The 288,358-nt window shown below is 37.9% G+C and overlaps 4 protein-coding genes and 2 long non-coding RNA genes across 12 annotated transcripts in view; 3 read left to right on the forward strand and 3 right to left on the reverse strand.

Moving 5' to 3' along the window:
* SMAP1 (small ArfGAP 1) overlaps window positions 1-71,031 on the reverse strand; it is an 88,871-nt gene extending 17,840 nt beyond the window's left edge. Inside the window, exons 1-7 of one of the 4 annotated variants that reach the window (XM_015620636.3) lie at window positions 70,812-71,031; window positions 46,386-46,519; window positions 45,663-45,748; window positions 42,582-42,657; window positions 30,299-30,373; window positions 26,052-26,132; window positions 4,633-4,717 (exon numbers count right to left, since the gene is read on the reverse strand). In XM_015620636.3, the coding sequence (XP_015476122.1) occupies window positions 4,633-4,717; window positions 26,052-26,132; window positions 30,299-30,373; window positions 42,582-42,657; window positions 45,663-45,748; window positions 46,386-46,519; window positions 70,812-70,929 (655 nt within the window). In that variant the 5' untranslated portion in view covers window positions 70,930-71,031. The remainder of the gene's footprint in view (window positions 1-4,632; window positions 4,718-26,051; window positions 26,133-30,298; window positions 30,374-42,581; window positions 42,658-45,662; window positions 45,749-46,385; window positions 46,520-70,811) is intronic. The other 3 variants (XM_015620637.3, XM_033512986.1, XM_015620639.3) reach the window with 3 other exon arrangements.
* Window positions 71,032-82,975: 11,944 nt separating this feature from the next.
* On the reverse strand, window positions 82,976-100,719 carry SDHAF4 (succinate dehydrogenase complex assembly factor 4). Of its 2 annotated transcripts, XM_033512987.1 has the most exons (4): window positions 100,445-100,576; window positions 98,073-98,225; window positions 90,613-90,698; window positions 82,976-86,471 (listed from the first exon to the last, which is right to left on the reverse strand). In XM_033512987.1, the coding sequence occupies exons 1-4, from the start codon at window positions 100,452-100,454 to the stop codon at window positions 86,397-86,399; spliced, it is 324 nt and encodes a 107-aa protein (XP_033368878.1). In that variant the 5' UTR covers window positions 100,455-100,576; the 3' UTR covers window positions 82,976-86,396. The 2 variants fall into 2 exon arrangements, with proteins under 2 accessions (XP_033368878.1, XP_015476129.1); XM_015620643.3 differs by lacking the exons at window positions 82,976-86,471; window positions 90,613-90,698; window positions 100,445-100,576 and adding exons at window positions 93,439-93,746; window positions 100,608-100,719.
* LOC107201435 lies at window positions 100,717-104,478 on the forward strand. The gene is made up of 2 exons (XR_001520209.3): window positions 100,717-101,343; window positions 102,138-104,478. It is a non-coding gene; the product is annotated as an uncharacterized LOC107201435 (long non-coding RNA).
* FAM135A (family with sequence similarity 135 member A) lies at window positions 103,979-183,070 on the reverse strand. Of its 3 annotated transcripts, XM_015620633.3 has the most exons (22): window positions 182,986-183,070; window positions 168,365-168,444; window positions 164,623-164,743; window positions 144,765-144,844; window positions 140,473-140,615; window positions 140,287-140,357; window positions 139,805-139,978; window positions 137,416-137,542; window positions 136,901-137,054; window positions 134,044-134,121; window positions 131,837-131,886; window positions 130,562-130,717; window positions 124,831-124,904; window positions 124,392-124,546; window positions 121,840-124,141; window positions 119,689-119,849; window positions 117,949-118,040; window positions 115,802-115,899; window positions 110,385-110,536; window positions 109,330-109,440; window positions 106,142-106,255; window positions 103,979-105,390 (listed from the first exon to the last, which is right to left on the reverse strand). In XM_015620633.3, the coding sequence occupies exons 3-22, from the start codon at window positions 164,697-164,699 to the stop codon at window positions 105,185-105,187; spliced, it is 4,575 nt and encodes a 1,524-aa protein (XP_015476119.1). In that variant the 5' UTR covers window positions 164,700-164,743; window positions 168,365-168,444; window positions 182,986-183,070; the 3' UTR covers window positions 103,979-105,184. The 3 variants fall into 3 exon arrangements, 2 of the variants coding, with proteins under 2 accessions (XP_015476119.1, XP_015476121.1); XR_004496486.1 differs by lacking the exon at window positions 115,802-115,899; XM_015620635.3 differs by lacking the exon at window positions 134,044-134,121.
* Window positions 183,071-183,473: 403 nt separating this feature from the next.
* Window positions 183,474-195,552, forward strand: LOC117244079. Its single transcript, XR_004496487.1, has 2 exons — window positions 183,474-183,792; window positions 185,791-195,552. It is a non-coding gene; the product is annotated as an uncharacterized LOC117244079 (long non-coding RNA).
* A 49,343-nt stretch (window positions 195,553-244,895) lies between these two features.
* The window catches only part of COL9A1 (collagen type IX alpha 1 chain), a 63,396-nt gene continuing 19,933 nt past the window's right edge, over window positions 244,896-288,358 (forward strand). The window contains exons 1-28 of the mRNA XM_015622441.3: window positions 244,896-245,061; window positions 245,370-245,443; window positions 246,763-246,840; window positions 246,979-247,111; window positions 253,590-253,986; window positions 258,965-259,042; window positions 259,752-259,772; window positions 260,923-260,997; window positions 261,554-261,589; window positions 261,699-261,761; window positions 263,648-263,701; window positions 264,313-264,348; window positions 269,464-269,487; window positions 269,777-269,830; window positions 271,397-271,450; window positions 273,078-273,110; window positions 273,205-273,261; window positions 273,962-274,015; window positions 275,232-275,285; window positions 277,617-277,670; window positions 279,041-279,094; window positions 279,739-279,792; window positions 279,965-280,018; window positions 280,126-280,179; window positions 280,393-280,446; window positions 281,637-281,681; window positions 282,487-282,540; window positions 282,642-282,695. Of these exons, the coding sequence (XP_015477927.1) occupies window positions 245,048-245,061; window positions 245,370-245,443; window positions 246,763-246,840; window positions 246,979-247,111; window positions 253,590-253,986; window positions 258,965-259,042; window positions 259,752-259,772; window positions 260,923-260,997; window positions 261,554-261,589; window positions 261,699-261,761; window positions 263,648-263,701; window positions 264,313-264,348; window positions 269,464-269,487; window positions 269,777-269,830; window positions 271,397-271,450; window positions 273,078-273,110; window positions 273,205-273,261; window positions 273,962-274,015; window positions 275,232-275,285; window positions 277,617-277,670; window positions 279,041-279,094; window positions 279,739-279,792; window positions 279,965-280,018; window positions 280,126-280,179; window positions 280,393-280,446; window positions 281,637-281,681; window positions 282,487-282,540; window positions 282,642-282,695 (1,866 nt within the window). The 5' untranslated portion in view covers window positions 244,896-245,047. The remainder of the gene's footprint in view (window positions 245,062-245,369; window positions 245,444-246,762; window positions 246,841-246,978; window positions 247,112-253,589; window positions 253,987-258,964; window positions 259,043-259,751; window positions 259,773-260,922; window positions 260,998-261,553; window positions 261,590-261,698; window positions 261,762-263,647; window positions 263,702-264,312; window positions 264,349-269,463; window positions 269,488-269,776; window positions 269,831-271,396; window positions 271,451-273,077; window positions 273,111-273,204; window positions 273,262-273,961; window positions 274,016-275,231; window positions 275,286-277,616; window positions 277,671-279,040; window positions 279,095-279,738; window positions 279,793-279,964; window positions 280,019-280,125; window positions 280,180-280,392; window positions 280,447-281,636; window positions 281,682-282,486; window positions 282,541-282,641; window positions 282,696-288,358) is intronic.

Consider the following 288,358-nt stretch of genomic DNA (forward strand, 5'->3'; position numbering starts at 1 on the left):
TCCAAGGCAGCATGGCCAGCAGGCTGAGGGAAAGGATTCTCCAGTCTGGTGAGACCACACCTGGAGTGCTGCATCCAGCTCAGGGGTCCCCAGCACAGGAAAGACATGGACCTGTTGCAGCAGATCCAGGGAAAGGCCATGAAGGTGATCAGAGGGATTTCTCCTTTAAGGAAAGTCTGAGATAGTTGGGGCTGTTCAGGCTGGAGAAGAGAAGGCTCCAGGGAGACCTTATTGTGGCCTTCCAGTACCTGAAGACCTACAGGAAAAATCAGGTCAGACTTTTTATTAGGGTCTGTAGTGATACAACAAGGGGTAATGGTCCTGGTAAAACAGGATAGATTCAGACTAGATATAAGAAAGAAATTTTTCACAATGAGGGTTGTGAAAGTTGCCCTGAGAGGTGGGTAGCTGCCCCTTCCCTGCAAACATTCAAGGCCAGGTTGGATGGGGCTCTGAGTTACTTGATCTAGTTGAAGGTGTCCCTACTGATGGCAGGAGCATTGGACTAGATGACCTTTAAAGGTCCCTTCCAACCCAAACTATTCTATGATTCTAGGAGTTTGTGATCTATATTTGCATATATGATATTTATATACATATAAATGTATCTTTGCTATTTCATAAATGCAACTTTCTGACTTAGAACCAACCACATGATGCTTTGGTACTTACCCAACAGTCCTGACAAAAGTACATTTCTCAGTAATGCAACATTCAGCTACGTTTCATATCACGATTAACCTCTCAAAATCTCAGAGAACTCCTTCAGAGGATATTTCCCATGCAAAAGCAGATAAGCAGCTTTTACCATTTAATATTTTACCTCCAAACATGCCAGATGAATGCTCCACACATCAAATTCAGTATATACCAACATAATAAATCTCTTTTCTTCTAGCTATTCACTGTAACTACAGAGGTTAATCCAGAATATGCAATTGTTTATTTTATGGAGGGTGCATCTAAACATGGGAAATGATACAGAATATGTAAAATGCACTTTTCTTCTTTCTGAGAATTCTTGAAGGTAATATAGTTTAAAAATACTATTTTTCCTCCTCTTTTCCTCTGTATGTTGAAGTAATTTCTAAGTGGCATACCTTGGCAAAAAACAGTCACAAACTGCCTGTGTAACATTCCAATACTCCATGGACATTAGTACATAGCTACCACACCAATTTTTACAAAATATTAAGAAATCATTGACATCAACCTGGCTTAAGTGGAGACATCCACCTTGTAAGAAAAAAAAACAAAAAACAAACAGAAAAGAGCGCAGAGCACAAGGTTAACACCAGTGAGATGAAAATACAGCACCACCAATCACTTAAGTGCTGAAGACCTGTGGTTTATACACTGTGACTTTCAAACTGAAGATTGTTTCCTACAATTATCCTATTAAAAATTCATTTTATAAAATCCTGTATTATTGATTTTAGCGTCAATTTTAGGTCTTCACATTTTCAACAGGGCATTCTTCCAGCATGGGTAAGATCCAAATAATTGTAGAGATGACTGAAAAAGCAGCCTCAGGCTTGGCCTACAGAAACAGGCTGTTATTTCCCACTGCTTGGGAAGAGAGGGAAGGAATTTGGGGTTGCACAGCAAGAACACTAATACTACTGCTTGTAGAGATTGTAACAGTATTTAGCTTGTACATGTCCATTTCCCCCACCTTTCTGTATGTGGAGTTCTGAACTAAAACCTATTCTGAATCAAAAAGCCAAACCAAACAAATGAAATTGCATCATCAAAAAGTGAGTATCTAAACAGCCTCTCAATAACAACACCCTAATCAGGAAATTAAGAGAACCACACAAATCTATTCAAAAGGGCTCAGAAAAACACAAATGTTAAAGTACGGTCACTGAGGATATCATGCCTCTTCTCCTATTACAAGATTTAAAGGCACAATTTGCCAAGGCATATTTCCTTGAATATTTTGCAATTTGAAAAGAAAAGTGAAAGAGTTTCCTTTTAAAAAATCGCCCAGCTAATTTTCATAGGATAAGTCCTATCTAAGGAAGTTTACTTTCTGACAAGGTTACTACTGCAAAATCAACTGAGACAAAAAGAACAATGACCCAGACTAACACCATACCCAAAGCTAGCAGTGAGGGTTACTCAAGAAAATACTTCGCGAAGAAGCTGGGCCATTCTGAAAGCCAAAATTATTCTAGCATGAATTCTGATCCATTAAAATTACTTAACCTGCTATCACAAGTGATTTTGAGCTGCCCTACTAAAAGCTAGTACTAGTCTTCACTTGCAGAAATGAAGTCCTAAGAGAATGAATCCTCATTAAAAAATGTCTGCTCAGTAAGAAGAACGAGCTAAGCAATCATTTCCATTTTAATATTATTTGATATGACATATCATACATTCTAATTAGCAGTGCATCACTGCAGCAAAAAAAGCGAGTGAAATTCTGGGATGTATCCACAAGGGTGTTACTTCCTGAGGCAAAGATGTGATCATCCCACTCAACTCAGCACTTCCCAGGCTTCACCTGGAGTCTGTGTCCAGTTCTCTCCCCTGCCATTCAAGACAGACACAGACTGGAGATGGTCCAAAGGAGAGGCAAGGACCTGCTCTATGAGGAAGAGTGAAGGAGGTCGATCTTTTCTCCCTGGAGAAGGGAAGGCTCAGGAAGGCCCTCATCCCAGAATGCCAGTACTTAAAGAGCACTTATGAAGAGGACACAGCCTCTCTTCTCAACACAGGGAGCCACATAAGGAAGACAGAAGGCAACAGATACAATTTTGTCAACGTAAGAAAGCAATTTTTTACCGTGAGATCAATTACCAGAACAACTCCACAGATGTGGCAGAGTTCCCATCACTGGAGGTTTGCACGCTGTGCCCAGATAGGATGCTAGATAATGTCTCTGCTCCCCTTCCCATGGACTCCTTGGGCCAGAAGGTCATTTGAGGTCCCTTCCAACCTGGACTACTCTGTGGTTCTATGATACATTGGGTTGACGTGACCTCTCCTTTAATACTATCTGAAGTCTTCTATTGCAGGTGCTAATTAAAAGAAAACTCTTCAAATGAAATATGCAGGTCTGCTCTCATTAACGCATCTCATTTGCAGCTCAGTGGATTCCAAGTGCTACTGGCTTATTATACTGCTTTTCAATTTGTTATTTAAAAGATCTTTAAGCATTCCCTCCTCTAAAATTATGGTGTTTTAACACACATATTATAAACTTTGCCCTTTTTATATCTCACTGAAGAAGCAGAGCTGTTGAACACCAATTATAATACTATTTTCATTGCACATTACATCTCAAGTTAGCCAATGCAATCTGAGTTCATTATGGTATCATAAAACAGTGTTACCAAGATACTTTTCAAAACATGACCAAAAGAATACAGAAGCCTAGCAATTTCAAAACCACATATTGATTAAATTTTAGTTTTTAATTAGGTTGTTGTTCTGCTAAAGGAAAATAAAGGAGAATCAGCTTTCCATCAAGTCTAAATTACTTTTTTTTTTTTTTTTTTTTTAGATAAGCTCATTCTACAATCGTTGTTGGGTGTTAATTAAGATTTGCATGCCCATAGTAGCAATTACTTGGAATGAGATATGGACAACATACATATAACCCAGGCAAAAATGGTACTTTACAGTTAGCTCTACAACAGAGAGGAAAAAAACATGCATTTTGGATGAGAGTGTGAATTTTATAACAGAGAAAACATTTACTGTTTTGTCACCTTATTCATACCTTGAAACAAAAAACTAAAAATAAACCAGAACATTTTTCTACAAAGTGAAGCTTTTAGAATTACATTTAAAAGACTTATTAGCCTCCTTTAATATAACATAAAAATTATGTAGAAAATTAAGAGTAACCATTACATTGATAGAAAGTGAATACTCTTCATATCCACTCACAACTTGTAGAAGATTTTCCTAACAATGAATTTCAAAAGGAAATAAAAATACGGTAATATTTTATTCTTCCATTTCCATTTTAAGATTCCATCAAATGGAAAAAACACATTTAGAGCAACATTAGATAAATGAAAGACATATTTTATGAGAATGGCCTATACACAACAGTATAGGCAGTGTCAATTAAATTATTTTACTAGAAACTGTTTAATTTACAGGACAAACCCATAGTAACCAGTCAGAAAACAAAAAGGTGGATTAGATAAAATGAATGATGGTTTCAGTCAGTACAGAACACTGAAATGCCCACTGTATTAAGTTTTACAAGGTATTAGTCAGCTGCAGTCTGACAGTTCACTGTTCTTTTAACTAATAAAGGAATTGTATGATATAATTTATTTTACAGATACATAATACAGATGACCTCAGCATTTTCATTAAAAAATACACTTGTACCATAAACAGTGAAATACTACAATCCACAAGGCCTTTGAAGATCGCTTTGATAACTTCCCCTTCCCACAGGATCTCATTACTCTCCCTAGCAAAATGTAAGTACTGATATACCCACATCCCACTGGCATTTTCCTTTATAGTTTTAAATTCATGCATGCAATCCTATGGTTTTCAAATTAACCTTTCAGTAATCACAGAAAAAAAAAGTACACATATTAAAATATAAAATTACATATCTGTGTTTGATTTAAAACCAAGTAATTATGTATTGCTTACCAAGTCCTAAAAGGTCAATAGTGGGTTCTGATGACTTTTTTGGACTCGCTTTAACTTCCGATTGCTGATCCTCTTTCTTCTGTGGCTTGTAAGGGAAAAATATAAACACAAGTAGCATGTTTGAAAAGATTCAGTGCTTTAATTCTCATTAAAGATCCTGCTTCAGTATCAGAAATGGAAGTAATTTTCTGTATTTGTTTATCATAATGAATTTGATTTGTAATGAAGTATGTGGCAGTTCTAGTCAAAAGGGACATGGCACATGACTGTAAAAATTTTTTTTTGTACTTTCAGTGATATGTAGTAAATGTTAAAATAAATCTAAGTTTGAGGATAGCTTGAAATAAACTGAAGTCTTAAATTGAACCACTGAATATCATGCAGTAGGCAAAAAGCTGTTTATAATTTATCAACTCATTTCAGCAACCAAACTACACAGTTCTGCAGCATTAAAGAGAAAAAAATTAAAGTTTTTAAAAGCTTAAATTTAAAAATTAGATGCATACTAATGACATCAATTTGCCTTTCTGCAAAGAACATCTGCACAACAATCTGCAGAATTTATAGATGCTGACTACTGATGCACACAACCTGAGTTCATGACCTTTTCCTTTTTAAACCTGAATGATAAGAAGAGCATTTTTCTTCTTCTGAAAAGAGAACTCCTAGTCTCTTCTTGCCTAGAGACTTCAAAATGTATGATGGTATTGATGTGAAATTTGATTATGAAAACTACTTCATAAAACTGTTCATAGTTCTTCTTACACCAGTATCAGACTGATCCCCTGAATCCATCAAAACATCAGTTTCTAAAATGAAGATCAACTGGTTAATAATAGTGGCATGACAAATGCATTTCTTCACATGCCTTTAATGTGCCTTTGCTCCATACTTATCACAAAAACCCAAAGTGGACTGTTTGATCAATGAGTACAGCCTTTAACTAGAAGAGATTACCCAGGAACAGTGGAAGGACACAGTCAGACTGGGCACTGGGCTGACACCAATAGAACCTGCTTCACTCACACCTTTGTCACATACATAATGTGGCTTTCACAGGGTCACTGAGACTCCTGAGATTGGTGAAGTCATTGAATCTTAGTATTTAGCATTAGGAGAGCTTTAAAGTTCAACACAATCTTATAAAGATCTATTTTAGATAACCCTTTATTTTCTTCCTCTCCTGCAAAAGGGGGACAAAGAGAGAGCTTGGTGTTTGTAAAGAGCAGTGAGGAAAACTCAAGAGTATTCAATAGCAGCCCAAGTGAGCAGAAGCCTCTTACACAGTGTTACAGACACTCCTCTTGCATGAGCAAATCACCACTGAAAACCTTCAGCTAAGGGTTCCAATTAACCAAACTCCATTCCTGGAGCTACCATGAACAGGTATCATCACACTATCTGACCCTCGCTAAACTCTCAGAGAAATACTTGCTCCCTCTTACCAAAAATCCTTAGGTTGACTTTACATATCTCAAGATCCAGCTGTTTGGGAAATAGCCTGATGAATAAACACCCCATGAATTCCCTGATTCTATACTGTGTTATAACTTTCAGCACTGTGTTTACAATCTGGAGCACAGCACACTGATTCCAAACACTCTAAGTAAGTATAGTTTTTGAAAGTAAACCATGACAACATATCAAGCATTTTTTAAAAGTGACAATTCAAAATTAACTTTTCTACTACTGACCATATCTCAGGAAATACACTATAAACCAACAAAATTATAATTATTATAAACACTAATCAGAATTAACAGTGAGTACTTCAGAACAGAATGTGCCATAAAACCTTGAATGTTTGAGTTTTCTCCATCCCTATAAGAAACCTTCTGGGTCACAGAAGCTGTAAAAAGAAGCATTTCTGACATGCTCCTTTATTTCATGATACTGGTTTTTTCCCCTTTTGCTTAAACAGCTTAAAAATTCTGAATATATAATGATTTCTTTCAACTGAAAAGAAAAACTGTTAGAATTATATTAAATGTGCAAGTTGTCATTACACTGTATTAGATTTCTGGTAACTACCTAAATCCACAAGTTTGAAATAATTTAAAGCCTGACAGGTTAGTTTTGAATGCAAACTTTTCAAAGAAGTCAAATACTTCTGCATACATTAATAAGAACTAAAGAGAAAGAGTTCATAAAATAGCACTTTCTTTTATTTGGCACTTATTACTGAGGCAAATTAATCTTATTATCTAAACGAAAAATTTAAAAATATGGGAGGAATAATCTACTTAGGTCCTCTGTTTTGTCAAATAAAAATTTTCAATAAATATTAAATGCATATTTTTGTTTCATTACATTCTAAATAAGAAAGGCAATGAAGGTACAAGTTACAAAATTAGGAATTTCTATAAAAATATGATCTCTTAAGATGCCCCTTTCAAATATCGTAACTATTATTTCTTGATCAAAAGTTTCTGTCCCATTTTTCTCCCCTTGCCAGTATGTAAACTACTAGATTTTAAGGTTACTTCTTAGTTAATTACTTTAAAATAAGCTGAAAAAATATTTTCAAACTCATTAGTACATCAAATATTTCTAGCCATTAATACTGCCTTTGTTTCCTCGGTGAAGATTTTCTCCTTAAAGCACTATTCAACATTTTGTAGCTACATGGTTTTCACCAATATTCTAACCTTCAATCTGAAAAATGAAAAACACCTAACACCAAAAATTCATCTGTATAACAGCAGACACCCAAAGCAATATTCAGCAGCTATCTGGAACAAATTAGCTTCCTCTTTAATTTTACCTGCAAAATTATTTTGTTTCCCCCATTCTCACCAAAACAAGCACCATTTCCTGGAATTTCCTATCCTCCCGTCTGAGATTTCAATCAATTCTGTAATTTGGTATGCCTTTATTTCTGTTTAAGATGCTTCATAACACATAGGAGGGACTTTTGTGCAAATTTAGAAGACATTTGTTTGGTGCTTAAGGCCTGCCATGATTCACAGGTAGACAGGAACTTCGCTAAAGTCACCTGCAATGAATTAGGTAAGGCTGGCACCAGTGGGACGAGTTACAAGAAACTTGCATACACACAATTCTTAAGAGTAATTACTTAATGACCCTCACTACCATACTGCTTCTTGAGTCTTGTTTTCTGTTCAGTCCCATGGGCTCTGCACTGTGGTCCCCCTGAAGTAGGTATAACAAAAAGCAGTGGCTTACTTCAGTGTTCTGTAGCAGAGACCATGCTGCATTTCTGGCTCAAGAAGAGAACCTCCAAGGTCTCTTCCAGTCCGTGTAATTCTGGCATAAACAAGGTATTGAAACTTTTGGACAAGAACAAAAAGGAAGCCACACTGAAGTCACTAGAATATTTTATTACAAATCATAAAGAGAAATGTTTAATTTCTTTTTAGCAGTTTTGCCCCAGAAGGACTCATTTATGACTAAACTTTATGCAGAAAATGGCCTTTCAAGATGTTAAGTACTGTACTCAGTGAGCACAGAAGTGTGTAACAGGAAAAAAACCTGCATAACAAGGCAGTGACATTTCTTAAACTTACTGTTTAATTTAGTGTTGTGTTTTATCTAAAAAATACCACATTTTGTAGAGATGCAAGGTAGCATGACAAATGCTTTGAGTCTTGCTGTTCTAAGATTCATCTCAGTTTCTATTACTAGTCTCCTTGACTCCCACCGCAATTATTTTTAAGTATTGACACCAGTACTAGATAACCTATTCCTTGTTATGCCCTTTGGAAAAAGATCACATTAAAAATAGGAGACTAAGCAGCATTAAGATAAACTAAAAATAGCATTAAGAATCTGATATGAAAAAGGACAAGTAGAAAGAACAGGTACACAATCTTGTGCATTTATTTTCAAGTGGAGCTTTCAAGGTTACTGGGGCTACTACTTTTTTATGACATTCAAGATTGTCTTGGTAATACACACACGTTTAGTGAACAAAGTACATGGTTATACCAATTTCTAAATATATTTACTTCAGGTCATGTATTAACAGCTTCTCATTCAAAATCATTTTTATGCTGCTAGTACATTCTTCTGAAATACTGTCCTTGCAAACAGCAGAACATCACGACGTCTTTGATATGCAGGCCTTACATGGCCATTTTTCACAGCTGTCACTAATGGCCACTGCATTACCCTTCAGGGCTCTTCTCATGTTGGAGACCTACTGAAAGCAAGTGATATCTGCTGCCTTCAATTATTCTGAGATTACTGAAAACAGTTTGTTTGCAAATATCACTTAAAGAAACTGAAGCGAGAACAAGCTTCCAGGGAGTTGATTCTTTAACATCCTTCACATGATGAGCTTATTTTCTAGCATGACTTGGAATTTTTTTACCTAAAAAAAACTTGAGTCCTTGTTATGAAAAGAGCCACAAAACCTAATTTCAATTACCCCTCGTTCAGCAGGTATTAGATACTTTGGCCAAATTAAGGAGGCAGATAAAGAACTAACCTTGCGACCTCTTAACAAATATTTTCACCTATAGAGCACATATTTTCAGTACAGGAGAGGAGACACACTCATTACTCAGATCCAGTATGGGCACTATAAATTTTTGCAATCCTGTAGATGACAGGCAACTGGGATACAATAATCTTTCATTGTTTTATTTTCCAATGCTGTCCTTTAACCTTCCACTCCTCTTATGCTCTTGTGCCAGTCGTTTCTTCAGGGGCAAGAAGCAAGACCAGGTAACAACTGGTTGCTCAGTCTCACCTCAATACCTAGGAAGGTGATGGAACAACTAACCTGGAAACCAATTCCAGGCACGTGAAGGACAAGAATGTTAATGGCTTCATCAAGAGGAAGCCATGCTTGACCAAACCAACAACTTTTAACAGGGTCATGACTGGCTTGGCAGACAAGGGCAGAGCATCACAGGGTGTCTTCCTTTACTTCAATAAGGTTTTTTGATGGTGTTGATAACTCATAAAGGTGCAATCATGGAAAAAATGCCCTCTTCAAGCTCCTGCTCTCATTTAGTTGTTAGTATCCAGTGTTGAATGACTCCCAATTTTATGCCCAAATCAAGTGATGTCTTAATCCTGTCTGCTATACATCTACAAAACAATAACGTGGCAGTATGGTGCTAATATCACATCTGTAAGTAGTCCTTTAACAACAAGACTGATCATCTTCCAGTATCTATAGAGCAAATATTTAAAAATATTTATGAATTCCTCATGACTTTACCTCTACCAAAATGAACAACTGAGAAATTAGGTCTGCACATAAGAAGCAGCATCTCTTTCCTATTTAATTAAAATGGAAATGCAGAAATGAGTATTTGGTCCTTCACTTAATTTCCCACAAACTGTCACTGTAAATCAACTGGCTTGAAATTACTGGATTGAAATTTATATGCTGGTAATCGCCATATACCTCCACAGTGCACCTTGGCCAACTGTAATGTTCTATGCTAAGAAACCATCACAAACAAAATCCAAAAGCAGGCAACAGTGGAGAAGACCAGGTCACCTCTAATTATCTGATTTTAATGCAACCGAGTGCACAAGCCTATTTTAATCTCACACTGAGATGATGCCTTCATTAGTGGAAGCTGCACCAGCCAGTCTTGTAATTCATAGAGATACTGTCTATGATTTAATTAATCTTGCTCATTTTGCTACCACTAGAAAATGGTAGGCTTAGCCACTCATCAGTCTTGTTCATTTATCCAATATCAGCTCTAAGATTTTAAGGTAATTTCCAGTCTATCAGGTTTTTATGGAAAAGCTATGAAAACTGGTACCAAAGTTTTGAGGTTTATTCTGCTGCAATTCTGACTACGTCCTTAAAGATTAAAAGAACACCATTGTCAAAAACTTCCAAATTTACACAGAATGAGAAGGTTTTCCATTCCATCATGAAAGAGCATCTTTTAACTCAGCAACCTGCATTTAATGTTGCATTACTGTGCCACCCTCCCTTATTTTTTCTTTCCGAATTTTGTCCAACAACAGGAGTTATCTGTGGTTTAATTTTTAAAAAAATGGGTAAGAACATCAGGTTAGGCCAGAAAAAAAGCAAAAAAGCTCTGTTAGGTCTCAAATTAAAAAAGAAAGCTCCATTTTACAGAAATCAATATTGGCCTTTATTGAGCTTTTACAATGTATTGCCCTCAATATACTACTAGTTACACCATTCTAGTCCAATCTAATTTATGTGAAATACTTTTCTTGAGTTAAATGAAATCAAATAAATCAGCAAGTAACTGTTAACTACTTGATCCACACCTTAAGTTCTAGAGTTGATTTTACAGACTTGTTTTTCTCTCTTATATGTTACTCTAAAGCTAATTATTAGTGAATAAAGATGTTTATTCTGATAGACACTTTATACTGTATATTTTTCAAACTAATTGCCTGTATGAGACTGGCTGGGATGGAGAACACATTCTTCACAGCAGTCGATACAATGATATACTTTGGATTTGTGGCTACAACACTGTTGATAACACACTGGGGTTCTGGCTATTGCTGAGTGATAATACTTTGTATTATTTTAGTTTTGCTAGCTTTGCACAATTATATTTCTTGTTTTGCTAATTTAAGGAAGCCAACATCCAAGTACCTCGTTAAGTTCATTCAGGGACTACATACACAGACATACATACACACTTGGAGTCAGCAGTACTTCCCTGTTGGTAGATTCTTGTCACAACCACCTTCTCTTCCCTTTTTCTGGCACTCTATAGACTTTGTCAAACAGATGCAAGGAGCTCATGAGTCAAGTGAATGAACCTACATATAAGCCTCATCCAACAGCCAATTCCCAAATTCAGTTTCCCCACTGAAGCTCAGCGTACACAAGCCTCAAAGATCTGAATTTGAGTATTATAGTTTTGCAGTTGACTCATCCAAAAGTAAACTCCAAGTTCCTGGAATGGGCAGCAATGCTTCCTCACAGATTTGGACTGCAAGGCTGGAGATGGGATTGTGAAGAAAACTGAGAAACATCTGAAGCATAAGTCACATACTGTAGGAAGGTGAATGTATCAGTGGGGTATTTCATCAAATTTTCTTCAGTTATTTTTAGAGATAACTATTAAATGAGTGATTCATTCTGCCACAGAAAAAAAGAAAAAAACATGAAACCATTGCCAAGTCAATTCTCCTCCTTCCTCTGTACAAAGATTATAGTACAGCACATAGGATATTGTCTACAAGGAATATGGTTATATATGGGCAAAACAAAAAGAAGGGTCAGCACCACCATAACTGACTGTCACACACCTATTAAATTCACATATGTAATAGGATGCTAAAAGCTCTATAAGCTGCTGGAAATGATGTTCCCTTACTACAAAACAAGCTTGTCCTTTCCCAGCTTTCAGCACCAGTTTCACCCAAACACATCTAGCTATTAGGTGCACAAGATGGGCAGGGAAAGACAAGAGGGAAGTAGAAAGCTTTACACAAGCTTGCTCAGTTGACAAAGGAGACAGCATATGTGAGGTCTTCTGATAAGTGTTACACTTTGAATGATAAAACAGTACGAATATTCAGATCTAGCAAAGAGTACATGGCAGACAAATCCACTGCCTTTTTTTAATTACCGTCATAGTAAAATAAGAAAATAATACAAGTTTGTTAAATGAGTAAGGACGTTAGTATCCCTTCAGAGCATTATTTAGTATGATCATACATTCCAGGGTCTACGGTCTAAATTTATGGGCTACTCTTCTGAACATTCCTGTTCCCCAGAGTACTCTCCTCCGGCACGCAGCTGAGGGCATTTTGCATGGGAACTGACAGCTGTGAACAAACCTTTTTGGTAATACCTGGTTCAAAAGTGCTAGCATACAGTGAAAATACTGTGATTTTTTTTTCTTTATAAATGGGAGATTCAAGTTTCCATTTTCTGCCTCTGTACACTGAAGCGAGTTATCATCATATGCACAGATTTTAAGGGTTTAACAATTCTAAAAAATGTGATACCCAGTAAAAATGTAAACCACATCAAATACTTTAAAAACAAGCAGAATTTTGCCAAATTCACTACTGCAAGATGATAATGTAAATAATTTAACAGATTTCAACACCAGCATTTAGTATAAGTGACCTTATTCTCATTTACACTGTGTGAGAGCATTTAAAAGGGTAGCATGCACAGTGCAGGATGTAAGTCACATGATTAACAGATCTAAAGTAGAAAAACATTACAGTCAGAGCAGTCATAAGTTACTAATCTAAAAATCTCTCCTATTCTCAAGCAAGATAACAGTCAGTGTCAAAAATCTGATTCATCAGCTGTCCAGTCCACTTATCAGCTCCTATTTTTCTTCACATTATTTCCTCAATTTTCCACTTAAATGAAAAATTCACATGAATCTAGAATTCAGTCTGTTTAAAACACGTTATGATTACCAATGCATTTCTAACTTATATTCCCTACCTTAACTACTAAGAGGCCTTATGAAAGCTGAAGATACACCAAATAATTTTGTGAAAAGCACTTCTAACTTACTTAAAAGCAATTTCCAGTTTACTTGCTAGAACTCATATACGCCTCTACGGTTACTGAACAAAAGCTCTCCTTTGCTCTTAATACATAGGAATTGTATGCCTTGTGCATAAAGCAATTGGATTCCTTCCCTCTTCATTACCTGCTTGCAATAAAACTTGCAGGAGAGCATAAACACTTGAGAATTGCCATATGAGAAAATAATGTTAGTAATTTACTATATCTTGCAATAAGTTTGTAGATATGATTTTCCCTGACATTCATGCTCTAAAAAGTTTAGTCTGTATCCATTTACAGCATCACTCACATAGGCACATGCTAGAATTTTTAAAGAATATTTTTATAGCTTTCATACTTGACCTGAAAATCAGTAAAGACTAATCTTTTCATAACATTTAATTCAAATGGCATTAAAGATGAAATGTGTTATTTTGTTTACCATCCTATAAAATACCAGCACTTGTTTTGTCAGACTTGCTACTAAAGATAAAGAAATTTAGAAATCAGATTAACTCTTCAAAACTAAGGATACTTTTAGCAAGTGATGAACTCCTATTTTGCCTAACTAGCAAAAAAGACAGAAAACCGATGTACTACACTGAAACACAAGTAAAACCATGGTGGTATCATGGCAAAGTTGTATAGACTACAGCAACCAATGCAATCAAATTCTGATGCATTTCTAATCAAGAGAAAAACCTGCATGTCAACAACAACAAAACCGCCACCATTCTTATTTATCAAACTACAGCTACCTTGAACCAAAGAGCCAAGTCAAGGTGAAAATGGAAATTTATTATTTAAGAATCTATTGTGATTATTTCAGTGAGTCACTCACACTCACCTGGGTAAGCTTATTTAAGGCATTTGCACTAAGCAAACCAAAACCAAATTGCTTTTTGTTGCTGCTAAATATGATTCTGTACACATGAAGATCCTTCAGTCAAAATACAAACCCAAAGGAAAACTTTTTAAAGTGGTCCTTGATCTACATCTTCACTTTAAAAACCTGGGTATGTGGATTTCATTAGATTTTCACAGTTAGAGCAAGATTATGTGAAATGCATTATATTTTTAGTCATTTGAATTAAAAACTTCATGGCAGAAATAACAGACCCTGCACCATAATCTTATTTCATTAATATGATTTTATCTGGGTTTAGGCTAATACGCTAATCGTTTCTGTGAAAATGGATTAAGACAATTCCTTTGTTCTTACTTATTGACCAAGCAGTACTAACATTGTATTTTAACTGAATTTAAAATGTTAGCTCAGATCTCATTTACTTTAGTCAATGTATTCCAAGAAGGCTTAAAACCTTTTATGTCCTGTACTCAGCTGAATTGGTTTAGCTCCTTTCTAATGCATCAGACAATTTCAGAGGCCCTTTTACCTTGCTCCAAACGAGGTATGAACCATGTAAAAGTACAATTTTCTAAAATTAAGTTTGCTTTCTTTTTATACTTACTGCTGAGACTATGGCAAAGTATCAGAGATAAATCCTTATTCTTATATTCATACATTAAACCATGTTTGAAATAATAGTTCTATGTATTCAGATTCAAATATATTAGGTTATTAAAACAGAAGAGTTCAGAATAGGGTCTGAAAAAAGAGGAAAAGCTCTGTTTCCAAAGTTTGATACTTGAAAAATAACTATCAAAAGATAGTAAGATGATTGCTAGGTAATGGTCAGAACAAGATGCAGCAACTTGCTGCCGAGCTAGGCATGGCAAGACTGCAGAACAGGAGAGGAATGCAGTCTGAGTGCAGAGGTATCAAAGTTTTCCATAGATTCTGGAGGCAAAGACTTGAGCAGAGTTTCCTGCAGCTGTAAATCTCTGAAATTACTACATTTGAGCCCAAAAGCAAGGACCTGTTTACAAGGATACAAAAGTCAGAGAAAGAGCTGTTTATCAACCCTTTTCCTATTTTGTATTATCTTGTCATGGAACTTGATTTAGATAAAATGGAAGAATTCTAATGTTAATCCAATAAAACCTGGGGTTTACATCTTAATAGAAAAAATCACTATGAATCAGAAAACCCAGACAGATCCACCCTACAGCTAATCCAGTGTCTCCTTATGAGATTTATAAATCGGGTTAGGGTCAAAATGTTTTAATGCATCTCAGTTTGCAAGCTGTGAAATGAAATAAACATGGTTTGCATTTTTGTAAGCTATTTTAAATATACCTTCAGTTTTCAAATCACATATTATGGTTATACGAACTGAGTTTGCACATTTCTATTCCATTTCTATTATGCTCATTAGCCTCAGCAAGACTACAATAATGCAGCTATATTAGTTCTAGTTCCTCATTAAACTATTTTCTTTTATAACTTTCCTTTCAAAAACCTTTCAAGTAATACAACATCATTGTACTCAGTAAGAACTAAAGGACATTTATTTGTAATTCCTTTTAATATATTTCCATACAAGAAGGAGCTGTTTCAGGCATGGCAACTGACTGAGCTCATTGTAAAGAAACAATCAAGAAATGCTTTCCATTTCTATTCATGAAGGTATGCTTCTCAATCTTTTCCTTAACTATAAGAAAGTGGGGTTTTTTTGCTGAAAAATGCTTTTTACATGAAACTTCATTTGCTATCCAGACCCTACACCCTCAGCCAGCAATCAGTTCATACTTTAGAACTTTCTAGGTGCTTCTATCTTATTGGTTAGTCCAGTGTGAAATGTGCTACTTGGTAACACATGATGTGATCACAGTACGTTTGTCTCTGGCAGCTGGTGTTAGACATGCTGTCTTTGCAAATAGTTGGCTTCTAGATATTGGTCTCTGCAGGTGCTGACCCTCAAATTCCTCAGGCCTGCAGCCTCTTTCCAGGGGCCAGCAGCAGTCTCTTACCTCACTTGTCTGGTAGCTGAACTTGAAGTTTGCAAGTGTTCATACACAGGCACAGAAGAGATAAAGCACTCAAACTCTATAGTTGCAAATAGCATTTGGCAAGAATACAGAATAGCCTGCAGAGATCAAGTGAAGGCTCAGACAATTCTACTGCCCAGCAACCTGGCCAACTATCAGCACTTATGTGACTGCCCCTTTTTATCCACTTCCCCCCTGATTCCTCATGCTTGTTATACCCCAATCTACCTTGATTTCCATATTCCCCTGGTTTGGTCTCTGTCACATAAACATCCCATAATAAACCGTGTACCAAATTCTCTGTCCCATCCCCAAATTCTTTTCTCTCTGCATCCCACAACAAGTGGGATGAAACAACAAGTCCTATACCCTATTATGCAATCACCCCTTACACACCTGGTATTCCTGGGAGAGAATCTTTTTCCTTGACCCACCTTACTACTTTCCTTTGACATTAGAAGCGGATCACTGGCTCTCTTTATACTGATTAGACTACTCCACTTCACCCCCTGTTGTTGTTCATCTGATTCTCACGGTCTTTATGTTTTAGCCAGACTTAAAACATCACACTGAATAGTGTTTCATATAAACAACCTCTGAGTCAGGACAATTTACTCAGAGCGTTGGACTCATACTCTGTGCTGGCATCGTTTCTGTCATTATCACAAACAGTATACTACAAACACTTTATGAAGTCTAAGCATACTATTTCTCCAAAGATGCATTTGAGAAAGTCTCTCAATTAGATCCACAGAAATTCAATCCTCTCAGTGACAGCTAATGACACTGAAATAGCCATGCAGGTTTATTTTTCTTACTTCTGTATCAGCTTGTTGCTTTCTTTAACTACTAGAGAAGTTAGGAGAGAGCTGACAAGTACTTTATCATCCTCACGTACATGTACATAATTCTTTTTCACAAATGCAGAACTTACTGAGAGGGAGAAATGTTTAATAAATACTTACGTATCGTTAGCTACATTAGTGTCTTCTGCCAGCCCGGGTATTTTCTCCTCAATTTTGTTCTCATTTCAAAGTTAATCACTTTGAAACAATTACTTTAAAAGCTAAGTAATTTTAACCTATCATATGCAATACCAAAATGGATTTGTCTGTACTTGTGCAATCTCCATTTTCTTTGTCTTCATCCTCCATACTATCATAACCTTTAACATGAACTATCAATAAGCACTGCAGCCTCCACCTCAATTTGAAATAGGTCAAGCCTCTTTCTGCTTTTATCCTCCAGTTTAAATAATTGTGAACCTGTACGAAATTTCTGTGTATTCTGAAATAGAATATCTAAACAATCCTTACAAGCCTTTTAGAGCTTTTATCTTCACAGCTTCGAAGATGCCGAAGTTTAAAAACTGGCCCTTCAGAACGATATTACAAGGCCTCTGATTTGTTTGTTCAGTCATCCATTTCAACATCAATGCTAAGATTCAGCCCAACCCATTTCATTTACATTATAATAATCCACTTTTAAACCAAGGGAAAAGATACACTGATATCTACTTACAATGTAAACTGAGGGTTAAATAGGTAAGACAAAAAAATCTGTATGTTCTCTTGAGCAGAGGTCACCCCTGTTACTACACAGTGTAAAACACACTTTCTGCCTAGAGATAAGCCTGCAGTACCTTACTCTGACATGAAGTACAATATTCTCAAGTTGAGAGACAATACTTGCTGAGCAGAGAGGCAGGACAGACTTATTTTGCCACAGTACAGTGGCATGTCTGGGGACCAATCTCAGAACTGCCCCATTTTCTTCTAACTGCAGGTACCAATTTTATAAAAGAAAAATCTCAAATAAAACTGAAACATAAGCTCATCCAGTTGTAATTCTTTTTTCAACAGAGCCAAGTGGCAATTCATTGCAGATGGGTTAACATTTCTGATTGAGGTAAAATACGTAAGGAATTTAGCATTAAAGAGCTGCCAGTTATTTGAACAATTAGGCAACTGGTAACTTAATTTTGCATCACAATTATCATCTGAAAAAATTATCTAGAGTGTCCATTTCCTTCAAATTGTGTTGAAAAATCCTGCTTTTATCTTGTCTTGCTTCTACCTCTACCACAGCTACAGTGCTATTTACCTTTGAGTTAACTTTGTGAAGACATAATTATGCAACAGTATGAATGCCAAGTCATAAAAGGTTCCACACAACTGTTCTAGTGCCAAAAGCAACTATCAAAATGCAATAAATTCAACAGTCCAAAAAAAATATTCTTTTTAGCAAAACACACACAATAAACTATGAATTTAAACTGGAAGACACACAAAGTTGTTGCATGACACCAGAAGATTGCTGGAACATGGTGTATTATTATAGTTATTATTATTATCATCCATTTAAAGATTAAGCTCATCTTGGAGATTTAATATTGCCAGTGACATCTAAAATAATTTTTAATGAAAAATAAGTCAGTGTCTTTACTCTCCAGTGACACTTGCACATCTAACAGGATTTCCCACTATGCTATTGCCCTACCTTCATGTTCACACACCAGAGTGAGATTAAGCACATTCTAGTTTAAGCATGGTAAAATGACACAGAACACACAAAAGCACTCTATTGCTTTGCCCATGCTCCAGTACTGGCATTATTTCAGGAAAACAAAGGAAGCCTATTATTCAGAACAAGATAAGATTATTATTTTGAGCAACACTATTTAATTTAAAGTCTTTTTCCTCTTATCAGTTTCATCTTATCCAATCCATATCCTTCTTTACATTACGTTCCATGTATCAATACCACTTAGGTAAATGCATTGTGCATTTTGTTCCTGCACATTTGATTGCTTGTACACAATCAGTGTACAAAATCAGTACAGTAATTTCTATAAAACTTTTTTAGAAGTGATTGGATATTTGCAGTTATAATCATGCATGGTCCTGTGGTTTCAAATGTCTCAGAATGTATTTTTCCTAAAGACAGAATCCACCCATGAGTAAGGCTGATTTAGTACATGCTTGTTTAAATGTGTCCACTTGATTTTGCTCAATATACAAATAAACATATGTAGTGTTGATAATATTAATAATGTTGTTAATATTAATTGTGTCAAAGTCACCAGGAAAAAAGATTAAGCTTATCACAAGCTGAAAATGCCATCTGTTAATAAGTATTATCAACTGAAACTCAAGGCAATATTATATTTTGAACCTGCATGGACCAAAGCATAGCAGAGGGTCAATTAAAACTAAGCAAACTTAAAATAGCTTTCTGTTAAAAACAGTTTGGCGAGTTAAACAAAGGCAAATTTAACCAAAGCAGCCCTTACTCAAGCTTTCTGTCATTGTTTTTTAGACTCCACTTGTATAGAATTTTTTTAAATTGCATTAAAATACTGTTCTGCTGCAGACCAGAGTTGAGAGGATCAAACTGATACAGCAAACACACACTGGATACCCTTCCTGAACGCTGACTCCTTTTCCAACACAGAAAAAGATAAATACTTTTCCTTTTTTTCTGACAAAAAAGGGTTTCTTTCATTGCCTCTACCTGCAATATCTATTTCTTAATTTCTTTGTCTACAACTGCAAATACGTAATAAGAGCCATGACAGATTAATTTCATTAAGTAAGACCATTTTTCATGGCAATCCTCAAACAAAAGTAGTCCTTTGTTACCTGCAAAAGGAATGAATAGTACTGTTTTGGGAAGAATCTAATTTGATTTACTTTCTTCCAGATTAGCATTAAAAACAACCAAAGAACCCAAAATAATCTGATCTCTTCCGTAAGACTGAGAAGGTATGATTAGAAATGTAAAACCAGGCTGGGAGAGGTCTACAGACTGTAAAATGCAGACTGGGAGTACAAGAAGCCTTAAAACTCTTCACCCTTTGTGGGGGTAGAGGCAGAGAAACAGGCTGCCCTATGTCTTACCACATACTCCTAAATTCTGAGTTTTAATTCTTATCTGCTTAGTCTGAATTTATGAAAACAAAGACTAAATAAAACTTTGTATTCAACCAGAGAGCAAAACAGCTTTCTATTTTGCTGTTACCATGATATACATGATTGGTTTTTTATTACAATTTAAAGTAATATTTCATTTCATATAAAAATCAAAAGGAAAAGATATTTTAAAAAGAAATCACTCAGGCAAACAATGCTAAGATGTCCAGGCAAATGTTATTATCAACTATTCAAATGATTTAGCAAATTATCAACAATACAGTATCAAAACAAAGAAAACATTTAGAATATTTATAATGGGATTCTGCATTTAAATTATCATTCAGGTCAGTATTTGTGAAACCACTTTTTCCTACAAGTTAAAAGTAAACACGCAGATCACTTTCACCAAACAGGTGTTTAGGGGGACACTAAATATTTTGCAGGCTTTCATTTCTTCCATGCATTCTTACAGTGCTACTCAGTTTTAAGGAAGTGAAGAACACTAAAGCACTATTTGCTCCAACTCACTTCTCCTAGTACAAAATTATTGGGATGATAACTTGTAATACTTTGGATAAGCAAATTACCTCCCAGAGAAATAAGAGGGACTGATAGTTCCCCTTGCCTCAATTGTCCAGGCAGGCTGATTTTTCTGTGAGTTTTAGCTGTCTTTGGGGGAAGACTTAAGCTAGGTTAAGTTCTTCCTATTTGGTTAAATAAGTATCTGACATGCTGTTTTTCCTATCTGAAGGGGAAAGGCTGCTAATATGAGTTGCCCCCACTTTTGAGGGGCTCTCCAGTACATTTTAAATGCAAATAAACTGATGTCTGTACCTCTGTAATACAGGCCATCTGGTGCTGCCTGGTACCAGCTGACTGAGAGGCAGCAGCTAACTGCTACTGCCAAGTTTAATCTGCCAATTTAGTCCTCATTTTGGGAAAGAAAACCAGCATTTGATATACTACCATTGAAAAGTAACCTCCAACTGACCCATTCCTGTCACTTAAAATAACTTTATACAAAAACAACAGTCAGTTTCAAATTCAAAATGCAATATAATAAAACAAACTAACTCACAGTGTCATACTGAACTTCAGTTAATCAAGTGTAACTGCTGCAGTCCTTCAGAGCAATTCATCATCTTGATATGTTCAGCAGAATGAAAAAATCTTTGAGTGTTGATATTAGTTTGCAAATGCACCAGTACTCAGTGGAAAAAAAGCAACTTCATTCTTTATATCCTAACCATTTAACTTTACTATCCTCGTACAACACAATCTTGTCTTAAAGGGGTTTATTTCCATAACTTAGATGGTCCTCAACATGCGGTGTTTTACATCCAAAACATCACAATATTTTCATGAAAGTATTCAACTCATGTGAAACCTCTAAACCACAGAGAAAGCTACACAGTGCTGAACCCAAACATTTCCAAAGTATTCAGTGTCATGGACTTAGCTGAACTTTCTAATTTTAGATATTAGAAATACTTACCGAGTTTTCCAAGGACAGTTTTCCAAATAACTTCTAGCTTAATTCTGGGTTGTTAGCACTGTTGCATACCACATTTTCTTTATTTAAAAATTAGACTACATAATGAGTTGAACCCTACAAAAATCTGAAAATTTAGGCACACCAATTTTCTTCTTCTTTACTCTGGGAGCATTCCAGAGCCTCACAGCGTCACACCACACCTAGTGATGCTGCTTTCATTTGAATTTGTACTGCAGAAGTACATAAACAGATATGTCTTGAAAAACTAAACAATCCTGGTTCCTCTGAAATTCAAGAAGTCATTCATACAGCGCAGTCCAACTTCACTGTTCTAAATAGTGCAAAGCAAATGTCTCTACTAAATGAAATATTATTCCTTATACTCTTTGATGGCTTGTGAACAATATTCCTCAGTTCACTCTGCAGCTTTTGTTTATCCTTGGGTCACACTGTCTCCCCAGTTCACACTGGGGATGTCCCAGCCATGCCCCTGATCACTCAGCCTGAATGACCTAAATGCACCTCATCTACTTTTCTGTGCTTCCTTTCAGTGGAAAACAAGTATAAGGCAGATGGAGTGCACACAGAGCCTGCTCCAACCTGCTGCATGAAGAATAGCATGGACCTTTTCTAAAGTGCTCCTCTGTGCTCCAAGAAGAAACTTCATCTGAAGTGTCTACACAAGTTAAATTTTATTTCAAAAAACTACTATGAGGCTTTGAGAGCTCTCTCATGCAGAAGTAGAATACATATGGTAAATATTGTTTTTGAAATCACCAAATAATTCTAAATTGAACACATCCAAATACTCAAGGATGAACAAGAATTCTACTTATGCTAGAAATAAAAAAAGGAATTCAGTGATTTACCCTATTCTTGACCAGAGAACTTTTTCAGTCATCTTAAGCAGAAAAGGAAGGACCAAAAAAAACCCAAGAAAATCATGGCTTTGGGAAATTTCACTACCTTCAGCTGTGCCGAAGAGTAATTAGTAAGAAGGGAAAGCTCCTCAGCAGCTGATGAAAGGGCAGGCAGAATGATGAAGTTCAAAAATGGCAAGCGAAAGTATAGTTGTTTTTTCCTGCCTACAAATTAAAGACTTCCTTGTCTAACTGCCAACAAAACATGTAAGATTGGTGGCCAAACTACAGACTTTCTTCCCCTCCCCATAATAAAACACACTCTTACAACATGAGACTTACTTTTATAGTCAATTTAAAATCTCTTAATCTTAATTGGCTGTACAGAGTATGTAAAACTTGCTTCCACTACATGACAATCTGCCTTAAGCTATTATCCTGCTGTTGGCCCACAGGAAACATTAAGAAGCACACAATTAGCTCAGTTTGATTATTCAACACATTTCTAATACTGCAAAAATTTGTACTTCTGTTGCTTGCAAACAAGCTGGGCTTTGAGTGAACATGTCAAATAACCTGGCCCCAGTTTTCATGTCATGAAAAATTATATAATAATTGTTTCAGCAGTTTTCTTGCAGTATTTTCCCTGTTTCTCCAAAGTAACTGTAAGGATAAGGTTTCTTTCAGCAGAAGTGCTAAGGAAACTTGAGATCTGCAATTGTGGAAATAGCATAATACTCAAAATGAGTAAGTGAACAGCTCAAAAACAGTCAAACAAGTATCCTTCCTCTTTATCTGCAACAGATCTCTCTGATCTTGAGGAAATTCTACACTGCATGTAAACTGTCCAGTGTGAATGCTCACAAGAAAATATTTCCCCTGAAACCCACTTCAAGCACATGATGACTCTGTACTGAAGAGCAATTTCAGTAAGAAAATTCACTATTAAATCAGTTTAAAGATGATGCTCTTTGTTTATCCAAGCATGGTAATCAACGAAGTATCATTCATGCCATAATTACCTGACACATTAATGCAATATTTGGATCATAAGCTTACTAAATCAATGCTAGAAGCTTTCAGTAATATTTGAAAATCCAAAAGAAATCATGCTAGACATTTAGTTTGCTAAACACTAGGGATCAATTAGTGACTGGATCTAGTTAGTGACAAGAGAAAGACTCTCAAATGGATGTAGGAGCAAATTAATCAGCTCTGTGAAGCAGAGATAAGAACATGAGAACTGAAATTGAATGTTTTAAATTTTTAGGATGTTTATTCTTGTTTTAAGAGCTGAGAAATTTTATCTCAACAAAAGAAAAAATCGAAGTCACTAGGAACTGAAGACTTGTAGGAGTACACGACACAAGAATAGATATTAAGTCTTCTCTAGATTCATCTTTTTACCAATTTAAGACTTCTAATTTTTTCCATCTTTATTGAGTCCTCTATAGGATAGCTAAAACATTGCTTGAATTACTTTAATCTAAAAGAAATCTCAAAATTGTGACAGAACTGTCAACTGCTTGCTCACATATTTTTAATTCATTAACTTCCCAAGCCTGGAATAACTAGACTGGAGATAAACCATGCCTGAAGGCAACCAGTGACTTTACATATGAAGTGTTCAGATTTCTCATATTGTTTCCTCTGCCAGGAACTGGGAAAAATAACCACTGACTGCTTGATGTGGTTGCTGATAACACAACAGACATTATGCTCAAGATGCCTACACTCCCCTGCTGATTGAGGAGGCAATATTTAAAAGATCCTATAGCTAGTCTCTACCTAGATGTGAAGTGCATCATTATTACTGAAATACTAATATTTATCAGCTCCCTAAAGCAGAATCACACCACAAAAGCAGCAATGTATTATTCCAAGTATGAAAATAAAACCTTTTGGTTTTCTAGCTCACCAACACTGCCCAGCAGAAACAAATCTATGACACAGCTCTCTTTCATTTGGATTATAGAAAGCAACTAGGCTTTTAAAACATATAATGTTTACAGTCAAAAAGCAGCTTATTTTGAATGAATGATCCTTTAAAAGCCCAACCTTGAAGAATATCTTAAATTAAAAAGATGACACACAGATGAGCTCCATTTGAGCAGTCGGTGCTGACACATTAATAATGAGATAAAATATGCTGCAGTGTTTCAAACATTTTGCAGCTGTTACAACAGCTAATACAAATATATTTACTAAATTCCACATTTTGTAGTACAAGCATTTTAAATCAAAAGACTTCTTTTTATTTGCCTAATCATTAACTGGTAATGCCTTTTCAAATTTAAATCTAATCAGTGGCATTAGAATTGTTTTTTATTTCAAGTAGTATAATCCCTCAGCTGTTACTATGCTCTGTTGTCACTTCCCCTCACTTAACCAAATATTCCCAGCCACATAACAAGTTCATGCATCCTTAAAAAGGGAAACCCTCTCTCCCAGTCCAAAAGTAGATCTTTGGGCTCTAGAAAGTTAATGTTTCCAAACTACAGCAATGATTTTAGCCTTTATAACTACAGCATATTATTATAAGGACCAAAATAAAACATTTAACTTGGCTGGACACCCCCATAAAGCTTCAGTAATCATCAATTCTAATCTTTTTATTGTCATCCATAAACTTACTTTAATCTCCCACCATATCAATAACAATAGCTCAGTGAAGCTTCACGAATTGTCATAACAAAATCTGCTTCTGCACTAACTCATTCCAAACTTGCTTTCTAATTTAAGAAAAATGATATTTGTATTGAGGAGGGGCTTTTTTTCCCCTCCAAGTATGCATATTTTTGTATCTAGTTTCATTACATAAAATGAAAAAATATTCTATTTGAAAACTGAAATAGAAGTACATCTGCAATCATAGTCTGTGAAGACAACATTTTTCATAATTGTAACACAGCTCTACCAGGGAATAAACTGACAGATCATGACTCCAGTGTATTCTTCAGACTGCACTACAGACCTAAACATATTAATGGATTCACAAGATTGGAGAGACAACATCTGTATTAAAATAAATTACTATATTTAATACTAAAACTGTCCATTTCATTTTTGTTTAATATTGACTCTCTGTAGAAGTGCACATGAAATTTTAATTGTACCTACATTGCTAAGGCTGCTTATTAGGCTTTAATATAGCTGTGGAAAGAAGCACCTTAAGTGGTTTGCTTGTCATATTTTATAACATGATCTTAGTTGCAAATTTTCAATTTACTTAGTTAAAAATTAAATTCCATAGATTATACATTTAGGTTTAAAATGGATTCATTTATGAAAGACGTTATTAGATGATAATACAGAACTCAACAAAACTGACAACTTTCTGTGCAAGAATAGCAGCGGTCCATGACCTTAGGTTAGCTCAGCTGATCAGAGCATGGTGCCACCAAGTTTGGGGGTTCAATCCCCATACAGGCTGTGCACTTAACAGCTGGACTTTATGACCCTTGTGTGAAAGGACTTGATGTTCCTTCCAACTCAAGACCGATCTTAAAAACCTTTATTAGATTTATGGTCTGAGCCTGAACTTTAGGAAATCTTAACCCATTTCTTCTCCTAAACACATTCTTCATCATATGGTCAACCAAACTTTGTATGTAAGCAACAGCACAAGCACACAATTCATGTGGATTAACCAGATTACAACTCATATAAACATACACATGTGTGTGTATATGTATATATATATACACACATTAATTTTTTTCCCCAGATCTCTGAACATATCTAATACTATGTGCCATTTTTAAATAACTGGAAAAAAAAAAAGAAACACTTATTACCTTTTCAGCTGTTAACTGTTTTGATGGTTTTTCTGATTCTCTCTCTCTCTTTTTCTCTTCTTTCTTTTTTTCTTTTTCCTTCTGCAAAAAGAAAAAGCATTTTGCTAGTACCCAATTTGTAAACATATTGAATGTCTACAGCCATACAGACTATAAACAGAGATCTTCAGTTACTCCATTTTAAATCAGAGTTTATGCTTCTATCTGCTCTCCTTCCAGATGTGACTCATTTTGCTCAAATACTAATACTAAAAATACTGTGACTTTTAGATTAAATGCAAGAAATTCACTTTTTCACCTGCTCATCTGCTTTTCTGCTTGATAAGCAAAAGAGGGGAAAAATCCCCAGTATTGCTTCCCCTAAGCTAAGCAAAGCTGAAGAGAAAAAAATTATATAAGTATCTCCATTAATTCTCACAGCCTCTGTCATTAAGGGTGGATGTCAGCTGCCTTGACCAAAGAAACAGACTAAGGTAAATTGCATGCTGCTTTCTGCAGAAAGGTACTAATATTTAAAAGCTAATCTAGTAGTCTTAAAAAAAATACTCCTGAATGTAAAAAAGTTGCCTTGGGCCATATGACAGGCCAGCTGAGTCATGAGATATTATGTTGCTCCAGAAAGTGAAAATAAAAAGATCCCTTTACTTTGCATGCATGATAATGACATTACAGGCATTTCTTCACTTTAGTTTTTAATGAATGAATGTGCCAAAATTACTGACTCATCTGACTGAAGCAAAGCATAAAATACTCCTTAAGGAATAACATGAAGAAGATACAGACTTTCTAGGTTAGCAATTGCTGACAAAGTCTGCCTGCATTTGCCTTGTACAACTATGGCGTAGTTCTAGTGTGTATATTTAAACACTAAATGGATTAAACAAGAGTTTACCATCTGCAATAACGACAATGAAACAGCGGCTCCTAAAGGTTCCTTTGGCCATTAGACCCATTTTCTCAAAGCTTCAAAACAGCCTTATTTCAGAAAACACTACTGTTTACAACTTTCCCGATATTAGGAGGAAGGTTGAGAGGCTGGAACTGTCCATGCAGCTCAAGTATTAAAATAAAACAGTTAATAGTTTGTGTCAGTAAGGAATATTTGTTGTTTTTTCCTTTTTTTTTTTAACACCCAGTATATACAATTTAAAAATTTTTATACCATGGCATTTACTTAATATGGTTCTAACACTCAGATGAAGGGATTTTTTGTTTGTTTGTTTGTTTGTTTTTTGGTTTGTTTTTTTTTTTTTGGTGTTTTTTTGACGGTGCCCGGGCATGGGAGGATCCAAGTAACATATTCTTCAAAACTTCCAGTAGTCCATTTTCAAACCTTTTACCATATTTACTAGATGGATTGGGGCTACTTAAGTCCCAACTAAACCATGGGAATTATTTCATCAGACATTAACCTGAACACTCAGTTCCTGGAAAATAAGACTATCACACTGAGCACCTGCTCACAAGCAACAGAAAGCAATGACCACAGTCATGAAACCCCAATAGGGAAATCTGGAGTATCTGTTCTGATGAATTAAACAGAGATTAACTTAGATTTCACTGAATATAAGAACACAAAAGTGAACACATTGGTCCAAACTAGAGGCCTTGCCAATACTGTATCTCAGCTGTGGTAGTGTAAGGTGTTCAAGGAATGTCTGTATGACTGCGACAAGTACAGAGCAGTACTTTATTTTGAGGTCACATAACCTGAGACTTGCAGTCTTACTGAACTAGGATTACACAAATGCATAGCCATGCCTTTCAATGAAGCTCAGCCTTTCTTCCATTACTGTGTCTTGACCCTAGTACCAACCCGCATTCTAAAATACACACAAATTACACTGTCAGAGCAACAACTTCTTGAAAAGTATTTCATTTTCTGTTTTCACATCCCACTCCAACCTTCTCAAGTTGAATAATTTAAATAAACATAATCTCTTCAGCCATGGAAACTTAGACAACTGCATTAAAAGAAGTGTGACCAACAGGGCAAGAGACATGATTCTCCTCCTTTGCACTGCTCTCACAGACCAGACCCTTCCTCCGCAGTTGGGGCCCCCAACATCAGAAGGACATGGACCCGCTGCAGCCCAGAGAAGGGCCACAAAAATGACTGAGGGCTGGAGCACCTCTCTCTTGAGACAGGCTGAGAAAATTTGGGTTGTCTAAGTCTGGAGAAGAAAGAGGACTCCAGGGATACTTTTATAATAGTCTTCCTATAATAGTACCTAAAGGGGGCTTCAGGAACAAAGGGTAAGGATTCCATCAGGACAGTGACAAGAGAAGGGGGAATGGCTTCAAACTGAAAGAGGGCAGGTTTAGATTAGATACGCAATGAAATTCTTTACTGTGAGGATGGTGAGGCACTAGAACAGAGTGCCCAGGAAGGCTATGGATCCCCTATCCCTGGAAGTGTTCAAGGTTGGATAGGGTTTTGAGCAATCTGGTCTACTGGATGTCCACAGCAGGGGGGTGGAACTACATGATCTTTATGGGCCTTTCCAACTCAAACCATTCTACGAGTCTACAATTCTATGATTTGATTCCTCTGCTCCTGGGAAAGCTTGTTTGAAATGTCCTGTAAGTACTCTTACTTTTCAATCACAGTATGTTTAATTTCCTTGAATATGTTTAAATGAAAGCTGAGTTACAGTTTTTGCATTTTTTCAGCATGTCCTGATTTCCAGTTTGAATTGAACATTTTTTTAAAGTATGTTTCCTCAAAGAAACCTCACTTCTGGATTGAAAAGTATCTGGAAACACTTATTTTTCAAGACTTCAAGAACAGGGAGGGCTTGCAGCAAGTTTTCATATGGCAAACACTCCATAAAGGTGACCAAATATAAGTATTTACCTCTTGTTGCCCTTAAAAAAATCTCTGAAAGCTTAATAGTGAATATATTAACATTTAAAATAAACTGTTTTCCCGTGTTTCTACCTCCACACCTCACAGAGTCTACAGAAACAATCTTGATTCCCAGTAACTTTATCTTCATTCATTTAATTTTCACTGTGGACTTGAAAATCTGCAAGTCCTTCATCTTCACACTTCCTGATTTCAATATTCAAGTTTTCTGCCTCAGCTCCATTAGATAAAAATGAATTCAGACTAAATAAAAACATTTCTCAGATGTTGCATTCATGCCAGAACTTCAGTCAAGTGTTTCATTACTTGCAATAGCAGTCAAAAAGCACTATGAAGATCATAAAATTAAATTGACTTTATATTGGTCTTAAATTCTAGGGAAATATTATAAATTTTTTTCCAAGTTTCATTTCTTGTAACATGGCATTCTAGTTACACAAAAGAACTTATAAACGTGAATGCACCAACAGAGGTGGATAAGAAAGTAAAGGCAAGTTTCACTTTTAGCAGCCACCGCTACTCCTGGTACAACTTAAAACACATGACAAATTCAGCAAGGTTTGTGGCCTTAGTCCATGACATTGTCATTTAAATTTTAATTAATGTTTAAATATAGCTGAACAAAAATAATTTATAACTTCTGTCCAAATTTTCTGTATTTAAAAGGAAAGAGCTTGATTTATGTTCACATCATAAATTATTTCGTATACTGTATAGTCTCGATTCAGAGTGAAGTATCCAAAAGAACCTTACACTCGACATTCACATTTTAAAAATGTATCTTATTATTGTTGTAAATTGTGCCATTTACTGTAACTTGATATAAATGATGCCTCATCTACTACTTGCCTGTGTGTTATATTTTTCAAAGACCCATCTAAGCAGCAAATGTGTTAGCACACACACACATCCCAGCCAGAAGAGATATTAAAACCAGTATGACTCAAATTAATTCTATATTTATCTCCAAGGAGAATGAACTAAATGGTTGGAACAATACTGATAATTTAGAATCTGGAATAAGCAAGTAATACAGAAAGAGATACCAGAAATTATCCCTGATGAGACAGGACAGTATCACTCATGCCCATTAGCTGGGAATTAATTGGGTTTTCCACAGTTTTGTGACACAAAATCTGAAAAGAACCAGAATTTTGACACACAAACACCAAGAGGGAACAACCACACATGTACTTTGCAGTTGTATTGGCTCTTTTCAGTTAGCTAGTCCAAGAAAAAAGGAGAGACGTATTTCAAATGTGTGAAGAATTAACAGCAAATCAAACTCTCAAGTTACCTCAGTGAAATTACTCTATAGAGATATAAACATTTGTGCAAAGCAGTAACCTGATAAGAGTTACATCCAAAACCAATATACCTCTGCTTTGCTCTTCTCAGCAGCAGCTTGCAGAGAAGGAGAAGATGCCAAAGGCTGAGCAGCATCAGATGATATCTGTACAAAACAGAGGAGAGAAATGAGAAAGAAAATAAGCAAGAACAGCTGGGAAGGGAGGCAGAAGAGGCTGGAGAGGCTGCTAAGAGACATGATTTTCATTCCCTTTTTTTTTTTTCCCCAATAATCTTGGTGGTAGTGGTTACACAACATAGAAGAAACAAAGAGGAGACAAAGTTTCTTTTTTTTTTTTTTCTGAGTACAATATTTAAAGGAAATGTTTCAGGTAGGGAAGTGTGACTTATAATGAAATTCACTAGGACAGAATATAAGAAAATTAACCTGGATAAGATCATATCAAAGGCCTAAGAAAAATAATTAGGTTTCATCCATTGTTCAATTTTTATCCAGTGTAACTACTGAAATATTAATGTCCTGAAGCATGAAGGCAGACTGTCCCAGAGGAGGGGGAGAGAAGAGAGGGCCTTTGTTCTTGTTCAATGTAACAGAGTATTTTTATTAACAGGAATGCAAAATAACTCTGAAAGCTATACATTAATTAAAGTTCTAATTAACTCTTCTCTGAGAGCACTCCAAGTACATAAAGAGCTTAGGGTTAATAAAAAGCCACAGCAGCAGGTTGAAGGATCTTAAACAAGTGACACTTCTTTTCTAACAACTGGCATGTAAAATGCTATTAACACCACTAGACTTCCAGAATTCTCCAACAGGCCTAAGTTAAATATGCAACAGATACAATTTGCTAAAAAAATACAATTTCTCTAAAGGCATTTTCATACATCTTCCTATCCAATTTTTTTTATGCGTAGCTGATCACTTTAATGGAAACATTATCTATTTCCCTTATTATAAAAATGCAACTGAAATACATTTTCCAAATATGTAGAAGATCTTCAGAGCTATAAAGCTGACACTTCTACACTGTTTTGTATCACCTCTATTATCTACAAAGAAAATTTAGAAATAAATGAAGCTATAACAGAATAGGTCATTTTGTTGGACCAAAATAAGCAATTTAAATGACATGTTTTCACTTAGTTTAAAAAAAAGTAGCTTGCACTAAATGGAAACTGAAAGCTGATAAAAAACCCTGTCATATCTCGTGTCTATTTCTTACAGAAAATCCTACCAAGTTCCTTTACTTATACAGCTGGAATATTCATAGAATTTACATATTTAGTATTTTTACAAAGTAAGAAAGTAAGGCTATGCTGGAAGGTAGTGCAGAGCTTCAGGAAAGATATTTATAAGGTTTAATTTTAAAACCAAATTTTACCTGCAGACATATGAAGCAGAATTCTCATTTTTAAATTTACTGTTTTAAAATCCTCGGGTTATTAGCAGAGTTATGGATACACCTGCTGCAATGATGCAGTTTTGCAAACAGTAGCATTCTGTTGCTATAGGAACATTGGAATCCTGTTTATTCCGACTGCACCACATTGTAACCAAATAATGTTGGAAAAATTATTAGGTAACACAATATATTGAACTATGCACTCTAACATGCTTCTGCGTTTTCTATGAGATAAAAATGCATAAAATTCTGATAATGAATCATCTTAGGTATAATTTCAAGCTGCTAACAAGTGGAATTTTTGGTTTGGGTTTGGAGTTTTTTTCATTCTTTTGTATTCTTCAGATTTTAGGAAAATGTAAGCTTGATAGCTCTCATAGGTGAAGAGCTAGTCGCCACACAGCACAAGGAAAGCAAAATTTCATTTGTGGGTTTGGGGAAAATCAGCACTATAGGTGTTTGTCAATTTCCATCCACCCATAATAGTTTTCAATCTTCAAATCCTCTTCATAATATAAAGGACTATCTAACCTAGAAGAAGGCAATCCTATGAAGGCCTGAAAGCAATTATTATAGTTTTGCCAATCAAGTAATGGAGTCGTAGAACCAATGAAGAAACGTCATGCAAGCTGTAAGTATGAGACAGAGTGAAAAGCAGTAATTGTCTAGCCTGGGATATAGAGCAGGGTGTACAAGTTGAGAAATGCCCAAGCATAATGTTTAAAAACAACCAGCATCAGTACAAGCACTTCAAGCAAAAAAAAGAACCCTTGAAAGCACACTTCACACATGCAAATATTCAACTACAAAAGAGAACAAAAGACATATGACTGAAGCTAATCTTTAAGAGAAAACCTATTACAATGTATAAAGAACAGATTAAGTTTATATAGTGAAAGCAACAGTATAATGTTAAGCTGCTGAACAGCTTTATCACCACTGCATCGTGTTGAATTTGTTATCTACCAGGCTGCATCAGATAAGGAAAGCTGAATGAAAAAATCAGATCAAACTGAGTGGCTAGACAAAGCTAAACATGTAAATATTGTCTACCTATAATTTTGCTAAGACTTTGACATAATTTTCTAGAGCATTCTCCTGGAGGAACTTGCTGGTCATGGCTTAGACAGGTGCACTATTCTCTGGGTACAGGCTGGGTGGCCAGGCCCAGAGAACAGTGGTAAATGGAGTCACAACCAAAGAATAGCCTGACACTAGTAGGGCTCCCCCGGGTTTAGTATTGGGGCCAGTCCTGTTTAATATCTTTCTTTATCCAGGATCTGGATGAAGGGATGAAGTGCACCATCATTCAGTTTATAGATGTTACCAATTTGGGCAGGAGTGTTGGTTTGCTGAAGGACAGGAAGGCTCCACAGAGGGATCTGGACAGGCTCAATGGCCTGAGGCCAACAAGTACAAGGCTCAACATGGTGAGGTTCCAGGTCTTGCACTTGGGACCCTTGGGGATTAGTGACTGGAAAATTGCCCTGGGGGAAAAGGATCTGGTGATGCTGGCTGCCAGCCACCAAAATTTCTCCAAAAATCTGAAATCCAAAGAGTAATTTCCAACCCTATCCCGGAATCCAAGTGAAAAAACACACGCTGATCTACTCTTACAACATGTTTGCACTATGCTCTGGTAAGCAACTAAACACATCTTTGATTATTGGCACCTTAAAGTATCAAACAAAATTAGTGGTGACCTCTGTAACTAATCATACATAATGCTAGAAAAAGAATAAAGTTGGGTGATTGAGTGCATTACCAACATATTGCAGAATGACAACTACCATATTAATACATCATTCTAACTTTTAACTTAGGAGCAGTTACATCTTTTGATAAAGAGATTCATTCAGAATTGTCTAAAACAAAGAATGATGGCAAGGAACTGTTTCTTAAGTTTTCACATTTCTCATTTTTCCACAAAATTTTGATTGCATTTCAGACCAGAAGACTTGCACTCATTTAATTTTTAGCAATTCTTGAATCTCCTTCCATTGTTAGTGTTTTGTGACTCCTTTTTAGAAAGACAATACAGCAAAAATAACCATTTTGAGTCATGAAATTCAATACTCTGTTTAAAGCATCTGGTACCTTTAGTGCTGAGCAAGAAATTACATACACAGGCAACAGTACTGTAAAATTTCAGTTTCGCCTGTGCTCTGTGAGAAACCCTTTGTTGCACAAAAACAATGCAAGGCCAGAAAAGAAAGAATCTGCACATTTACAGTACTAGCCCAGTTCCTGTCCCCTTACACATGTAAATGGTAGCTGTCCCTATTTTCTTCCCTAAAACACTTCTGTATTGTCTGTTATTACTTAGTGGTGGTACTACCCAAATACACACTAAGGTAACACTTTGTGTAAAAGCAACACAACAAACGGTAGCTGGCCCAATGTCTTGATGTAGTCTGCTGACCAGACTACTATTCCAAGTGAAAAAACCTAAGCTTTAAACAAGAACCAAATGAAGTTATCAGAAAACATAACGTACAAAAACTAAGAATCTTTCTTTAGTTTGTACTGACATATTTCTGATGTTACATAACAGTCATACAAACACTATTGGTCATTAAGGTGTAAGAACTTCATTAATAAAGTTTTCACCTGCTTTTATTTGTAGTTTTTTCCAACATCCTGAGTTGGTGTAATGCATGTCATTATTTAGCCTTTCATTAAAAAGGATTCAATTTGAAGCTCCATAAGCCTACAATGAGCTTCCATTTAAATATGAAATATGAAATACAGGGTGCCATCATGTAGAAGATTCACAACATTAAAGAATGAGTGCATTATCAAACCATGCAGGAAGCCTGCAGCTGAACCAAATACTAAAGTGCCCTCGAGTGGCCAGTTTGTCCACACACAACATGCAGGGGAAATAGCCTAAATGAAGACTATTCTGCTTTCATTTATTAGGTTTTAAGTTTAGCTGCTATACATAGTTTTCTTATTTCAGCTGACTTTTGACTTTATTTCTATGTATCTTCAACAAATGTTGACAATTCTAAAATCAGTAATTCATCCTAAAGCAGTAGCAATTATAGAATGCTAGTAGATTAATTTAAACACACAAATCAATTACTTGGCATTTTTTAGAGGTCTGTTTCTGAAATACAGAAAGGAGGATAAGAATACTAATGTACTATTAACAACACCTATGAATTTTTGGAAGTTCTTAAGGCTAACTGGCAAGGCATTTTTAAAATTACTAAAGTGTTTCCCTGTGCTGGGTTTGGTTGGTGTAGAGCTGATTTTTTTTACAGTGGCTAGTACAGGGGTGTGTTTTGGATTTGTGCTGAATGCAGGGTTGATTAATTATAGAGATGTTTTTGTAATTGCTGGGCAGGACTTACACAGAGCCATGGCCTTTTCTGCTTTTCGCACTGCCAGCCGTGTGAGGAAGTTGGGGCTGCATAGGAGGTTGGGAAGAGACAAAGCCTGGACAGGTGACCCAAACTGACCTAAGGGATATTCCATATCAAATGACATCATGCTCAGTATATAAAGTGTGGGGAAGAAGGAGGAAGGTGGAGATTTAGAGTAATGCCATTTGTTTTCCTGAGTCACCATTACACGAGATGGCTGAACACCTGTCTGCCCGTGGGAAGCAGTGAATTAATTCCCTGTTTTGCTTTGCTCGTGTGCATGGCTTTTGTTTTCCCTATTAAGCTGTCTTTATCTCAACACACAAGTTTTCTGGCTTTTACCCTTTTAAATTCTCTTCCCAATCCTGCTGGTGACAGAGTGAGTGAGCAGTTGCAAAGCACTTGGCTGCTGACTGGGGTGAAACCACAACACTCCCCAATTCCATGCTGTAACACTGGACACCCATTAGACAGATTCAGAGTCCTATGTTTCACAGAACAGAGCAGTGGCTGGCTATGAAAGAAGCCAGTACTGCTCTTCTGTCAATATTGTGACCACACTCCGCACTCCTCCATCTCTTCAGAGTTACCATCCTAATTACAGGAACAGATGAAGCTTATGCATAAGGCAGTTGTAGTTCTGAATATGTGCAGAGCTACAGACATATGTAACATTTACACCAAACAGAGAGACAATTATACACTGTTCTGGGAAATAGAGATGTATTTTATAGACTTGAGAACAATTTCTTTTCCCCCAGCTCTAGCCCAGAACATCCACACCTAGTGTTGCCCACCTTTTTTTAGATTATTCATCTTCTTTCGATAATCACCTCTGTGAGTTATTACAGACAGTCACCATGGCTTAGTTAAATGTTGGCACTGGATGCGTTCAATCTCTTCCTGAATTGCCCTCCATTTCTCCTGTCCTGCCTAAACAGTGTTTTCTGCATTTGTTCCAGGGAAAATTCTCTTTAGTGAGAATTTCCCTGTACTTCAGAACAATACCTTCTTTTCCCTTAAGTGGCTTGCTCTGCTGCATGCAAGATGATTTACATTTCCATGATCCATGTTAAATTGGCAAGGTAGTCACTAGAGATTTCATCTTTGGCAAAGTTTTGTTTACTTGGACATTGCAACTTGTAGCTATGTAGTCCAGCTGTGTGAAGTATTTCTTGAAGTATTTATGGAATTGGGGAAAACAAGAATCTGCATGTGGGAGCTACTGGGAATGCAGCTGGCTTACTGAAAATCCAGTCTGGTTTCTCCAATGCCTTAATTTATTCCACTGCTTGGAAAAGTGCTGCTGCTGAAGGGCTGTCACTTGTGACACTGATACTGGCACAAACAATATTTAACCTCTTCAGTAATGAGACACACAGTGGGGCAGAGTACAGGTCTGAAAGGGTACAGACAGGAAGAATGGTCGCTGTACTATATAGGTGTACTGCCATTCAGAGCACCACTCACAGGATGGGCCATCAGGAATCACCTGACGTTCAAAGGAAAGGATCAAGGCTTGCATCCGGAGAGGAGTAACTCCATGCATCAGTATGGGTTCAGTATCTATTGGATGGAAAGCAGATTTGCAGAGAAGGACATGGAGGTCATGGCAGACAAGCTGGACACAAGCTTGCACCATGGCCAATTTTGGGCTCACAAGTACAAGAAAGACAAGGGCACACTGAGGCAAGTCCAGCAAAAGCACACTAAGATGATTAGAGGACTGGAGCACCTTTCAGACAAGGAAAGGCTCAGTCAGTTCAAATTGTTCTGTCTGGAGGAAAAAAAACTGAAGGGTGGGGAATAAGCAGGGAACAAAGACTAAGGGAGACAGACTGTTGCCTGTGACATCCTAAAACAGGACCAAGAGGTACTGAGCATAAATTGAAACACAGGAAACTCCACTGAAACATAAGAATAAATTTATTTCCTTCTTTTATCATGGAGATGGTTGAATACTGGAACAGGTTGCTCAGAAAGGTCATGGGGTCTGGAGCCCTGGAGGCATTCAAAACTCAATTGTACGTGAGATTTAACAACCTGTTCTAGATGACCCTTATTTGGAGCAGGATGATGTCCAAGAGTTGCTTCCAACCCTAGCTATTCTGCAAATCTATGATTTAATCCATTCTAACAAAAGGATTTGAAAATCATTTACCCTCCTTTCCCTATCCCTGCTTTCAAGTCACAATTCTTATAGGGTATTTCAGTGCTCCCCATTGATCCCTATCTTGAGTAGCATATTTTAAAAACACTTGCTATCACTTAATTCCAAAGCTTTTCATAGACCACAAAAAATCCCCAGTTGATTTACTGCACTTTTGGGACAGGTAACTGGTAACCACTCCCTCCACAATAACTATTGTATGCCTCTGAATCCTAGCTACTATAAACTGAAATGTTCACAGGCCCTTTCATACCCCAATTTGTACATCTTAAGATGCCTAACACATTTTAGTGCAGTAAGTGTATTACAGATTTATTCTCCTTTAATATAACTTTCTGAAAAGTGTGCCATCACAATCTCCAAATGCACATGACATTTTAGCCAGTTGCCTAAGTTCATTCTTCGTAAATTATACACAATGTCTTAGGAAAACATGAAAAATGCAGACCCGTAATTCTTTTTCTTCAGTGAACTTAAGAGTTACATGAAACTTGTGCTCCATACATAATTCACACCCTTTCTTAAACACAGAAACTTCACTTCCTAGTCTCTAAACATTGCCAAGATGTGATAACATATTCTCACTTCATGCAGTGGAGTAGATTGTAACAGTTCATAATTTTTGAAAGTATTTGAAATCTACTTCAGCAGAATCATCACCCACCCTGAATAAGGCAATTCCTATATGAATTCTCTTACATATTTATTTTTATTAAAAGCTGAAGAGATTTTTTTATGATGAGACATAGCTAATCTTTATCCTCACTCTCGTGAGTGACCTTACTGCTTCTCCCCATTACTTCAATGGCATAAGGGTCATTGTATTAGATAAAAAATAAACAATAGTTGAAGAAAGATTGTCTTTTTACAGGTTTTATTTTACATGAAAGAGGAGGTGCTAATTTTTGTTTTTTAATTGGGTAAGTATAACTGCTTCAAGCTTGATCTCCTGAATATCTGTGCAACTTTAGTAAACTTTTAACTTTGCAGCATGTAGATAGGGTCAAATTCAATTAAGGTCGTGAACCAGAAAAAACTACTTCAGTCCTGTGTCTCAGGGAGTAACCCCATCAGTTCTTACTGCATATTCTAGAACAGTATATTTGAGATAGATTTTACTCTTTCTGGAAGCTTAGTTCTAAAAATCACACATTTCTCCTTTATTTATTGATAAACTGTAATCATCTACTTCAAAGCTGAAGTCCTCTAGGCCAGTAATTTTGGAAGATTCTTACTAACTCCACAAAACCTAACAAGAAGGATTTGCCACTTCTCTTGGCCACTAGATCATGAGCCTCATTATCAACTGTTCCTCCACAAAACCAGTTGCATAGCTCTGGTAAGTATTTAGGACTCAATACAGAGATAGTCAAGATGACTACTCAGTTCAGATATTTTCATAAAACCCCACACTCCAGAGCATTTCTCCATTGCTCATATTTTCCTCATTTATATTTACGGCAACCGTTCTGAAAAAGTCCATCAAGTCATTATTTAAGCATACAAGTTCAGATTCCTGGGGAAAGGTGTTTGTATAATTGTATACTGCACTCTTTCAAGAGTGTTCCAAGATGCAATAAACTAAAGGAGCATCAGCAATTTAATGAGAGTCCAGAGCAAACAAAAGGTTGAACAATGTTCAGGACTAAGATGGCTGTAGACTAAACTGTTGTGCACACTATACCTTTTAGCTCTAGGATTGCAGTGTACAAAAAAACCCTATGACAAATATAAAAGGATTTGCATATGCTTGAAAGTGATGATCAAATACAATTTTGAAGCAGATTAATATTCCCAGTTTCATGCCTGTACTACCTGAAGGACAGTTTTACCATCCAAAATCACCTCTTGCTACTTGACCTATAGTAACTGTCTGTTGTTAACTACAGAAGCAATGCAAGCTCCCACTCTTTTTTAGAAGGTTTCAAAAATAAATGAAGTCAAACAGACAGCATATTGCACAGAAGACTGTTCCTGTTACTGTATCTTAGGTGCACCATTTATCAAGATGCCCTAATTGTTTCACTGCTATGTGATGATTGATTTATTGGATTCTAAGCTATACTTTACATCATTCACATCTTACGTATGCCTAAAAATCCAGAATGAGGTCTGGCAGAAAATTAATTCTAGGACAACAGTATTATGCTGAAGATATTTAAAATATGTTTACTTGCTAACAGCTATTGCTGCTCCTAATCTGATTACTTAAAGAACAAAACCAGTTCTTTCCAATAAACAATACAACACCACATGTGTTATTCACAGGACAAACATGCATACATTATTCCAGGGTTTCAGCCCCTCAAGTTTTTCCATAAATTAGCCACAAGACTGCACTGAGTCTAAGAAAAGGAGAGAAATATTTACTGATAACACACTTAAAACTGATGAGTAAATTGTACCACACATTTAGTCCTGAACAGTGATACAGAACAAGCATCTCACATTTTTCCAAAAATGATGGATCAGAAAACTTAGAGGTAGTATGCATTCTAGTAGATTTAAAAGATTTTTAAAGTCAAGTTGCTTTAAGCCAGCATTAAATTCTAATGTACATTTGACTTCTACTTAAATGCATTATTCTATTTAAAATGTAATTAGCCAATAAAATAACAGATGGTTTTTTTTGCCCACAACTTTATCCTTCATCACTTTTCAGTGAACCATGACAAAAAAAAATTTTCATATTTGCATATTTTAGTCTGCATGTTTGATGGCACTACTGGCCTCTGCACAAGCTAATTTTGTAATTATACTGTGCAACTCTAAAAATCAAACTTAGTAATACAACAGTCTTTTTAGAAAACAAAAGATCTTCTATGCTTAAGAACAATCAGGTAAAAGATTTGCAACAAAAGACATTTGTAACTCATTGTAACAAATGAATCCTGACAGTCAAAAACTGAACCTTGACATTTACTCCTGGGCTTCAACACACAGAATACATTTAGAGAGATGTACAGGTAGACAAACTTGAAAAGCTTATGAATCCACCAAAATCACATTAAGAGAAATATTGCACAGCATGTTTTAAAATAAGCTAATCAAAGCACCTTTTATGCTATGGGAAGCTTTCACCACAAGCAACTTGCAAAGGTAGATGAAATCTGGGAAAGTCCCTTAAATTTTCACATGCCACCTCAGTGAAATTACCACATAAAGTGACCCTTAGGCATTGCAACCCTTTTTCTGCTCCTCTGTATCACCTGCTTATACCTAGAGGGGATTCATTTTACCAAAAGACAGTATATGTATGCACCTCTAACTTAAATTAGTCCTAACCCAAGCTGAAGGCATTTCCATTTCAGAGGTGATAAAAAATGTGTGCTAAAGGTGTGCTAAAAAGCTCATGCTAGGAATACTAGTTTTGATTAAAAATAAGGTACAAAGTGCTCTTTGCAAAAGTAAGTATAAAGAAATTTTCCAGAAGAGCTTGTTATGGTATAGCATACTGACACCGCATAGGAACAGTTCACAAGAACTGTTTTCATTCACTATAATTCATCAAAGTGATGTACTAGCAAGTGCTTTGATGCTACCAAAACATTTGGTGGGAGCTGAAGGCTACAAGCAGGAAACTCCTCCTTTCTGCACAGTTCCCAGGGAGGAACTTCTTCCTTCTAAGCAGGGTAGAGAGGGAAGGTGGCTCAGATGTCATCAGGACTACAAAACAAAAGCTTTAAAAACTGTCACCAAGCCCCTGCACAGAGGCATGGAAACACGCACTCCTGTCTCATTCCATACTCCTCAAACTTCCCACAGACCCCCACATGCTGGAAGCATAGGGTAACCTCCCCTCTCTCTTCCCTGTCAACAGTAGCCAGAAGCAGAAATGCAGAGTACCAGACAAGCAGGATGGAGGTGACCACGTGAGCTGGGCCAGGGTCAGAGCCAGGGAGGATAACCAGCACAAGCATCAGACAAGGACTGTAGGTGCTGCACTAGTCCACCTCATTTACTATTGTGTACTTTCAGGATCTGCAATAACTGTGACTACAGATTGTCCACCTCAAACCTGATGCCTTGTGCTCTTGAACAAACACTGGTGACTCTGAACGTGCACAACTCATCTATTGCTAAAATACTGTATGATCAGATTTCATTCGCAGAAAGATTAGTCCATTTACACTAGTCAATGAAAGAAAGGGCTGAGTAGGAAGAAAGTGCTCAGCAGTACAGTGTATCTCTTCAGCTTGTCTGGATCCTATTCTTGCTGCTGTGACAGCTAAGTGACTCATCTTACTCTGCAATATGATAAAGCAAAATCTGATTACTCCTTCAAGTATATTGAGACAGGAGTGAACTGCTACATTAGACACCAAGGTTCTTTGTTCAGAAAGATTTTGAGTGTCTTTAGAACTCTTTTAAGAAGTATAATTTTAAACTCTCCTTCCTACTTTCAATTTTGGAATAAAAGTAAATAAGGGTAACCAGTTTGTAATTCAAACAGTTGTATTTTATATATAAAGAGAAGAAACCTTCCCCCATTTCAACAGTACTTAATGAAATACCCTTCTGTATTTCCCAGGTTTGCTTTTTTTTTACCCTTCTGAAATGAAACCATCATTCAAAGATCCATTTTCTTAAATAGGAAATGTAGCATAAACTCTCATGCTTTAGGCCTACACTTTCACTTGTCAAAGTTCACTGCCTATTATGGCAAAGTAGTAAAGCTACGTGTTAGGCCATACTTAAAAAAGCAGGTACAGAGCTGTGCATATTTAAGCATAAATACAACTATATAAAGAAAAATGTATGAACTAGATGATATAGCCCAGAAAAAGATGCCCCAAAAACCAACCAAACAAAACCTAACAAGACTCTGAACTTCAGTAAAGATTCAAATTCTCAGAACGCCTTTGCCAGAGAAGCACTCACCAACTTAGTGTAGTGAACACACAGCTACAGGGTGTAACAGCAGGCTCATTGCACTGCCTGTGTTTGCTACTAGTGCACCTCACCACAAGCATCAGTCTACAATTTAGCAGAAAAGGGCTGAAAACATGCCAGGATTTCTCATCAAGGTTTACAGAGAATGAGGGAAGACCATGCCACCAGAATTAGTAATCCTTTCTTACCCCTGGAACATGGAAAAAGGTAAATAAAAAAGACTCAAATGAAACTGTTAAAGAACTGCCCATGAGTGAAAAACACAATATAAAGGGTCATAAATAAGCTACCTGTTGGATCACAATGCTTTGCTGATGTAAATATAACAAACAATGCAGGTAAAATTTATGGAACCTAGGAAGAGTCTTCAAAAGACAGAGAAGAAAGCACTTAGCTCTGAATCAAATGGTTTTCAACTGTAAAAAAACATTTTAACATGCATAATGTTTGCTACATTTATCTTATATAGCTTTCAAAAAAGAAAAATGACAATTATTGGTTAAAATGTTTACTTACATTGAAGGCATTAGCTGCATTTTTATCATAATATTTCTTCTTTTCATACTTATCCCTGATGAAAAATTCCACAGCTCTGGAAGTAGCTAGTTTAAGGAAAATATGCATTCATATAAATAGTAACATCAACCTAAAAGCTCATTGGTTAACCAAATTAAAAAGCTACACCTGATTAATCTAATTTTGTATTTTTAAAACAGCAGGACAAATCACTCCACACAGAACAACCACTGCTACAGTGCCCAAAGTGAGCTTCTTAGTACTACACAAAATGGATCAGTTTAATCTCTGAAGAAAACAATATGAGACAGACAGTATAAATAACTCAGTGTTGCACAGTTAGAACATTTTCACCTGGTATTTAACATTTACATGGCCGTAGTATTGAAAATACTTAAATAATTGTACTTTTAAATAGTAAACAGTTGTAGTTTACCATCTTAACATGTGAAAAAATACTTTCTCTTCATAAAAAAGGTGAAATGTATGTACCTGTTCTCTGATTTGCACATTGTATAATTTATCAAATGCTGATCATTAACACTTCTCTGAGACCACTAAGTCCTGCTTGAGAGTCTGCTGTTAAAACAAGCATCCCTGTGGAAGGGGGGGAAAAAAGCCAAAACAACTAGTGGTAAAAAGATACTGAATCCAAGATGGAAATAGCAGCAAGCATATTGCTGTAGAAAACCAGAACTGACACTCAGTAGCTCAAATGCAAAAAGGAAAGCCAGTTGTTTTCCTCAATTATTCTCTCAGCTTCATAAAGCAGCTCATCCAAAGCGGTGTGAATACTTTAATTTTAGTAAAGCTGATTCTCTAGGATCTGAAGAATAAATTTTAACTACTTCACCCAGCAATGTGATTATCCATTCAAAAACTGGTATTGCAACGGTGGAAGCTCAGACTCACTGCCTTAAATTTCCAAAGCTATTTTTCCTCAATCGATTGAAAGATACTCTTAGCTTCACACCCAATGTCCTAAGATTAACACTGAATTCAGAGCACTCAGTCTCTTCATCCTGTGCATCAAATTATATTGTCAAAAATCATAGTTTCAAACTGTATGCAAGTGCCACCTGAAGACACTTTCATAAAAGTTACAAAAATCAGAACATTGCTTTCTACCTCCTTCCAAATACATATAAATTGTAAAGGGCATCTTGAGCACTTTGAAGGTACAACTATCTTAGTTCTAATAGCACAAAAAAATTATTCACTGGAAAAAACATTTTTCAACAGGAAACTAAAGCTGCCATACAAAAAAAAAAATCACAATGATTCAAAAAGTTAGCTTCTATGTTACAGCATCCCTGCCAAGTACAAGGGAAAGAAAAAAATGCTTAGAAAGGTCACTCTTGTGATTAAGAAGCAGAAATGAGGAGGGATCTTTAGCAGGAGATTTTGGGCAGATCTTAAACACACATTTCTCCTGTCCACTTTACTACTTTAAAACTAGAAGTATATTACAGTGGTATAGGAAGTTAAATACTATTACAGATAAACATATACAAAATTGATCATGACATGCAAAATATTTTCAACATTTATCCAAAAGCATGTTCAGAATATAATACAAGCAAAACACTGACAACATACTAAACTGATTTTATAGTAATACAATGGGCAAAGAAAAAAGGCAAAAAAACATCCATAACACAACAGCTTGTCATGAATGCCAAGTAGGTAAGCAGCTGCCAAAGTTATAGAAAAATCAGAAAATGTTGGAATTACCTCTTCAGGCAGTACAGTGTTAATAAAAAAAACACAGGCAATGAAATATATTCAGTTGACTAAGTCCACCAGTTAGAAACTAACAGCTATTCAAAAGGGTATGTAATTAATTCAAAGCATGCAGTGTGAAAAAAGTAATTATTTTGAAAGTCTAAAAATTAGACTTTTGGTCTGATCTGACAAGAAAAGCTTAAAGCATTATTACTTCTCCTGCAGTAGCTCCAGTGCATTTAAGTTAGATGCAAAAACAAAACATACGTCTTCAAGATCCATTTTTGAGTAAGTGTTAATCAAAATATTTTCATCATATGGCTAAAATAAAGTTCTAGAATATTACACCTGCAATACTATGGTGCTATCTGGTTCCATTTCTTTCTTATGAGGATATATGTTTAATTCAAAAGCTACTAGAATATAAAAAAAAGTATCTGTTTTGCTCAAGTACATTTTATAATGAGGAGTCTAACCCTTCAAAAAAAAAATCTTCTGTCATAACATATCAAGTGTAGTATCTAATAAACAAAAGAACCAGAATCACCTTTGTATATAGAAAATTTAGATCAAGTTACAACCAAGTCTGTTTATCAGCACCTGTAGCTGGGGAAAGACTCAGCTTACTTATGAGTAGGTGTTTAGGATCTCATTATAATTAAAGAATTACAGTAAAATCAGGTGAAGCAAATCCTACCTATGGAGTAACTTCACTAAATCAAGAAAAAAACTCAGATCTAAGTTAATGCTATTATATATTATCCTAGTGATTCAGTCAAGGTACTTAGTGAGAAAAGTTATTTATTGCCAGCAGACGGTTTTTCTTCCAGCCCTTCCCGTCCAGGTACACAGTGAAACTCACACACAAACACAACTGGTGGCCCTCAGAGTGCTTGGGTTTATTTATGTATTCCCATGTTAGTCACCTAGAGAAAGATGCTTACTCCATGCTTCACTGGAGTAAGATGCAATGGCTTATTTTACTTTACCATTCAGCTCATTATTTCTTGATCAAATGCCTCTAAACTTCAGATGGCAGTTACTCAAGATAAAGAAAATATTCAGGAGCTCTCCAGTATCAATAACTTCCTACATACAGGCAATTTATAAAGTCACCTCTTCTGAAAGCAAAAATAAATGGTGCTTGCTGAGTCTCATTATGAAGTAGATTTGCTATGACTGAAGCAATTTAAATCTTTGCTGAACTGTTCTCAACTTCCACTGTCAATTCTTATACAACAATCTCAATGAAATAAATAACATAAGCTGACAAATGTAGCAGTTCCTTGAAACAGTCATAACATCTCAATAGCATTAAAAGTAATTTCAATGTGAAAGCCAAAACAAAAAGGATACTGATCTGTTTGAGGTCTTCGGAAGTTCTCTGGCAGATTAGCTTCATAGAGTAGTCTCGCTTTAGTATTTCCCATTTCCTGCATGCACTAGGGAAAAGTGGTAGAAACCAGTTAACTCATATCCATTGATACTTTAAACTCTGAAATGGTCAGAAGCTACTGGAGTGCTTAAATGACATTACAAGTTTTTAACTTGGAGACCTCCCCATTGTCATATGTCTTGGGTGATATGACCACACCACAGGAGGGCTGCCTGCCCAGACGTGATGGACAAAGCTAGCAACATTGATGCTGTTTGCAGTGTAAATTAACCCATCCATGGAAAGACAAGCTTTGGTCTCTCAGGATGGCTCTACAGACCAGGAAGACAGCAATAAAATTTGCCTTATGGCAGGAAGAGGCTTCCGGAGCATACCTGGAAGAGTCAATGCTTGAGACAACAAAATAATACAACAGGCATCACACATATGTGAGTGTTACTGTCCTGCCCCTTACTAAAAAGGCTTACAACACTTTTTCTATAAAATTACCAAAAGTAGTTTTTGGAGTCCCTGAGGCAAGGTAGAATACCTCTAAAATGATACAGAAATGAGAGGTAAACCAACTTCTGAAGTGAATTTTATGAAATTAGGCTCACTACAGTAGACATATGATACATGAAAATCCTTTCAGAAGTACTCCTGACATCCTTTCCAAATTGGAAACATGTTTGAAGATATTTTACCTGTATTTGCTCTGGTGTCCATTGATCCAAGTTGACAGACTTGACCCTTGATATATGAACCCCAAGATTTCGATGTATTCCAGCACATCTGATGCAGATAAAAACACCAGTGTTCCAAGAAGCCCATCTTGGTCCTAAAAGGAATGGGGAAATAAAACATTTTAAATACATAAAATATTTTCAAAATTCCATATCCTGTGAGGATTTTCTCTGGCATAATTCTATACCAACAGCGTGAATGAACAGGCTTGCATAAAGGCTCACCTCTGCTTCTCCTAAATATCTATAAATTTAAACAATTTCCATTGTTAACATTTTTATTCAGATTTCTACTTCAAAGTAATGTCACAAAACATTAATTGGTCAGATGTGTCTAGAAAGTTGTATGTTGTGTACACTTCCCCACCTCCAAAACAACACAACAAACAAACTTTCTAAAGTTGGCTTACTAGCAACAAGATTTTTGCTTGCATCTTGAATAATCTTTATAGCTATGCCTCAGATGAAGCATCAACAGAAATCAGTAGAAGTTGCTCCTTTTTCCCCATTTAAAATCTTTTTAAGAGATGCATCTGTGCTTAATTTGAAATCAAATGCAGGGCAATCTTATATTAATGCAACAAATACCTCATATAGCACAGACTCTACAACAGTAGCATGCAAGCTCTTAGAAAGTGATTATACAAAGATTTGCAAAACCAATGGATAAAAATATCCATCTAAGAATGGTGGAAAACTGAGTATGTTCAGTATCCTTAATTTCTAAGCTATCATTCACAGCCAAATTGATTTTCTAACAGAATCAGGCTATTTATTAACCACCACTGTTTCTCAACTGTGCTGGTATGTTTGAGACAGAGTATGCTGGTCTGAATTATCACAGTGACACTTAGGATTTTTCACTTGAAGCTACTATTCATTCTCTAATGAAACACATTTATATAATTTTACTCCAGCCCTGTACATCACCACTGTTAAAAGTACTACTTTGAAGTCCATCTAGTTCTGAGCTCTAAGGAGTTCAAAGATTAAATAATTACCATCAAAAAGCAAGAAAACATACTGAAGAGTTGGAAAACATTTCAGGCAATTATTTTCTGCTTCTGTACCATACATGTGCACCTAGACAACTCCTGCAACTGCAGTTGCTTGCATTTCAGTATCAATATATTGTATGAACACTTTCCTGGGACCTATAAAAGAGCTTTATGCTTTCCTCCCCTGATCTTTAGCTTTGAATTGTTTGACAGTCTGCTGGTTTGACCCAGCAAACACCCACAGAGCTGCTCACCCACTCTCCTCTCCTACAGGACAGGGAGAAAAGAGCAGGAAGGTAAGAAGACTTACAGACTGAGATAACAGTTTTATTAAGTGAAGCAAAAGCGGGAAAAAAAAAGAAAATAAAGGATCTCTTCATTACTTCCCATGGTCAGGCAGCTGTCCAACCATTTCCTAGAAAGCTGCACTTCAGCACTTGCAACACTTCTTTTGGACACCACCCTATTACCAAGATTGTCCTTTCTTCCTTTCCTTGAGCATTTGTTGCTTTATCACATGGCATAGAATGGTCAATTAGAGTCAGCAGACATAGCAGCTGTGCCTCCTGCCCACCCACCACTCAGCCTTTAAACCCTGGGGAACGGAAGGAAAAAAGAAAAGCTCTGATAGTGTTCAAGCACTGCTCAAGCAATAGCCAAAACAAGGAAGCGGGAGAAATCCTTTCAGTTAGACTCCATTCTTTGGAACTGGTATTTGAGAATGCCAAGACACATTCACAGACCCCCATATTTGCTGCAAGAAGCATTACTCTTACTAGTGGAAATACTGGCAATATTTTGGTTAATTATCTTGCTTTTAATTTATCTTTTTCAATATTTCAAAAAGTCAGAGCACTTGATGCCCACTGTTTGGCCTTTAAGACCATAATCATTAAAATGACTGGCAGTTTTCAAGTACTACTATCATAAAATTAGATTTCAAGGGTCAAAAGATCTAGGAATTACTCACCAAAACGAACACATCTTTTCCCACATGACAATTTTATGTTACAGCTACTACTAGTCAGATAAGAATGGTCAGATTGTTTGTACTGTGTCTTAAATACTTCAACAACTAGCAACCTATTGACTCACCTTTTTATTTCCCTCTATAAAAAACTCACTCTTACACTTGGTAGATTTATATTACAGGAAGACCTCACTAAAAATTTATACCACTTTTAGTTTTAGTGCTCCAGGATAGAGTTTTGCAGGTCATTTGCCCCAACATATTAATCAAGTTTCAGCTGAAATAGTGCACCAGAAGAAACTTAATAAAAAAGCCTTCTTAGCCACTCCACTAAGGTAGATCAAGTACCTCAGTTTATGCAAAAGATTAATTTAGTCATGACAGTTCAGAAACAGGTAAGATAAAGTCTTGTGTACCCAACAGCTTCTTCAGTTTTTCCCCTGAAGTGTCCCATGTGTCTTTTAAAAACTGGAGCCAGTTTTGATCAGGTTACTACAGAGACAGAAGGTCTATATATAGGTCTATACTTAACGATAGTACCTGTATGCTGTCCAGGTTTTTATCCCTATAGGGTGTTTATACAACCATTATGAACTTTTTACTACAGATGAGTTTGTACAACAACACATCACATAAGTTTCATATTCTTCAGGTATTGTCTCATGAGATCCCAGATAGGCAAATTTTACATTAATGAAACAAGACTGGAAGGAGGATTTGACATGACTGAAGTCTAAAACTGAGAGAGATGATTAACCTTGTAGTTAAAATATTACAATTGAAACTTTGTTAACAAAAAGTAAGACAACTTTTGAAGTAGATAGTTTTCCCCTGGAAAAGAGCAGTTTCCCAAAAGCTCAAATTTCATTAATTTGTGCATCTTTATGAAATAAATTTGGAAAATCAAATATATTTAAGCAATGAAGAAATTAAATTAAACAGTGGCATGACAGGCAAACCTGAGGCCAGACAAAAATATTCATGCGTAACCTCTGAATTTAATTCCGAGTAATGATAATATGCAATATTAAACAATTGAAATGAAAAACGTTTTCACTAATCCAAATCAATCATAGCCACACTCAAGCACTAGGCAAGAAAAGTCAGAAAATATTTTCTGTGTGTGCATCCAACCAACTATGCTTGACGTAACCAAACAGTGAACTAGAGTCTAGGCTGCAAACCTTTTTGTGTGAAAAATGTTTAACAGTAATTCAGAGTGATTAAATTAAAAATTTACAGTTTTATCAATTCTGTATGAAGTCAGGATCCTTATTTCTGTACACAAGAAATATTTTGCACTAATAGAAATATTTAGAGGTTTTTGTTGGGTCCTTAAAGGTTTGATTTCCTTTACAAAAATTTTCAGGACTAACCTGGTTTAACTGCTGCATGGTACATTTGCTAGCTAATTAAGAAGATAGATATTTGGTTTCAGAAATGAAGATTGTCCATCAAGAATCTTGATGACTGCTCTTTTATACAATTTAAAATACTTTTATATATCGTTAGTAATGCTATCTTACCTAACAAGAACTGCACTATACACTGCAACTTCAGTCAGCCAATAATAACATGAAACACTTGTCACATTTGACATAAGTTTTAATAGAATTGTAATTTTGTTCTTCTGAAAGCCATTTGATTTTTTACTAGGAGTGCCAATGTGCACTTCAGCAGCTTGCTGCACCACTCCAATATAAAAATACACTTGAAGTTACTTCATCATCTAAGATGTAGATATCTGCTTGAAAATATTTTCAGTATCATTCATCCTTTACTAAAGTTAATTTTAGGAAAAAAGCCACAGGACTGAAAATGACCAACATTTATACTAGACTATATACTAGAATACTGTGAAGTCCCTGGAACACTGCCCGGCTGAATAAAGCAAAAAACTTCAGCAACCCTTAGACAGATTGCTGCTTCCAAGATAAGAATCGAATCTTTTCTTCTTCAAACTTTCTTTTCCATATTTCTATACACTGTCTACTGGTTAGACTGAAATTCCCATTTCAGTTCTTAGCAGGTGGCTGTGAAGGTGTGTGCTGTCTTCCAGAGAAATCATGGCAAGATTTTGAATGCATTAGGTCATATACAAGTTAAGGAATCCTTAAAATAATGAGGGATTTTTTTTTTAAGCCCACAAGGTTTATCGTGTGTGTTTAGTCTTACTGAGAACTGTGACTTAGTTGCCTTCATAAAAATGAGTGATTAATTTTGACTGGAAATTTAAACACAGCACAAGTGAAAGTTTCTTGAAAGAGCTAAACAGAAAGTATTTGAGCCATCATAGCTTCACAAAAATTAATTTGGAGTCTTGGCTATTACATGTTAAATGGCAAACATCAAGCAACATTTCCCCGTACTGGACTTGGCTGGGATGGAGTTAATCACCTGCATTGCAGCTCCTATGGAGATGTGCTCTGGATTTGTGACCAAAAGAATGCTGCTAACAGTAATGCTTTGGCTACAGCTCAACAGTGCTTGCACAGAGTCAAGGACTGCCTTTCCATTCCCACCCTGCAGGCAGGGAGTGGGCAAGAGGCCAGGAGGGGAGAGGCTGTGACATCAGACCCCAACTGACCAAAAAGACATCCCAAATATATGTTAGAATTCAATCAGGTGCATAGAAACAGAACTCACTGGGACATATTCATGGTATTTAAGGAGTCCTTTATTAGAGACCATCTGGGCTCTAAGAACAAAATAAATAGACAGCCACCAAGAAACAATGTAGCCTGTTAAAACTTTAAGTTTTTAGAGGTTTTAGATAATTCTTGAATTTAAGAAAAAATCTGGAGAGTTTATTTCCATTTACAGTAGACTTCCATGCCAGTACAGTTATTGTGTAGAACCAACATTCTCCCTACTCACAGAATTATCTACAGCTACTAAAAAGTTGTGAACATTTCAAAAACCAACTTCAGCTGTTTAAAACTTAAGCAATAAAGAGCTTTAAAGCAATTTACATAATTTTAGATAAAAGTCTTCAGATAAGTTGATTTCAAGCCAATTTTTAAATTGCTCAAAGTTATCCAATCTCACATGCCATTCTTTCATTCTAAAGTGCATATCAAAGTGTGAATTTTGTGAAAAAGGCATCATTTTTACATATTCTCTGGTGAGGCAAAAGCTTTTCTCTCAACACATTTCAAAATCTTTCCCACTTTTCCCTCACACATGTCTTTTTTCAGGATGCAATTTTTGATGACAAATCTCTCCATATTATTTAAACTGGACTCATACCTCACAAGTGCTTAATGTATGTGCACGTACTCCCAAATACCACTTTCTTTGTCCCCATTAAGTCACTCAGGAAGCAGAGTGTTCTGCTCCACTATTTTAGAAAGAAGCCGATTGAAGAAGCCACAATAAAAACTCACACATTGCTGACAAACTCTCCTAATGCACTTCTACACGATACAGCCATCTATTTGTGAGTTCAGCTGACATACATATTTGGGCAAGAATAATGATGGGAATTGTAATGCTGAAGCTGGTATAGTGCATTTTCAAAGGAAACAAAATACAAAGTACATTAGTGTTTGTATGTCCAAGATTTAAGTTTTACTCCAACTGCTCAAGTTTTATTTTTCATGAGCACAAGCATAGAACTGCACCAAATACAAAACAAGGCTTACACGACACGGTTCATTTAAAATGCTGAGGAAAAAGTATTTTTATCAGCACTACAAAAAATGTGAAAGCCTCAAACTAACTGCGTATGAATCCAAGGAGTCAATACAGTGTCAAACATTACTTCAGTGCTCCATTTACTTAGTTTAAAAGTCTTTTAACTGTTTTCAACATCTCAGTCAACGCTCAGCTTCCACCTGTTGCAACATCCACCATCAGTAAGAAATTAGTGAAAAATGTTATACGTGATCAGGCAAGACTGGGCCAGAGTAGGAGAACCTGTCATACAAACGTGCTAGGAAAAAAACAAGTGAAAAGAAAGAAAGAAAGAAAAAAACCAAAAAAAACCCCCAAAAAATCCCAAAGCAAGCAGTGGAGACCAGAAGGAACTAAAAAGAGGCAAGAGAAAATGAAAGCACTTGATTGTGGAATAACTGGGAGACATCCACAAAGAAGCAAGAATAAGATCACTGCAGATTTGACTATGAAGATGAATGATGATGGTTGCTTCCCTAATTACACCAATTCAGAGTTTCCTTCCCTCCATCAGTCCACCACCTGTTCAGCTTACTGTAACTGCAATTAATACTGAAACACTCCTTTTGTTGAATATAGGTGGAGACCCCCCCAGGAAACTTCTTAAATTATACAGAGAACACAGAGGTCTGAATTGAGGTGAAAAAAGCAAGCATGAACCCTTTCAATTTTACACATCAAAGGGAAGGACAACTGTTTTACATCTCAGGAAACAATTCTGAATCTTTTATAATATGTAAACCAGCTTGCCAGAAACTAATAAGTTTTGAGACAAAGTTTTAAATGAAAAAAGCTTGTCAAAACTAGCTTTAAGTAAGATTTGTATGATAGAGGAACATAAACACAAAGTTAGTTTTCACTTTATATTCTTTCAGTTACCAGTTAGAGATTCTACAAGGAAGGAAGCCAAGTATTTCACATGACAGGGTACTAACTTTGCATCTCTGAAAATGTCTGTAGAAAACTTATCTTGGGCGAACATCTTGAAAGACTTTTGACAGGCTACAATTCCTTTTTTCCTCTCAACAGCACCCTGCCTGTCCTTTACCCAGAAAGCACAGTGAAGTTACTTTAATTCTTATTTGTTTCCCCAAATCCTGCTGCTGTTTGATAGACTTGATTTGCCAAAGAACTGGCTCCATCTTGTGGAACACAGAATTAACTACAAGAAAAGCTACACACCTGACTTACCCTGAGTGGTTGATAGCCAGTTCCCAAAAGCTATCACTTTGGCCTAAGAAAGCCTCAGTCGTTGCATCAATCCAAGCATACCGATGCAGTGCTCTCTCTCTTTGCATTACTCCCACTCCCAATTCATACTGCCAGGTGCTCTGCTACTCAAGATTTCAACCAAGTTAGGAAAGAGTATCTTTAAAAAACAACTGTAACTTCTCCAAGCTGAGATACAAATAAAGATTGTGAACAGGAGACAAGCACCCTTACATAGCAGGTAGAGAGAAAAGAAGGAAAACAAGTAAGCAGCAGCTGTATTTTATGTAATTCAATTCAATACAAGAAGATCAGAGTCAACACAAAACAGTCTCTTCTCCAATGGCTACTCAGGGAAGAGCAGAAGAACGAGGCAGAACTTACAGAGATCCCTCCAAGTTTCTCTCCTCAAAACAATACACTAGCAATCTAAATACTGCAGTGCTTCAAACAATTTATTATCATGAATTTTCAGTCTAATCCTGCTGATTCAAAGACCATCTCTTACTAATTTCATTGGCAGTTGCTTAATTTTTCATACAAAAGGTAGATCCACCATCTCCATTTCTCATTCACAGACTCCTGGGCTGGATGGGGTAGGGGAATTGAAACAAATCTTTGAAGAAAACAGCACCCACCCACTCCCAACACGAAAAGCTTAATTGCAAAGTTAATGTCGACTGAAACAGACTTTGTGAATTAAGAAAATCTTTGAAAAAATAAAAGATGTTGCATAAATATCTTGAAGCAAAGGAAATCATGCAAAGAACCACAGTACAGGAATCTTTATCCTATGAAATCTTCTTCAAGGCCCTTGAACCTTAAATCTTTTGAGACTACTGATAAAGGACTATTTACTCATCACTTGATCCACTGAATTAGTTTCTGATTAAACAAAACAAATAGCCTGAAGCATGTTCTCACATCACATCTACTCTCCACATTAAGCATAATTTCCTTTAGAGTAGAGGAGGCTTCCTTGCTTTATCTCCATATCCACAACTGGGAAATCCACACAAACTCAGTCTTTGCATGCTTTTAAGGTGTCAAAGTATGCAGCAAAATATTGTTTTATATAAACTAAGGCAACAGAGAGCATAAATGGTAGTTGTTAGCAGTCTCTTACAGCTGGCTTAGTAAGCCTGTGTTCAGAGTCAGTACCAGAATTTGAGAACTTAAAATTTACCACATTTAGAAAAGTGTGACAGAACAGTTTGTAACAGGCTGTTTTCATATTTTTAAATAAAATCAAATTCAACAGCCAGAAGTTGCACTGAAGGCAGACAACTCAAGTACACTATTCCAGAGCCCAGTTTAATATCAGCTAAATTTATATAGTTCAAGGAATACTACAGGAACAGTGGGAAGACAAGCCTTAGAGGCACTGCTTAGCTATTTTTAGCCAGTGTCTGGTAGCTGGTAAAGTGTTTCATGGGCAGAATTCCTCCAAGTTTGTCTTTTGGTTTGGTTATCCATTTTTCATGAAAGCCATCAAAAAATCCATTAAGTGGAGACCTATTAATAACTCCAATGAGGCTCTGTAGAAGTATCATGAATGAAACTCTTCCCCTGCACAACCCTGTCCCACCTCTATAAGTCAGAGAGAGAAATATGTATCAATTAAAATTATTCCTTCAGCTCACTTGTCCACTTGCTTCTTTAGCATCAAAAATTGCTAAAAGCATTTCAAAGAAATTTCAAAGGTTGTCAAGCCTCAACTTGAAAAGTAGTACAGTGAAATGAATGTACCTTCAATTCTATGTTTAAGCCACAAAATCAAGTGGCTGGCTTCATAACAATTTTAATTCTGGAGCACATCCAAATAATTTCAAACAGCAAAAGCCTTATACAGAAAATTAAGTGTGGAATATGAAAGTGCAGTTTGTAAGTCAGAGGATTGGTTGGTTACATTAGCTATCAGAGATACACAGGTAATGTCTGTTTATTCTTGAAATGAACAGGTCTTTTTCTTGTCTAACAGCCATTTGGCGCAAGCAATCTTGTAAGGTGACAAAGTGAAATAATTAGTTTTGCCTTATTAATAAATAGTCAGCTATTAAAACTCTTTTTGACTGTGAGACAATAAGCTTCCTTTTCCAAAATAAAGTAATTTTATCAAATATTAGGTGATCATAGGACATAAAAGCTAAGTTGTGAAATAAAATGCAATATTTAGAGTTCGCCATGAAGTTATATACACACATACATCATTCATCCCTCCTCATGTAAATTACAAGAAAAAGGAGATCATGACTTTTTTTGTAATTTGTTCACCAAAACATCACCAAGACCTCCTATTTATCTTAGAAATGAGATGACAGCATTTAAAAAGAACACCTACCTCTTATATAATAAATAAAACACTTGTTTTTAATGAAAATATCAGTTTAACTCAGTGTTTTGCAAGGAAATTTCCTTTAAAACCATCTCCCAGAGTTTGCATTCCTGACTTGAAGTACTTCACTTCAGATTTCAGCCATCCTCACACCACCCAGGTAAGCAGAATCATAAATAACTTCTGAACTGTCAAGAGCTCAGCTCCCGACCCTTGGCTGGCAGCCACTCCTGGATAGCCTGAGCACGTGTCTGTGACTGTACAGGGAGAACACAAGCAGAGTACACAGGACACAGCCCCAGCCCTCCTTACTAGCCCTGTGGGTGCTACAGCACCCTTTGGAAAGTAAAGTCAGTGCCCCAAGTATCAGAGATGACAGGGGTGCAAACCCTGGTACATTGAATAACCTAACAGCTTCAGAAATAAAATTTCAATTTGGCCAAGGGGTAGTGCTCCAATTTTATACTGCCTGTTCACTCATGAAGACTGCTTGTGCCAGAGTTCACGCTGCAATTATAAGGTGTGCAAGCTGTCATCTCCTGTTAGCAGCATTTGGTACTTTCTAAAAAAGACAAGGTTATGTAGCATATTACAGTATTAGAAGGAAGCTTCTGGAGCAGGTCTTAAATGCAATTTTTCCCTTGTCAGCAAGGAAATGCTAAAAAACTGAATGTTTTAAGTTTACAATTTATATTCCTTTTATATACAGAAATAAAAGGAAAATGGGTAACTGAACTCTTACAAAATGTTATCATAAGCTGATAGCTAAGCATTAAGTAAAAGCATGACTGAAAAGTAAAATAAATGAATAAATCTACACTACTCTGTTAGGATGTAACAACCCCTTTGCATATCCAGGCAAAGGATAAAGATTATATAAACACCTGCTTCAAAAAGACCCTTCAGTCATTAAATTAAGTTCTTCCTTTAACTATGACAAAAACCTCAGAGATAAGATTTGTTTGCAAGACAGCCCTATAATGTAGGCTGTTTGCCATAAACAAAAATGAACCTTTATCTACCAGAGACATTACCTAACAATTGCATGAATCAGCTTCCCTTTACCATTTTTCCTCAAATGTAACTGAAGAGATCCTTAAGTAAACACGCCACAAGCTGTACAAACTCTGTGCAGTCCTCAGTGACTTCAGAGATGCGCTTTCTCATACTTAACAAGGAAGGTAAATGCACCCCCATAACCCCTCCAACAAGAACCAAAATTTTAAAAAAGATGCAGAGAAACCAGAGATTCAAGCTTCTTTATTTAAGAGCCATAGAATCAGTCTTTAAGGCTGGAAAAGAGATCTTAAAGTTCCACCATTAACCAAACATGGCCAAGTACCACGTCTATCTGTTCTTTAATACCTCCAGGGATGACTCCGCACTGTTCCAATGCCTGACCAACTTTTCAGTGAAGAAATTTTCCCCAATATCTAATCTATACCTTCCCTGGCACAATTTGAGGCTATTTCCTTCTGTCCTGTCATTGGCTGTGTGGGAGAAAGGGCCAACCTCCACCTGGCTGTCACCTTTCTGGGAGCTGTAGAGAGTGATTAGGGCTCCCCTGAGCCTCCTCCTCACCAGGCTGAACAACCCCCGGCTCTCTCAGCTGCTCCTCACAGGATTTGCATTCCAGACCCTTTACCAGCTCTGCTGCCCTTCTCTAGACTCACTCCAGCAACTCAGTGTCCTTCTTGTAGTGAGGGCCCCAGAACTGGACACAGGGTTTGAGGTGCAGCCCCACCAGTGCCATGCCAAGAAGGACAATCACCACCCTGGTCCTGCTGGCCACACTGCTGCTGACACAGGACAGGACACCATTGGTCTTCTTGGCCACCCGGGCACACACTGGCTCATGTCCAGCTGCTGTCAACCAGCAGACCCAGGTCCTCTTCCACCAGGCAACTTTCCAACTGCTCTGCCCCAGCCTGTAGCGCTGCAGGGCACTGTGACCCAAGGGCAGGACCCAGCTCTTAGCCTTGCTGAACCTGGTAAAACTGACCTCAGCCCATCAATAAAGCCTGTTGAGATCCCTCTGTGGAGCCTTCCCTGCCTCCTTCCAGCAAATCAACAGTCACACCCAATGTAGTATCATCTGTAAACTGACTGCAGGTGCACTCAATCCACTCTTCCAGATCATTGATAGAGATATTAAACATGACTGGACCAAAGACTGAGCCCTGAGGAACCCCACTAGTGATCAGATGGAAGTGACTCCATTCACCACTCTCTGGGCCTGGCCACCCAGTCAGTTTATACTGAGTGAAAAGTGCTCCTGTTCAAGCTGTGAGCAGGCAAAGTTAAGTGCCAAATTTCAGGTTCTAGAGAGTAGAAATACACTGAAATCATCTATAATGACCAGCCAGATTGTTTCTTTTACCAATCCTCTCTGCTACATTTGTTTGTGTGGGGATGGAGTTAATTTGTCCATAGAAAGCTCTGTGGTGGTGTGTTCTGAATCTGTGACCAAAACAGTGTCAATAACACACCAATGTTTTAGCTACTGCTGAGCAGTGCTTGCGTAACATTGAAGCCCTTTCTGCTCTTCAGACTGTCCTGCCAGTGAAGAGGCTGGGGGTGGGCAAGAGGCCAGAAGGGGACATAGCTGAGACATCTGACCCCATCTGACCATAGGGACATCACATCATCACTGTGCTCAGCAATAAAAGCTGGAGTAAAAAGGAGAAAGGAGAGATATTTGGAGTAACTACACAACTGTTACATGTGATGGAACCCTGCTTTCCTGGAGAAGGCTGAACACCCACCTGCTGATGCTAAGTAGTGAATTAATTCTGTATTTTGCTTTGCTTGTGGGCACAGCTTTTGTTTTACCTGTCTTTATCGCAACCCATGAGTTTTCTCACTCACTCTCTCTGCCATCCACATCCACAAAATCCACATTCACTGCAGACGTTACTCTACATTCCTCCTGTACATACTGTCTCACTTCCTCTTCAGGTTATGCAGATCAGATCAAGTAAAGTTTTAAGCTGTACCATTCATCTCTCTTACCTACAAAGAGCCTATTGGCCCACCCTCAAATACTAATATACCACAGTTCTCAGGCATAGGAATGGCCTACCTCACAAACGCAACTCTAGTCTTGACCCCTGAGTTTACTGTAATGATATTACCGATCTTCAGAGCAGAACTTTCAGTGGAGCTCACGGTACTGAATTAACAGAAGAGCAGAGGAAAAGAACAGGCTGAAGAGAACAGGCAGAATAATGCCTTTTCGCCACTTGAAGCTCCAGTGTCATAGACACAAGTCCTTCCCACAAATGCCCAGGAGCTGCACACCAAGGTAGCTACACCCCAGCACAGCACTCAGCCGAAGTCTCAAAAAATGGATCACACCTTGGAGTGCTTCAACACCCCTGCCTGAAGCTGGGTTTGGGCCAATACACTCAACAGAAGGTATCTATGCTCTGTGAGATGTATCTTTTAAAGAGTAGGTGTTAAACAACTTTGTATTTCCTCAGTCAGTGAACAAAAAATATGTTTATACCTATAATCTAGGCATAAATGGACTTCCTGAGGTCCCTTAGATTAACTTGATGTTTCAATCAGATCTAATTATATTATGCTGCTTAGGGCTTTGTTCAGTTGTTCTGAACAGCTCTAAGGTATATTTCATCATCTCTTTGAGGAAAAACTCAGTCCAGTATTTGAAAATTTTGTCTTTTTAAAATCACAAAGTAACTTATTTATATCCAATTCAAATGCATCATGCCACACATTCAAGGCTTAAATGTGCTTCGCATTTTTCTAAAATCACCTACTTGCTTCGTAAAATTATGTTGGCCTCCTGTGTGATGATACTAAATTAAATGTAATTCAAACTAACATAGTTAAACATTCCAGCATGACAGACAATCATCAATACTCAAACATCATTATATCAGCTAAATGTGACTGAGAAAGGAAAAAACAAATTAACTTTTAAGTAGTGTTCTTCACAGCTAATTTAACTAGATTTGCATTTCAAAAAAATGGAGAGAAAGTTAGGAGTGTTTTTTGTGCAAGTTATTTTTCCAAAGTGATCTTCTGTACTTTGTGTAGAAAATAAACGGTGGCTGTACAGTATTTTTCCTCAAAATATCATTTTCTTCAGATGCCAGAAGAGTAATGGAATACAAAACCAAAGCAGTCATCTGCATTCAGTCTGGAATACTAATTTGTGAGTATGAGCTCAAAGTGGGATTAAGGTTTCTTGAGAAGTTATCAATTCTACAAATGTGCTCTCAAAACTGTGAGACTCTTAAGCATGAGATCTCAGATCAAGCTGCATTTTTTAAACTCTCAGTTAAGACCAAACACTTGACAGAACCCTTTTGTTCCATAAATATATATATATATGGAGTAACCTTTTTTAAGCAGATGAGTAACCCTTTTACCATAGCATCTCAATTTCCACCTGCTTCAAACACTAGATTTGGTCCTTTCTGTCTCTGGATGTACAAATGACAGCTAGATTTCTGTATTTATTGAAAATGCAAAGCTCTGTGATTTTACTGTTTAATCACTTTCTCATAAAAGACTTCAACTTTAAACGAAGAATCTACTTTGAATTGACACAGACTGATACTTGCACAATGGGGTAAAGAGGAAACAAATTACACGGTATCTGCAATGGGACTCCATATCAGCTTGTAAGTGATAAAACAACTGAAATGGATCTGAAGTAGCAGAGACTAGAAGGGGCCTTAAAGATCAGCTAGTCGAAGCCTTGGCGCTCGAAGCACACACAGCAGGTTGCGTAGGGCTGTTCCCAGACAGATTTTTGGTGCTTCCACACTGCATGCTCCACAGCCTCTCCAGGTAACCTGATCCTACTCAGCCTTTTCTGGAGTAAAAATAATAATAAAATCTTATCTGTCAGTGGAATTTCCTGTGTTTCCCTTTGCATTCACTGCCTTTTGGTCCTGTCACTAGATATCACAGACAAGTCTGCCTCCATCATCTTTACTTTCTGTCACCAGGTATTTATTATATACATGCACAAGAACCCCCAGCAGCCTTCTCTCTTCCAGGTTAAACAACCTCAGTGCTCTCAGTCTCTACTTGACTGTAAGGCACACTGACCTTCCCCTTCATGCCACTTTGCTAGACTTGCTCCTGTCTGTCTCTGTTTCTTTGTGGAGCCCAGAAGAAGACAGCACTACAGATGCAGTCTCACCAACGCTGAGCAAAGGATCCCCTGCCCCCAGACACTGACCACTCTCTTCTGGAAATTCAGTCCAAGATGTTGTTTGCCTTCTTTGTGGCAAGGGTACATTACTGATTCATGACCAATTTTTGATCCACAGCATCTATTCTGCACTGCCAACACCCCCTCCCTAGGGACAGAGCTTTGCATTTCCCTTTGTTGAACTTCATAACATTCCTGTTGGCTCATTTCTTCCACTTAATCACTTGCCTGCTCCCGAGAAGCAGCACATCCATCTGGTTTATCAACCACTCCTCCCAGTTTTGCATCCCATCAAGTTTGCCAAGGGAGGGGTCCATCTTGTCACACAGGTTATTAATGAAGATGTTAAACAGTGCTGGCCTCAATAACAACCCCTGAGCTACACCAAAAGGAACTGGCCTCCCACTCAACTTTAGGATGTTCATCACCACCTTGAGCCTGGCATTTTAGCCTCTAAGCTATTTTCAATCCACCTCACTGTGTCTTCATCCACAAAGCATTCCATCAAGATAACAAAGAAGAAGCTACAAGACATTTTCCAAAAGCCTTTGTTCTCATCCACCAAGCTGGTCATTTAGCTTGGTTCGGTGTGGAAGGCTGTAATCAGGTTGGTCACACATTACAGCCCCTTGATTAATTGATAACTATTGCCCATCATTTTTCTTCATGTGTTTTCAGAAGTATTCAGTTTGTCACTTTTCCAGGAACAGAGGTCAAGTTGACTGGCTTGTGGTTCCCTGGATGTTCCCTCTTGCCCTCTTCAGGGACAGTAAGGACATCTGCTTGAGTCCAGCCCCCAAAACCCACCCCCCTAGTCACCATGACCTTAGTTAATGAGAGTCACCACAAAATTACCTTGGCTACCCCATCCCACTCCTGGCTGCATTCTATTACACAGACTTGTGTACAGCCAGTGTCTACAAGCATTCCCAAATATGATTCTTCTCTACTAACTGAGAGTATACTTTCCTTGCCTAGAATTGTTGAAAGCAAATCTTACTAGTAAAGAACAAAATGAAGAAGATATTGAATATCTCAGTTGTTTCCACATCTCTTATGAGCAGCTCCCCTGCCCATTCAGCAGCAGGCCTACATTTTCTCAATTCTTTTTTCTGCCAATTAGCTGTAAATGCCTCCCTTGTTGCCATTCATACATACCTTTTAAGATTAAATTCCATATAGATATTGGCTTTCTGACCTGGACACATATGCATGCTTGGATGATGTCTCCAGGCTCTCCCTGGGCCCCAAGTTTCTGTTTCCACCTGTTACATGCTTCTTTTTTGTGTCTGAGCTTTTTCAGAAGCTCCTCATTCATTCAAGCAGGACCCTAGGTGCCTCTATACCATTTCCTATTAATTGCAATATGTCACACTAGAGCTTAAAGAAGTAGTCAACCAGCTTTCCTGGCTCTCTGTGCTCAGAACCATTTACCAAACAACTCTTCCAAGATCCTTGAACAGAAGAAAATTTTCCTTTGTGAAGATTATGGTTGTAATCCTGCTTTGCTGTCTCCAGATCCTGAACTCTTCTACCTCATGACCACTATAGCCAAGACTACCCCTAAGCTTTACGTCCTCAACCCATCAATTCTTGTTTGCAAGAAACAGGCCCTCAACCACTTGTAATGAGATGTGGGCATCCATGCATGCCAGAAGCTTCCTTGATTACTTATTCCCCGCTGTGCTTTCCCCCTAGAAAATAATAAGGGTTGTCCAAGTACCCTAAAAGCAAGAAAGCCTGTGAATATTAGGCTTGAGTTGCCTGAGGAAATCCTCATCACCATGCCTGACCCATAAGCTCTCAGCTGGCTCACCCATCTCCAGGTAAAGCAGCCCCACTGCTCTCACAGCAAATGGCAACTCCCCTTTACCATCATACCAGCCTGCCCTTCCTAAGCACCTACACTTACCCACTGCAGTCCTCCAGCTGAGCTATCCCAATGCCAATAAAAAACATAGCTCAGTCCTAACTTATTTTACTCTGCCATAATATCTGAAAACAACTTGCTAACAGTACAGCGCAGATGGATTTAACTATGTTATGGGTTCAACAGCCTAACTCTTTAGAACCACCTCAACATGAAAATAAGATATCATCAAACAACTTTACTTGCTCACAAGGCAAAGTCATTATGTCTTGGAGAATTTAACTGTGGCCACAAGAGACACTGTGAAGCACCAGAGTTCCTAAAGTAAAGCTGAATCATGCTCAAATGAACCTTATGGAGCCAGTCTAAGACAATGTGACACCTGAGCTAAATCAACTGCTGACTACTCCCTGAGTAATGTCTGATAATTGACTCTCTTAAATCCTATAGGATGCACGCATTAAAGAGGGAGTCACCTTTCCAGGAAAGGGTACCTCCCTAGAAGTCTTATCACATAGACATATCTAATTGCTTCCTCTGTATCATGTACAAGGACCTCTTAAGGCTGCAGCACAGTTGCTCTTTCCTCTTTATACCATTCAAACCAGACAGAAGACAGAATCTTTCCATTCTGCGAAAGGAAATTCAGGAATAAAACAAAGACCAAGTGGTATAAACAGCATCCTGTAGCAGCAGCAGCTTTTTCATGTCACTGAAGAGTGCCAGAACTGCAGCTTCCACACACCTCTGTATGCTCCCTGACCAAAAGAACTGGGGTGTTTTGCACTTTAAAAAGCCAAGAGCACGGTCTCATCAATAGCAATAATCACTCTTCAGGAACTGTCCCATTGTTATGGCCCACACAACAGAAACAGCTTAGACTGCCAGTAACTTCTGAACATTGCTAACTAAGCATGTAAGGATTTCTGCATCTGTATAATATACCTCAGAGAATGTAACATAATAACAGATATGCAACATAATAAAAATATAAAGAACAAGTCCCACAAATACTTCTATTAGCAGTAACAGAAATAATGAGGTTGAAAGGGAACTTTGGAAGTCACCTAGTCCAGCCTCTTGTCAAAGCAAAGTTCAGTTATATCATGCTGCTTTGGATCTCATCCAGTTGAGCTCATTTAAGTCTTGAAGAGTAGAGATTGTATCCACTTGGGTAAAAAGCCTTCAATTTTGCAAATAACCCTGTTCTATTACAAGCTAAACATATTTCCTGTGACTTATTTGAAAACATTTTTCTGCACTGTAAGAGTCAGGAGATAGAAACAACCTCCTTCCTTACAAGGCCCACTAGTGTCACTCAACACCACAACACCCATTCAGAAGGCCTAAGATAAGGCTGCCATACTTTTTTCCTACCAACTGAGGTATCTTAAGGGCTCTTTTCTTGGGGGAGACAATTATCCTTCTCAGGGCTGCAACAGCAACTAATTCCTACTATATATGTATATATGGCCACATGTCACTCAATTACTAAGTTTCAGTCTCATCCAACCAGGGTCAGTAACAGGTAAGAGCACACCGAATGAGAGCATTGAAGTAGTTTTATTTAGTAGCAGGAAAATAGGAAAAAATATCCTGGTTATACAGCCCCAAGAGAGACTGAAGTGAGTTTCTGGTCCCTAAGGGTTTCTGAAGGCACTATCTTTGACAAAAAGGCCAGAAAACTACTAGCTAGGTATCAGATTATAACTAGGACTTCTAGTGATAAAGTTCCTTACTATTATTAGAGTTCAAGATATATCATTCCATTTGCTAAGCTTAAGTAAGAACAACCCTGAATCAAAATGCTTTGCTTTCATTATTCCTTATGGAAGGATATTGCAAAGCCTCACTGGACAGCCAGACACCTCCAGTTGTATCTGTCAATTCATATTCCAGTCTGTTACACTCACGTGACTTTTACCAAGCTTATCTCGCAGAAGCAGCATGAACCCTGCAACAGAAACACACAAAGAAATACAAGGAATTTCTTGATCTGAGCGACCTGCAGTAACATCTGATATTTGCAACAACTGGTACAGAATATGCATACAGCACAAACAGCTACTAGGAAACTCTTACTTTGTCTGAACTTCAATATAGGGCTAGAAGTTGCAACAGAGATGACATGTGAAACTGACCTCCAGCATAATCCAACTGTGTTCTATTCCCCCTTGTGTCCTCTCAGGGGTTTCTCCACCTTAGGAGGAAGACAGGAAAGATCACCTGAGGAGGTACAGCAGCCAGTGCCTTGCCCTAGTGTGAGCTCTGTCAATGAGCTGTCACAAAGCTTGCTTTCTTACACTGACACTGAGGCAAAAGCTGATGCCTTGTACAGGCTGAGGGCAGCGAGCTGTAAGAGTAACCCATCTGCTTGAGAAAGAAGTACACTATCTATTAAAGCGTACAGGAAAGATTAAGACAGTTAAAAGACCAGACATCAAACAAGTAAACAGCAAAGCAGCTTCACAAGAAGTGATGATCATACACAAATATTTAAGTTGGTCTCCCAGCCATAGAAGAGATCATATGCAAGACTTGAATGTCCACACAAAAGAGTCTGAACAGCTGTAAACATATCTAGAATATTCCAGATTTCTTTCCATAGCTAGTTTATCCACTTAAACCATTTTTTTCCCATCCCTCACTGCTAAGAGACACCATGTTTGTGACTGGTTAGTTGTTGGGGAAGTTAAATTTTAGCTACACAAATGCTGGTACCACAATCTCCCCTGTCCAGTCTTTCTCCATGCTCCCAAGTGCCTATACCTGCCACTCTCAAGAGAGAAGGTTAAGTCTTCGGTCACATAAAAATATTCAATGACTGTATAGTACATCAATAAATACTGAAAAGTATTTTCATTAATATTATAACCAAATTAAACCCATTTTAATCTGGTTGAACAAGCAACAGTGTCAATGTGCATCTTTGTACTAGGATTTTGGTAAGAGATCATTTAAACAGGCTTTATGCACTATCTGGCACAAAGTAAGTAAACATTAAAAAACAAAAACAAAAAAAACCACAAACCCAGAACACTTTCTCTGATACAAAAATTTATTCAGCTTTTCTGAAGGCCCAAAACATCTGCAATTGTTTACACTAAGGTCTGCAAGTTTCCAATTATGCTATTTTAATTTGATTACAGTTGAAAAAAGTCTAAAGCAGTTGATTTACAGCTCAGGTAATTGCCTTCTTGATAGGGAGATGAATTTATAGATTTCAGTAGTCAATGAATTGGTATGAAAGGCAGTATCCAAATACAAGCACAACAGACAGAAAAGGTATGACAGAACATTCATATTGTTTTTTCTTAGAAGGGGACAAGATATTCAGCAGAATCAAAGGACTTCTAAGCAAGGTCCAAGAAAGCAAGCCTGTAAAGTGAAGGCCATCAGTCTTGGTCTAGTGTGACTGTCTGTAAATGGGGAGCATAAGACTATGATTACTGTTCCTAATGATGTTTGAAACAAATCTCCTTTTGTGCTTCATCACACACTTGAACTTCTAAGTACTTCAGTATTCAGTGATTCAGTATTTAATATCAGCATCCTAAAAAGACAAGCCTTGCTGCCAAGCAATAAGAACACAAGTCTAGAAGACTTCTAGCACATTATAAGTAGGTACTAACTACACAGAAATAGCAAATTATAGCCCCTATAGTCAAAGGGTCCTTGACTGATGTTAACAGTTTGTATTTTTTTTTTTATTTTGGCCTCGTTTGACAGATTTCCAAGATACGTTACTGCCTAAGGGATTCAAATATCAGCATTGAAACAACAATTTAAAAAAATGTATTACCCTCCCTCTACAATGAAAAGAAAAATTCAAATGCTTCATGATAGCTTTCAGCATAGTCTACATACCTGATACAGCTTCTCCTATATCCTTCCTATTCCCGCCAGCTTTACTTAGTTATCTAAACAAAAGGATCACAAAGGCACCTCAGTTGCCTCTCTTTCAAGACCTCGGGGTGGCTTAAGCTATTGTCAGCACACCTCATTTCTATTTCCTACAAGTATCAGAAACAGTAGCGTAACTTCTTCCCAGTAATGCAACACTGGGAAGACATCTATTGCCTTATGCAGGGAGCTGTTCAGATAGGGATGTAAAGAACAGACAGTACACAGACAGGAACTGCCTTGTCAAATGTCACTCCAACCTCCTCACTCTTTCAAAAGTCTCAGTGATTGCAAAGACAGTTCCAGAACCTTTAATTTTTAGGCTTCTTCCCCACAGAAGTATCATCTAGTCTGACAGCTGCAAGATCTACAATTTGAAGGTGACATATGGCAACTACCGTATGGCCCTACAACAGGTAGTTTCCAATACATTTTAGCAGCAACAGTCAGATTCATAGCAGCTATTTAAACAGGCAAAAGGCAAATACAGAATAAAAATCACTAACAGAAACTGTTGTCAGGGTCAGCAATCCTAATTATTACTTAATGCTGCTCTGGCAGATTTGTCCTCAGCTGTATTCTTCACCTTACAAAGCCATCCAATGTATCTGTATACCATTCACACTTGAAGAAGCAGACCACAAATCAAAGGATGGATTTGTTCTTGATACAAGACCACTGCTAATGACAGAAAGATTATTTTGAGGGTGACCAAGAAATAGCTTTTGTAATTCTTACACAAAGCAAGCATGTAATAAATACTGGAAAGGTGCATGCTTCAAACTTCTTTGCAGGCAATGCATATGGCAGCCCTATACCTGGGCAAGGAAAACTAACTCAGTAACTTAGAAATGATGGGATGGTAGTAAGATCCTGTATCACCTTTTTGAAGCAAGAAATAAAAGCCAGCAAAAAAGCCTTATTGATATGAAGGAAGAGTTCAACAGTAGCTGCAATGAAAGTAATGAGTGGTAAATATGCTAATAGGACCACATTACATTTTTTTAGGGTCAAAAGGATATTTATATGATTTTAAATTATATCTAGATACTTAAGAATTCCCAGAGCCTCAAAGAATAGCAGTTAAAACAGATATGTAAGTATAATCTGCAAGATTTCCACAATCTTTGGATGTGACTATCTGAAAAGAAGCTAGGGTAAAAATAATACTTCATGTTTAAGAGATACTATAATATCTAGGATGAGAAAAAGGAACTACTTTCAATTAAGTGCCTATACTGAACTGACAGCTATCTGAATGACCATACTGAAAACAATGTTTTTAAGTACTGCCAGAATAAGATCAAAGACAACTACAACTGAGTTAAAACAACTACAGTCAATCATGAAGATGTTATCCCACAATTAAGTGAACAGAAAGAGAAATAAAACACAGAACTTGGAGGGTCCTACTGAGCAACAGAATGGAGAAGGACAGACAAAGGAGCAAAGCTCACACAAGAGAGGAAAGTAACAGAAACTAGAATGGACAACATTTCAAAGAAAAAAGGAATACGTTACATTAAGAAAACTAAAAACATGCTGAACTAGGACTGACCAGAGAAATACTAAACATTTGGTCATGTTAATGACAAATGGCTTTTTTTGACATTTTTGGCAAGTGTTAATTTCTGCAGAATTCAGGATGAAGAGGCTCTCCAGTGAACTGACCATAGAGAGCTTCAGACTAGTTAAGGAACAAGAGCAGAGATGAAAGGGATGCTGTTAGTGCTGCAGGAGGTGAAAGAGACCTCACAGGCTGGGGAATGCCAGACAGCTGGCAGGCTCTGGTTAGCTAACAGAGGTTAATAGCTGCTGCCTCAGACAGCTCTGCATTCCAGGACTAGCAAAACTACAGCTTTGCCAGACAGCAGCAAGTCATGAGCACTCAAACACCATGGATTAAACATGAAACACATTAGGAAAAAACAGCTGGCTGCAGCTTTTTCATCTCTTTTGGTAAATAAGTTTCAACAATGACTAATATAATAAGCAAGAGTTCAAGAGTGGCATTACATGCTCATAACAAGCTTGCTTTTCAACTTAACAACTGATAATGTTTCCTTTTTTCTGAGCTGTCTTCTGGAAGTACACAGAAATCCAGACTTCAGGGTATATTGGAGGCATCTCAACATTGTTCACGCAACCCTCCTTCCCAGAAGGAAAGTTCCTAAACTTCAAGAAAGAAATCTCACAAACAGTGTATATATGGCCACATCTCAGTCAAGTGCCTTTAGAAAAGCTGCAACTAAAGCACGTTGATCATTCCACACTCTTTCTTCCAACTATAAAAAATACCCAAACATACACAGTACAGGCAAAGTCAGATAGCACTACAAAGCTAATATGATACAAAATTTAAAATAAAAATTGCTGCAACAGGATGAAGCAAATGCAAATTAAACTTGAAGGGAAGAACAGAATAAATAGAAACCACCAAACCACAAGTCCCTCACATTGCATCACCCTGTATTTTCATGCCAGCTTTCCTGGGGACAGGGTGAAAGCAAGCCATGCTTCTGGCATACAGAGAGACAGCAAAGCAGAAGTTGAGCAAAAGAGAAAAGCAAGAAACATTCAAAAATGCCATCAGATTTTAGTAGGTACCTAAGTATTAGAAATTGGAAAAATGAATTAGTGTGTACTAGCAGAAGACAGCCTGGTCAAGATATTGGGAGGTCCTCTAGAAACTGAACAGAAAAAAAACCCCAAATTCAAGATACACCAAAGCTTGATCTTACAAAAGAAAGCACCAAAGAAAAGAACAGTGAATAAAAACATTCATTAACACAAATATAAGAAAAAGGAAACTGAAAGTGTCAGCACTGCTGAACTGAAAGGGCAAAAGATACCGAGCACTGAGGACTACAGGGACTTACAAACATTTTGACTAAGTGAGATATAGAAAGAGAAAACTCAGACAAGTAATGGGAGAATTCTGGACTCTAATCTTAAGCAGCACAGCCCTCAGGCCTATGCTATAGAACAACTTACATATGGAATTCCACCAGCAAGCAATACCAAGCAGCATTCAGCATGGACATACAAAGTGCCAATAATACATAAAACATACAAACGTGCTTTTTCCAGAAAGTCACTGGTTACGAAGAGTCATTTACATGGTAACCAGCTGTCAGGGGGCAAGAGGAGCTGTGTTAGGAAATGGTTAGGCAGAGTTATTTACAAAATATAAAGACCCATTATCTTTGGTGTAATCCCTATCATCTACTTCTAAGAGTTTATACTAGGACAATACAGCCTCCCTTCTGATTGTGCACAGCATGACTTGTGTGCATAGTGAAAAAAAAAGCACATACAGATGGGGGAATTTACAAACAGCACCATTTCTGGTTACTCAAATGAAGCTCACTCACACTTCACCTGCACTTTACGTGAAGGACTGAACAAGGCAGCTCTGGCATTAATCATACAGTGTGAACTCCCAATTATTATTCAGGAAGCATTACACTTAATAACTTACTGTGCAGCCACCTTAACTAGAGTAAGATCTTAATAAATTGAGTCTAGATGAAAGAAGGATGTGCTACAGTTTTCCATTTGAAAGCCACAGAATCCAAGGTAAATAGAAACGCAAATATATGTCTACTTTCGTGCAGGAAAAAAAAAAAAATTAGACTAAAGCACTGTAAGATTTGTAAGTGATATAATCTTTAAAATTCCATTCATCACCAAAACCACATCTGTGACATATTTAACCGGACTCAGACATCCAGATTCACAGAGCCTGGCATTCTGACTGAGTCAGCATGGCAGGGCATATTGTGTTGGACACTCGATGTTCAACTCATCTGGCACCTACCCCTGGCATCGGCCAGTCCCTTCCCGAAGGCCACAGCCCGCTCCGGATCGATACCTGGCAGCGCAGGAAGCGGACGCGGCCGTGAAACTTCAGGAAAGGGCTGGGCCAGTCATTGCATAAAGCCCGGCCGGGGGCTCCTCGCTGGAGGTCGCGGGGCTGCAGCCCAGCCCAGGGCAGAGCGGAACGCGGCTGACACGGAGAGCTCAGGCTGCCTGCCTGCCTGCCCGCCCCGCCGCTGCCCCCGAGCCCGACCCGCTGCCGCCCCCGAGCCCGCTGTCGGGAGGAGCCGCCCGCCGGTCCCGCCGCCCCTGCGGACGTGGCGCGGCCCCGAGCCGAGCCCCGCAGCCGCCCCGGGCCGGGACCCGCCGGGGCAGCGCCGCGCCCGGACCGAGCCCCCGAGCCCCCGCCCCGCGTACCCTTGGCCTCGCAGTCCGCGCAGTACTTGTTGTCCTCCTCCCGCAGCAGCTTGGCCAGGATGGCCTGGTGCTGCTCGTTCTGCTTCTGCGCCTTCTCCCGGCAGGAGCGGGTGGCCATGGCGCGGCTGGAGCGGGGCCGGAGCGGGGCCGGGAACGCTCCTGCCCTGGCGCGGCCACGGGAACCGGCGGCCGCGAGCGCCGACTTCCTCAACCGGAACTACTTGCGGACGCCTCCGCCTGCCTCCCTCCCCGCCCGCTGCCGGGATGGCGCGCGCGCACACGCCCACCCTGGCCACGACAGTCCCCTATTCCGGAGTGACAAATAGTCCGCCGGGTCCCTAAGGCCAGGCCGCGCCGCGATGTCGCCCCTACGCGGCGCTTTCCAAAGAGCAGCAATCGCCGTCCTGGCTTTAGAAGGGCACGGAGCGGTGCCCGGGGAGAAGGGGTCACCTGGCGACAGCAGGTGAGGTATCCATCCGCCGGCGCTTTGACCCCGCCCTCCAGGGGGTGCCCGGAGGAAGGGCGGGGCCCGGCGCGAGCCGCCGCACCTGTGCGCGTGCCGCCCCTCCCCGCCCGGCCCGGCAGGGGATGGGGGTACGCGGTGCGCTGGAGCCCGGCTCTCCAGCTGACGGTAAATACCCCAAAACACAGCCAGGGATCTGCCGGCGTCCGTGGGATTGAACACCCCTGTCATTGTATTTACCAACCCACCAATAGTAAATACTCCAAAACACACAGCCAAGGTATCTGCCAGCGTCCATGAAGTTGGGGCACCTTGTATCCTCGGGACACTTGTCTCCTTCTCCAGGCCAGTGCTGGGGGAAGAAAAAAAACCTCTTGCAGCCTTTTGATTGGGCACTGCCACAGCTGGAACTTGCCCTCTGAAATTTCTCCAAGGGTACGTGTTCCTATCTGAAATAAAGCTTTACAGACAGCAGATACCTTACGATGAGGAAACTGGTGCTTTTCCACTCTTGTGTAGGTGGTGAGATGCTCTGGAGAAGTCAGAGTTGGATCCAAAGTACCTGCAGAAAAGCACAGCGCGGATTGATTTTCTGGGACCAAGACTGCACCTCTACATTTTGTACCTCAAAATACCACGTCTTTATGTGTCCCTCCATTTTGTATCGGCTCCCTTTGGCGCTGCTGAGGACTCCGTTATAGAGTCTGCTCACCAGTAACATCCTTTTTGTCAGATAAATTCTAGCTTGCTGCATTTTTTTGCCTCTAATCCAACCCTTCTGGAAAGAGCTGAAGCCTATATATAGCCTATAAAATGCTTATGTGAGGCAGATGGAAATTCAGGTCTTTTCCCTCTCAGACACTAAATTACTGAATCATTCTCTGTATCTTTCTTTTTCTCAGAGACAACGGTGAATTAAATATCCCCTAAGTGTGGAAGAGTTGCAACAGAGAAAAATGAAAATACTACAAATCAAGTTAATTAGTAGTTAAACTAGCATCTAGCATGGGAAAATATGTTTAGATCTCCCTTAAAATAGAGAGTTAAGGTCTGCCTGTACACTGGGAATCTCCTGGCCAGTGAGTTACTGGGTTTGAGGTTGCAGAATGAGGATATGGTATAAATATATAATTCTAATAGAGGGTTTAGCATCCTACTCGGAACAGGCATTGGGGATTAAAACCAGAAGTACAGAATGGCACAGCGAAGTTGAGCTCCAGGTGCCTTACAGTGCCAAAATAGAAAGACTCGCTGCAGCAGAAGGTGTGTAACACAAATGTTACTGTATCCTGATATTTGCCATCAGCCTGGAAACTGGACTATTGAAGCAAGATATTCCCGGCTTCTTAAACATGACATGCTTCTAAACATGCTTCTAGCTGAATACTTAATCTACAAGCATGTAACTGTTTTCTAGCCCAAAGTGGTTTTAATTACCATGGGCTTTTGTTGTTGTTGTTGTTGCTTGTTTTGGGGGTTTTTTTAAGAGAAAACCAGCTTCAGCTAGAAAGGGAGCTACAGCTCCTTGCTGTTATCCCAGGACTGTGAGAAACAGGATGCTTGTTAGAAAGACAAGAGCTGTGGGTAGAGAGAGAAAAGGACATGAACTTGCTTTTCATGTGTTAGGTAAGCAGCAGCATTGCCATTTTAGAAGAAAATAGTAGTTGCTTTTCTATCTGACGCAAGATGTGCTTCTTGTGTTCAGCTCTGAAAATTATCCTTCTAAGTACTTTTTCTTCTGTAGTACAGTAGAAATATGAAATCACCTGCTTCACCATGGGATGAGATGAATAGTTTATTAATATTTTAATAGATAGTGCTTTGAAAACAGCATGGTGTAACTACATTATTAGGTGTTTCCCTCAGAGCACAAATGAATAGAAGTAGGATAAAAATGAATCTCTTCTGTGCTTTTGCTGCTTTTCCTAGATCCTAAAGAGTAACAGAATGTTGTAAATGTGAAGTTATTGCCAAAAGCATTTTCCAGAGCAGGAAAAAATGAAGAAAATATGTTTTTTAGGATGCAGTATGATCTATAGAATGAGTTCAGGTGCCATGCCACCATGCCATGACATGTAGTGCAGAGAGACCAGAGATGTTGCTCCTTCAAAAGAAGAGATATGGTAGTCATGCTGAGCCTGTCAGCTCAGTGCCCTTTGCTTTACCTTTCATTAAGCCCTGTAGTGCACAGTCTAGTCAATCCAGTTTTGGAACTGTTTAAAGTACATGACTTGTGTTTCAAGACCTTTATCTTCAGAACTGAGTGAGTTTCATGAGGCTAACTGAATTTTCCATAAAGTAACTTTAACATTGGAGTTCTGTGGTTTTCAATACTAGTGATGGTGCTGTGTTCAGTAAAAGCAAAGATTTACCCAGCATGACAAAAATCTCTTCCTAATTGTCAACACTTGTCATCCTGCAGGCTATTCCACTGTTTTCCAGAGATACCTATAGATAGTTTGTGAGCTTCATCATCTGATACTGAAATTCACCAAATCTAGACACCTACCTTATTCAGAAATCATCCCATAAACCAGTTTTAAATAGTATTTGCTAATCAGGACAGTATTAGCATAAATTTGACTTAATGGGAAAGAATGTATCAGGTGCAAAGTTATTAACTGGATTGAAAGCAGGTGTTAAAATAGCTGTGTTTCTTTAATGCCTCATCTTCAAATATCAAAGTCCAGAAATAAATGGGATTCCAGTTAGAGTTGTTGAGAATTTCTGATTCAGAGGAAAGCTTGGTGCTTCAGATATTCTCAAGCTCTTAAGAAAAAATTATATATATACATACATACACATACACACACACATACACACACATATATATGTATATATATATATATCACTTCCTGGGAAATGGAAATTTCAGTAATGGTTCTGAAACTTGGCTCTTCCAAGTTGGCTCTCCATGCTGCAGAGAGAGTCTGGGCAGCCCGTGGGTCAGATAATGTGCTATCTGTCATCCTTGGCTGGCAGAGAATAGCAGGACCTGAAAAGTTGACCGTAACCATTGTGTTTCAGCAAACACTTCAGATGCCATTTCTATGACAAACTTGAGAAAATCTTGAGCTATGAGGCTGGCATCCTGTCTACCCTTGATGACCAATGGAGAGAAACAGCCATTCATGAAGGTGGTTTGCCATGTTCTCAGAGAGGTGTGTCTGACTGGGGTGAGCTGAATTACCATCTGGAAGGGCCTGTGTTAGAAGGAGAGGAATGACTTCCTTTGTGTCTCCTAATTGAGAATAAAGGGTAGAGACGGTGACTGACTCCTACCTGACTAGTAAAAGACATTTAAGAAATGAATTCTTAGCATTGTTTTTAATTAAAGATATTTTCTCAGTGATGTACTTTGTGTAGGACAATTCCCGCCCAGCTCCAGCTCTGATATTTTTAATCAGGAAAAAAAAAAAAAAGGAAGCCATAGTAACATGACATTACATGAAATAACATCTGTATCAGAGAATCTGCACCCAGACCAAGAGTTTCCACATATTTTTATTCTTTGTTTAAAAAGAAAAATACAGCCCTGAAAACAATTTCAGTAGTTTTAAAAGATTCAGTATTTGTTTTACAAAAAAAATCCAACAAAACATAACAAACCCCAGCACTGGAGAACCAAAAAGTTTCATTTTCAAAGCCCAATTTTAAATCTGCCTTGATAAACCTTTTTAATGTTAATATAAAAACCACAAATATATTTGAACATAATACATTAATTTATGCCTTGCAAAATCTAAGCTATATAGGACAGAATATATCAATGCAATGAAAAGAATCCTTATACAATGCAAAAGTTGTTGGGGACATGACTTTCGAAACTATAGTTGAATATACTGTGTACACAGGAATAACAAGATCACATCTCATCATCCCCAAAAATGAGTATTATGCATTTGACAGCCTTGTAGGGTCACTGCAATGGGAACTCTGGTTGATAAGCATTGTGGGCTTGCCCTAGGAGTGGCATGAGTCATGTTCTTACAGTCTGAGCACCCTGGCCAATGAATCAAACAGTGATAGTGTCACTCCTAAGATGATTAAAAAGTATTAAAGGATCAAGATTTATAGGTGAGGCTGCATTTTCAATGAATTCTAGTTTCTGTACAGCAACTTGACTGGAGAGATGAGATATTAGAGGCAGTAAATCTTTTCTCCAGCTTCTTGGTCCTTCCTTTACATCTATTCAGAGACCAAGCATCTGGTATTAGATGAATTATTGACATTTATTATAACATCCCAGATAAGGCAGTCTAATTTCTATAGCTGCTGAGAATTTGAAATACACTGAAATAGAAAGATTGTGATGTGACTGCAATTCTGAAAATTGAGACAAAAATTCTATGCTTCACCAACAGTCTTGTTTTCTTGAGAGTTATTAGTAAATCTGAATTTTAATTGTAAAAAACAAATTACTGCCTGAGGGGGAAACTGCAAATTAAATAGAAGGATGATTAAATACATTTCAATGACCTTTGCTGTCAGTCATAATTGTGTAAGCTCAGGAAAAAAATACCATTCTGTAGAGCTAATATGTTCTATTATGTTTTGAACATAATGTGCATGTATTAAGCCACTATATTCTCATGTGAATTACAATGTAGGATAGTGTAGGTGTAGAATATAAGGAAATGTAAGCTCCATATGGTTCCAGTGGAACCATGAAAGTGATCTTAAAAATTAAATGCTTTGCACTTTTCCAAGCTCATGGTGTATTTTCAGTTATTTAAGGCTGTTTGTATGTTTCAGTCTGAGTCTTCTCATTTTGATTCATCTCATTTTAAGACTGGGTTTTCTGAAGAGAGAGAGACTGTTAGATGGAACTTTGTGAGTCATGCATTTGGCTCAGTTTGGCTTTGAGGATAAGAATATCAGCCTTAGGTATCAGCAGCCATTGATATCTAGCCAAGATGAACAGCAATAATCAGATATAAAATCAGTTGCAAAATCATAAATTTGAAATACTAGGGGAAAATATGAAAAGCAAGTACAAAAAGGGGGAACTGAGCTCCATTGTTATTACTGTTTCATGTCCTACTGTGCAAAAGGTAGTCTTTGAAGCTTAAAAATGTTTTGTTGATGGGTAAATGACTAAATAGACGCCAAAGCTAGGAGAGTTTTTGATTTTCACAAATCTTAATTTTAGCTCTTCAACAATAGGAACTATGATTCATGTAGTCCATTTTTTCCCTCAGATGAAGTCAGGAACTTGTAGAGAGTGTGGGTTAAGCACTTAGTTGATGAATTGCAAGCTTCAGACTGTTGCAGACAAAACAGAATCTAGATATACATAGCATTTGAGATGATTTTTTTACACTATAGCATTATGCTTTTCCTTCTCTTTTCTGCAGCACTCTTTAAATACTAGTGTGAATAAATTTGTGTTTATCTTTTCAGTGCCCTTTATGATGAGGAGTAATTGTGTGCTATATCTTACCTGTTTGGAAGTCTGCAGTGACCCTGCGAATTCTACCTATTTTTGTCTTAGAATCATCCTCAGAAAAGTGGAAAAGTTAAGGTCAAATATTTTAAAAACTTTTGTTTTTGATCCTTTGAGAAAATTTCACACTGGGAGAGACTGAGGGCCTAAGGTTATAACAAATCATACTGGTTTCTGAGTGTCTCTGCAGTCCAGAGATGCTGAAGGAGAATCATTTCTACTTCAAAAGCTGGATATTTTTAGTGATCAGTGAGTCTTTTATCGAGAAAAGAATGTCCATAGCACTCACAAGCTTATATCTGCAGGAAAACGTTTTTCCTCAGCTACTGGATACTCAAGAAATGAGGAAAGTGATTTGCTATACAAAAGAAAAAAAAATAAGCTCTTCCTTCAGTCCCTCTGTGATCTATCACTTGAGGAGAAACATATTTGGATATGTTCCCAGGGGAATGACTACAACTACATCTGACAGATAAAAAAATCTCCTGTGTTTCTGCCTCTAGAAGCATGAAGCCTGTGATGGTTGATGTGATGTTTTCCTTGGTTTTTGTACAAAACTTGCAGTTATACTGCACAGGAAGTGTGATGTCAGGAGAATATGAGCTCTGACTGCAAGAATTTGCAGCTCTCAAAGAGTGCTGGCCCTGCACAGCATGTGCACAGGAAATCTGGACAGGCATCTGACTGGAACTCCCTCCAGCTGACTTGTTTGCTTCAACTTTTTTTCTCCTGGCTTTGGACTGACTCTGGAATTCTCTTCATATCAGATCAAGTTTTTGCAGAATAGGAAATATTTTGTGGAAAGTCCCTCATAACTGCATTGCTTTTCAGGAGGAATTTTTCTTTCTATACAAAATCTATGCTGGTCCTTTGACCCTTTCCTTTCCTTTTCCTTTTCCCTTTTTCCTTTCCTTTTCCTTTTCCCTTTTTCCTTTCCTTTTCCTTTTCCCTTTTTCCTTTCCTCCACGTTTCTCTTTACTGACACAGGCCCACACATACACATCATGTAAAAAAGAAAAATTACCGTTGCGGTGTCTGTGCTTGTATTACTACAGCATCTTTGATACCAAAGTGCTTCTCAAAATACTTGTACAGAAAAGCAACAGGGATTTTCTAAATGCAGTATTTTTTGATAGTTCAAAAATAGGCTTCTATGTTTAGAAAGAATATTGAATTTTGTCTTTTATAGCTTTGTGATTTGTTGTTATGACAGACTTAATCAATCTGATGAGTCCATGCTCAGTGTTCTGGCAAATATAATCAGCCCTGGAGTGTTTTCTTACTCCCCAAAGGCACATTGTTTCTGTGTTTATTTTATTCTGATGTTTTATCTGGAAAATATATTTCCTTTTCTTGAAGTGTACTGTTCTGAGACATACATTGAAAGCCATGTGTTTAATTTAGTGAATATGAAATGATCTTTTTATTTAGGAAGTCAAAGGAGGTTATTGAACCAAAAGTCTAGTAAGGTAATGGGCACAGAAGTAACAGAGAAAAGATTGATCTTGTAAGAATCACAGGGCAGATTTAAAGACAGTTTGTAGTAATAAAAAAAATTACTGTTAGAGACTCCAAGACAAGTCCTATGTTTCATTTCTAAAAATGATCTACAAAACGTATACTTGTATTAAAGCAAGACCAAGATCTACTTTCCACAATTCATTCCTTGCTTCTGAACCTTCATTTTGTGTTCTTTAATGTCACTTGTGTGCCAGATTATTCTAGGGCCTTTGAAGTGCAGAAAGATGGTCTATTTTCAGGCTTTACTCCCATGCATAGTTCCAGCATGCACTGCAAGTCTTTAGGGGTGGGATTTGTCTCCTAAAAATATGGAGCTTGTAATGGAGTACTATAAAATAATGAATAAAATAGACAGCAGAGATATTCAAGACTAAAAAAAGTAAAAAATGTATCTTATATGTGATGTTGAGACTACTAAAGAGGATATAATTTAACAAGAAAGCATTTATTTATTTATTTTATTTTTTAAATATAAATGTCAGTACCTGCTTCTGTGAAGGCATGTTTAAGTGCATGGAGAAGCAAAGCTGACCATTTATTTTCCTCAGCAAGTGCACAACAGAGCCTGTAGTATAGAGTGGGGTGTACCTTTCCTATTGCAGGAAAGGCAAGAAAAAGCAACTGCTGCTTCATACCAGTAACTTTAGTACATTGCCACACCGTGCTCGTTTCTTGGGTGTTATGCACAAGGGGTCTTTATTAATCAGATCAGTTGCAGAAATTACATGAAACGTGCAGAGTATTGAAATAAGGTATTCTACATAACATATGAATACTTTGTGTGTCAAGGTAATTTAGACTCAGAGCTCTGTTTAAATGTTGTAACACTGCACACTTAATAACAGTCTAATGCCAGGCAGAACATAATTACTTGCTCTCTAAAGCACAATTTGTAATGAGCAATGTTGTCCTTACAACTCTGATGACTGAGATCATCTCTGAATCTTCAGTTGAAATGCCACACCCAAGGTCAGCCATTATCTCTATGTATTCTTACTATCATACTCTGACAGGAATTGTCTTTAATATCCAAATATAGAGCATTCATGTCCATGACAGCTCTTTAATGCCAAGTAAGACTTTTGGTATTCTCTTTACTAGGCAGTAAAAGTAGTTAGCCTTAGCAGAAGGCTCTTAATAAGTGAACTAACATCAGTTAAGGTTAAAATAAAATGGTAGCATATTTTAAGTAATGAAAATTAATTTAAGTTTATAGTTCTAACAAACCTTATATCCTTCCAAACTAAAAAAGTTCTTGAATTCTGGTAATCATGCAGCAATATAAAATGTCATCCTTTTGACATACTGTTCCATAGAAATCCTAGTCAGAATGCTGAAATAGACAGCCGAGCCCATTCAACTCACTCAGGGGAGACTATGATGATAGTACAACTTTTACTCAGTGGAAAAATGCAAACCAAATATTTGTTTAAATTGCATCTGATATCAAGCTATTGTTGGACAGGCGTCTTCCTCTGCTATTTCCATGGGAGGTGGTTTTTTTTGTTTGATTACACTTGGATGTTAATAAACATTTAATTTAATTTCTAGTTTGGGGCTGTTTTTCATGAAATCTCTCAAGATCAGCAGTGTGTTTTTTCTGTGTCCATTACAATTCTCAAGTCCCGACAGTCAAAACCCTGAAAGCAACTCAGTTTCCTCTGGTTTTAGCTGAATTTCGCTACCTGAGCCTCAGATACCCAAGAAGCAAATTTCCCTCGGTGTCACTCCAGTACTGAAATTTATCCATGTCAGTATTATACAAGTTCATTATATTCTTGGTGACTTTCTCACTTTGCATTTCAACAGTTAAAGACAAGGCTTCATGTCCTTTGAGCTGCAGCCTTCAGAGACATGACAGATTAACTAAGTTCTTTAGGTGGCTCTCTAATTTCAGGGTGAGTTGCATGACATTGACAGCATAAATTAAAACTACAGTTCTGAGCTTTTTCATATTTTTTTCTAGCACACATTTCCATAAGCTACTTGTATCATATGAAAGGGAAGAATAATAATTTCTTGCGCCTTTTTTTTTTTTCTGAAGATTTAACTCACCAATTGCAACAGCCTCCCTTCTGCACCTCACAATAATGTAACCATGTAGATTTGTCAGCACATATAAGTGGGTTTTTTTACACTATCCTGTGATGTGTCTGGTGACTGTAGTCAGAGACAGCATTTTTTCTGGATAAAATGGATTTAATCCAATAAAGGAAGACCAAGATCTAGTTTTGACCAAGTCATTCCACCTCCAATAGCTTGGCTTCCCCAGGAATATGATGAACTTAATATACTGGTCTCCTTTTAATGTGATGCCAGATTGATAGAGGTGAAGTGTTTCTAAATAACGTTTTATCAAGTCCTGCATCCCTGGAGCTTGGATTAAGGTGAAGGTATTTGCTTGGTGTTCATTTGTTCTTCCTGAAATATAAATCTGCTTTGCATTTATTTTTAGAAGATGGCATAGATTTTGAGGTTCAAGGAAATGCTACCTGCACTTAAGAGCAGCTGCCTCACTTTGTTGACCCTTTACAACCTTAAGATGTCTTAGCTACAGTAGAGTTTCTAGCATGACTCATCCTGGATTTGAAGCTTCCAAGAATATACATCAGGGGAGCAGAACTGGAAAGTAAGCAGGTTTTCCCACTTCTGACTCTATTTCTGGCTGAGGTTGAATACCCCATGTGTCTTAGATTCCACATCTCTTAAGCTGAAGACTCTTCTAAGAAGTTCTTGCACCTGAGAAAAACAGTGTGAAGACTGAAGAGCCTGCAGAGCTGGTCTCCAGCTGAGAGGCACCCAGTGGATGGGTACCAGCTGGGCTTGAGAATTCATGTACTGGCTGCTCTACGTGTCTTGCTTTAGCTGTAGGGCTTTTACAGGTGGAGGTACAGCCTTCTGTTTAGTCTTAAAGCTGCAGTTTTTTATCTGTGGTCAAAAGAAAAGAGTAATATTTTCTGCTATGGAAAAGTGCCTTTCTAGTAAACTAAAAATATAGCATAAATATTTTTAAAGAATTTTGATAATACAAATGTGGGTGAAGGAAAACATTTAAAAATATGTCAGATGAAATCTATGTGGTTGGCAAAATTTGAAGCTTTGCTGTTATTGAATGACTGCTGTGAGGAGTTCTACTCTTTTCCTTTAAATTGTCAAAGATAAACAACATCCACAGATGACATTTGTTAAAATTGTACTTGTAGCATAGACACTATGAAAAAAATACTGTTATTACAAAAGCAAATAATTCAATAGTAAATTTAAATGAAGAAGAAATGGGATTTCTCCTCCTTCAAATAAACTGATTTTAATGTTAATGAAACCTTGAAAAAAAAGAAATCTCCTGAGAGGGCAAAAGCTGAGAAAAACTATTGAGTATTAAAGAAAAGAACCACTTTAAAGCGGCCAAAAGAGCCTAAGGTGATGGCACTGACAACTTTGTTTCTTCTGAGCTTTATTCTGGTCACTCACAGATGCATTTGCTGTACATCTGTACCTTGGGCAAGTCATGTAAGAATTGACACAGTGTGCATATGCTGTAGGCAGTCCAAACGTGACACACATGGTTCAGTGTGTTAAAATCTGGGGGTTAGCTGATCTTTTCAAGAGGTCACTTGCCCAAGGATAGCATGTATTTGTTTTCACCTCAGTCTAAACAAGAAATGTAGCTTCTTTGTTTCCTCCCATGTTTCTCTCATGCTCTGTGGCCTTTAGTGGAGCCCAGTTATGTCCCTTTTTCTGATGTAAGTCCCTAATGCTGTATGAAGTAGCCTGCAGATATTGACTGGTAGGGAGTCTGAGAAACACACTCCTTTCACAAACCTTCACCTGGCTGAAGACTGTTATATCAAATTTCATTTAGATGCCTCTACTTGAACAAATTGTTGTTGATGTTAGGTGTGCCAGGATGATTGTGCACATTGTTGATTCTCTTCAGGTATTTCAGCTTGCTTTGTCTTATTGCATGAAAATAATCCCTTCTTCTTGCTGTGAGGGTTTAGGTGAATTTCTCCAATACCTATTTCATCTTTGAGGGACATGTTGATGTAACAAAGAATACACACAATATCAGCAGCCTGGAGAGCAGAATGGAACTTCAGCTCTTTGTCTTGGTTCTGATGCTTTCTCAGGCTACATACAGTGTCCACAGTTCTCTGCCTTAAAAAATATATCAGATTAGCATCCAAGAGTATTAATACCTGTACACTTTGTTAAGGTAACGTTTGCAAATATATACATATTTGTATCTATTTATAATGTACTCAGTATATCATATTTGAGTTGATTCTTACTCAAGAAGTAAGGGGTATGTGCACAAGAATATTTCCAAAGTATTTTTTAATTACTATTGTCCTCTGCAGACCCTAATTCCTTACTCCGTGCAGTAGCATTCCCCACCATCAGCCAACTGTACTAACTTCATTCACATACACAAAGTTCACTGATGTCTTGTTTTTCTAGTTCTTAAAGACACTTCAGCCACTACTGATGTGGTTTAGTTCATATGACACAGCCTCTCAGCACTGTTGACCACTAACAGAGAACCCTGATTATGAAGTATTAGGCTCCATGTGTTTTCAAAATTCTTCCCATTGTTTACTGATGATGCAAATGAAGCATTCTGTGCCAGTTCTGTGACCAGTGCAGGAAAGCAATACAAGTAGAAGAGCAAATGCTGTGATATATAGAAGCTGAACAATCCTCAACTGGATAAGAAGAGTAAGAAATACGGGCTACAGTTGGCCAGAAATCATTTTTTAATGTCAAGAATACAGCAAATTGTGCATACCTGAGGAGAAACCAAGAATGGCACAGTCCTCCATCCACTTGTTTGGCACATGCAATTAGAAGACACGGTACAGATCACAGAAATTAGATACTGATCATATTAGAATTTCAGGTGAAAATAAAAGCCATAAAATTGAATAGGCAAAGGCAAGGATTCACTTCTGAGTGTAAACTTTGTAAACAGAACTAAGCAAAAGACTGATATACTCAGATTTCTCCACTGAGAAATGTAACTGCATCTGGCAGCATTTCAAATTTTCTTCTCCCACTACTCTAAGAGCATAATGATGTTGTTATTACAAATGAGAAATACCCAACATGCCTTCTTGTGGCTTCAACTGAATATTTGCAATGAGGAAAAAATATATCTTTATTCACACTGGATTCAGTCTCAAATACACTAAAATCACTAGAAATGTACAGCTATTGAGGTCTCTACTATCTTAAATTTATGCTCTAAATTACTTCCTTTAATGATTTTTATCATTTTATGGACTCTCTTTTCCCACTTAGGAAACGCTTCAGGTCCTCTTGACTAATTATAGCATTAAAACAACCATTAGAAAGAGTTTCAAAGAAGCAGCTGATCCTTAAATGATTTCCAAAGTTAGTTTATACCTATTGTCTAGTCTTGTCTCTAGACAATTTATTTTGTGTACAAGACAAAGAACTGCTTGAAAACACAGGGTCTGTAAGAGAATTGTATTGAAAAACCACACAGACTTAAAAACTAAACTGTCAGACCATGGTAAGACATAACAGAAGACTGAAACAAACATTTGTCCCACTGATGTTTCAAAATGTCTTTTACAAGAGGACTTCTACCAAAGCACTTGGTGATACCTTTGTCAGATGAAAGATGCAGGCCTAGATGGACTCTGGCCATAGTTCCTGCTGACACAATCAGTTCTTTTACAGTTTGGTGTATTCCTCTTTATTAGCCACAAAAATACGCATTTTCTAAACAACTTTTCAGAAGTGGAGAAGAGAAATTAGTATTTAAACCAGTCTTGATCTGCTTGTAACTTTTTCAGTTTTCAAAATTCTATGTAATATAAACTCCAGAAGAAACACTATTAGCTGTACTTTTACTACATAAAACTCTTTATTATAATTGTGATCTATGAAGTTTTGATGCATTGTGAAATGGTTCCATAAAGTTTCAACCTCCCACACAGGGATGAAATTGGCAAATGATTCTGTATTAGGGGTGTGTGTGTACATATATATATCTGTGTGAATAAGAGTATGCAAATGTATGTAGATATTCATGTTCTAGAAACAGTTACAATTTTCATTTTCAGCTCTGTGTGGGAGGCAGCTTCCTTCCATGGAGACGAACAACATACATTGACCAGAGAGAAGAACCCCATGATTAGTACTCAGCAGGAAATGCTGAGAGTCCAGACTGCTGCCTGTACGGTGTCTGACAGGACAATGGGGGCTTAGCAGCCTGCAGAGCCCATCTGCCTTGAGAGGACAAAGCTTCCTCTTGCTGTTAAGCAAGCCTGTGAGCTGTCCTGCATCTACATGGGGCAGCAGGAAAGCAGTGTCATCTGCATACTCTGCAGCTGCTTTGGTTTGCCCAGCTTGTAGTCAAGGAAATTAGGGAAAAGAGCTGAAAGTACTGGGAGTGAGGTGATAGGAAAGGATGAATTTGTGACTGGATGTAGCCTAGAGGGTGTGTGAGAGAGGTCTGTGGCAGCTACATGCCGGGTCACACTGTCCATGCCTTACTGTCCACAGGAAACTCAGCTGACTGCTTTCCCACAGAATTTATTCTTCCTGTGTGCCACCAGGGAAGCACTGCAGTGTGTTCTACTGCTCATGGACTAAGGGAAAGGCCCTGCATGCCAATCAGTGTCAACAAATTACCAAGGCATCAGTAGTCAGTCTCCAGTATGCCAAACCCTTCCAGAATCTACAGTAAATCCAGGTCTCTTGTCCTTGAGTTTATAAAAGCAGCATACTCATGCTAAAAACTGCTTCTGATGAGGAAACTTCCTTGGAGACAGCCTAACTTTTAAAGAACAACACTAAAAATGCACAAGACACAGGCTTAAGGAAATGTTTCTTGTGTGTCCAGAACAGTACAACATCCAGACCACTCCTGAAGTTTTAGAAATATGTTTCTGGCTGCTGAAGTACTGCAGACAGAAAGCGTTCTGCAGACTACAAAGTGAAATTTGGGCTGCTATTCCCAAATTAGGCTGGATGAAAATTTCCTACAGATGAGGCAGCTCAAAATGTTGGAGGGATTTCTTGCCAAATTTCTGATCCCCACCTTAAAATTTCTCTCCCAGCAATCACAAGATGCTGAAACAAGCTCCTTAATACATTAGTTTTCTCCTAAAGGCCAGAAGGAATTGTTCTTTCCTTTGCTCAGAGATAACAAACGAACACCATGTTTCCTGGTGCCACCATGGTCTAAACTAATGCCAGCACCATCATAAATCCTGCCCTGCCATCAGTCCTGTTTCAACACAACTTGGAAAGGACATAACCATTTTTTTGATAAAAACTGAAAGAAAAAACACTCTCACTTCTGTGACAGGAAAAAAGTCTTGGAATAATGTCAAAGCAGAGATGGAAAGAGGTAAGAACTGAAACTTCTACTATGGTATGAAATAAACTAGTAAGTTTTCCATTTTCTGCTGATGATCAGACATGAAATGTATGCACCAACACTGCAGGTCAGGGACATTCTTCTTAGTGAGGGACAAATATTTGCCTACCTCCACAAGATGCCAATTCAAGGGTTCAAAACATTTTGGGTTTAAGGAGTTACATGAGGGACCTGCTGATGGACGTGCTGAGGGGCTTCCTTGGTCAGCTGGGGTTTTCTGAAATGCAGGAATCCCAGCCAGACCAGCACTGCAGGACTAGCTGCAACAAGGAAAAGGCTATAATAAAACATCAGATGTTGCAGTGACCTTGACACACAAGAATGGAAGGAAAGACTCCAGAAACAGAGACCAGGGTCCAGGTTAAGCACAAGGCTTGGTGCATGTGGAGAAGCCTACTCCTGTCTCTCCTCCCCTCCATAAAACAGCACACTATTGGCCACCTCATTATCCAGCCACCCTTATTTATATAATATGGCAAAATGAAAAAGTTTATTCTTTCCTTACGTACCTGTGCTGTTTTGCTTTCTGGCTCCCTCTGAAGCACCACAGTAGCGGCACAGATCCTGCACTGAGCATTCTGTTTTTCCCCTCACACAGGGTTTGTGGAGCCCAGCAGGCCTCTGTGATACACCCAGTATTATTCACACTTCTCTACAAATAATTTTATAGGAAGGACCGACCATCTGGTGATCAGCTGCCCAAACACACATTAGCTGCCTCCTGCACCTCTTCAGTGCCGTTCAGCTTCTCCCTGGCAGTTGCTCTTCCATCAGAGGTCTTCCTGAGTGAGGGGATGAGAGGATGCAGCACATCTCCTGAAACAGTAGCAGGTACAGACACCTTTTTGAGATTTCTGTTAAGGAGGAATAAATCCCAGTTTATCTTCAGAATGGTGATGACAATAGGACCAGACGGTAACCACCTGGCTCTCTGAGCCCTTTTACTCAAATCTCTCTGCCACTTCAGAGAGGTTTTGATGCCTGCAGTCATTCACAGGCGAGCCTACAATGTACCTACCAGTCAGATGTGTACCACTTTAGCATGGTATTTCTCTGTGCAAATTAAGACTTGAAACTATAAAAGCTCGTTTTGGAACAGTCCTGACATACCAAAATGTCCTGACTGGACAGACTGGACCACACCTATATGCTCTGACAGAACTAAATAATGTAACCAGACAGCTAAGTGACTTTCACTGAGGAGATCTTGAAATGAGTTTGGGTTTATGTTTAAAACTTACAGGGAGGCTGATGCAGCTTCTTAGAAGCATCCCTTTCTCCCTCTTTGCATCTTTGACTTCACACAAAAGCTAGATTTTGACAGAATAATGAACTTAAATTTGAGAGTCAAATGCAACTGGAGAAATTCCAGTTATCTTTCTTGACTGTAGATAAGATCTTCACATACAAAAATCTCCTGTATTATCAAAATACTTCCTCCAAAGAAAGGAAATAGAAGGAGAAATGTCTCTTTATGGACTTTTTGATTTGGGTTCTTTTCCCTTTGAACTGAAGATTGATGAGACGGGAGGTTAGTTTTTTCTCTCGTTCGGTCTCAGTTGCTTATTTTTTCTTATCAGCATTACAAGATACAAGGAGCTATGTGCACTATGATAGAAAAGGGGTAAAATGGCTAACAAAGATCTTCTTCAAGGTCTTTTCTATGTCCATTTACCCAATTAACAGGTGCCAACTAAATTATTTTTATTAGTGACCCAATGACCCAACACCTGTATGCTGCACTGCCGCATTTTCTACCCAATCACTTACTACTACTCAAAAACCCCTAGGAAAGAACATGAAGAAGAAAGAAGAAGGACAAAAGACAACACCCTAAATCCTCCATCTTGTCCCCTGCTCTCTAAACTACCCTAAACTCTAAACCTCAACCCATTCACCCAGTGATTCAAGAAACTTTCTAATCTACACATTCACACTTTTCTTATTTAACTTTAGCATTTGTTCTCATGTATCACCATGAAAACATGCCCATGAATTTCATATTATATGAAATTCAGTGTTTCTTTGAATTCTAGAACTAAATATTAAAAACAAGGGCACACAATCTGTATCTCAGACTCCAACAGAGAAACACCTGCAATTTTTGATTAATGTTACAATGTGCCCTGTTACTACTACAGAGAAAATAAGGGTACAACCTATCAAAAAAACACTTCAAGGACAGCAAAAAGTAAAAGTGAAATTAAGTAATACGCAATTTAATATTAAGCAAGCTGTAGCTGTCATTATCAGGCTGAAAGCAGGGAGAATGAAACAATACGCCTGCCAGACCAAACAGCTACTGCAGTCCTGTCTCAAGGAAATCATCGGGGAAAAAATCTGTCTAAAGATCACACATACATACTGCAGAACTTGTAAGTGAAAGCCCTAGGGTAAAATGTAAACTAAAAGCAGGATACTCCCTGAGCTAAGCAACACTTGCTTGTCTTTTAAGACATGGTGGAATTTTCCCCAGCTTTCAAATGGTAGCTGAAAACACATCATTCTTTGTTCTTTAGCCTCTCACAAGGAAGTCACACAGACTAAAGGTTTGCTGAGCAAATATATGACTTTTTCCTAGTCTGCCAGTTTTATTTTTAAGTTAGCTCCCTCTCAGCAGCATGTCAGATAAGACTGCTTAGTTGTTAGGTTGATGCACTTCACCCTTATTAAGGAAAAAATCCCAACTAATTTGTAGGTTTGAGATACTTGTTGTCACCTGAGTATAAGTTTATCCAGTGTTATCCTCTTGGCTGTATCATGCTGTAGGCATTTCCTTGGGAGGTGGATAGGCAGAAGGAATTTAAAAAGCTAGCTTTAGCCTTTTTCCTCTCATTTTAAGACAATGTAACTCCCTTTTACAAGGTGTCTAAGAGCTGGCCCTGGACATCCCCTTCTCTGCCACCAGTGTTTGGGAAGGGTGCAGGCAACAAAAGCACTGCAGGTCCTGTTGCCTCACTGCAGCCCTGCCCCTCTGAAGAAGTGAGTAGTTCACATGTTCTGTACACCCTGGCTTCCCTTGTTATGACCATGGTGCTGACACCTAATGCATCTGACTTAAGAGAGCTCTTTAGACAGCCTTTAAAGTCAGTGGAGAGGATGCCCTTAAAACCATCATTCCCCATTTACCATCTGTAATGAAAAACTCTCCCCATACTGAGACCAGACTACCTTTTAGAGGCACCTCCCTGCACTACAACTAGGAGGGAAGCACAGAAGGCGACGTAAGTCACTGAAATTTAAAACATCAGTTAGGAGAGGGTAAGTTATATTTCAGTATCTGGCTTCTAGAACTAACCTGACCACCTTTGCATAACTCACCTGTCTTTTGTCAGGGGCTAACACTTGAGAATTACAGCTGTGTTTTAATGGGCCATGTATGTCAGCTTTAATATAAATTTATGTATTAAGTAAGGACCTTAAAGAGCTTCTTTGAACACTCTCACCCTAAAAAAGGCAACATTAAAATATGTGATTTTTTTCAAGGCACAAGGCTGTAGATGACTGAGAGATTTAATGCCTGGAGAATGCATGTCAAAGACTTTCTTGCTGCAAGCTTTAATTTGCACTTCTAATGTTACTTGAGGGGAAAAAAAAAATCCATTCTCACTGCAGAAAAATTCAGCGAGATGCTGAATATTCCTGAAGAAAATATGTATGGTCAAAGTCATACAACAGCTTGGTTTCCAAAGGATGGGAGGCCAATATCTACACTGCCTCCGCACTTCAAAGGTCAGTAAGTCCAACATATTCTGAAAAGGTGTCAAGGAGAGACATCAAGAGAACTAAGCTCTTGAAAGCTCTGTGGAAATCAGTGGCTGGGAAAGAGGTTCAAAGAATTCCTCTCAGGGGGAAGAGATGGGCATAAAGATGCCTCATCTCTGGCCTAGTGGAGATAATGTCAATCAACACAGGAACATGGAGAAAGATGCTTAATCTGCAGGGGGTGTAAGACATTCACAGGAAACAGGACTTTGTTAGTTCCACCCCACAGAGCACTCATTTTAAATAGAGCTCTTTTGTCAGGATTTGCCATTTTGTAGCTAAGATTCAATTTCTGCTGGGACACCCTTTCTGCACCAAAAGTGTTTGAGAAGATTAGGTATGACTACCCCTAAACAAGCAGCAGTTTTGGAGCTGGAAGAGGGAGCACGGTCATACCCACATTAGAATGTAGCCTGCACATCTCAGCTGGTCTGATATGAAACACTGACCACCAGAAAAGTAAAGTTATTTTATACTGCATTTTATAAAAACAAGAAAGTGACCACAAATGTGCATGATTTTGATCTCCATCACACATGGAAACACATTTCAAGCCATTTCCTTATGCTCTGATATACTTGATACTGCATATTGACTCATGAACAATTACAAAACACACAGAACTTCCAAAACTGCTTGTTTTATAAATGAATACAGTTTTCCTCCTTTTCCTGACATTTCAGCACAAGATGGTGTGGTGCTTTTTCAATATGAATATCAAAATAAGGGTAATAAAAAGGCATATAATGCATCTGTCACTACAGACCACTGGAATGTGTCATCATTTATTGCAGCCAACTGAAAAAATAGTGAAGATTTGTAACAACATTCTAGGGTGCTTTACAAACATATGCTACCATCACAGGTAATTTCACTATACATAATTTCTATTACGTATCCTGTGTTTCAACTTAATAGAATTAACACTGAAATACATGCTTTCCAAATAAGGCAATATAAAGCACATATTTTCTTTAACTGTAAATTGAAACTTCAGTACTGCAAGAATTTGCTTACATACACAGAACAATTTTTGTCTACAAGAAAGTTAACAGAAAATGTTAGTATACAACCCCTGCTGCTCTACACTGTTTATGCTAATAAAGAGTTCAAAAAAATATTCAATCAGTATTTATTATAAAACCATATCTATGGCTGATCTAATAGCTAATGCCCCAATCTGTTTTCTTACCCTAATGCTAAATTCCAGTGAATTGTTAATAGCAATTATCTGGGAAGAGCAGGAAAACAGCTCCAAAAAAGTGCTGACTGCAGGTTCTGCAAGAAAACAAAGAGAAATGATCGTTTGTACCCTACAATACCATTGTATCATTTGTTACATTCTATCCCTGATCACTTTTGACAGGTACCACAAGAGATTTTGCAGCACCATAGGATTTTGTGCTAATCTGTTACTGGAGCCCAGGGCTCCTCTTTTTGGTAAATGCCAAATTGCCAATGTAAGGCGGCCCCCTGGCATTCACTCTGGCTCTTACATATTATTTTGTTTATATGTTCAGTTTCCTATGTCTTATTGACACATTCCAATAAACAAGTTCAGCAAGTACTTGGTTACTGGCACCAACCTGGGAGGTGGCAAAAAAGGCTTGAAGCTGCTCAAGACAGAAGTGGTATCCTCTATTTCCCATGCACCAATTCCTTTTCAGCTATTTATAACATGGGTTAACAACAGGTTTTTCATTTTAGGAAAAATTTCTTCAACGAAAGGGCTGTCAAGCTTAAAACAGACTGCCCAGAGAAGTGGTTGAGTCACCATCCCTGGAGGTATTTAAAAGATATATAGATGTGGCACTCAGTGGCAGATTTAGTGGCAGACTTGGTAGTGTTTGGTTAATGGTTGGACTTCATGATTTTAGAGGTCTATTTCAATTTAAATTATTCTGTGATTCTGTTTTTGATGGAAAGCAAAATCCCTGCCTTTACGAGACACCCTGTCTTACTGGTACAGATGCTAGTGCTCTCAGAACTATCTTCCAAATCCAGGTACTTCATGGATACTGGCATGGAGTGTCTAGGACCTGCCTGAGCTCTGACAGGAAGGACTGCCTGCCCGTGGCTCTGACAGCACCAGCCACCACCTGCATGAAAGAAGACAAGCAGGGACCTGGACAGTACTTGGGTCAGCCTTTAATCACAAAGCTAAAGGAGACCAAAGATAAGAGACTTAAATGTAAAGAAAATGATGGGAAAGTGAGAGCAGTTTTCCATATGCTAAATCAAAACAGCATAATTCTGCATCCGGGGAGGAAGGCACCTGCAGTTGATGCTGAGGAAAGCAATTGGATTTGAAAATCAGGAATGCCAAGAAGTAAATGCCAAGAAGTACAACTTCATTCATGAAGTGTGTGCTAGGAAGGTCAGAACCCAGTATGAGAAGATAATGAAGTAATGCAACAATCCATGGAAAAGATTTAGAATTGAAAAATACTAGAATACTGCAGTATTTTACCACCTCTTCATGAATTAAGATGTTAAGCCTATTAATAATGATGCAGAAAAGGCAGAAGCTTCCAATTAAAATTTCCACTTCCTATTTGAAAAGGCAGGGTATCGTGTGAGAAAGTATTTTCCAACACACCAGCAACTAAAAAGGCAAGGCAGAACATTACTAGAAATAATTAACAAACAGGATATATTAAAGACAGCTAACCCAGCCTATCTTTAGGTAACTGAAAATACCAATAGATGTTGGAAAGATCTTTCACTCTACAGAAGGGAAACTAGAATGAATTAGATATAAATACAAACAAATTTTCCAATATTCAAGCCATGATATAGAATTTAAAGATTCAAAATGTAATTACCACTAATTAACACCTTTTATGAGAAATACACTTTCATTACTATCATTTTGCTTGTCAGTGAGGTATTTGGTTGATAAACCTATAACTGAACAGGTTTGGTATTTTTGCAGGGAATCATCACATTGAGACAAACTTCCAAACTCACAACTAGAGCAAGACAGTATGTATGTCTCTAACATACACACAGGATACACAAACTATCAGATTTCAACAAACAGCTCCCCCACTGGCTGCCAGTCAAGTGAGTTTTAGGGGAAGCTGCTCTGGTTTAATGCTCTTGTTAAACCATACAAAGGCAAAGCTGGGCAAAGCCAACACAGAGTAATGCAAAACCCATACCTTTCTCTGGGACTAGAGAAGATCCATTTGTTCAGGCTATCAAAAAGAACTTGCACAGAAATAGAGCACATGTTCACACATTTCAATAATGACAACTTATTCTCATTAGTAAGTACTTACACGAGTGATAGATTTGCACTCTACTACTACTCTACTATGGTACTTGCAACTAGGAAAATTCTTGAATGAAGAACTGAGCTCAGTCTGACTGAAAGATATTTAGTTTGATGCCAAGTAACTTGAAGACTTGCAATATTAGATCACCTGACGGAATTTGTCCTCTTTGATCATATGATTTCAGACAGTAATGCTGTATTTTTCCCAAGCAGTATTTAGCCCATATGCAAAAGGGCATCTCCGCTTAGAAAAGATGATGCAAGTAGCATGAAGAAGACAAGTGATAAAGAACAATGTTCTAGAATTGCAAATAGAGCACCTCTATGCTACTTGCAATCAAGAGCTGACCCTCTCCAAAATCTAGTCTCCATTTCCATTGTGCTACTTACAGTCATCAGAGACAAGACTGTCCCTACAAACAGGAAAAAACACCCAACTCAATGCAATGGGGACAGCAGGAAGTTTTTGAGTAAAGGGACTTTTACCATGGAACCACTGTGTGAAGTCAGTTACTGATCTCCTCAGAGTTGGTTCTACTTTTGATGACTGATGTCCAGGTTCATGAAATGCAAAGTTCTTTCAACACGTTTACAACACCACATAAATCTTTACATTCATATAGAAATACAAGCCCTTGTATTGGTATATATCTCAATAAGCCCCTGACTACCATTTCACACCACTACACTTGCATTTATACTTGCACAGTGTAAGTAGTATTAAAGATCAGGCAGACATTGAACTACTAACAGCTCCATAATCTGAGCTGCAGCATTGTGTTTAATTACATTGCATTATTCGGAAACTTCATCACATGACAGAATGTGGTGGCACAACAGAAACAATAAGCACGACAAATCCAGGTGAGATTTTTTTTGTACATTATATTTTTCATCAACTAGAAATATTTTATTTCCAATACAGATATTTAAATATTAAAAATCTATACAACGTCCTTTTCTCTCCCAGTCTCCAAAACGTGTAGGTTCAGGGCCTCTAGGTCCACCCCTCTCTTTTGTAGTAGGATTGATTCCATCAGGGAATTCTAAAATAACAGGGAAAGTTCATTAAAATTTCTATAATGTTGACAAATATAAAGATGCTATAATTTATGATGTTCTCCTTTTAGTTTCATTTTCAAAGACAAATTATTTTTTGTTTTGAATGGAAACCTTGAGTTAAACATTTCTCAGAGTCCTATAAAATTATTTTCTGTTGTATGATCATATTCAGTTATGCAAACAAAGAAGCAACTGAATGTCCAGGGGCATAAAAAGACCACAGGTTCTCAAGTCAGAACTTGCATCCTTCAGGTACTCTGTACTTATGTTCACTAAATCTAAAACCCCAAGTAACTTGCTGTTTAAGTCTCTCTAATTTTAAGCACTCTGTTCCAATTTCAGCTTGAATTTTAGTCAAGATTCTGTTAGTCTTGTATTTAAAACATCCAGGTTGGATAGTTGACTCATCCAACCTAACCATGAACATTTGCAGGAATGGTGCATCCACAGGTTCATTGGGCAGCCTGTTCTAATGCTTCACCACCCTGGGAGTAAAGAGTTTCTTCCTAACATATAATCCAAACCTGCCTACTTTTAGCTTAGAACCACTGCTCCCTGTCCTATCACCATCTGCTTGTATGAAAACTCCTTCTCTACATTTTATAAATGCCCTTTAGACATCACAAGGCCACAATTAGATCTTCCCAAAGCCTTCTCTTCTTCAGGCTGAACAACTCAGCTCTCTTAGCCTGTCCTGGTAGAAGAGACGTTCTAGCCCTATGATCATCTTTGTGTCCCTTTTCTGCACCCATTCAAACAGGTCCATGCCATTCTTGCGCTGAGGACTCCACAGCTGGATGTAGCACTCCAGGTAGGGTCACATGAGAGCAGAGGAGGAGAATCACCTCTCTTGACGTGCTGGCCACGCTGCTTTTGATGGAGTCCAGGATTTGGTTTTCTAGACTGCAATCATACACTGCTGGATCATGTCCAGCTTTTCATCCAACCCCCTACTCTGCTACAAAAGAGAAGCACACTGCCAGCTCACGCTACTTTCTCAAACACCACAGAGCTTTCTGTACCTCAGCCAACATTCTTACACTACTCAGTGAACCTTTACCCAGGGCCATCTCCAAAGAATAGTTAACTCAGGCCATCAAGCCATGAAGTACTTGTGGCACAGCACCACCCTAGGCCAAGTCTCATCCTGCACTAGACTGCAGGGCTCCCAAAAACTCAGAGTACCCCACATGTCCCTTGCCATGCTGATTTTCCAGAGCTTTCCATATATACACTTAACTTGGGACTCTCTCAGTCATATCCCTAACTCAGCCCTGGTGAGCAACACAGGTGCAGGGTTGAAAATGAGAAAAGACAACAACAGAAATTCTGGACAGCAGACAAAAAGAAAAGTCATGGAAGAAACTCATGCAACTACAGGCTATACAGAATGACATACCAGGATGCCTGTTTCATAACTGATAGAGACCAGGAAAAGAAACATCAACATCTGAGCACCTCTGGCAGTACAAGGGGTGTAAATGCACCTGATGTTATTTCGTACATGTCATCATCCCAATATCAAAGCACTGCTGACATGCTGACAGTGCATGCAGACGCTCAGAAGATTTCTCCCCTATAGCTACAGAGCAGTGGGAATTCTAAATCCAGCTTCAACTCATAGTTTTTTCCTAATAATACAACAGGCAGTTTGCAAACTCTTGATGGTATTACATGTAAAAAACACAGGTGCAACTAAAGAGACCTTAAGTCTTGCTCCAAACTTGGAATACCTAAGCAAACAACAAAAGATATTGCTTATGCATGTTTTAAATGAAGCAGTGATTGCATTGATTTTCCCAGGAATAAAAAGATGAGAATTAAGCAGCTGCTTACACAGTAACTCCAACTGTGAATTAACTCTCAAGTGAGCCACAATCTGAAATTGCATGGAGATAATTCTATAATGCAAGAATACAGCAACAATACAATGACAAACTTGAGGATAAATTAATGAAAGAAGGAGAAGCAGAAGTAGTTTTTCGCCATGATGCAGCTTTCCCAATGGCTGTGGTGGCCTCAGGGCAATACACTCTGGAGTTGGAAACATTATTTTAGCACTGCTGCACAAAAAATGCCATTTTGCCCTGTATGAAAAGAGGGGACTTCTGTGGAAGAGTATCTGAGGATTTTGGATATGAAATTAAGGATTCTAAGGTAGAAGAAGAAGAAGAGTTTCTTAAATGAATGTAAGGAGTAATTTGTCTTTATGCTACTGTCATTCAACTCTGGTGGCCTTATGGAATTAAATAATGGGCACATTCTGATGGACTGAACTATGCATGGCACTGGCTTGCCTGGATGTTGAATATGGAGGGTCTGACAGATGTGACAGCTATGCTACTTTTTAATTTTCTGGAGGTGAGTGGCAATGCTCTTGTGAGACAGTATCACATCCAGTTCTGGAAAATAACTTTTCCAAGTTTATCCAAGACTACATCCAAAGAATTGGATGTAGTCTTGGATAGTCATCAGCACTGTACAGAAGGGCAGGATAATGTGTTTGAATGATTTAATGAAGTACTGTCTACAGACTAAGGAAATTCTGCTTCCAATGGGCACTCTGCTGCCTTTCTTCTGTAGACAATAGATCAGTCTGTATTTCTTTTCCCCAGGATGTTAGTGCTTTCAGACCTGGCTTCCTGTTTCCATAGTAAGGCAGAATATATTCTGTATATAGAAGAGTGAGAAGAAAATATTGCATCAACTTGTTAATACTTAATTAATGAAGATGTTGGCCAGAAGAAACTTGTGTTTAATTTGCTGCAAGTAGTTGAAAGTTATTCTTTGCACTGCCTCTTTGAAAGTTCTTGTATAATAAATATTTGTTTTAAAACAAAACAAAACAAGCCTAAGCCCCACCCAGAGTACTGTGTAGAATCCTCAGCACAAAAAAGAGGTGGACCTGCTGGAACAAGTTTAGAGAAGGCCACTAAGATAATCACAGGACTGGTGCACCTCTCCTATTAAGACAGACTGAGAGAATTGGGGTTCTTCAGTCTGCACAAAAGTTTGCAAAGACTTTTTAGAAGCCTTCCAGTACCTGAAGAAAGCCTGTAAAAAAGCTGGAGAGAGACTTTAAACAAGGGTATGTAGTGACAGGACAAGCGGGAATGGCTATAAAATAAAAGTGGGTATGTTTAGATTAGCTGTTAGGAAGAAATTCTTTACTGTGAGGATGGTGAGACACTGGAACAAATTGTTCAGAGAGGCTGTGGATGCCCCATCCCTGGAAAAGTTCAAGGCTAGGCTGCACTGGTCTTTGAGCAGCCTGTTCTAGTGGAAGGTAACCCTGTCCATGGCAGGAATGTTGGAACTTGATGATCCTGAAGGGTCTTTCCAACCCAAACCATTCTATGATTCTATGATTTTTCAGTCATCTTGTCGTCAGGATATTTATAGCAATCTATCAAGACACTAAAGAGCTTGTCCTCGAGACCTCAAAATAGATAAACATGGGTTATTGCTACTGATGAACTGTAGCAGAACATCACACTATGGTGATTTATACAAAGCATGACTACGGCTTTTAGCTAAGTGAAGATGGCTAATTGAAAAGAAGAAAGAGATTCTGTCTTTCTCCCATGTGACAAAAAAACGTATGTTCCTATTTAGTTCAGAAGTGATGTATCTGTACCTCAATTTTGTCATGCAGCCCCACTGAGGTCCCCAGAACACAACAACCATACCAGCTCGTTAGGTCTGTCCAGGCCTCACTGAGATGCTCAGCAAACTCAGTATTAATTATTTTCAAAACTCTGCCTGCAAGACTAAGAAATGTTGGCCACAAAATGCAGCATGGATCAGAAATGTTTTATGGACTAAGAAATAAAACAGGCTTTTTGGATAATACAAAGTAGCTGCTGCCCTGGTGAGTTTACTGGCACCATTTACAGCTGTACTGTTACAGACCAGTACCAGCTATGTTTCTCTGAATCATGCAAGGCTTTGTGGTGGTGGAAGGCACCTTTGGCAAGTACTTGTCTCCAGACCTGCTAAAGGCAGGGCTGGCAGTAAGTCAGGCCACCCAGGCAAATTTGCTTATCTTCAAGAGCAGAGAAAGTCCAGCTTCTCTGTGTGACTTGCTACAATGTTTGACCCTGGTTATTCTGAAGGCTCCTCCTCTCCACCAGTACACTATTTGCTGCAATTTGTGCCCATTGCCCTGCCTGTTCGTTTCTTCAGAACCAGCTTAGAAAGTGATTCTAAAGAGTGCTGAATACCTGTCACCTTCTTAAACTGACATCAGCACAGCATCTCAGAGTCTTGCCTTTCAAACACACCTTCCCATCTTGTAAAACATTACTTACTTTCCAGGGGTTCCTTCTCCATGCTGGACTCTTCTGGTTCATCGAACCGACCTACTGGTAACTTTGGTTTCTTTAGTGGCTGCTTAGCAGGTTCAGATCTTCCTCCTGGCTTAGAGCTGGAGCTGCTCCGTGAGTGGCAAAGAAGTGATGACTCTATCAAGCAAACGGACACATGTAGCATAAATGTGGGAGTTTAACACTGACTAATGCTGTGACTGTCCAGAGCAACTCTGAAAAGAACCTTCTTCAGGGATGAGGGAGAGGAAGGCAGGAAAATAAATTCTAAAAATTATTTAACATTCAACTCATGAACACCTAAGGAATCAGCACAGATAATTATTTTTGGCCCTAGAAACATATGTAGGCAAAATTGTGTTAGTTGTATAACTCAGTTCACATAAACAGTGTATTTTAAACTGCTTGAACTTATCTTTGCTGTTACTTTCTTGTATTTTAGACTCTTAAACAGTAATTATGCTAGCATAGACCAGTACAGTCTGTTTTCTGGGAGAAATCCTAACCTCCTCCAAGAAACCTGCTGATTTCCATGTCTTGGATCATTTCCAGCAACTTTTTAGTCAGAAAAAGCTTCTGCTTTCCCAAAGGAAGGTTTAAAAAAATAAAACGTTCCCTTACTAACAGGTTTCCCAAAATGTCGGCAGAGGATAGCAGGGTTTCCCTTAGGATGGTAAAATAATTCAGCTGGTAATCAAAAGCAGGAAAATCTTTGTTTAAGTTCAATTATGTAACCACATGCAAATGCTTTCATTAAAAGCATTAACTTTTTTTCCTTTAAAGTCCTACTAACATTTTGGTTAAAAAAGACCAATGCCCACAGTGAGCATAAACTATCCACTAAAAATATTTTGGCTGTGGACAAGTGCCTAAAGCAGTTCTGACATTTCTTAAGCAGCAAGATTTAAACAGAAATCCACCCCGTACCAAGTGGGTGCAAAGTACCTGAAAGAACTATTATTCTACTTTCTTAAGGAGATTAAACCAGGAAGCCTTCTCAAGCACTGTCAATTTGACTGACACCTTAATATACACCAGCAACACACTTTTATTCCCAGAATCAACATATTCATTAATTTTAAGATACCACATCTTTAATATCAAACCCTACAGCCACATAAACTGTGTTATGTCAGCCAAAGCCCCAAAGGAGTAGTGTTTTTTTTGGTGGCTTGTTTTTTCTGGTTTTGTTTTTTGGTTGTTTTTTTTTGCTTTAAGCATGACTTAACAAACTATCAACAGTAAAGGATCTAATCTGTCGCAAACGTTTCTTTCTACTTCTGTCAAGCTTCTTGTCATTCTTCAGTAAGCTAGAAGAAATGTCAGCTAGAAAATTAAATTATAGCTGGTATTCTGGTCCAAATTCAAATAAAGATCAGATTAAGGTACTGGTACAAAATTGATTATCTTGGTCACCAGAGAAGAGGCAAAATCCATTTTTCTTGATAGATTTTCTTAATATTTTTGACGAGAATACACCCTTCTTGACAGAGAAGAGACAAAAGTTCAACATTAATCATCTCTGAAAAAGATGAGATGAACTATCAACATTAGCAAACCACATTCTACAAACTGATCTTTGATTCCCTCCTCTTTTACACGGTGTCACAAAGCCCTCCCATTTATTGATTACATAACTGAACTTAAAGACGAAAATCCCAAGTCTTTAAAGTAGCTGTGCTACAGTATTCCATCTTTTGAAGTGGCTCACAGCCTGTGAGTTATTCTAAAAAAGCCGTCCACGCAGTGGGAGCTGAGCACACATCGGGATGCTCAGATGATTAGAGCATCAGCTGCATCTTGCCACAAACTTGACAGCCAAATAGAGCACAAACATCTAACAACAAATTTTTAACAGCTCTTCCATTACCTTACAGCGTACTGGTTTGTTTTAGGAGTACTGTACCAATAACATCACACAACCTCAGCTTTTGACGGAAAGGGAAGCACCAACAAACAGCCCAAGCGGAGGCCTGTGGGACAGGCTCTGCTATCCGGTCTGCCTTACTCCTCTATAAACAAACCACCTGAATTTCCTGCGGTGAAGGGCAGAGAGCAGTAACTTCCAGGTCTACAATATGTTTTCTCCCGCTATTCTCCAAACGTTACACCACTAACATTTTACTGCCATTAATAAGTATGAAGGAACGACAAGGCAAGAAAACCTCTGTAATAAACACATGTGCCCGATAGCAGTAGGTTTCCAGTACAGGGGAGAATATTAATACCGAACGGGCGGGGGAGGAGGGGGGGAAGTGGGGAGAGCAGGGAAACTGTAGGGACATGGAAGGTGTGGGGAAAGCTGTGAAAGCCCACGGCCCCGCGGCTGAGGAGGCGGGACGTGCCGCACTCCTCACCCGCCGCCATCTTGGGCGCTCTCCAGCCCCCCAGCGCCGGTAGCCGCGGGCGGCGCCCGCCCTGTTCCCTGGCTCGCTAGTTCCTGCGAGAGGAAGGGCAGTGGAGCCGGGGAGCCCCTCCGCGGCACAGCCCGGGCCCTCCCACCTTCCGCCCGCCTCTTACTCGCTGCCCCGGGCGCGGCGCGCAGCAGCCGCAGAGCCATGACCGGATCGGAGCCGTGCGGGGCGGGCAGCGCTGCCGCGCAGGCGCCCAAGGCGGCAGCGGCCGCAGCCGGGGGCGGGCAGCGGACGCGGCCCCGGTCAGGGCTGTTTTAGCGGCTTCCCGTGGCCCTGCGCTGCACCCCGGCTCCGGTAAACAGAGGCGAACGGCGCCTGGGGAGCCACGGTCCCGATGAACGCAGCTACGGGCTCACAGAGGTGCTCGAGAAATACGCTGTAACTCTTCTCTCCGCCCCTGGGCAAACATGTCTTCTTTCTTCGATGCAGTGAAGAGTTCAGCGCTGCAAGTACCCGTTTTCCCCTCAATGTGTAGTGCAGTCCAGCTAGGGTTTTTATTTTGTTTTTAATATAAAAAATTGTACATTGTTCAAATAATATACAAAGGCTGCTTAGGACATGAAGGAACTTAAGCTAACACTACAGTGATGTACAAGTGTTTGTGCTTTCAGACGGCATCTTTCCCGTTTCCGAGTTCAAACCAGTGAAGCTGCTTTTAACACTCAGTATAAACCTGACCCCGGGATAAGCAACACCTGTGTGCATGGAGTCACGCTCCAGTTAATTAACTACAGTTCACGTTTTGAGCATGCCAACTTCAGCTTTTTGTCACTCTTTAAACTTCTCCAGCTTGTTCTTAGATAAAAAAGAACTCACTCCACACAGATACTAACCTGAAGAAGGTAACTTGGAGATCTGAATTTTAAATAGCAATTTTCATTCGCAAATGAAAGCTTTAAGAAAGTAAATCTTGGTAAATTAAAGAGCAGCAGCACTCCCTGGAGTTTATTGAGCTACATCTGGCAATGCCTACACACTGAAAGTGATTAAATTTAACTGACTGCCTTACAAGTGACATTTTCTCAATCAGCCCTTTATAACATGGTTAATTAGACAACAGAGACTGAAAATAATGGAAACCCTTTACTTTATTTTAACAGCAAGATGCTGGGCCTCTAGATTAGAGGGAATAAAGACGAATGCAGAAAAAAATGTTCTGCCTAGAAGTGGCAAGAAATAAATCTGAACAGAGCTCATCAAAGTTCAAGAACTTATTATTTATGTGTTCAGTACAATAAAAACATGAAATCCTCTCCTTAAAAAAACTTACTAAGCTGCCTGTAGAGACCAAGTATTAGTAAGCTCTGCACCTAAACCGCTTAACACAATCCATGAAAAATCATACATGTATGCATACATCATACATACAAGCATACATGCCAAATTTCAAATGGCAAGAATGAAATAGCAGCGAAAGACTAATGAGGTAGTGTTTATCCACCTAAAATTATGTCTTCAAAACACATTTCTTGTCTTTATTGTATTGCTGTCAAATTTCACTTGTAACTACTGAATTATTAATTTCTAGCTATTTTGGCTAAAAGGAGATAATAGATGTTAACATTGGTAAAAACAAATGTAGCATACACCACAGGAATTTTTTACTTTGTCATTAAGTTGAGTGTTTTCTTTTCAGGTTTTCATTTCTTCGTTTACTGGCTATCTGTAAAGCAACACAACCAGAAGTGCCCTGGGCTGCAAGTGTACTGATATTTCCTAAATGTCTCCTCTGCCTCTAAGACCACGTGAAGAACTTCAGTTATCTGAACACCACACCTGGTCAGGGCTAGGCAAATAGAACCTGCTTGGAAACAAGGTTGTTTCATGGTTACAGAGTAAATTTTCCATCACTGTCAGACCTCTTGGCTCTTCTGTAAAGCCTGGTGATGTCCAATGCAACATGAGCTCTTTTTCAAAAGTAGCAGGAATGCCTAGATTTACAGGAACAGAAAGTTTAGTTGGTATCAAGGATTCAAACACAACCCAAGGAGTTAATTTATATATACAACATGAAAACAGAGGTTCAGACACTATGTCAGTTTATGCAGTGATCTCCTAATAATATCACTGAGAGCTTTTGAAATAACAGTACCAGCCTACTGCCTTCAGGGAACAAGAGACTGACAGTTAAAGGAATGTTAAGACCTCCTGTTTTTACATCTTGCTCTGTAAGCAGCATAATTCAAACAGCTGCAGGATAGCTGGATGAAGGAGAGGTCACTATCACTAAAGGAAGATGAAGCCCTCATTCAAATAGGAGTGATGAGATGGTGAGTAGCAGCAGTTCATAGCTGCTACTTCATCAGTGAAACTGACTTATGTATACACAAGTCTGTATTTAGGTCTGGGAAAGAGAAGGCAGAAAACTGCAGGAGTAGGGGGAACATACCATGCAACACATGCAGTTGTCCAAAATATCCCAGCCTGCATGTGTTGTTCAGAGAGCAACTGCAAGTGACCATACAGTCTGTAAGTAAATATGAACTTCCTATGCTTCGAGGACATGTTGGGGTCATCACACCTCTCACTACTGTCAGACATTCCTTTGGGATGTCAGACAGCCCTCACAAAAGGTACAGTACTGAGAGGGCTACCAGACCACATATGGAGTGGGCAATAAAAATTAAGGGAGAGAGAATGAATTTATTGTTCTCTTAATTTGCCCTGTTCCTTCATATACTTACACACAAATATAACATGATTTCCTGTACTATCTGTTTTCCTCAAAGAACAAACCTCATTCAAACTGCCTTAAATGGATGGGATGTACTGTTACCTCCCCCCTCCCCAAAAAAGGGGGAAAAAAAGAAAAAGGAAAAAAAAGTGGCTATTTCTGTCATATTACTTCTGCTTTTCTGATCACAGGAGCATGCTTTACACATACAGATTTCCAGAGACAGAAGGCAAGACAGACATTTTTCAATAGTGACAGAACTACCTAAATACTTGTTTCCTAAGAACAGTGTAAAGTCTTCATTGTGAATCAAGGAATGTTTTGTAACTTTAGCTCCCTTAAACAGCTATTCAAAGTTTAGCCAGTAGGTAAATCCCGTAATACTGTTAAATAAGACAGTTGAGACACCGGAACATAATTTGAACATTTAGAGCTTAATAGCAAGATCATAATACAAAATTAAGAATAAAAATAGGCATTGTAATAGTGAGAATGTATTAAGGATACCTTTGTGTCATAATGACTTGCCTAACACAACTCCAATAAAATACTCTGCAGTGTGTGCATTGCTGAACTGTAGGTGCTCATACTCATTTGAGCATCTTGTAAGTTATAGGGAACTCTCCCCCGCCATAGATTACAAAGAATATTATACAACATTCTATATCAAATGCAAAATCACTTCATTATAAACTATTATTGCTGTATTAATTTCAAAAGTACAAAATTATTAATTATATACAAAAAGCCTCCCCAGAATTTTGGTAATTAGCAGAACATTTCAGTTTCTTTAATTGCTTTCATTAGAGTAATTTGTTCATTTTATTAACACCAGATGCAATAACACAATGCTAAAAATAAACATGCATTATACAACATTTATATTTTTCAAAAAATGTTCATTACAATTAGTGTACAATTAGTGAATGCACATGTAACTCTTCCCCCCCACCTTTAGTGAATTATTGTTTGAAACAGAGAAAAGGGAAGGAAGAAGAAACCAAACAATGCTATTCAGCACCAGTAGAAAGTCAGACCTTTAACATTCCTGTATATCAAAATCATTTTATCCATGTCACTAATTAGGTAAAGTTTATAATATTGTCTCATTTGAAGATTGATTTATATTTACAATACTTTATAGTCAATATATAGTCAATAAAACATTTTAACAATATTTAAAAATTCCTTAAATTCATAAAAGTATTGCAGAAATTTGTAACATTTACTTAAATATATACAAGGAAGTCCACATAAAATTGTCCATGTTTATCTGAAGAACTGACAGTTAGGAACCATCTAATACAGTCTAGAAAACCCCAATTATTTGAAGGCAGCTATCACTGAACATCCAAAAATCCTTAGTTGCCATTTGCTTCTGAAAACAATAGTTCCAGTAATAAAATTTGAGTATGTAAACGAACATGTTTTTGATGATCAGTAGAAAATATATTCCCACAAGCATAACATATTTAACAATGACAGTAATGATTTTGTAGAAAACTGTTAAGCTGTAGCAGATACAGTAATTTTCAAATATCCAGTATTTTAGCAGCTCATTGTGTTTCCAGTTAAAACTTCCTACAGTGCTAAAATACGACAAGTGAACACGTAAGACATTGTTAGAATTTTAAAATCCAATTTATTTTTGGCATCTAAAGCCTCTTGTAAAATGTTGCCAAGTAACATCGACTTCTGTTGTCTGAAAGCCATTAACCAACCAAACAAAAGTACACACTGTGCTTTAATCTCCAAATAATTAGGTACCCAAAATTAAGAAAAAGTAATAGAAAAGTAAAAAGAACAAAATAAAAAAATATTGCACAGTCACATTACCTAGAAAGTAAAGTTGATGTTAAAAAGCCCTAAGTGTGGATGATATAAATTATCTTCCATATAAAAAGTATAAATATCTCTTAAAATACAGCTGCAGCTATACTTTAACACCACACATTATCTGAATTCATCTGTTAATGAGGTAATAACCAAGTCTCTTACAATGCTTTTCTCTACTGAAAATATTTTAGGGCAGCAACAAGAAAGAATTTTTCTAAAAATATTTCTGAATCAAGAACAGCAATGTGTGCAGCTCTCCCTATGAGAGAATCTGCTGTATTGGGTAATGCATTAATTACATTATAACGAACCAAATTACATTCCTTATTTTGAAGAACTGGCAGAAGCAGGTTCTGGATCATTTCAGCATAAATTGGTCCTGTAAAGGAAAAGAAAAGTTGTACTATTTGAATTGGTAGAAACAAACACAATTCTTTGACTTTGGACTCAAAATGAACACATTCCAGAGTAAGAGAAGTAATGAAATGTGTTATGCTGTGGTTCTGTTAAGACAGAACACACAGAAAGTTTAATTTCCTCTAGAAATGTTGGAAAAATAATTTGAAGCTATGCATTTTAGTATTTGTACATTTATATTGAGAATGTACTAATCAGTATTAATTTATTACATTACGTAGAAGTTATTGTCAAAAAATAATACTGAAATGCAATTGTGCTAGGATATCTCAACAGCCAGTACAACAGACCCTAACTGATTATGGAAAAATTACCTTTTCTTTCGGTGCTATTATTAAGCCACAGCTAAATACAGCCCAGGGCTTGATGCTACAATTACCCTCAAAAATTAAAATTATTTGTCCTCCACATTCTTGGAATAGTGCATCAAGGGCTGTGTCTATCTCACCTAACTTTCAGCAAAGTCAGTAAACTAGAAACTTGTTCAGTCTCATCTCCAGCTGCATGTAATAGAACAGGACAGATACAGAAAGCAAGTCAGCCTCCACAAGGATTTTCTCTCTACTACTACTTACTATTACTTACTAAAGCCCAGAGTTTTTAAACACATAATAGAAGTGCCTCAGTTAAGCAGCCAAAATTAAATAGGAGGAGATTGATAGGTATGAGATTTTAAACTGAGTAATTTGTTTATTTTCCAGGGTATTTATTACCTGATTGTTTATCCTTTAAAGCTGTTTTACACATCTCAATGCGAGCAGAGTGATAAGGAACATAACGATCCTGCAGAGATCCTACTAACACAATGTTTTTGAAGTAATGAAGACCTACAAGAAAAAAGGTATCACTTATAGCAAATCCTTCAATCTATTACTACAGAATAATTAAAACATTTTACAACTGATATTTGACACTAATTCATTACAGGATCTTGCACAAAAACGAGAAAAAACAATTACAACAGGTAGAGCTACAAAATAATGTGATGTTTGATACCAGCCATTCCTCTGTACATATTTAATACACATGGCCATGGCTCAGTTGTAGAGTTTCCCATTAAACCGAGTATGGTTCAAACCTTCATCTTCAATACAGTTGTTGGTTTCTGACTATACGGAGGAGAGTAAAGCCTCCACATCATTTAAAGAAACCTAAAGATGGAGGTGCCTTGTCTTCACTGATGTTTCAGACAATAGCTGCATTTGAATTCATGCCTAGCACCAACACATACATGATACAGCCCACCTAGTGCAGGTGCCTCCATAAGGCACTGTCTCATTGTAAGGTTTAACCAGCTCAAGCATAGGTGCAGAATCCACCCAACACAACCCCGAAGTATAATTAAACCTTTATAACTAAACCCAGACTTCCTACTTCTTGGACAACCATGCTAATAGCAGAACAGTGGAACCCCTAGTAATGACAGCGTTACAGCCTTTAAAGACATTTGTTACATTTTCTCTAGAAAGCTGCAGCAGATGCTGTGCATCTGCTTTAGGCCAAACACAATGGAGCACTTTAAGAAAAAAATTTGCCTTAGAATAGCCCCTTCTAAATATCATATTTTAGACCTAAGTATCAGTAATCTTTCATTATGAAAAAGTGTTTGATCAAAATGTTCAGCACGAACAAAGAAAGTATATAAGGTATTTCATAAGGTAAGTGAATTTTACTGTTTACCTGTTCTTCATCCATTTTGCAGTTAAGCAACATGTGTTTAACATGTATGCTTTTTGGCAAATTTGAAGTCTAGAGTCACAAGCCACCATACAACAATGTAGCTGAGACCTTAACCCTCAAAACACCACCTGCTGGATCCACAGTAAGTTTTATTTTTTGCTTCCTTAGGGATTTTCCCAGATACAAAGCCAATGTCCAAAGAAGACACCATATTAAGCATTAACAGATGTTTCTTCATCTTAGACCTCTGTTTTCCTATATGATTACAAAAATCAACAGAAGTTGCAAAATCAGGGCAATACTTCTCTACAGTGTTGTCAGTCTCTTGCATGTACCCTGGAGTTAAGTGACTTCTGGAAAGACATGTTTAGAATCCCAGTACACAAATTCCCTGTATTGAGAATCTGAAAAGAGGAATTGTGCAGGTTGGGGAATCCCAAATGCCTCTCACCTTGTGTCTGAGAGTCAAGCACGGCCGATCCTGTATGCCAACTGAGTGAAAAAAGAGATGGCAGGACAGAAGCAGGCCTTTTACAGATACCAAGATTTAAAGGCACCAATATCTACATTGTACATACAGTATATTAACTCACCCCTCAAAGGAAAACTTTCTTCCTTCTTTATGAGGGAAGCATAAAATTTACTTTCTTTTCTCCTTATCTAAAATTATTACTTTTTTACATCTCTTTCTCCTGTCTCCCCCAGCCTTTCCTTCTCTTTTACACCAACCTCACTGAAGGACTTGGAAACAAGATGGTGTATGAGGCTATGGCCCAAAATACAGTGCTTTCCATCTTTTTGGTAAGAAAGAAAAAAGCAGAAACTAAGCCTTAAGACTTTTATACTCCTTCTACCATTTATGGGGAACAAAGTCTGAAATGCACATTATGACTCTTGAGACGATGCTATCTAGGTCTTTCAAAAATCCTGTCGTATAACGGCATGTCATTAGAAAATACGTCACATTTCTACAACAGACAACAGCACTCAAATGACAGTGCCTGTAGTCATGTTGAGCTATATACACATAAAAACCATGGAATATGAATTTTTTTAAAGCCAAGTGATTAATTAATCTGATTATCTCTTTACAGGGGTCCTACAGTCTTACTCAGCATCCAGTGTGTAACTTCCCACAAAACATCTGTTTACATTCAAACATTGCTTTTCAAAAGACAGCAAAACTACACTGAGTTCCCTTTTAAATACCAGTTCAGCTTTAAATATTACCTTATCATCAACAAAATCACTTTGTGATAGTAGATTCTGAAGAAAAGGGTAAAAAACCCCCAAGTTTTTCTAAAATCTATTTTAGATCAATATATCTTACCTATAATTTTGCTCCTTCTTTATTATTTCTGCTTCTTCCAAGTCCTGTAAATTTTATATTCAAGCACCTCAAGAGCTATATGTCAGTTTTCTCCTGCCCATATCTTTGTACTTTGTTGATTTTAACAAAATTCCAGCTGTGACAACCTAGAAATATTTTGATGTAGGAGTGTGCCTGGATTTTTCACAAAATAGCACGAGCATCTCTGGCTCCACAACTGCTTGACTGACACACATTCAGAAACATCTGTCAGATGAATCCTCAACAGTTTTATAATGCTTAATGGAAACTACCCCCCTGCTGGCAAATTATCCACTGGCAAAACACATTCTTGGCCAACAGTTGAAATAAGGATATTCAACCCAGAGAAAACTGTATAGAACAATATAGTATGAATAATCTAATCTGAGATTTAGCTATTATGCTCAGTACAACTTTTCCTTCCTTTAAGAAAATGAGTTTTTGTTTTCCCTGACCATCTTAATGAGGTAATAAAAGACCAGTTAGCAAAAACTTTAAAGTAGAATTTTAGACTTAGAGTACAGATAAGAAAGGCAGATAAAAGAACAGGTAATCCTAAATGTGTATGAATGTACTTGACTTGACAGAGTGGCTCACAGATAGATATTAAAAAATCCCCTATTTATCTGTTGGTATAGTGGCTACACTCAAGTTCTGCTCGTTAGGAAGGAAAGTCTCAAAGTAATATCCTACCTCTGCAACAAAAATGGTTTACTGTTTACTTTACTTGAAGAATACAGGACTAAAGTAATTCTTAAATATTAAAACTGAAATGAGGTTTTTGAAAATAAGTTATTTTTTTTTTCAACTTTCCTCTTTACATTTGTGCACAGTTGCATTTAAGAGATAGGAAGCATTAACAAAGCTTACCTGCTTTTTTACTAAGTTTATATAAAAATGTCTGTCGTGGATCTGAATGGTCTCGACATGTCAATTGCAATAAAGAACCAGACTTCTTCCATTTCTGCATAAACCACAGTCCTGTATTGTTAGGTACAACATGAGTATAGATCCACAATAAAACATGAAAACTAATTAAATGTAAGCATAATACATAAAGTTCATAACAATCTCTCAGACGTTAATTTTACTTTTCATGTAAGCACTGTCAAGGTCAGAAACAGTTTATATTTTCATTTTCTATCCTATCTATACAATAAATCAGGAAAGTCTTTATTTCCACTAATGTACATGCCTGCCCACAAAAAACAACTTCCAGAAAGTGTAAATACAGTAATGTTAGCTAGAACATACACATTCTATTTCAATAATTTATATAATAATAGAACATTCTGATGTTCAAAAAACAACAGGCATTACTTCTCCAGTTTCTAAACTGAACTCATTAAATGTAACTTGAAAAAAAGAAGCAGAATTTTCCCACAGGGATACCATAGTAGAATGTTTTCTATGGTGCTATATTCTCTCCATTAGTTAATAACAACAATAATAATAATAACAACAACAACAATAATAATAATAACTGTATGACTTTTCAGAAAATCTTGCCTCCCTTGCCATACACATCTGCAGAAACACACTGCAGGCTGTAAGGCATTTTTGAGAGAGTAAAGACACCAACAGTTCAGAATAATTTTAATTTATTTTATCTAATTGTTCAGCAGATTAAATATATTCAAATTCAGTTTATAATAAATTGAGCTCAACAGATTAAAACTGGAGTTTATTTATGCTGCAACAGAAAACCTGAACCAAACATACTGGAAAATACTTATGCCAATCACCTCTTGCACATCCTTTTATTGATACTTTATTTTATTACCCTTCTCTCTGCTTATGACAGTGAAATATACAGTTTCTCAAAATCACAGTAATGCAGAAATGTGGACCCCATATGAAATTGCTAAGTGCATTTCAAAGACAAGATTTCCCCTAAACTAATACTACTGAAAATAATACTTCACCTGTATTAACAAGAGCACTGCTGTTGTAGAGGGTACCAAGATGTGGTCCAGACAGAGACAGGAAGGTATGAAGTTTGTTGAGGTAATACTTAAATCGATGTCTCGTGAGCACTGAACGGATTATTAAATTACCCAGTGAGTGTCCAATAAAGCTGTTTAAAAAAAAAAAGGCAATATAACATGGAATTTTATGGCAGGATTATTTTTTTTTGTAACAAAGAAAAAGAAAATCAGTGTCATGAAATGCTAAAAGAGCATAGGAAGAAATTAATGAAAAGTTCCCATTCAGACCTGTATTTTAAGCCATACAGAAAGCACAGTTTGTCCATATCTCTTAAGCTGCACAAATTCATTATAAACATGTTTTGAGCTCCTCCAGAAATATTTTATACAGCATTTTTGAAAAGCTATCAAAACCAAACTATCTTTCCACAAACATCTACCACCCAAACCCATCATTACTTCTCGATTCATTTCCTTTAGCATCAACTATTAAAATATTTCATGAACCATGTGTGACTGAAAATATCATTACTTTGTCATGTGATGGCACTCAATGTGATAAATGTATGAGCATTCCTGAATCTAGTGGAGACAGATTCCAAAGGTAGTCTTAATAGGGGGAAAACTATTACTTAACTGAACCTGATTATTTAAAAACAGAAGCAACATCTCAGATCTGCTTAGCAGATTGACCAAAATTATCAGCTTGAGCAAGCAATTGAAGAATATGTCTCTGTCAGGACAATACTTTTAGGTGTTTCCCTGATTAAGCAATATAAGGAAAAGATGGATGGGACTCTTTAGCTTCTTCTACCTATTAAGTAAATTAAGTATATTAAGTAATGTTTATTACTTAATGCGGGGTGCTTACTGTCATATACACAAGCCTATATAAAGCATTTCTATAAAACAGACACTATAAAATTAAGCAATTCTAGTTATTATGCTTACAGATCCCTGCTGAGGTAAGGACCACACCACACTAGGCACTAACTTAAAGACTATATGGTAGGGACCAAACTCACAAAGTTAAAAGGAAAGAGTGCCTTCCTGCATTACAGATGGAACCCCAGGATATGTGAAAAGAGAAAACCATCCAAAATTATTTACAGGAGAACTATCATTGCTGGCTCACGTATGTGCTACAGTATTGTACCTCTAGGGTCATTGTTCCTGTTTGCTTTGTATCACTACATTCATGAACAAAAGTAGCTCAAACAAAGTTTTCTATAACATCTGTGTAAAATACAGTGCTGAAAGATTACTTGACTGTTTAAATGCTTCCCGAGCAAGAATCACTGCCTTGGAAAATACCAATTTAAATGTAAATAAAGCAATTCTAACAATTGGTCATAGAATGGCAGAACCACCCTGAACTCCTAAACTCCAAAATAATTATGCATTTCTATGACAGAAAAAGGTTTTTTGCTTATTATTTATACACAGTTTAATCATGTATGTATATTCTTCTCAGTTGCTTTTACTACTAGATTTCCAATATTATTTGTATGAGAAATTCAAATTATATTTGACTAACTAATTTTGAAATAAAAGATTAGGTATCCTCTGTGGTGTCAGCACAATAGCAGTGCGTTTGCAAAACAAAATACTGAGCTGCTCTCTTGAATACTAAAATTTAAAACTATTCCCTTGGAGGACATCAAGGACATCATAAAATCCACACTAAAACAACAAAACCACAGGTTTCTTTAAGAACAAGTAAATGCCCACAGAAATGGAGCTGATCCTGAAGATGATCTGCATGATGTAACTGCTTTTGAGTAAAACAGATTGTTTTCTAAAGAAGATTTGAACATTAGCAGAGATACTCTCTTGACGGTATTCCTGCAGTTCAGACAGTATTTACTAAAAGTCATAAGGGGATGCAAAATTCTTATATGGTGCCATAAAAAAGGGCATTTTCTGTGAAAAAAGCAGCAACCCATCTATCAATTCTATCATCCCTAAGAGCATACCTAACCAAAACTTCAGAAACATGAAAGATCCTTTTTGAGGAAAACTGGGAGCTCACAATCAGCTGTGTGAACGTACCTCAAAGATTAAACACTTGTACTTAATTTGAAAAGCCTTAGAAATACACTAAAGGTTACTGTAATACATTGTGGTCCATTCCAGATGCTTAGGTGAACACATAATAAGGCTTAAATTTGTTTTTTAATAGAGAAAGGTTTAAAAATTTTCTCAAATCAAAAAGGGCGGGAAAAGGAAAATTCTTCAAACAGGGTCTTGAAAGTGTAAGACAGGAATGTAATCCATCCTACTCATGAGATGCTGTTCAAAAGCAATGAACACTAGGTGGCAATATTACAATATTCTGAGTGTATCATTAGCACACTGAAGTTAACAGAATTAGCGTTTTTATAAATGCTTTATGATACAAATCTACCAATTCAGATCATACTAGAAAATCAGACACCATCAGAAAATGAGACATCCTCATTACTCTGTGCCAATAACAAAAATATTGTCCAACTACAAAAATTCATGTAAGGAAGAAAAATCAATCAAGAGTCATAATCAATGAGGTGCTGAAAAAAAGAAAAAGATGTTTAATAGATGCATAGCATTAAAAACTTTCAGGTTTTTTTATGAGCCAATGTTAATTAAGGAAGAGGATGACAACCTGATTAATCTGCCTGAGGTCAAAGTCCAACACAAGTCATCAGAAATTTATGTAAGACCTGACATGTGCAAAATCGTTTCTGAAACTACACTACAGGAGCAGGTGGTTTATTCCCCAGCTGCCTAGATAAATAGGAGGGCTTCTATCTTCACAGATACTCCAAACTTGAATGGGTATCACTGACCAATTTGACATGCTTTAAAGCTGCATTAACTTTGATGGTGGCATTGGTATGATGGGTCCAACTGACCTCCAGATGTCCCCTCAACCTAAAGCCTCCTGTGATTCTTTACTAAACAGTTCTTTCATACAGCAAATTGCATTTCTTCTGAATCAAACTTCCAGCTCACGCTTGCTGAATGCTTGTTGTGAGCACAAAGATTTTATTCAGAAATGAACGAATGTGTCAGATAGTGAATTGCTGCAATAACTGATATTAGCTCTCCAAGTACCAAAAATGATTACTGAAGCTGACCCTATTGCAGTGGTACAGGGAGTGTCTTTTCTCAGTACAGGAATGTAGCACATTAAGTAAGATTTCACCATTACTTCAGAGCACATGAGGCTCTGCATTTATCTGAATAAATGGCAGAACCTCAGAACAGCTCTGGATTTATCTTGACCTGAGCTGATTTTGATTTGTTTAAGCTGTGACAACAATCATCTGCCAGTGAAGTACCAAGTCAGGTCTAAAGTTGCCTTAGTTCCACTACAGTTTCTAATTACAAGTAGTTATTCTCTGTGGCCCGAACTGTGTATCACCAGAATGAAGTGTGGTGTGGAAGACTGTAGGTACAGGTATCACATGGCAGAGATCCCCAGTGGTCTATTTATGGTTACTCTAGGAGCACAGTTGTGTAACTCAGGTGAAAAAGCTGGCATTCAGGATAACAGAGAATGGGAGGAGAAAATGAGTAAATGGGAAACAAAAGAAAGAGCATATTGTGCCAAGTGGAAATACAGAAATATGAAATTAATCTATCCAGACCCAAGGAAGCTAGAACTCCCACCATGAACATCATTGTCTTTATCATGAAGCCCTGGGATGCTGATGTCCAGCTGCTTAAGCAAGACGGAATCCAACCATCTTAGGATATCGGGTTTTTTTGCCATACAAAATCACAGATCTGGAGGCTGATGTCTATTTTGACTGGGTTATGGAGCAGCACTTCTAAAGAGAACACTTCTTTTAGGAGATGGGGAGATTTTATGAAGAGAAACCAGCATCATTCAGGACACCAAAGATTACAAGAGCTACCTTCTACAATGGTATAACCAAAATGAGGCAGGAAAGCATTGGTGTCTTGAGCAGAAGATTTCTCAGTAATACTTTCCCAGGCTTTCTGGGTTGTCCCTTCAAGGCTTCACAGAGAGGAACATGTCGTTCTAAAAGCTCTCTCATGTAGCTACCAGAGAACAGCTACAGGATTTGTTGGCAGATTGAACTTTCTCTTAAGAAAAGCTTAAGCTGAGGAATGAAAACTTCTGCTTCAGTAGGGCCCAAGACAAGTATACACCTTAAAAAAGAAACTAAAATAAAAATTCATAATTTCTTTTTTTTCTAAAGTGACAAGTAGCAAATAAAAGTGAAAAATATTTACAAATCAGAAGTCTTATGAGAGAAGCAAACCAAAAGTAAACAAGAGTTCAGTTCTCAGGTATAAACAGTGAGAAGATAAGTGGGTGGGTTTGCTCATTAAAGTCTTCAGACAACAGCATGGGAGAGAAGATCCTGGTGTATGCTTGTGGGTTACAGAACTCTTCTCTCACATACCAAAGGTGCTACCATGTAGTCTGTGAAACAAAAATATGATCACACAGTGCTTTTTTAATTTTTAAATCAACAGTTTAGACAAAATTAAGCATGCCAAATCTTGCCTATCTCAAAACAGAAACTTTTGCTTAAATAGTGAGATTATGTTTAAAAATTTTAGATGTTTCCTCCGTCTGAACAAGGCCTACCAAACACGTGAACACGGAAACTTGTCAGAAACATGTGACTAGCAAGTCAAAAAACTTTCTGGATGTGTAATTTGAGGATGCCTAAATAAATGGATGGAAGTCAGGCTTGAATTAGCTCCTTTCATCTATTGGTGAGCTAACTGCAGCAACACTGCTGAGTTAGTAAGGTAGTCTGCCCAAATGGTACATCTTACTTTGAGAAAATAAATGTAATGGGCATTCCCTGGAAGTAAATGTAAAAGAAAACAGGAATGCATAGACTGCAGTAAGCCCTCTAATAAGATGTAAAACATGCTCTTTAGCAGATGAAACAATCAGAAAACAAAAAATAATGAAATATATTTTCATGCAGCTGCCCATCAACATCACAGGTAAGATCAAAGTGCCCTGTAGGAGTGACAAGACAGTCTACCATGTCATACTTGGTGAAGGGACTATAAAATCAGAAGGAAGCTAACTTCATCGTGGCATAGTGCTATTATTACAGGTTCCTTTGACTTTCTCAAAATACTATCTGCTTTTCTGCAGAATTCTATTTTGCAGAATTTGTGGAAGCACAGGAAGGCAATTCCTTAAATGTAATGCTTAACCTCTACCCTAAAACCACCAACAGATAAGCTTACAGCATTGGTCAGTCTTTCACCTGGCAATTCCCTCTCTCTCCATTGTCCTCCTTTCCCCTACTTCTCCCGTCCCAAACTTCTTTTTACCATCTCTCTTTTGGCCTGCTCCTGAGCATCACAGTTTAAAACAACCCAGGGCTCTAGTTTCAAGTTTATTTCTGTAAATAGTATAGAACAGATATTACCTGATTTTTGAAAGGGGTAGATTATAAATTTGTATATACTGTATAATTTCATCTAAAAGACGATCTGTCATGGAATCAAAATCAGCAAAGGTATCATTCTGTAAAATAAAAGAAATAAAAAATAATAACTGTATTTTCTAATGCAGCAATATACATTGTGCATTCAGTCTGAATTCTTACTTCCAGTGTTTTGATCAACAGCACACAAATAAAAGCATCAATATTAACTCTGAATAAAAACACTACAGCTAGTTATAATAAAATTTTCATGTCATTTTCCTGTAACATGGAATAAAGTGATACACATTTTACATTAAGACTACTTTATTCTAAAACACCAAAACAAATCTTAACGTTACACACCCAGCCTTACTTCTAAGCTGTTCTCTACACTTAAGATTATCTGTAGTGAAACAGAAGACCAAACTGCATATTCAGAATTATATCACACTGCTCATGAAACAGAGATGAGACAATTACTGCAACAGCAGTCTACAGTAATACTGGTTATTCAAAATGAAACGAACAAACAAAATTCTTAAGGCCTTATCCCCAGTTCATAGCTGATTCTCTCCCAAGATCAGCAGTAAGAAATTAAAAGAGATAGACAAAGTCTGCCTAGAACTTTTCAACACAAGCTCCAAAGAATCTGTGCTAAAATCTGTAGTGTTCAGCATATTTGTAAATGATCTGGGAAAGGAAAGAAAGAGATGAAATATCAGTTTGTAGACAAAACTAAATATCCAGGGTAGTCAAATATAGAACAAATCAGAATTTCAGAAGAATCTTATACTACTGCATGCCTGTGATAAAATGGCAAAAAATGCAAACCAATGTTACACAGAGAAAACCAGTCCTAACTGTATATGTAAACAAAAACTGACGTATCTATTGCATCTATCTGTTGCATATATCCAGCTACGTTTGGAAAGCAAGGAAAGAAAATAGCAGTATAGCATTTTGTCAGTCCATAGTGCAAATGCATCTTAAATGCCCTGTCTAGTTCTGATCGTTCCATTTTAAATGACAGGAAGTTTCAGGCAGGCTGGGAACAGTATTATGGATGAACAGGAACTTTCACATCTAATTGTAAGAAATAATAAATGGACTAAGTCTCTTCAGTTGCCTCCTGAAGGAGAAATTGTACTTGTTTATAAAATATGTGATTAACTGAAGCAGTGAATGAGCAATGATTATTGAGAAATTTTTTTCCAAAGCAAGCTGTAAGTAAATTATTTCAATTTCCTTTTTTTGCAACTGAATTACTAATGTATACAAACCACAGAATTAATCTCGACTATATGCTATGGATACAGAAGTAGAAACAATCAAAAGGAATCAGCCAATGTTAAGGAGAAAATCTGTCAGCAGCTATTGGGCTCAGTGGTCTCAGAATCCACAAATCAGAAAGTCTCACAGCTGCTGACTGACACAAACTATAGGGCTAGAGAAGAGAAGGCCTGGCTTGGTGCCTGTCCAGCCTGTTTCACAAAGCATCCCAGCAGTTACTGCTGGAAAAATGCTAGTGCACTAAATGAAGCTTTTGTTTGAGCCACTGACAAGACTTTGTTCTAGTTCATCTCTGAAGTATGTCTAATACAATATGTAATACACACAGACAAAAAGTAAAAATTGGTCTTTTGTGCTTTGGCAAGTTTACTTCATCAGAAAATAATACAATTCACAAAAGTTTAACACAAGAGGTAATTCGATATTTGTTCAGTGTTATGATGTAGATCTTGCAGTATGCTGACAAAAGAGCAAGCAGCAGGAATTCTGTATTTCTCAGATCTTCTGAAATCACACATCTTCCTCCTTGCCACACCAGTTTTCACTATTACCATTTTTGCCACTAGTATTGAGCATATTTTATCCACAATCCAAACTGTTTATGCTGAGAACTTAGGGGAGACAGTCCACACAACAAATTGGTAGTAACAAATGTTGCCACTTAAAATATTTACCTTCAGTACCATAGAAGATTTTGTAATTACTTTGACACAAGTCACAGATCAAATAATGGATTCCATGAGAATACAATAAAAATATACAAAACGTGGTAAACACAATAGTGCCATTATATAAATGTGTCTGAAGGTTTGTACTGTTCATAGCTTTAAAAAAATTCTTTTTTAGTTGGCAAATACCTGATTCCTTTCAGACATAAGAAATTCAATTCTTCCTCCAGGCAGCCCTAGCTCAATGTAAGTCTTCACTAATCTTAGGTCTGCGCTGTTACCTTCAAAAGAAAAACAATCAAGAGTTAGATTCTGCAAAATTAACTTGCAATAAAAGCACTCAGAATATTGAAATGACTCTCTGGCAGAGCTTTATATTTAAACACAGCTAATTATATTCTCAGCCCTAATTAAAATTCAGTAAGACTTTGAAAGATAAACTATAATGTCAAATTAAGTGACAAAATGGTTTATGAAAATGACATTCAATGCAAACAGTTTTAAAAAAGCAAGGATGTAGGAAGTCATGTTTGATTTTGTCTTAGCCTCCAACTGATACATAGCACTGTGAACATTACATTCTTGGAAACCTAATTAATTTTGATAAAGCCAATTAAAGAACTCAAAGTGAACTTAAAGAATTCAGTGAAGGAGTATTTTCTTAAAATGAAAAGGCAGAGTGAACTATCAGCAGACAAAGATACTTTTAGATACTTTGGTACCCAAAACAACAAATGCTAGTTTAAGCATCCTGGAGATTTTTCCACATCAGTAGTCATATGGATACTTTTTAAGAAAGGGTAGCCTTTCTGCCTTAATTAGAGAACAGGATTTTTATTTACATCTGTCATTTATAGGAAATAGCTTGTATAAGCTTGTCATTTCATAAGAAAATTCTATGTGGACTTTCCTAAGGCTGCAAACAAATGGTTTTTTAACAACAGGCTTCTTGGTCAAGTTAACTTTTGTGCCACTTCTACATGCAGCAGCATGAGAGTATCTACACCAGTAAGAGGGAATACCTCCAAGTCCAGTTTTTAAAAGTACTTAACAAAGGCTGCTTTCTGCCCAAATGTGGCAAGAAAAACTATGTTGTTATTTTAATTTTTAAGTTAGGAATCTGAAAAATGAAGAAGGTGCCTGTGCAGTGCTGGTGCAGTCCAATACTCTATTCTACTGCCCTCTCGTGTTTCCTTACATTGTTAATTTAAGAAGCATCTCAAAAATGCACAAAAGCTAGAGGGGATATTGTTTCTTAATATGCATATAGGCTTTGAACTAAAACTAGGTGAATACATTCAAGCTATTTAAACTTTATAACCCTTTCAATTAAAGAGATTTTCTCACTTCTACCACAGTAGAATCTTCTTCCTTGGAAATATTCAAAAACCCAGCTAGGCTGCATCCTGGGCAATCTGCTGTAGGTGATTCTGCTCTGAGCAAGGAATTTAAATAAGACAATCTTCAGTAATCCCTTTCACCTTCAACCACACCATGATTCAGTGACTTAACCTTATAAACACTTGACTGCATTTTACATGTACTATTTATTTTTCCTAATAATATACACATATTTAATTTTCCTTGACAACACAGAAATTCTAAAGAAAAAAGTTTTGTCAGTAACTGCATTCTATTACCACAATATGGACAAATGCCTTTACAACAGAAAAAACCTGAAAGATGCACCTGATGTGAACTATGGCATTAAACAGATATATGTGCAGGGAAGTTTTATTAAAGACATAGAATTCTTAATTTAAAAGATTTTATGGAACACATTGTCAAATGTAGCAGTACAATTTCAGATTCCCATTTCCCTTCAGTGAACCTATTTCAGGTGTTCAGTTCAGAGTTCGAATGACCAAAGCTAAATCTCACTGGTAATCTGAACTGTTTTCTTGTACACTATCACATTTCCCAGCATACCATCTAGGCCATGGACACAGACTATAAGATGTACTCCTTCTTCTGAACACTCGTCATCTTCCATACTGAAATAAGGTATTGAAGAAGCCAGTTTGAAAACATCACTATACATAAATCCCGGAAGTTTAAGTTGCCTCAATTCTTCTTTAGCCTGTAGGAAACTGGAACAACAACAACAAAAAACTTATACATTTACTATTGCTAGATAAATGTAGGGTCTTCCAGGATACAGTTTTCTACTGTCATTTTGCTCTGTATTCTATGTCATTAGTATGAAGGAAAATATCAAATTGCTATTTTCACAAAATAAGCTATTTCCTCAAAACATTTTTACTGCAGATTCCTACAGCTCCTTTTCCTCTGTAACAAAAACCATTATCTCAAGCTCTACTCTCTTTTCTCCTCTGTCTTTGCAAACTCTCAAGTATTTCTGAAACCACTGAAAATGCTGGGTTTATTGTGGTCTTAAGCAAGCAACAGCTTTGTTTCCAGGCAATAAAAAAAATACAGAAATTATAAGCTATTGGAAGTTAAAGTTAAGATTTTCACTGACTATTGATAATTTTTGCTAGCCTATTTCTTAGGGCAGAAGAGAGCTGGGTTCAGTACTTTAATGTCTCACCATAAGTTTCCTGTGGTAGGCTGAATTGTTTCTGAAATAGCCAGATCCAGACTTCTTATCATTTACATATTCTATGAAGACATACACTATAACGTTTTTAATAGCTGAGAATCCTCACATGCTAAGAGTGAACACATTCTTGTGTTCCTTCCTCCCTTTCTTCCACTTCCCTTAGTTTTTGGGTATGGCTTTCCAAACTACATATCAGTTTCCCTGTAGCACATAAAGCTTTATGCTTTCTTATGCTTCATTAATGCATCTGTTCTGCATGATCCCTTATGGCATCATGCTGTACCCCATCCTCTTCTGCCTGCTCGCTGTTTTCCTCTCATTCTACCTTTTGTTCTGTTTTCTCAGCTTTATCTTTAGCTCATTCCTCACTAACTGGCAGGGGCAGGCCTCAATGCAGAACAGAAAACACTGAACAGAAACCACTGCAGACAGCTGCTCTTATCACTCTGCAACAGAAGCTACTTGAATTTGTACTCAAGGGTGGTTCTTTACAGAGCAGATCATACCCTCTGGATTCACAGTTATCTTGTGTTCCAGGAGACTCTTCTTTTCCCATGGCCAAGGCCTTGATTTTATTCTGAGTTCACTTTTATTGTTACAGAACAGCCTCAGTATTCTCTGCTCTTCCTCTTCCCCATTCCACACCAGTACCCACTGTACAGTATTTCAAAAGCTACTTTTCTGGCTACTTCTAACTTGTTTTCCTCCACCCGACTGCTCACTCCTTCTTTCTGTTCTCAAGCTGCTTTTCACAAACTATCTGGTCTTATATCTCTTCCACCTGCTCAGTGTTTGTTTCTTCCTCTCTTTTTAAATTTTCTTTTCTTTCACAGCAACATTTTACTTCCAATACAACACATAAGCTGCTGCTTCACATGTTCATTTAGCAGCAGGGGTTTATCAGGGAAATTCTTATGTTTACAGAAGAGGTACAATCTGGGATCCCTAATATTCCTCTAAATTTGGCTTTCTTGGTATCCAAACTGCAATGTAATTTAGAGCACTGTGGTCTCCAAGGTGTTACATTTTTGATATTTGAATTAAGATTTAAAAATAAGGCTATTACCATAGCTTGCATTTCACATCTGCTTCACTTAGCTAATCTGATGGACAACCAGTTAGACAATGTTTTTTGATTTATGCTTTTCAAGTCAAAGCATATTTTCTCAAGCTTGCTATTTTAACAATTTCCAATTAATAAAACACCATTTTTAGGCTCAGTAGCCTTTACAACATCATTCTTCAGCTGAATGATTATTTTTTAAACATAACGAAGAAAAATCCTGTTTTGCTTGTTTTTCAAACCACATGAAATTACAAGATAACTCATAAAAGAAGTTTAGTGCTAAGATACTTTTTATCTGAACATCTAGAACATGCTGTTATACTTGGGCATGCAGAATCCACAAGCCACAGTTCTGGGGCATTCTACAGCCCAACCATGCTTCTTTTCCCCTTCTCTATTATAGTAACATAATTTCTAGAAGTAAAAAGCTTGTTTTAAAACAATCACTTACGCTAACATTTGAGGTTTTGGGGAGCTCTCATACCAGGAAACAGCTGAGGCTGAGCTGTAGGATGTGCTGCCTGGCTGTTGTGTAATTGCATCAGATTTATTCTTTGAAGAAGAGGTAACATTGCAGGGAGAGTCTCTCAGAGAAGAAGGGAAAGACAAACAACCAGGGGTACAGACAGGCGGCACAGTCATTATGTCTTGCAGATGTCCATTGTCAATCATTTCAGATCTCAGGGCTCTCTCTTCTGCTAAGCCATGATCCTGGTGAGCACTGCAAGCTCCATCTAATATACTATAATCAGTTTCTTCATAATATCCATTTTCAATCATTTCGTGATCCTCCTCTTCTTCCTCATCTTGTTGGGAAGAACAAATAATTTGTTTTTCGTATGATTCCTTTTGAGGGCTAATAGGATTGCTGTTATCCGTAGGCCAAATATCTGAAATACCTGTGCTGCTTTGAGAGCCAAAATAGTTTTCAACAAGCCCTTGCTTTACCATGTCAGCACTACCAGCTGGAGAAGGATTATCTGTACCAATTTCACTTTCAGCTACTGACAGTTCTTCGGTTGGGCTCTTTAGTTCTAGAGGCTCATTATGTTTGCCTTTGTTTGTTTTGTTAACCACTGCATTTACAGATGAAGAACCTGAACCAGCAGATGGCTCATCCATACAAGTTGTTTCCAAACACAACTTAAATATTTCTTCTGTAGCTCTAGGATGCCTTTCAGAGTCCTGAGAGTCCTTGCAGGTTGTGCCAGGGCCTGTTTGCGGGCTATAACTTTCCACATCAGTAGGCGTGTCCTCATCTGAAACAACCGAGTGCAACAGATCTTTTTTTCCTGAGAGTGAGGAATGTATAGATAGAGTTCTGTTATCTAAGTGCCCTGAATACACAAGCTGTTGCTGCAAATTGGGGTTTGATGTTTTACTGTCATCACATTTTGGCAAGTCAATTGCTCCTAGATCCAATACTGTTTTGCTGTCACTTAGCTGGCATTCAGGTACAACAGATATCTTTGAATTCTCATCAGGAGACAGCTCATCATCATCTGAAGGCAGTGAATTTATGGATGTCAGGGATGACTGTATTTCACTTACAGCACTTGTACTCTCAGTGCAGTGGCTTTCGATTGTGTTTTTTATTACACAATCAGGTTTTAGTAAAGGCTGAGGAAACACTCTCTCACCATTGTGTGCACTTTGTACATGAACATTTTCAAAAACATGATCAGGGTTGGGGTGAGTTGCAAAAGAACTTGGTTCACTTTCTACACCTGAATCTGAAAATCTAGAAGAGGCATATGTCACACTAACATCTGGTAATTTAGTCATGTCTCCACTTGCAGAGATTTGGTTTTCTTTTGTTGAAAGAGTAGGTGGATTGCTTTTCATTTTTGTCAAGGTGTCACTGGTATGCTGACAGTTTCTCTCATGGACCTCTTCCTTTTCAAGCATGGGTTCCTGTTCTCCCAATTTCAGTTTATTTCCAGATTCTGAAGACTGAACGCCAGGTGTCAGCAAATCCTCTTTGTGCACTTCATCTTGTGGAAACTTAGCCCATGATCCAGTGTGAGCCACTCCTTTCTCCTCTTCATAAAGATTCTTATTACTTGGTTTGACCTCAGTTGTCCTGACTCCTGAGGAAGCTGGTTGATCTCCATGACAACCTTCAAGTGTACCTCTGTGTTGTACAGCACTATCTGCTTGAATAGTTCCAGAACTTGTCTGGGAGATAGTCAGTCTATCAAAAATAGCCTCATTTTCACAGTGCACAGGACTACTTGGACCTGGTTGGTCACCTTCAGTCTTGACAGCCATTTCATCATATGGCAACAATGGAAGGTCTCTTCGAGTTATTTGCCTGATGCAGGCCTTTGTATCACAAGGAATTCCACCTACTCTAGGGTCCAGCCCTTCGTTAGCATTGTATGAAGGCTCACCATCTAACCTTCTACAGGCATTTTCCAGTGCTGCACTTATCAAACATTTGTAGCCTACTAACACAACAGAGTCCTTTGAGTTCTGTTTTACAACTTTTTTTGTGTTTTCAGCTTTTATTGTTTTTATGAGCTTAGCAACCTTAGCTTTGGATTTATTTGTATCTTCATTTTTCCCTTTGGAGGTTTTTGTCAGCATCTTTTCAGCTTCTGAATGCCAGACAATGGAGGTACCAGTAGGTCTTATTTTCAGTTCTGGGCTAGTAAAACCAGCAACAAAACCTTCTTCAGTTTCAGATTTATCCAGTTTACTGGACTCTGCCCTTGGAACACTCTGAGCTACCAACCAGGGTACATCCAAATCTGTCACAGAAAAGGGGGGTGGGGGGGAAGAGAAAGTATGTTTACAATAAGGTTATGCAGATAAGTGATGCTGTAACACACTAGCAATTATAGAATTTTACACATCCTCAAAACTGAAGCTAAAACCCACATCCTCTCAAATAAATATAGTCCTTTAAAGACAGCAAGAAATTTATGAAAAAATATTCAAGTGTTACATAATTTTTGCTTATTTCTTCAGAAAGGAAATTGTACTGTGAGGTGTGTTTACCTTCGGTAATTGAATCTAAATACCGATCTTCAAAGATAATAGGCAAGGAGTTCATATCTCCATCTAGTTCACTGCATTCAATAGGGAGGGGTGGAAGAGAACTGCAGAAGGAAATGTTTTTGATAGCTGCACACACCTGTAGATGACTTTGAGCACTGCAAAAAGGAAGCAGTCCTCCATGAAAAAACAGAACTATTTATTTTTACATTAACAGAAATTACCAACAGTTTAATTAATTTTAGTAGAAGCTTTTATACTAATTAACTATTAATAGCTTGATTATTTAATAACTTCTTATATAACTTCCGGTACTTTATATTGAGAACAAAAGTTTCTCTTGAATTTTGTATGTATTTTTGCAATGCTACTTCTACACAAGATAAACTACAGAGTAACAGTACTACATGCTATATACTGTGGAATTACAAAGGCTACTCACTGTAGTTCTTGAAAGGCAAGAGCAGCTTGCCTAGGATGCTCAAAGCAAAAGAATGCTTCAGCAAATCTGCGCACCTGCAAGATCCAAATGAAAGCAGAGCTTATTTTACCTTACAAATAATTTTTAAAAATCCACCAGCATTCCTATATATCAATGTATCATTTGTATGTATAATACAGAGGTTTTTTAAGTTTTTGGATGTTCATTCTGGATGGGTGCCGCAGACAAGACTAGTGACTGAAACAATTTTAATTTGTGCTCTGGATGACTGGGAATTATATTAGACTCAACTGCCTGCTGAAAATTTGATTTCCAAAAAATCAATCATCCAAATCAGGCTTAGACAATAAAACACAAAAAATATTATTGGAAATTCTGATGGGAAGAAAGGAAATGGCTGTTCAATTGACCGTTCTGAATGAGCCTGAGTATTACCTTCAGAAGCAGAAACCCATCAGATATTCTGAAGTCTCAAAATATACAGGAGTGTTTTCAAACTTCCCATAAGCACTCTCTAGCCCACAGTAAACTACTGGGCAAAAGAATCTTTTGTTTGCAAAGATTTTGTGTGGAAATGATGAAGACAGTAACAGAATGTACATTAATTATAAGCACTGACTTAAAGACTTAATTGTATGCCTGAGGTCAATAAACAATACAACATTGAAGTGGTATTTAACAACACATGGGAGCATATTTTTTACCATCAAATGTGTTAAACCATCAAGGTTTTACCTTCAAATACAGGCTAAAATATAGAATGTGAATTATACAGCAATTTGCTGCAAATAAAACAATCAATGTAGTAAAAATGTGAAAACATAGTATCTAAAAACCCCAAAAGTTTTGTATGAGATTTATCACATTTCCAATATTCTATATAAATATTAATTCAATCAATATGAGCTTTATTTTTCTAACTTACAAATTACCTGCATCAGAAAAAAGCAAACCAAAGAGAACGTGCTGTGCCATGGTTGCTGGCAACTGATTGTTAATGTTAATTTGGTTGTATCAATTTAAACAAAACCTCTATCCCACTATGAGAATTACCTGTTAGTCTACTAAATCAATAATTTATTTACCAAGCACTTCCTGGCCTCCTATACCTTTATTTCTTCAATATACTCTGTGTCTTCCTCTTGAATTATGGAACTTCCTGAACAGACTGTGGGAGTTTTCAGTGTGAAACTGGCAACAAGTGTGAAGACCTAGTTCAGCTCTCTCAGCTCTCCCACTCAGAGAGAGCTGCAGCCAGCATCTGCACCCACCCTGAGCACAAAGATGGCTCTATGAAAATCTTGTGCATGAACTGGCAAACATCAGATTTTCAGGACCACATTAATTTTGTTCAGAGATAAGCACTTGCATGAGAGTTCATTTTCCCTCCTGATACACTGCCCAGTATACTTTTAGAGAGTACCACTCGGATTAACTTTAGGTTCTGTAGCTTCTAAACTTGTTTTCTTAATACAAGAAGAACTGAGGAAAAGACTGTTCTAAAGTGCTTAAGAAAAAAATCCAGTCCTATATCAAAAACATTTTACCCCCAATCTCTAACTTGCAATAGAAATTCAAAGTCCCGTCCCAACCTCCCAGACTTTATTGTACTGTATTACATGAAATTAACCTTAGTCATAACACCATCTCGGAATAGTTAAGGAAAACGCTTTGAAGTGAAAACACAAGATGCAGCAGGTTTCTTGTAAACACAACTTCCACTCTTTCCAGAACTCAACTTGTTTTCTTTCAGAATTTGTTGTTAGGAGTTTATACATACATATGTGGGATTAGAATTGATGTTCCCAAGTAATTTGCAGCATTTTCCGAGCTGGCTTTTCTAAACAGACATCTACCCTGCAAATACATATTTTTTCAGAGCTAATCCCCACCCTTTCCCCCAGGAAGGGGGGACTGTTACACAATAGACTTAAGAGACAGTTTTATTGCTTAAAAACTAGATTTTTGAACAATTGATCATGAGGAGAAGACATTATAATTTTAAATTAAGCCATTTAAAAATTAATTAAAGATCCTAATCAATCAGGTAACATTGCCAAATTAGTAGATGTCTGTGGTATATGTCAAGAAAAGGGCACACAGCTGTTTCCCAGGAAGCAAGCAAGGTAGTGTTTAGATGTGAGCATTTCACCACATAAAGTAATTGGAGTTACATGGAGACTAGATATTTAGAATATTGGACTCTTTCCAACAGAAGAAGGCATGTTTTCATTTGCAATAAATCCCATTTGTAATTAAGTAATTCCAATGCTTTTGAAGAAAATCTCATTACCAGCTCCAGACAGCTCCAAGTAGAATAGCAACAGCATAAAACTAGTTGAAAGCAAGCTCCAAAAGCACATAAGTCTTTATTAATGAGAGAAAAGAACCCCAACCAACAGTAGTTTATTATGTTTAATTGGTGCTTAACTTACTGAAGGACTGAGGCACTTGCTAGGACACTGTTAAACAGGCTCTGCAGAGCCAGAGTGACTGCCAGCTCTAATGACGCAGGAACCACCGACTTGGGCTGACTCCACAAGGACTTTACAGGAGGAAATTGCAGCTGCTACTCCTAATCTCTACAAACTTCCCAGAGGCATGGTTTTTATGGTCCTCCCAATGTAAACAGAAGTATACTGTCTATAAAAACTGCTGTGGAATACATATTGTGTGTCTGCATATTTATAAATAGCAGTCAGAGATCTTAGTTTTCAGCTCTCCTATTTTAGGACTGATTAAACCAAAAGAAATAATTTTGGAAGAATATATTCAGACCTACCAGAAGATGTCACTACAGAACAAAGAGATGAACTAGTTTAGTGTTGAAACACTATTTGTAATATAAAATAACATACTCTGAGCAGTTTTTTCAATAAAATACACTTGTAAACTTTATCAGTATGATCATGTAGTAGATGGATGTTCAATTTTGCCTAAAGTATTCCTCATTTTTTAATATTGTGCTTTTACAAGTATTTGAAAATAGTTAAATTTTGAAACACTTAAGTAAACATAATTATTAAAATAATTTCAATACTTGAACAAGTCTTCAGCAGAAACACCTGTTTTACAAACATCAGGGCAAAGAGGGTGAAAGTAATTTGACCAGATACAGGTGGCAGGCATTTGTAGGGGGTATTTTAACATAAGTATCATAACTACTCAGACCTATCACTCCCTAAAAGGGTTCATTAATAAACTTTCCCAGGGAGAAATTTCCTGTGGAAAGCATAGTCTGGAAATATTGCAAGAAGAAAAGACAAAATGAGGTTTAGCATCCAGTAGAGAACACATCAAAGTATCCATTTCCAAAATAAAAAGGTTTCTTATTCCAGAAAGGATAGGTAAGTCTCTCTTAAGAGGAGAATTAGTGAGTCATCTTTAGCCTGGAGAACAGGAGGCTCAGGGGAGACTTCATTACTCTCTACAACTACCTGAAAGGAGGTTGTAGCCAGGTGGGAATTGGTCTCTTCTGCCATATCCCAGGTGAAAAGGCAAGAGGAAATGATCTTAAGTTGTACCAGGGGAGGTCTAGATTGGATATTAAGAAGTTTTCTTTCACAGGAGTTGTAAGGAATTGGAACAGACTGCCCAGGGAAGTGGTGTAATCACCATCTGTAGGAGTGTTCAAAATACGTTTAGATAAGGCACATGGGGATCTATCTTAATGCTCAATGTGGTGGTGCCAAGCTGATAGCTGGACTTGATGACCTTAAAGGTCTTTTCCAACCTAAATAATTCCATGACTCTAAATGTCAACATATAGTCTCCAAAGAGGAGTATTAGTGGATCATCTTTTAAGTATCAACTAAATCAAATAACCAGAAAGCCTGCATCACTTGATATGTGCAGATAATAGCTCCAGTGGAACATGATTATCATTGTAGATTTCCCAAGGTATGTTTATACAATCCCTCTGAATATAAATTCTCAAGGTATTATTAATAAAAGTTACAATTTATTATACTTAGCACTGCAAAACAATACCCAAAACCAACAACTGAACATACTCTTAGAAAACAGAAGGCTGAAATTTAGCATCTCTTTTTCATTTAAAGGTTTACTGAATTTATGGATTGTGAGTTACTGCTCTACTGCCACATAGGAAGCCCAGTGGAGCAATGGTTTCTTACATTTATTTTAATTACATATATTTGCAAAGTATTCACACAAACTCATATCATCTTGGAGTGAAGAAAACAAGTGTCCATTTAAAAATGAAGTAATATCACATTGCTGGTTCTATCCAGGTTGGCTCAGGTAAAAATCCATTCTCAATGCTGTATTATACAATTTTTACAGTCAGCCTGCTTGCTTTCTGCTATCAGGCACTAAATAAAAATGTAATTTTAAGATTGCCCATGCCTTGCATCTCCTCTCCAGTCCTTGCTTGATTATAGAGTATCCACAAAGCACAGTGACAGGTAACAAAAGGAGTGAGCATAACAGCAACTCCAAAGGACACAGAGCATTCAGATGTGAAATCAAACTATACTTTTTTCTTTTCATAGGGAGGGAGGGAACTCCTATTTGATTTTTTTCTGAAATGGAAAGTATCACAGAAATAGTTTTAATATGTGCAATATCTCAATTCCCATAGTATAATTAAATTCTTGGATTTATACTTCCTAAAACAATTGCAGGAAAACTCCATAATTAAGGCATTTATTATGCTAAGGAGAATGACTTACATCACAGATTTTAAAAGAACCACATTTAAGAAGATAAATACATAATCATTAGCAGTCTCTTTTCTGGAGCAGTAAAAATTAACAAATTTATTCTTCCTTTGGTTTTACTAAATATACACTTGTACAAACACTAACATACCAGAAGCTGAATGCAAATGCAGGTTAAATGAAATAGTATTCTTGTTTTATACCTTCCACCAGTTAACCTGAGGGGTTCCAGTATTTAATAAAAACCACAGAAAGGCAAGTCAGATTCATATACAGACAATAAAATGATCCCTTTCTTATAGCTAGCACATCAAACAAATAATCCCTGTGTTCTTTCTGAAAGATTCCATTTATTTTCCATAACAGGCTGTTTCCACAACCATGATTTCCTCACTAAACAATGTGACTTATCAAGTAAGAGTAAGGCTTTATTTGATATTCAGTTATATTTCACTATGAGAATAGCACTGCTGTGGTTCTGCTTGCAGAGAGCCCACAGCAATTGAACACACCCATAGACAGACCAACAGCACTACAGATGTGTTAGTACCCAAATACTTGTGCCTGATCATTTCACATACACTTCTTCTATAATATCCCATGTAAGAACCATTTCAAAATTTATTAACGCCATAAATTCTTACTCCAGAAAGAAATACACTTCGTTTATGACATAAGCAGGCAGCCTAAATGCAGCAGAGAAGGAAAATGTAGGGTGGGGAGTAGACATGGCTCCCACAGAAAAGTACATCAGTCTGCACAAATATATGTTATTCCACAGCCTGTAATTTGCCTTCTAAACTGCATTTCTTATTCAAAAGAACAGTGAATTACTTGGTTCATAAACATAAATAATATGCTTTATGCATTTTATTCCAACTACATAATACATTACATACACATGTAACAAATGAAATGCAACAGCTCCCTTTACAATTCCAACCAGCTTTCTGGAATATAAACAGAAAAATGGTAATCTGAATTTTGTTATGCATTTCCATAACAATGTGTCCCAGTAAGCATATGAAGGTCCCTGGGTCAATACTTACTCTTAATGTGTGATGCTCTTGCGCTAGCAAAGCTGTGACCTCCTCTTGTAAGGTAATGACCTCCAGAAACTGCCCCCAGAGAGCCATCAGAAGTGAGCAAAGCTGAGCAAGATTCATATTTATAAGTTCTGCCAGTTCATCAGGATTTTCCATTTTCTGAAGTCAGGAAAAAATATTTACGTGATTCACTGATGAAACCATAATGTACAGACAAGAATAAAAAAAAGTATACTTTATCCTAGTGAGAATTTTAGTTTAAAAAGCAACTTTCAAATGAGAACTGTTTCAACTAAGTATCAAAACTGGATGTCCTACAGTGTCCTCAAACCAAGACACTGAATCAATTTATGTTACAACAGTAATAGATTATTTTCTGTTGTATTAAATAATATCTCATTGCTTTTTAGAATTAGGACTCCTGTCCAAAAATTAAGACAATAATTCCACTTATGACAAAGATAACTGAGTTCAACTGCTGTGTTTTCTAACATGTAAAAATACCATGTGCCTTAAAGCAATCAGGAAACCAAAAATTGACACTTGCTATGTTAGCCCAACTTTGATAAAATCATAAGATATCTCTTCAGAATAATTCTAGAATATACTCACAATATGTTAGTTATATGTTCTTCCAAGTTGGGCAGATGGCCCACTTGCCAGCAAAGCATGGATAATCTTTCAAGAAGTTTTAAAACCTGTCCTTTAGACTTTGCTGTGACCAAGAAATCAGTTATTCAGCTGGGGCTAGTTGTGACTAAGGAAAGAGATGGGGAGACAAATCTAATCCATTTAAAGTAGACAGTGTCTCCTTGAGAATGTAGGGAAAACAGGAAAAGGAGACAGCATCTGAACAAGTACTTTCAGATGAGGGGATGACTTGCAGAATCTCCTTTTGTAAAATCTACCACTGCTTGAACTTGTGTCATTGTTATCTGATACCATCAAACCCCAAAAAATCAAATTATAACTGCAGAAAATTCAAAAAGTGATTTTCATACAAGTAATGCATCTTTCTAAACTTTCAGTTTCATGATATATATAGTTACATGATATATTATAGTTACACTGACACACCAAGCCACCAGATCAACAGTTCAGTTTTGGCATCAGTTGCACAATTTCTCTTTGGAGGAAGAGTTGAAATAAATGCTGGCAAAAAACATACAGGCTGCCATCCCTGAAACAAACACTTTAATTCCAAGTAGCATATAAAATCAGCACATTCTACTTTTATAGAAATTTCACTTATTTAATACATGAAAAAAAGCCCTGTACCTTGACTTCTTCACACAATTCTGTAAGACGAATATCTACATCTATGTTTTCTGGAAAGATGAGAGGACATACCAATGAGTAATGTACTTTCCAAGTTGCAGAGTGAAACAAATTATCTCACAAAACAATTCTAAGACATGAAAAAGAATTAATCAAATAAAACTTGAAGCCATATTAAGCGCCACAGTTATTAAGCAAACTATAAACTTCCATTAAAATTCTTCTTAGCAATTTGATTCTGAGATTGAGAACAGAACATAATTAAGGGAAAAAAATTGCAATTCTCATGATTGCTTATCACGACACCTTGCCAAGGACAGCAATTTTCCATTCAAAATTAAACTGTAGTTTAGATTATACAGTTTTCAGATTATCCATTGATATTGCTGCTATTCAGAAGCAATATCATCCTTTAAAACCGAGGCAATACAATTCCTCTTCTACCAGATTTTCTAGAGAAGCTTTATTCCCGTATCATTTTTCTAAAGGTATCCAATTTACAAGATACACGAATATAAATACAAGTCTTTAGTTGTATGAGGAATCATTTTTTAGTCAATAAAACTGTTCTTTAAGCAATCTCTCAATAGTTCAATGTTAAGAGCAAATCAATTTAACACAGTATGGCAGCTTAAACTGGATCTCAACCTTGAACGACTCATTTATGAAGAAAACAGATATATTCCTTCATGTGGATGTTTTTCTTTGTTAAACAGTCCTGTTTACTTTTGGGGATTTGCTAAATCAAATAAAAATTTGTTATTATGTTTAATTTCCTTCTGCATCTGAAGTAATAAGGAACCAATTCATAAACCCTAAAATTGTCTCTAACAAGAATTTATATTTCATTTTTGTTACACAGTATAAAGGACAAAAATGTTCAATATTTCTTGAAAACACACAGCAACAAAATATGCCTTGAAAGCCGCAATAGTAATAGGGTATGGATAATGAACAAAGGTTTACAGAAGAGCAACAGTGTATACTCAACTTCTCTTTGAATTATGCCACCTATACTTGGTAAGTATGCATTGATTTTCAACTAACAGCATTTATCATGCTTAGGTTTGAACTTAATGCCACACAAAATTAACTCACACAACTCAAAGTTCTGAGAAAAAAAAGCAAATTGCAGAAATGTATGATGCTGTCAGAAACAAGTTTACAAAACTTGTTCAAAGAAGCGACATATACCTTCTGCTTAACAGTACTTCATGATAATTTTTCTGAAAATGTGTGAAAATAATTTAAGCTACAATAATAGTTTTGGTAGGGCCACACAAATTTTGTCATTAGTGAAGAAATGAAATATTTTACTTATGACACCATATTGATTATTTGTTTGTCACACTTCAATTGAGAACAGGCTTAAGAAAATTTAAAACTCTGAAATGTAAAATCATTATGGAAATCCCCAAACTATATTAATATTCCAATGCTATATTAAAAAAGAGAAGACAGAATAGACCTAACACAAAACAAAAGGAAATTAAACACTTACATTCTATAGCAGTGTTAACCCAGCAAACATCAGATGCAATTCTGCTGGCTCTGATAAAAACCAATTTGGTTTCCTTTTTGTAATAAAACCAAACCATACTTATAGATGATTAAGCTGGTGACCTGCTGTGAGACTGAACTGCCATTATTAAACTGTACAGATTACAGATTAAACTGTAATCTGTTGTCCAGCATCAGACCCACACTAGCACTCTCCAGAGGGAGGATTGGCCCATGTAGACATGGACAAATGCACTCTAAGCACTCAGTGCCAAGGTGTAGTGCTTGAACAATTAAGTGTTGAGATACCAAAAGGAATCTGAAAGACTTCTCAGAAAGAAAAGGTATTAATTATCTTTAGCTGTCTAAAAATCATGAGTCTGTGTTGCATTAAATGAACCTATAATTCTAAGCTATTTTTTAAATGTTGATGACTGACTGAACTTTCACTCATTTTTGTTTAATGAAGTAGAAAAATGCTAAACCAAAAAACAGCAATGATATCTCATTTTATCATCTATGCTCAGCCTAAAATTTAGTAGCTCAATTCTGCAGACTTCAGAGTTCAATATATGTTTGCTATGGCTAAATATTGAAATAGTTTCATTCTACAAATGGAGTAACATTTTATACTATTAATAAGAATATAATATTTTATAGTATCAATAAAAATCTGAGGGATTATATCACCTGCTTTGGAAACATACCTAGGTAGGCGAATCTCTGGGTTCGTGGATATTTTCTTCTGAGAAGGCGTTCATAAAGGACCTGCATGCTGGCCTTGGCTAGTTACAGGGATTGTACACACATGACTAGTTACTACACTCCTTTTTTCACCTGTGATTTATTATTTGCCTTAAAGTTAGTAAAAGAGCTTATTGCTAGCCTAGCAATTAGTGCAGTTAGATCAGTACATGAAAACTTATCATTTTAGTTGTTTCTAGATTAAGTATCACTTGTGATACACATTAAGGTAGTGTTTTTATTTCCTCAAACCAGTAATATTTAAATGTTCAATTACAATTATCAAGTCCAACAGTTGTCTTCACATGCTTCTGCAAAATCAGTGCCTTGTGTTAAAATTATATGACAGAGCAATAGCAAAGCAAACAGAAGAAACAAAATTAAAGAGAGAATAATATTATCTTAAACAAAAAAATGATGATTCTAAAGTTTAAACAGGACTGGATATTCTATTCTGCAATGTCCATTTAAACTTCACAGATAAAACATCCACTATAAAAAAGTTCATTTACTTTAAAAGAAGTTTTTAAGAAAGTGCAAATTATAACTGTGTACTTTGTTAAGTCCAGTGAGCCTCAACTTCTTTACAGACATTACAGAAACATAGCTTTCTTTTGTTAACTGCTGATGGATTTTAGAAACATTAGCATTAATGGTAGGTATTATTTTTCATGAGCAGAATGTGAGTAATAATTAAAGCTTACATTATTAGTACATTTTATTATATCAATTTTCCCAATCAATGTATAACTGAAATAAATGAAAAATATATTTATAAAAATGAAAAAACCCAAATAATTCTAGCAGAGACTTAAAAAATAGAAACAAAAAATTAAACCCACAGGAAACAAACTGTCAGTAGAATATGTACCATGAATGTAAAATCTAAGTTGTAATTTTCTCTTCAGATATTTATTGTGAGCATTTCTGCTCAAAACTACATTCCTAAAGGTAAGCTAAATTACCCATATAGATGAGAAAAGGTCTGATTCAAGTTCCACTGAAACTTGTGAGTGGTTTTGATGACTTCAATGTGGTTGAAAGATACAACCCAACATTGCATTGCCAGTATGCAACTCACTGGCAGCCTTTTCTATTACATATCTATTTTGAAGGAATGTTTTAGGGGGTCTGAAGATCATATCTGAAATATTTAAGCATCAAGATTTAGTCTAAGAACTAAACAACAGTGCCATCAAACTCAATATATTGAGTTGCTAAAGCAAACCCAGAAACAGCAACAAGGCTGGTGAAGGGTCTGGAGCACAAGTCCTGTGAGGAGTGGCAAAGGGAGCTGGGGCTTTTCAAACCTGGATAAAAGGAGGCTCGAGGGAGATTTTACTGCTTCTCTACAGCTGCCTGAAAGGAGGGTTTAGCCAGGTGGGGGAGGTGGGGGTCAGCCTCTTCTCCCAGGTAACCAGTGACACAGCAAGAGGAAATGGTCTCAAGTTGCACTAGAGGGGGCTGACATTGGATATTAGGAAAAATTTCTTCACTGAAAGGATGGTCAGGCATGGGAACAGCCTGCCCAGGGAAGTGGTGGAGTCGCTATCCCTGGAAGCATTCTAGAGGCGTGTGGCTGTGACACATGGGAGGTGTTGTTTAGTGGTGAACATGGTGTAGCTGGGTTAATTGCTGGACTCATGATCTTTAGAGGTCTTTTCCAACCTAAATGACCCTGTGATTCTATGATCTGGGGAAAAGCACATTTTGACCTTACAAAGAAAACTTAAGAGTTCAGTGACTCCTTTAATAAGGTGTTTCCCTCCATATCAAAATTAAGATAAACGACTGAAAAATGCAGCAGTAACTGTAGCAGGATTTTTGCTTCTATAAAGAAAACACCTCAGTTTCTAGTATTTTTCTATGGACAGATTTGTAATACGCCCCCTGAAATTTTTTCCACCAAAAATAGCTTTGTATTTTGTAATACAGAAGTGAAATATTATTTCTTTGAACCACTAACTGACCACAACACATTTTTAAAATATCTTTCATATCTCAATTAGCACTGCTTCACTGTGCTTAGTTTTGATGCTGGTAAAATTAAATACAAAAATCAGTAACTATTGTCTACAATCCATATAAATGCCAAATGATCTTTTTTTTTCCTTTAATAGAACACGACTAAAAAAAAGTATATACTTGCTGAGGAAAAAGTCTAAATCATTGTTTACAATGCCAGTGTATCTTCCTTTCTTACTTTCACTGCTTTTCTAGTTCATAAATCAAGATTAGGCTCTCGAATACGTCTTTATTCTATAGAAAAGGAATGCACATTTCCATACATGACATGTAATACTTTTGCAGCTACTTTTATCTCATGTGGCTAGCTAGAAATCTTCATGGCAACTAAGTCTGTTTAAACAGTTAAACTACAAACTAAGCCAGCAGCAATTTTTTCTTGTGGGTCTTTTATCATGTGCATTTTCAGTGAAATAGTCTTCTCAAACTTTACAGAATTTAGATTTTTGTACAAATATGCAATGCTTCCTTACAACAAACAAAGAAGTGCATTGTGCCACTTGGATTAAGAGCTTCTCTAACTTTCTCACCACTAAATTTCTAATTTGAAATAAGAGCACAAATCAAGACCTAGAAGAAAAAATATATTTTCATAGATTAAAGCTGTTATCTCCTTATTTTATTAGAGATGTGACAGTACTTGTTTCTTTGGGTTTTTCAGTTATTAAATTTTGGATCAGTTTAAGCAAAAAATATTTTAAATATAAGAGATATGCCATCAATGACAGTTTAGTGTGAAAGAAGCCTTAATAAACATTCACGAGAAAGTGATACATTTTATGAAATTGGACATACCCAGTTCAATTCGGTGAGAAGAGGGGAGATCCTTGGTTATTGTAATGAAATATCTATGCAACCCTTTGAAAGCAAGCAGCAAAGTGGCACAAAGTGTATAGTGAAAATTATAAGCATGGCTGAGGAAAGACTCTGAAACAACAAAACTGCAACCCTAGAATAAAGACAAAAAGGCACATATTAATTTCATCTAATAAATGAAGTGTTAGTAGAATGACAAAAGAAAAGCAATTGCTCTTTTTACAGACTTGATCCACATTTTTGTGATTTTCAGTGGATTGTGAGACATTAAAAAAGAAGGTCAAACACTTAATATTGTAAGCTTCCCATGTGTACATTTCTGAAGCAGATAACATAGTCTTCTGGAACATTTTTCTCATTTCCCTTTTCACACGCCACCCCAAACATCTTCTAACCAAGTTCATTCTTTATCAAATAATATTCCTGCAGAAAAGATAAAATCCCCACCTCCCAACAGAATACAAATAAAATCTTAAACTGATATATATTCTTACATCTGCTGATAACTGTTTTGTATAGTTATTGCCAAAGACCACACTTTCAAGAGAAGGAATCACAGAGTCCCTGTTTTGCGCTGGTGCATTCCTGTTCAACCACGTATTCTTCACTGGGCGAGGAAAACTGCAAAAAGCACAAATGAACTGATAATCTGAACATACTGTTCCTCATTACTTACAATGCAAACTTCAATTAATTTAAACAATATTCCTGAAAGTTTAAGCCAGAAATATAAAATTTGAACTATAACAGGTATGAAGTATTCATTTTCTGTGGATTTTGCTGTGAGGACTTAAACCTCTTAAAAGTGAAGCAGTAGAAGGAAGTTGAAAGCTGTTACACAAACTGACATTGCTGTTTTCCTAAAGGATGCCTGACCTCTGCCTGCTGAGGAGATCCTATCCTGAACTCCTGGAAGAACAGAGCATCCTGCAACAGTAGCCTTGCGATAACAACTAGGAAAAACGAATGAAAAATGAATGAATGCAGAAAGTGCAGACTATTAGATAACAGGCAGAAATAAACAATTACAGGTTAAAGAAAAGCGTAGATTATACAGGAGTTTAGGGCTGTACCCAAGTGGAATTATCTTCTCTCTTTCGAGGGAAGTGTTAACACTGGTTGTTTCCAAAAGAAGGTGAATCTGAATGCTACTCAGAAGAAAACACTCAAAAAGTGACCACTCCTAGGAAAGGAGCAGATAAATGCCAACAAATGTGAGCATGATCCAAACAGAAGACCAAACTGTCACCCGTGAAAGCCCAAAGCACAAAGAGGAGTGACATTTGCAATTCTCAGGTTTTTCAGAAAGTAGTGCTTGAGAAAAGTGAGCCAGATATGGATACAGCAACCATCAAGTATTTGCTACATGGGGAAGCTCAGCTGAAATAAAACACCGTAAATTTTAAAGTTTCTTCCTCTCCCCAACACAAGCTGATTTAAAGGACAACTAGAATAATTAAAAAAATTTTGTGGATACCAGCAACACCCTACTCACAAGATAATAAAAGCAGCATAGAAGTTGCTGCTTTGTTTCAGTATCTCCTTACACAAACTGAGGTAAGCTAAGGTTTAAAATTAACAGCATTATTGTATCATCACTTTTAAAGCCAGAAACTGAGGAAAAATATATAGAAAACTCCTCTCATTTACTGAAGCTTTTAAAAAATGTCAGTAGGGACAAATATATTTCTGACTAAAAATTAGTATCAACACCTGTTTTTCATTTTTTAACAACAAATAATCAATATAGCCTAAATGCCTGAATTTCACTTGTGGGACAAAGTGTGATCATGTACATTTTACACACGTGATGCTATTTTAAGTGCATTAAAAAGTTTATTCAAGTGCATTTATCAGATTATGTCTTCAACAACAATTCCCACCTTCTCAATACTTGTTTCTCTCCCAAATAAGGCTGTGCCATCTCTTCTGATGTGTTAGTTCATTTACTATGTAACCATGCCTAAAACACATCACCAAACCAATTCAAACCAACTTGCAGGGGTAAACCCATGAAAGCCACCTGACTCCTCCAAACCAGCACAGCCCTTCAGCACAGAACAGCTGTCTAACATACACCAACAGTGCTTTCCATGGTATGAAGACAGACACGAGTGGGAATACCTGCAGCTAAAGGTCTGGGCACTGGTACAGACTGGACTTGAATATGAGCAAACTTGAGGGCAGTAGCATGGACTATTTGAAGACCATGAAAGAAGGAAAAGATAGATAAGCTAAAAAAAAGGTGTGCAAAGAATACTTCCTATGTGTAACTGACTGTACAGAACTTTTTCACAGAGATGCAAAGTAAACAGAGATTGCAAAGGGTGACACAAGTAGATTAAATAAAAAAGCTTCAGAAAAAATTAGCCAAAATCTTTTTTAAAAAGAAAAGTAAATTCTCCAGCTCCATTTAGTGACTAAAATGGTAAATGTATCATTTGCAGATATCACTACCATTCCAGCAGTAAATGAAACTGCAGATAGTTAACAGAAGACACCCTATTTGTATTAACAGCAGCTATTTCAGTCACTGTGTACAGTGTGCAGCAGATCTTCCTGATTAAAAAAATTCATAAATATTTATACATATGAAAACACTCATATAAATACAGATATTTATACATTCTTCCACTTCTCTGGCCTTGGGCATTCTCTCTCTTCTACACTACACACTCTTATTTCTAATTTAAAAAACCCTCAAAATTTGTTCCAGATAATTTAAAAACATTACGTTTCTCATCCCTCTGGGTCCTGAATTCCAAAATCATCATAGAAAACAATATTGTCCACAGATTAAACTCCTTCCAAATTATCCTGGTTTTATAACATTTCCATTTGGACATTCAATAATTTATTTGCATTTTATTAGAAAGAGATTACCTTATCAATGGCTGATGCAGAGCAACCAAAGAAGCATGGACTATAACCGATATGACGGAAAGGTGGAAGTAATCAAACATAACATTGACATAATGATGAAGGCCCTGGTGTAGGTTAAAGTGCAACTTTAAAGTTCGGCTACTAATTGGCTGTAGTGTGCTCAGGTCATCTGGTCTAAAAAGAAATTAACAGAACAACATACAATTAGAACAGTTATGTTTAAAGTGCAAGTTACTAATAACTGACAAAAACAGCAATTTAGCATAAGTTCATACTTTGGAACACAATGGCATCTCTCCCAGAGGAAAAAAATATTAGAATGAGACAAACCAGTTATGAAATGACTTCACCATTGTATTTCTTTTTCACCATCATTTACGTCTAATGTGAACACACTACACCTATAAATAATCCAGTTTTTAACAGATTAAAGAGTTAACATATATTCTTGCTTTAACAAAATCTTCTATATTTAAACTTACGAGTAGTCTGTATCCGTGAAGTGTAAATCTAATGTTAGCAGAAAATTCATTTCATTAAGCGACTCCTCAATCTACAAAGAAATTATAGAAGCATGAAATCTTTCAGGTCCCTTATTTGTACTAATTCAAATTGTACATAATGAAGCCTAAATTATCTGAATATAGTAAATTTGAACAGCAGATTACCTTCCTCTCATCTATCAGCATTTTTATTTTGAAAATCATCACATCATTCACAGAAACTTCCTCATTTTTGTAAAGAATCTGAAATGTTTTACTGCAAACTATATTGTCATGGACTGAAGCAGGAAAGGCAAGATCTGTTGCACCTGAAGAGAGAAACAAGTATTAATATAACTGGAAAACTCAGAGCAGCTAATAAGTGGAACTATCATTTCAATCAGTTTCATGATTACTATTAAAACTGTAATAACATCAGTAATTTAAGTGGTTTTCAGTCAGCAACTGATGAAGTTTGAAGGGATACATTTTGCTTCAAAGAAACACTGTCAATATTTTAAATATATTTGCTTTTAATATAAGCTCTGAAGATTTTTTTGCTTTGTTACAAACTGAAGGCATTCTAGGCATCAAAAATTCCAGAATTCTGTATTGCTTCATCTAGCATTCATGTTAATTTGTTGGTTTTAACCACACTGAAAACAAAATTACCTACAGATGAGACAAAGAGGTTAAATGACATATACCACTCCACTGAATCAAGAACAGAGGTCATTTGTTCTTTCTTTTGAGATCTTTTGTATCCTACTCAGGCCAAACTAATTCTGAGTTTATCACCTGAACCTGGCATGGAGAATGCAATACAACACTTCTGCTTTCAGTCCAAAGGCTACTCATCATAAAGAGTTCAGGAAAGTGTGATAAATGGTTAGGGAACCTTTTGCTGAAATAAGAGAGTTAAAAGACTTGCAGAAGAAATGAGAAAGGGAATGACTTAAAACCATCTTTGAGGAAATATTTATCACGTTAGCAAAGGATTAGCACACAGAAAGTATCATGAGGGGTATTATCCTCTGGAAAAAAACTAAAAGAAGTTGGAACTTGGAAGAACAGAAGTAACAGTAATAGTGACACTTATTATGACCTCTTAAAAAATGGCTCAATAACATCAACATCTTCCAAGATAAAATGTCTTAGAAATCATGTAAATGAGGGTGCAGAAGATTTTTTAAAATTCTTTTGATTCTTCTTAATAAACTACTTCAAAGGAATCCACAAGTTAAAAAAAAAATCTGCAGTTTGCAGTCTACAATTCTGGGGAGTCTAATAGAATATTGCCGCCCTTGGCAAACATTCCCACTTTTAGTAACATCTCAATTCAGCTTCTCCTTAGAAATGTACAAATACTGGGTTTTGCTGAAGTTGTTTCACACATATCATCAGTTTAGGTGCCCTGGATAAAATGCTTACAAAGGCTGAATCATTACGGAGTAATTCCCCTATGTATAATGCCACTTTCAGCTTACATCCATCTGTGTCATCTGTTACAGCTGAAGGGCAGAGCAGGTATGGTTTCACTTGGCACATAATCTGATATAAGTGCACAGCATCAGCAAAAGGGATCTCCCACTCCTGTCTGAAACAAAAGAAGTAATGGAGACAAATGGCTGAGGTTCCACTTCCTCTGCAGCGTCCAAGCCTGAGTTACAGCCCCCAGCTCTGCTGACTTCAGTGTAACACAAACCGGCACCCCCAGAAGAGAGAGAGGAGCTGCAGAGGAAAAGCTGAGTCAGGAACAGGCTGAGCCACTTCCACATGGGGAGCAAGGTCTCACAAATGTGAGGTCATCAAAGCAGAGCTGCTGTTTTTTAAATCAATGATGCACTAACTGGCCAGGACTATTCCTAACCTTCTATCCACACAAAAGGCTGTTTCCACAACAGAGGAGAAAAAATAGTGGGATTTTTTTACTCTTGCATATAAATGACATATTTGCTCTTACATATTTATTACTCTTGTATATACATTTACTAGATTTATATTTTTATTAGCTATATAAGTTTACATATACATCTATTTACATTTTACAAGATAATTTACTCTTGCATCATAAAAAAAGACACCTTACTCCTTCCCATTCTGCCTTTTTCTTTCTCTGAAAACCACCCATGAATTTGAGAGAAGGAAGAATTCAGAACATCCTCAAATCTGAAGCAACCTCATAAAGGCTAAAAATACATATGTTTTTCTTTTCATTTTCTACAGCACAATTACATCTTCCTTCAAAACAAGAATAATAAAAGACCTTCACAAGACTGGAGCTAGTGAACTGCCTTATCATATCTGTAATGACACTCATGCTGGGTCCCAAGCAGTTCTAGTGAGCTACTACAGGACGTGGAAAATAGAAACGGAAAAAAACAACTTATTTAAATTAATGAAGGACTGCATGAAGAGCTGGGGAAGCAGTGAAAGGAGATGTAAATTAACAGGGAAAAGAGGAATAACTTAAGACTATATATTTGAATCAGGGAGATAAAAGGAGGAGAGAGATCAAATAAATGGTCTGTGGGAGAGGGAAAAACACAGCTAAAGTAAGGAAACTGTGGGTAACTTGTGCAGAGTTCAGGGAGAGCTAGAAGTAGGCAGAACAACTTGGAGTGGGAAAATCATGACATAACAAAGTGAATACGATTTAGAATAGGTAAGTATGAGAAAGACTGAAGTGAGAGAAAAGTACAGAAAGAAGCACCTGATCAATATAGGACACCATTCTCAAGAGTGAGAACTGTGGGATCCTGATCAGCCTCCTCGGCGATCAACAAGCAACATTTTCACACGGTGAATCAGCACGGTGCTACTCTATGCTGAGACCAATAGCAGCTATTTTCTACACACAACAGCAATCTTGGGAATTGCTTTCAACTATTCCTCCTCCTGGGGCAGGAGGGCTGCATGTGAGCCTACAGTATCCAGCTCTCCTAAATCAAGCAAGTGGCTAAATGGAAATGGAAAGAAGAGGTTCCCGGCAAACCTAGCACTGTGATGTCTACAAGGACAAACTAACCCCCTCTCACTAACCAGCTTGTACCCTTCCTTCTGCTTTGTTGAACATTATCAGTAATTCCCTGAAAAACCAAACTGAAAAACTGATCTAAAAAGGGCCCCAATTTTGGGGTTTGAAGGGGTTAGGTTTTTTTGTAAAATGGCTGCTTGTCAGCTGAGTGAGTTCCCCAGTTGAGTTCCCAGACCAAATCAGACACTTGGGTCAACAACACACAGAGCAATATAAAGGTAAGACAGAGTGGCCAAGGGGAATCAAGGGCTGGGTTTTTTTTGTTTGTCAGAACTGCTGATCTAAACTCACACCAAACTGCATTCTTAATGTTTATACCCTTTATCCCTAATAACAAGAAACAAAAGCTAACACTTATGTCACAGTTTTCTAACAAGACTGCAGCTTTCTGAAAAAGTAACTGAAGACCATTCAAAAATATACCATGAATTGCTAAACTTTTTTTCCAGCAATATCAATCATATTAAGTGTCACTTCATAAACAGTATGTTTTACTACAGGATGTTTACCAGATCCAAATTCTCTAAACTACATTAAACTTTGCTTTTTGAAATAGAGTAATCTTGGCTCATCAGAACTATTCATTTATCTCACACAAATCCAAGAAATATTTAGGAAGCTTGACCAACATTCAGTATTTACACTGTTGCTGTACTCAGAACTACTTTCAAAACAGCCTCAAAAGTTCAAGTTTTAGTAACTTTTTTTGATGTGATCCTATCACATTTTCTCAGACTGTATTAGGATTTTCTTCCGTGAAATTCCTGCAATTCCACATAACATTTGAAAACTTAATTAATTTTTTGTTTTTCACATTTTTACAACATGCTGAGGTATGGCCTACACAGAATTATGTAAGCCCTAACAGGTTTCTCTGGATTTAGTTTGCCTGGACATAGAAACCAAAAGTGAATTACAGGTTTAAAAAAGAAAAAAGATAAGGGAATTCTGTTCAGGGGGTTAAATCAGTTTTCAAGTTTACCACTAGAGTGAGTTTGAAAAGTGCATTATTTTGAAGTATTCTTTTCAGAAAAAGAATGGGCTTATCAATCTGTGCAAGAATCTGTATCTGAAATTCTCCACTGCTTTCAGATATCTAGCTAATTCTGCCCTTGGTCATCTTAGCCTGAAACATGAAGAAGACTGAGCAAATCTGTGGAAAAAAAACCAGAAAACACTAATATAAAGGAGAAGACACTAATATAAAGGAATCACCATATTTTGCTACCAGCAGAGGCAATCAGCAGATGAAAAATAGTAACACAAATTCTGTAATCAACTTTTAAGTCCTGTTGTTAAGAACAAGACATATTTGCATTGCGTTAGTAACAAAATTAAAAACACTTCTGTATTAGTTATAAAAATATATGACAAAGAGTGCAATCCCTCAGTTAGCAAGGCAAGATAATGACCTAATTTACTGGAAAGTTTTTGCACTTACCAGTTCCATGTAACAAACTAGCTTCTAATATGTGTGGAATTCTTGGAGGAATTTTCATAGATGCGCGAATCTGGTAAAAGCTAAAGCAAAAGACAGTGATTTGCAACAGATGCATTATAGTACATCTCATTTACCATATACAGATGTATTGACAAAGGCAAGAATGGATAATGGGAAAAAGGAACAGGTCAAGGAAGTCTACAAAGCTCAGTACTGTCTTATTTAACCCTTTATTTTGTTATGTTTTATTTTTTTAATTATAAACCAAAGCAGTAGCCAAATATGAATACAAAGAAGTCCCAACACAGCACTAGTTTTTCCATACCCTGCAGAGTTAGGGCAAATACTTGTAAAGACATGCAGTAAACTACACTGGAAAATTGGTATGAATGAAAACCCAGGATTATCACCTACACTACAGCCATCTCAGAAGGATCTGCCATGTAGCACATCTACAGAACTGCTATAATCAGTTCTGACACTGAAGGATGTGAAACTGCAGTTTGTAAAACTCCCTCCAGTATCCCCTGAACACACCACTTACCAGACACTCCCTACATTGTTTGTGGCCACCAGCTACACAAAAATGCAAGCAAAGGGTCACACTAGGCAAAACATGACAGCACTTTTATGCTATCAAAGTCAGGAACTGCAGGCTTCAAGCGTAAAATTGAGAAAAACCCCAACACAAATCTTTGTCTCTACTCCAACTCTAAACCATTTTTCATCTTATTCAGATCCACACCATTTCCAACTTTGATTTTCATCTAAGAAATACTTAACCATCACCAGACTTATTTTATGGAAGCATTTATAAAACACAAATACACTTAGATGACACATTCTAACCATCTCATCCCATTTCACATTATTTATTTTTGTTTGAGGAGTTAGCTTCAGCTCTTCAGTGAGCTGATGTGACCTACCATGCAGCTCCACAAACAGTAAGACCAGTGAAAAGGAGGTAGCACAAACACAGGTACAGAGAGGAAGAAAAACACACTTTTTTTGGCAGAAGCATGATCCTAAATGCCCTTAGGAATACACATTTATCCTTCATATTTCACTCACAGTGTTCACCCAATCACAGTCATGGTTTTCATTGTCCCCAAAAATAAATCCAAACCAATCTATTTGTGGTTTTCTGATTTTGGCTTCTAACACTTCAACTGAAGCTCACCATGCAGGACTTCACTACAACTGATGTGACTGTGCATTAGCCTAAGAATCAGCCAATGAAAAAGCTCTAAATTTAATTCTTACACAAAATTAAAAAGTCAATCTTGTCAAAACTTATGTATCAAAGAATAGGAATATTGGTAACCAGCAACATTGTTAGAGATAAAAGATGAAGTGATTCCTACTTTTTAAAAATGGAGCAAAACGTAACCTATTGCAAGCTACTAGTTACATACTTCCCTGTGGGGGAAACCCACAGGTCAAACATGATCCCAAATACGCTCCCTAAGTGACACATAGCTAGTAAATTAATTAATTTTCTATTGGGTTAAAGAAATATAAATTAACATTAAGCTTTTGCTGTTATTTTCTCCAAGGGTATAAAGAACTGAGAAGATTAAGAGTGCCCTCTCAGTATTATTAACCCAGGAGGATGCAGTGTAGTACAGTGATGTACTCCTTTTTTCTGGGTCAGATGCGACTTCCATCATCCAGTTAGTTACTCATTTCACCTATACTGAAGAAACATGATACACGATAAAGTACAATAGCCTCAGCAAGGAGATACTTTCCACCAGCCCCAGCTTCACAGTGTCATTTTTGGATCCACAGTAAACATTCATTAAGAGCCTGATGCCCTACCAATACTAGCTGCATTTTTCCATGATCCTAATGACCAGACTGTCAAGCTAAAGCATGCTGCTTGTTACTTCATGTACTAAAGGAATGTAAAATTACTGATATGCTTTACATGAAATATTTTGTTGCAGTTTTCTACTAAAACATGGTATCTCAGTAAGTTCAGAGATATGCCACATATTTTAATTCACCTTGGCTTTAGCCTACCAAACTGGGTCATTCTATTAGAATTTAAAAAATCCAAAACCTGCATCTTTCTCAGCTGATGTTTAGAAGCATGTGACAGCTCTGCAGAGCATAAATTTTAACTCAGGATTCAAAATTTTATCAAATGTGGATAGAGTACTGAATAAGTACCGTAACAAGGTAACATGAAAGGTAAGGAAAAACAAAAGCAGAGCATTAAACAGAAAAAAGGTGAGATTGGATATTCCCTTTACTTAATCCAATAAGACTCATTCACCATAGAGATACTATTAAGTGACTGTTTACAATTTGTGCCTCAAAGAAAATGATCAATATAATTGTTCATGCTTAAAATGTAATTTCTGAAACCAAAAGGCTGTTAGGACATCCTTCCTTTCTTATTATTATTTGCTTGCATTTAATCAAGAGCAGACCATTCTATCTTTTTTTTTCTTCAGTAAACCCTTTATCTGTCTGGTATTTTATATTTGGTTTCATGGGGAGATGAAGGTGTCATGTTTGAGGCAGGTGGCCTTGATTTTCAGCAGATTTATACTTTTAGCAGTTTAGAACATAAAACATTCACCTGTTAGTCTGAATAATAAAATCTTATAGGAGTTAAGCAAAGGGCAAATATGTAAACATTAATGCAAAATCTTATGTCTAGACAGATGACAAAATTGCTTAACTGCACCAAGGTATTTAAATAAGAAAAACAGCCCCCTACACAGTATTTACCTGAATTATTCAGTGTCATTCATCTTTAAATCTGTAGATATTAAGGATCTATCTGCAGATGCAGAACTATTATACTGAAACAGGATACTTGATTCACATAGCTATTTGCAATTTGTAAATAAGGAAACACTTTTTAAAAGGTATGATGTACATTTCTTATTTGACAGCAGATTTTAAAAGTAATGTAAAAAAATGCATCAAGCTTCATCACTCTTTTATCCAAGCCCTGCCTTGCTCATCTTGCCATCTTCTGTTTAACCCACTAATCAATTTGTGTTGCAATGTTTCCATTTCTATCAAAAACCAAAATAAAACTAAGTCACTTTCAATTATTTCCTGGTTGTACTATAAACATTATTTAGCTCTCATAGAGACAACCGACTCAAAAATCTGATCTATTGTATCTTTTTGGGCCTACACATTACAATTCAATACGAAGAACTCGTTACTTACCTATCACATTCAATTGTCCCAAATATCCTTAAAACACTCCATAAATAAGATCTGAATACAAACAACTTCTCCACTGTCTCATGTATCAACTCTCCATTATCTAATGTAACGAGAGAATGAAGGTATCCTGAGCAGTGGAAAATCCCATATGATAACAATGCTACAGATCACACAACCGATGGTGCAGCAAATGTGCCCAAATCGATGAAGTAAACTCCAGTCAACCAATGCTTTTAAACCCCAGTCCAGCTTCATCCGAAGGGTGGACCATGGCAGACTTCATCACACACTAGGACTTTTCAGACATAACAGTTCAGGTCCACTGGTGTGACTATACTAAACTGCTTTCCTGAAGCCCACTGAGAGGAGAACCCAGTACAAACACCTCAGAACATGGCCCTTGCTAAAGCAAAGCCAGTGAGACTCATGTGCCCAACCTCGGTACAGCACATTTTCTCTAACACATACCTCTAAGTCCAAGGAAAATGACATGGGAATAATCAAACTGATCTAGCACCAGCCTGGTTCCTTTTTAAGTCCTGGCTCTGACAGCAATCTAGAAAAATGCTCTAGTGATAACAGAGACTGGGGCTTCAGGTTCATATAAAGACTTACGCAAAACTGTTTTCCAGAGCAGAAATAGTAGGGAAAAAAAAAAAAAAAAAAAGCTCAAGCTTTGCAATCAGCATTAAGATTTCAGAAAAGTATTAGGGTTCTTAAAGCATAGTCGAGTTGTGTTTTTAATGTGAAGATTTTTGAAGAATAATTTAAAAAAAACTGTTACAATCTGTCCTTTAATCTCTGTTTTGACTGCATTACATGAAAAAAATGCTATTTTTGGATTATTAAGGGTTGATTTTTTCAGATAACAAAGAAGTCAGATGTATTTTGACAATGATGATTTAAAGCTATAATGTTTTGAAGAACAGAATCAATGGTATTCGGAAACGTGGTATACTGTAAGAATCACCTGTAAAAACTATCATTTATGCTATTATCTCAAGCAGGAAAAACATGTATTTCACTAAACAGAGATACACAACAACAGCAGAAATACCACCAAGAACTTTAATTTACAGTATGACAAAAATGCACTAAAAAATTAATCAAGAGCAAGAGCCTGATATGCATTAACTGTTAAATTACCATAGATTATGCCATGATGTTTAGAATCAACACCTGATAATTCAGCAAGATACATTTGGGTGATCTTAGATGATACAGCTAGAGTTTGGCACTTTAAAAATCTGAGCTACAATGGCAGCAAAGGAAGTTGAGCCTTATCATCAGTCACTGCAGTACAGGGAACACAGCTGGTGGAAGGTCTGACCTCACCAAGAACAAATTTTGAATGAGTCTTTAGAACCATTTTTTCACGACAACAAGCAGCTTGCTACAGCTTGATGTTCATGGTGTTGATGCGATTTGAAGGACAGGCTCCAGAGGGAGGCTGAGTAAATTGAACTTGAAACAGTTTTAAGGATATTTATGCATTGGAACAGATGAGCTACAGAATCTCCCCTTACGGAAGCTTTCAAGACATGAGGGGACAGTGCTCCAAGTGACATGGTTTGTGTCAAGCTCTGACCCTTCTTTCAGCAGGAGGAGGGTCAGAACTGCAGGATATGCTACTATTCCTTCTACCCCGAATCAGTCTGTGATCCTAGAAGTTAAAGGAAACCTGAAAAACAGGGTTCAGCAATTTCCAACTTGATGACTGAAAGGCAACACAGTAAAAACCACATGTGGTTGGGAACTGGAACACAAAACAAGTTGCAAACACACAAATAGAGCATATTCTAGCTCCTGGTTTTCCTAAGTCTACACAGGCAAAGTCCCACTCAACAGCTGATTTACTTGCTTCTCTGAAAGGCAGCATCTTCACTTTGTATTAAATTTCAAATGTCACTGACTTAGGAAAAAAAAAAAAAAAAAAAGACCTACAATACCACCTCTGAAAATTTGCCAACCCCTCCTTCTCTAAATGCTTACAGCATTTACGTTTATGTATCTTGGCCACCGACATGAGGTCTAGGATGAATACCAGATCTCCTACCCTAGTTGCACTACTTAAAATCTTTATCCTGAAGAAGTTTGACATCCATTCCCTAAAAGGTACCGTTGCTTTTGCTGTAATGTGGGAGATAGTCTAAACATTTGAGATGTCTGCTGAGACAGCATACAAGCAAAGCTAAGTGGACAGCTTATAAATATCCAGGTGATTTCTGTCAAAGCCAGTCTATGCAATCATTCTTCAGTAAATACATGCACAGGCCTGCTTGTGTCTGTTTATGTCATTTGATCCTCAACGTCATTATATGCAAATACATAACCATGATATTAAAAGCTCAAGGATATCAGGATCTTAGCGTCCTCACTACAAAACTTGTAGAAAAAGGTGTTTTGAAATAAACAGCTAGAATAGCTACTCTCCTGTAGGAAGAGGACACGTCTACTGTCCATCCTGTATAAAGGATTAAATCATGTTCATCAAGTTGTATTAAAATCTTAAAGATTGAGAAACCTGGCATGTGCCAGAAAATGCTTTCCCACACAGGAAAATTCATTGGTTTCCTTTTTTTATCCCCACTATGGGGGAACTTCATTTAGATAGGTGTAAGTAAGGGAGTTCTTATGACATCTGTGGAAGATGGCAGTTTATAATCTAAGCATGAAATATTCTTTTTATTATCAATAATCAATATTCAATAATTGGAATGTATGTTACTACTGACAAAAAATGGAAATGTATGAAATAATAGTGATTTGACTTTTTAATGCTCCCACATGGAACTACAGGTAATAATGTGTGCAAATGCAGTCATAAAGTACAACTGTTAGTAAAAATAAAAAAAACTCATGCATTAAAAAAGCATATAAGCATTTATGGCAGTAGCTGCATAAGAATTTAATTGAAAAACCACTTAATTTTGTCAGCGAAAGAATATTCCAAGGCAAGTGTACATTCTGAAAAAGCTTTGTAACACACTTCACTGAGGTAAAACTTTTTTTGCAGTTCCTCTTGCCAGGAAGAGGAAAGGCAGAAGCGTGTCCAGCAGAGTCTGAACTTTCCTCTTCCCTAAATCCCACTGCACTCACTGCACACTTCAGTGCGCTCAGTCACATTAGCAAGAGCAAGCACTGAATGTTGTGGACTGTAAAACTCACATGCACATTGGGTCACCTGCAGGGCAGATTCTAAATTTATCAGTTAACCAAATGGAAGAACAGCTGTGACTCTGTATATGCAAAACCTCAGGAGAGCTCTTGGGTTCTACTGAGTGCAGGGCCCTATTAAAACCACACCCTCCACTGCAGACTGGCACTAAGACTTCTCCTTTTTCCAAGGTGAGCTGTGGCTCAGGTAAGCGCGACTCATTCAGTGCAGGAGAAAACAGCTGGAGATGAAGCACTGCCTTGCAAACACAGATGGTGAAATGAGGAACTGCAAGGGAATGGAAAGAGCAAGTCTCCAGAGGAACAGGCAGCTCTGGGTGCAGTGATTCCATGGAGGCAGCATCAGACTGAGGCTGGCAGAGCTGTGTCTTCTACAGGTCACGCCTCTTCCCACGGAAGCAAATGGACATTAACAGAAACTCCCACTGCAGTGAGAGGTTGAGTCAGCAAAATATTGAAAGGATCCAATGATGAGAAAAAATATTCCTTTATTTCTGTTCAACACTGCTCTGTTCTACAAGATAAGCCCCTTGCTACTGGAGAGATCCTATATCCCTAATTCTTTCATGGATTTATAAAAAAAAAAAATTTAGAAGCAGTAAAGACATTTAGTATTTCACACAGTTACAAGCCAATACTGACAACTGCCAACATACTTTTCTAGGCAATCTGAGTACATCACCAATGTTTAAAGCATTCCATATGACTGTGGAATATAAATACTCTATCTCAAACATTACCACAAATTTGCCAGATTTTTTTTGTAACCTCATAAGCATTCTGTAAAAAGGCAATCCAGGTTAAGAGGAAAATCGGAACAGAAGTAAAATAAGGTGCAATGGAACAGAAATAAGAGAACAGAGAAAGACAGAATAAAGCACAAGCAGTAAAATGTTGATTATTGAAGTGCAAAATTAAAACCAGAAATGGTTAGACTTGTTCCTCACCAGGAGACATGAGCAGTCATCTATAAAAATTTAATCCCACCAAACCCAGTTGGGGCTCACAGAATACCAAATGGACACCAAACTAGTTACAGGGCTTATCTAGAGAGGGAATTATTTAATACAAGTATAGAACACACAGGAAAATTCTTATCTTGCAATCACTTTGTAATAAGTACTTCTAATAAGGACCAATATTAGATTATACTCTGCTATAATTGTGAGATTTATCTGAGAAATTCTAATACAGGTACTTGAGCAGCAGGAAAACTGTCATGCCCTATGTTTAAAATCTTTTAGCAATCCCTCCAATGAAAAATCCATGTATTTCCCAGCTGACTTTTATTAAGATGAATAACACAATGGGCAAACTTACAGGAAATAGATAAGAGGTTCTCATTTGTTTGAAAGAAAGTTTCCTTGAAAATTAATGACTTTTTGAAGTACCTCACATGTCTACAATACACATTTCTGCAAATCAGTCTTATATATAAACAAAACAGTAATTAGACCAAAAGTTTGACGAGAGTTATTTGGGAGACTAATACCTCAACTAAGTCACAGCAACTTGTTATGAAACAGGATTAAATACGTAAAACAGGAGAGAGGGGAAAGTAAATACAGCTGGAGATTTTGCCTTATTATTATAAAAGCCTTTTCACCACATATTTTCCACAAGACACACTCAGCAAGAATTCCTACAATGGTTATGAACATCTATTAAAAAAACTTGAAAGGGGAACAGTCTCAAATAAGTATTGCTTTTTTAAAGAGACACATAAACATGCAGTACTAGATGAACTCTTATTTAATCAAATAGAACTTATATTAGTCTATGTTTATAATTTTAGCTCCTCTTCTATTTCCTGTTCTCATTGAAGAAAAAAAGAAGGAAATCATACTAAATTTCCTTACATCTTTAAAGAACAACAGTCCCATAAAGCTTTTCTTCAGGAATAATGATTTCTCTTTTTCTCTTATTACAACTTTTCAACTCTATTTATTTAGCTTGAAAGGACTTTTCACTTGACTTTTTGATTCAGTATTCTAGCCTTAGAAATGATAGATCACAACTGTTTCACCACTTTGTGGTTTGGAACTTTTCACTTTCCAGGGAAGAAAAGTATGGGGTGTTAAGTTATCCTAGTATACAGGGCCACAATTTTATAAGCTTCACCCCTTGCAAACAGGCATCAGTTTTTACTAAGACATGTTAATTTTGAAATCAAAGTTTAGCAAACACAGCAGATGGGAGACCAGAAGATAACTCATTTTGTGGCATTCACTAGTCTTTCAAATTTTGTAAGCTTTGCAGCTGTGCAATTCTGTTCCTCTCATCTGTCAGTAAAAAGTATACAAACTTTACAATTCACTTTGCACCTTATTTTAATGAAAGGCAATCTCTGTTTTAACAACAAATAGCAAATATTTAATCAGAGATGGAAAACCAAGTACCACAAAAAACACTGTTGCTAAAAATTATGACAAAAGAGCCCATGTGAGCTACCATATCTTATATAAGATGCATCAAAAAAGGTAGGTCATCACTTTCATCACTTACCAACATCTTCATCTTTTCCCCTGTAGTTAACTGTGTCATTCATGAAAGTCACATTAGCTCCTATCATTTTTTAAATTGAAACACTGTAGTTTCAATTGTAATAAATAAATAAACAATGTAACATACTGCTCTGAGATGTTACTAGCACAATGAGAAAGAAAAGTTGTATCTCAGATTTAGAAGTGTCTTTTTTCCTTCAAGCAAGGCTCATTTTCACAATTCATTTAAATCACCTTAAGCCAGAACTGCCACAGGTTCTGCCATTTTGCAGACCAAAACCTCTTTTATGAATTTTTGTCCCTCTTCAAGTAAGTTTTGATATTCCATCAACTCTGTGGTAAAACAACCCAACATGCTCATCCAACTGGAAAGGGGAAAAAAAAGAATCCAGTAGGGGCTGTTAACAGAAGACAGGATCACCCAGCCAGGGGAGAAAGTGTTCCCTTCAGTGACATGACATGGGCTTAAGAAAGGTTGAGCTAGTGGTGGGGCTCCATGCTCAGAAATAATACAAATTGTACTGCCACTTCCAGTAGTTATTTTTTTCCCTCAACTTCAAGAGTTTAAACTCCAAAAACACTTAGAAGCAGAACTGCTGACTGCACTCTATATTTATGCATTTATTATTAACATAAGTCTTAAGAAATAATCTGAGAATATTACCAGAACAATGTCACAAGAAAGTAATAAAAATCTAGCAATGTAAGTCAAGATCTGTCAAGACTCTAAGCGTAAGTCAAGGCTCTGAATTCTGATGATCCTAAAAGCTTATGAGTGTCAAAAAGTAAAGTGAGCATTCAAGACTGAAAAGCAAAAATTCTACTTTTTTCCCCTTCATAAAAGAGTTACTGCTCTTGAAGAGACTTTTTGCCATGACAGAGCCACCTCATACAGCAAAAGTATCTTCCATCTCTTAAGACCTACCCTAATCAGCACACTCACAAGAATTAAACTTCTGATGCCAGTTTAAATAAATGAAACAAATTACAGGAGAACAAACACACTAAGTAGCCAAATGCCTTTTTCTCTTGCTAGGTTCCACAAGCTGGATACCCTGATGACACACAGTACCTGCTGAACCTATTTAACAAGTTAAAAAAACAATTAAACAAGCAAGCAAAAAAAAAAAAAAAAAAGAGTTGCTTTTCTAAAGTCTACATATTTCCAAGGCTTTTGTTTTGAGAAAACTGTAACAAGCACCACAGAAAATCTCAAATGGTATCCAAAATATTTTGAAATTAGGAATGTATTCAGGAAAGCTAGGAAACAAATTGCTGAAAGAAAGTCATGCAAAAGTAATATGAGATGAAGAGTGAGAAGAATATGATCAGGAAAAGAGAAAAACTCCATAGAAGAAGCACTATCCATAGTAATATGACTGAAGTGCAGAGATGGTCATCAAGGTATGATTTATTACATACACGGAGGAGCCTCAAACTTTCCATGCATTTGGGTATCTAACTCTGTTCCCCTTATGAGGCTGACCTCCCACCACTGCTCCCAGTAAACTGGGACCTGCAAAATCCACTTAAGAAGAATCCAAGTTCTCATTTCAGAGCTGGAAACTGAGGGTTTCTGCTGCTCTGGATGCCATTCTATCATCTCCTCCTTCACCCTTTCAGACCTGACCTTCAGAAAGGACTTGGCATTCTGGAGGTGATTAGGGGCCCTTTCTCTGCCAAGTACCAGAGATGGATCTCTCTGACTTCTGCAATAATCTGATTCCTTCTCTCTGCCAGTCAAGCAAGCTGTCATCTGGGAAACCCTATCTTTCCTTATAGTAAGGGAATGTCAAGAATAATGTCTTGAAATTTAGAGTGAACTTTTATATTATAAGGACTTCTGCAAGAAATTAAGTTTAAGAAATTCTGTTTTCCCTTTTTCCTCTGTCCTGTCCTCCCAGGCACTCAACTCTTGCAAGACATTTGACACCTTTCTCAATTACACCAATGCACCACTTGCAGAGCAGTTCCAGACACTGGTCAGATGCAGCAGCTCAGCCAGCACAACCCACAGGGCAGGGCATTGCAGTGGCATGAAGCTGCCAGCAGCAAGGGAGGTGGAAACTGCAAACTGGCATTGCCAGACGAGCTCTGTATCTCCACATGAGGGCTTAGGGAAATTAGAATTGACATACCTGACGTCTGTCATAACTCTGTATCCTAGGGGCAGGGATGCCAGCTGAGATGAATGTAGAAGTTCAAACAGAGGTTTTGTTTCAAAACATTCTAATCTCTGGGCTGCTCTCATTAAGCAGATCATACTGACATAATGGCCTCACCCGTTCAAAGAGTCGTCCTCCTAACATGGAGGCTGGAACTTTTATGGACATTTCTCTCAGGACGCAGTCCAGGATTACAGTTAAACCAACCCAAAAGCTAGTTGGTGACAGAAATAGGCATCCCACTCCTCCTGCATACTTTATACTCTTTCTGCACTACACTGACAGAATACCTGATGCTGATGTGGACCAGGGAGATTTAAAAAAACATAACCCAGAATGATTCTGGTTTTGCCAGTATTTTTCTGCTGGTTTACCATGTTAAGCTGACCAGCCATAAGGTAAAAAAGCATGACTGCAGGCACACAGATAGCACCAGCACTCTGCTCAAGCAGCTGCTATCCAGCAGATCTCTCTATGTAAGATCTATACCATTAGCCCTGTGTTCCTGCCAGCTTAACCCAATCCCTGACTACACTGCTGCCAAAAGCAAGCCCATCTTACTGACATGACGCAGGAACAAACAAAGCAGGAGAAGACGGAGGATATCACACAGGTACATGCAGATACATGCTCAGGCCAACTCTAAATGCATAGATGAGAACACTGTTTCACACCAGATTTGGGCTCATGGCACCAACAGTAGGCCATGCTGGATATACTCTCTTACCCTCTCCCCCACCAAAAAAACCCCAGTGCTCAGGTATAACCAAACACATCAAAGAAACATGCACAAGTGAAAAATACACTTCTTTTTTTTCTCTCCAGTCTGATCATCTCCAATAGCTTAGACGCTACTTCTTGCAGTAAAAATACACATATATAGAAAATGATTAGCAGTGGAGGCTTGATCATGTAATCTAAGGTATTCATCCTATTTTTGGAGAAAATATGAGACAAATTTTTAAAGTACTTTTAAAACTTTCCAAATCAACGAAGGAAGTTATGTATGCATAAGCATGAACATGATAGTCCAGTCTAGAGGGCCTCTAAGTATTTGGAGGTATTTTAAGCTTCTTCCCCCATGGCCAAAGTGAGTCAGAATCTGGGAAAGAGCAAATGAGTAGGGTGAAATAAGGTTAGAAAAATATTCAAAAATCTGATGAGTTACTTTATGTGGAATACAGAGGCATAAGAGGTAAAAGAGGAAGAGATTTTGAAGCAAGCACCTGACTGGAGGAAGCAAGTCTGAGTTTGCATTTGGTGGTGGGACTGAGCTTGGTTCCCTGTTCCAACAAAGCTATATGCTCTCTGCAGTTTGTGACAATCCATTAAAGTGCTATTTGTGATTACAGATACAGGCATACATAAATGTATTATTAGCTCGTATGAGCAACAAAAGAGACACAGAAAGACACTATACCAGAAACCTCTGCTGTGTTCTGAGGCAGCCAAGACTTTGAAACACAGGATAAAGCATCTTTCTCTTCCCTCAGACAGCTATGGATGGTAAACTAACTTAAATAATCATATTTCTGCTGTAACTATTACGTGTGTTAACCAAGCACACAAAAATAAGGCAAAAAACCTATGAATGACAGATTTTTCAGGGTTTAGCTACCATCTCACATGTTGCTCATACAAGTGCCAGGTCTGACCTGTAAGACTATGCACAAGCTACAAACTTCTGCACATATAGGTGCTAACACTTGAAAGAATCTAAAAGTAGCAATTTTAGTGACTAAATACATATTCAATACAAAATGAAAACTGTTACTGCTGTCACATGCCACTCCAGTATACCGAACTCAGTAAAACTCAATTTAGAAAAAGAAGATGCATATTCAAGAAATCATTGTTGCGATGCCTTCAGCTAACACCTATGCCCATTCTACCTTCATATTACACACAGCTGATAGCTATATCTTCTGCAGAATTAAAGAATGGGTCTTCTCCAGACAAAATCCTTTTATACTCATTCCTGTCTTATACTGTCATTTACTCCCTCACTGAACTAAACTCATTGATCATGTTTCTCCTGACAGATCTCAAGGCAAGACATGCTGAGTACAATTGTTACTGCAGTATGAAATGGTACTTGGTCTTATATACACAAGACCCCTATTTCTTCAATTGCATAAAGAAAGAATGAATTACACAGACCCCTCCAAAAGCAGTCCCAAAGGAGAGCAAATTATGCCACATCACTGTCACACCAAAGAGCTGTGCCTACCATGGTGCTGTCAGGTCCGGAAAGGCAGCAACATGGTATAAATAGGCACCTGAGCTCTTTATCTTTTTGTTCTTAGAAAATGGAATTTTACCAAATTGAATGTCTGGAGGAGATGGGATGCCATTAGAAAGCTTTAATTCTGAGTTGAAAAAATGTTTACCATTGCAAAATTTTAATTTCAATTGCAAAAGTTGTTACTTTTAAAATGTCCAAAAGTACTACTTAAGCATAAGTGCTAAAATCTGATTAAAATTCAGGTGATTTGAAATTTGTACCCCATGTCTGAGACATCTGGAAGATGCACTGAGTACCCATAAACATTACAAAACATTGAAGTGATATTTTTTGAATATGGGGGATGCAGGGAAAAAAACACTCCCTCAGGACAACTGCTACTACCAACTCTTAGCTACACCTCTATGAATAATGACTGAAGAAATAAGCATCTGTACAATCATCTTTATGGGTTAGACTACGTAGCTAAAAACTGTAGCATCGGGATCTCATTTAGTTTCTTAAACTGGAGTATAGACTTCTAGGAATTACCACGGAGGACAGTGGGGAGGAGGATTCAAAAGTAGGAGTCCAGTTTACAGTGGCTCCAGCTGACCCCCAGACAAGCTTCCCTGTGTGGCTGTAAGTGTCCTAATACAGGCACTGCACTTCAGAGAACTGAAGAAGAAAAGCAGAACCACCTCCTCATGTCTTCAGTGTGCTTCAAAAAACCTTAATTTCTCAAAGGCAACGGTGCTCAGCTTTCCACTTACTTTTCTAACCTCTATTTCCAACAAAAATAAGACTTTATATTTTAGAAGACAAGATTCTGTCTTTTAAATTGTAACTGCTCTTTAGGACCAGACCATGTCATTGGTGTCTCAGACATCCTGCATCACACGGGCTAATAGGATAATTGATGATACTAAGTTTCAACTTCTTAGCAATGGCAATTTAAAAGAAGACTTTTCCCCTGGTCATTCCCAGTCTTACCCTTTCTAGCCTCAGAGCAAGCCTCTGTGTGTGTGCATCCACTGATGAACTAGAATCAGAAACTGATCCACTTTAAAAAAAAAATGAAACAACAAAACAACAACAACAACAAAAACCAACCCCAAGACCAAAAATATTTGCATAATTTTTCCTAGACAGACTATTCCCTCAAGTTTACAGCCTAACCCTCCAAATCTTAAACCTGTATAATTGCTATTTGTATTACTGTAAGAAGCTGAAGAACAGAGCTCATCTTACAACTGTTAGACAAATTTGACAGCTTTCTTCTCTCTTTGTAAAGATGCATTACATTAAGTAAAGATCACAGTACAATACTTCAAAAGATAAGCTATCCTGTCAGAAGGCAATTCACAACACTTATTTCCAGAAAAATATGTCATACAGAAACATACTTTGAAAGTACAAGTATGTCTGAGCTTTATGAATTAAAAAGAAAACCAAACAGGTGAACCCGAATGCTCCTTTTCCATCAAGAGTTTGTTATTCTATCGTATGCTAGCAACACAATCCATGATCAAGGGCTGCTTCTCCATTTAAGGATAAAACCTTTTCATTTCTGATATAGCCAGGAGGAAGAAAAGTTGTCCTCCTGGAAGAATACATTTTGACTTTCAATTTTCTGTTAAAAAATTTAAAATTAATGTAAGCAAAAGACTGGATCCAGAAAACAATACATATAATGCATTGTTTCTCATGACATTACTAAGTAATCATAATAAGATTCATTAAATTTCATATTCTGATTCAGTGTTATTTTCTTTCAAGCTCCATTACATAACCACATGCATGGATGCATAAAATGTCAATGCTGCTCAGACACATCAGTAAGTACCTACACATGGAAAAACGTAAATCTATGGAATAGAAGAATATCATAAAGCTAAATTTTCAGTAGTCTCTGAAGCTTAAATTCCTTTGACTTTTAATAAGATTTAGGTTCACAAGCAACTTATGCTGCAATCTTACCAATAACCTTTCAGATATGATACATCTCCAAAAATATGTTTTAGGTTAGAATCTGCAGAAGTCTCTCCTGTGTATGGTATTTAGTATTAGTCCTCCATCTGTTACCCAACAGTTAAAAGCAAAAAGACTTTAAAGAAGCGTGGCAGACTTACATTACTAATGTAAGTTCTTCATGCCGTTTTACAAGAATCCTTTAACCCAAAACAAAGTAAAATAATAGAAAACTAAGACACACTGAGCAGTAAATGTGCAATAAAGAGCTACAGTTAATACTTTAGTTTACTTCCTCTCCTCATAGCTTATGTAACAACAGATTTACACCACCAAAAAAACATTAGCAAGTTCTTTTTCTGAAACCCACTATGAAACTGCACATATTGTACCTTAGAAATCAAAATGGTACCAAAAAAAAAAAAAAAAAGCAAAACACAGAGACATTACTATTAAGAGTATTCTACATCCAGCTTTGACCAGTTATGTGTGCATGCATACTACTGACAAAGTAACAAAAGATTAGTGACAAAGAACTTAACAGTGGGATTATAAGAATGCACAGAGATGGGGAAAACGTAGATGAAAACTATCTTCAAAGAAGATCTTGCGGCAACATATGCACTATACTAAACTACAAACTACTAGCTAAGTCTCTTTAGCTCATTAGATTTGCCATTTACAGGTAAAAAACAATACACAGCTCCAGTGAAATGCAAATCTCATCTTCTCACAAGTGAAGGTCACCAGGAAACTCTTCTCCCTACCCAAAGAAAAGGTATAACTGTCCCAAGTTAGAAATCAGGATCCATCAACCCAAGGTGGAACATGGGAACTTCAACTGAGCACTACAAAGTACTGGGGCCCTTTCAGTAACCAGTTGTTTGGAATCAGACATTCTGAACACATTTATACCTCAGTTCAAGACACATATGTATGCTGACACATACAAAATGTATGTACACGAGGAGGTAACCGACCTGTTTTTACAGTAAAATCTTTGAACTTGAACAGCTTTAAGCAGAAGGATGGTAGGGTTAGATGAGATATTAGAAAGAAATTCTTTTAGTCATAGGGTGGTGAGGCACTGCAACAGGCTCCCCAGAGAAGCTGTGATCACCCCATCCCAGGAAGTGCTCAAGGCCAGGGTGGATGGGGCTCTAACCTGGTCTAATGGAAGGTGCCTCCCCTATGGCAGGAGGGTTGGATGATCTTTAATGCCCCTTCCAACCCAAGTCATTCTATGATTCTGTGCAAAGATTGTTGAGACTACTGACCCAATATCAGTCCATGGGAGGTGCCACTAGTCACCAGTTTAAGCTGGACTTGGCACCACTGACCACAACTCCTTGAGCCGAATCATCCAACCAATTTTCCACTCAACTCATTCTCCACTTTTGCAGTCAAGCAGACTGCTTCCTTTGTCTTTATAGATCAGTACTATAGAGCCTACACCTCACTGAAACTTTTACAAGCTAAGATGACAAAACAGCCTGAAACTTCACTGTCTCAGACTATCATTCTCACAGGTCCCAAACAAATACATTTCTTTAATTCATTTTGTCACACAAAACTTGCATATCAATCTCCGTTTGGGCAAAAATTCCTATCATCACCTCTCACTAGTTCAAAACAAAAACTGTGTGAAGTCTTCTTTGAATGAAATTGACAGATAAAAATAAACCAGTGGAGCCTTCTGTAACAAGCTGGGTTTAAAGCAAATGGCACAGTTATAAGAAAACAGAACAAAATAGCTGTATTGGATACATAAGACAAATATCCTATTACAATCAAGTGTCTGCACTGTCTGTTACCACTTCTTGGAATAGTAACAGTTATCTAAAAGTAACAAAAATAGTCTGCTTCAGAGGGTATCTTAGGAGATAATATATTTATAACCCTTCATATAAATATAACCTTGAGTAAAATACTATGAGACATTTTAGCTCAGTATGCACTGTTTAGACCAGTTTAGATCAACAGCGTGGTTTTGAGGCACTTTCTCCAATGACCCCAGTTTGCTAAGTGCTGGTTCAATTCACTGAGAGCTTTCCAGTCACAGAACCTAGATGTCTCCCAAGGAAGCTGAACTACTCTGATCTACCTGTCACAAAATGCACTTCAACCCCTGGCGGCACAAAAAGGTCTGAACCAAATACTTATACAAACAACTTCAAATTACACTCATGATACAAAACATCTGCTCCAGAAGATGAGGTTAAAATCTAGTCTGAAGTAACTCTGGAATCACACAGAAGTAGGGACATCAACACTGCTTTTAGTAATTCGTACCCTAAATACTAAATTTAATTGTTAGTGTAAACACAGTCATAAGTGCTTCTGGCAACTATAGTGCCACTACATATACACATCCAAGAAAATATGATACAGCTGGATGCAAGAGTTGACAGATTTCTTCAAATAGTTATAAAGGCAGGAAGAGAGTAAAATGAGTTTGACTGGATATTAGGGTATGGGGACTATACCGAAAAGGTGGGGAATGTGTCACAAATTCCAATGGCCAAACTCATGTCAGTTCATATTTAACTGAAGGGACAAATGATTTATACCTAAAACACATAAGGGTGAACTTTCAGACTGATAAAATTATTCTAAACACAAGACAAAGCTGTAAAGAAAAACAACTAAAACTGGTCAGAAGGAAATTTAGGCTGGGAATGATGACTTCTCCAGTAATCAAATGAGTGAGAATCTCGACTCACTCTGCAAACAAATACTTTGGATAAAAATCTACTAAGTTTTAAGAAGGCACTTGACGTGATTACTTGCAATAGCTGACATTTATTCTACACAGCTCAGAAGGTCATGATGTTTTTTACTCCATGAGACAAGCATGCCACATTAGGAAGGCTTGAATCCACACAATACAATCAATTCCATACCAGATTTTGGTGACACAAACCATGCTAAATATAGTGGTAGCTAAATAATAGGAAGCTAACAATGAAACTAAAGATTTCCTTTTCTGCTCATTCAATCCATTATCCAAGAGCTCCTCCAGCAACAAAAGTATTACATCCTGTCTCAAATAAACAGTTTCCTAGAAAAATACTGGAACCTACCCAAATTGAATTTATTGCAATAGTCACATTTCTCAGTCTGTCAAATTATTCTGGAAGTTCTCTCCTCTTCCTGACATTAATTTCTACAGGAATGTGCCCAGAGTTAAAGGTTCAGCTTGAAACCAGAGAAGTACTTCCTCATGTCACTTTTTTCATTGTGTCAGCATTCCACCTCTCTGAACTTGTCCTGTAAATTTACTGATTTTTAGCTTACTGCAAGAGTAAGCTAAAAAGAAATACACCAGATAAAGCACTGGTAATTATATTGCTGTGCTTTGTTTCTCAACTACCTATCTGAGGAACCATTAAAATTGTAAGGTTACGACAACCAAAACTCTTCCTTCACTTTGAGTTCTCTACTAGAGTAAACGTGCTGCCATGTTCCACCCCCTCCTTCCTCACTGATTTCAGAGATTAAAAAGGCTACAGTTCAAAAAACTGTGGTTTTTTGTTGAAGTAATTAGAATATTCTCAGTGTTTTCCCAGACCTCTTAAGCCTTCCTTAATCCTTCTGTTCCAATGAAGAGTGAAACTATAATTTTCCCTTAAAACGGGACAGTTTGTTGTACACACTTGGACTGCATATTGTAGCAAGCATAATGGGTCACCACTTCTGTCAAAAAAACCCCCCTAGCTGTACTGAAACAATACACAGACATGTGTCTTGAACGAAGACAAGGCTAAAAACACTAATTATTTTCTCGTCACTAAAATATTTCTGAGGAAAGCTACTCAACGCTGTTTTGTAAAAGGCAGCTATCATAAATCAACACTGATACACCTTGTTCTGTCTCTGTAAACACTAACACAGCCTCAACTCTAGCAGGCATTTTTACTGTAGTCTACTTGAGGATTGACAGAAGGCTAATGTACCGCAACACTAAAGGACCAATAATCTTTAATAGCTCCAAAATAAGCTACAAAGGATTATTTTCGGCATAGAAATGGGAAACAAGGACCTTAGAAAATAATCTAGGACAATCATGTAACATCAAATGAAAGGAATGTGAAAAAGACTTCTACAGAGATAAGGTGGAGTAAGAGGAGCCCAGGAGAGTCTAAAGAGACAGCATGGAGTCCTGAGTAACGGGAGGCACAGCACAGTGAGAGGAGAGAGGCTGGTGAAATTCTCCACTGCCAAACTGATAAACGAGGAGGTTAATTGGGACAAGACCATTTTTAAAATATTGAAGAGAAACACCTATCATATTTCAAACAAAAGGGATTACAGAAATTAAGACATGCTAGGGTAAAGGCCTGGGTAAGAATATAACATACTTTCCATACCTGCAGGTTCTCCCTCATCTCCAATTAGACAAAAATATTGTATTACAACTTCGGTTTTAAGAAAAAATTATTCTAATATTTAATTTTAAATCCTAGAAAGAATATGACTTTCCAATATAGAATAAAAAAAATTCAAATCACTATAAAAATAGTCAGTAACACATGAAGCAACACTATATGACACAGTATCCATTAAGGTCTTTCCACATTAGCCATCCAACAGAGTAAAGTCTGAAAAAACATGCTACATACCCTCTTTGAAACAAATCCACATTGAAGAATTTGTGGAGCTCCACGGAGAATTCTACCATAGCCTGAACTTCACTCATGTTTATGAGGATGAAGAAGTCAAAACTTGTCAGCACCTTAGTTACTGAAAACAAAGAGAAAACAAAGTATTTAGAACACAAGCTGGGAGTAATGCCCATCTGGTCCTAAAAAGGACAACGCTTACAGTTTTGCACAGCTTCCTAAATATGCAGGTCCTGAGGTAAACAAGATATGGGATGTACCAAATCCAGCTCACAGTAATTTCTACCTTTCTTGTGAAGGAATCAAGTGTTATCAGAGAAGCACCACAACACATTGTCAGCATAATACAATCCTGGCACTTACTGATACCTACATACTGCAGCTCTACTCTGGTTCTTGGCTGGAGAGGGATAAACACTCTCTGACAAGGAGAAAAAGAACATGGGCTGCTTCCAGCCCTTGTTGGTGCAGAATGACCATGCAGGCAGCGGAACCTCAACTCCGGCATGAGGACAGCAACAGCTGAATTACAGAGTAGCCAAACAGTAAAGAGAAAGTGTCTGACCAGGTCATGTAAGGCTTTAGACCGAGAGATGCCAGGAGAAGGCAGGTTCAAATTTTTTTTTGTAGTAAAGTGATAATTCTATCATCTTCACAGCTACAGACAAGCGAGTTTCTGCTAATTTACAACTGCCTGCTAATACCTAAATTAAAATCCTATAAATTTTACTAAATTCTGCCGGTTTTCCTTCAACACTATCAACTAGATTAATGAAAACAGACTACACTTTCTGCAAACACTTGTCTTCAAACTTCACAGTTTCTGCTAGCACTGTCTGGTTCGAGAACTAAGCGAACAAAAAAGAAAACTTGAGCAGGATATACTTCATGCACATTAGTAAATTTTTCTGGCTTTGGTCTAGAAGAAGTAGACATTGTCTTGAGCTTGAACGGATTATGGGGTTTCTTTGTTTCTAAAATTTTGAACATGCATTTGGGTGTTTGTGAAGTAGCAGGCAGTACTGTGACTGAAACAGGGCAGGTGGCAAAAGAAGTCATGACTGCAGCAGGTATTAGTCAGCTGAAAGCAAAGTTACCTTTAGGGGCACAACTTCTAGCCCACCAACTAAATTGTCTTAGAATATGACTCAAGATTTCCATTTCTGAACTCACTCTAGAGGAGCTGAAAGACTTCAAGCATTGTAACATAGGTGTAAATTTTAAACTCTAAACAAGATGTGAATTCTGACACTGGTTTAACAGCCAGTAGAGGGGCTTTGAACGCACTTTACAAAAGCATGGGAACAGTACATTACTGCCTTAACAGGGGACAGGGGAAGAGGAATCTTGCTGCATTAGGACAACATGAAGAATTCATATCAAGAGCCCTTACTGCAAGGTCAAAACTACAGCATCTAGATGATGCTATTAACCCAACTTGTCTAAAAAAAATCTTGTCATTGCTCAAATTTCAATCAAAGGATGTCAAGAGACTAATTGAATGATGCCACAAGTTTTGCTACAGTTTGTAGTCTTGACTGGCAGTGACAGCCTACAGGGCCTTGCAACAATTCCTTCTTCCACACTTTGTCTATAGTATTGTATAGGGATGTCCTCTGTGGTCTTCAAAGCTAGAATCAAAATGTTCTGCGCTGTAATTTGTTGGGACTGCAATACTGTGTTATCACATGGGCACCACCTACCAAAATGCAAGTGTATCTTCTGCAAATGAAATCTGACCTGCCACAGGGCAGAGATCCAGAGATCCTAGACCCACTGTGAGCCTTGGCTGCTGAGCAACAAACCCTGTGCACTATTCATGAAACTGTTCAGTACCTCAGAAGGAAGCCACTATAAAGCACTCAAGGAAAAGCAAAGGGATAAAGTAAGGATAGTAAGGATGGGGCAGTTTCATACAGCTTGCATTTTGATGAAACTACATTCTCAAGAGAAGAAGACATGACAAGGCTCTGACTTCCCAGCACAAAGAGCAGCGCTAACTCCCTCAACAGGTTTTCCTCCATTAAGAGAAGGGAAGACTATTCCTGTGGTTGCTGTTGGGCCATGATCAGGGTCTGCCAAGTCCCCAGCAGGAAAACCCAGAACAATCCAATTCTACCAGTCCAATTAGGTAAGCTCAAAGGTCCATTTTATGAGTGAGTTAATTCAACAAAAAAAAAACTTAAGAGAGACACATCTTGCATGACTGCCAAAAGTGCTGTCCAGTGAACTTGTGGTATTCCTACTGTGTATAATATGGCTCTAGCTGGGGCCACTGCCTCCATTCCTTCTCTACTGAGCTTACTTAGCACTCCCAGCCAGTGAACTAAAAATTGCCTGGCAGGCAATTTTTCCCTGCAGACCAAACAGGGAGTCCAGCAACCACAGGCCTGCATGACACAACACCATGCATTTTAATCCAGTAACGCAGCTCTTGCTCAACTACAAACAGTATTTGGAATTTGGAAAAGCAGTGTCTATGCCTTGCTCCAGTACCAACTGCAAAACCCTTAAGAAATACTGTGGCACAGTTCACAGAACAGCACATCCAGCAAGCAGTGCTGCGTGCTGCCACAGGTACCCAGCTGACCACTGAAAATAGCTTTTCCTTTGTTGAGCATCAACTTGTGCACCTTAAACTGGAAGAAGAGGAACACTCACTGCCCTGGGTGACTGACATAAACCACATCACCGCTTTTCTGCCAAAGCCTCTCATACCAGTGGCAAAGGAAAACAGTACAGAACAGTTCTGTGAACTATGTCATAGAAAGTGTTATACAGTGAATAAATATTTTAAAGGAGAAACTCAACATAGACAATGTCTTAAGCTTGTACACTAATCATACAAAAGCCAACAAAAATTTTGAACTCATGTAGAGGTACTTGTTGTATAGATTCCCGTCAAATTTACAGCTGCAGTTCACAAACTTCATCTACAACAGAAGTCCACAACTCATTTTAATACTTAATGGGCTTATTGTTGTATTTTAAAGCACATCATTAGCATTTGGAAATCAACATTTTAAACTGCATTAAGAAACAAAAGAATCCTTCAGTAGGAGCTCTCTACGTGAGAAATGGAGTTTAATGCAGCATATAAACACATATCAGAAGGTCTGATAATAAATGACAATACCTTAATACACAAATTAGAACAGGTGGGTTCTAAACTTTTGGTAGCTACTTTACTTTTACAATCAAACAAGCATTTCAATATTCAAAAGTATTCAGAGCACTGAGATTTAACATCTCCAATAGTTAAAATGTCAGTTAAAACCACTTGATCCTACACTGAGGAAAAAGCTTTCCTTTCCTTCAAACTTCTGAGGGTTTCCTTATTTCCTCAAGTTAGAAAATCTTCTATATATCCTGGCTGGTCCATACTGTCCCCACATCACCTCACCACTTCTTTAGTTACTCAAACTAATCTTTCCAAAGGCCACAATATAAACTGGATCACAGGATAACATATTCTTAAGGTTCATCTGAAGGGAAAAAAGATTTTGCTTTTGTTTCTTGTTTCTGTTTTTTTTTCTAAATCAAGCATTTTAGTGCTACTTTTTAGCAGCTGCATCAGAGCATCTGAGAGTGAACTGAAGATACAGAAACCTCCTAAACCAGCTTTGTTTTCGGAAAAATGATTGTGTAACACTGCTATTTGCCAAACTAGCTATTTGCACTGGGAACTGCAAAACAATGCCGAGAAATGTAACTGCAAAAAGACGTTCAAAGAATGTCTTACCTGCACTGGTAAATACTCCATTTTAGTATGTCAATCAACCAGTCTTCCAGTTCTTTGCTGTCAAAAACATAGTGCTTGAACTAAAAAACAAACAAACAAACAAACATTTTACTAAAAGCAACATCACTAGAATGTTTTAGTACTTGTGTACTTTGTTCTCTTTTCCTGCATTCTAGTAACAACCTTTATCATGAGCTCTCCAACAATCACACAAAAACTGCCTACCAGCATGCTCCAGTCTAACCAGGGTTCTGCACTGCAGTTTTCAGCTCTCCTAAAGTGTAGCAGTCTGATACGTATTTTTACAAAATAAAGTAAAAAATACAACTTCTCATGAAGCCAATGCTCTGGAAAAGCTGACATTGCTAAGTCCAGCCAAACTATCCCTGTCTTCACCAAAGAATTCTAAGCTCCCAGAAGACTCTGATACACCCCCAGCCACCCCACAGGCTCCCCAATCTTCAGAGAGACTCTCAGCTCACCAGCAGGAACACAGCTATGAAGAGGTAGGAGGATATTCTGGCCTGAGTCATCAAATACAGCTCAAGCCCCCACGCAGCCTTACATAGCTACCAGGGAGGAGACAACTTAGAAGAAGAGGTCTGATGAGATTCTCCTGGTAAATCTTATGTCCCTTCTCCACAGGAGCCAAAATTCAGGGGACAAGAAGAGCCTTAGAGCATAAACCCACTTTCTTAGAACCACCACTGCAGGTTGCAACACCACCAAATATTCTGACGCTCTCTCTGGAGCTCCTGATAAACCACTCCCTTAAAACTATTTAATAATCAGTTCATCTCTCCTGCGCTCTGAAACCATTAGGGTACTTAAAAAATACAATAAAAAATGGAAAATCTCTTTTTTATCTGATGAGCTTTAGATTTCGAAGATACAGAAAAGAGAACACTTACTTCTACCCTCTTAAAGGAACTTTGCATCTTTCTGTATGTTTATTTCAAAGAAATACAAACACAAAACCTATCACAGCTTGTGCAGGCAAGCTGTGAAACTAAACTGGTTTTGCCTTAGCTTCAGAGGGAAGAAAACAGAGAAAATAGAACATAAAAAGCAGTATCTGGATATTTTTTAAACAGATTTAACTTGTGCATGTCATGTTGATATTACATCTTTGATATCACAAATTTTCAATAATAACCCAGTAAAATCCTGATGCCATACTGCCACATAAATATGGCACCAACATTTATTACATTTGTTTAACAATGCTTTACAGCCCATGTCATACCAGTTCTCTTTTAAAGAAGACTGAATTCTTTTTTTTGGAAAGAGAGAGAAAAAGCATGCAAGAATCTAAGAAACTGATTTTTTTCTAGCCTTAGACTTAGTATTTTATATTCAGTGGAAATCTAGTAAAACTAAAGAATCTACAAATGAAAATTAAAGCATTCATTTTGCTCCAGTCGGTTTCTAGTTGTTCATTTAATATTCAAGGAGTGTTTTTCTTCAAAGCTTCTGTAGAAGCCTTGTACATCTCCATCCCTGAGCTTTTTTACCAGTTATTTTCTCCTGTATGCTCAGAGATCCAGCACCTGCCAACACAAATTCAGCCACCATCTATCCCTGTGCTTATGACTCACAGGTTTGTCCCCCCACCTGAGAACTGCCTTCAATTCCAATTTTAGCTGTTTCTTGGACACTGCCTTCAGCTGAAACTTAGTGTGGTGAAAACAAAGTTCTCGACCTGACCAGCAAAGCTATTCCTAATGCCTACCTTCTGAGTCTGCACACTAGCACAACCTGACTGGAAACGGTTTTTCATTTAGTTTCCCCTGGGTTCTCACAGACTTTGGCAAGACTATACAGAAGATGTGCCAAATTTTTCTGCGTGTGATTAGAAATCTATCCCATCTATCCATACAGCCAAAACTCATCCAAGCTAATATCCTTTTATTTTAATTACTGTGAGGCTGAAAAAGCATAATTCTCTGCATGTATCAGTTCAGCATGGTGCTGCAAAGAACAAGTCTATTATTTTGATCATTTCAGCTCTCTCTCTGCCTACAGAGAGAGCCTGAACTGCTGCAAGCATAACTCCCCTGTCCTTTGAAATCCTTTCACAGCTGTGCAGCACTCAATATCACGGTGTTCTGGTTGAGACTAGAACTTCCCAGCACTAGAAATAAACCCTGCTTCTCCATAATTAAAAAGGTGAGGGTGTAGAAAAGAAATCGTAGTTGAATTTTGGTTTGCATAATCATCATGTCGTAAAACAAACAAACAAAACCCTTATGCGGAAATATCTAGAATACCTTATTCAATTAATTATCTCAATTTTTAAAAGACATGACCACCACTAGAAAAACACTTCAGAACAGACTACATCAGGATTTCTTAATCAATTTTTTTAAAGCATCACAGTTATAATAATTATGTGAAGTAAATAACTACACATATAGTTAAACAATGACCTAATCCTCATGGGCTCAGGGTCATGCCTGGTTCTCTAAGTCTAGACTACTTCTCAGCCAACCACAAGGTTTGATTCTAACAAAGCTAATGCAAGATACCTATAACATTTTAATGGGCTAGATCAACAACCAACTTAATCAGGCATTAAAATTCAAGTTTTCATACTTTTTGCTTTAAATTTAGCACCAATATCTTGTCCCCTATGCAGCACACTGATAAAAACAACATACTACTTTGAGCTGACAACTTGATTATTCCCACTGAGCAGAGAAGTCATTAAGGTGTTGCATTTATTTCTTTTCTTCTCCCCTATTAATAGATCATACATGTGATACAATAATTCATCTTGAACACTTATTAGGCTTATTCCCTTCTATCCTAGCATTGGTCTTTGTCTGTTTGACAAATGACATGTTATTTCTAAGCTTCCTCATTAAAAAGTTTAACAGGAAAAATTCTGTGAGAGCAGTTAAAAGATCTTTTTTATCTATGTGTTCTTCTCCCTCCACCACAAAAAATCCTGCTGTAAAAGAGACACCTTGCTTACAGATCTCTGCATTTCTCCTCCCAGCATGGACACTAACTTCTCTCTTCAGCCACCAATTTACTCTGAACAAAAATTGCATCATCTCTGAGGTCCCTTCTCCTCTTTCTCATTAAAATGAATTGAGCAATGGTTTCAACAGTAATTTGCACAGAAAAATGGAAACAGAACAAGAATAAACCCAATGGAATGTTTTATTTGCCTTCTACAAAGACCTCCCATAAAAATAAAATCCACATTTTAAAAATTATTAAAGGGGTATGAAATAACTGCCACAAATGTGACTGCTTTTGAGTCAGAACCAGCTACAATACAGCATTTTGATGATAAACAGTAGCAGTTCAGGATATGTGCTACTACATTATGCCAGCCACCTTGTCCCACTTTGATCCCACACACTGGCTTGAGTGAGAAAAATGAACTTCCACACAGTCATGCCAAGAACCAAGGAGAGTGGACCATGCAAAACAGCAGTAAAGCTGAGCTACCTCAACAAGTGATGAAAATAAATACCTCTAACCACAGGAGCAGTAACAAATCTAGAAATACATTTGCAAATGTAGAAATAAATCTGTAAATTAATTACTTGTTTTGCTTATAATTTTCCATTAATGAACTCACAATCTATCTTTTCCTAACCTATTCGGAAAAGTATTATAGGGGAAAAAGCAAAATGAAGTGCTTATATTAAACAATCAAAGTCTTTCGGAATTTTACATAAAATGCATATAAGGATCTTAGAGTAAACAGAAAAATCCCAGTAAATTGCAAGCTGTAGTATTTTGGCTTACAAAACAAAATTCCATAGCCTCATACATTCACCTTCTTATAAAGTACTATATTTATGAATGATGTATCAGATAAGAATTAATGGAGTAGAAGAGGGAAGCTTACTAAAATAATTTGGTTCTGTCAATGAAATAGGTTCTTTATAAAGCATTAAGGGTATATCTAAGTGCACTTAAAACATACTTTATTTTCCTACTTACAAAGGAAGAAAGCTCCCTCTCTCTCTTTGAATTCCATGTCCCAACAATGTCATTAAATAAAAAATAACTTCCATATGGATAGATGAATTTGGCATTAAAATGTCTGCAATGACTGTTAATGTCATTACTCTGCCATACTTTATGAATCAAAAGTCTCCAAAAGAAAGTTGCAACTTCTCTCCCACCACAAGCAAACTTGTTTTCAAAAACATAAACCCTTGGTTTCAAGAGAAATGAAAACTAAATCTAGTGGTATATGATCAGTAATTACTTTTAATATGTAATAATTCTGTATTATTGTCCTCTGTAAATAAAACAGCACAATTTACAGAGTTGAGTCATTGTTCCAATACCTGATCTGAGGTCATTCTTTGACAAGACAGTTTAGATTTGACATGTTGATTTTGTATTAGAAGGCTTTATGCCAAACAGTTACTGTATTTCCTCCCACAGTAGGCATTAAGTTAGTGCAAATGATATATTGCATACTCTTACTAACTTAAGAAATGTGATAGCTTGGCTGCCTGATCAAAGCTACATTAGGGGATAATCTGACAGTAAATCTGATTCAGGATCAGTGGCCACAAAACCACTTCCTTGGTAGTTCCTACAGTAATAGCATTGGTGGTGATAGGCTGGATCAGCCAACACAGAAAAACAGTGACTCTGACAGGACCTTCTTACAAATGTAAGTTCTTTCAGAAATACACAGGAGTACTGTATCAAAAACTATTTTATTTTTCAACACCTAATGTTAATAATCCAATATAAAGGCAGCTGATTTGCGGATAGTTACTACATCTTTAAAAACATCATCCTTGACTTCACTTTTTTCATAGAAACACAGAATCATTACAGTTGGAGAAGATCTCTAGTATCATCAAGTTCAACCTTTAACCTAACACTGCTATCTCCACCACTAGACCATGTCTTCGAGTGCCAACTCCACACTTTTTTAAAACACTTTCAGGGATGGTAATCTCACCACTGCCATAAGGCACCCTTTTTTAGTGTTGGACAAGCCTTTCAGTGAAGAAATTTTCCTACCTAAACTTTCCCTGACACAATTTAAAGCCATTTCCTCTCATTCTATTACTCTCATCTATTACTCAGAAGAAAACATCTTGCAACACCCTCCTTCAGGTAATTGTAGAGAGTGATAAGGTCATCCCTAAGCCTTCTCTTCTCTAGAATAAATACCCCCAGATACCCACAGGACTTGTGCTCCAGACCCTTCCCCAGCTCCACTGCCCTCCTCTGGACTCACTCCAGCACCTCAATGTTTGTCTTGTAGTGAGGGGACCAGAACTGGACCCAGGACTCAAGATGCAGCCTCACCAGTGCTGAGTACAGAGGGACAATCACTGTCCTGGTCCTGCTGGCCACACTGTTGCTGATTTCCTTGTGGTTTGGCTTCCAGCTTCCTACCATTTTAACAAAACAAATCAAGGTAAGCATTGTAACACATAAATTTAGGTGAAAAGTTTAATTCTTTGATCTTCAGTGAAAAAAACCCCCAAACTTAAAAACTGGAACTATAAAACATTGTTTTTACCTTCTCATAACATCTGCCCACTGCCTTTATTCAATACCTACCTGAGAAAAGTAATATATTCTTATTTTGTTATTCCTTTTTTAATGATTTTCTGATGCTCTACAAGACCTTCTCTTCAACTGACCCCTCTTCTAAGATCCCATAAAAAGTCAGTAACTTTTCTGCTACACAAACCATGCATCAATTTTACAGTCAAATCCATATTATTCCAGTACAAAGTGCAATTTAGTTCTGGTTGAATGATACAAGTGCAAAGTTGAAGGACAATTAAGCAGACTGCCACTGCAAGAAATGACCTAATGAGGTCATAAAAAGTATTTCAGAATGTGCATTAAAGCTTTTCAAAAACATATTGTAGCAAACAAATACCCACATGTCAATTTGGCCTAAGGCTTTAAGCTCTCTTGATGCTCACTTATTTTCATACTGACCAGATGAGGAAGAGACACACTTGCCCTGTAACCTCAGCACCTCCAGCAGCTTATACTTGTACACCTCCAAATCTAAGAGCACTAAGCTGAAACATACCTAAACTTCTAAATTCACTTAGTTATTACTCAAACCAGTCAAGCACAAGATTTTAATGCTCTGTCATTAACATTCCACACTCTTTTTTATACCAATGAAGCCTGGAGCAAAACAGATCTGACCTAACAGGCAAAAAAACCCCTAAAAAACCAACAAAAAAATGCCCAACAAACAAACAAACCAAAAAACCAAACCAATGCAAAAAAACCCAAAAACCAACAATCCAAAACAACAACAGCAACAACGACAACCCCAAGCAAAAAACAAATAAAGTAGCAACAACAAAAAAACCAAACAAAACCCCTATAAACAAATAAAACCAACCAATCCAGACTCCCCACTCCCAAGGAAGAAATACAATAAAATTTAATCACTCCCTACTTTTTTTAGCTGTTTAGACAAGAAAAGACTAAACACAGTATGCAGAGTACTATGTGTGTTTTTAATTGACAAATGCTCAGGCAAAGAAGTCTTTGAACAAATAAGTGTCAAGTAAATATAACACAGATCAGCACTGGTGGACAGTTGTGATGGTAGCTTGAACAAACTGAGTAGATCTTAGCATGCACACTCTAAGAAGACTGGACATCAGTAAGCACCCTGAGAAAACAGCACATTATATATCAATAGCAAGGTCTTTAAATTATATCCTTTTGCTACCCTTGCAGACTTGCTTGCATCCACGCCACAAACAGCCATCTCTGCAATTGTGCTGGCAGTTGTGGGAGGCAAAAAGCCCCACAGTAAAAAAACAAACCTTTACAGCTATTTTGGAGGTTACTTTGTAAGTTATTGGTGGCTATGAGTGGTGGTTTTGGTTAGTTTTTTGCATTTTTAATTTAAACAGCAACATTTCGCTGATTTAAATACAGCATGGTTCCACAAACAGCTACAGTGATCTATCTCAAGAGTATACCTATATTAACATCTAACCCTGAAGAACTGAGTGAGGGCATAGCAAGAATTTATGCCAACTTTGTCCATGAAATTACATGAAGTCTTCCACACTAGGAACAGCTTCAGAAAATTCTGCCTCAGGTGCTTATTCACATCTTCATAGCATCAATACATCGCCCCCTCAACACTGCCAACACAGAGCTTGTGGGACAGCATTTTAAAATTAATTAGTTACCATTTTAGAACAATCTATTTTTGCAGGGCTTGATCAGATCACTTCCTTATCCGGTTTCAAAGCACAGCTCCACAAATAGCAGTGCCATCGAGCACTGGGAAGAGAAGCGTGCAGCAGCACAACACAGCGGTTCCTTGGCCAGTTGTCCCCTCAGCCTCCATAAGTCACAGCCCTGGCACAGCAAAGCAAAGAGGTCTCAGTACCAGGGTGAAAGAAACTGTCCCTTCTCACAGCCATTCCTGAGGCAATATTTTTACCCTCCATTCCTTTCTTTGATTCACTTCAGAAGCTGGACAGTAACACCCTACCACTTCCCCCCTTCTTCCATGGAAGGACACAACCCCAGAGTCCAAGCAGCAGCTCACTCTAACCTCGCCTCTGTTCCACAGAACATGTTCTGCTCTCTATTCACAGGCCAGGTTTCCCAGGGAGGTAACATCTCACCTGGGTGCCCCCCTTGGCACCCCAGACCATTTCCTTCCAGAAGGAGGCATGGAAGGGTAGAAAGCCGAGCAGCTTCCAGCAGCTTTGTCCCAACAGGCCCAGAAACACACTCTGCCTGCAGGGTAACCACCTGACACATCTGGTATCAGGAGACAGGCACAATTTCTGCTGAGGAAGGGCTCTTCTGCTCCCTGTCATGGAAGAAGAGAGTGACAGGGCTGCCCTAGTCAGCACAGCCCGCTCCACAGGCTGCAACCGTCCCTTAGAGCGCTGGCACTACTCCTCAGGCACTACTGTGCCAGAATACCTCACTAAAGAGTCCCTATTAAACAGACAAGTATAACAGCATTAACAAATTCAGTTTCAAGATTTGCTTTTGTTTATGGTGCAGCTTGAAGGCTTCATGTTCCTCTTACCTCCCGCTCCCCCACTGTTTCACTAACAGAACAATGCTGATGTGTGAGAAGCTGCTAAAAACACTGACACAAACCTAAAATGGCAAGACCCTGTTTCCAAAATAACACACTGGAAACAAAACAAATCTAATAATCACCTTAAGTAACTTCAATGGGTAGACTTAAAGAGTTACATCAAAACAAAACAGAAAACTGTTTTCGGAATTAGCTTGAACCATCACCAATGCTACTTGAACAATTTTTGGCAGTGTTTTGTATGGAACGGTTTTTGCTCGCTCCTTTTCTCCTACCATTTACTTGTCATGTTTAGTTAGAAATTCTTGTACTAACATTTTGTAATCATTAAATCCTTTGCATGCTGCTTTCAAATTTGCTATAACTAGAACAAGTAAAACCACCCCTTAAATATAGCATAAACATTCAGGGGAAAAAAGACCCAACAACTAGGAACCAAAGTCATCAGAAGCTTTCCCTACCCTGCTGATAGCATGGCTAGCTGGTTTTCAAAAACCAACCTTGTTCCTCCCTCTCCTACCTGAGAAAGGCAAACCATATTGACTGGCCATGAAAAGTCATCATTCTGGCTAAACTCCACCAGCTTTTACACATTTATATCAAAAGACAGGTAACACATCTGTTAGAGCTTCTAGTCACAAACTCAAATTCAGCTCAAACATCAGCAGCATTAGCTGGCATTCAAACCAGAGACATACAATGCACCTTCCATAGGTGACTTCTTAAGAACATGCAAAATAAAATTAACAGAAAGTAAAACCCAATGGCTCTGAGCTTCTGTCCCAGCAACAAGGGCTTTCATTAGAAAAAGAAGTCCAGCAAGACAGAATGTCCACAAACGTGGAGATCTAGGTTCTGACTTCCACGTTCAGATCTGGTATTGATGTCACTCATTACAAGTTTCTTCCCTCATAAGCTGTTTTACATGTAAAGCAGTAAAACATGTTTACTATCTATGCTTTATTGTTCCAGTGCTTCAAATATCCTCAATACCTTGGCATGTTTCAATCCAGATTTTTTTCACCACAGTGAGGGAATGAAGGTCAGAGGTGCCTGAGTATACAGGCTCTAGAATTATCTGACGGCTGGTATAATCTCAGAATTTACCCAGCAAAACTTTTTAAAAATATATATATGCATTTATAGAAAGCTGGATGAGCCACAAATAAACAGATAGGCAAGCAATTAATATTAAGTTTAAAAGTACTACATATGCAACTACAATTACCTCTACCACTAAAACTCAGGAGCATTAATTACACTATTTAGATGGATTTTTTTTTATTTTTTTTTACATGGAAATACACAATCATTATGCAGAAAAATCATCAAGTGATAACAGAACTGACAGCCTGGGGAGAAAGTAGAGCTTCTTCTACAGAAGCACAAATATTTCAACATTTTCCTTGTAAATTTCAACAGAAAGAAGACAGAAAATGTACTGAAAGTCATTTTAATATGAAAATTGAAAGGGAAACCTTATTTGTTAACTTTAGAAAAATCATCTAAAGCATAAAGAAAATTCAGTTTATTTTATAGCTAGAAAGCATGATAAGCACTATCTCTCAACATCCTTTATGCAACAGGCAATGAGTGATCTATGGTATTGTCGGTAACAGGGATTAATTCATGAGGTCACAGCACGTGAACAAGGTTGTGATTATAGTAAGCAGACTTGCATCTGGAAAACAAGTCAGTTTATTACTTCAAAATGTCAGAGGTCAAGTGTAAAGCTTCCTGCAAAATTAACTGTTGAATGCTATAGATTTCTTCTTAATTTGGGGGTATGGTGTGTATAGGTTTGTGATTTATTTTACAAACAAGATTCAGCAAACCATATGCACACATATGTGCATACGCGTATATATACGTGTAATTCTATAGTATTAGAGCTAACAAATTTTTAACTTTTCACTAGAAAGCTAAATACAGCAAAATCTGTATGTTTTCCTTTTTTTCTGATACAAGACTTGCAATTCAGAAATGTGGACTTCTAAATTTACTATGACATATTGGTAAGTGAAACTTTGTATCTTTTTTCCAACAAAATTTCTTGCACAATATAAAGTTCAAAATTCTTTGCAACAAAAACCTTCCCGATTTCAAAATCTACAGAAAATCCATTACAAAAAAAAAGCACTGAAACCATCTAACAAAAAAAAGAACTGATGTCATTTCAATTTGCTTTAGCATTTTCAACTTTTGTTCCTCTTGTAAGCTGAGCTCTGTGAGATTTTGTTCTGCTCCTTATTTCTCTGTCTGTTCTTTCCAAGAACAATGCTGTCATTAATTTCCTGCTTGAAGTAAACACAGTTTGCTCACCTGACTTCTTCCTGACCTGAAACTATGGCAAACTTATTTCCTCCCTTTGAGATTTTTTTCTTGTATACTCTTTGTTGTATACTCTTTTTACGACAAAGGTTCCACGCATTGTTCTTTGAGGAAGATGGTTTGTACAACAGACTTCTACAAATATCAGCAACACCACATTACTAAATACCAACTGCTTTTGCTATAAATGAAAGCATAAATATTTAATCATGCTATACTTCAACAGTAACTTATTTTTCTACACACAATACTTAATGACATGTATACAATGAATTAATGTGTTCAAAAGGTGTTTAGCAAAATGCTAGAGAGGGCCAAAATCAGCAGATGTACAGCAAACATAAAATCATGTGTCTTGCCAAGGAGAAAACACATGGTGCATTAATATGAAAAGAATGTAAAGACATACTTTACTGTTTTTCCTAGCTGTGGCAGAAAACCATAGAACTAGCATTTTTTTCAGAAGCATAGTATGATTGCAACAAGTTCACAGGGACCAAAAATGTGACTTTTGAGTGGATTCAAGCAGTCCCTCATTCCTGTTTTAAATCAGCAGGATTGTGACTTATAGAATAATAGAATAGAATCATCAAAGTTGGAACAGACCTTTAAAGATATCAAGTTCAAATGTCAACCCAGCACTGTAACCACTGAACTGTATCACCAGGATATAGAAACTAATAAAACTTTTGAGGATTGCAAGATAAACTTCTCATTAACAAAAAAAAAAAAAAAAAAAAAAAAATTCCCATGCTTGTTCATTAGGAGGAATATTGAATGCAAGATTAAATAATTAATAATTCAAAAACTCTGAGTTATGTTCATAGTTAACCAAAAGAAATTAATGTGCTAGTAGTTGACACAGTAATATTTATTTAGGCTACAGGTTCTCTGAGCAACAGCCTGTCAGAGGTAACTGACATACAACAACCTGTCAAAACAAATATCCATTAGGGACAATGGCTGGTCAACACACAGGTGCTATTCATCTTTCCTGTCATGAAAACAAAGCACTAGTGAGACTGTATTTTTCCATACAGAGAAAAAGGGGAAGGGGAAAACCCACACAATAAAATGGCAACTCTTCCACCTTGGTTAACCAAGATTGTCCTATAGTCTCTAGGGATTGGGAGATGATAAAGAACAAAAAGACTTCAAGACAGAAAATACAAAGTACAAGATGAAACAGTTATCAAGCAAGGATAACAAACATTAGTCTTTATCACAATAACAACTTCAAACACTGAAATAAGGTCAGCAGTAACAAGAATTCACAACCCTTGATCATTGATTCTCACATTGAGTTCCATCTTTGGTACTGATTTACCTCTCAAATTTGTTCAGGAAAACAACCAGGCCAAGAGATAGACACAGGCATCAGCCCTCTCAGCATTATGTTAATAAACATTTGGGCACCTGCCTCCTAGGTTGGTGTAGGCAACCAGGTTCTCTTCAAGGGAAAAACAGTACAAGAGTCAGAGCTCATAAAGGGCTCCCATATCCTTACCTGCAGTAGTTCAAAACCTTGCCATTCAGAATAGTCTGCCTCGCTCCTTTGCCAGGATTTGGTTTCCTATGCACCTCCCCAGCCAGACAGATGGCTGTGGCATTCATATCCCATTCTAATCACTTCCAGCAAGAGAAGCTCACACCAAAACACCAGATTGTAACCTGGTGAGAATGAGATACTGATAGAAACATCCTGTCAAGGAGTGTTTATCATATCTCAAAACCACAACCAAGTCCACTAGAACTTGTCATTCTCAGTCGATAATTGACTAGCAAAGTCAAGAAGGAATGCCAGAGTGAGCAATGGATCTCAGTTTTAACATCTCTCCCTGCTTGGGAACTGAATTCACTCATTATATATTTGTGAGAAAAAAGCACCAGAGACAGTCCTGGAACTGAGCTTTGAAACCCATGTGCTGCCAAGGGAAATGTTAAAACCACAATACTGCAGTGTCAGGTAACAGTGTCACATCCATCATTGGGGCTTCAGAAGAAATGCAAGGGCTTAGCTCTTCTGAAATCTGACTAGAGCCCAAAGTGTTATTTTTGAGGTTTTACTTAACTCAAAACAAAAGTAAATTCTATTGCAGTGGAATTAAATTGAATCAACAACTGTGTTGGTTTGTCTGGCACATTTTCAAAATCACAGTTTTGAAGACAGATTTTGGCTGCTGTGTGCACTTTACTATTACTGATTACCATTCATGCCAAACCTTATCCAGGCCAGTCACATTGACCATAATTTGAATTAAAGGTAACAAATCAGTTTTATTAATAAAGTGCTAATTTAGGTCCAAAACCAGTGTTTTCACATACCAGTCAACTCTTACTAGCTGAGTAGGACTGTATTTCACAGAAGGGATATTTAAACCTCTCCGAAAAAAACAAGTTCAAATTCATATTCTCTGACTTTTATCAATTACTAAAGGAAAGCTTAAGAATTGACTTACATAATTTTCAGAGGGAAAAACAAATTATGGGAACAGGAAAACAAGTTAGTCCACTCAAGGAAAATGCAGACTAAGATTTATAGCTGTGACATACCAAATGCAGGTACTAGACTGTGACTACTGACACACTCAAATGGAAGAAACGGAACAAGATTACAACTCTGTGCTTCATTCATTCAAAGTACATGCAAAGATAAAGCCCGAGCCCAGATTATTGTTCACTTCCTGAAAAGTAATTCTGTTCTAATGGGCAATGAACTGTCAAATGGAATAACATTGGTGGAGTACTTAATTTGTTCCTACACAAATCCAGAATTATTTCATTGTAAAAAAGCCATAATGTTCCAGCAAAGCAGAGATTTGTTGAACCAGGTTTGGGCTGTGCTATTTATCCCTTAGCAAGGGCCAAGTAATTTTATCTTCAAAATCAAAATGCTAAGTTTGAGTTATTTAATGGATGAAAATGTAATACACTCCCAGAGTAATACAGATTCTGCAGCATTTGCTACTTGCTATCAGCTAAGCAAACCAAAAGGCGGTGCATGTGGATTTTACCTCAGGCTTTGCCTATCTATAAGGCATTAAGCAAGTTGAAAGAACCACTTAAAAAACAAAGTAAAACCCAGTAAAACAAACTAGGCATTTATGTCCACTCTACTTGATAAAATGTAATATCTCAAACAGTAGCTTGTTTACTTTTCAGTCAGCAAAATCCTCTGCAATCAGGAGAAAGGGGAAGTGGGCTTAAACACATCAGCACAAATATCTCTCTGGTTATAGTATCAACATGATTGTAAATCTCCCAATTACATTTTTTAAAAATCTGTTATGTTACTCAACTTCTCTTCCAAGCAGTGTGTTTGCAACGCCTAATTATCAAATAAATCTTTCAAACAGGTTCTGTTCGAAATTTTGCTTGAAATAATACAAGAAAAAAACATTATTTTCACCAGAGCGCTTACTGATCATGCAAATCCTGCCGAGCGCGCCCCGAGGCTAACCGAGCCCTGACGAGATCCTAGGCACGGTAACGAGGGTGACGAGCATCTGCTGAAGGCACGGCCCGGCCCGGCCCTGCCCCGCTCTGCCGGCGTTCCGGGGGGAACGGGCTGTTCCCGCTCGGACCGGGAGGGCGGGAGCCGCCAGTGCCGCCCTCCGCGCACCAGGAAATAGCTGGGAGTTATTCCTAACGCTCGGCCAGCAACTTTCCACACTGCACGCAGAAACAGACTTATAAATAAATAAAAAATAAATAACGCCCCCTCAACACCGTTTCAAACCCTGTGAGGGTCCCGAATTTCTCAGGAAAGGAAGGAGGGGAAAGGCACCATCGCCTCCAGCAGTTCCTAGCACCACGGCCGGCCCTCGGACACTTTTCGCGGCGGGGACGAGCGAGACATTATTTCTGACCTATTTTCGGCGCCGCCTCGGAGCGATAAACAATCAACAGCGGCGGAGAAACGCTGCCTGGACAGAAACTTCTCCGGCCACGAGTCGTCCCCTGCCCCGCGGCGGAGGCGGCCGAGCCCCCCGCCTCACCTCGCCGCCCACCCAGTCGGGCCGCGGAAAGGCTCCCCGAGTTTTCCTGCCGAGGTGCGGGGAGGGGTGGGGGGGTCAGACCGACACAAACAAGTCCCCCGCCCGCCATGCCCGCGGCCCCAGAGACAGGCCGGGCACGGAGGGGTGGCCGCCTGCCCCAGCCCTCCGGGAGGGGACAGACACGGTCCCGCCGCTCTGCCCGACCACCCTGCGCCCCCTCGCCGCTCCCCGGCACCGACCTGGGACACAAAGGAGCGTCCGCCGCTGCCCGCCGATCGCCCGTGCTCCCCGCGGAGTCCAGGCCGCGGCAGCACCGGGATGGCGTAGCGCAGGCATCCGACGCCAGCGCCTGCTGCTCCCGCGACGGCCCGTGCCGCCGGCGCCCGCTCTGCGCTGGGCGGGGAGGGGAGGGGGGGCGCTGGGAGCCGGCCGAGCGCCGCTTCCTGCTGCCCGGCGCCGAGGGGCGGCGGGTGCCGGAGCTGCAGCCGGGGAGGCTGCGCCGGCGGCTAAGCGGAGGCCGGTGGTAGCGGCCGCATCCTCGGCTCCCGCGCCGGGCTTTCCGCGCCGCCTCGCTCCAGCTCCGAGGAGTCTCCCGAGCGGCTCCCGCGGCGGCCGCTGCTGGCAGCGGGAGTCCCCGCTGTCCCCGCGATGCGCCCGGCTCGCGCTCGTGCTCCCCCTGCCGCCGGGCCGGGCCGGGCCGGGCCGCGGCTCGGGCCCCTCCCGCGGCTCCGCGGGGCCGACTTGGGGCGGCCCCGAAGGGCCGGGAGATCCCCGGGGCGGGAGGGACGCGACCCACCCAGGGCTTAGCCCTCGCTGCTTTCCACCCGCGGCCCGCTCCCCAGAGACCCCTTGGAGGCGCACGCTGTGAGGCGGGGGAGGCCTGCCTTCTGCCGCGGCCGTCAGCGCTGCTTTCCCGGTGCCCGCTGTCCCGGCCTGGGCACGGAGCAGAGGGCAGCCCGCGGGGAAAAGGCTCCCCGGGGTGGTGGCAGGCAGCGGCTGGCCGGGCCGGGCCGGGCCGGGCCGGGCTGTGAGGCACCTGCCTGGAGGTAATGAGCCTTTACGGAGAAAAAGTTGCCGTTTCTGTAGTAAGGCTTTTTTTTTCCAGTACGTGAGGTCAAAATAGAAGTAAATCGGCTGTAAACGGCACTAATAAAACTGTTAGTTTTTAACATTGCGGAGGAGGGATGCTGGGTACTATTGTCTCATTGACAAGTGTGACATGTAGCTTGAAAATTAGTTTGGTCAGAGAACTATTGCAAACAAAATAATTATTTGTCTGAAAAAAAATCCTATTCGTTTTCCCCTTCTATCTGCTAGCCTTTATCTGAAAAAAATAAATAAATTCTTGGATGTGAAGAAAACTTGCATGAAAATAACTTTTCTTACTCCCAGTGTGGGCTTCTTAGTGCCAGACCTAACCCTGTAGCTGTTTGGCAGAGATAGGAATTGGAAAGCAGACAGTTTGCTTTTAAAGAAAGGGGTCTTTCAGTCCAGTCAGGTGACAGCAATGTTTAATTTTATGTTAGTGTTTGCATAGAATTCTTTCAATAGTTTTGTCACCAGTTGACTTAGCATCCAGACATGCAAACAGAAAATTGACTGTGAAGGCAGGGAGCCAGATTGGTGCTGGATTGGGATAAATGACAGAGTGGTGAGAGGATGATTGCCATGGAGTACCAAAACCAGCTTTCTGAGACATCCTTGTGGGTTCCCAGCACCTTTTGTTTCTGTGAAATATGACTGAGATTGTACTGCTGGGAGAAATTTCCTGCAGGTTAAACTCATGGCTATTTGGAAATTTAATTTTTGTGAAAAACATTGAAGTTCATGGGAGATAAACTATTCAAACAAAATTTGCATCTGTTTTATCAGGAGCATATGAGTGTTTCAAGGCTTTTTAAAAAGGCAATTTTGAAATGATCAGTGTCTGCCATTTTTTGGTTTTGTCCTTGGTTATTTTGGGGTAGACTTTAGTAACTGCTTTGTGGTCTTACAGAGTCAAACAACCAAAAAAATACTGGAGTAGCTGTACATGGCTGACAAAAGGTCTCACCAGGCCTAAACTCACCTCAGACCTGCCTCAGAACTACAGAAGCTTTGTAGTAAAAGATGTTCAGCAGCAGATAGTGCCTATGGATCAAAAAAGACAGATTTTATTGCAGATGTTCTGGTTGCTGAATAGTCCAGAAATCAGCCTGACAGTTTGGATGGGCTTTTATATATCTGGACAGATAAATTCTTGTCTGGCTTGTAATTTTTTTTGTTATTTTATTTCTCCTTAACCTTGGCTGGACTTCTACTATTAGCAGAATATGTTGCAGGCTTCTTTCCCGTTAGATGGAGGAAGCATTTCTTGCTAACCGTATTGTCCACTGATAGGAGCAGAAAACTGGCAGCTTGTTCCTATAAATGGCAGAGCTGCCATTAGAGAAATCTAATTTCCTCCCTGCCAAAAAATCCACTTTTGAAGTTGCATCATCAATCAATGCAGCTGCCAACCTTGACCCTCTTTTGCATGTGGCAGTGAGTACTGGGGATGGGGTCCACTGACATCCCTCCACACATATCCCTTGTGTTTTCTGGTGCCTCCCTGTTTGTCTGTGTAAAGAGGGATGAATGAAAACAACCTTGGGGAACAGCATCTCCTTCAGTCCAAAGCTGCCTTCGTTTCCAGGAGATTTTTAAAGTTTGGGTGCTGTGCATAAGAGCTGCCGCAAAAAGGGTATCCTGTCAAGCCTGGATGCACTGATAAGCATTGCTTATTAGAGATACCTATCATGAAGTTATTAATTACTTTTGCTAATAACTAACATAGGGAAGCCTGGAAGTAATTGATTGCCTAGGTATGATGTAGGAGACTCTAGAAATCACTTCTGCAATTTGAGTTCTGATGAAGCTGTCTTTTCCATGTGAAATAAATCCTTTGTTCATATGGAATGCTGAGCATTATTACTAGTCCAGGATTTTGCTAAAAAATAGGTTATTGATTTATGGATATGCCTGCCAGGTTCAATATGGCACTAATACTGGTCTGTATCCTCTAGCTAGCATCAAATTCGTGCAGACTTGGAAACAAAAGCTGTGGAGCCATCAGCAGCTGAACTGAGAAGCAGGACTGGGAACCCAGATGCAAAGCCACATGAAATCAACTGCACAGCTTCCAGTTTCAGAGCCAGCCTCTCCAGCCATAACCTGGGTCTCTTCCTGCACTGCTTCTGTGTGTAGCATAGACAGGCACACTGTGGAAATGATGTGGTAAAGGGCTTGTGAAGCCAAGTGGAACCATCAGTCTGGGAATATTCTGTGTGGCTCAGTTCTGATTCCTGGGAAAAAAACCTTTCAATAGATAATCTGTCAGGGAAGTTGTGTGCACAAGTGGTTGGTGTATCAGGAGGCTATTCAAGAAGAGAGTGGAGTAAACAAACAGTTTTTCTGAGAAGTTTATGTAAGTGGACAGAGAGAAAGCTTGAATCTCAGAAAAATTGTCAGAGGAGAAAACACTGGGTGTACAGTTGGATGATAAAGATTGCTAGTTTTGGAGTGAACATTGTATCACAGGGATGGTTCATGTATTGCTGAGTCTAGGATTTAAAACTGGGTAAGTATGAGTGGAGGAATGATTCCTGTCAGAGAAACAGCTGTTGATTGTGCTTGTTTGCTGTCAAAATATGGAAAAATGCTGAATGAACGTTCAACTGATTGCTCAATAAAAACACAATTCTAGACAACTGCCAGATTTGGCTCTGTGCCCTAAATGAATATCCAGATATAGGATACACAGCACTAAGCACGTTCATTTTTGGATAACAGATTTGTGTGTAACATCCTCTGCAATGGCTTTAATCATAAGAAAACATAGAAACTAATTACATTTTGAGAACATTTTGATAACTGTGTGTTGAAAACAGTGAATGAAAAGATGCTTCTGTGTACTGCAGGGGATTGCAAAGTTCTCATTAGAATATATAATTACAAAATCATAATTAAGCTAGTATGTTACTAAAATAGAAAGCATTTCACTTACAATTTTTTTTTTCTTTAAATAATTTGGTCAAAACAATCTGAAATGTAGCTTTTAATCTTTATTACATAATAAATGAATGCAATATTTATAGGATTCGTAGAAGATTGGTTAAAAGCTACTTTTCCTCATATGACAAATAATGCTAATTTTTTAGTTGTTTGGGAATTGCAAAGCAAATGGGGGAAAATTAAAAAATCATGTACAGAGAATAAATGAGAGATATCAAAATACAGCAGTAGAATTTAAAAGGTCAGCTTCCTCTTGTCAGCAGAGGCTCTCTAAAGGCTGTTCAAGATGAGGAACTCAATGCTGTAGCTACCTTCAGCTTGCATGGTATTTTGCAAAATAAGCATGGTATTGATGCAAAAACAAGGAACTGGCTTTTTTTAACACACAGCATGCTAACAGTGATATAGGGAAACCTTCATACCATTGCTGTAGTCAGTGGTTTCAGACACAGCCACAGGAATTTCAGTTTAGATGCCCTGAGTTTAAATAAGGGACTTTCAGGAAGTGTCAAAGTGGCTAGAGATGGGATTAAATGAATGGACACGGGTTAGGTGTTGGAACTGTGCAAGTAAAGATGGAAACAGAATTAATGTAAGGAGATCAATTATTGAGGAGTTGTAGTTATAGAGGGAGAGGAAATGATCCAAAGGTGGAAGCACATTCAAAAGCAAAAAGGGAAGCAGAGAAGCCACTAGAGGACTGCAATGCAGGCTTGCAGAAAAAACTGAGACTTTTAAATACAGCATTTTAATTATCCTTCCAAAAAAAAAGAAGAAACAAGGATATAGAAGAAATATATTCCATAGGATGTTGGAACAGAGCTCCAATAGTCAGTTAGAAATACTGAGAAAGACATATTCTGCAGAAAAAACTGCATTTGGTTTTTCTTTTCTTTACATAAGAAAGAACTGCAAGTGTCAAGGGCACAGCACATGTGCTTTTAGTTGATATTAGTGTTCATCAAATGAAAGGCAATGAGGGAAGGAGATATAAAAAAATAATTCTGAGTCTCTTGGCTAGGATTTAAGAAAGTAATCTACTTGAAGATTTGTTTAAAAATTCTAATGCCAAGAGAAACTACAGGAAATAAATTTGCATAAACTGTCATTGCTCTTTAACAAGTTCCTATGTATCAAAACTTAATATCAAAATGCAGTAATACTTAATAATCATGTCAACATCTAACAGTTTCAGTTCTCGCCCTTTTTTGGAAAGTCATCAATTGAAACTAATTACACTTTCCCCAGTACAACAGCAGAACTTTTTGAGCAAGTTCTCCTAGGCAGTGATGAGAATGAATCCTGTTTACAGGGTATTGGGTGGACTCTTCTGTGGAGTCTCTGGAAATAGTTTTCTCCAGGTTGTTCTCTGGCCCTTTCATGGGAGGGGTGGGGCCCTGTGTCTCTGGCCACAGCTGCACCCACGTTGAAATGTCACCCTCCTCTCAGTGATGGCAAGAGCCTGGTCCTGCTAACACCCAGCAGTGGTCAGATGATTTCTACCTTGGGGCCTTCTGCCCTGGCTGTTGGAAGGATATTCCATAGCCCAGCAGATCAGACCTTAATGCTAAGCATTTTCATATACTGAAATCACATTTTGTTTCATCCTAGGTTGCATTTAACATTTACAGTTCTCTTATGCTGTGCACTGAATGCCATAGATCATAGAATTGTAGAATTGTCAAGGTTGGAAAAAGCCTCTAAAAACATTGAGTCCAGTTGTTAACCCAGGACTGCCATGTTCACTACTAAACAATGTCCCCAAGTGCCACATCTACACATCTTTCCAACAACTTCCCTGGGCAGCCTGCTTTCCTGAATAGCACCATACACTGATGTTTCCACCAGAAATCTCTGTTAATCTTTTGAGCTTCACAAGTTTAGGATACACTACACTTGGTAACTTGTTTCTGAATGAATTCTAATATTCTGTGGAATTTATATGAAGGAAAACACAGTACTTGAAATATAAACTGGCTGGTGCCAGATGGAGCAAGGCCACTGCATGTACTGATGGGTCAGCCTGAGTATTCAGGTCAAATGCCCCACAACTTTTTCACTTGAGTTTTAGCAATATCAAGTGAGATTTCCACAAACAATTTTATAACCCATACCAATTCCATGGTTTACTTTGGAGTATCTTCTCTCTTGTGTTATTTGCCTGCATTTTTCTGAGGTCAGGAATGGTTTATTTTATCTAGTTTATCTGGAGCTCTGCTTTTTTTCTGCTGAATATTTTTACACAATTTGGATATAATTTCCAAGATTAATTAATGTGTTGTTTGATTTTTCTTCTGAAATACAAATGAAAATTGTTGAGACCAAACCTAAAAACAACAGTTAAAATATTCAACTAGATGCTTTTTCCTCACTTTCTATGTTACAATTTATCATTGTCTTTTGTGTAAACTATCTTTCTCAATCTTCTGTTTGATTACGTAGTATAAGATTTACTATTCTTTTTAAAATGACAGTATATCCTTCTGAGAGCTGGGAAGCACAGAAATACAATAAATCCATATGGATTTATTCTACAGCATGTGACTGATGGATCAAATGAGCACTCAGCTCTCATAATGAGCTTGAAAGGAGGAGAGAGAGACAGAGAAGTGTGGTGTGACAAGACTGAAGGAAAGAGAAGAAAAACCTTTTGGGATTCAACCCTGTTTTTCTCTCTCCTTTGCTCTTTAGTGTTTGTCAAGGACGTAAACAGTCATGTATGCCCTGAGGCCAGAGCTTAAAGAACATGAGTCCTGTACTGGTTTGTTATAGGACTGACACAAGATATCCCCACCACTGTGGTTGCAAACACATTAAAAAAAAACCCTGCCCCCTCCCAAAGAAAAGGAGAAAAAAAACGCAACTTTGTTGAGATTTGAAGGTGAATTAAAACATAAGTCTCATTTATTTACTCGTTTTCCTGAAAATGCACATCTGTTAACAGAAATGTTTTAAAAGCTTTGTGTACATCTTTGGTGTCAGTCAACAATGAAGTTTCTAAAGCACAGAGTACAAAAGCATGTAATGTAGATAATCTCAAATCTATGATATTTTTGTTTTTGAATATGTTAATAGGAGGTTTTAGTACAAACAACTGTATGTTATTTTTTATTTAAGTTGTAGTATTTTATTTTTAGTTAGAATATGAAAATCACTAAAATATCCTGATCGTCTTTCATTGATTCTTTCCAAAGCTTCTGTTAACTTTACGACCTCAAATGTTAAAAAAATGCATTCCTGTGAAATTTAAATCATATTGCACAATTTCAGTACTGTCAGGTCGTTTGTTTAAATCTACCACAGTTGTACTTATATTTTGGATTAAAAGAAATGCAGTCTTGAATAAGAAACAATTGCTTAGATAGGAACTTCTGAAATGCTGAGATTTTAAGATCCTAGTGATCATAATAATTTGAAAGGTGTGAAAATGGAAATACATGCATGAAATGCCATCCTGAAACAGCAAAGTCCAAAGACACATCTTGTTTTTCTAATATCAGGCAAGCAATTGAACAGACTCAGTGGAAATAAAGGGCTTTTGCAATAAAATACTGTATTCTTCAGAGTTTATACATGAGAAATAATATTCTGAAGGTCTGTGGCCCTTGCATAGCATTAAATGTCATTCCAAGGTGAAAAGAAAATTGCATCTGAGGGCAAATAGTTTCATTATTTCAGAATTATTTCATTATTTCATATTACTACAGTCAGTCTGCTTCCAAATTTCAGTAACCATTAAAGCCATCTCATCTCCACTGAATCTGAAAATGTTTTAGGTTTTGATTGCCCTGGAGAAAAGTGAGATAAGTTTTGGGAACAAAGATGATGTGTTAGGGTCGGCCACCTTGTATCTCTGACAGAAGAACATTTATTTGTTTTTTTCTTCAGCTGCCTCATATATGAGCTGGTTCAGGTGTCTGCAAAGTGGAAAGTTGTAATACATTTTTTATAAAGAAAGATGAGCAAAAGCATCACAAATTCTACTCACAAACAAAAGTCATACAAATACAGAAAAAAAAAAAAGGTGTTTTTCAGGTTATGGTTCAATTTTATGCTACTGTATTACTTCAGCCAGTTCTGGCACAAAATACATTCTGAACTCTAATGAAAGACCATGTCTGCTATAAAATTTTTTTTCTTATTATTTTATTATAAGTCTCACACTGTCTGGGATTTGATATGCTGCATTGCTGCTCTTAGACTTATAAAAATAGGCTGGAAAACATGAGACCCAGAAGCTGAGACAGCTACAAAGCAAGTGAAACTTATCCATTAATTAATTTTTTTTTAACTGAAAAGTTAAAGATGTTTTGCACTATTGATGTGATATTATGGGAAAAAAGGTGTATCATTTTTTCAGGTAAACAAAAGAGTTCCAGACAAGATTTTACTACTGACTTTTACTACTGTCTTGTCAAGACAGTAAGAGTAATTTGTTTTCTGCCTGTTTGTGGTTGCCTGGACATTTGGTCTAAGAATATCTTTATATTTTCATCATAGCAGATGGAACTGAAATGGGCTATACATTGGCTCCACCCATCCCACTCCATATCCAGAGCAACAGAGGCAGAAGCAGGTGTCTGTCCTTACTGTTGATACAAATCCAAAGCAGTCTGCTGTTAATATCTCAGCGAATAGTCTGCATTAACAGAGCTTTTCCTGATGGCAAAGATACCTTACCATTGTGTACACAAACCAAAGTCACCAAAAGGACTTATCCTGTCACTGCTAAATCAAATTAACTATTGCTAAGGTCAGATCAAAATGGTGTTTCACACAAGCTGTTGCACAGCCGTCCTGTGTGCCAGTATAGGGATACCGGCAAAGTAGAGATACAACTTTGGACCAGAATAAGAAAGAAAACGTTTTTAATTCTTCAAAGTGCAGCACTGAATTGTCCAGTATTGGGTCTACACACTGAGGGGCTTATCATGGTGTTGAGATAGCTAGATAGAAGTGCAAGGTTTGGGTAAAGGGGGTGCAAAGTGTGAGACCATAAATAGGTATATAGGAAGAGCTGTTCTCTGCTTACTGCTGTATGGTGCAAAGAGCTATGAGCTAGTATTGATGGGACTAATTCACTGTGCTCTGAGTCAACATGAATGTGTCATCCTCAGGACTGCTGCCAATAGTTCTGCCTTTAGAAACCCCATAGAGCCTCAGCAACCTGGACTGTTGGCTGTGAGCAACAAGCCTCATGTAATGATGGGTACATGTTCAAAACTGAGATGTGTGCAAAGGCACATCACAACCTCCCCCTTCACACAACCCCCTATACTGGCTGATTGGATTGTTCTTAGTTCAAATTACGTTTTCCTTGCTTTGGACAAGGAGGGATGAAAGTGAGTTTGGGGGAGAAGAGGAAAGTGATCATTAGCATGAAGTATGATTGGTTTGCCTATATTTCTTTTGCACAAAGAATGTGAAATTTATGGGTGGGTTTTGTCATATCCCTTGCTTCTGTAGCAGTGCTTAGAGGATGTTTCCCATGCTACAGGTCAGTTCTGCTCAGCCTTCATTCCTTGTTCATGCTATTCTGCTTGCAGTGATGGGAAAACTCTTCCTTCAACCTAGCAACACAGAGTGGTTGAAAGCAAATTGTATCCGGTTATACGACAAGAGATGGGAAGGTTTTGCCTGCACAGGTGGGTGGCTTCCTTTCTTCAGGAAGATTTTTCTCCATGCTTATATCTGAACATAACAGTAATTATGAAGTTTTAGCCTTCTGAAAAGGATTTTAAACACTGCTCTTCCTGCTGGGACCCTGTTCTTACCTTCATTTATATTTTTGAAAGACAATGCACAGATAATTAATAATCAACTTTCCAGTTGCATTCCTGTTGAAAACAATTCTAATTCAAAATTTTGCTATATGCAGAAGTTGACTGTCTCAGAGATTCAGCTAGCACAATGGATTATTTTTTTAGATAAAAGTCATTGCTTCTCAGTTATGGCTGTGTACTGCAAGCAGGGAATTACATTATACTTTACAAAACCCTATTTTCCCCTCTCAGGTTCATATGCAACAGGATTTTTTCCTTCAATGATAGTGATGTTCTTCAAAGAATAAGGTCAAAGTAATGTAAAATCAGGATGTGACAAAGTTATATGCAACATTTTCATTTTTCACCACCGTCATACAGCTATTTCATTCACATTGGATGCCAGCAAAAATACTGTATTTAAATACAAAGCAAGTGCATGAGTGAACTATAAGATTGAATGAGTTTCTTATCAGTGTTACTGATAAGACTGGGAATTTAAATACATACAGGTGTTCCTTATCATCTTTGCTGAGACAGACAATGCACCCTTGACAGCTTTAAGCATTTGGTGGCTGCAAAGCTGTTTCTTTGTTCACAAAGATATTGTGAAGAGGAAAACATGCCCAGTATCCAAACAAGAAAGCAGACAGAGCCAGTTTGTTGTCAGTCGTCCAGAATCACATTCCAGCAGGGTACTCTGAGCACCATTATGCTGCCACTTGTCCTCCTGGCACATGTCAGGACAAGGTGTTTGCAATCAAGGCAGCAGATGGTTCTTTGGGTTGCCTAAAATCAGGGTGAGCATGACACATCATTTATGATTCTGCAGAGAACTAAATATTAGGCATAGGCATAGGGTATTCAAGGTATCCTGTATTCCATTAATCCCTTCACACAGAGCAGTACCCCCAAGTTTCTGAAGGGTTTTTCTATTATTGTGCTTGCTAGTTTCGTATCTGGTGATGCATATGCATTTAACCCATCCATTTAAACCCAATTAAAGACAACTGTTTGGGGAATATTTCAAGTTTTGACTACACTGGTGAACAGCACAGCATGAGCTGCCTTGAAAACATCTGTGACTGCTAGGCCAACGATTGAATTGCCAACACTCAATTCTTAGCCAATTCATTTCATTCTGTTTTGCCAAGCTCCGGAGCAAAAGCAACACAGTTCTGAGCACTGATGGCACAATGGCTAAAACCCCCAAAAGTTTCAGCATTGCAGAAATTTCATGACCCTGCTGCTGCTTGTATCCCATTTTCACAATGGTATTTCCAAAATAAAGGAGAGAAATAGGGAAGAATACAGACCTTCAGTGTGCCTTCTGTGCCCCGTCAGCTTGAGTTGTACTGGGAAATGTTTCCAAGTGTTAGACTGTTTCATATTTTAACACTCACTATACATTGGCTGAGAGCATTCCACAGAGCAATGAGCAATGATATTAAGGGCTAGAGAACATGTATTCTCTTAGCTGAATTGCTTGTTACAGCCAAATGCAGATACAGAGTGTGGACATCAATCACTGCACTTACATTAATGATGTGATGCTTCTGCAGTGGATCAGAATCTATGCCTTAAATAATCTGCAAGTAGCATTAAATGGCTTTTAGCATGCATTATCAGTGAAGTTCTGAGGGGGAGGCCAGTTATCAGAACCTCACTCAGATACAGCACAAAAGTCTTCTGAGGACAAAAGGGAGAAAGGAGTAAAGCAAGGAAGGAGTGGGAGGGAATGGGAGAAGGTTTTCAGTTACTTTATCTTCTGAGCTGATGCCCGCTCTGTCTCCTACTGTGTAAGGTCCTCTTCACTTTGGAGTGAGGTGACCAAGAACACAAGGTTTACAAAACAAATGAGAACAGAGATTCGAATATACATGGCCTGCAGTCAGTAGCAGAGATTTAATTCTTCTGTAGGGTGTTCCCTCTCTCCTGCCTCTGTTACCAGTTCAATTAATTTTTTGATATCTGTTCCTTGGGAATGGTTTCTTTCATGCCTATGAAAAATTTACCTCATGAATGCTGTACCTCAGCCTATTGCCTGTTATATATGGAAATGATGAGGAAGGAAAGCAGAAACACCTTGTTTTCTTCCTGAAATATACATGTTCTTCAAATTACCAATACTGAGCTTTAAAAAATGCTGAGGTTTTACCAAAATAAACTATTGCTATATTAACCCTTTCCCAGGTTTGTAACCTTTAGAAGTCACTTCTTCCAGTACATTTGTAAAACAAAAGTCATAAAAGTGATGTACTATGAGTAGAAGGTGAGATTGTCATGACTTCATGAGCAAAACCACTGAGTAAGACAGGAAAAAAAGATCAGAAAAGGTGGCATTAGTGCCAGCTAGAGCATCTTGGCATTTCATATAGTGAAACCAAGTCAGTGAAAGACACACACAAACAAATACCAGTTGCTTAATTCTTCACCTCTGATACCTTGTTATAACATCTAAATGCACACACCCACCTAGAAGCATGCCACAAGGTTTTCAGTGGTCTTTTAAAAAAATCTGCCTTTGAACTTGTGCTGGTTTCAGCTGAGGTGGAGTTAACTTTATTTGCAGCTTATGGTATGGGGCTGTGTTTTGAATTTGTGCTGAACATAGGGTTGGTAATACAGAGGTGGTTTTGTTATTGCTGGATAGGGCTTACACATTCAAGACATTTTCTGATTTTCATTCTGCCACGTTGGTGAGGAGGTTGGGACTACATGAAAGATCGGGAAGAGACACAGCTGGGACAGGTGACCCAAACTGACCTAAGGGATATTCCAGAGCGTGTGGCATCATGCTCAGTGTATAAAGAGGGAGGAAGAAGGAGGAGAAGGGGACATTTGGAGTGATGCTGTTTGTCTACCCAAGTCACCATTACCCATGATGGAGCCCTGCTCTCCTGGAGATGACTGAACGCTGGCCTGCTTGTGGGAAGCACTGAGTTAATTCCTTGTTTTGCTTTACTTGTATATGTGGTTTTTGCTTTCTCCATTAAACTGGCTTTCTCTCAATCCATGAGTTTTATTATTTTCTTATCCTTTACCTTTCCATTTCTCTCCCTGATCTTGCTGGTGGGGAGGCGAATGAGTGGCTGCCAAGAGGGGTTAAATCAGAACAGAACTGTTGAGAATACTCAAGGCTGAATACTTATTGGGAAAGAGAAAGAAGACCATGCTGTAGGTAGCATAACATAACATAATCTAAATATTCCCACAAATAATGCTATGAAAATGTGATTGGAAAATCAACTGGAATTAACAGAATAGTTTCTAAGCCATAATAGCTTTGACATTGTATTTGTAGGGTTACAGCACTTGCTGAAAAACACTGGGGCTTGCAGAGGTGTCTGTAGCAGGTCACATCTTACTGTTCCCTGGTGCCACACCTGCCATTTGAGGTTGATTGGACAAAGTGAGGCACAGAGGAACCACAGCAGATGGAGATGCATAATCTAGTCATGGAAATGGAGCTCCCACCCTGGTGTCCCCATGAGGCCTCCTCTTGGGAGTAGGAGACCATTCCTGCAGGGTCTGTGAGGGCAGATCCTGGAAGCCAGACCACATTCCAGTGCTCCAGCCAGAGCAGGGCAGATGGAGGGCACTGGGGCAGCGCTGAGCACTGAGCATCTCGCAGGGCTATCATAACATCCTTGGCCATATGTAGGTGGGGAGAACTTCAGGGAGGCTGAACAGGGTCAGTCAGGCACCTTAGTGCCCTGGCACAAGCCATGGAGATGTATGTGCTCAGCCCCCTGTGGGATGTGGGACTGAGACAGATTTGCCTCTGCTGGACTTCCCATTTGGCAACTCCTAATAACAAATCCAAACTGTTGGGAATAATAAGCTTTTGCATTATAAATTACATTTTTCTTAGCATACTTAAGAACCAGCAGTCATACTGTGGATGCTCCGAGCCTGTATGTCTTCAAGGCCAGGTAGGATGGAGTTTTGAGAAACCTGGTCTAGTGGAAAATGTCTCTGTCCACAGCAAGGAGTTGGGACTAGATGAATGTAAAGGTCCCTTCCAACACAAACTACTTGATTACGATGATCATGAAAGACAAGGAGATTGGAATTAGACAATATTTAAGGTTCTTCCAAGCTAAGCCATTCTCTGACTCTATGGCTCCATATTTTATAGGATATAATTTATAGTAATATAGTTTGCTTTTAATATGGATAAAGGTCTTCTGAAAGTTTTGTATTATTAGTTGGAGGAGGGTATGTTAAACTCTCACAGAAAACATACAGAAATTAATATATCCACTAAATTTCTCACTTTTTATAGTTTATTTTGGTTGTTGTATTTGTTTTCTAATGGATTATGATCACAGTGTATTTTTAATTACTTTTGTTATGGAGGTTAGTGTTCATTAACAGGAAAAGTTTATTTTATGCATTAAAAAAGTACATAAATTTTTAGCAACTAAAATGTATTTTAAAATCCTCAAGCATCACAGTACTGGCAACAAATTTTACCCATGTTGGATAAGTTTAATCCAAGTTCTTTAAAGATAACTTTGGTGGCATGAGTACAGATGAAAAGACAGCGCAATATATTAAATTATCTCTATAATCACTCTGTTTTAATATAAATCCTCCTGTATTTCTCTAAATAAAACCTTGGGCCTAATTTTCTGGCACATACTCCTGGTAAAAGGTGGCAGGAGAAAACAGTGCAGAAATTGTAAGGTGATATTCAGCATCTTTGAGACACCATTCAAGTAGAAAATTTGACATTTGAACTCAGACAGACACAGTAATTAATTCTGCGATGTGGCAGTTCCTGTTCTAGTTTTTCCTTTTTGTTGTAATTGCTTTGTTGCTTTTTTACTTTGGGGTTTTCTCGATTTTCTTTTTTTCCTTTCAAATGAGAGATTCTGCTTTGTGATTTGCAAAGCAGCAACTGGAAACATGACTCTACCCATTTTCTTATCTCATCTTGGCTCTGACTGCATTTAAATTATCGACAGTGTTCAAATAGGCTGCGGTAATGCAGCACCAGCCTCTTGCAATGGGAGAGGGATGAATGTTAATTTAGCTTGTTGGAGAGGGAGAATCAGCACATCTGTTGTCTTGACATAGTGTTCAGTATAACAATAGGAAATATTTAAATTGCAATCATTTGCTATGATGTGTCTAAACATTACTGGGAAACGGCTCATTAGTTCTGCACCTCTCAGATCGTGAGACACGGTGCTGTGGTGAGGAGTTCTGCAGTGCCAATTCTGAGTTCTCCGCTTCCACTTGGGTGGCATGCACCACAGTGAAACCTGAATACCTGATCTAGTGAGACCTTGTGGGAAGTGAGCTATGACTTAAAGAGATGGAAGACTCTCAATTTACTTACTTGAGACAATTTATTAATTCTTATAATTTGCTATGTAGTAGATTAGAAATAATATTTTTAAGGACATGAGTGTAATGTTTCTCCTCTGTCATGTCGATCCACACAGGAACAAGTAGAAGTGATTTGAAATATGATGTTACAATTGCTTTTTTTCCCCCCTGATTGCCTAGGAAATAGAAACTATTTGCTGATATTAACCACTAAACAGTGAAATTAATAGAATGCAGTCTGTTTGTAACATGATAGGAAATTGTTTTGGAAAATTGTGCATCCATGTCCAGTAATAACTGCTGAAAGTCCACTCTGTAGTACAAAATGTAACTGTGTTATTATAGAAGCATAGAATTTTTTGGGTTGGAAGGGACCTACAAGATCACCAAGTTCCAAGCCTCCTACCATGGGCAGGACCTTCCACTAGACCAGGCTGCTCAAATCCCCATTCAACCTGGCCTTGAACATCTCCAGGGATGGGATATCCACAGCTTCTCTGGGCAACCTGTTCCAGTGTCTCACCACCCTCACAGTAAAGAATTTCTCCCTAATATCTAATTTAAACCTACTGTCATTCAATTTAAAGTAATTCCCCCTTGTCTTATTATTACATGCCCTTGTGAAAAGTTCCTCTCCAGCTCTTTTTTAGGCCCTCTTTAGAGCCTAATCTATAATCTATAAGATCTCCCAGAGCCTTCTCTTCTCCAAACTTATTATTATGTTGAAGATATTACCCCAAACAAACCATTTGTTGCAACCAAATCCAGCACTGAAATTCCCTCTGTGAAATTTCACAAAGCAGGCCTGCAGGCCAGCTTCTCTGTTTGCTGAACAAGCCTAGACAGGTCAAAGCAGATGCTAACTTAGATCCAGCATGGTTAGCCATCCAGTGCAGAACTCAGAGCATGTTAGGATTTGTGCTCTGCTCTTCTATTGAGACAGCTCCCACCTAGATCTTGCACAATGTTGTCAGGGTTTGTATGACCAAAGCATTTTATGTCTGGATGGGAACATCATCACTGAACAGTGTAATTTAGCCAGAGTATGACCTGCCCACGCTAAATTCTGAAGACTACATAAAAGCTTAGCTGTGGGAATGTGTCCTTTCCAAAGCCTCTGTGTAAGGCATTGCCATGCTCTGCAGCAATAGCTCCCATGAGGACTTCTCATCTGCAGTGACATGTGTTAGCTTCAGTAGTATATTATTAGCACTGCACCTTTTTATTGGTCCAGACATTGTGGTGACTTAAACTCTTAGCCTGACTATTCAAACAGTCAGTGCTGAACTGGAACTTCTGAGGGAAATGTGAGGAGGTCTCTTGGCAGCACTGGGAGCAAATGCAGAGGGCAGGCAGAGGGCAGATGAATCCAAAAGGTGCACCATCCACATCCATAGCCAGTAGTAATTTAAAAACCCCAGCTGATCAGGTCTAACTCAGTTAAATGTAAAGGTAGTTTTACACACTAAATAATTAATTCCACATGCTTCCTATTTCATGTTCTTTTCTTTGCCTTATCCAAATCACGTGGCACTTTAAAAAGCAAACAGAGTAAAGCTAAATGTCAGAAGAATATTTCCAGATGAGTGACAAAATCAACAAGCAAGTAATCAAGCCATCAGAAAACATACTATTCAGAGCATACCTTTGGCATTTTGACTAAGAGTATAAAAAGTGCAATTAAATCAATGCATTCCCCTAACAGAGTTCTTGCTTAGAAATTCTACATGGCTAAGATTATTTATTTAATGATTTAATAAAAAAACCCCTAAAATTAAAATTATTTTTTTAAATTAAAAACTAAAAAAATTTTTAAAAATATATTAAATTTAACCACTGCTATCTGCTTCTGTAGAAAATCATTAATACTTTATAGTGAAACTGGCTATCTATCACAAATATTGTCTTATCTTTTTAATAAAACTTTTAATGTAAATTTGTATGCATTATAAATTTCAGAGATGAAATTACATAAAGGTGTAATACAAAAGAGATAATACAAAGAGCCATTTAAAACAAGATGTTTAAACTAGATGTTAAATAGTCTTAAGTATATTTTATTCTGAAGATAAAGATAGGAATTTTAGTTTCAGGTCCATAAACATAATTTATATCTCTCCTTTATGTAGAGAAGTCACAAAATATAAATCACTGAAAACTAATTGTGTTTGGTAACATGCCTTGCCTTCACATACCAAAAAGATTAAATTAAATTGCAAAACTCTTGTAACATTCATGAAATTCAGATTTCACAATTATACATTGTCTTAAAATGTCAGAATGATAATACAGTCCAAGGGATTTAAATACCCATTTCAGTTTCTCCTCTCCATATCCCCAGTTTTATTTTTCTATCATCTGGCAGTTGAACAAATTGGAACACTACAAAAGTACATAAAAAAATGTGTCATTCATGTACTCTTATGCAGTATTGCTATAAGCCATGAGACCAGTTAGTCAGATGCAATCCACTGAAATCATATATCAAACTCATTAATCCAGCATTTTAGCGTAAAATTGCTCAAGAAGACAGCTGTTTTTGAAATTACGAGCTGGTGTCTTCCTTCTCAACTGGAGTTGCACCAATTTAGTGGAGATGGTTTAATCTTACTCTCTTGAGTAGCTGGGTGCATTCAGTCTTCCTGATGTTTCTCAAGTGAAGTTTCTCAAGGAAATTTTATTGTAAGTCTGAGTAGACTGATGGGGAATAGAAAGCAATAGAAAAAACAATGGCTATAAGACATGGTAAGTTGAGAAAGTGAAGATATTTCACTGTTTTCCAAATACTCTAAGAACACATAATTTCAAAATAGGTATGCCTAGAAACTACAATTAAATAAAACCAGAAGATGTTTAAACCTGAAGCAGAGTGGAGTCTTTGCTTTCAATACTCTTTAGAGCAGTTTGATAGTGTTACAATTACTGAAACTTGATTTTCCAATAGGAAATCTATGTTAGTAGACAGGTAAGTACCATGGCTCTTTGTACCCAACTATCTTTTTCTTCTGGCAGCTCCTGTGTGGACTATCTTAATCCACTACTCTGCCTTTTCAGACTTCTGGCTGAAAAAAGAACCACAAACTCAGACCGAGGAATTCTATGGGACCAGGATAGGGTTATTTGTTGAAAAATATTCAGGGTCTGAAGTATGTCCCTTCTGTAGTGACAAAAGTAGAATTTTTAATTGAGGCTGGTGACCAGGAAGATGCCAGCAAACATTTGAAATGGACTTGGGCAGAGGTTCATGTCAGTGATCAATGTGTTGTTCATCACACTAGGGTGAAGTTGTCATTGCTGATGCTGTGCTCAGATGCTACAGTAATTACTACGCCGCAGATAAACTGATATAATAAACAAGGTGGTGTAGACACATTAGATCCCTTTTTGATGAGTATAATTGATGTTTGCTTGTTAAAGGGGAAGGGAAACACCCTTACTGAAAAAGGAAACATGGCATACTCTTATAAAACTTCCTCTAATAAAAGTTTAGTGAAAGACATTGATTTTTTAATCCCTATGTTTTCCTTGTTCTCTGTTAACATGTATTTCAGTAAGGATGTAGATAATACAGTATGAGCCTCTCATCAAAAAAGGAAATTGTTTTAGCTGAAGAATCACCTCGATGATGCTGTGTTTATGTTTAGATTCTGCAATTTTGGGGAAGAAATCCATTACATTACATTACATTACATTAAAGGGACACACAAACTCTGATACCACTAAAGCAGCCTGAAATAGGATTCTGAGACCCTGAAGGGGTGTGCGATGTTGGCATTAGGTAGCATTGGTGTGGTAGGCCAAGGTAAAGGATAGACATCTATTTGTTCTGCAGTCCTGACAGAGTGCTATAGATGATACAGGAGTCCAGAATGGAATTTGTAATTTAATGACCTCCATGACTGTTTTGAATGGTTTCAGGAACCACTGCTATATCTTTCTGGTCCAACCACAGGTAGCCTAAAGATATTTCATCTCTCTGATACATGCTCAATTGTCATGTTCTTTATTATGATTGTGGGCACACAATACAGACTGTCTCCTGTTTTTCTGAGGGAGAAAAGGGATCTAAATTTAATGCAGACTGGCTATATTTCAATTATGAGCAGGCTTCTTTTCAGCTGAAGCAAATCACTCTTCTTGACATGCCATCAGAGTCACAGACAACTGACCTTCAGGCAACAATGCAAGAGATATCTGTTGTTTTGACCTGCTGATTGACTAGTTATGGATTTTTTTCTTGGTTTTGTTCTTGCCAACAGCATATATCATTTGGGTTTTAATCTTTTTATTCAATGCCCAGCTGCCTTAGCAGTCCGCTTGAAGAACTAACATATGAAACGTATATATTTTATGTCTGTTGTTCGTAATTAATCATCAGTGATTATGATGCATAATTATCTATTCCATTTAATTCAGCATCAGTAATGGATGTATATTAAAGTTACCTCAGCCATCTGCATATTTCTGCCAACTGCTATTCAGAGACCAGCTTTTGAAGGCATTTTTGAGCCGAGAAAGATGGCCATCTGCTAATCTTGACCATGCACATATTTTAAGATATGTTGATTAGATTATGTAATGGAGTTGTAAATAGAGAACCTGATATATGCAGTTGAAGAATGTGTTATCAGTTTGTTGATTAATAACTGTTTAAGTAATTTCTTACTATTTTCCCTTTCTAAATCTTGGATATTTCCCATTTCTTATTTAGATATTTTTAAAGCATTTGAAACTGTTTACTATTCAAGGAAGGATGTTTAGAGAGTACACTGTACCCTAGTAAACAGAGAAATTATTCCTCTCTTTATTATTCTAATCCCTTTAGCAGTTTATTACTTTCAATTTTAAAAATGCTGTATGTATTTATGGTGAAGTGTATTTTTTCACACTATTTTCATTGCCCATTTAAGTAGTAGTAACCAGTCAGCATGTAAGGAGTTCACTTTGCAGTCTGTGTTAGATATCATTACTCATCTTTAGACCTTACCTTCCTCCTGAGCCTCAAAGGAGTCCATGTGAGTAAGGATCTGAATTCATAGCGTATAAAAAGGGTAGTGGGAACAATCTGTGACATACTCTGCCATTTCCCTGCACTGTCTGAACATGGTAGAAAAAAACATGACATTTTCTGTCAAATGATGCAAGTTCAGTAAACTCATTTTCTTCAAAACAATACTAATCTGACCTTTTACAATGTCTTCTCACTTTCTCTCCTTTCCAGTCTTGTCCTTACATTCTCTAAGTGTTCAGGCAAGACCTACAACTTTTATTCATAGAAAACTTTTTACAAGGGGATTTGGTGCAGCCAATAATGGATTCCCAGCCTGCTTTATTAGTTTTGGTTTTGTTTTTAACATGGAACTAATTTATTTGTCTGTTCACTTACTGAAATCTGAACTGATTCAATTTTGAAATTGAATTTTCACTACACTGAGTACAGTGGGCCTTTCTTCTGACTATACATTCTGATTAAATGTGGACTTTACATAGAAATATCTGGCTATTTCCACCTACTAGAAAAAGCCAGAATCAAATGTATAAACAAAGTTTACTCTTAACCCATTTATAAATGTACTAAAAGGTAGTTTTCAAATAACTGATTCATCCTTGTGGAAATAAAACCACAGAAAAAATTCTTAAAGAAAGAATGGTTTTGAAAACTAAGAGTTAGCAAGATATTAAATAATTTTAAAATGTTTTTGCAATGTATGTGACTCTGTATTTCTGAATTAACTACTAGGATTTTTTAGATCAAAAAACCACCTTTTTATTTTGGCAAAAACTTTTCATTAAAGCCATTAGAACCAGCATTTTTCCTGCAGTAGTGAAAATTAATAATTAAAAAAAATCCTATAGATAACTATCACAGATACTTTAATACCTGATTTCTCAAATATCATCCAAAAATCAAAGAAATGACTCTTTATTTTTTAATGTGTTAATAAAATGCTGATAAAATCCGCATATTGCAAAAGTCACAATACAATGCTGGACTTTTTAATTCAGAAAAGACAGAAAATTAGATAAAACTATGATCTCAAAACATTTTTTTGTTTTTATTTTTACATATATTTTTTGGTTTTGTTTTTATTTTTACATATAGGACAGGAATGTGAAGTGTTTTCCCTAATATTTGGAATTATCTTCTAACTAAATCAACCCTATCAAGCAGCTAGAATTCTGTCAGGTCAAGATTCTGCCCCAATGCCTCCCAATTCTCGAGTTATACACTACAAGTGCTGTGAGAAATTTACTGTGTCTGTTTAATGCAATTGTGTGTCACCGTGGTTTGTCTTACTGTACACATCTCTTTTATGAGAATCAGTAATTCAAACAGGTTTCCATGGATGATCATGCACAGGAATTTTAACTATTTATCCTTTCTGTTGAAACATTGTACTCTAATATATTCACTTTTTAAAAAAATTTTCTTTTCTTTTTTCCCCCCCTTTATTTTTTGGCCTATAATTAAATGCCGTAACTTTGTAATTTTTATAAAGTGGGAAAAATACCACTAAAAAGATTTTTTTAAGAAGTGTTGAGGGTAAATATTTGGACTGTTAATGGCACACAGTTATTTTTATTTTTCCTTTCCCGTGTGTTACAATTTCAATGTTTTCCTTTTACTGGCTTTGACTAATCTTTTTATAGCATAGTATACATGGAGCTGCTGGTGCAATCTAAAACAGCATGTGACAAGTAGCAAACAGCCCATCTAATTTTAACCTTCTCTGCCTGCATACATGTCTTTTGTCCTTGTAGCATTAGAATTGCTCATCTGCCTGCAGCTGAGACCTAAACTAAGCACTCCAGTCACGTAAATGTCTATGAAAGCACGTTCAGTTTTTAAAGCTAAACTGAAACAGCTTGGATGTGGGGACAAAAATAAATTTAATAAAGTCTTCATGGAAGTCTAGAGCATAGTTAGGCAAGAGGAATTTTCCTCCACATTCAGTGTGTTGTTCCTCATACCGAGAGCATTTTAAAGAAGATTTGATTTCTGGTGATATTTCTGTTCCAAGCTCTGATATTCATGTTCCTGTTGGTCTCTGCTCTTCAGCACAAATATTCTTTCTGTTTTATGAGAATAGCTAAAATCAGAGGTACAATTCAATGTCAAGAAAAGCAAAGATTCCCTTGGCAGTATTGTCATGTTTTCAGGAAAATGCATTTAAAGGAAAATCAAGAAGAGGGGAAAATAATGAATCTGAAGGGTGTAAAAGGAAAATTAAACAGTGAAGAAAAGACATAATTTTATGAGACATATTTATACTAGAAACATTGCCTTCTAGTCTCCAATTATTCTCTGAAGTCAAATTATGCAAGAAAATCAAGACTAAGAACATGACAAAACCACTTTTTTTTTTTTTAATATTAAAAGAAAAGCATAGTCTGGGCATGAAAACTACTGATGTCTGAGAAATCAGAGCTCAGAGCCACTGAAGAACTTTTCATAATGCAACTTTTAATAATATTTGGTGTAAGATAAAGACATGGCTCTAGTAAACATCTTCTGTACCTGCACACTGGACTGGGACTTAGATGGAAAGACTACTAGCAGGTGGATCCAAACAGTTTAAGGTAATGAGAAGCCCACTTTAGTCCACAAAAAAATAACAACTGTAGGTGCCCCAAGAATTGTTCTGGCAAAACCAGAAATACCCAAAGACTTTAGGACAAATAAAAACATTGGTGGGGATTAGCTACACATTGATTTTAATTCTTCAAACCCTTAATTAACACCACTTTCAGCCTGTAGGTATTTATGTAGATCCTAAAAACAGGACAGAAAGAAACTAGCAAGCTAAGAAAGTAGCCATCTGGGCTAGGAGGACAGGTGCCAAGACTTAGGAAAAAGCACAGTGCTTTGGAAGGACTTTCAGATGGGTCATGCATTAGGACAGGTAGAGGACAGACTCTTGTGAGTCTTACTGAGTTTTAAGTGTGGTGTACTACAGTGGGTAGTATGAGCATCTTTAGATGGAAATCCAGGAACCCATGGATTCCAGTGGAAAAGTTAGTCTTTTGGGCAGAAAATACACTGAAGCAAAGGAGGAGTTCAGATGATACTGTTGAGTGAGTTTTCATTTAAAGCATCTAAAACCCCTTCATGTTTCAGATCCAAACCCTCATTACTTTATTGCTTCATGTAGTCATTTCAAGTTTTCTAAATGACTTACTAATTTCTACAGTGCCTTGGAGCCAAACCAGTTGGTTCTTATAAATGAAAATTAGTAGAAAATTGAAAGAACACTGTTAGGTCAATTGCTTTACTTTTTTTGCATACTTTAAACTGCAGGGGTATATTATGACTCTGATGGATCTGCTTAATTTAATATTGTGGGCTGCCTTGCAAAAACAACAAACCAAAACTCAAACCACTTCTTCACTACCACTAGAACAGCCTGGAGCTTTTAAGACAGTTTTTTTCTTTTGTATTCTTGAGACCACTGATATTCCCCTCACCAAGCATAGTTTAACATAGTTAAACATAGCTGTTAGTAGTAACAGCTCAGAATAAATTCTACAGATGAAAAAGAAAGCTCTGTTGTTTCAGAGAAACCATCTATATGAAAGGTAATGAGTCTAATAACAGTTGAAAGTAATTTTAGGTAATATTTTGTGTATTGGGTGAGGTATTACAGCAACTTAAACTGACATCAGGTTTGGGCTGTTATGTTCCTACTCTCCTCTCCCAAAGTCTTAAATAGCCTTCACCCCCACACCTGCAAGGCTGTCTCCTTCTGCTTCCATGGGAAGCTCATCCCAGGAAATAAATGATCATGGAATGACTCTTACTAAACATAAAGAAAATAGTTTTCTATTGGTTCTTTGTACCACTTTATACAATTTCTATCCAATTTTGCCAGGTTTGCCAGGGCAGCAGAGGCTGGGAGGAAAGCTCTGAGCAGCCGAGGCTGATGGTCATGTAAACTAGCATGAAAAACCATGCTATCTGCTCTAGCAGTTCTCAGATTTCTCACTCATTTCAGACCTGCAGCAAAGGTGATCAACGTTATCATCCACAAGCTGGTGAGAACCCTGGGTTTTGTAATGCCTGGTGGTGCTGAGGCAAGTGGAGTTAGTTACTCATGTCATAAAACTAAACAAGTGTCAGCTTGATCTGGCCTCAGAAGGGAAAAGAAGTGAGCTAAATACTGTCAACCAGACTGAAGTAAAAGCAAAAAAAAAGGAGGCTTTTAGTCATCTTCTTCACAGTCAGAAATCTGGCACAGCATACACAACAATAACGTGTCAAATTTTCAAGGTCACTTGTGCCCTTTTTTCTCTTTTATCAGCTTAAAAGTTCTTATTACCAAAGAAGATACGTCCAGTTTCATTTTCTTATTGGAAATCACGTGTTCAATTTCTTTTAAAGGAGTTCATGTAACACCCATCAAAAGAATATCTGCATTTGCCACAAAGACTTTCATGTTCAGTGGAACAAACGTAGAATTTCTGGGGAGAGCCGGAGCTCTGGTCAGGCATAAAGAGTATTTAGATAATCTCAGGTTACCAAGTGCTGTTTATCATTGTCAACCACATCTAGATTATAGTCAAGTGAAAACTCAGTAATCTCTGGAAGTGTGGCAAAGATGTAAACAACCACCTCAAACACAAGAAGCATCAGAGGTGAGTATAAGCATATGAACACTTTACAGAGGGTCTTGTCCAGAAGGACAGAGCAGAAGCAATGATTGCTCTAGAAAACAGTGACACCATATCAGCAACTTTGTGTCTTCTCTTCATTTGGGACCTTCAAGTCAGTGGAACTTTCCAGAAAAAGGGTAGGGAAAAGGGACCCTAACCAATGTATACAGCCAGTTAACACAGCTGTCTCTACTGGAAATTAATGCATCCTAGCAAAGGAAACCTTTCAATTGACTTTGAGCAGGTTTGGGGTCCATAACTCACTTAAGCAGTCTGAATTATAGAAAATACTGCTAGTCACACTCAGCATTGGGTTCAGACTCTGGTCTACCAGGGGCAGAGGTCTATCTCCTCTATACCTCAGCAGTGTTAGTGAATGGCCAGCACCAAAACTACAGCAAAATTTTGATTGTTCTATGCAGCACCCTTACACCAATAGTCTGAGATTTAGGGTTATTCTTACTTTCTTATTTTGTTTAATAATTTACTTATATAGTGAAGAGTGTAACTTTATTGAATATTTTATACATTTATTTCCTGAAAAGTAATTGATGAGTATCAAGATCATGTCTCTGGGGGCATTTAGCTAGTGTACATGTCAGTCTGCAAGGTAAACTTGGCCCTTGGCTCTACTGATCTAGGATGCAGCACCATCCCATCCAAGATGCTTCATACCATTCTCACTCTTTCAATTGGATGAGCTAATGGAGCACATCATCATTCTGGCACTTTCTGGGATCAGCAGCTTTACTGTTCATGCATGTTCTTGGTCCTGCACAGGCACATCAGGATCAGCCTTCCCTGTCTCTCTGAGCAATGTGAAGCACGCTAAATCCAAGGTGATTTAGTAAACTGATGAGAGTTTCAGGAAGCAAGGATTGTCCCACTTTACAATAGCAGCAGAGAACCAAATACCCAACATGTGCTGGTTCAGGTTGAGGGTCCAGGCACTTGGGCTTCATGTGGCATCCTGGCATCTACTTCTCACCTGCTCCACCTCCTGCCCAGGTGACATGGACATGGTGCCAATGTCGCATTGTCAGCCTCCATTGAGCAACACCAGCAAAAGCTCTGCTGATCCAACCCTGGGAAGTTATGGATATAAGGCTCCCACTTCAATATTTGGAAGAAGAAGTGGAGTATTAATCCTGAAAGGAGAACAGTGAGGCTAGAAATCCACCTTACTTCTACCTCATGCATCTTCAGGGGATCCAGATTCCTGCTTTACCATAAATACATTAATATTCATCCAGAGTTTTGTAACATGAGTGCTGATCCACCCTCTACTCCCAAAAGCATATGTGCACTTTTGCATTATTTAGGATCATGATTTCTGGAAAAAAATAGAATTGAGCCTTCATCTCCTTGGCCCCAGGAGAACCCACAGCTTGGGCTGGTGTCCCCCATCTCTGTGCATAGTGAGTGATGAGATCTGGGATGCATCAGTATGAGAAAGTAGAAAAATATGTGGGTGAACATACCTTAGAGTTTCAGTAGCCTCAATAATCATAAATAAAATATGTATCTAACACTCCAGAAATAACTGCTTCATATATTTCTTAAGAGCACATAGGAAAAATCTTGTCTTTATTGGTCAGTCTCAGATACCCACTGCAGGTGTCAAACATATACAATTTCTTTTTTCTTTTCTGAGATTTTAATTGCAATGACTCAGCCATTAATACATCTGATGATAATCCATTTCTAGCTCTGAATTTTATACATCTTTGATTTTACCATAGCACATCCAAGGGTGAAAGTCTGGATTTACCAATATTTACTGAACAGTTTACATTTATCCCTCAAGATCTGCAATGGGAATCTGAATGAGGCATCTCTAGGCTGACTGGCATTGACCCCCATCTCCACCTCCCCTTGGTACGAGCTCAGGGGATTCAGAAGACTGACTGCTACATCCCTAGGTCTTTTAGCTCAGGTACAGACTTGACTTGCAGCTACAAGCTAACATTGTGAAAGTATCTGGATTTTGTAACGTTTTGCAGCCCACTTATTCTATGTATCTTTTAAAGAAATTACATCTGACACTTTCATAAATTGCTGTCAGTTTTAGGATTGGGGTTGTTTAACTGAAACACTTCCTTCACACCTCCAGGACCATTGGGGTCAATGTGACACAGCAGAGCCAAAAGGAGAATGCAAGTCTGGCCATGGGCACTCGGATGGGAGAGATGGTTTCTCTGTCATGCTCTCATCTTAAAGGTGGACTAGTTCCAAACAGAAGCACTGAGTCACCACACATCACTTATGAAAAATTAATCCTCCCAATTGCTGTCTTTACTGAAGTGCTACCTGTGTAGCTTTCACAATGACACATCCTCCTCCTGCTCGGTCTGTGAGATGTGAGGAGGTGATGGAAGGAAGAATGCATGGTTAAAGATATTTACAGTTCATAGGGTGAAAAACCTTCATTGCATTAACACAGACAATAAGAGAGATGAAAGATAATTATGTGTTCTCTCATGATTCATGTGATTTGGTTTCTATGGATTTTTCCAATCCTTGTAGGAAAATGCTTTGGAATTATTTTGTAAGTTTTTTCATGATTTTTTCATTTTACATGGCAGTCAAAACAGTAAATGAGAGGATGCCATTTGTGGTTGACTTATGATGTCGTAACAAAGCATGAAAACGTGTCTGATTCTACCAATCAGTGACCCAATAGCTTTTATGAGCACAACTCTTGTATCCTGTACTATGGTGTATTAGAACATATTAGGTACATAAAAACACATTAGGAGTATTAGATATAAGATGTACCAGAATAAAAGACAAGACTAAAATTAAATAGATGACTAATGAAGATAAAACTGTTAAGCAATTTGAATTTCTATTAGTCAATAAAATAGTTAGGATGACTATTGTAGAGGTGTGTTACTTGTTGGATGACTTACCATGCTTTACTCACACAGGCTGATGGCATGTTACTTTATCTATACATCTGTGTACAAAGGAAGCAGGAAAGACTTGGTTATAACCAAGTCTTATAACCAAGATACTTGGTTGTAAGAAGTAAATATGAGAAATATAGGAAGAAAAAAAAATGTAGATAGGTATTTTAATTTTTTTAGCATTATTGTTATTGACAAATCTGGAAGACAAAGAAAATATATTTTTGATTTGTGCACATCAAAGCTATTGAAAATAGCTGTTGCTACTATCTACATGTTTTATAACCAAAAAGCAACATATATATAACAAGTTAATAGCTTGGTTTTGTCTAAAACTCCTGAATATGTTTTAGCAGGGAATCTAGCTCAGCTGGGAGCCAGTTTGGTTGAAAGCAGAGCATATCACTGAAGCTCATGTACATAAGGTGGTGTTGGGGCCAGGTTACATGGGAGGAGTGGAGAGGCATTGCCCAGGCATGCAGGGAAAAGTCAAAGCTCAGCTGGATTTAAACCTGGTGAGAAATGTAAAAAACATTTTCTGTAGGTACCTGGTCAGCAAGACTGACTGCTGAGTGGGGTGATTGAAAAAGCATGTGAAAACCACAAATAAGTGCCTTCCTTCACTTCAGTCCTTCCTGAGCAGTTATTTCCCCATACATCTCTAGGTCTCTGCTGGCTGATTGAGTCTGAGGGAGAGATGCACTACCATACCAAAAGAGGATCTTGTTATGGCCTACTTAAGCACTTTGGATGTAAAGATATCCAGAGGTGCAGATCACATGCTGAGGGAACTGGCTGGTTGTATTGCAGAACCAGGTTCCATAAGCTTTGAAAGGCAGTGATGGTTGGGGGAGTTTCCCAGTGCTGAGAAAAAGGCACTTTCATAAGTGCACAAAGGAAGCTCTATCCATAGAACAGCTACAGGACACTTGGCCCCAAGTCAGTTCCTGAGAAAGTTTACAGAGCAAATTAACTTGGAAGCCATTTCCAAGTGCATGAAGGCCCAGAAAGGGACTGTGAATGGCCATAATGGATTTATGAACAACAAATCATGCCTGGTTAGCACGAGTATCTTCTGTGATGAAATGGCTGGCCTTGTGAACAATGGGAGAGCAGTAGATGTCATTGACCTTGACTTTAGCAAGATTTTTGCCACATTCTCTGATAGCATCTTAACAGACAAACTGAGGAGGTTTCTTCCAGACAGGTAGACTGTAACATGGGTGCAGAAATGAGCTCATGGTGTTTGTAGTAAAGTTGGTGCCTAGTTATTGATGGTGTTTCCCAGGCACTGAAGCTGGGGTCAACACTGTTCAACACTGATGTCTGTTGATGACTGGGATGATAGGGTGGAACACACCCTCAACAAGTTGGCAGATAGCACCAAAGTGGGAGGAACAGTCTGTGAGCAGGAAGACAGGGTTGCCTTGAAGAGGAATGCTGATAGGCTGGAGATCTCATAAGGAGAAATCTTATGAAGCTCACTAAAAATAAATGCAGTGTCTTGCACCCAGGATGTGAAAATATTGTGCAGTCTTGCAACTGGGACACTGACTGGGTAGAAAATAGGTCTGCAGAAGGGTGACCTCACTGACAAGAGGTTGAGCTAGAATCAGAAGTTAACCTGTGGGATGAAGATGTGCTGTGTGGCCCTGGCCAGAGCATGGAGAGCAGCTGTGGGGAGCACATCCTTCCACTCCTCCTGAGGCTGCTGCTGGGGCACTGGATGTTGTTCTGTTTTGCAGTTTTTACTTGTTTCAGCTTTCCCTATAGTTCTTTCTAATCTGTGTTAGAGGCACTAGGCAAGCCTTGAACATTGTGATTCATTTGACACACCTACTGGAAGTTTTCTGTTGGAAGTTGAAAATACATCCACAACCACAGATTATGAAGGTATCTGATACCGGTCAGGAAACGGCCCACGAAATCTCACAGCTGCTATTCCTCTGATTGAGGGGAAGGATGGGAAATCTCTGCCTTTCCAGCATTGGCATGTATGTGCTCTTTACCTCAGAAGGCAGGCTTTCTAATGTGTTTGTGTTTTAAACATAAATTTGTTGATTAAAAAACCAAAAAGCACTGTGAAGAAATCTGGCCAAAGAATGTAGGTGTGTGTTTTTGCAGAACTGGAAGCAGCCCTGTGATGCAGCCATCCTATTCTGGCACCTGGGGCAGTTCTCTGGGGCTGGAGCAGCAGGGAGTCCCCAGGGCTCTGGCAGGGAAGGGTCTGGCAGCCAGAGCCCATCCCACTGCCCTGGCCAGGAGCAGCAGGGAACTGAGGCAGCCTCAGTGCTGGGCACTGGGCACCTCTGTGGGGATGGGCTGTGCCAGGCCAGGATGTGGGGCCCAGCTCAGCAGGGCCATGGCCAGGCAGGGCTGTGGGGGCTGGAGACCAGCCCTGCCACAGCATCCCTGGAGCAGGGAATGGTGGCTCCAGGGGGCTGACATGGGGTGCTGGGCAGGGACACCAAGGGAGGGGGACAGGGACAGTCAGGCTGATTACTGCTCTCAGGACCATGACTCTTTCATTGCACCAGTTTTCCATTTCTTAAAGAGTTGTTGAAGTTTCTTACTGGAAACTTTCTTCCTGCTGATAACATTTTGAATGCTTTCATCTTGAAACAAGCATTAACCATTCAAAATTTTCTGCCAAGGTTGTTTGTATAATTTTTCTTCTCTTTCCTGGATGAAAACCTTGTTTATTTAAATGTTTGAGACAGTATATCTCTTTTCATTTTCAGGTTACATGTGAAATGCTGTATATCTCAACACACTCTAGGTAGTAATTTTTTGGTACCCTTATTATCTGAGTGCAAATTATGTACTGTAGAGCAAGGTGGTTTGGATTTTTTTTTTTATTTTTTTTACTAAGGAAAGTAGTTATTTGTGTTATTTATATTAATTGGGAAGCAAATTTAGCCAGCTGTCATACACAAGTCTTTGGCTTACGCAACTCAAAAAGAAATGACTCACATGACACCCACTTTTCCAACAGAAAAAAGATTATGATAACAACATAATGCATTCTTGAATAGCTATCTGAAAGTCAGAAACTCTTCATTAATTTAGTGAGATGAAAGATTTTCATGAGCAATGTTATTTGGATTTATTTGAAACACATTTCGAACATTGAAAATATAAAAACTCACTCTCGAAGACAGTTTAAATGGATAAGGTTTATTAAAAAAATTATCCTCATAACTTCTCTTAGCTACCACTTTCACTGATAATGTACATAGAAAATAAACAATATACAATTATTAAACTGCATCAATTATCTGTAATATAGGAAAGATGATCTATCTTTCCACAGTCCTTCTACACATATTTTCAGGTATTTCTGATATGTTCAAATCAGGCTTTCTTATTTGTTAAGGGTAAAAAAAAAGATTAGAAGTCTAGAGTAGCCAATAAATTGATTTCTATCTTACCCTCAGCTTTACAGCTTTTATCTCCCTGTCTCTGTGTGAGACCAAGGTTTTTTAGGCTCCTCCAATGACAGACTCATTTGCAAAGCCACCAGCAGCAGCATAAACTTTCTACAGAGGTGTAAAAAAAGCTAATAATAAGGACTTTTTAATGAATTGTTTAATTTTACATTTTTTTCATTTCCAGATAATTAAAATCTCAAATCAGTACTCCCTAAGCAAAAATTGTGCAGTCAGAGTTGCTTGCAAAATAAAAATATCAGTTTTATTGTAGCTAATGACTTAAAAAAATAATTTTTCTTTCAGGGTAATAATGGAAATTTATTACCCAAAAATGTATTTAATCTCTTAGATACTAACAAAATAAAAATCTTACTAAACCTTGTCTATTTCCAATATGTTATATATTTGGTGAGTATTAATTTTTTTTTTACTGAGATGATCATGTCAAGATGTATGCATTTCTATGAATTCTATGTATTTTAAAGAGGAAAATGGGGAGCTGCCACAATAAATGCACATAGGAGGAGCCTGGCTGCCTGTCAGTTTTATTTTAAATAGCCAGCAGGAATGTCACACTCCTGACAGAGAAAGGAACAGATGCTGAAGATCCACAAAAATCTGGGCTACAGTGACAGACTCCATCCTGGCACACAGGAACATTACAAGAGCAGCAACAGGCCAAGGAGGAAGTGCAGTACCCTCCAGCCAGGGAATGAGGCTTCCCTCCCTTGCAACTGCATCAGCTTTGAAGCTCTGCTGCACTGGGCATGCCTGGAAGTACTCAAGTGCTGACAGAACACTTGGACATCTTGCACTCTCCTGAGAGATACCAGGTCCCCAAAGCACACTTCATTTCACCCCTCACTGTGTCAGGACAGGTCTCCTAAAGGCACGTAGCTGTACTCCCAGTTAACTGAGCTAGCTTAGTTAACTCTGTGCTTTATTGGTTTGCTGTGCAGAGCAGTGGAGGAATTTTCAATCAAGTGAATTCAAATAATAACTGGTGTAGCGTGGAACATTCCACTGAATAAACTTGTTCATCTTGACTGTGACTCATAGCCAATCCTCTTGTACGTCATGCATAAATCATCTTTTCATAGTTTTGCAAAGTCACCATGCAAAGGAGACGACAAAATGTGAGCAGATAGATTTTTGCATGAAGATTATCACGCCTAGAATGGATGGGGCCTCTCCAGAGCCAGAGAAAGGCCAAGCTTTGCATGAAACTGCACTGTCTGACCTCACTTCTGCTCCTGCTTGTTCCCACAGTACATGTTCCTTCTTTAGCTGGCAGCAAGTATCAGAGAGAGACACAGTAGGACAGCTTACTCCTAATGAAGCAAATATATCAGGCTGCACACCAGAAAGAAGGTAGCTTATTATATTTTAATGTTTTTCTTCATATCCAGACAGAATGGAAAATGTTTGCTTTAAAAAAAAAAACACTGGTAGTTTGATCTCACTGTGTGGCCTTCAGCCTTGCCCAAGATTTTGAAGCAGCACCTCCCTTCTCCCCACCCCAGGTGATTGCTGCTGTATCACTTCTTGGCAATCCTTGTGCCAGCTCCCAGCTTCTCTCCTTGTCTGCATGACTCAACAGTAATTGCTCTGAGTTTTGATATGGGGCTTTGGCACATGAACGAATCATGACTTAATAGATGAGCTGTCTGTTTCTTACATATGGCTTTAGTGAGCCATTGTTTCCTGTTGTCCTAAATTTCTAAATGTGTCTCCTTTCACCCACACAAACCTGCCATTGCTATCAACACAACTGTCCTACTTCACGTTGGTTGCTTCCTGCCACCCCTGCAGCCGCACCTATTCATGCACATGCATCTGTGCATGATCTGGTGTGGCCTGGCTGCCTGGCTGAGACAGAGGAAGTGTGACATCGTGGAAGAACTAAAAATGCTGGCAGTGTAGGGATGAGGAGTTGTGCTCACCTCCTTCATGCACATATCTTTATACACCTGATTTTCTGTGATGCATTTTCTTAAAGAGTGTCTTGCACAGAATGTAGAATTTTAAAGAGATAAGAAAAATGCTGATATAAAAAGGTTTTTGTACTTTGTTTGCACCTATATAATGACTGAACTGGAACATCAACATTGAGGCACTTCTAAAGTAACAGATCAGGCCAGAAAGGTCTTTTCTCTTGGGCAAACAAAACTCATTTTTTGACTTTTATAGTACCTTGAAAGAGTGTTCTAGTGTTATTGCCTCAGTTTTTCATATGGAATATATCTTCAAATGTCATTCATATATTCCAAATGAAAGAAGACTTGTGCAAGTTCAGAAAATAACAACTGACTGCATGCAAGTATCACAATAACAGTAAAAAATAGACAATAGTTATGTCCATATTGTCTCTTAAGGAGAGCAATAGACTTGAAACGTGATGCGGAAAGCCTTAGCTCAGGTACATCCATTGTCAGTCATCCCTTGCCATATCCATATGAAATCCTTATAAGAAAGGTCAATATCCTTACTCACATATCTACTGGCCATGTGCCACCAACTCTGCAGTAACTGGAGACTGACAATGGGGAATTTTCCCTCACAGAGAGAGAAATGGCCATGCCAACATATCAGGAAGAAAGGTCCTTGGGCTCTTTCCAGACTGGGTAAGCTGAGACTCACTTCTCCCTTTCTCTGCTTCTGTTTTCTCAATGGCATCACCTTCAAGTGCAGCTGAAGGAGGGGAGAGCAGATTTTAGAAGGCTGTGGTCATTTGTCAGGCAGGTCAGATGTAGATTGCAGGCTCTGACAAATGCTTCTGAGTGGTCTCAATGGTTCTCCCTAACTATAACGGTGAACTTTTAAAATATGGAAAATGTGGAGGGGGTAAAATGGTTCTTCCAGGTTTTGTGGAGTAAAAGGTGCAGACTGTGTATGCATTTAAAGAGACTTAGGCAAATTTTGGACAAACACAGCAGTGTTAAGCAAGTGACTGAATATTTTTTCCCAGTTTCTGGGGTCCTATAAAGATCCTCAAGAGTAGGGGAGGTGGGAGAATCCCCATATCAGTTGGCCAATGTCCACTCCTTAAAAGTCTACTTCTTCATGTCTCTTCTTATTCATGTCCTTTAGAACTTAAACTTTTCAATTCTTATTCACATGGAAGTCTTTTCTTGAGTCTAATTACTTCTGTCACTTTCCTCTGAACTCTTTTAATTTCTTGATTAAAATATAGGCAGTAATTTTATGCAGAAAGATAGCCTTGTGTTACTGACAGTGTGCAGTTGCTACCATCAGGTTCACAGAAAAAATAAAATAAAAAAAGTAGGTCTATAATTATTTAAATTAGAAGACAGGTTTCTTGTAGCAGTTTTATTTCAATACACTGCCAAATAAAATGTATAAATAAATGCCAAATATACCACTGTATAAGGCATGTTTAACTTCTCAGCTACAAATTCTGTAATAATTTGGTCAGCAATTTCAATAAATCTAGGTTCCAGACCCACTGTTTCAGAATTTATTACTCAGATTAATCAATCTCTCATTTTAATGGACAAATTTAGAAATTAGACACTCAACAAGCAAACTTGGGGAAAAAAATCTCTTTTTTTTCAACATAAGTGTGCTGTGACTTTTCTCATCTCAGTTTATAGAAAATTATCTCAGCTTCTTGGCTTAGGTAAAAATTGTAATGCCAGCTTCATTACAGCAGTAACAGGATCATCAGCCCAATAATAACTTGTTTTCTAACATCTCTGTGCCGAGTATCCTTTTTGGCTCAAGCAGGTAATCCCACTCTTTCTTTGAGAGAGACAAATGGATAAAACCCATGGGAATCATCTGTCTAAAACATATTATGGAATATGAGCAAACATGACAACGGATCTTTCAAAGCCCTTAACAGCCTGCTACGAGTGCCAGCATCAAGATTATAAATGCCAGCTTCACAGAGAACAAGTTTGGTAATAGTGGGAAATGACTCCAAGTCTCTTCCAGAAAACCAGCCATTTTTCAGTTTTTCCCTGTTTACCTTGTGAATTACTTAAACATCCATCTCAGTATGAAAACAAATATCTCTCCTCATGCTTTGCACAGGCTCCAAAGTTCAAGTTCCCAGTCAACAGGGGCTCCTTCTTCATAGTGAATTCTCAGGACTTGAAATGAGCTGACAGACAAAAGGCTGTGTTTGTCAAAAATAAACATGCATGGCAGTGCTTGGCATGAATTTTCCCTGGCTAGTCACATACTGTCTTAAACTTTTCCAAAAGATATTGTACAGGGTTTGTATATCAAATACCAAATCTGTGTATCATACACTAAATCTTAATTCTAAAAACAGAGAGAAATATTCTACCAAAGGTAAGAGGTGTGCAGCTCCAATGGATGACTACTGTGGTATAACAACAATATCATGTGATATCCCACCTTATAGGGAAGGAGGAAAATATCAGTGCCATCAGTTGTGCATGTAAAATACTGGTGTAGTAAAGGAAGTTTTAGAGTTTAACTGAATTAGAAGGTTAAAAGAGGATCCAGCAAGAGTAGACTGGTTGGCAATCTTCAGGACAGATGCTGTATGTATGAATATTGCACAGTGAAAAAACAGTAGTAAAAAGGAGATTTGAACCTAAAACTCCCTCAGTTATGTTTTTAAAAAAATAATATTGTACTTAAAGGAAAAAAATAGTTTTAATAGCAGAACTATGATTATAGTAATATAGAAAAAATACAACAAAACAGCAACACCAATACATCACATTCTAAGGTTTGACGGGTAGCTTTCAGAAAAACATAAAATCAGAATTTCTGACATACTCTGAAGATTTTTTACATTGTGAATTCAAAATTTCAGCTCCTTTATGCCTCCAATAAACCAAGAGAATAGGAGGCCCAGAGTGTCTGTGTGTGTGTGGTTACCACACAGGATAGAACTGTGCTATCTCATCACACTGATTTTAAGATTTTAAAAATTGAGTGCAGTGTTACTAACAAAAAAATCCTAAATACAATTATATGCAATATAAACAAAGAGGAACTAGCATATGGACTCTAGCCTATCTTCCAGATACTTCCATGTTTTGAGTATTACAGGTGTGTACATTTTGTGTGTCTCAGTGTTCACAAAAAACCTCTTGAGCTGTTCCCAGCTAGTGTGAGTTTTCCTCAAAGTACTGCAGGCCACAGGAATGACTAAGACTTCCAACAGTTTTGAAAACTCAGTGTGTTAATGGTTTTGTTTTCAGCCAGAAACCATTATATATGTGCAGAGGTTTTAAGTATCTCTAGAAATACCTGAAAGGCAGACTGGATTGAACAGGTGTCAAGCTCTATTTGAGACAACAAAGCATTAAATGCAGTCTCCCAGTAACCTGCAGGGTAAGTGTAGTCTACATTATATTGTTTAATTCCTTACAAGGGATGGGTGTATAAGACTCTTTGTTAATTTTTTAGTAATACACAGTCATATTTTACAGTCTAAATTTTATTGCATACTTGCAGCTATTATCATGTTTATATCTTCTGGCATTAAAATGTGTGCATAGTGAAACAAGCTTTGCAAAGACATATTGCCTTCAGAAGGATACAGTATAAGGATTTTATAATATTGATACACTATTTCCTTAACATGTAAATGAAGGGTTTGACTATGAAAAATTCTGTATTTTATGAGATTTAAAATGAGCGAAAGAAAATCAGAAATTAGAATTAGGACTATTAAAATACAACATATTTCTTATTTTTTTAATAATTTATTATTTAAGGTTTTAAAATTAATTCAAGATTTATTTAAAAATGTGAAGAAAATACTTTCAGAGGTCCATAATATATTTTTTCACAATAAACTTGGCTTTATACTTTAAAAAATAAAGCTAACAATCAGGGCTTTCTAGGATTTATAAACTGAAGATTTTTCTGAGTTTCTGAAGTGTAACTTCATCTGGTTAAATAAAGGGGCAGACTATGGGAATAAGGATGAGCAATAACAAATATATTTCACTGTTGTCATCTGTGGAAATGGTAATGTATTTACCTTTCCATTCAGGTAAAGTACAAGGAACACTGGGAGAGGTAGGAAAAAAAGGGGTGGGGGGTGAAACGCAGATGGATTCTTAGGAATCTGGCATAAGACATTTATAATTAGTGAATATATACAACATACAGTGGTGTGGTCCTTCTCCAAACACATTTATCCATCTACTCACTCCTAAAGTTTGCTAGCACAGTAAATGTACTATTCATTTTATATTTTCTATTGCTTCTGTGATGGTTCTGCTTCCCAGCTGGGACACAAATACTGACATTTAGAAACTACTAACTGCAAATAAATATTCTGAATAAAAAGTTTTGATTGTACAATGTATTTTGCAAAAATTTAATACCAATTAATTATGAAAAAAATCCCACATTTTTATTTGTCTTTGAAAGTCACAGTATTCAGTTTAGATAAAAATTGAACACTTGGCCTCAGTTTTAGTTTGAGTAGAGGGAAGCAAACCTATTATATGGGTTTGGATATAGAACTACCTCTGATTTCTTTCTTTTGTATACATACGTTTATGTATTTAGGGGGAAAAAAATAAAGGCTAAAACTTTAGTCCTGCTGAGCAATGGTGGAATTTGCAGGTTTCAGTGAAAAGAGGATTTTATCCAAAGGACTGTTACAGCACTGCAAACAGAATGGTCCCAGCCCTGGGATAAACTGAAACTCTAAGAAAAAAAGTTCTTAGAGCTCTCTAAGGGCTCTGTCTATCCTGGGGGACTTGGGAAATTTTTCAGCCCTGTGAACTCTACCCACATCTGATCCTCACAGGTCACCTCCATTTCAGAATAAGATCTCAATATTCACCACACCTTCCCTCATCTCACACATTCTTTATATACTCACAGAAAAAACTAATTTTTCCTGAGCAAACTAAGCTATGAGACCTCGAAGAGAGCAATGGAATTCCCAAATGAGATCCCTGTTCTGAACAACCCAAAAAGTAGTACCTTGAAGTGCACCTCCTACCTCCCTTATCCCTAAGATGACCTCACCAAAAGCTGCAAGCACAAAAAAAGAGATAAGGGCAAAACATGCTGGTCCTGTACCCAAAGGCAACATCAATATGTTAGAGTACCCCAGGTCACAGTGCTGGAGCTGTGTGCTGTACGAGCCAGGCAATTAATACAGGCTAGGATTTCTGGCTCTATACCAGATCTGAGCATTAAATGATTTCAGAAAACAACCAGTAAGCACTGTATGAACCACTTATTTGCCATGTTTTCTGGCCATGGTAGAATTAGTGACCCATTTTTCCCATGGGCTGAATTTATGACACATGCATGAAAACTTCAGCTAATGTTATTCTTTCACTGTATGTACTTATCTAAAACTAAACAGGAATTGGGCTGTATCTGTACAGTCTGAATTCAGGATTGCTTAATAACACTGTTTTGCAATACCTCTTCTTTAGCTACTGAAACTTACTTTGTAACCACAAAACCAGAGTATGACAAAACAGGCTTCATAATTTACCAAATACAAACTTCGTAAGCAGGTCTTATCTTGTAAACAAATAATTATTTTTCCTCCATAATACTAAAGATATTTATCAGCTGGGCTATGCATTCAGTGATAATCTGAGAAGCTGGAGTAGGAAGCAGCTGCAGAGAATTGTGTAACAGCTGCCACAAAGGCAACTTGAACTCTGGCTTGGGCTTTGCCATCTGCACCCTGCAGCAGCTGGCTTTTGCTCCATGGTTTCCCTTAAAATGCCCATCTACAGCTGTGCTGCATATTCTGCAGCCTGTGATAACTGTGCTTTTTTTCTTGTTTTTTTTATCTTATAAATCTGCACCCAATAAGCAATTTGAAACCCACCAGGAGTGTGGCTGTCATGTTATTTGTGAGGTGGTGTGCAGGAGATGGAAGAGAAAAAGTGGCTATTTTGCAACACTGAGCTCAGCCCCAGAGGAAGTGGACAGATTCAGGATTCTTATATTAAATGCCCTTTCACTAAACATATGATGGTCACATAAGGAAAGATCTTATCCATTCTTATTGTTTTATTTAATTTATTGCTATTGATGGATAATTCTTTCTTTCTGGGCTGCATGGAAACTGAAACAAGAAGGAAAGCTACAGTGAAGCTTGAAGGAACACTGCTAATGGAAGCTGTTGGAAATTCTACCTCCACCAATTATGGCACTATGTACAGGTGTTCAGTGCCAATATCCACATTTTCTTTGCCCTTTTCAACATCTACTTGTAGCCTCTAAATTACTTGATCACATGTTATGAAAGGCATCAATATATATTAAACAATTACCTAATCACATACCATGTACTTATGAGTGGTACATTCTATGATCATCAGGTGGCTAAAAGTTTCCATCCCACTCTGGTAAGCAATGAGCTGGACTCTACTGACACCTTCATCACCTTTTAACTGGAGTAGTGCCTATGACAAGAGGTTGCCTTGAGTTATCTCTAATATAATCTTTATATTCTAAGGATTGCATTGCTGAAAGACAACAACAGGAAGAGCATATTGCAATGCATTATAGGCCACTCTGGATGGCCTTGTATCACCAAATGCCATCATCATGCAAACCACCTCATGAAAAACTCCCATTTTCCTAAATTTTCACAAACAAAATACTAAAGAGAGAGAGAAACCATTTGAGAAAAGGATAAGTTCTACAAGCAGAGGAACTCTGTGAAAATACCTTGCTATTTCCACAACTTTCAATTCCTTTTCCAGGAAGTAAATGGAAGGATGTTTCAGTTACCAAGGCTGACATTTAAAAAGAGAATTAATGAACAGAGAGATAAATACAGGAAAAAAAAGATGAGGAAATAGGCCAGAGGAGAGGAAGGTAACAAAGAAGTAACAATGCTAAGGACAGCTGAACTGAGGTGGTTTAAAAAAAAAAATGTGAAGAAACTGTCTGGAAAGCTTTATAGTTAACAGACAGCATAAATTAAAATGGAAATAAAAATCAAAAAATTTTTAATGCCATTCCCAGTGTCTGTTGTGAAGGAGGCTGCTCTTTGTATTTACTCACACATGACTGAATTTCTCTCATCTGTGGACACTGCCATTTTTTTGCAATAGAAGCCCATGCCCATGTAGCACATTCCTCCTCTCCCAGAGCTGGGTGTGCCTGCTGGGTGGGACTGCCTGCTCCTGCCTACACCCAGTTGTTCCCATGGTGCTTCCAGGTCAAGTCCAATATTGAGGATGCAGGAAGGACAAAATCCATGACAGAAGGAAGGTGACAATCATGAGGACAAGGCAGTGAGGCTGTGCAGTAAGACTGTAGGAGAGAGAAAAAAACCTAAAATGTGGATTAAGACACATCCATCTCTCTTTAAGTATCTATGATCATGTGAGGGTGTGTGACACATCCCAGCTGCTCAGAATGTAGTTTGCAGTATAAAACAATAGATCAGTATGGGTTTTAATGGAATATCTCAGCAATGAAATCTGTCATATTTTTACTTGTAAGTTTGCTCAAGATTTAAATTTTTTTTCTCTTGCATGTTGTAATGTGTCAGTGTAACATTCAGCAACCTGTTAAAAGTTTTGAGCTTTGCCACTCTTGCCTTGAGTTTTTTTTTCAGTAATGTGTTTTCAAATCACCAACAAATTTACTGAATTACAATCTCTAAGTATCACTGTTACAAATATCATTCTAGTAGAAGTTTTAAGATAGTGCTGATCCTCCCAGTTAGGCTTCAGAAACCCATGAACAATTTTGGCTTCTGGGACCTGAAGTATTAAATGGGCATGATGGAGAGAAGATGAGAAAACCATTTGCAACATATGAATGGAGGTATCTGCACGTGAATGAAGAAGATTTAATATGAAAATAAGAAACAGTTTTATTTTTGTATGAAGAAGGATAAAAGGAAAGGACAATGGAGGATTGAGAGAGGATGAGAATGTCAGAGTGATTAATGACTTAGCAGAGAGGGAGGTAGAGAAAAACATTGACAATCTAGACAGGATGTAGCATCTTGTAACTACTGGACATGCAAAGCACATGCCAGAGCTCTTGGGGCTAGAGTGGCAGAAGGAAATCTACCAGTGTAGAATAGAGGGTTGTGTGGAAGTTGCTGCATTTGGGATGTGTGAGAAGCTGCTTGTCTCCTCTGGCACACTCTGATTGTGCAGCCTTACCCTCCTTCACACACCACCTGCCCTGGGGCAGTCAGCCCAACTTTCTCATCTTTGCTTGGAATGAGCATCACAAGAGCTGCAGGCTGAAATGCAGAGGTTTAGATGCTCTGTGATGGCATTCTGTGGTATTAAATATTTATTATTTAATAAGCAGTTATTATATAAAAGCAGTTATTAAATACTATCTGGCACATAACAGTTCCTGGATCAGAGAATTGCTCAGATGTTTGAGGGTTCAATAGCATCTACCCAGACAGTGAAAAAATACCCAAATCTAAGTAGCTGAGCTTATAGCTAAGGACATTAAGAGAAAAAACGTATGCTAACATTCAAATTGGCATTGGCAGCAGTATAGCTCCTTGTCTAAAGATAAGGAGATAAAGATTATGTCCTACAAATGGATTCACTTTGGTCCCAGTTCAACAAAAACTGTCCAATACAGGAGCTACAGTTAATGCAGCATGATAACATGATTTCCATTGACATCTTCCTTACATTCCTTCCTCTAGCAAAGTGATTCCAACAAAACAAAACAAACCATCCAAACCAACCCACCCCACACACAAACAAACAAACAAAGCCCTCAACCCACTCCCAAAATTCCAAGAGCCAAAGAGAAAAAAATATGAAACCATTAAGATAAAGACTAAGGAAGTAAATAAAATAGCCGTCATAGAGGAAATACTGTATGTGCTTTCTTTTTCAACTTCATCCCTTTGGATCAAGCAAAAATTTATGGGAGAACTTTTCCTCACCTGTTATTTTTCTTTTGCATCGTGAATCCAGATGTAGGCTGACAAACAGACACCTGAGAAAAGACAAAAATGATAAAACCCTTAGAAAGGGTTTTATGTCTATGAGCTACTAGGATATCTCCTGACACATCCTTCTGTGTTTTTTTTCACTTTAAAAATCTTTCAAACTATTCAGGAAGTCAGTGTCTTCAGCACAAAGGCCAAATGTCCTAACACCTTGGTTCAAAAAAGTAGTAAATGGCATTTTCATAGCAAGTCAACAGGCATGATACAAATATGAAATTTCAATTCTCTGAACTGTAGTTTTCAGGAGTCTGGGCGTCTGTATTGATTTTATTGTTGTTGCACTGCCTTATCTTTGGCACACTAGGTTCCCTAAGTTTTTTCATCTGTAAAACCAAAATGAAATACACCTCCCTGTCATATTATTATACTCCTACAGGTTGTTATTACTTGGAACATCTCTTTGTGGTTTTGGATGGAATTTGTTGGGATTGTGCTATACATTGCTGCATTTGTCAAAAGTCTTACTGAGTCACCCTTCTTCACTGGAAAATTAATAGCAAAGAAATCAAGTGTGACCCTTGTCAAGTCAGGATTCAGGCCTTTGAATGTTAGTCAGTTTTCTTTTCTAAAAATTGCTTTATAAAGTTTATACATTTCTTATGCATAGTGCACTTTCAGCTAGATGATTGCATTTGTAGCATTAAGGTTAAGAGGGTAACTGAGCTGAATGAGGACTTTTAAACAAGTCTTCCCTCTAAAAGGATATATAATATGTTTAGCATCTCACAATGCTCTTCTTACATCTCTGTGTGGGGTAGAGAATGGAATTAAGGTTTTAATTTTAAGAAAGAGATGATGATATAGATGTGTGTTCAGCTTTTATTACATTTGATGTTATCATCAGCCAATGGACTGAAAAACAACTGAATAAACACATCCTGTACACAGGATACCAAATGCTTTCAGAACAGTGAGCTCATTTTCAAATAGGGTGGGATGTATATTAAAAGTGCTAAAGACTTTAGTTTTCCATTTTTAATGTCCTTTGTCCATTAACATAAAGGTGAACACAGCCATTCCATATTCTGCAGCAGATGTTCCCCTGCAGATGATTTGTTTTGTTGCATTTTATTGTTGAAAGAGAAGGTGGAAGTGGTGTTGTAATGTCATTAGTTAAAAGCTGGTAAGCATCCCTTATGGAAATACCCTGGGGAGTTCAGTAAGCAAGAAATCAATAAAGAAGTATCTTATCAGGAAGAGATAATCGTCTGAAATTGATAGAGGATTATCTCTTGTGTTATTTCTTAATGGACTCTAGTGAGTTCTGCACCACAGATATTTATTTATTTTATATAAAAAAGATTTACAACTGTTCTGATTAAAATTCATACAATACAATACAAAGTAATTACAAAGTAATGTACACAGGGATAAAACCCATAAAAATCAAAGAAAAAAACTTCTTCATTTCTTGATTTAGACATAATATTTATATTCATTGTAATAATGCTTAGCATAGACATTGTGTTATCTGCTTGCAATGCTATACAATTACTTTGTACCAAAAGTAGTCACTGGAAATAGATTGTGTGGTCTCCCATGTATAAATGTAGAAATAAAAGAGAGAGGGTTTAAATGAGCTCTCTGAAGCAATCAGAAAATACTAGGGACAGTACTGACAGTCAGACATGCATCAATTTTAACCCAGATTTAATGTGCTACAGCAATGACCAAGTCCAGAGGGGTGGTAAGCAGAAAAATATTTAAGCAAGATTATCTATAACCAGTGCAGTGGAAACATAAGGGAGAGTCTTTGTGATCTTTGGTTAAGTAATTTTTTTCTGCTTATAATGTTCTAGGATATATTTTTTAATATATTTCAATATAAAGTGAAGGCAGGAAAAACACAGACCTAACCATTTGATACAATCAATACAGAAAGAATAAACATGCACTAAAATGGTACCCCATGATAATCTACATCTGGAAAAGTCCTACCTGTGTTTGTTGGCTCACAAACCTTCTCTCCCCTCTTTTCCTCTGGTATGTCTCTGTTGCCTCTCTCTAGTCTGGCCTTGCTAAAAGAGCCACCAGATACAGCACATATTTATGGCCACTGAATAATGTAATGTGGTTCTATTTGCATTTTTATTTCAGCAGATGATTTTTTTCAGATCAGTATGAAAAAGTTTATTGAAGCGTTTATTATTGAGACATCATTTCAAAATTCCAGCTGCCTGTTTGCCTCAGAAAAGTCACTTATTTTCCGAGACACAAGGACAAGCGAGAACAACATTATTCTGTTTAATGCTTATCCTTAGCATAACAAGGGTGGACTAGATGACTTTTTACAAGAAGTGGTCATTTTTTAGTGGAAATTTTGCAATTTTTAAATTCTGTTATCCAGGCTGACAATAGCAGAGCATGATTTTCTTTCTGTTTTGCAGAGCATTCACCCAGTACCATTTCACCTGTTCTGTTGTGGGTGAAACCACATCATTTTCTGAAATGTATAGATACTGGTGATTTAGAGATCTGTAATATTCGTAGCCTCTAACTAGCATTTAACCTAAAAACAGGCACTATTTCCCTGTGTGGATTTCTTTGTGGAAGTTTTATATGTGCATACGGAAGTGCAGGGGTTTCCATGGCAACTAAGGGTTTGCAGAGTATTCAAGAAACTCTGCAAGTTAAAATTAGCTTAGATGGTCATGCATACATGATAAGGGCCCTGGGCTATCCAAGTCTGTGCAAATTGTTTTTGTGAAATTTAGTGCAGAATTTTACAATCTAACCCCAATGTATGGATATGTCAATGGATAGAGCCACGGTAGATCTGGAGCGAATACAGAGAGCTGGCAGACTCTGGGCATCTGAGATAAATAGACTGGATTTAAAAATATATTTAAAAAGAAAACCTAACTTTTAAATTCGTTAGGAGATGATGAAAAATCCATTCTGATTAATTAGAGTTAATGGAAATCAAATGGCTCAGGAACCTACTTGTTTTCGTTAATGGATTGTTCTTAAAAGAATCTCAGTTTATTTCTTAATGTATTTTCTTCCCTGAACACTGTGTAGCTTGACTTATTCCATATCTCAGAGGCCTCCAAGAAAGCATAGATTTATGTCCCCTGGGTGTTGTTTAGAGTAAACATTTGTTTAAATAAATTCGTCTTATAATACTGTGGGATCTGTGACAATTGGAGTAACACTGTAATTAACTTGTTTGATCTGTGTCTGGTCTTATGTCCCAGTAAAGAGGAGTCATTAAAGGTAGCACAATGGCAATGCTACATTTATTGAATAAAACAGTTTGTAATTATATATATTTGTCTTATCTTCCATGATGAGTTGTACATCCTAATGCAGGACATGGTTTCATGTTTTGTGGACATAATATCCTGAGAAAATTAGAGATATTCTTTAGGTGTTTCTCTGAACCAGAAGGTATAAAAAAAGGGTACATTCTTACTTCTACTACAGTCAGAAAGAGATCTAACAAAGGTTGTGTACTGTCTGGTCATTGCTTTAGGAGAATAAAACGTACAGTCAATTATGTGTCATTGTCTGCTTTCTCTCTGAGGTCAATTTTTAAAAAATGGTTTTTAATTTATTACAAATTCAAAAGGAATATAGGATAGATAATATGCTCTTTCACTAAATCAGCTAGTTGATTGAAGATGCATAGGAGGAGGTACATGAAATGCTGGGAGGAGAGATGTTTCTCATTCTGATCTTATTATTTTGATAATTTTAATAAAGCATAAATTCAAAAAAAGTAGACTTCTCTCAAAAAAAATTTTTATTCCACTGAATGACTTTTGTATTACTACAAAAAATACATTCAGTGAATGCTGGAAAAAAGTACATCTGATAAAAAAGCCCCTGTGAATTAAGTGGGCATTGTCAATATGGATGCTCTTCTGTGTCTAGAGGTTGAAGTGTTCTCACTCACAGACCTGCCTCCTGTTTCCAACAAAGCCAGCAAAAGAGCCCAGCATCTTGTGTGAAAAGAACAAATTGTAGCAAGAGTTGTATGACACTCACAAGCATCCAGGGACTGACAAACAAAGCCGTGTTCAGATGCAGGAGGAAGAATACTCAAATAAGAAGAGAAGGCAGCTATTAGCCAAATGAGTGTTACAGTTTCACATGCATATTCTGTATGATGCAGATCAATCTTACTCAGAGAGTCTGTACCTTATTAAAGAACGAGAAAAATGACAAAAGTGAAGCAATGTCTCTGCACTGAAGAGAAGCTGAAAATACTGGCACTGCATATTTTAGCAAGAAGACAAGGATACACGATAAAAAATATCTTAAAGGCACATATAAAAGGGAGATGTGTCAAGACTACTCTTGCTGCAAGATAGTGAAAGAACAAGAAGATAATTTATGATTTAATTTCTCCCTTTCCAGCTCACCACAGAAAAAGCAGCTTTGTGGGAGTTGCTGCCTAGCTTCTTACTCCTTGGCTGTCAGTAGCTAATGCTCTGTTGTGGGTGATAAGGAATTGTAGCAGTCGATAGACAATAGTGCATTGTCAATAAGTTGAGTTTTATATCCTCTTAAAGTTACAAAGGAGTCAGGGTAAACCCCTCTGTAGAATCTGGAGGAAACAGGGCATCAGTCTTGTCCAAATCTCAGTCTGATCCATTAGGATTGCACAGCTACACACTGACATGCTGTTTCTATAACTCAAATAAAAAGATATAGCATTTTCCTCTATCTTATTACATATTTGCTATAGAGAAACACAGGGTGCTGTTTATTAGAAAGAGGTGGGAAGGCCTGCAGCAAAATGCTGTGTATTATGGTGAGCTGCTAGAGAAAGAGCTGCTATTGGAGAAAATACGTGATTGTATTAGCTGTGCACTCATGCAGTATTTTTCAATTTTAAGTACTCATTCTAAAGAAAAAGATTGTTTTTGCACAAAGATATTTTCAGCAAGCTGTAGCTTGGCCAGATCTAAACTGATTTTCATCAACACATTCATATAATTTTCCTCTCTGAGGGATATTTTGCTAAACTATTTTCTAGCCAATTGTGGAACTGCATCTATTTAAAAGCATACATATGTATACACACACACACACACAAATAATTATGTTTCTTTACTCATTCAAGATCCAAAATTGCTTTATCTTGAACTACAGATACCTTCATCCAACAAGCAAAAATTTTCTGGAAAGAATAAAGGGAAAAAAGTAAGAACATAATGAGAGCACTTCACCATCTCCCTAAAAATGTTTACAGCTAGAATGTTCCTAGTCAAAATGAAGAAAAGCACAACTGACCATTTTTTTCACAAATACAGTTTTTACAACACTAAGCAGCAAACTGACTTGTAGATTTTACCCTATAATAGGCCCATCTGAGTACAATTAATGACATTTCACAAGTTGTATAGGGGATCAGAACATTACAAACATTGGAATAAGAGTATCCTATGCAAACCACATCTGATGCTATTTTAGACCATTGTACTTGAAGCAGACTGCTTGCTTTGGCAAACAAAGCCCATGAGGATCTTTTCCTTGCCATGTTGTATACAGGAAGTGAATGACAGCTAAATCCTAGCAATTATGACAATTATATCTTTATCTTAAAGGGTGTCCATAGGAGTATGCAATCTGCAAGGCAGTCATAAAGCAATGGCTATCTACATGAATAATAATAATAATAACTGAAGATGAAATAGGATGTGACCTGCAGCAAGAAAAATGTGAGTGACATAGAGAAAGTTTCCATGGGAACAACAAAAAAAAAAATTCTAAAATATCTCTGTGTTCAGTGGGAAAAAATTTGGTCAGACAGAAGCTTGTCTCACAGCAGAGTGCCTTTCACAGCTAATGGGCTCACTGAATAGGTGCTGCCCAAACCCTGTTAACATCTCTGCTTATGTTTAACCTACATCTCTGCTGTCTCTGTCTTCCCTCCAGCGGCTCTTACAGCATCTGCTGTGCAAGCAGCACGCAGAACACACACAGACCTAGCAGACACATGAAAGATTCCATCACTTATTCAGGGGGCTTTCATATCTGATGTCAATCAGCTATTTTGAAATAAATGTTTCTGAGCAAGATCCTAGTCTTGTCTACATCTCTGAAAATCGAGATACTTCCACTGATTTCTGTGGACATCATGGGGACTAACTTGGGAAGAGAATACAAGAAAGCAGTAGTGAAATCTCTAGTTGTATGCTTTGAAATGTATAAATGTGTATAAATGTGTATAAATGTTACAAACATGCTTGGTTTTGCCAAACCCTGGTATTTATTCACAGAACAACTGCAGCAGAAACAGTGCAAACAATCTGAACACCCATTTTCCTGGCTGGGCTTCAAGTGCTTTATGTTGTCTTCATTTCATACTTGTTGACTTTAAAATTCTGGACGGATTTTTGGTTTTTGATTTTCTGTCTGTGTTTTCCAGGCTGTTCACCTGTGTTTCCTCTTCCATCCCCCAGCTATTCTTTCAATCTTTCTTAGCATCCCTCTGAGCTTAGTTTTTGTTGCCTTTGTTTTTTAGGCAGCTCATGGACATTAGTGCACAGTTACATTAGTGTAGATGCTCTTCTAAGACAGCTATCTTAGAATGCATAGAGGGGAAGTTTCCATCATAGTCTGGGTAGCACACGAACTTCTTAGACTCAAGGTTTCACAGAGAGCAAAAATACCCTTTTTCCAGGGCTCTGATCACTAACATGAATCACATCCTAGGAATCATCTAAATTTCCCCTCTCTTTTACTTCACTCATATTTGTGCCCTGACAAAAGTCTAGTTTTTTTCTCCAGAAAAGGCAAAAAAAGATTGCTCTTTAATCTACCATCTCCTGATCCCTCTACTCTTGTGATTTTTCTGTTTCAATCTCCTAATCTTTTTGATACCAGAAATTACCCCACCCATCACCATCCATCTCAGATCCTGAGGCTGTGTTTTTTGCTTCCAGAACACTAGGCCTTTTTGGAGTTATTTCCCATGGCTACTTATTGAACTACATGTTGACTTAAATCTCCTCATTTTCCAGGCTTCAAATAGCAAAAGGACTGCATACTCTCATGATTATCAATTATTAAATGAGTTGGCATAGCTGCAGCCAGTCATTCCCAGACAAGCTATTCTCTGTGGACAAAGTATCTTCCTCTTCATGTTAAAATTGTCTTGTGGCGTTTGGCACTAAGGTATTTTCAGGAAGATATGGTGACTCTGGATGTGTCACCTAAAAATCTGAGGCCTCTAGTGAGGACCAGACATCATCATCATCATCATTGAATTGTTTGGCTTGGAAGTGACCTTAAAGGTCATCTATTTCCAACTACCTGCCATGGGCAAGGACACTTTCCACTAGCCCAGGCTGATCAAAGCCCCATCCAATCTGGCCTTGAACACTTGGGACAGCCACAGCTCCTGTGGTAACCTGCTCTGGTTCCTTACTACACTCTCTACCCTCTTTCATTTTAAAACCATTCACTCTTGTCCTATCACTGTCTGCCCATGTAAAAGGCTTTTTATGAGTCTGCTTTAAGTGCTGGAAGGCAGCTCTAAGGTGTCCCTGGACCCTTCTCTTCTTCAGGCTCAATAACCCCTATCTCAGTTATCTCAGCTATCTCAGTTTGTTTTCACAGGTGAGTGCTCCAGCTCTCTGATCATCTTCAGGGTTCTGCTCTGGACTTTTCACATCCTGCACAAAGGTCCACATTCCTCTTATGTTGGGGCCACAGAGTGGATGTAGCCCTGCAGGTGAGGTCTCACCAGAGTGAAGAAGAGGGGAAGAATCACTTCCCTCAGCCCGATAGTTCTCTTCTGATGCTGCCCCTGACTGGATTCCCCCATCCTGGCCTCATGTCAGACACTTGGGGCCATCAGGCCCCTCTCCAGAGATGCCACAGTAGTGCCAGGCCTGTCCCGGGGGACCTGCAGGGAGCTGTCAGTCCTTGCTACCCCAGGCAGACTCCTTCAAAGGCCCTGTTCCCTAAACAGCATCAAATATCTACAGTGTCCAAATCATCTGTCTAAAGTTGCAATCCATTAAAGACTTGTCACCATCAATATTTTCTTCCATTTTAATCTTAGCCTTTTGGAACAGGAGCTGCATTTTTTGATTGTTTCTACAAAGCAGTTTAAATAACAGGTGTAAAATTTGTTCTAGCCCTGCGTGTTCAAAGGATAAGAGAAGAGACTACATTCCACATTGCTGCTGATACCAAGATGGGCAGATTCCCTAAAGGAAGGTCACTGCTCTCCCTGCAGACTGTAGTCCTTTCTCCTGCATTTGGCACTCAGTGCTCTGGGCTGAGAACTGCAACCCAAGGTAGTGATCCAACATTTAGCACTTAGCAGTTTCACTTCACTTCCAGAAATACGTTCAGAGAAGTGGAAATCTCAGCTGAACATGGAGTGTGTTCTCTGGGACATCTACTTGAAGGTGGCTGATAATGCTGTAAGGAAAAATGTCCATTGATCTTGAACAAATGTTCAATGTTTTTGGATGGTTATGTAGGTGAAAGATGGAGATGTACCAGTGCTTGGGGTATTTACCAGTGCTTGGGATGATGTGCCTACATTGTGCACTGTGAACATAAACTCTGGTCCAACCACATGTGCCAGCTGTCCATTCTGTTCAGGCCTCAACCATATTTCACAATGGTAGTAAAGTGACTTTCAGGATCTACTGGACAGTACTTGTATTCACACTAGTCCTGAGTGTGTACTTACTCACAGTATAATATTCCATATTTACCCAACAAGAAAAATATGGATCTTCAGAACGCTGGGTGTCCTTCAGTTACCTACATACTATTTCACTGAGTAAGTAATGATGAATTCAGCATACAGATATTTATTTTTGAGACATTTTATAAATATTAATAAATGCAGTTACAATTCAGTGAAGAAAACCTAATTCTATCTCCTTTTTACCACTTTCAAGCACATGCCAGACCATAGAATTTGAATGTGCATACAGCATGGTATGTACTCACTCATTTCCTTACACCTGCAGCATTTACAGCATTTTCTTGGCCTCTTTGCTATGAGATACACATCTCTATTCAAGTAATATCTTTCCATTTCTGAATGTCAGAGACACTCCAAGATTATTATTGCTCTTGAAGATGTGATAATTTACAGACATTTCTATCTTTGGCTTCCATCCAGTTCAATATACCTAAGAGAACAACCCCCAACAAAGAAAAAAACCTGCTAAACTGCAGTGTCTCAACCCTGGCAAAACGGAAAGATGTGGCCAGTAATGGATGATGCCAGTCAATTAATCATTTTCTTTAGCTTTTTTACCAGTTTATGATAGCTGGTTGAATAATTTTTTAGGATTAATTCAAGAGAGAGCATTGGGAAATTCTGGAGACCCTTGCACAGCTAACGTGTTTCATCAAGCCCATTTCAGTGTGTTTCATTTTTTTCATACTGGTTTGAAGCATTTGTACAAAATGTAGCATAAGATAACTCTCCCAGGAAATTCCCAGGGTAAATGTTAAGATTATGTAACAACTGAAATGCCCAGAAAGTTTTTTAAAAAAGAATACAGACTAAAGAAGAGGTTTAACTGCATGCATACTTAAAATTCTAGTTCTATAGCTCTCCTCCTCAAAAAGTATCCAGAATGTGGAATTATTCAGTGAGCATAAAGATAGATAGACATAGCTTAATGCCTGTTGGGAACCAACAAGAACATGCTTAAAATCCTCACCTAGAGCTCAAGTGTCTGACTAAAACCTGAGGAAGTTTCCTCCCTACCTCTGGCATCCAGAACATGCAGTCCACCCTGGTGATCAGGCCTTCACACCTCATCCTGGGAAGAATGATCAGGTTCCAGCCTTTTCAAATCAACAGTCAGTGTGGTTACAGGTGATGTTACCACCACAGCTATTCTGTATGTAATAGCCCACAAGTCTGCCCAGATGTCCAGCACATATGAGATCAAGCTTCAGTTTCTTCTGTAGGGAGTGACTGAAGGCCAGGCATTCCATGTATGCTCCTGGCTACACTGTATGCAGAGAGTGATGCAAGATTCATCAGGGCAGAAGGCAAGGATACAATAAAAAAACATGATTTAAACATGAGAATTTGGAACTAGACCCCAAAGGACTGGATCTTGTCTCAGGTGAGGCTGGGAATGGCCATCAGTCCACAGTTCTTTATCCAGCTATCCCAGCTCAGTCCATGATCACTCTCCTGGCTGCTGCACTTGCACTTCTCTTTCAATTTTTCATTTGTGATAGGAGGATTATTGTGTTGTGAAGTAAATGAGAATTCTCCAAAATCCACAGTATTAAGCCAGTAAGAAATATCAGCTTACAGAAAATATGGTATCATGACGGAGAAGTTAACAAAATGTCTTTTTGTCATTAAAAGGTTTACATGTGTTTTATTATTTCTTCCAAATATGCAGAGTGCAGAAAAGAATGAAAGGTAATGTACATCAGATGTATAATAGTTAACACAAGAATGTAAATCTTACTAGTATTTGACAGAATTAATTGTTCTGATATTTATGCAGTAAAACTGTCTTTAGGCAAGGTGTAGGTAATAGTAGAGTACTTGAAATTGAGTACAAAAATTCAAAAGATCACATTTCTTGAGTATCTCAGCAATATAACTAAAGATAGAACCTGACTTAGTGTCTTAACAGCTTAAATATTCATAAAGATGAAAAAGGCCAGTAATTAATTCATCTCTCCATCTGGAATTATCAATATTAAGCAGTACTAATATGTGTCTAGAACAAATTTAACTTATAATGAATGAGCAGCACAGTGTGAGAATCTGAGCATTGGTGATTTTGAAACTCCATCTGTTGGACAGATAAGTCAGTTCACTAATCAGGTTGCAGCAGTCAACAGCCCTCCTCACACTGGGAAGAAATTCTCAGTCTAGACAACTTCCTTGCAATGAAGCTCTGCTTTTCTTGGACTCACTTATGCCAGTTCTGATGAAAGCCCATCTATCTGGTATAATTGTATATATATGTGAGTGCATATATATATATATATATATGTATGTATGTATGTATGTATAGGTATATATATATATACACATATACACTAAAACTTTTCCAGTATAAAAATGTCACAAGAAATCCCACACTCTGTCCTTATTATGCCAGGAAAGGCTTCTCCAATATAGACCTGAACTCATCCTAAAAAAAGTTTTCCCCAAGCGGCATTAAATGAGATTACGGAGGAGGCTTAAAGACATAGATAACTTGAATATAGGAAATTTCTTGAAAATACTTATTGAAATTTTACAGAACCAGAGGACACTGTGTGTCAAATTTGAGCTGCATTTCCTTGAAAATTGTGTTCAGTGCCCTGGAGTATTATTCTCAATTACATCAAAGCATCTGCTACACTCTGAGAAATATCCTAGAGCTACAGAGGACGGCCTGACTGACAGTGAATGTAGAAAAGGTTCTCTCTCATATTTATATGCTGACTGTGTTGAGCAGTTTTGCTGGTACTTCTGTGCTCCAGGACTGCTAAGTAGTTCAGCTGGAATGCTGCAAGTAAGCATATTTATGAAGTATCCACATGAGATAATAATTGAATGGTGGAACAAGTTGTCTGTCTTTGGGGATAACAAAACTTGACAGGTTTTCAGCACCTGGGATTAGCCCTCCTCTGGGCAGGGGATGGACAGGAGGACCTCCAGAAACCCCTGCAAAGCTGAACTAGTGTATGAGTCTCTGTCACACCTGTACCCAAACACAAGCAGGATAATTGTGCTCTTCCATCCAGTACTTTAATTATTTTAAGATTTGGTTGAAGAGAACTCAGACCTAAAATGATCCTTCAAATTGCTAGCATAAATCTAAATAGTCTTTAATTCAAACATAACCCTCTGTCTCAAATACTGAGTATAGTACTGAATAGAGTGCTGCTCACAAGTACCTGTGTTTTCCAGATGGATTCACAAGGGCTTGAGAGATACAGTGCTCCTGTAAAGCATCTGATTATCCCCAAAACTGCTAATTCCAGGCAAGTAGCTACTTGCTCACCCTTTTCTACCGCCTGGTTTTATTCTTAGCCTGGAAAGACCTTGGTTAGAAGAGACAAGGCAGTTCATTTTCCATACCAAATTAGTTCTGGATTTTCTTACAAAGCTTCCAGAAGGGAGGGTGATTTTGCAGTGGTGTTTTTGTCTGCCAAGGATTGGCCTGGGATCATTAACTCATTTCACATGGACTAACAGACAGGAGATAGTAACAACTTTTATTTAGTTCTGAGTAAGGCTGAGTGTTGACCTAGAAGAGGCAGAAGTCCCCTTCCATGGTTAGTTCTCTGCTCCACTGCTTCCCTGTTGAACATGCACCTTCCTTTCAACTATTTAAATTGTGCTGTAAATCTTTGCAGCAACTGGCTGCTTTCCAGAGTGGCTGCAGCATGCAGCACAGTCTGCATAACCCTGGCAAGATCTTAGGTTTTGTGAAGAAATGTGCTTGATGTTTCATAGCATTGTAGTGAGGTTATTTTTGTTCCCATTTTGTTTTAATGCATAGCTCCTGTGGATGGAGATGAGAATCCTGTACACAGGAGGCATCCTTATTTGGTTTTTGTAGGCACCTGACTTTTGATTTGTAAGCCACAACAGAAACTAGATTTGAATGCTCATCTTCCTAATACTTTTGCTTGAGGATTTTTTTTAGATTCATACTTAGGAAGGCATATGGACAAAGGACCATCTCAACTGTAAGCAAAGGCAAAAAATCTTGAGGTACTTTATAAGAAGTTTTACTGTTAAAAATACTTACTTCAACCTTACATACAAAAATTGAACCAAAAGACACCCAGAAAGTATAACATCTTCAGATAATAAGACTTACCAGGTTTGTTGTACGTGGAGCCCACTGGTGACAAAAAAAATCAGAATTAAAAAAAGGTAGTAACAACAGTTGTCTTGAGCAATCCAGCTATAGGACATAACAAAAATAAATCAGCAAGCAAAAAACCAAGTTCTGTGACATTTTCAGGAGTGACTAATTTACACATGACAACAGGAAATATCTAATCATGTCTGATGAGACGCAGTTCAGAGAATGGCATCAGTAACATGAGAGACAGAGCTTATACCACTACATAATCAACATAGATTTATTTATAAGCATGCCACCTTCCTCCTTCAATGAATTGCATTAAAACATTTACTAGTCTTTTTTAAAGTCAACCATTAAAACATGAATCAAGATGAAAAGATGGTTAACACTTTTCTGCTCAACCTCTATATTTTTTGTTTTGTTTTGTTTCTTAAGAGAAGTTTTCCATGTAGTTTTCTAGAAGAAATATCTTCCAGATATCACTGTAAATTACTTTTTTTCTGAATTCATGTGGTCTTTCATGTCTCTTAAGCGTTGCTCTTAAACAGAGCACTTGATTCCTCACACTCTTGCAGCAGAAATAGATACTTAAAACTACACAAACTAGATAGAAAATAACTATCTTGTTTGTGGTAGTGAAAGTCCTTCTTACATTTATTCTCAAGGGCAAGAGAGGGAGGAATGAGGAATGAGGCCCAGAAACTCTGAGTGCTAAAAAACACAGCTTCCAAGATGTTCTTAAGATGTAGAAGTGGAAATTCTGCTTGAACAAACAGTGCAGTCACCCTGAGGAGTTCTGGATTCTCTGCCTTTGAGTACTCTGGTCCCAGCCTGCTAAAGCCCTAAGCAACCTGCTCTGGCTCTGAAGTGTGATTTTTGAGAGGAGGCTGGACCAGGTGGTATCTCTGGATACAAACCACGATAAGTCTCTTCTCATTAGAGAGATTCTGCAGATTCTCTATTGCCTTTATGGCCCTCCAGTGGGTCTTTTTCCAGTAGCTCATTGTTTTTCTTGAACTGTGGAGAACAGAATTGAGCACAACACTCCAGCTGTGGCCTCACCAGGGCACAGCAGAGGGGGACAATCACCTCTGTCGACCTGTTGGCCACACTCTTTGTGATGCACCCCAGGGTATCATTGGTCCTCCTGGACACAGAGGCACACTGCCAGCTCAATTTTTATTCCTCAGGTAATTTCAAATTTTCATTTTTATTACTCTGGTAACTTCCTTTATCTGCAGATGTTACCTCCCCATTATACACCTGCCTTCCTGGTCACATTTATGAGTATTTCAAATGGCACAGGCTTTTGTACAAGTCTCTGTGGGACTTCACTAATAAGCTTCCCTCTGCTTTGAAAATTATCATGAAATTTGCCCTTTGATTCCTTCTTTGTGGTTTTCATTTTGGCAGCACACTGTTCAGAAGCTGCCTGTTGTGGCATAATGTTGGGTTCACTGGGAGAAAACAAAAGGAATAATGGTAAAAAAAAATTGTGGTTCTTAGTTTTTTCTCAATGAATTCCTGTCTGGAACATTTTTTGCAGCTCCGTAGCTCTGCTGAGGTCAATAACCAGGTGTAATTGGAAGCGCAAAATCAGTGCAATGAAATTGCAGACCTTAATTATATAGATTTAAATACAAGCTTCTAATATTATACTTCAAGTGCTTAATTCTAGAGCTATTGTTATATATTTATGTAGTTTATATTTCTTGTAAAAGACGAAACAGAATTTTTTAAAATTTGGAACGGTTCTTTTGATACAGAACATATCTTGAAGATGAAAATACGTATTCTAGATGTCATCAATTCTATATAAAGGGTCTGTGTGTGCCAGTTTTCTGTGGTCTTAATACCACACTTGGTTGAATCAGAGCTTTCATTTCAAAATGAACAGAGCACCCTACTGTCCCCATCCAGAGCTGTTCAGGTAGTCCTTGAATAACCATGAAACTATGTAGTCTGTAGTCCCTGAGTCTGTGAAAATCCTGAAATTACTTTTGGAAAATCTGAGGACTTTGTCATTTTAGAAAAAAATCTTACAGAATCCTCATGGTCATCAACAATGTGAAATAGCTTTTTTCCCCCCCTTATGCCACAAAATTCAGAATCTGAGCCATAGAATTTGCTATTTTGTGTAACCAAGTAGCCAGATATGCTTATTTCTTTCTTTTCCCACCCTGTCAGGATCTCTCATCCCGTGCTTTCTGGACTGGGGGGGAACATGTCCCATCCTTGGGTCCAGGCAGCTGGAGCTTGGCTGGGCTGAGGATAAGAGGCAGGATGCTGAGTTCGGCCAGGGAAGGCAGGCAGAGAGGTGGGGAGTGATGGAGAAAGCCTGGTCCCTGTCTCAAGTAAACATACACTCATTTTATTTTTATGCATATTTTTACCTATGAAGCGGTGTTGTGGTGCACAAATGCTGGTGTTAGAGAGGGAAAACCTGATCCTGTTTCAATCAACAGATATTTTCTTACTGGTATCATGATCTCTTTCAAAGGGTATTTGATGACAGTAAAATAAATTATCTTGCTGCAGTATTTAGAGATAAATGTCAACAGAATTAAGTACCATTGTGTCAACAATTACAAAAAGTTCAGTTAACGTAATTTTGGATAGAAAAGAATCTTAATATATTTAGAGGTATTAGAAGAGAGAAAAATATAAAAGAATATTTATCAAGATTTATTAAACTGAGTGAAAATACTTCTAAATTTGGGGTGGTTATCTTGTTTTGTTTTTAGTTACATGAAATTTGGATCCAGCTCTTGGTAATAATATTTGGAATTATAAATGAGAAAATTTTCACTACATTTTATACTCAACAAATAATGAATAAATAACAGCAGAGCCTGTTTCTGATCTTATTTTAGTTTTTGAGAATGAGTGTGATCAGTAGATGGATGCAGATGTATGTTAAGTGAGATCAGAGTCATAATCTCTGCTGAAACACAACAGTGTTCATAACAATATTGGCAATATTACGCTCGAAATCTGCTTAACTTTCCACTTTCTCTGCTGTTCCACTAGAAAATAAAATCTCCTGTATTTAGGATAATCTGAAGCACTGACTGTAACATCTGGGGATAATTGCTCTCTGACACCCCTGGAGACAACATACAAATCTTCTGACCTAGAAAGAAATAAAAATAGGAATGATACCACAGTATAGACTTTCATTCAAAGGTTACGGGAGCTGCAAGCCTCATACGCAGAAAGAATTATTATGACAAGGGGACATAGAGCTAAGGTGGAAATTTGTCTGTCTTCAGATAGAGACCACCTCTATTTGTGCTCCAAGAGCACTCCTGAGGGATTTGTTGAATTTTGTAGACTACACTGGACAGCCTAGGTGTTCACAAATTGGTTGCAGTGCCATTACAGTGAGGTTCACCTAGAAAGAGGATTGTGCTGAGGAGGTGAGAATCTGGCCCCAAGAATTCCCAAGTTTTTTTGAGTGACCTCTACTAGAAAGAGGTTGTTTGGTCTTTATGTAAAATGGCATCTGACAGGTTGGAAAGAAAAGCTGTTTTTCTTCCCATGCCAAAATTAATAAAATTTTGGACAGAAAATTAAATTTCTATGATGAAGGTAAGAATTTATTGGATAATAGATTATTTGTTAAATTCCAATGATGTGTTGGAACCTGACAAGGATTATAGTTTTGCTGTCAATTCAATTACCCTACACTTGAGGAAGCTGGTTTAATTATTTGTTGCTGGTTTAATTAAAAGGCGCTTAAGTCAGTGCAAGTTTTGCCCCTGGTGTCAATGAGATCAGTCCCAGCTCCAAGTAACCTTAACTCTTAGCACGATTAATAAAGAACAGGTCTTTCAGAAATGCCATCGCTCACAGCCACACAGTTAATCTTGAGCTGAGAGAGCCAAACACAATGTAAAAACAAACTCACTCATGTTAAGAGTGTGGTATGTGCTTATCCTGGGGTCTGGCAAACTCCAGGGAGAGCAGTGACCCTTACACTATAGGTAAGGAAAAAGAAGGTTTGAAATGTATAAAGCAGATTTTTGTTACTGTAAATGGAACAGAGAAAGTGGCCGTAAGAGGCTGAAGTCACATGAAAAGACTAAAAGCAAAATTTAGAGAAGACTGTGTGGGAGAGAAATGGTCTCCAGGAGACAGGAGAGAGATAGGCAATGAGAACTAATGTCTTCCCTGCTGTGTGTGGAAGAGCTGTGTAGGGCTGGCAGTATGAACCTCTGGTCCCTTATGGGATCACCCACACAGGCAGAGGCCCCACTTCAACAGCGCAAACTGGACTTCAGTTCCTCCAGTTCCAAAGTTCATTCTTGGGAACCCAGTACCTGCATATATGTCACAGATACTTTCAGGGGGAGAACAAACTTGCCTAGGTCCTTCTGCAAGTCCTGCTCAAAAGTATGAGCCAGTGAAATTGAGCTCCTTCAAGTCCAGACATAAAATAAACATTAGGAAAGGATTTTTCACTTAATTTAGTCATCCTAAATTGCTGTAAACCCAAGCTTGAACTGAGAAACCTTCTCTTCCATGTGGTCTTCTCTAAATCATGCCTTTAGACTTTTTTTGGTTTTTACTGGATTACACCTCCTGAAAGTCCAACTGCAGCCACCTTGCTGCAAACCTTTTAATCACAGAGACCAAGCTTTATATCTGCAATAGAAGCTGGGTCCACCCATTTGGTATTTCTCTCCAATTCAGACACATTCCCAAGAGACAGCTGTATGAATACCATTTGTCCAAGTCAAGCTTCACAGAAGGAGTATGGAATGAATATGGAATCAGATATTTGAGGAGTGGAATGTGAAGTCAGGTGTGTAAGCACACCTCCACCTGCTAGTGAGGTGATGACATTCCTACATAGCTTATTTTCAGGAGATAGTATTTGAACAAATTCATCACTGTTTAATTAATCCATTTTCAAAAGATGAGTAGTTAGTGTTTAGATTATGAATCCCTGAGCAAGTGGTTAACAGCAATCACTGCCCACTGAATTTTTCTGAAAAAAATATTATACTGGCCCAATCCATAAGAGAAAACTATGAAGTGACATAGAGTGACATCAAAATTGTCAGATCAGCTAAACATGAGTGTTAGCTGGATGGAGACTGTCTCTGTGACAGCAAGATACATAAGATACATACTCCACCTATGCCAATGTACATTTTCTTGAAATGGGAATAATATTTGCTAGATTGTGGGGCTATTAAATCTGCTACCACTGTTTTGTAGGTTAATATTTTTCTGGCTCTTTCAAGGTGATGTGATAATTATTAGGAGGACATCTAGTCAGGAATTTCATCACAGAGTTTTCCTTCAAGATAAAGACATCAAAATGCACACAGAGCAACCTGAGGCTATTAGTCTTCTAAGGAATTTTCCTTTTGCCCACAAACAGAATAGTAAATGTGTTTTCCCAGCTTTAGTTACATAGTGTCTCCTATGTTTTATTTCAGTAAAAATGTCTTTTGAAGATCCTGTATTGGGAAAATGCTCCAGACATAAAAGAAGTTCTACCCTTGAGAATTGCTGCAAAGAAATGCAAGCAAAATTACATTATAGACTGCCCAGAAACAGAGTATATGTTCTCTGAATTCCTCTGAACAAGACTTCCCCTCTAGGAGAGGGTGATGTGTGTGTGAATAACCCCAGACACAATGGATGGCAGATATCTTCACACCATGTACCAAGAAATATTGCAAACTTACTGTAAGATGGTACTAATTAGTTCAGTATCTAACTGTTGGAATGGCCTTTTCTTCCTTAATACTGACTCAAATAAATTGGCAATGCTAAGCAGTCTCAAAGGCAAAGGAAATGCCGCAGCTTATAGACAACAAAAGAGATGGTTTGGCACCTGACTTTTCCATTCCTTCACAAAGATTCTGGTATTCTTTCTAAGCCCTGTGTGCTCTCTGTCATTCCTTCATATGCCATACTCCCTTTTGTTATAGCTTCAAGTGACTTCCATGTGCTGCTCTTCCTCCAGCTCCTTATAGACTCCTTTCATGCCCTGTGGGTACCTCTGGATGCCACAATGGAAATAGTTGCATGGGGAAATAAGGTACTCAGGTATGTGGTCATTTGTGCAAACATCTTGTGAAATCAAATTGGTATCTGACCTTTTTTGTTTTTTAGTTGGCAGAGGTTTCATGTGACAATCCTGGTGCTGATATGTTCATAATCATGCTGGACCACAAGGGTCCCTGGGGGTATCTTTCTCTTGAAGGGTGAAAAAACAGCATCACCAAAGCTTCACTGACTTAGGCATAAAAATTAGATGTTATTCATGTCTAATGAATACTGTGTGTGATCCAGCCACGCCCTTTCTAACAATAGATTTAAAACAGTAAACTACGTTAACACTGAAATTAGCAATACTGGGAAGGTGATTTACAGCAAATTGGGATGAAGCTGATAGTTCATTACCCAGTTATTTCTCCAGGCACTTATCAGACAGCAGAGATTATTGCATTTCCTATATTCCACATTTTGAAAAATCTGGAAATCTAGGGTGTTACTAACCAGAATATCACTAGATATTCCATGTCTAGAGAAGATGAAACCTTACAAATGTGATGTATAAGAACAACCTAGCATACTTTTTGATACATACATGAATTTTCACTGCTTCCTTTCAGGACCTTCTGGCTTTTTATTACCTTTTGCATTCATCATGCATACAGATTTTAGTTTTTCTCTTTCTTTTTACATCCAGGTGAGCAAATATGAGTAAATGTCTTTGTGTGTCCAAACATATGTAATAGTCCCTCTGGAAAGGGAGTGCTTTATCAATGACAACAGAACAGGAGTTTGCTTAACAGTGCCTATGTATGCCTTGGAGGTTAGAATACAAGCAATGAAAACCCTTTTACATAACTTGTTTTATTCAGAAAAACCAACTGGGACTTCACCAGACAGGCTTCTCCTGAGGTCATCTCAGGAGTAAATCAGTGAGAAATGAAAATATCCTCTTTATAGGACAGGGATTTCCTACTTCTCAGAGCTTTTAGTCATAACACCATATCAGGGCCACCAGCTTTCTCACACCTCCTGGTACATATAATTCATTCCCCTGCCTGGCTGAACAGCAGATCCCACCATTCAGAGACTGGCTTTGCTGAACTCACGTCTTCTGAATCTCCCTGCCCTCATGCTGCTGAAAGAAGCAGCCTTTAGTTTGCTCTCTTGGCTTCTTTATATTTGGCTGGCTCCACAGGTCCGCCCTCAGAGCCCACCAGGACACACATGTCTGTCCAGCCTCCACCTCCTTCCCTTGGAAAGATTAAAACCAGCCCAGAGCCTGCACCTCCCTCTCTGCTGGGTCCTGGTGGGGCAGGAGCAGCTGTCTGCACCCACTGCTGCACTCCTCTGTCGGACTAATGAGAGGGAAGCAGGCGGTGTGACGATATACCCCGCGTATTCACATGAGAGAAGTGAAGAAATCCAGCAGTGAAGATGAAAAGCCACTGGTAAGAGAACAAGTGGGATTTAGAGACATCTGTAAATAAGAGATTAGAACAGTGAAAGCTGTCCTTGCCAGCATTATATGAGGGGACAACAATAGAAAGAGCTTTATTGACGTGTTTTATTATAAGGCAAAAATAAAACGTTGTCATGTAAAGAAATTATCTTGTCAAAGAGATTGTCTTGTCAAATCTGTTAGCAAATCCTTAACTGGTATTTTATATGTTTAATATGCATGGCTTAGAGGAGAAATTTAATAACAAAACCTGTCAGAAACTATAGATTCATATTGGAGTTTTCATTCTGTTTACAGGAAAATTACAGCTTTCTTTTACCTGTGTAGTTTTCTCTGGTCTTTCATCTCAGCCACCATCCAGCACCAATCAAGTAAGGAGACAGATTTTATCTACATTTTATCTTTGTGTAATTTTGAATGTCAAAAGAATTATTCTGTGTTTATTCAAAACAAAAATTTTCTGTAGTTAGCCATCACACAAAGTGAGAGCTGTCTATGTGCATTTATGTATGTATGGATGAATAGAAGGATATATATGAAAAAAGCAAGAGCTGTGTGTGTTGCTTTAAATTTGCTATTAGATGTATTTTTAAGGTAAGGATTAAAATCTGGACATAGATGGTAAATACAGGACACAAACCTTCCCTGTCTTTCAGTGCTTCTAATTAGATATTCTTCTGCTACATGTGGTAATAAACTGGTTCTATTTTATTTGCTGGGCATAAAATGTGAATGGCTGGATGTCAGCCATATGTCTCATCAAAGAATATAGAATGAGGTCTTTTCTAAGGTGTAACATGTCAACCTGAATGTTCTCTTTAAGCCTATGTTGTCAGAAGGAAACCCACATTTAGGGTTGAGCTTTTGCAGCACACAAGAGGCTCTCTGTAGGTTAGAACGGTTTCTCCTTCCAACTTCCACTCTTCATTCTTCCCTACCCACACTCTGCTAGCGTTTTCCAGATTGACTTGGTACTGGACTTGTACGTGGATCTTAAACTTTTCAAATAAATGCTTATTTTTCCTTCCTCCTTCCTTAATTCTGTGCATTTTGTAGGTCTTATGGTCATGACAAGGATATTCTGAAAAATTGGATTTTAGATTTAGTTTCCTCAAACAAATTTCTTCTAGGTTCTCATTTGTGTAAACAAAAAAGGCTGTAAAGTCTTCTTGCCACCATCCTGCATTTCATGAATGTTCATTTTCTGATCAAATTTGGCACAGAGGAAAGTGGGAAAGCTTGGAATACCAGAGAGGGTGGAAAAGATGCCAACTGATTCACAACAAATTCTTTAGTTGGCATGAGGTTTGTTTAACTTTCCTTGGGAGTAGGGAGACTGTTGATTTAGGTAACTGAGGTTTTTTTTAAGTTTGCTTGAACCACCAAAAGTTACAACCCAAACCTTACACAGCAGGCCTTCTTAAACTAACACTCTCATTTAAAGGCTTGAAAAAGAAAATAAAATAGCATATCAAATTACTGTTTTCAATTTGGAGCTCTCTAGAAAAAGATGATTATTTTCTTATACCTCTTACTTACTGAGTACAGTTTAAATTATTATATACCGCTAATTATTATTATTTGTAGCTCTGTTCAATTCATAATAATCTTACAGTTGCTTCAGATAATTTTATAAGGTGATCTGCAGCAATGTGCAGACACATGGTTAGTAAACTCACTTTTTTTGCAGGACTACCAGTTATTCTGGGTGCCAGTCACAGAATTGATATCTGCCCAACAATCAGGATTGGCCAAGATGACTTACCAGGCAAGTAGCATCCAGACTTTATCAGGAAAAAGCTGCTGTTCAAAAAAATTGTCAGGTTATATTCAGCTCTCTGACAGCACAATTCTCAATTTAAAATGAAAGCTACATTATGGATGTGTATATTCTTTTTTCTTGCAGGCTTTGACCTGATTTCTCAGTTTCAAATAGAAAAAGCTGCTTCCCAAGGAATTATAGAGAGAGTAGTGGGATCCACTTCTCTACAAGTAGCTTATAAATTGGGACCTAATGTAGACTTCAGGATACCAACCAGGTAATGCCTTCCTTGTCTGGCTTTAAAATACAGATATTATGCAATCTTATTTTTTCAGTGGTAGATCTCCTACCAGTTATATCACCAAATTTGAAAAGTTTTCACAAGGGGAAAGAGGAATTGAACTTTTTTTTTCATTGCCACCACCAGATCAGACCGATTCTATAGCAGCAATTTCAGGGACTTCCACTTTCCTCTAGCCAATGATATTGCTCAGAGTGACTCAGGATTTGCTGACACTAAGGCATTCATCGCCTGAAAGTAATGTCAGAAGCTGCTGATGAAATAGGGAGGCAAAGAAAATGTAACAGGAGGAGAGGGAAGAAAGTTTTCTTAAAATATTGACACAAAGGGATCTTTCTGATCACATGAGGATTGCAGAGGCCAGGTAGGATAACAATTCACTGATTCTGAGGTAAGGGTGGTTTTTCATTGTGTGTTTGTTTTAGGTAACAGGTACATGAATGTTCCTGGCTGATTTATGGCCATTTATCTAGAAAAGATGAATGCTATTATTTAGCATGTTACAATGGATTTGTGATAGAAATTAGAATTTAGGAATCTAATTGTGTTTGTGCTTTACAGACCAGACTTGCTGCTGGTGAAGGAATAGAGACAGTACAGCAGGGTAGAGATATCTTTGCCAAATTTATGCAAGTCTGGATTCTGTTCCAGCACCTTATGTAATTAAGAGTGCCTCAACTTAGCACATAAGCGACAAGACCATTAACTGGACTACTGTTTCAGCTAGGAATAATTGGATTGTGAAGCATTTCTGTCTTATTCCAGCTATAACTAACAGCTTTTCTTGCTTCAATCCTCCCTGGCTCCTACCTTCACAGCCACCAGATTAAGTTACTTTAGAGTTTAAGTGTTAGGTCACATTGGGCTCATGGCTACTTTCAGTCCCAGACACAAATCAAGGCTGCTATTGCATGAATGTGAATCCAAACACAGACAGCAAATGGGGTCATCACTTCACTAAAAGTTGGAGATTCTCAGATAAAAGCAGCAATATTTTCACTTATAAGAGAGTTTAGACTTATTGCTGTAGGTGGTTCTAGTGAAATATGTGCTCGATGTACACAAGTTACCCCTGAACAAGCCGATGTCAACGGCCTTACTACAGCATCCGAGCTGACTCCTGCCATTGGGGTTGTTGGCCCAGGAAATGGATTTAAGGTTTGGTCCCGACCGTGCTCCAGTGCCTCAGTGTGCTGCTCCTCTGTCCCTGAGCCCGAGCTCGCCGCTCTGCTCCAGAGTTATTTCACAGCGTGGTCCTCCTCTCGGTGGGAGGGGAGGGAAAGGGAGGGAGGGAGGGCAGGGCCGAGCTGCCCGGCTCCCGGAGCTGTCCCTGCCCGCGGTGCTGAAGCGCTGCTCCTCGGGCCGGGCGGCCCGGGCTCACGGCCAGGGCATCACCCTCCGGCCCCCGCCCCGGCCGGTGAGCTCCGGCTGCACCGAGAGGATGGGGAGGGAAAAATAGAGTGAGTTTGGGAAAATGGCCAGCATGGCTTTCCTGAGCTGGATGGCTGATATAGCCCAAGTGCCATAAGAACACTGGGGAGGGACCCTCATCAGACACGTTGGCAACAGGGAAATAACTCTTTAGGCTAACACATGAGGATCTGTACTAAGGCAGAGGAGCCCATTTTAGAGTGGCTATGTGGCGTGGGAATGAGAGCTCAGTTGAATGGGCATGGCTCAGCACTCAGTCTTCGATGCAGCAATAGCTTATGCCTTGAAAAACTCACAGAGCTTCCTTAAAATGTTACTTACTTCTAGCTTGGTCTTTTTGCTGCTTTGCAAGCTTTCCCAGACATATATCCCAGAATGAACAGAAATGATTGCACACAAGTCATTACTCAGCTTCTCCCATCATCCAAATAAATTCCCATTGGCCAGTGCTTCCTCTAGAGTAAAATCTGCTGACTGATCAATACAGTGTTCTCCATGAAATGGTGTGGTGTAATAATGGTGTAAAAACTTTGTTTGGAACTGCCATGACATATAGCTGTTTTCACTGGACATGGTGAACCCATCATTTTTCAATTTAATCTATGTGCATATTGTAGGCATCTACCAGTTAGTAAGTACAAAATTAATCCCATTTATTGGGATAGTAATAGTGTTTATTTTAAATGGAGATCTTAAAAAAAATATACTGGCACAAAAAAATGTGTTCATGACACATTTTTTATGTGTGGGAAAAGGGCTAACTGTCTTTTCGCATTGGACAAAACCTTAAACCTTTGACTTCACAAATGCAACTGCCATAATAACACACAGATGCACACACAAAACACCCAAACAAAATAGGGGGGAATTTTAAAAATGCTTTATCAGTAAACTTGAAATATGCAGAGAATTTCAAAGGCTGATTTTCTGGCTTTTCTTTTGTTTTTGTTTTTTTTTTTTTTCCCTTTGGGAATATTGTTTTTCTGTGAAGCAGTGCTCCTCAAGCTCATGTGCTTGAAGGTCTGACTTTTCTACATTCAGCCACCAAAGCTCTTCAGGTGCTTTTCCTTTCACACTGCAAGTAAGATATCCCACCCAGATACTGATGATGATGCTGAAATAGAAGTGACAAAATGCAGCTAGGAAGCTAATTAGGTCATAAGAGAATTAATTAGCTCAGAATTGGAACTTTCTGAAGAGTAAAGATCAGCTAAGGGTAATGAGTCCTAACAAATGGCTTCTGGTTAATGACTTAGGACAGATGTTTTTAAAAGTGCTGAGCTAAGTTTTATTGTTATTGCTTGTTCAATTGCTGCTGGGTAGTTTCTGCCAGGTCAGCTGTGATTCTAGGCAGCTTCAGGAGATGGGTTAGAAAGAATCCTCAACCCTGGTCACATGATACTGCATTATCATGAGAATGGTCACAGCAATTTCCACAGCCACTTCCAGTGGGTTGTGCTAACGTTTCTAAAATCTTTATTTAACAAGGATTGTTTAACAAAGGCTAAGTTAAGTCAGTGAGCAATGGAGATCTCCTAAGCAATTAACTCAAAACCCCCCCAGATTTAATAAACAGTTACTCTGTAGAATTTAAATAGGTATATAGTTGGGCTTTTAACATACTTTTCTGCTTTTGGTGAATCCTGGGGTATGTGGGATGGGTCAGGGCTTTCCTTACCTTGGTTGTATTGAAGCCTGGGTAGGACTTAGCTTTGAAATTTCAAAAAAAAATCTTCTTGGTAAGTATTCAAAATACAGGATTAGTGAGAGTTTTAGGTATTTATGAAAAAGATTAAAAGAAATTGCAGTGTTTCAGAAGTTCCCCTGCATGAACTACAAATGTTTCAAACTTCCCACCTCCAATGCTTTAAAAATTTAGTCAAATATTCAAATATCTGATAAAAAAAAAAAAATTGACCTAATCTTGTATTCAAGAAACAACTGAAGCAGTTAATAACAGTACAAGTTCAGGAGGAAAGCAGGGAATGCTTTCTTACAAACTGAAGAAAAAAACCTAAATGAAATAAAAAGATCTGATGGCTTATATTACTAACAATTTTAATGGGATAGGAAATAGGTCAGGAATAAATCTGGATTTTGGCCTTCAAATATGTTTCCATATAAATGATTTCATCTCTCATTTACCTGAATCTAAATTTATAATTGCTTGGTTCCCTTCCATAAATCAGTGGAAATGGAAATGGAAACAACTATGTTAAAAATAATTTACAGAAATAATTGGAGGGCTTATAAAGCTATCAGCTGTTCAATAAAATTGCAGAATCCATCACTCTTTGCTTGGCAGTGAGATGGGGGAATAGCTTCTCTACAATTGTTTATTTAAATATCATGCTAAATTTGCCACGGTTTCCAAATATTTAGCATTTTAAGTTACTGACTTCAGAAGGGTTTTGCCTGTATAAGGATTACAGGCTTTGGAAAGAAATGTGTTCTGAAATACAGTTAAACCACTAAAGGATCATTACTGTTGGAGAAGCTGAGATTAGAATATGTCTCTGCATTGCTTGTAGAATTATAGGTATAAATGTTACACAGTAAATCACCCCTGCAGTGTACCTTTCTGGTGATGGGTCATGCTTCACTGTGTTGAGTCATGACACTGATACTGAGTCTTTAGTCTAAAGGCAGAAGTTCTTCTGATTGGTTATTAATATTTTTAAAAATTTGAATATTATCCATGTTTGTGCACTGAATTTTTATCTTTAGTGTTTGTACATTTTATCTTTAGTGTTATACATTTCTTATAACTTAGTTTTCTCCTTCCAATGTCAGAAGCTCTTACATTATTTCTCTTTGCATATCTTCTGAAAAAGTGAATGTATTTCTTTCCTATTTTAATGTCTGAGAAAAGGAGAACCCATATAATGTCTTGAAAAGCACTAAATCTATAGCTAAATATGGTGTAAAGAATTAATTTGCCGATCTGGTATAAACAATATTCTAATCAAAAAGTATGTTCACATACTAGGTTTTTTTTTGTTTCTTTTGTTGTTTTGGCTTTTTGGCAGTATAGTTGTGTCAACTGAGGTTGGATGAGAGTGTGTGTGATAGTTAAAGAGTATTGCCATGACAGCAAAACTTAGCAGTACAGACAAATAAAAAAACAAACCTCTTCACAGAGCACTGCTTCTTTTAGGCTCAGCGTATCAGACACCCTGGAGTCATTGAACTTCAGAGAGAAAGCTGAATCTCACAAGGAGGCTATTTAAAGATTACCTAACAATACCACCTTCAGTGTGGTAGTAGAAAAACCAGCTCTCCTGCAAGAACAAATGAGATTCAGCAGCTGAAGAGATAAATGACCCAGCTGAGTTAAGTTTTAGCAGTAGAGGATTGAAATAATTTTAAAAGAGATACTATAGAGGAAAGACACAAAGGGCCATAAAGGATGTGGTGAATTGGATCAGAAGCTCAGTAAGAGTGAAGGTATGTCTGGATAGAGAGAAGAATTATCTTCCTGGAGCAGAAAATAATATATGTGCTCATTGTATAGGCCAGAAACCTAACACAGGGAGGGATAGGGGACAGTAAACACTGCAAAGTGCTCAGAACTGAGGGAAAGCTACAATATCCAGATGCTGATGTTTGCATTTGAGATGGAAAGATACAAACAGAAAATAAATGATGACAGAACACAACGAGTAAGATAAAATCTACTGGCAAGGAACCTCTCTTCCAAATTTGTATATCTCCACACCTTATATAATGAGCTAAACTTTTCAACTAAACGTTCCCCTTCCTTACACCCCAGCTCTCAGGAGTATTCAAAGGCTCGTGGGGAAAAGGAGAAACACCAGCAGTGCGGGTACTTTATTCGTAAAATGAAGCTGCTGCTGCTGCCAGGCATGCCGTGTCCTTGCTGAAATCTGCTGAGGCTGTGTCGCTGCCTGCTGGAACACAGCTGCACTACAGCTTGGAACACTGCAAACTAGAGAGATTGTTTCTGGAAATACTCTCTTTCTAAATCGGTATCATCGAGCATACAGAATGAGAGCTGACTTACACAATTTTTCTGCTTCCCCCCTCCCCCTCAGCCTAAATCCTGAGATTCACTAATGCTGTCTAAATAGCTGCTGAGATAGGGTTGATCTGCCACTCAAAAATCATCTTTGTTCAGAATGCCTACTTGTTTGAGAAGTTATTCTAATGAAAGCTGGGACAAAATAGCTCTGCATATCTTCATGCTTAAGAAATTTATTCAAACTTTTTCTTAAACGTAGGTAAATGGCAAATAATGTATTGATGTCAACTGGATATAACACTAGAGTTTTATGATCCATGGAATAAATATGGAAAGGCCTGTTTCTTAAATTTTGTACTGGATTCAGTGATACATTTGAAATAAAAATGACATTACTGTTTATCATAGTGACACAGCCAGTGCTACCTGTGTTTCCAAAGCTCACCTTGCAGGAGGTGCTAAAATATGAGATGTTTTATATGTGGCAAATCTGTTCCCTGCTACTTGTAGTCTTGTGGTTGAATGTCACAGGACATAATACACCTTGAGTGTGGGTTCTCACCACGTATTTGTCAATGATTTCTGCTGAAGTGATAGCTTATACCTTAACAAAAGGGTTATTGGCAGGCTGAACAAGAAAATGCATTTGCAAAAGACATTCGTATGCCTTCAAAATCGCAACAGATCTTCACTTTCTCCCTGGTCATTGTAAAGTCATACTATGATTTTGTAAGTCTAATAGTGGGAACTAGGATAATTGTAGGATATGTTTTCTGTATCTGAAGTAGGAGTTACTTGTTGCTTCATCCATTATTCTTAGAAAGGGTTATAAAAATTATAAAACATTGGAAGAACCCACATTTCTGAACCAGTTATTTGGTGTTAGTAACACCTTGTTTTGAGGCTCAGCATGCAGAAGTGCACTGATATAAGGATGGTTAAGATATGGTTCCACTGAGTAATGGTTTCTCCCTCTCTGTGGTGGTATATGTAGTTTTCAGCAAATAGAGAACAAATGTGCTGTATTTTAATTCTACACAGTGCCATATATTCCAATGGATTGCCTGATGAATATTCCTTTCTAACTACTTTTCGGATGACTGGGGCCACGCTTCAGAAATACTGGACTATTTGGCAGATTCAGGATTCTTCAGGAAAAGAACAAGTTGGAGTGAATCTCAATGGTCAAATGAAAAGCGTTGAGTTTTCTTATAAAGGAGCAGATGGAAAGCACCAAACAGCATCATTTTTACATTTGCCTTTCTTGTTTGACTCCCAATGGCACAAGCTTATGATTATTGTGGAAGCAAACAGTGTCACACTTTTTATTGACTGTATTAAAATAGAATCCTTAAACATAAAACCAAAAGGGAAAATCAACACTGATGGCTTTGCTGTGCTTGGAAAACTTAAAAATAATCCTCAGATTTCAGTTCCGGTAAGTTTCAAAATCTTTCATTTCTTCAAAAAGTGTTTGACATTAAATACTGGGTTTTGTTTTGTGGAATGTATATTTAAATTATTTCTGAAAGCAGAAATGGCAGAAAATAACTCCTTGGCAGGTAAGTACTAGCTGTGCTTTTTTTAATTTTGCACTTATACCTTGTAAGTTAAGAGATGACACGGGCTATATCTAAATTTCAATAATAAAAATTCTTAGACATCCTTGTACTTATTAAAACAACTTTGGAGTAAAAGAGTGAAGTGAGACATAATTTTAGCTATATCTCACACTGTTTGCAAAAAAATGTGGACACAGGTTAACCAATGTTGTGTACATCTGAAAGGGAAAATATTGCAACAAAAAGAAGCATCTCATGTCTCAGCACCTCTGTAGGTTTAGTTGCTGTATTGCACTGGATTGAACTCAGTTTTACATGAGAATGCCAGCAGAACGCTGCCCCATGTGTCTGAAGGGATGTATGTTGTTGCTGCATGCTGTTAGAGATGTGGGTTAGGAAATTTCAACAGCTGAGAACTGATAATAATTCTGTTGAAAACAAGAGTTAGTCACTGAAAATGTCATAAAAAATAAGCTGGAGCTGATAATGTGGCAATTAGCATATTACAAATTAGCATATGTATCTTAGCTTTATTAACTGCTCTGATACTGATGGATAGGTGGGATGATGAAAACATTACACATTACATGCATTCTATGCGTGTTAGTAGGATAAAACAATTCTATGCCAATATTGTTTTCCTCTTTGGAAAGACAGTTAGATTAAATGCAGAGAAAGCTACAGGTATTAATGCAATAATTTTACAGCAGCTGGTAGAGCAAACTGTGCCATCAAGTTAGACTCCTTTTAAAATGAGGAGGGTTCCTTTGGGTGTTGAAGTGGAGATTCCAAATGGCAGCTGACAAACGAGGAGAGAGATGTGGTATCAAGGGCACATTGGCCTTCTGCTGGTACTCTGACTGACCTTTGGCCAGGATTAAAGAAATGAGGAGAAGCAGAAGAGCAATTTGGAATCTTATCTTCTTTCCTCACCAGCCTGTGTTTTGCAGAGATTTGCTCTTTACAAGGTATACAAATGAGCAACATTGATCACCCAGGGCTCTTCAGTCCTTTGGTGGGGAAAAGTGACTGGCACTGAGTTCTGCCTTGCCTGTGTTTAAGACTGTACATCTTTAGGCACCAGTGTGGGGCTATAGCAATTATAGGGCAACCTCCTTTAAGGATAAAAGGAGAAAATCACCATTTATAATGAAAATATTTGTTTGTAACTTTAGCATGTTTCTGGGAAGATTTGGTCATATGAAGTATATTTTATGAAAAAAAGTAAAATCTTTGCATGAGATGGGCTTTAAAACAAGAGTATAAAGCACACTTCTTGACAAAAAGAAAAATGAAGCACCAGAACAAATTATCAGGGAAGACAGAAAGTAAACATGACTCTATATTCTTAAACTGAGTTTGGATGTCTAAAAATACACTTTATTTTCAACAGAACTGACTTAGGACTCACTAGATTGAATTGCATGGCCTGTGCTGGGAAGCCCAAAAAGGCAATGGTAGTGGTTTGACCTGATATTACAATAATGTAGATTTAGGAACCACATGTCCTCTGAAATGATGATAAAGGAATTACATAATCAGATAGACTAGTAATTTTAAAATGTCTATATATATTGCAGAAATTTCTGTTTTAGCCTGTGTACTTTCTTTATCTTTAAATTGTTTAAATAAATCTGTGTTTGGGGCTATTCTAGTCTTTAACTTGCTTGACTATAAGTTTAAATATCTCAACAGTCTTGGTTATTTAGTATGCCCTAGGCACAGCTTTTAATTTACTCCCAGGCATTGTTAAAGTATATTACTTCCAGTGGTAGAATTTTAAAAGGACGTAAATTATGTGTTTCCTATCCTTTTTTGCAGCATTCTGGTGAGGGCCCTATTTATCTTACAGAATAGGTCAACTTCTCAGAGGTGCACTGTAGTACATATAATTTTAAGAGGGATTCTTTATGGCTTGTTATTACTATGACTGCCTATGAGAATAACAGATACAGTTCCACTAGAAACTGCATCTTGCCTTTTAGCCTTTACAAAGATTTATTCCAGGATTTCTGGAATGCTTTATGGAGAGTGATTTTTTACATAGATTCACAGTTGCTTTTTATCTTTTCTTTTTGAGATTAATGTATTTAAAAGTTTTATCTTTTTATCTTAAAGTAATTAATATAATCCATTATAAACTCTAAAAAAGATGAGATCTAACCAAATTTCAAGACTGAAAAGGAATTAACTTCCTAAATTACATTTCTATAAGAAGGTAAGGGAAAGAATTTCTTACTGCTCAATTTCTAACTTCTGTGAGATAATATAATTGGCTTAATTCCTGTCATTTCAGAGGCATTAGCATGTTTTTTTCATAATAGACACTAAACACTTTTCTAGAAGTGACTCTTGGTCATTATTTAATTGACATTTAATGATGCTAACTAGCTCAGGGAAGCTACATGACTTGAAACACCTAAGAGGAAGCTGCTTGTCAATATTTGTTTAACAGGGATTAATTTATACCATAGAACAGATTGTGTCTGTGTACTGTAAAAAGTCATATCTCGGGGTTTTTTTCACCCTGTGAAATCTCACATTCAGAAGGCTGAGCCACATCTATGGAAAGCCAAATAACACTGGAATTGACTGTAATGTTCAAAGGCTTTAAATAAAAGGTGTAAGGAAAATGAAGTTCTAAAAACTATCTATTCCAGAGATGTCAAAAAATGGATAAAATGTTTAATATAGCTCTGGAACGAGATGCCTTGAAAAATATGTAGTTTATTCTTGGTCACTTTACAAATGTGCAAACAGTTGACAGCAGACCTCTCTTAGAAGAAACAGATATCCTTGACAAAGTATTGTAGAAAATCTCCACATTGCTTAAAATTGCTTAGCTGAGTTATACTTCCCCAGGAGGGATGACTTCCCCTGGATCATCACCAAGCCAGCAATAGCCCAGTGGGGTTCAGGGAGCCAGATTTCCCAGAGGAAACCTACAACTGTGCTCTGAGGGTCAGTTTTCCTTAAAGCCTATGCTTTAAGGAAAACTAAAGGTACTGCTAATGCACCCCTGTGGCTGATTTTATACTGAAAATACTACCCTACATTTTTAGGTCTCGTTTGCATTTTACCTAACCTTCACCTCTCTCAACTAAAGTACTAATAAGGCAACTGAATTATGTGGTTGATATTGAGATGTGCAAAGATGGCGGACATTTGCAGGAATTTCTGTAGAACTTAAGAGGACAAAACAGTTAACAGTCAGACACAGCTAATTGTGTATGTGCTGACTAAGAAATTAAGATGAAACAGATATCCTGTAGGAAACCTGCAAAATGTATGTCAAGAATACTGACCTATGGGTCTTAAATATTCTCTGTAGTTTAACTCCAGATAGCAACTAAGCTCCACACAGCCACTTGCTCACTCTAACCCATGGTGGGATGAGAATTGGAAAAGTAAAAGTAAAGAAACTTGTGGATTGAGATAAAGACACTTTAATAGGTAAATCTCAAGCTATGCACAAAAGCAAAGCAAAACAAGGAATTAATTCACCACTTTCCAATGGCAGGCAGGTGTTCAGCCATCTCCAGGAAAGCAGGGCCCCATCACATGTAACAGTGACTTGGAAAGACAGAGTAGACAAAGACTTGGGAAGACTTCGAACTCCCCCCTGCCCTTTCCTTCTTCTGCCAGCTTTATATTCTGAGCATGACATTGTATGGTCTGGGATGAGCTATGCTGGTTGTGTTACCTCCCAAATCCTTGTGCACCCCCTGCCTCCTTCCTGATGAGGTGGGGTAAGGAGCAGAAAAGGTTGACTCTGTCCAAGCACTGCTCAGCAATAACAAAATCATCCCTTTGTTATCAACTCTGCTCCCTGCACAAATCCAAAACACGGATCCATACCAGCTACTGTGAAGAAAATAAGCTGTACCTCAGGCACAACCATCTTTGGGTTTAAAAGGTTACATTTTAGTATCTTTGCTTTATGATTACTCCTAAATTATCTGAGGTTCATTTCTGAGAACTTTGTGACTGTGCTTACTCCTTAATAACACTGTATATTGATATCAGTAGAATACCTGCATGAGATGTCTTCAAAATCGTGGCATCCTTTAAATCAGCTTAAGATAATCAACAAGGTCATCGTGAAACTCTGGCAAGGGAAAAGATGCCTTGACAGCAAGGCTAGAATATGTTTGCCCTTTTCTCACCTCTTCTAAATCAATGGGAAGCCAGTTGTATCTTTTACTACCTCGCCACTAGAAGAGTTTTATTTTTCATTTAAAAAAAGAGTTAGAGAAGTTTTCTATCAGCTTTTGTTTTATATAGCCTCAAGGCAGACAGAATTAGCTTTCTTCTTTTCACAGCTGGTACACTGCTGTGTTTTGAATTTAGTGTGAGGATAATGTTGACAACTTACTCCTGTTTGGGCTGTTGCTGTGGTGTGCCTGCCTTATAGTATCAAATTAGTTCTTTTATATGTATATTATAGCACTCAATTGGCTATTATAATGAAAGTCTGAAAATAAGAAGTGGATAAAGGAGGGAAAAACTTGGCTCACGGATGGTGGTGTCATTTAACAGGTAAAACGAGCAGGGGTACTGTTTCTGTTGTGCTCCAGTCTCAGCACTCTGGAAACTGGTGACTGCAAAGCAAACAAAACAGCAGAGATGCGATAAAGAGTATTTAGAAGTGGCAACACCTCGGCCGACTTATGCCCCCTCTTTAAAAAACCTCCACAGGTAGGGTTAAGGGAATGAAGGGCGAAGCGCTGCTCCACCTGTAGCTACTGACATTAAATATCTAGCGTTCAACCCTCTGCGTAGCGAGCCAGTATTCCACCTCTTACAGTGTCTGACCCCTGACCAGAATTAACATGATCTTTCCTCCTTTGCCAGTTCGAGATCCAGTGGATGGTGATCCACTGCGACCCCCTGAGACCCCAGCGCGAAGGCTGCGGCGAGCTGCCGGCTCGGGTGAGAGACCTGTGCTGTCCTGACCTGTCCTGCCCTGTCCTGTCCTGACCTGTCCTGTCCTGCCCTGCCCTGTCCCGTCCTGCCCTGTCCCGTCCTGCCCTGCCCTGTTCTCTCCTGTCCTGCCCGCCGTTGCAGCCCACATGAGTCTCATTTTTTCTCCCCCTTCCTGGCCGGTGATGCTCTTTTTTACCATACCTGCCTGGTATTCGGTGCTTTTAGAAATCCAACTCCCTAGAGAAGCAGCCGCCGCCTCATTTTAACCCTTCCGTGACCTGCTGTCTGCCTCGCCCCGGGCGGGCGGCTTGCCTGGGGCCCCAGTGGGCGCTGTGCCCCGCAGGCAGAGGGGATGTCGCGGCCGCCCCGCCCGGCACCGGGAGCCTGGCCGGGGGACACCCGTGGGCTCGGGGTCCGTCCCGACAACAGCAGGGCAAAGGGTTAAGGCGCTGCTGGCACTCCGTCCTCGCCTGCCCGGCCGCCAGCCTTCCTCCAATCCCCGCGACCCTGCCCAGGGCCGGGCCGAGCCGGGAGGGGCTCCGGCCGCGCTCACCTTTCCCCGCCCGCCCCGGCAGCCGCAGGCTGCTCCCTCCATCCATGGCCCGGCGCCTCCTGCCCCTGGGGCTTTTCCTGCAGGCGCTCTGCCTCGGCCTGGCTCAAGTGAGTTTGTTCTGACTTTGGCTCTGGTTTGCTGTCTTTTTTTCCTCCCTCGCAGGTAACCCAGACGGGTGTTGAGGTAAGTGCGAGGGAGCGGCCGGAGCTCGGGGTGCTGGTGCAGAGGGACCGAAGGCTGCTTGCTCTGCCGTGCCCTGGCTCCGACCCGCCGGCGGCTGTCTGTCTGTCTGTCCCGGAGGCTGTCTGTCTATCTGTCTGTCCGTCCCGGCCACTGTCTGTCTGTCCTGGAGGCTGTCTGTCCGTCCCGGCGGCTGTCTGTCTGTCCGTCCCGGCGGCTGTCTGTCTGTCCATCCCGGGTCCCCGCTATCTGCGGGTGCCACGGCCGAGGCCAGCTGGCCGCAGGGCAGCGATGCCGCCGGTGTGCCCACCTGGTGAGCGCAGGGCGGGCTGCACCGGCGGGACTTGAGCTCCACATACAACTACGGCCGGTGGAACATTTCTGGGAACTCTCATGTATGGAGGAAATGTGTCCAGAGCCGCAGTGCCGTGCGGACCAAGGGACCAGGCTCAGGGCCTGGGGCAGCCTTCTGCTCACAGAGAGCCCCGTTGTGGGGCCGCGGGCAGAGCGCACTCCGAGGAGAACAGAGCCCCCCATTATAGGCACACAGACCTGTAGCAGCCTTTCCCTGAGTTTCCACAGGCTGGCGGCGCCTGCTACCTCCCCTCGGGAGCCCGGCGCTTTGAGAAAGTGCTCTGTAGATCTTAATGTAATCCTGAGGAACCAGGGGAAACTGCTGAGCTTGTCAGTGAAGCAGGGAAAGGGTTGTTTTGAATTTTCTTCGCTTGTATGAACTCTCTGGAAGACTGTCTCCCTTGTGTTGGCAGAAAGAGCAATTCATGTAGTGAATTTTGATTTTTGACTCTCAAAGATCACTTTTCTTTCTGCCACCCTGTCATTGCCATGTGGCATTCACGTCCTGCTGGGTGGGGAGCGAAGCCCACCTGGCCCTGCCAGCATTGTGGGCACAGTGGCTGGGCCCAGGGAGAGAGGTTTAACACCTTCCCCATTTCTTTGGTGAGGGCAGTGTTGCCAATCCTCATAGTGACAGTCAAAATCGGGTATCCATGTGATATACATGGGGTGAGGATGCAGGTCCTTGTCACAGCTGTGACCTCCTGACTAACCCATAGCCTCTAACTTGCTGGTCCCCCCAGAATGGCTCTGTGGTTTGTCAGGCTCTAATTGCTCCTTTTTTTTCACTCCTTGTCAGAGAGGCCCCCCTGGTCCACCAGGCCCCCCAGGTCCACCAGGGCCACCAGGAGTTCCCGGTATTGATGGCATTGATGTAAGTGTTTCCCATGCCCTGTCTAGGAAATAGGAAATGCCTCCAGGTGTATCTGTGCTGTCTGTCAGCCTTTGATCTTCAGGAATTTGAGTTTGGCTGCAGATATGTGAAGGAATTTATGGGTGTCATGCTCTGTGGTGGGCTGGAGTGAGGGGAGAAAGCAGATTTTCAGATTATCTTTGGTATAGAAAACTCAGGATTATTTATTTTATGTAATCAGCATCATATGCTGTGGTTATCTGCCATTAATGGGGTGTAGAGGTTTTATAAATCTAATCTCAAAAGGGATTACATAGAGTCATTCATACTGCATCCTGTTAAGGATTTGTGGTGTTATTCTTGATTGGAGCTACTATGTGTGTTTCCTTGATTCCTGTCAGAAGTTTCTGTGATGATTTCTGCTAGTCTGTAGTAGAAATTATGTGGATTTAGTATTTATTTTCTACAATAAGAGTCAGTTCACTATTATGTCTGATAATCTGTAAATCAGTGATTTTCATGAAGAACCATAAAAGGTTGTTGCAATTCTAATACCTTCCTTTTCATATCTTGGTAGGGGGAGAGAGGCCCAAAGGGCCCCCCTGGTCCACCGGTAAGTCATTTCAACTACTTTTAATTTGTTTCTGTGAGCGAAGAAGTTCTGAGTTTTGCTGCTGCTTCCCTCTGTGAAACATGCTTAACTGTCCATTTAAATCCCGAAGGGTCCAGATGGGGATGCAGGCAAACCAGGATCCCCTGGGTTGCCTGGAGAGCCGGGAGCTGATGTGAGTACACTTGATTTTCTAAAATTCCTCCCCCCATCCCCCAATTTTTATTTATTTTTTTTTACATTTTCCCCAAGAATAAGGAGACAAAGCACAAGGACTGTCGGTGTTGCCACCCGGCCCTGGAGAGGGCGCTGGGCAGGGGTCGCAGGGATCACTCGTGCTGTGGCTCTGGAAGCCACCTCTGGTCGCAGAGCAGGGCTGAGAGGGTGTGAGGAGGGTGTGCTGGTGCATCTTCCCATCCTGCGGAAAATAGTAGAGAAGATCAAAGTTTCAACATCATCTAGTGTTAATGGCCTGTTAAGTCATTCCTCTGGAATAAATATGTGTCAATAAAAATGTCTTCAAATTTTTGGGAAATTTCATATTTCTCTCTTGAGAGCTCTGTTAGAAAGCATTTCTTGTTACGAAGCAAGATTGCTGCATTAGTACTTAGATGTTATGCCAAGAAGTAGGCAAGCTTATATTTAATTTACATAAGCTTTTAAATTTTAAAAATCCAAAATGCCAAAAATAAAGATCATATACCATAAACAGTGTGTTAGAGGGTATTGCAAATTATATAAATGAAAAAAGCCTAGTATCTATTTAATGTTGCAATGCTGTTAGAGGTTAATATTTAATTTGCTTTTGGGAAGAGATTTAGTGGATATGGAGATGGAAGAATCTTTAATTAAACTGTTCTAATTTTATACCTGTAAGAGGGAATGGGCTTTGTGAGTGACATCTCATACCACTTCACTTTTCCTGAAAACAGTACAGGCCCACAACCCATTTGTACATGCCAAAACCCTATAAGCAGATCTTTAAAAATCATCGCCTCTTATAATTTTGACTTAAGGCATAGTTTTATTTTCCTTGCCAAAATTCATGGGAACACAATCCCATGAAACAGAACACACTAAACTCATCTCAGCTTTTGGTATCTGTTCACACTTACATAGTCCCATATATATTAGTGGATGAGTGGAAATGTAATACCAGAGTACAGTCTTTTGAAATATTGAAACTTTCTTATTTTTACTCAAAGAAAAAGAGTGAGCCCTTATTGTGCTTCCACTGTATGTTCAACTTTTAACTGGTTTAATTAGATTTATAGTACCTTCTGTGTTTAATTGGTGAGGCAGTTCTGACTATTTAAATCTCATTTTATGTCAAAAATTATTTCAGTGTCAAGTTTAATAGACTGTAAAAAGGTACTGTACAGTAATTGCTTGTAATGATCATGTAAGCTTTCAAAATCAAATTGTTGGAACAATTGTGTGAACAGTGAATTGCTGGAAGTGTACCAAAAAAATAAAAGTATTAGATAAATGTAAAAGTAAAGCTCTTCTGGATATTTTGAAATTTCTAAGCCATATAAGCTGACTATAAAATGAAACAAAAGGAAAAATAAGAACTCAAAATTAATTCCTGGTTATAATATCTGATTTTAGCCAGATAGATGAATTAAAAGGGTAGATTTAAATTCAGCCTGGCAGCTTTCTGTTTGTTTTTGTTTTGTGGTGATGTTGTCAATGAAATTCTTATCTGACATGGACAACACTGAGAGTTTTTTTTTTTAACCTTGGCCATGAAATAAATTCAGTCATCTCCCATTAAGAGGAAATAAGATCATGTGAGATCAAATGGTTAATTTAATTGTGATTTAACTAAATAATTCTTGAAGATACATATCACAGGCACTGATGTTTATCACCAGAAGCTAGTACTTTCAACTTGTGCAGTTCTATCTGTACAAGTAAATAAATACTTAGATTGCAAGTCTACTGCAGTTACTAATTTAATTTAATAGCTTTGTTTTTCTATGTTTTATAATGTTTTCTGTTGTGATTAAGAAAAAACACATAACTCTTGCATTAACATTGTATATCTTACTTCCAAAGGGATTCACAGGACCTGATGGCTCACGGGGAGCCCCAGGACCAAAAGGACAGAAGGTAGGAACAAAATTATGTATGAAATTAGGGATTTTTTTTAAAAGCAGCATTTTTGTTTGTCTCGATGTGACTAATAAGATGCTGCAGCCTTTCTTACAATCCTAAGATACCTATAGATTATGTACATACTGGCCCTTTTTCACACAGCACAAAGAAGCTTCCATTCCCACAGCCAGCAGGAAGGAATGGTGGCTGGCATTACATTGTTGAAACTAAGGCTGAGCATCTTCAGTAGAGTTGAGGCCCTTTCCATCTGGTATTAAAATTGTGTCATTGTAATATGACACAATATGCAATATGCAGTGGGAAGCAGAACAGTGGAACCTGACTTCATCATCATCAAACGGAGTATAAATCAGAAGTCAGTTACAAGCATGTAACCACAACATGGGGGGATAAAAGGCCAGAGGCTGTAGCATTTTAATACTGAGAAGGTCTTTCCTTTCTATCAAGTCTTACTGAAACCAGCATAGCATTAATGAGGTGAATAATACTTGCAGACTATGTCCACTAAATGATGTCCTCCAAAAGGTGAGAGAATATCTTCCTGTATATTGTTTGCAAAACTTGATGTTAATGCCTCCTAAAAACTCATTTTTTATCTTTTAAAGGGGGAGCCAGGACTGCCAGGCGCTCGTGGACTTCCAGTAAGTAGTGCATTTAGCATACAAGGAAGATTTTTACACCTTAAGTATTATTATGAAGGCTTCTTACCACTAAACATAATGAAAAAAACCCCAAAACTATTTCTGAAGTTTCAAAGAACTCATAAGTTACAAAAGTAGTACTTTAAGGAACCATTTTGTCTTTATATCTAAGTGTGCAAATATTACTGGAAGGTTATGTTTGGTTTGTATGCTGTAGAAAAGAAAGGAGCATGTGTGATGTAGTCCCAAGTTTTGGATTTACACCATTCTTTTCAATCTCTTTGTGAAAATGCTATGGAGATGAGAGAGCCCACGTTTCATTTGTATACAGGATTCTACAGTTCTTCCTGTTTTCAACTTTCTGCCATGTGTTTAAATGTCATCACTGAAGTGTATATTCTGTGAGACTCCATGTGCTGTTTTGCAGTTCTGTATGAAAACAGGCCAAAATATGGGAGAGGATATGCAAGGAGTACTGTTCAGTTGGTATGCAGACGGATCTAACATCCATTTTTAGGGGCTGAAAAGAATTGTGACTTTTAGGAGTTTTGCTGGTAGAAGAAGTGAATGATGGTTGGCATGTAGGAATTTAGCTAAGGAAAAAACCTCAAGGAAAGTGAATAATGGAACAAGATAACTAGAATAAATTATAATATGATGACATATAATTAAAACTTAATTAAGTTTAAATAGAAGAGGTATGGTGTTTTAGTACAACACTCCTTGTGTATTTGTATTTTTGACCTTTTCCTATTAACTCTCATTAAATTTATATTTAACAGGTATTTTGATAGTTGGCCAGAGAGAAAATGATAAAGTTATAAAGTTATTCTTGAAGGTGTGACATTATAGACATGTTCAAACTCAAGAGGAATCACTTTATGGACACTTTAATTTTCATGGATGCTCATTCTTACCTGAAAATTTGGAAAATAGGTAATATTTGAGCTGGCTGCTCTGTAGGCTCAATATGTGAGTAAAATTTAGTGACAGAAAATGGCAGAACTGAGGTAGGATCTAGGTAGACTGAAGTGCTTTTTTTTTTTTTTCCCTCTTTAGGGTTTGTTTACTCAGGTGATAGGGGAAAAAAATTATTAGAGGGGTGGACCACCTATCCTGTGAGGAAAGGCTGAGAAAATTGTGATTATTCAGCCTAGAAAAGACATGGCTTGGGGGTGACCTCATTGCAGCCTTCCAGTACCTGAAGGGACCTTACAAGAGGGACTTTTTACAAGGGCATGTGGTGGCAGGACAAGGGGAAATGGCTTCAACCTGAAAGAGAGTAGGTTTAGACTAGATATTAGGAAGAAATTCTTGGCTGTGAGGGTGGTGAGGCACTGGAACAGATTGCCATGAGAAGATTTGGATGCCCTATCCTTGAAAGTGTTTAAGGCTGAGTTGGATAAGGCTCTGAGCACCCTGGTCTAATGGAACGTGTCCCTACTCATGGCAATTTGAACTAGGTGGTCTTTAATTTCCCTTCCAAACCAGGCCATTCTATGATAGGAAAAAATGGGGAAATAAAACTGAATTATGGAAATACTTGGTCAACATAAATGTGTTGCCCTGAAAACTCAGCTTCTGAGCTTGCTAGCGTAGTTTTCTAAGGACTTTCCCAGGACAGTAACTGTAAACATAGATATGTGTACATTCTTTCTGTTACACGTCTTGTGATGGACATCTCTCATGCCAATGGAGTGGGAAAGTGTTATCCTGACCATCCAATCCCTGGTCTGGTGCTCAGAAACCTATAAATCCTGGGAAGAAAAATAAACTTGCTCTTCCTTTCACCACACCTCGACCTGTGTCCATGTGATCCATTCATTTTCAGCGGCAACATACATGATTTTAGCTCACCATTTACAGAATATCATTTACAAGAATGATTAATATCAGACCCTCCAGAATAAGTGGGTGCATAAAACATGTATAAAGAGGGTAAATTTCAATTTGGAGGTAGAGATGTAAATTTGGGAAAGCAGGAAATTAGACCAACTTGTCAAGGTAGAATGCTGATTCTTTTCAGAGCAGCAGGACTTTCGTCACCACATTTTGAGACTGTAAAAGCAATAAATCTAGTAAGATTTTGGACCATTGTTCAAAGCTGAGTGCTTTTGTTTGCCCTGAGACTTTCAGTCTTAAGATGATAATGCTTCAGTGAACCTCAGTAGGGATTGCCTTTGGAGTTGCTCTGCCTCTGCTTAATAGGCAACTGAAGCTTGTATTTTCAGGTGAATCCACAGGAATATTTATAATGAGGAAAAGGGAAATCCAATTTATTTAAAAGAAGAGAAAAGATGGATATACTTAGTCAACTCATGTCATTACCCTTGTATTTATTAAGATTTATCCTTAGACCTCACATGTTAGGAAGAGGCCTAGTGATTGATTTTGTAGCTCCATGGTTGTTAACCTATATGTGCTGAGTCCATATAGAGAGATTAATGATCAAAATAAATCTCCTAGGAAATCCTGTATAAATGTAGTTTTCCCCTTGAAGAATGGCTGTATGCTGCTGAAAAGTTTTGCAGCTACTGGAAGATGGCCAGTGCTGGTCATCAGACCTTTAGTGAGATTATACCTACTAACAAAATCCACAAAAGCGAAAAACAAAACTAACAACAACAAATCTCACAACCCTGCTACCAAAACAAGCAAAAGACCCCCTGTATATCTCCAATACAACCCACTTACCATGAAAACAAAACAAACAAAAAAACCCCCCAAGAATGGTAGTGTCAGAGTGCAATGGTTCTAGTTTTCAGATTCAGAGAATTTTGGAGAAGCTCTTACTGCAAATGTGAAGTAATGGGGCTGCTTAACCTTTGTACTTTGGTTTGATCCATGAAACCTCATTTACCAGAAACATAGTGAGCACAATTATGAATCTGCATACTGCCTACATGATTAATTGAGTGCTTAGGTGTAATTATGCACTACTTTGAATATTGTCAGTGGCTTTTTGCAAGTGGAGTAGTCCCTGGATAGTTATCCAAAGACTTCATTTTTCACAAAACCTCTTGCTTTAGTTATTAAAATGCTCAGTGCAAACAGAAAATCAGAAGCCTTGGGTACAGCACTAATTAGATTTAAATTATTATCAATGTTCTTCATGCTCCTCTAGTGATATTTATCAGCCAAGTTAGGACTTCTGGGTATCTTCAAGAATGAATATTAAGGGCATAAAATTTTATATACAGCATTTGCTTCTCTGCTTCTGTCACCTTTTCTTCCCCAGAATGTATCTTGGCAATCTTTAGTTATCATCCCCTTTTTTTGCACCTTTTTTCCTGCTTCATAATTTTGTTTTAATTTATTCTCTGTCTCATCTCATTTGGCAGATAATCTTTTAAATGACAGGCTTACAAAGTTCTTAGAATTATTGTGATTAATTAGAGTAATTTTTTAATTCAAGTAATTTAAATATGCCGATGTCTCTGACCTGTCCTGGTAGATGGACCTGGGGCTGATACTCCATTCTCTCTTTTAGTTCCCTCTAACTTTTCTATGAGCTGATATTTTGCTAGTGGTTTTAACATTTGGCATATGGTGAGGACTGTGTGTATCTTTGTGGTGGATGGCAGGGCTAGTTACCAGATGACAGGGTCGCCCCTGAGGCAGGGAATTACAGACTCTGGATTGCTGCCCAGGTCTGTGTTCCATGGGTCTGATGAACACCCATAGCAGGCAGCAGGCACCTGGGTGTGTAAGGATGTGGTCCCAGGCTGTGTGGAGAGCCTTTCTCTTCAGGACACAGAGGAAGGAACAGGACAGCTGGTTGGGAACTGCTCTGTTTATTTCCTTACTGATGACTGCCCTGGAGCTGCTCTCAGCCTTGCAACTTGATCTGCATGTAAAGAGTTCATGGGCAGAAGGGTGGAGAAGCTGTGTGAGGAGGCATTGATTACTGGGAGAGAGTCCCTGCTTTTTGCAGTCTCAATTGGGAAGGTGAGGAGATGCAGGGAGCAGTCAGAGGAGGGGACAGCCTTCTGCTGGGTCACTGTGTGGGCTGGGCACAGTAGCTGTAGCTTCTTTTGGTATCATTGACCTTCCCTGCCACTGTTAGGGGGTGTGTTAGGAAGGGGTGCTCCAATGAGACCTGCAAGCAGGTGGTTTCCTTCTTCCAGAGTCAGGGCATATCATAATATTGAAAATGTGATTCAGTGAAAGTTTGATTTGTATAGTCAAATACAGATACGCACAATATGATGAATTGTAGCAAGGAAGTGTGAGGCAATAGCAAAGGGATTATGTAGGCTATGCAAGATTTCTTTCTTCCGTGGATTTAATGGTTAAAATGGAATGATTCTGATGAGTGCTTGAATTTTTCCCTGTGTTATACTGACTTTTCTAAACAGCCCTGCGAATACAAGCTTTGTTGATATTCTGTGGCTTTTTTACTTGCATTCAGCCCAGGTGCCTTATTATGTCAAATCTCCTGAATATTTAAGTATATTTGGGATTTTATGTTTTTGTGTTTCAAACATATCACAGATACCTTTCTCCATAAAATTTTCCATTTACTTTAATAGTGCAAGAACAAGGGATCTGTTTTCTTGGAGGGAGTATATCATCCAAATAGGCAGAAACACATTTGTATCTTGAATATTTCTCAATAAAATGATTCAGAGCTATACTGATGGAAAATGCAAACAGGAGAAGTTTGGTGTTCTTTCTGATTACCAGAAACCATAAGTTTAATGGATTTAGGTCTCAGGGAAGCACTGTGGGGAAAAAAGTTCACTTTTATTATAAATTCAAATGTACCTTTAGAAGGAAATTATTATAGCATAGATATATTTATCATTGTACTTGTAATTACATAAACACAAAGCCTTTAAAGTCTTCATTCCTTTGTTGAAGTATATATATAAAAATATGTGTAATGATACTGCAAGGCAAGTTAATCAGTAATTTAATTTTCTCTACTGATATTGATTACCTAATAATAAAATTGATTTTAACAATAGTTAAACAAGTTTTCAAAAAGATTTTGCAGAATCAAATTAGGGTTTTTTTACACTTTTTTAATCTGAAATACTCTATTCTTGGAGACCGGCTTTACTAGGTTTGGAACCTTCCCCATATTTCTGATCTTTTATTCATATTTCACAGGGCAAGGGGCTTCTTGGACCACCTGTAAGTATCAATTTTACAATCCATAAATATACTCTTCAATGAATCTGTTTGAATATTTAATGAAGCTATTATACTGTAATTAAAAGTAATCCAGTGAAAAAAGAGATGTTCTATATCTATTATGTGTGTTTTCTTCAGCTACCCCTGAGGTCTGTGGTATGTAGGGAAAGAATATTGGTGTCTGGAGGCATAGTTTGTTGTGTCTGGGAATTACATGTTCTCAGTGCTTGGATGTTTGTTGCATAGGTATTATATAGCTTAAAAATACTTTTTACCTTTGTTGTTGTAGGGTCCAGCTGGTGCAGCAGGACTTCCTGGGGAAGTAGGTCGTGCTGGTCCACCTGTAAGTACTACAGTGTTTGCTGAAAATGCAGATTTACTCAATTGCTAGAAGGTACTTAAAGAAAAAATGGGCTATCTAAATACTATTTGGGCTATCACAGCATTTTCAAAAGTTTTTTTTTTTTTTAATTCCTCTGCAGTGATCACTGGTAGAAGAGGGGTTATGTTTGAAACTCAATCAGCGATAAGAACAATGAGTAGCAAAAAGTCAGGGCCACATTTCAGATGAGAATAAAATGTTTCAGAGTGTCCCATACTCTACTTCTCTTATTCAAGGAAACCTGAAATCAAAATGCAGACCTGACAGAGATACAGGAAATGTAAACTTAAACTACTTAAACTACTGATTTTTTACAGATTTTTTTTTTAATACCAGCAAACATGGAAATTCAGCATTTCTCCTCAGTCTCACTTTAAGTGTGGCTACATCTATTGACGTTACTGCTGAACTGTGCACTCAAGTTCACCACAGTCATATTTTGACACCACACTTTACTGAAATGGAATCTGAAACCAACTTTTCTGCTTGAAATCTGAAATAGCATTAAAATTTTGTTTAATAAAACCTACTTTTTAATGCAGTTATAAAAATGAATTGAAAAAGAATATTAAAAACTGAAAATTTGTTTTGGAAGGTGATTCATCTAGCCCACTGTCTTGTCTGTAGGAGGGGCAAGAATGGATACCAAGGGAGTTGTACAGGATATTTATAAAATGGCATTTTTCTGTCTACTGTCACACATTCTGGCAGTTAGTTCGTAGTTCAGAGACTGCCTGAATCAGAAATTGCACCTGTGATGCATTTTTAAAAACAGCATGTGAGCCTATCCTCCATTAATGCAGTCAGCTTCTCAATCCATTTATATTCTAAGCCTCCATAACACATAATAATGAGTCCCACAATGTAATTATGCATTGCATGGAAAGGAATGGCTCTATAGCTCTCGTGTTTTAAGAATTAATTAATGATTTTTCTATATTCATCTTGTTTATTGCATTTATGACTTAATGATATGTAAAACGTAATATTGAAATTGTAATATTAAATTAAAAGTCTCTACCCAATTATTAAATTTATTTCAATTAATAACCTTCAGTAAAAATGATTTGCATTAGTTCCACATTGTCTTTACTTATGAGAGTGCTCAGCATCAAAATTTCACAATCAGGAAAAAATTCTAACTTGGTAAATTCATCTTGTGCTCTGATTTTCTCCTTTTTCTACTTTTGCCAGTTACTAGAATTCCTTTAGTTCATAAGTTAATAGCATTTATAGAGGAGGAGTGCATCCTGTGGTCACATGTTACAGATTTCTAAAGCAGGCAAAAATGTTTTGGTTTTCTTGTGACTCCTATTTCACAACTTGGCTGCCTTTCTACTAAAAAAAAATAGTTTTCCCATTCTGTTCTGGGAGCTGTGTTGTGGGTTGATGTTTTAACTGCTTACCTGTTCTGTCCTTCTGTAGCCACCTAATTTCTCACTACTGTTGTGTTGTTGTTGTCTGAATATGTGATGACTGGTTGTTATTATTACTATCAATCAGCTAAACTATTTTACCCTTTTTAAGGGAGATCCAGGAAAAAGAGGACCACCAGGGCTACCAGGACCTCCAGGTCCTCCAGTAAGTGATTGTGTTTAATATGTTTACATCTGAATTTTGTGTTGCTGCTGCTTGAACAAAACTTTTGTCCAAGTTCTAGAGCTGAATACTGACTTTAGGATATCAGAAAGGTTTTGATCTTCCATTTAGAAAGCAAGTTTCCACTCTTTATGGTTACAAAAATGTAGTTTGAAATGCAAATGGTCTAACTTCTGTCATGATGCCTTCCCACTTTTGTAAACTGCAAATACACAGGTTCTAAATTCCCCTGTGAATCATAATACTGTAAATGTAGTCTTTGATGGGCCTCACTGGTATTACTTCAGTAGAGGTGGGCTTTTCTCTGTTAGGAGAAGAAAAAAATATTTGGCTTACGAGACAGAAATATATGCTTCCAGATGGGTTGAATTCTAATGTCTTTCTTGCAGTCAGATCTGCTACTTGCAAAGAATAGAAGAATGCCTTACATCAATGCTTTGCCTCTCCTGGCGAGCAGTTACCTTTTTTTAACCTCTTGGAAGGAGGGGTATCTGTTATGCCTTTGTCTTGTGGCAAATACCTGACCAAAGAAATAAAATTCAGAGTTTGGCAGACATCTTTCAGTCTGGGTGCTGGGAAATGCAAACTTCTGGGGAGGATGTTGTGCTAGTGCCTTTTTAAAAGCTGTACTGTTCCTCTGCTGGGAGCCTCCTCCCCCCACTCTTTAGGGACAGACCCTACAGACATATGCTTTATTTATGCCATGTTTCTTGTTTTCATGAAAGTTGCCAGAGAATTGATGGAGGCATTTTAAAAAGCATGATTGGTAAATTGGAGAAGAGTAGTTTGGAAACAAGTGGAAACGAGTTCTGAATAGTGGTGTATAGTGCTTCTGTTCCTTAAGGTTTTGTCTGTTTTAGGTTTCTGAAGTGCCACTGTCCCATTCCAGTTGATGACATTATGGACTCAAATACTCTTGGCTTTTTAAAAATCCTTCTGCATATAAGAAGACCATTCTTTAAGGAGCTCATTCCTTAAGCTCTCCTGTGCTTTTCTCTGAAACAGCATGCTCCCTCCCACAGGGTTTCAGAGAATCCAGCTGCTGCTGTGAAATAATCTTTCTCCCTGTTGTGCCTCATAGACCTCCTGTTAGCTTCCATTAAGTGTTTGATTTAATATGAGAAAAGGCCTTCCCCCACTGAGTCCATCTCATTGTACACTGATGTCTAGTTTATTGCAACTGTCATCTACCAATTCTTTTGGGAAGACTGTTTTCCCCATAAAAATAATTTTCCCTGTAAAGACCTGAATCTTTTGGTGAATGGCACTAAGTTATTCTTATTATAGAAATTGCTTTGGTTTCTGTAGGAAACTAATGGGGTTTGGAGATATTTGTTCTATATTTAACAGAAAGTATATTTGAGGTAGTTTAAAAAACAAGAGAAATATTTTGAGGTTTTTTGAAAAGTTGTTCTAAGTTAGAGGATAGGACCTGCAGTCCTATAATAAAATCCTACAGTTAAAGTGCTTTTCATGTGAGAGATCCTTTGGTTGATTGTATATCTGATTCCAGGTTTAGACAGTAGTTTTGTCTAATCACTGTGTTGCCTAATGACTCATGTCTGGTGATTTCTGTATTGCTGACTTTGATTAATTTAATTTAATTTAGGGAACAATTGGCCTGCAAGATGGCGACATTTTGGTAAGATTATTGCCCATGTTTTTACTTCTTTTTAAGTAATCTCAGACAATGTTATTCAGCCCATGTGGTAGTAACTATGTGAATGCTTTTCCAGTGTCCCAGTGCTTGTCCGCCTGGCCGTCCAGGACATGCTGGCTTAATGGGTATGAAGGTAAGAAAACTTGCTTGTTCCAGCATTCCTTCCAGAGATGTTGTCTCAAGGCACTAGGGAGGCTAATTACTGACTTGAAAAAGGCCATTTTACTCTTAATTTCAAAAAAGCTTGCATCAGTGTGGTTGCTTATGGTTATTCAACCCTTGACTGCCAAAATAACCTCTTGATGTTGAAATCTCTTGCTACTCCTCTAATCTTCAAATTCATAAAATTTATGTGTGGTCCTGAGAGGATGAGAGTATGTTAAGGACCGCTTCATTCACTTCCTGGGTCATTTGTGGTCTGACTCCAGAAACCCTGAATATTCCCCCAGATCCTTTATCTTTTTGACTTCTTTTTCTCTTCCTGGGAGGCCTGTAACATACTAAATTGAAATTAGCATGTTTTGAGTCTCATTTTAGCAAAGATCTATTTTAATATATTCTTTGTTGGTTTCTAGAAATACTGTTGGCCTCAGGAAATTTTTAGGGATAACATAAGACTAACCTGACTAGAAATGCAGCCTTGTTAGATCCAGAAGCAGATATTTTGAGCATGGTACTTTATATATAGTGTTTTCTAGACATGTGAGGAAGGAGTAGTGAATGGGGTTTGACTGGGAACAGCAAGACAGCTCTCAGCAGTCTATGTCTGTTTTTTAAGTTTGAATAGTCTCTATTTATTTATTTATTTGTTTTGTTTTTTGTGTTTATTTTAGGGGCAAAAAGGCTCAAAAGGAGACTCTGGTGAACCAGGAAAACAAGGTTATAAGGTAAAATAAAAAAAAAGGAAAAAACTGTTGTTGTTGTTTTTAGCAAACCAATAGTAGTTTAGTCTTGTTTCAAAAACAGTATTATACTTTATTGTAAGTATTAATTGTTTTAACAGAATGCATGAAGTGATATTACATATCATAGTGCTCCAGAGTAACCAAAGGCACATCTCTTTATTCACCTGTACTACGTATTTACTATGATGTACAAGTCATACTCCTCTTGCTTTTTATTTTGATTGTTCAACTTATTATAAAATTTACAAGGAAAATCAAAGCTAAGTTTATTAATTGAAAAAAATTCAAGTATTTAAATTCAGGATAATTCCCTGAATTTACCATGTTAGCTGTTCAGCTGCACAGATGAGTACGTACATGAAGAATGAGAGGAAAAAATATATTTGAGAGGGAAAGGACACAGTATAAATCCATAAACAGAGGCCAAGTCTGATTCATCTTGAAAACAGAAATGTTAACTCTCTCAAGGTGTTTTATTTGAATTAAACTTGTTATATAACCTCCTTAATACTGAAATATTTGCAAGAAATTTTCAGATTTGCACTGCCTTGGTCCATATTTCAATGTCACAGGAAAAAATATTAGAGAAAAATTTTGCACTCTTAGTCTGGAAGAACAAGAAATGATAGAATCATAGAATATGAAGAGATTGGAATGGACCTTACGGATCATTTTGTCCCAACCTCCCTTGCCATAGACAGGGACACCTCTCACTAGATCAGGTTTTTTAAGGCCTTAGCCAGCCTGACCTGGAATGCTGCCAGGATTGGGGCATCCACACTCCCCCTGGGCAACCTGTTCCAGTGTCTCATTAACCTCACAGTAAAGAATTTCTTCCTACTGTGTAACCTAAATTTCCCCTTGTGCAGTTGGTACCTTTTACTCCTTGCCCTCTCACTATGCACCTGATGAAATCCTAAAAACATTAACGTCAAGAAAAAATGGAATGATGGGTTAAGGGTAAAATATCATTATTCTCTGTACTGAGGTTTCTTTAAAATCATCCTTTTGAGTAATAATTGAATGGAATGTCAACCTGAAGGAGTAACTGTCTGGGGAAGTGGTTTGATTTCATTTGGGTTTCTTTCAAGCAGGACATGGTGACAGAAAACATTAAATAGGAAATGCACCTCATACATTGACAGAGCAATATGCATGGTATGGATTGGCTACAGATGTACTCCTTTTGCTTTCCCAGGGTGAAGAAGGGGACCAAGGACCCAGTGGTGAAGTGGGAGCTCAAGGCCCTCCAGTAAAGTATTTCCTTTTAAAGTGCTACTAATTTTCTTCATAATGACATATCTTTTTCTCTTATTATTGTAAGAAAATGGATATTATAAAAGTTGCATGCACCTTTCCTCTTTATTCTGCCATATTGTCTATGAATCAAAGTAGAATTATTTAAGTCCTTCCAAAACCTACATTATTGCTTGTCACAAAGCTCCACATAGTTCTATGGAAAGGACTTTAAAACTTTAAAACTATTTTTAACTTTAAAAACTATTCCATGTCCTAAATTTTGTGTTGTGCTTAGATTGTGAAAGTAGTTGGATTTTTTCTCCCTTCACATTCCTTTCCATAATTTTGATGACTCTGACTTCACTGTGTTTGAAACACAATCAGCTGTGAAATTCAGACTTAGCTAAAATTTGAGGATGAAGTTGCAACCACTGAAGAGCAGTTTTTGTTTTTTTTCCCTGAAGTTTTTTTGCCTTTTGGCTTGCAACAGAAGTATCATCATACCTAGTTATTTTCTTGTCGTGGTTCACTGTGGTTTGTTCTGACACATACCTCCTCAGCTTGTTCACTTGTGAGGAGCTCTTATGGTTACCATGGTTGAAAAGGACTAGGGAACAGAGTAAAAGGGTCATTCTAGGTAGGAGAAAGAGGCATAACACCTTTAATTTCTATAGTTTATTTTTTGATGGGGTCTCATGCTTTTTTCTTAGGTGTAAAAGTATTTATTTAATGCCATTGGTGTCCAGGAGCTTACCTTAATGCACATGACATCTAAATGCTAAGTTACAAAATTCTCTATGCATATGAATGTATGACAACATAAACGCTGTATAACTAGGAAAATATAAAGAACAGACTAAGTAAAGGAAAGGGTGCATTCCTTCTGCTTGATCCTGAAAAGGTACCCCTGAGGCCCTGGTGCAGACAAAGTACTTGTGTAAGAGGCAGCTTCTGCTGTCTGAAAGGCCTGTGGGGACCAATTAATTTTACTCAGTTTGGTAAAGTTCTTCAATCACTGTGAAATAACACAGCAGAATTAAGAAACTCTTGAAGATTGACTTTCTGTTCCTTTTTTTTTTTTTTAATGTGCTACTTATAACATTTCACTGTATCACCAATTGGCCACCATACAAACAAACTCTAAAATAATTTTTTTATTAATATTTAGGATTCATAATATGCATGAAGCGATATCACATCACTTTTCCATGTGAAAAAGGACAGACAATGCTTTAGAGACACAGATGGAGAGCCTGAAGGCTCTGCTGTATCTTCTTATATTCTCCTTACATAAACAAATGAGAGGGGTTAAGTAACCAGCCTCCACCACAGCACCTGCAATCCAACATATTCCACTGACAAGATTTGCATATGACAGCCACCCCTGGGAGAGGTGTTGCTTTTGGTAGAAAGTATTGGATACCACAGTGTGCCTATGATCTTAGAAGCAGGATTAAACTGAATTCATCTCCCTTGTGGGGCTGCTGTAGTGATTGTTGCATTATCATGATTTTCCCCACCTTTTAGGCTGACAAAGCTTCAAATGTTCAGTGCAAGATTGCACTGAGCTTTGTGAGGAGCAAGTAGAGGCTGCCAATGTAGAGTTTGCTCAAGGAGTGGGTTTGCCTACACTGTGGGGAAGTGCCTGCAGCTGTTTCAATGAAGCAGTTGCAGGACAAGCATGTTATGGCTGAGGGTCTGGTCTCTGCAGGGAGGAGACATCTCAGCCAGCATCAGTCTCTTGGGAAGAGGAAGACAGTGAAGCTAATTTCCCACAAGATAATTTTGAAGGAAAGTGATGACAGCTGTGATGATAGTTATGATACATCCTGCTGCATTAGGATGTCTACTCAATTTAGCCTCTCAGTGGTCATATAAACTTAGCACCTGTACTCTCAGTAACCTTGCCCTGTTTTATCTGCCTCTGGAGCTCTGTAAAATCTCCTTCATCTGTCCAATCCCCCACTTAAGACAACTTAGCACTTTGCAAATTTGGCCATCACATAGTCCTTTCACACAAGCTGCAGGTGAGAATGCTTCCACTCTGAGGTGACCAAGAAGAAAAATCAGTGAGTTTTTTCAGCCCTTATGGTGTATTTTTGGTTTTATAATACAGCCTGATCGTTTTGTTATTCTTTTTAAAATTCTAAAATTAGTAAAAATCAAATTACCATATAAATTAAGAATTGTAATACAGCAGTAGCTGGATTTCTCCTTTAATACTAAGAAAATAGTAAAATAATCATAAAGAAAGGGTGTAGAACTCTTGAGTCTTCTGTCTGAAAACTAGGACAGTTCTGATGAAAAGAATTAAGTATAATTTGAATATACTTTTCTATTTCAGGGCATTCTAGGTATCAGAGGTATAACTGGTATAATGGGACCCAAAGGTACTAAAGTGAGTATTAACCTTTCTTTCTAGAAAATGACCTATATTAAAAAAAAAAAAATGTACACCTCTGAATGTTTGAAAAGCTTATTTAAGCTGCTTCTTTATTTCCCATGGATTTTCTCTCTCCTGCCAGCTGTATTTCCATAGCTGCTGTACTTCATGTTAGGAAGAAGATAGCTCAGTCCTTCTAACTGAGGAAGGGCATGTACTCTTCACTCCTTTCCCCCAATCCTTGCATTTATGGTAGTTTTGCATGTATGCAAGTCTGTAGCTAGAAAGATAGCAAGTTATAACAATTATAAACTATAGCACATTTTAATTAAAGCTAAAATTTATTAAGTAGTCTCTCCTGTGATTTGTGTCTTCCTAAAGCCTTTTACTTCCATCATCCCAATTTTTTGTCAGGAGTTTTTATTGAGAGTTTGTTCTTTTTTCCATTCTTTCTTTGACATCTCTGTGTCTTAAATTTCTGCCAGTGGGATTAATTATTACGTGGGCTCTTACTTTGCTGACAATTTTCCTTCTGTTTATCTAAGTGTTCCTGTCTGTTATTTCAAACCTGGGTGCTACATTTCTAGCCTCATGATCTTGTTAAATTTTTATGGCAAAAATTTCTGAAAGGAGTAGAAAGTAGCAATCCTGACATTGTCTCCTTCTTCAGAAGATAAATCACATAAATCTCGTGATCATCTTTCCTCAGAGACAACATCAAATTTCTCCTGATTATGAATCTTCTCATGAACAATCCTTCCTAATCTCTTGGACATGTTTGTTAAGCTATTATTTTTTTCACTTTTCTGGCCTTTGTATGTTATAATTGGAGGTATTTGCCAACATTTTCTGTTATGTTTTGTCTACTTGAAATGTTTACTACATCTTTTTGACAAAAGAATTGCCATGTTCTCTCGAAATATTTTTTAAAACAATATTTTTCTTTCGTTTTACATTTATTTACAGTGATTGCATTGTTTCCTTGAAACGTATGTGAAAAAAAATAGCAGCACTGAACTTGATGACTTCTCTGCATGTTTTGATGTTATTCTATTATGTGGTGAAGGATATAGTTAGTATATGTAAAGAAGACACACAGATTTTTTTGAAGTAGCATTTAAAGGTCTACCTCCTTCCTAGATTTTTTAGAGAATGAGCTGAATCTTGTGTTTTGACTGATATTTTTTCATATTTAAATATATTTGCTTTTATATCTGCATTAAAAACCAAGATGAATGAAGAAAATGGAATGTTTCTGTTTTTTTTTTTTTAATTGGAGCTATAAAGCCCTCTCATCTGTAGAGAAGCTAGAAAAGCAGGACACATAAGTTGTTACTGCTCCAGCAGTTCTCTTTAATATCTTCTGTTATCTATTTGTTTTGTAGGGAGCTCGTGGTCTTGATGGTGATCCTGGTCCCCAGGGTCTTCCTGGTGCACCCGTGAGTAGAGTGTTGGTTATCCAAACACTTCAAAAAAGCCCCTGATTAATACAATTCTATTGATTCCCCACGGGTGAATAAATGATGTTACAGTGGTATCAAGTCAGTACTGTCTTAATGTTCCCAAAGAATTTGAGGTACCCATTTTAACTTGGTATGTTATGGTTACCTCTTCTGAGTCCTACTCTGCATTAAAGTGGCTTGGAGTTTTCAGGTATCAGACTGGAACAAAACCCATACAGGGAGATTTGAGCAATTTTTGTTGGAGGTTTTTATTATGTGTGTGTGTGTTTTATCTGTTTGGGGTGTTTAGTTGGTTGGTTTTTTTCTTAAATTCTTCCCTGCTCTCTGCTTCCATACTGGAATTTGTGCTTGGAATAGCCAGTAACTCTGTGCTAAACAAAAAATGCAGTGCACTTTGCTCAGATACTCCTGAAATCTCAGGTGATGGACTGAGCAGCATTTTTTAAAATATATCTGTCAGCTGCTGTTTTAAGCAACTACATTTTTAAATATAGTGTGACTTGGAGATGTCTGCTTTCACCAAATGTGGATTGTACTTTTCAATTTTCTGAGAGTTTTTGCTAAAAAATAAAAGGAAGTTTATTTTGGTTTTATTTCTAAAATATTTTTTTTTTCTGTAGGGGGATCAAGGACAGAGAGGTCCACTAGGAGAGGCAGGTCCAAAGGGAGAAAGGGTGAGCACAGACAAATTTTGGCTTTTGTTGACTTGCAAACATTAATAGCATATAAACAGTGCATAACTGGTACTCTCAGAATAATGTGTATCTGAATGAGTATGTGTTGACATTCTTTTAATGTCATTTCATCATCTTTAGCTTAATTTTTAAATATTGTTATTATTCTTAGGGTCCTCAAGGTACAAGAGGAATAAATGGCCTCCCTGGGCCTAAAGGAGAGCCTGTATGTATTTAATTTCTTTATTTGTTCCATTCAATGTTACTTTGTATATTAGAGCATGGGCAAAATATTTTCAAAGTTACAATTATATATTTTTTTTCTTTTTCAAGGGTTTACCAGGAGTTGATGGCCGTGAAGGGATCCCTGGAATGCCTGGAGCTAAAGTAAGGCACAATTGACATATTTCTGAGTTTTGGTCGTGCCCTAGATTTGTTCATTAATTTGTGTCTGCTACTCATGGCTTTATGCACATTATTAGGGTAATTGAATTAACATTTCTGTACTACAGATCCAAATGTATGTCAGCTCTGTGTTCCAGAAATAAAATTCTCCCTCATGTTTGATTTGCATAAATTACAACTTAAAATGTTTTTCAGGGTGAACCAGGGAAACCTGGAGCTCCAGGTGATACAGGGCTGCAGGGATTGCCAGTAAGTATTTTACCTTTGGAAGGTAGGCTCAGTTCAAATCATAGAAAGGCTGTGCATAGGTTGATTTGGCTTTGATATTGGAGTAAATTTCCAGTGGAGTATTTTGATATTGGAGTAAATTTGAAATTGGAGTAGATTTTCCAGTGAACAACTAAGCAAAAGGCCCAGGGGAGAGTATGTGTAATGTAAGGGGAATTTCTGCTATGTGTATGCAAAACTGCACAAAAGTCTAGATCTCCTTATGATGTCATTGTGGGGAACTTGGCCTCACAAAACATTTGTGGCCAGGATGTGAATCTTCTCCTGTTTCTCCTGCCTGAGACCCAGTGGATACTATGGTATGGTATAGAATGAGACCAGTTAGGGTCATTCTATTGACCAGGACCAAACTATTCCCAGGCTGAGCAGGAAAAGCTGAGCTGCTAGTCTAGCATACCTTCCATGAACAATCATCCTTTGGTATTCTGCTGGCTCAGGACATCTGGAATGCATCATGCTCATGCTGCTTTCTGTGGGTGGGTTGGAGGTCTCCAGTGTATCCCCTGTGGTAAACTTACAGGGCATCTGATGCTTTATGGGCTCTTTCAGGAGGCAATCCTCATGCACTGAATTTGAAAACTGTACCAACTGTCAAAACCTAAATAGAAACCTCTTTAAAGCACTTTGCCATAGGAGTAGTTGCTCTGAGGAACAGTGAAGGAGATGTTTTAAAGCAGAACTGGACATAAATCTGTAATATTGGTGAACTCTTAAGCTTGGAAGATAATTTGGTAAAAACATACTTGCTGTGAGCTGTTGCAGAGAAGTGAGGAGGGAATGAAAAAGTCCAAAGGTATCAAACTCTGCACCTCCAGTCTCAACATAATGGGACAAGCATATATTTCTAACCTAAGACAGAAAAAGTCACAATTCCTCACTTATCCATGCTCCTTCTGCTATTTATGAAGTAAGAATAAGGGTTCTTGTCTGTTACTTTGTAAACAGAAAGAATTTAAGCTTTTGAATAAAATTGAATTGAATACAATTGAATTTTATTAAATTCCTATTGAATAAAAGGGCTTCAATATCAAGTAAAAGGATTAGAACTACCCAAGCATGAGAAAGTATTGGGGTTTTTAAAATTTTTTTTTAAAAAAACATCTTTTCCAATTCCCTTAACAACAAATAAATGTTAATCTTTTTTCTTTCAGGGTTTCCCAGGCTCTCCAGGTATGAAAGGAATTCCTGGCCCAAAGGTAAAACATCTTGAGTATTGTCTTTCTTATCTAAAGCACAAATAAAGTGCTAAAGTATCTAAAGTATTCAATGAAATTGTACTAACCTTCTCTTGTGTTAAGAGACAAATCTTAGGCTGAAGGAATAAATACAGTTTTTAATCAGCTTTGGTCTGTGCATTTTCATGATTCTAGTGCTACATGACATGGTTTTCATCATTCTAGGTATTAAATAATACCAAAAAATGGCCATTTCCTTTTAAATTTGTGGAATTCATTGCTAGAGGAAGCTTTTGACATGCCTACCTCACTACATCTTGAAATGAATGATCTTGTAATAAGAATAGTACTTATAGCCACCTCGAGCTGATTCAATCACAGAGGTTATTTTCTCTATTTAGGTAGCACCAAATTGCAACATCAATTCCAATTTAGTTAAAAAAAATGTTGTGAGATTGAGATGTGGAATGCTTCAGACAATGATGTTTGAGTTTAGCTGTAAGTAATTGAAAAAGAAAACTAGACTGAGACATGTTTTTTGTCTGAAGTTACATGGCGTGATATTGCCTTCTGTGATTTGAAAGCAACAATCAAATCTGTTTGGGATTTGTCAGCACATAAACAGCAAAGGAACTGAAATATGACTTTTGAAAAATTAGATGGAAAGGTTTGGTCAGTGTTAAAAGAACACTAAAAATAAAGCAGAGGTTCAAAAAGTAACAGAGGATGATTTTATTTATACCTTATTGCTTTCCTTATTTTTTTGTTTTAAAATGGAAGAGCAAACCATTGGCTTGGCTAATGTTTTTCATCTTCTGTCCAATAGGGTAATAGAGGTCCTCCTGGGGTGCCAGGGTTAATGGGAAATCCTGGTAAACAGGTAAAACCATTAATCTTATAAAAAAGATCTAGAAAAATGTGTAAAAAAAATAAAAAACACTTTTCATATTTTTTGCATTTCAAATTTTCTCCCCAAAACAGGGTCAACAAGGCCCAGAGGGAGAAGCAGGTCCAACAGGACCCCGGGGACCACCAGTAAGTATGGAATAAATTTATAATTGAATATGTGTAAAATTGCAGTGTCTCAAGATAGGGTTGCTGAAGCTAGCCACAAGGTAAAATTTTTATTTATCATAAGTTGTAATTTTTCAGGTAAGTACCAGTTCTTTACCTTCTGTACCAAGAGGATGTGCATCCGCACACAGAGAAATATACTCCAGAAATGTCCTACGATTTGTTTTGGCTTTGGTGGAAAGCTAATTTTTTTTACCTTTGTTTATATTCTTCTTGCCTTTGTATTTGGTTATGCTGAGTAAAAGCCAAAACAGAAGGACTAAGTGTGGTTTGTGAGAAAAAGCAGGAACCACACTCCTGCTCTTCTGCTGTAACAGTCTGGTTTGCCAACCATATTATTACCATGGATATAGTGATGCGAAGAATAGGATTTATCTTTCATTGGAAATGCTACTGTTGTGATTTCTTTCCCTGGAGATTTTCCTTAACACTAGAAGGATTTGGAAGACTGGAAAAATTTCTGCAGGGCAGGTAGCTTGCTGCAGGAAAGAAATCTGCTAAGAAAAGTGAACTGATGGTTTTTGTTAAGGCTCAGTTTTGAAGACAAAGGACAGCTGGATTTTGGAGGGTGTTTGGTACTGCTTTCTCTCTAGAGGGGATCTGACATGGTTTGAAGCTGCATAAGGCTGATCTAATTTCCCTTTGCTGTTAATCCTTCTGGATGGAGAGGCATGAGAGAATCAGTGATTTGAAGAAAATTTTCATGTACAAATATTTACTCTGAAGACATTAGCCAGGCTTCAGGCTCTGTAAGCAATTGGTTTTTCAGGCTTCCCTCCTGCCACTGATGCCCTGGGGATGATTTCCCAGAATTTTCCGAGCCTCTGCTATAATACAATGACACAAATTTTGCTCATGGAGTTGTAGGGTTATTCTCATGCAAGGTTTAGTGAGGTACTCTGTGTGGTAGATTTTTAAGGGTCAGGAATATCTTCTCTGAATTAGCTCCTAAGCAGTCAACCAAGTAACAGATTCCATTTTCTTTTGTTTTTTTCCCCTGTGGTTTATGATATCAGGTGCTAGATGTATTAATTCATGAGATCACATTTATTTTGGAGTCTTTGCATTGCTGCTGCGTCCACAGCTGCCTAAGGATAATACAAAAAGGGGTTTATAAGAGCATTTACTAGGGTGGAATACAGGTATCTTCAGCTTCCCAAAAGCCCAACTTACAAACAAGTTTTTGTCTTTATTTTTGTTCTTTGTATTTAAAAGCATTGGATACACTCAAAAAGGTCTTCAACCCTGTTCTTAGGCAGATACTGTACACTTGTGACAGGAACAAGAATTATAATTGAATCAGACCAAAGTAATTGCCCACTCTGATAATGCACTGTAATCTGCTGAACTATTCTTTTAATCCTTTCAATGTGAACATGAATTTACAAAATCAGCAGTCCGTAGAACAGGGGTTGACACACAAGGTTAATTATTAGTAACCCTGTCGATGGACAGAAATACTTAAAGCAGATTAAATACAGTGATTTTTCCTTTTATCACTCTAGAGACCAGAAAGACATCTGGATTCCTTGCCTTTATTTTCTCTGTGTTTACAAAGTGCACTCATTTTGGAAAATGTGGAAACATTAGAACCAAAGCATAGAAAGAAAACTTCTGGTTAATACAATGTGGAGAATGGAAATAAATTATTATGAAGTAAGTTTGTATGGGGTACATCAAACAGTAAGCTACTTCTCATCTGTAGTTCCCTTATAAGCTATGAAGAGCCTTGGATAATAACTATGGTGGCTTTTCTCAGCTTGAGACTACAGGCAGCATATGACTGGGATAACTTTCTATTTTTATTTTTTTTTTTTCTGGAACATTTTACATCTACACAAAAAAGGGGGATGATGAGGGTTTTTTTGTTTAGGAAGGACACAGTGTTGAACTGTTGAACTTCAGAGAGCTTTGGTCTAAGCTGAATCAATATTTATTTCCAGAGCAGAATAAAGAATGTTTTCTCTTTCTTTTACAGCATATACATGTAGCTTACTTTTGAACTTCAGGTTTTAGGATTCTGTCCTTCCATTTCTAGGGAAAAAATAATCTGCTGGTTAAATTCTACATAGCATGATTTTCAAACTTCTAAAACTAGACAATTTGGCAATAAGTTGAGAAAGGAATTATAATTCAATTATAATTGTTCTAAAGAGAATTTTTTTTTTTCTTTCTTAGTCTGAAATTTTCTCACAGCTTTAACACCTGCTTGCTTTATACCAAAATTTCATAAAGAAACACTTTCAAAGCCTGAGGAATTTCTGGTTATGGTATTTTTCTTGGCCTATTTATTCTTATTTTGAATTAGTCATTTAATAACTCAGTTCAGTTTTTTCTTTCTCCTTTACCTATTTGTTCCATTCTACTCTTGCTATAGAAGACTCAGATAGAAGTCAGGAGGGGTTTTTATTTCTTGGAGAAAGAAAAAACCTTGATATTTTGCAGGATATGGGGAATTTCAGTCCCCATATATATTGGATGCACAGCAACAACTACATAAAATCCTGTCTACTCCCCTATTTCACTTACCCCTGTTCTTTGCATTACAACTGGGTGAGACAACACAGCTGGTGGCTCCGGGAGGACCAGAATTCCAGAGGAAAGGACATTTGGGTCTATGGGGGGAGATAACAAGGCTGGCTCTGCTAATATGGCCAGCAAGCTGGTATTTGCATCAGGGAAAACCTACATGCCTACATTTGTGTTACATTTAAAAATCACAGGGCTTTTCAGCTTTATCTACTTGCAGAAGACATTTTTTGAGAGAAATTTTTCACTTTACCTACTGTGCAGTTTTTTGAAAAGTTACAAAAGAGAGCACTGTCATCAGTGGCTCTGTGGGAGAAATAATACTTTTATGCTGTTTGCCAAAAAACTTGTCGAGTCCTCTGTTATACACCATGTTATTTCAGTGTATTCTATTGTTAAACAGCTGTTGGAATGTAGTTGGAAAAATATTGTTACTAAACAGCAGATTCATATTTTGGCCTTTCATGAGTCTGTAAACATTTAAAGTTTCCCAGGGAAGAGACAAAATATTTGAAAACAAGATTACTAGCTCTAGCTAAAAACTCACGGCAAACTCGTTTGTTAGGAGATTCTTTTTCCTCACCTCTGACAAATATCCCTAGGAGAAACTTGCTTTAAAAGGTATAATTTTAGTCTATTATTGCTTTTCCTTAAAAAAAACTTAAACTGGCATCTGAATGGGTAGGGGAAAAAAACTCTCTTTTGCTATTTGTGTGTTCAGTAAACTGGAAAAACAACTGGAGCAACATTGAAATGTTGCCTTTTATTTCTAAATTAAACATATTCTCCACCCCACTCTAATTGTTTTGTTGGTTAGCCTTGTTTGCTTCACATTGTTCTAACCAATCCAAGTAATTACCAAACTCATTTGTGATTTAAACATTTCTAAGTCAGTCATCATGGCAGGTGGGCCAAAGGAAGGAATTCTCAAATGTGGGAGTGTCATTCCTAATCAGTGGAATTTAGTCGTGCTCCTTAAGCTGCTTAACCATTTTCTTTCATATTTTCTGAGATTTAGTAATCTAATTTAGTTTCTGCAGAAAATACTGACCTCTGCCTCTGCTTTTTCATCCCTTGCTTTTCTTCAACTATTTAACCTATAAATTGCTAACATTTTGAGAGCCTGTATTGCACCCTGTGGTTTTGCAGAGAGCTTGTGATATTGTAGTCACTTAAAGTTCAATATGTGTCAAGCAAATCGAGCACACTTGATGCATATGCAGGCCAGCAGTCGCATATGTTGCTCTGCAATTAGGAAGTAATATGTTTTCCCAACATTAGCAACACAGACTAAATATCCAGCTGCCTCAGATTTGATGCCACTGCCCCTCTGAGAGACTTCTGAGGGTCCCTGGTCAGTTGGGATGACTTCCTTTCTGGAAGTACCTTTGTCTCACTATAAAGGGGAAACCCAGAGAGTACCTTGGATTTAGTACTCAAATGTCACACAGTCTAAAGTTAGAGGAGAATGCTGTTTCCAGCATCTTAAGTTACTTTCAGCTAATTTTCTGGTCTTTAAAGGTATTTCTGTCCTGCCTATGCTGAAATACAACTTTAGTTACTAGTTAAACTACTTAGGGTAACCAAAGTGTAGCTTTTTTATCATATTCCTTTGACATGACTGCAACTGGAATACTGTGTCACTTTCTGTAGTTGATAGTGGTAGGATGAAATGTCCTTGTCTCAGTTTATATGATATGTTTAGGAATTAGTGGACATGTTATTTTATATATAATTTTTATATATATTTTATATAGTTATATATATATATGTAACTTCAGACACGTTCCACAAGTGGTGTCATAGTTTACATTCAAGGCAGAGCTAAAGGAGCTAGTCAGCATTAGAGTGTTTATAGCAGAGTCAAAAGGACAAAATGCATTTCCATCTTGGAAGGGACTTTTTATACACTAAACCTAAGCCTCTAGATGAATGTGACAGAACTTTTGGACCCTGCCCAATTGTGCAGCATGGTTTGTACAAGGTAGCACTTTTTCAGTCATGCTTGCAGACTCCATACCCCAGTCAAACTTTATAAGCTCCAAGCCTCTTCACTTCTCCTAGTATCCACCCCTGTCTTCCTAAATGGCATGGCCAGATTCTTGTCTGATACCTCTTTGTTTACCCCTCCACCACCAACAACTCTCTTTGACTTTTGGGCTTGGTAGAGCTCTGGATGTCAGCAGATATCACAATGTTGGCTTCTCCTAAGCAGTGTAGACAGTGGCCTGGGTAAAAACTGGATTTGGGAAGGAGCTAGTGTACTAAAGCTGTCCTGGACTTCAGCTAGACTTCAGACACAGAATGAAAGGTCTCTGCCCTCTAGACTTGGCCACAAGTGTCACTTGCAAAGAGAACAACAGCTAGTGGGTTGTTGCTTCTGCCCAAAGCCTGGGACAGATAAGAGGAGGGAGCATTTCATGCTACATCTACCTCTTACCATTATCCTGAGCAGTACAATTTAATTATTACTCTGGCAAAGTTACATTTAAAACCTCAGAGAAAGTGACTTGTATCTTTACTCTTCTATCAAATATTATTTTACATACTTGGATGCTTTTCAGTACTGTATTGAGGGTCAAAGAGTCCTGTTGATGCTTCTGTGGCTAAATCCTTGAACTTAAATGAGTATTTCCTCTGAGATTTTGCATGGCAAAAATTTGGCAAGTTTAAGTCTCATAAGTATATAGTTGATAAATGGGTTTTTTGCAAAAAACTTTGAATATGAAGTTTTAAAAAATCCAATATGTACTTTGTTTATTCTTCTTTATTCCACACAGATTTAATTCTCTATGGAAGTCCTTTGACATATATTTAATAATAGATAACAAATTATTTAAAATTAATAACAATTTTTTTAAGTAATAAAGGGTTAATACAGTATATGATGTGTATTACCTCTCAAGTGGTTCTAATTAGTGTTTCAATTATCTGGGCAAATAAGTGGGATGAAAATTATATGGGATGTATTCTCATTCTTATTATTGTTCCACTCAATAGATGAACAAAAAATCAATAAGCCAGTGAAAACTCTCTTAGCATGCGAATTCATTCTGTAACTGTTTGTTTGTGAGAATTCTACAAAAGGATCAAGT

Source organism: Parus major, chromosome 3, assembly GCF_001522545.3.
Source record: "Parus major isolate Abel chromosome 3, Parus_major1.1, whole genome shotgun sequence".
Classification (NCBI taxonomy): domain Eukaryota; kingdom Metazoa; phylum Chordata; class Aves; order Passeriformes; family Paridae; genus Parus; species Parus major.

Coding starts and splice junctions, on each gene's coding strand:
- SDHAF4 (XM_033512987.1), bottom strand. Junction 90,699..98,072: donor GGAGAAGGAACCCCTGGAAA/GTAAGTAATGTT, acceptor GTTTTCTTGCAG/AACCTGCAGTCAGCACTTTT. Junction 86,472..90,612: donor CACTGGAATTTAGCATTAGG/GTAAGAAAACAG, acceptor CTACTGTTTCAG/GAGATGTGCTGCATCCTCTC.
- FAM135A (XM_015620633.3), bottom strand. CDS start 164,699: ATGAGTGAAGTTCAGGCTATGGTAGAATTCTCCGTGGAGCTCCACAAA. Junction 139,979..140,286: donor TTCACGGATACAGACTACTC/GTAAGTTTAAAT, acceptor ATTTCTTTTTAG/ACCAGATGACCTGAGCACAC. Junction 130,718..131,836: donor AATTGTGTGAAGAAGTCAAG/GTACAGGGCTTT, acceptor TCCTGACTTCAG/AAAATGGAAAATCCTGATGA.